This window comes from Zalophus californianus, chromosome 8, assembly GCF_009762305.2.
Source record: "Zalophus californianus isolate mZalCal1 chromosome 8, mZalCal1.pri.v2, whole genome shotgun sequence".
NCBI classification, from domain to species: domain Eukaryota; kingdom Metazoa; phylum Chordata; class Mammalia; order Carnivora; family Otariidae; genus Zalophus; species Zalophus californianus.
Genome location: NC_045602.1, coordinates 125,750,466 through 126,032,380, shown reverse-complemented (window position 1 = coordinate 126,032,380; position 281,915 = coordinate 125,750,466). Strand labels below are relative to the sequence as shown.

The following is a 281,915-nucleotide window of genomic DNA, read 5'->3' as shown; positions in this document are numbered from 1 at the left end:
ATTCCCAAAAGTTTCCCCGTGCACAATCCCATTCCCTCCCTTTATGTCCCGCCAGCCCATCCCCCCCCAACAACCACTGACCTGCTTTGCGTCACTGCAGACACGTTTGCGTTCTTCAGAGCGTTCTATAAATGGAGTCCAATGGTCTGTACTCTTTCTTTTTTACTTGTTTCACGCAGCCTCATTATTTTGAGATGCATCCATGTTGTTGGGTCTGTTAGCGGCCCATTCCTTTTTACTGCTGAGTACTATTCTATTGTACCAAAATTTGTTCATTCATTCACTTGTCCATGGATATTTGGTTTGTGTCCAGTCTGACGTGCCCATGAATAAAGCTGCTATGAGTATTCATGTGCAAGTCTTTGTATGGATATGGGTCTTCATTGCTCTTGAGTAAAATACCTAGGAGATATACTACTGGCTTGACGACTAAGGGGCTGATTAAAATCCCTTTGCCCTTGGCGATGGGGCCCCTTTCCCACTCCTCTGGGAGAAGCCCTCTTGCATAATTCAAAAGGAGTCTTCCCTGGGAAGCGTTCTCCAGTGATGGCAGGTAACCACACACACCCTCTCTTTGGAGCGCGGGGAGTTGACAACAACTTGCACTAAGCCAAGATGATTTTCTGGAACCTCTCTCCAGAGGAGAGAAAACACACCTACACACATGTAATCTCTGGCGTGGCAGTCATCTGCTACAGTATAAAAATGTGGAAAATACAGACAAATACAAAGAAGATTAAAATGGCCCATGCTACCACCACCGAGAGGTAGGAATGGCCACCAGTCCACTGTACCTCCTTCTAGTCTTTTCCTAAATGTCTTGTATAGAAATGTGTGACCCTGTGCCTCTTCTACACGAAGATACATAATTTTTCACAACTTAACTTTCCTGATCAGGTGGTTTATCATCCCTTTCAAAAGTCACAATCCTTCACTCAGCTTCCAGACGTGAGCCAGTGTTAGGGTTCCAAACACGTCGGTTGTAGGAGAAGCTGGAGCCCTAGGAGGACCATGTAAGACCATGACAGATAACAGTATGCTGGGAGAGGGGGAGATGCCAGTATTTTAAAAAACCACCGGCACAGGGTCCGAGTTGGCATTTATACCCGCAGAACCATTTGAGATAGTGTAGAAATGGGTATACTTTATTCCTTTCATTTTAATTAAACCTTACTATTTATTTTACTCTATTCTTTCCTTTTTCTTGTTTTTGCTGGCTTGATTAACATGGCCATTATCTTTTTTCTTTTAGATTTTACTGTTCTTCTATATTTTTCCATTCCAACAGCGGTTACCTTTCCCTTTTTTTTTTTTTTTAAGATTTTATTTATTTATTTGAGAGAGTGAGAGAGAGAGAGAGAGAGCATGAGCCGGGGGGAGCAGCAAAGGCAGAGGGAGGGGTTCAATCCTGGACCCTGGGATCATGACCTGAGCTGAAGGCAGATGCTTAACCACCTGAGCCACCCAGGGGCCCCTACCTTTCCCTTTTAACATTTAGAATAAAATCATCATCGCAATTACGTGACCTATTATATGAATACCATCTCTTTCCCATTTATATTACTTTGAAGATGACCCATTTATAACACTTTTACATCTCCATGCTCCCCAACCCCCAAAGAGATGTAAATGCTTTCATTCTCCTCCATCTGCCCCTTTCCCAAACACCAGGTGGAGGTCCTCCAGTATTATAATTTAAGTCTTCTCCATAGGATTCCTTTTCTCTCTAAACTGTGTAGATTATGCTTAACACTATCCTTTGCTTAGCCTTTTATTTTTTTAAGATTTTATTTATTTATTTGACAGACAGAGCACAAACAGGGGGAGTGGCAGGCAGAGGGAGCGGGCGAAGCAGACGCCCCGCTGAGCAGGGAGCCTGCCGCGGGACTGGATCCCGGGTCCCTGAGATCACCACCCGAGCCAAAGGCAGACGCTTAACCACCTGAGCCACCCAGGCACCCAGCGACGCTTTGTATTTACACTTGGAGCTCACTCAGTTTTTCAGGACATGTCTAAAAGTGAGTATTATTCTAAGTTCGGTCTGGAATTCAGCAAATCCTTCAAATTTTCAGATCAAGTATTTATTGGGAAAATTTCCTGTCTTCCATTTCCTCTGTTCTTTGAGTTTCCAGTATTCCAATAATAATTCCAATATTGAATAATTCCAGTATCCTAGTATTTGGTTGCCTGCATCATGCCCTCAAACCTTTCTTTTTTACCTTATCATTTCCATCCTTTTGAATTTCTGGTGTGTGTTTTGTTCTATGTCTCCCCTGGGTAGCCCACATCAGGTTCCAGCAGCGACCATCCCAACCCCTGCTCCTCGGCTCCTCTCTTGAGATGTTTAGTCTGAACATGAGATTTTCCTACCGCCGAACACACGTGTGTGTCAGTGAGGGGGAGGGGGAGTGTACTGCCCTGTACTTGCAGCTCCTCAGTGGTGCTCTCATCATCGGTTCCTGTTCAGGGCACCCTCTCTCTCCTCTCCAGTAGGTTTGTACCTGCTCTTCTCTACGATGCACCTGTTCTTACTCTTGCTCACTTCTAGCTCCCCGGACGCATGTTGGTATTTTCCCTTGCTGGCTCATCAGGGCCCATGGTCAGCTCCTGGGGGTCTTTGGCAGAGTCAGTCCCTCAAGTAACGGATGGCCAAGTGGGCTTGGCCCTTCTGGGTCAGTGGCGCTTTAGCTGGCAAATCGTGTTTCCCAGAAGGACCCCAGTCTCCTCCTCTGACATTTTCCTGGGGAAGAAAGGAGAGGCACATTGTTAACTCCCCCACAGCATTTTTTGTTTGTTTGTTTCTTTCTTTCTTTCTTTTTTAAGTAGGCTCCATGCCCAACATGGGGCTTGAACTCATGACCCTGAGATCAAGAGTTGCATGCTCTACCCACTGAGCCAGCCAGGTGCCCTCATCCCAAAGCATTTTAAATGCCCCAGAGCAATGAGCCCAAAGCACCCTCAGGTGGGCAAGTGCAGGCTCTCCCTCAGGATGTCCTGGGGTTTCTATAGGTCAGTGTTCCCAGATCTCACCACTTTCCTTCTGACCATGACTCCTGGGCTCTGTGCTTCTGGTCCCCAGGCCCTCACTGGACTCAGAAGTGGAAAGTTTCTCTGCCAACTTCCTTCTTCTGGACTCCAGAGAAACAAGGTCTTGAGGCCACCCTAAACCTCAGAGGCTTCTTGCCTCAAAGAATGTTCTGTAGCTAGTTTTAAACTGAAGGAGGATGGTGGCAAGGATGTATTCCAGAACCATATCCCTGGGACGCCTGGGGGGCTCAGCTGGTTAAGCGACTGCCTTCAGTTCAGGTCATGATCCTGGAGTCCCGGGATCGAGTCCCGCATCGGGCTCCCTGCTCAGCAGGAAGTCTGCTTCTCCCTCTGACCCTCTTCCCTCTCGTGCTCTCTGTCTCTCATTCTCTCTCTCTCAAATAAATAGATAAAATCTTTAAAAAAAAAAAAAAAACATATCCCTGGAATTCCCAGAGGAAAATTCACTATATTCCAAAATACCATAGGCTGTTTTCACAGACCACTGTGCAATAAAACCAGAAATCATCAACTAGGACCCAACTAGACCCAACTCAGAAACCAAAAACTTCACCATCAACAAAACCTTTCCAGACACAAATGTCAGCACTCACTCTTTTAACTATCAGGTGAAAGAGAAAATCAAGACGGAAATTATAAATTATCTTTAATGAATAACAATGAGAACAGAAAATACAAAAATCTATGAGACGTGACCAAAGGAGAATTCGAAGGAAGACATGGAGATTTATATAACTGTTTTAGAAAAACAAACAAAAGATGAAAAGTAATGAAGAGGCCCCAGGTAAAGATAGCGCATTAAATATTCAAGACTAATTTTGCTTCCACTGAGACACCTATTAAAAATAAACAGATTTTATTTTCACCTATATTTTGTAAAACTTCAAATCCCCAGAAAAGGCAAAAGAACATTACAATAAACATGTCTATATGAACCATCTAGATGCACCAACTGTTATGATTCTGCCACATTAGCTTTATCTCTCTGTCTCTCTTTTCGTACATAGATACACATTTTTGTTCCTGAATCATCAACAATAGTTACCGATATTATGACACTTCACTCTTTTAAAAAAAAAAATTTATTTATTTGAGAGAGTTGGAGGGGGAGGGGAGGAGAGGGCAGAGGGACAGAAAGTCTCAGGCAGACTCCATGCCCAGCACGGAGCCTGACGGGGGCTCGATCCCAGAGTCGGACACTTAACCGACTGAGTCACCCAGGCGCCCCTATGACACTTCACTCTTCAGCACACATCCGTTAAGAATAAGGACAATCTCCTATTGCCATAGCCGGCTTTCTCAGAAGAAAGACTCCGAGGCAGAGATTTGCATGTGGAGCGCCCTTGGGATCCACATCTGTGAAAGGGAAGAAAGATCTGGGCTGTTATATAGATTCAGTAAAAGCAGGTGCAAGCCCCTAGAGGAGCTTTGAAGCTAGGCTGGAACTTCAGAGTTGTCCCAAGTTGGTATGAGGGGAGCTGGGCCTTTATACTCCCCTGCCAACCAGTAACCGGACTTGGGCTGCCCGGGGAAAGGGCATGACCTTGGGTGAAGCGGTTTTCTTCGGCCCAGGCACTCCCCGAAGAGTACTAACAATGGAGGATGATTTGCTGGCAGTATTTCCAGCAGCCATGGGAATCAGTCCTTCCCTCCTGAGGGGGTCAGGGCCGTGCATCCAGTGTCCACTGCTGTCCACTCCTGCCACTCAGCGCCACTTCCTCATTTCAGCTCCAGGACTCCCACGGGCATCTTTCCTGGTGGGAAAATTTATGAAAGCAACCTGAAAGGGACAAACCACAACCCCTGCCAAAGCAGCTGGTCTCAGGGCCACACTGATCCTCTTGCTCTGTCAGGGTGTTTGGGATCCAAACATTGGCTTTGATCTGGAAACAGACAAAAAGGCAAGAGTAGCAATATTCACACCAGACAAGCTGGACTTTAAGATTAAAATCCCCACTTGGATAAAGGACACTGTCACTACACAATTTAGGAACAGGGGGTAATGGGCATAAAGCCTTCTGCACCCGACAACATAGCAGGCACATGGAGAAAGCAAAAATGATCGGCAATACAAAGAGAATCTCATGAAAACACAGTTTCAGTAGGAGGCTTCAATCTCTCTCTTTCAAAATCGGTAGCTCTGATAGCGAAAAATAGGTGCCTTGAAGAATTAGTAATATAGACCACAAACTCAAATATTTCTTCATTTACAGAATATATATTTTTGTGTATACATGAGCATTTACCAAAATTTATCATCTACTTGTTCATAGAAGAATCTTGAAAAAGTCAAGAAATTAGATATCTCATAGACTATCTTCTCTGCTCATTATTCAATTATAAAAAAAGAAATAATTTAAAAGGTTACCAGAATATACTAACTACTTGGAAATTAAGTGTAAGAAACACACTGTTTAATAACACTTGGATCAAAGAAAAGCAAAAGTAAAATTACAAATTATCTAGAAAACATAAAGAAGGAGATTTCATTGGAAAACTTATGGGGCCAGAAAAAGCTACACTCAAAGGAAATTTTGTAGCCTTAAGTAACTCCATTAATAAGTGAAGAGAACTCGCCGCTTGTATATAACCCACTTTAAGCATTGCTTCAAATCTGGAGCCACATCCTACACCTCCCTCGTCTTCCCCGCCTCAGTCACCCCTCCCTCCCTTTGTCCTTGGGCGTTGTCTTCCTTCAGTGAACATGATTTGTTTGTCTTACTACATACAGCAATTCTTGAACTTCAATGAGCAAGCACATCCCCTAAGGTTCTGGTTAAATTGCTGATTCTGTTTTAGTAGTTCTGGGGTGGGGCCTGAGATTCCGCATTTCTAACAAGCTCCCAGGTGATGCTGCTAATCCCCTCCCCCCACACATACTTTTTTTAAAAGATTTTATTTATTTATTTGAGAGAGAGAGAGAGAGTGAAAGAGAGCATGAGCTGGGGGAGAGACAGATGGAGACAGAGAGGCAGACTCCCTCCACGGGGCTCCATCCCAGTTACAAAACTCTCAGTAATGCTCCGGCTCACCCTGGCTCTCCTCCCTGACACATTTTTCCCCCTCAGCCTGGTTTCACTAAGGCTGCACTCCTCCGTGAAGTGTTAGCATGTAGACTTTGGCCACAAGCTCTGTTTTCTGGGAAGCCCAGGCTAAGACCATGCTGTCCTTGAGAGATAGAAAAAGAATGAGAAAATAAACTGAAAAAAAAAATTAAGGAGAATTCATTAAGATAGAAGATGATATTTTAGGAATAGTAGGAGGAAATATCCAAAATCTCTTTCTTGGAGGAAAACAATCCCAGGATATCAGTCAGGGTGCTTTGTGGTCAGTGATACAAGCCGATGCTGATGATGAAGCAGCAAGCAAATTTATTAAAGAGATATTGAGTAGCTCACACTATTGCTATGAGGCCTGGTAAGCCAGACTCAAGGTGAAGTTATGCCCCCAACTCTACCTGTGCCATCTACTGATGAACTGCCACCCATGTCACCACCCCTCCCCAATGCCAGGACCTTGACCTTGGAACCATTGCTGGCACTGCCACCTGCAAAGCTCATTGCCTGTCACACCGGGACCCACAGAAAGGGCAACTCCATGCAGAACTTGATTCCCCATGTAGCCAGCCCACTTCCTATTCATCCCACAAAGGTCTGGTGTCCACAACCTAACAATGAAGGAGCCTTGGGAACTTGAGCTCTGATCCAAGCCTGGAGACACAGGACTCACGACTGTGAATTTCTCCAAATCTAAGAGCGCTGTCCCGAAGATGATGGGAAGCGACGACTATAAGACAGATGTCTACTAGAAGCAATAAGACAGCTACACCCCTAGTGAGGCAGATCAAAAATAAGAGAAACAGAACCAACATGTTTAAGAAATAGTCCTGACAAGCTCATTATCCAGATGGAGTACAACTGTCCGATAGAAATATAATGGAAGCTGTGTATGTCATTAAAATTTTTCTAGCAGCCACATTAGAAAGAATAAAAAAGAACTATGTGAAGTTAATTTTAATACTAATCCAACATATCCAAAACAGTATGATTTCAACATATATAAATATAATCAATCAATATAAAACTAACGAGACACTTTACATTTTTTAAATCCTAAATCTTGGAAATTGGTGTATATTTTATTTTTTTTTAATATTGTATTTATTTATCTATTTTAAGAGAAAGACAGAGAACATGAGCAGGGGAGAGGAGCTGAGTGAGAGGGACAAGCTGACTCCACGCTGAGCACAGAGCCTGACGCCGGCCCCATCCGATGACCCTGAGATCATGACCTGAGCTGAAATCAAGAGTCAGATGCTTAACCGACAGAGCCACCCAGGTGCCCCAGAAATTGGTGCATATTTTAAACTTACAGTTCATTTCAGCTGGACCAGTCACATTTCAAGTGCCCAAAAGCCACATGTGGCTCCTGTATTAGATAGTCCACAGATAGAAATAAAATCAGAACCCTATTGCACACATCATTTGAACCAAAACAAATTCCAAGTGAATTAAAGATTTGAATCTAAAATATAAGGTTATTCAAATCTTAGAAGAAAACATGCAACGCTGCACTTGTAAGCTCTTTCTAGCCACCTGCAATGCAGATGGCAGATAAAGGGTTAATATCTATACACACAAAGAGCTTTGGCAAATTAGTATCAGAATAAAAATGGTCAGAAGCTCTCATAGAACGAACCCACATGGTCAATAAACCTAAAAAGGTATCCAGCTTCCCTGGGAGTCAGGAAAATACACATGAAATAACAAGACATCACTTTACTCACATCAGACTAGCAAATCGGAAACTTGCGAACACCTCCAACAGGCTAGGGAGAGACTAAATTCACCACATCACAGATTGCTGGAGAGCCATCCGATGGCACTTATCAAAATAAAAAAACTCCACGTACTCTTTGACCAGCAATCCCACGCCTCAGAATCCACAGCGTAGAAAGAAAAGCACCAGAATGGATGTAGATGTGGGTGTTCACATCTACAGGGATCGTGAGTAGAGGTAGAGGAAGAGCTGAATAAAGTGTGACATGTTTATATTGTGGCACGTCAGGCAGCCACTAAAAAAGTTTCTTGTGTCGAGAGGACTTGGGTCCTCCACCTCAGCAAGATGCGGAGACTGATATAGGAAAGACGTTATTAGGGTTCGAAGCCCACGGCCAAGAAGGAATTCCTGAGATGTCTTTGGTGCAAAAAGGTGATTTTATTAAAGCCCAGGGACAGGACCCGTGGGCAGAAAGAACTGCACGGGGGTCATGAGGAGGGGCCCATTATATACTTTCAAGTCGGGAGTGGGTTAGGGATAGTGTAAGTCCCTAAGGAATTTTGGAAGCCCAGAACCTTGAGGGGGCTAGCTATTGTTGGGAAAAGGTCATTTATTACCGTCTAATAAAACCTTAGTCATGAGACCCTTCAGATGTATATCGGTGGGCCCTATGCTTGGGGGATGATTGCCAACACCTACACCCCTTGGAGGGTTTAGAGATAAAGGAAGTTTCCAAAGGAATTCTTATACGTTAAAGTAGACTTAACAGGGTTGGGGGCGGGGTCAGACTAGAATTGCCTTTTGCCCTTAGCAAAGTATTAACATTGAGGCTGTTGAGTCCTTAGAGGAACGTCACTCTGCCTGTTTCAAGGACTTGTCAGTGGGGTCTAGGTAGGAAGGAAATTTAGTAATTTTTCTTCTGCCTTTGTTTCCCACATCATAAACTATGGTTCCATTTCTGCAAGAGACCGGGAGAGAAATCTACATCTGATTTTATGAGCATGAAGAGAGCTAGATGGAGATAATCACTCTAGTATCAAAGTTATCTGAGAGAAGGGGAATCCCCGGTACAGATAGAAACCCAGGAAGGCAGGAAAGAAAAATATGAGAATAGAGAAAAGAGAGGGAGGGTTGAAAGAAAGAAACTATTATTTCAAAGACGGACAATTTCTGTGAAGTTATCATGTGTGTTTGAAAAGGGCAAACATTTATCTCCACATAAATCTATTCGATAAAGGGCGCCTGGGTGGCTCAGTCGGTTAAGCGACTGCCTTCGGCTCAGGTCATGATCCTGGAGTCCTGGGATTGAGTCCCGCATCGGGCTCCTGGCTCAGCAAGGAGCCTGCTTCTCCCTCTGACCCTCCCCCCTCTCATGTACTCTCTCTCTCTCATTCTCACTCTCTCAAAATAAATAAATCTTAAAAAAAAAAAAATCTACTCGATAAAGCTTGTGAGCCATGGTATTTCAAATCTGGAGACATTCAGGATTTCCTTTTCTTTCTTTCTTTCTTTCTTTCTTTCTTTCTTTCTTTCTTTCTTTCTTTCTTTCTTTTTTTTAAAGATTTTATTTATTTATTTGACAGAGAGATAGAGAGAGAGCACAAGTAGGCAGAGTGGCAGGCAGAGGGAGAGGGAGAAGCAGGCTCCCCGCCGAGCAGGGAGCCAGACGTGGGGCTCGATCCCAGGACCCCAGGATCATGACCTGAGCCGAAGGCAGGCGCCCAACCAACTGAGCCACCCAGGCGCCCCCAGGATTTCCTTTTCATTCTTAGTGTCCTGAGATTTCAGGATGACGTACTTGGACATAAGTCTTTCCACATTCTTCCCATAAATATTCACTAGGTCCTCTCACTAGAAGAGCTCGTATATTTCTTAAGTTCTAAGAAAATGTCTTGAATTATTACCTTGCTTCAGGGACTTTCCTTCTTTTGTTTTCTTCTCTTATGCTGTAACTCACATGAAGCAGACAGTGGAACTTTTGCAACTGCCCTTCACATCTCCATGCTCTGTTCCTACTTTCCATCTGTTTATTCTTTGGCACTGCCTTCTGGGAGAATTCCCTAACTCAATCTTCTGGTTCATTACTTCACTCTTTAATCCATTTTGCTATTCAACCCATCTATTGAGATTTTTATCTTTAAAAGAATTACTACTTTTATTTTAAGAAGAATCAAACTTTTTTGATTTATAAAACTGTTGTATGCTTTTTGAATGCTTTTTTTTTAAGATTTTATTTATTTATTTGACAGAGAGAGACAGTGAGAGAGGGAATACAAGCAGGGGGAGTGGGAGAGGGAGAAGTAGGCTTCCCACCGAGCAGGGAGCCCAGGTGCTCGATTCCAGGATCCTGGGATCATGACCTGAGCCGAAGGCAGACGCTTAACAACTGAGCCACCCAGGCGCCCCTGAATGCTTTTTTTTTTTTTTAAAGTGAACTCAACCCACAATGTGCGGGTTGAACTCACGACCCCACATCAAGAGTCACATGCTCTACCGACTAAGCCAGCCAGGTACCCCTTGTTGCGTGCTTTTTTTTAAAAAAAATGATGCAGGGGCACCTGGCTGTCTCAGTCGATAGAACATGCGATTCCTGATCTTGGGGTTGTAAGTTTGAGCCCCATGTTGGGTGTATCGATTACTTAATAAAATCTTTTAAAAATTATAAAAATAAAAATAAAAAATGGATGCAATAGGCCCTTTCATTTGTCCAAGATATTAATGATACTTATTCTATAGTCTGGTTCTATTCACTCTCTTAACTCAGTTTCATCATCTGTGAAGCAGGAATAATAATTCCTACCACTGAGTTTCATGGTGATTATTAGAATTAACATAAAAGGATGCCTGGCATGTAGTGCATTAAATACCTAGTTGATGAATAGACAAAGCAAATTAATAAATGTAAAATACCTAGCACACACATGGTAGGTACCCATTAAATGGAAGCGTCTTATCATTATCCTCATTGTTAGTATTTGCTGACACAGTGGCGTTCAAGATTTTACACTCCTGGTTTTGACTCTGTCATAATACCACCACCCCTCCCACCCCCAGATCCATGGCATGACTGCTTCATAACTTTGCTGAGGCACGAATTTGAACTCTAAGGTGCAAGGCTGGTGAATGGAGTGGGAATGTGCCCAGCATCTGTCTGCCAAAATGGCTCTCTGTTTTTATTTAATATATCAAGCCAGTTAACCTTCGCCACCACCCTGAAAGGCAGATGTCATTATGCCGCTTTCATAGGATGATAAACCGCGAAGAAAATACAAGCTGTGGTCCACAAGGCAGGGGTTTAGAAATCTGTGGTAGGCAGTCAGAGTTCTTTCTGACTCAAGAAATGAACTCAGTTTATTATTCTGTAAAATGGGCCTTACAGTGCCTTTTTTGTCCACTCTGCTGGAATGCTACTTATCACTTGGCCTTGGATGCCAGTTCCAATGCGGTGTGGTCACTTCCGAGGATTAGAACCATTCAGGCGGAAGTCTACCACATTCTACCACTCCCTCTGCCCCTCCATTCACCTAAGGCATCACCCTTTGCTGGGAGTCAGTTGGCTGCATATGCATCTGCCCCATCACCAGACAGGGAGCAATTTGAAAGAGATACAGAAGGCAACAATGAGGTGATTTCCCCAAATCTTAGAAATAGGGCTGCCCTCTGAGGACTAAATAAGATAAACCAGAGGACAAATTGATGAGATGAGTTGCCATTGACCTAGCAGTCAGGTTGAGCCCAGCTCCCTTGGTGACGTGTTGCTAGGGCCATAGACAATCACTCCTAGGAGTGACATTCCCCCTTTGGTCTTCCTGCTTCCATCTTTGTATTCTAGAAGCCATTCTCAACACAATCTGATCACCGTTGGGGCGCCTGGGTGGCTCAGTTGGTTAAGCGACTGCCTTCGGCTCAGGTCATGATCCTGGAGTCCCGGGATCGAGTCCTGCATCAGACTCCCTGCTCAGCAGGGAGTCTGCTTCTCCCTCTGACCCTCCCCCCTCTCATGCTCTCTCTACCTCATTCTCTCTGTCAAATAAATAAATAAATCTTTAAAAAAAAAAAAATATGATCACCGCAACCCATGGGATCTTTCTTCAAAATTCAGACCAGTTCTCTCCTTTTCTCTGCCATCCCGGGGTGTGTGGTTGACTGTTCCTTGCCATGTTTTCTCACAAGACTTTAGGATTAAGCGATTCCTGGCCAAGAAACAAAAGCAAAAATCATCCCAATCCCCTGGGGATTGGGATGAAAACTGGTAATAAAATTAGGTACAAGTCCAGGAGGAGGCACTGAAGAAGTATCAGGCTGGGTCTGTGAGGGACCCCTATGAGACGGCACACATATCTATGCTACCTGAAGATCACACGCTCCTTTCCTATTACTCTGGAAACTCCACTGCTACCTAAACAATAGATATGTTTTATCAGGGAAATGATTTTTCTCTGTCACTACGCTTCTGCACCAGTTGGTTGAGTAATAAACCAGTAACCAGGTTGGTTGAGTAATAAATATGCAAGACCTCTCTAAAACTTTTTTTTTTGAGATTTTATGTATTTATTTGAGAGGGAGAGAGAGAACACAAGCAGGGAGGAGGGACAGAGGGTGAGGGAGAAGCAGACCCCGCACTGAGCAGGGAGCCTGAAGCGGGGCTCGATCCCAGAACCCTGGGATCATGACCTGAGCCGAAGGCAGACGCTTAACCGACTGAGCCACCCAGGCGCCCCAATATGCACGACCTTTCGTTTGAAAAAACAAATTCAAATCAGACAGTGCTATTCCCCTGCTTACAACCCTCTAGTTCATTCCCATTGCACACAGAAAGAAACCTGGACTCCGCAGCAGGGCTGACAGGGCTGCATTAGCCGGCTTCTCCCTAAGCTCCCCTTCCCTTTGCTTTGATGATCCAACCACCCAGTTCAAGTCAGGATCTTTCCTACTTCCAGGCCTTCCCACATTATACTGTTCCTTCTGGCTGGAACATTCAGCCTTTGACCCTTCACCTTTCACCCTTCACCTGTCAGGGCTCAATGCAATTATCGTTTCATTTGTCAAGCCTCAATGCAATTATCACCTCCTCAGAGAGGACCTCCATAACCGTGTCATCCTCCTGCTTTGGTTGCTGGAATGCAGGGAAGTGAACCTAAGCATTCTCCTATAACGTTTATCTCAGGGTATAATAGCATATTTTATTTATTTCTTTGTTTGCTATCTCCCCTCTGGGGCTGTAACTGCTCTGAGGACAGGGACCATATTTTTGCTCACCACCCTATAACCAGTGGTTGCATGCATTAAGCACTCAACAAATGTCTGTGGAGAGTGCAGATGAATTCTCCAGTAGGGAGGTCTACAGTATATAGGAGCCTCTCCACATGGCTTCCTCCCCAGGCCGGACCCCCAAGACCAGGCCCTCTGGCAAGAGGGGGCCTTCACTTCTTCTGTGATGGCTGCCTGCATTCCAGTAACTTTTCCAGTCCTGGTCGTAGTGATGTGGGAAATGTCCTTACTGCCTACAGCCCATTAGCAAGTCCTTGAAACAGGTAAAGTGACCTTCCTCTGGGAGCTCAGCTGCCTCGATGTTGACCCTTTGCTAAGAGCAAAAGGCAATCTGAGCTTAACATTATCCTGATCCGCCAGGATCCTGCAAGTCTACTTTAACATATAGAAATTCCTTTGGAAACTTCCTTAATCTCTACCTCCCAAGACATATGTTAGTAATCATCCGCCAAGCATACAGCCCACTGATATACATCTGAAGGGTCTCATGACTCAGGTTTTCTTAGACAGTAATAAATGACCTTTTCCTAATGATAGCTAGCCCCCTCAAGGTCCTGGAAACCTTATTTCCAAAATTCCTTAGGGACTTACACTATCTCTAACCCCCTCCCAACTTGAAAGTCTATAATGGGCCCCTCCTCATGACCCCGGTGCAGCTCCTCCTGCCCACAGGTCCGGTCCCCGGGCTTTAATAAAACCAGCTTTTTGCACCAAAGATGTCTCAAGAATTCTTTCTTGGCCATGGGCTCCCAACCCCAACATTTCCTACAACAATAGGAGGTGGGGGGGGGGCAGAGAAATCCCCTAGATCTGTTCTGATCCGTCAGTCCTGCCCTCATTCCTCAATGGTTGCTAAGTATTTTACATTTACTGTTTTGGATTCTCTGTTGTAACCAAGATGCTGGAGAAGCAGATCCGAGTTTATCACTGGCTGGGGGCTTATCTTCCATCCAGACAGATGCAGTGGTGGCAAGAAAGTGGCCCAGAGGAATCTACAACCTCCCCCACTGCCCACGCTTGAGTACAGAAGCAGCGGGCCTCACCACTAAATCCTAGCATGTTTACCATTTTCTCAAAAACGAGGAGCCATTGCTGTGTGTCTGCTCTTAGTGAGGTTCTTTTTTTTTTTTTTTTTTTAAGCAAGAGAAAATTAAATTTAATAGTGTACATATGGGAATCCACACAGATTTGGAAATTCTGATGACAGTCAGGCAACAGAACGTGATGGCTTCGTGAGCTAAGGAGAGGGGTAGGGGTCTGAGGATACAAAAGGGAGAAAGACCATTAGCAGGAAGGTGAGTGGAGATGTTTGGAAAACAAAGGTTGTCCTGTTATGCGGAGAAGCTTCTTAGGCAAAGAGGAATCTCTGTGAAGAGCTCTCTTCCTGGTGAAGCAGGCAGTTGAGGGGGAGGTAAAGAGCTTTTTCTGAATCTGCTCGGTTTGGATTGCTTTTAACTCAAAATAATGTTCCTGCCAAAGTGGCTCATCTTGGGGCACCCTGCCCTCGGGCGCTGTAGTTCCCTCCTCTGAAACTTACCTGAAGTTTCATGCATTAAAAATTGAGCTGGTAAATTGTTCTGTATGATTGAACCAGTCTTAGTCCTGATGATAGGTCAGGTCAGTTATAAACTCATTTCAGGAGGTGGTGACGCAGATGTGTTTTCCCAGTTGGGCTCGTGGTTCAAGAAATCAGGTACCAAGGGCACCTGGGTGGCTCAGTCGGTGAAGCATCCAACTCTTGATTTTGGCTCAGGTCATGATCGCAGGGTCGTGAGATTGAGCCGCATGCTGGGCGTAGAGCCTGTTTAAGATTCTCTCTCTCCCTCTGCCCCTCCCCCCCACTTTCTCTCTCTCCCCCCCAAAAAAGATATAAGATACTAAACAAGAGGTCTTTATTTATTTATTTATTTATTTTAAGATTTTACTTATTTGACAGAGAGAGACAGCGAGAGAGGGAACACAAGCAGGGGGAGTGGGAGAGGGAGAAGCGGGCTTTCCGCCGAGCAGGGAGCCCGATGCGGGGGCTGAGCCACCCAGGCGCCCCCAAGAGGCCCTTCTATGGAAACTACAGAAAAGCAGTGGTTAATGATTAGGTCAAAATATAAATCAGTTTCTGGGTTCTGAGGACAGCCAGTGAAGATTTCTAGGTGTCAGGCTCAAAGCATCTTCAGAGAGCATGAGAGCAGGCAGCGACCTTCTGACAGGTTCTCCCGGCTGTGGTCCAAATGTCTCTGGTGATCTCTGAATGGCCCACCCAGCAACAGGCATGAGGATTGTCTATACATGAGCTGTTGTGGTGATTTCCCTGAAGTTTACACGAGGTCCTTTATATTTAGTTTGCAAGGCGTTAGGACAAAAGGCAGTTTTAGTTTTCAAAGGAACCCACCTCTTCTGCCAGCTGTTTGTCACTTTTCCCAAGGATCTCTCCGCGGCAGTGGTGTCCCCGGGGCAAGTGGTGTCCAGGGAGTTAAAGCCTCCTGCCAACCACACCAACTGTTCTGCCCTTCGAGGTCCTCCTAGCGGTACTTAGAATCCAACTGATGTGAGGCAGATGAACAGGAGAAAACCAAATTTAATAGCTTCAGTACGGGGCGGGGCGGGGGCGGGGGTGGGAGGATCCAGACGTGGAAATTCCTGAGTGAGGCATTTTACAAGAGGACTTGCCAGGGGGCGCTCCAGACATAAAGAATGGCCAGTTAGTGGTTTCCAGAGCACCGGCCGCCGGTTCAAGTCCCAGCTCTGCCACTTAATAGCCGTATTATGAATGATTTAACCTCTCTGTGCTTCGGGTTCCTCTTGTGAAAAATGGGAGGAAAAATAATAATTTCTACTTCAGACGATTGGGGTGATGGTTAAATTAGATGTAATATTTAAAGTCCCAGGAGTCAATAAAATTAATGTAGAATCTATAAAACAGCGCCTGCCCACTACCCTGTTATATTGGTAAATGGTAGCTATTATTTTTATATACTGGATGTGCTAGACATTTCTCAAATCTCATTGAATATACGTCCCAATGCCCTCCTGCCCCAACACACACACACACACACACACACACACACACACACACACACACACACACACACACACACACACACACACACACACACACACACACAGAGCTTTAGATGTTGAAGTTGACTCCCTAGGCCAGCAGGGGGCGCTACTCTCACACAAGAAGCTCCAGCACCCTTGCTGGAGCTGACAGCAGACTGCTCACCACGGCGTCCAAGACACCCTCCCCTCTCTTCACTTCCACTCACAAAAATACCCGATAAGCCCCAGTTCCTGGAAGAATGATCTTTGCAAATTAAATTATGGTGAGCTATGTGAACCCCCAACCTTGAAGAGCCGACGCTAGACTGGCTGTCTGCCTCCTGCCCTTTGCTTCCCACTTAAAAAACCAAGTCACCATGAATTTTCGTAATGATACTTTATTCGGCTGTTTTCGTCGTTTTTCTTCTTCTATCTGAGGCTGAGCGTTGTCGTAAGGGAGATAGCACAATGTTGCAGAAAAAAACTCGGGCCTTGAAATTAGGCAGAGTGGATTTGAATACTGGCTTCACCACTCCACCAAACAACCCTGGGCAAACGCTCACACCTCAGGATCCTCCACTGCAGAATCGAGGTAGTAACAGATGTGCCTCATAGGAACGTGAGGAGCAAATGAGATCATTAACGTGCAGACCTTAGCACAAAGTCTCATATGTATCCGGGCTTAATCATTATTTGAGAAATAGAACAAATTGGAGAATGGAATGCCCAGGTACTGTATTGTTTTCAGGGGGTAGCATAAAGAGAAGGACACGTACTTTGAAGTCAGGCTGACTTGGGTATCATACCAGCTGTTCAGCCTTAGCTAGTTTCCGTGCACCGCTAAACTTCAGTCTTCTTCATCTGTAAAATGGGTGCTCTAATACTCCATAGAAAGTTGATAACTTTGAATGATCATCTATATAAGAGTCCCCAACATAAATCTTGGCATATAGACCCACAATAAACACTGGCTCTATTTCTTTAACCAGATAAAGGTAGGTTTTGATGTGTATGAGCGACCGTATCAGAAATCCTTCCAGTGTGGTTGCAGGGATTGTATTTCAACAATAATTTATGTGAAGGGCTATGCTTAGTATATGAGTGTTTAGGAAGATTCAAATATAACATGAGTCAAATTCGTGGAGCCCCTCCATTTGCCCATGGCTTGTTTTCCTTTGTTTATTCAGAACTGCAAAACATGACATATTGCCCACGTATGCTGTGCTGGATCTGCTCTGGGCGCTGGGGATACAGCCAGCAACAAGACGGTCAACATCCCCGCCATTGTGGAACTTAGGACTCTTGTGGAAGTCAGGCAAGAAAAAGGGAATGATGTTGAGCACAGGGAATGATGTTGAGCACATTGAAGGAAATTAGCGTGTGTTAAGGGACCAGAGTGGGGATGGGGGTGGGGCTAGATTCAAGCCCTTAGGGTGGTCAGGGAAGACTCGCCTGAGTAGGTTTTAGAGCAGACCTGAATAAAGTGAAGTAAGCAGGTGACCATCAGGGGGAAGAGCATTCCGGAAAAGGGACCAGCAAATGCAAAGCCCCAGAGGTGGGGAATCAAGCTGCAAGTCTGCGGCTGAGTGAGTGGGGGGGGACTGGACATAGCTGAAGTCAAAGTAGTCAAGTGCCGGATCATCTGGGGTTCTGTAGACCATGGTGGAGCCCCCACCACTCTAGAGATGGGCCACCTTACAGCTCAGGCAGACGGGGGTGAGCGTGACTGAGCACCAATGGTACAGGGGAGTCAGGATCCCTACAGAAGCAAAAATCTGTGAGTAGGTGAGAAGAGATGCCATCTCGGGAATGCCTGCAGGGTGGCCCTTACAGGGGTCAGAGAAGGCGACTTCCCCTCACAGGAGAAGGTGGAGCTCTCTGGTACTGAGGAAGACAGGCTGGTGGATTTGGCGATGAGATGAGTTTTCTCCTTATTTCCTGATTGTTTCTTTTTCTTTCTTTCCTTTGTTCTTTCTTTTTGTTGTTTCTTGTTTTGTTAGAGAGATAAGAAAGTCGTCCATGACAAGTGAGGTGCTGAAGGCAAAAGAGAGAAGACGCAGGAGAGCCTCTCAGGGAGCAGGACGGGATGCACCAGGGAAATGCAGCGACACAGGGTTGCCCCGCAGTGCGGAGGACCCACTTGGGCCACAAAAGTGTCTGTATTTCCCTCTGAGCCTGTCCATTGCGGGACACAGGTGAGAAACGGGTGGTGAGCTGAGTTTAAGCAGAGTTGGGACTTTCCAGGTGAGTCAATGGAGAGAGGAGGGAGCACAGGAGATGAACGTGAACATAAGGGCAGCCACTGTAGGGGAGACCAGGCTTCTAAGCCGGAGAAGGAGGGAAATGAGGCCACAAAGGGGATGGCAGACCATCCGAATGTGGAAGGTCTGTGGGTTAGAGAACCGGGAGGGGTATTTCGAAACCCTCCAGTTTCAGATGTGGTTTCAGGGGAACTCAAAATATTCTAGATAATTCCCTCACATAATAAATACTTATTGAAGGCCTACTATAGTTTTTAAAACTACCTCCAGTTTATTGAGCACTCGTTATGTCAGACACCGTGCCAAATGTTGTTCATTCACTGCCTCTCATTTAACTCTCAGGACAATCCATTAAGGTCAGTACTGTTATTATCCCCATTGTACAGATGAGGAGACTGAGGCTCACAGAGATCTGGTAAGTTCCACAAGCACACCCAGCTGGGAAGTAACAGAGAGCTCTGTAGGATACGAGGCTCTAGCACGTGCCAGATACTGTGTTGGGTTTATGTAATCATGACATTCAGCGTCAGGTATTTCTCCTACTTGCTCTCATCCTGAAAACAGAGCACCTGGCCTCAACTGCCCAGGGGTAGCAGCTGGGAGTGGGGGTGGAGGAATCTGGAATTCTTCCCTTGTGTACAGTCTGGATGGGGCTGTCAGTGAAGGTGTCCGCCTTCCTCAGCTGAGGGCAGGACATGTTGCCTGAGCTCAGCCAACTGGACTCTTGCTCCAGGGACTTTGGTTCTGATCAAAGAAAGATCTGTTTGAGAAAGGGGAGAAAAGGATGGAGCTAATTCATTCTGACTATCTCAACACCCACAGCATCTCCAGTCTCTGTCCTTCCCTAACCTGGCTCCCCAGCTTCCTGTCACCTCTGTGAGTTAGCCACCAGCCTGCCAACAAACTCCTTTTCTGCTGAAGTTAGCTAGAATTGGTTCCTGAGACTTGCGATGAAAGACCTTGCAGTGGCATATCAGGAAAAAAACAAAAAGAAGACAAAGTGGTACAAAGCTAACGTGAGTGACTCGTTCCTGGGATTAATGTGTACTGAGCAGGGCCAGGACTAGGGCGCAAAATTAAGGAGGTATCCCCCTCAGGCTGTGTAAGTGCAGGGCTCGCTCTAATAGATGCCCTTCTCCTTCTGCCCCCCCCCCAAAAGTGAATGGCCTAAGGAACAAAGATTAATTCTCTTCTACATAAGAGCATGAAGTGACTGGAAAGTATTCCAGGTCAGCAGGTAGCTTTCTGCTCCCCGTGATCATTCGGGGACCCTGGCACCTTCTGTGTGGTGGCGCTGTCATCTCCCTGCAAGGGCAAGGCTGGGTCCAGCCAGAGAGAAGGACAAAGAGCGGGGAGGAGGCAGGCCCACTGACTAAATGCCTTGCCTGAAGTTCCATTTCCACTGGCAAGCACTTAGTTACCTGGCCATTCTTTCGTTTTTTTAAGATTTTATTTGTTCATTTGAGAGAAAGAAGAGCGAGCACAAGCAGGGGGAGAAGCAGGCGGAGAGGCAGAGGGGGAGGGAGAAGCAGACTCCCCGCTGAGCCTCCATCCCAGGACCTGGAGATCATGACCTGAGCCCAAGGCAGATGCTTAACCCTCTGAGCCACCCAGGTGCCCCTCCCTGGCTTTTCTTAACTGCAAGCGGGGCTGGGCAGTGAAGCTTAGCTGGGCAGCCATGTTACGAGGAAAGGCAGGGAGAGGGATTTTGGCAGACAGCTGGTCGGCCCCGACAGTCACTGACCACATGGAGACCACGTCTCAGTAACAATCAAGCTGCTGGGTATAAGCACCATGGGGGCTCAGGGAGGGAGAGCTGTTGATGGGCTGGAATAAATGGGGGAAGGCAGGAAGGAGTAGAATGTTCCTCAGGAGTTCATTATAGGAGTTCTCTTTCCCTGGAGCCCAGGAAAGGTAAGGTGAACATGGCTTGCCACTTCCGATGGGGCAGGAAGGAGTGTGGGATTCAGAGTAAGCAAGAGCTGGATCTGACTTCTAGTTCTTGCGTTGACCTCAGGTACCTCCTTAACCATGCCACACCTTCGACTCCTCCTTTGTAAAAGGATTAAGATGGCAGCATCATCAGCAACAACAATAATAGACAATAACAGTATGGGTACTAACAAAGTGGCCCTGAGGATCCCACAAAGCAATCGTCCACACAAGACTCTGATATCCAGCAAACATGTAGACCAGGGGTGGGCAAACTATGGCCCCGGCCACCCCCTAGGACACGGTCACACTCGTCTGTGTATCTGTTGCCTGTGTTTGCTTTCCCACTCCAACAGCAAAGTGCAGTCGTTGTCAGAAAGACCATATGGCCGAGGATTTACCGCGTGGACTTTTGCGGAAAGTTTGCTGAGGACCTCGGTGGGGGCTGCATTGATGTTAGCTATTACTGACCTTCAACTTCCCTGAGCACCAGTTTCTTCACCGGTAAAATAAGACTAACAAAAGTCATCTTCGATGTTTGGGGGATCCAATGAAACAACACATGCGAGACTGCTCTGTGGACCGCAAAGTGCCCTATAAAGGGTGGTCATTGTTTAATCCTTTCTGGATATTATCAATCTCCTGCAGTCTCTGCCGAGCATCTGTAAAACGGACAACAAAATACACACTTCTCGGGACTGTTGTAAGGATCTGTGAGACAAAATGGTGAAACCATAAACTGTAGAATCAGACCAGCGCAGTGTGGCGTTTTGACCTGCGGGCCACTAGCTGTGTGATCTCTGGCCTGCTCAGAGGCTCAGTTTTCTTATCCAAAACAAGAGGATGGGCATAATACCTACATTAGGGTTGCTGTGAGTCTATAGGGAGATCGCACGGGTGAGGCCTTGGCTCGGTGCCAGGCCTTGCTCTGATCCGCAGGTGCGGTGACAAACGCCACCTCCCACGGGACTTCACTGACCGTACAACTGAGCGGGAGCCCTCTGCCTTCGCTCAGCGCCCACGGTCAGCCCCGGGTGCCGGTGTAAGTAGCTCCATCTCGGTGGTGAGTAGCCACGGCTGCTCACAGCCTCTGACACGACTGTCACCTCCCACTCAGTTATCCCCACTGTTGAGTGTGCATTACATGCCCGCGGAGCATGGGGCTGAGTGCCACCAGAGGGCAGCTCAGCCCTCAAAATCTCCGAGTTGTCACAGGGAACCAAAGCCTTCTCCTTCACTCCCGGGCTGTGCCAAAAGAAAAGTTTGAGGGAGAAAAGCCTCTTGGATCGGCTGCGAAATCCCGCTCCTTCTGACCCCACAGCCCGCCGGGTGGGTGGTGAGGGTGGGAGGGAAGGAAGCCTGTTTCTTTAAGAGGCCTCCGCCAGTGGGGCGGGGACAGCCGGCGCTTCCCCCGGCAGTTGGGCCCGCCCTCTCTTGAGTGACAGGCAAGCAACCCAATTGAAGAAAGAGAGTTCAGCGTGACGGCGAAGCGGAGCAATAGGAGCCCGGGTCGGCCTGCGGGGGCGGGGTCCCGGGCAGGCGGGGCGGGCGGAGGCTGGAGGAGCCGCGGAGGCGAGACCCGGGCGCGGGAGCTGGGCCTAGGTCGGCGTCCTGGTGAGTGAGGGGCGCGCGGGGCGCCGGGGTGTGGTGGGCGGCGGAGAGGGGCCTGGCCCTAGGGATGCGGGGAGGAGAGGCCGGGCCGGGAAGGGGGCCAGAGGCTGCGGCCTGCATCTGCCCCAGGGGGCTGAGGGGCTGGAGGGCGGGCCCCGGCTGCACCGCGCCGGTTCGGCAGGGGGTCGCGGCCCTGCTGGGTCCGCCGGGCCGGAGGGGCGCGGGTTCCCGACCCGGAGAGGCGTCGGGTGGGGAAGAGGGCGGGCCGGGCCTGGAGGAGCAGAGGGAGGAGGAGGGTGAGAGGATGAAGCCTGCGGGCGCGAGGAGCAGATGGGGGAGGGACGGGGTGGGAGAGCGCTCGATGGGAGCCCGGGGTGGCCCTCGGCCGCGGCCGGGGAGTCTCTCTTGACATCGCCGCCGCCGACGCACTCGCTGCCCATCACCCCGCCCCGTCGAGCCGGCCGGCTATGTGGCCCCCAGTCCATCTACTTCTCATCTCCGCCGCTCCCCTTCAGTTCAGGCCGTCTGTCGCCTCCTACCTGGGCGATTGCATTGTCCTACCTGATGTGCCCCCCGCGCTCGGGCCGCGCTGCTGTGGGCCTCGCACCGTGGCCCGTGGGATGTTTCAAAACGCACATCAGATCCGGACACTCCGCTGCTTAAAACTGGCCAGCTGCCCACCTCTTGCAGGGTCAGCCCCAGATCCTCGCCCAAGCCCTGGAGATCTGGAACCTCCAACCTCTCCCTCCCGCTCAGGACTCTTCACACTGTCCTTTTCCTGTTCCTTCTACATACCAAGCCCTGGCCCTCCTCCGGGTCTTCACACTAAACCTTCTCTGCCTGGCTGGCTCTTCCCCCGCCTGTATTAGTTCATCCTTCAAATCTGCACTCAAGTATCACTTCCTTAGGAGGCACACCTGAGCCCTGACTCCTCCAGGTGAATTCCCCACTTTTGTCACCCTGTGTACTTCTTCACCACACTTGAACAACTGCAGTTTTACTTTTATTTGTGAAAGGATTAAAATGTCTGTCCATTCCACCAGATAATAAGGTCCAGAAGATAGTGTCTGGTTTTGCCCCTTGTATCTCCAGCGTCTTGCACGGGACCAGGCACTGTAAATATTTATTAAATAAGGGGATGGAGGACATGGCTTTGACAGGAGGAAGGGGGAGTGAATCATGGTCCCTGATAGCCTGCCAGTGGGGGAAGGAAACCAACATTGGAATACTTTCTGTATGCCAAGCTCTATGCAGAGCAATACTCAGTGTCCAATAGAAATAAAAGGCACTATGTGTAGTTTAAATTTTTTAGTAGCCACATTAAAAAAGTAAAAGGAAACAGGTGAAATTAATTTTTGGAACACATTTTACTTAGCCTATTATATTCCAAAATATTATTTTGACATGTGAGCAATGTAAAAACACCATGAACGAGATAGTTTACATTTTTGTGTGTGCACTAAGTCTTTGAAGTCTGGTGTGTGTTTTCTGCCTATAGCCAGTCCGTTTCAGTTTGTGGTAACCACATGCCCAGTGCTCAGTGGCTCTACAGTACACAGGTTAGGTGCTGCCATATCGGACTGTGCAGTTCTAGAAGCTTTGTATACCCGTGGCATTTAATCCCCTTTAGAGTCTTTTGAGGTAGTTATTGTTACCTGCATTTTACTAATAAAAATAAGGGAGTTCCTAAAAGTTACACTGCCTGCTGGTGATCATCCTAGAGTTTGTGAGTGGAGGAGAGAACGTGAGGACCAGGACCTCATGTGTTCATCTGGAGTCTGGTCTCTCTATACCCTGTGCTGCCTCTAGGAGGTGCCAAGGAAGTTTGGGGGTGCAGGAAGTGGGGACTAAACTTGAGAACAGTGGCACCTGTGGCTATATTGCATATTCTGTCTGGTTTCATGCAGAGTAATGTGTCTGGACGCGTCAATACCACCTGTCTAGGTGGCTCAGGAACAAGCATATTTGATGCATTTGGATGAAAACCCTGCAAGGCAAGTCCGTCTTTGACCCAGTCCCTGTACCTCTCAGCACAGTCTACACCCTGGTCCCAGGATCTGGGGAGAAAAATATACATGCCCTGCAGCATCGCAGCGGTGCTGGGAGCACCACGCTCGAGTTAGCATCCTAGCTGCTGAGTTCCACAATTGCTCACCGAGGGAGCTTCCCCTCAATGCGAGGCCGGCGCGGTTCTAGGCTAGTTAGGGGGACTGGGGAGTGTAAGTCACAGCCTTCATTTTCAGGATGCTTACCGCAGAAAGACAAGACCACATCACAGGGTGATAGAGATGATGCGCAAGACAACCATGTGTTGTGATGGAGAACCAGAATCAGTGGTCTGCAGAGCCTGCAAAGTTGCTGTCGAGGCCAAGCTATGAAATGTGTTTGAAAGTGTTGAATTTGAGTTCCTTTAGGTGGGGTGGGTGCTTTACAGTTTGCCTCCGTGCCTGCATAGACGCTACTTGGCTTATTTACTTATCTGCCCAGCTGCTTACAGCGTTTGAGTTTGTCACCCCACTAGGCATGCTGGTTTAATGTGAGTCACCAGGAAAGATTTGTTGAGCGCCTGTTGTGTGGCAAGCCTTGTATTGGCCATGGCTCTGGCACTGACTAAAAAGTCTCCAAAGTGCTTCTTCTAGAAGAGAGTAATAACAACAACAACAACAACAACAACAGAACACCCTCACCAGCAGTGCTTTGCCTTTGTATTGATTTGCTTCCTCCTTTGCCTTCACGTATGTTCTCGTTTCGTCATCAATATCCTGCAGCCTGGAGGGTAGGGGTTTTTTTTTATGCTGGGACATGTGGTTACAGTGTTTTTGCAACTTCTTCAAGTTCACACAGCTGGAATTCTGCTTACTCTGTCAGAAATTGTGCTTATATGATTAACATAGATTATCTCACTTAATATTCATAACCACTTTAGAGAGTAGGGTTGATTCTAATCCCCATTTTACAGATATGGAAATTGTTAGAGCTGGAATCCAAATCCAGGTCTGGCCCACTCCAGAACAAAAGCTCCTAACCATTAAGTGACACTGGCTCACCAGAAGGTCAAGGTAGGAAGAGACCCCAAAAACATCTAGTCTGCCCCCCTCACGTAGATCAGGACAAGAGGGTTAGAGATTAGAGAGGCTCGTGGTCGTGGTGAATCTGGGCAGTCGGGTCTCCTGTGCTGCAGAGAGGGAACTAACCCAGGCATGGGGGACCAAGACCTTCTTTTGTCCCCAACTGGTGGTGGGGCCTTGCCAGCTTCTCTGGACCTCAGTTCTCTTATTTATAAAATGAGAGGGCTTGGCCTGATTTTACAACGAGAACAATGCTGTTTTGTTATGGTCGGTATTGAAAGAGTTGGGCCCAAAGCCCGGGCCTTCAGCCCTAACCCAGGACTCTTCTCAGCTCACCACGCCCCCTCCCTCCACAAGCCCTGCTACCCTGTTGCAACCACAGTGGTCTGTTGAAGGGGAACAGTTTCTTAAAGTTCATCAGTATTTTCCATCTCAGTGTCTGTTTCACTTCCAAAAACTGAGGCAAGCAGTCTGTAAATCCTGAGCCCTTCTAAATTTGTCGATTATTATAGTTAGGGATTTGTAAAGTTCTAGGCAATGGACAGTCCTCTGCAGTTTGTTTTTTATTCTTGTTGAAAGGCCGTTAGGTCTCAGGACATCCTGGAGGGTATTTTTATTTATTTTATTTATTTATGTATTTATTTTTAGAGAGGGAGTTGGGGGAGGGGCAGAGGGAGAGGGAGAGAGAGAATCTTAGGCAGGCTCCACACCCAGTGCAGAGCCCAACGCGGGGTTCAGTCTCACAACCCTGAGATCATGACTGGAGCTGACATTAAGAGCCACCCAGGTGCCCCATGGAGGGCATTTTTAGTGTGGAATTCTGCAGGCGCTGCAGTGTGCCAGGCATTGTGCTGCAAGCTTTGGGGAAGGGGGAGGGGTAGGAGACCCAGGCTGGATGTGTCCCTGCTCTCAGATGGCTAACAGTCCTGTTACCTGTGGCTCTCAGCCCTGACCACTGTTAGGATCACTTGGGTGGGGAAGGGGTGTGGTGGCGTGGGATGAGCGTTGATGGTGCACAACCAGAGTTGAGAACCACTGGTCTAGAATCTGCTTCTCAGGCTTGACCGTGCATGTGAACCCCCGGGGGTCTTGTTAGAAGGCAGATTCTGATTGAGTGGGTGATCCTTCATGACTGCCGGCTCCCGGGCGCTGCCGATGTGTTCCTGTGCAGCTCACACTTTACTAGCAGGGGAGGAAGCCGCACATAGAGAATTACAAGTCAGTGGGACTGTGAAGCTTTGTATAAAAGACTGGGAGCTGCAGAGGAGGGTGCAGTTGATTCTGCCTGAGGCGAGGAGATGAGGAAAGCCACACCCATGAGTGATTGTGTGAGCTGGGCCTTGAAGGATGGGTAGAAGTTTGCCAGTTGGCTAAGGGGAAGCCATAACGGCTCAAGTGAAAGCGCAGACTCAGAAGAGCATGATGTTTGAGGGAACAAGATGGTCTGGTGCGACGTACTAGCATCTCCACGGGAGAGTGTGGAAGGCAGTTCCACCCTGAGGAGCCACCGAGGGGAACTGGGGTCAGCCTAGTGCTCTGCTAGGGAGTTTAAACCCTGGTCTCTACGTATAGGAAGCCTGTAGAGGGTTTCTGTGCAGGGTCAGAGGAGACCTAGGTGATCCTTAGGGTAGGTGTTCAGGGGAAGAAGCCCGGACAGTTACCCACTTCTCATACCCTTCCTTGCTGTGCTTTGGCTCCAAGTTAGTGGCTTTTGGGTGAGTCCGGTGTTCAGCAAATTTCTACAGAAAGAAACGTTAGCCACTAGGCATGACGGTCCCTCTCAGCGTTTCGAGCAGTGCATGGCGGAAGTTGAATCTCTGTCAGCCCGGTTCCCCTGCTCTGGAGCTGAGAGCTCATCCTCATTCAGTGGTCTGAACTCAGGGAAGTTGAGTCACTTCTCAGATGAGAAGATTTCAGAGGGAGAAGCCTCTAGTGAGATTGCGGTTTCAATTAGAAAGAGGGTGTGACCTCTAGTTCCCTTCCTGGTATAGTGGACTCTGTTGCAGGAAACGTAAACCAGACTCACCCACACCGTCCCTCCACTGAATCAAAAGCAAAAGAAGAGAACAAAAAGCACACATCAATCCTTATCCTTAAAAGAGCGGGGAGGAGAGGGGAGGGAGGATGGGGAGCTGGGAACCGGGCATCTTCATTCTGAATTCCTTACTGGTGGGAAGGGATCCTGGTTCACTTCCTTCCCTCAGATGGGCTGTGTCACCCTGCCATCAGAGTCCAGCTCTTTGGAGCAGTCACTGCATGGGTGGTGATTGATAAAGCTCCACGGGGCCTTTTGTAACGGTGTTGATTTTATAAGCGCACCTTCCAGACGCCACTTAGGGAATGCTCCATTGGAGACACCGATGTTACTATTTCTCTCGTTTCCCCAGCTTTGCCTTTGAAACCGTGCACTTTCATTCTCCTGCCTTACAGAATTACCTTCCTCAGATCAAATGTGTGCCTCTCTCCTGTTTGTGGCATGGTGAGTTTTCCCAGCCTGCTTGATGTCTGCAACACTTGCTTTAAAGGGGGTGAGAGGTGAGGGGTGGCGAGCGGTTTCATCTGGAAGAGGGGTATCACTTCTTTGCCCCCCTGGGCCTGGATGTAAACCACAGCTCCCTCATCCCGGCTGTTTGCTGTTGAACTCAAGAGCACCGCTGAGTGCCGAGCAAGAGGCTATTTATAACCCCGAGAGTTTGGCAATGTTATTGAATTGCTTCGACCTAATTTCCACTTCCTTTCTAAAATGAAGAGTAAGCAAGTAAGTACTGAAGGAGTTCCCCACAAGGAGGCCCTTCAGTCAGGAATGTGCTCGGGAGAACATGACCGATCTTACTCTCCTCTCCCCTGTACGGAGAGAAAACCGGAGGGATCCTCACCCCTTTCTTTTCGGTAGAGTCAAGCAACTAAACCTGGTTTTCCAGTGAGATGCGTTCTTATGTCGGAGATGACAACCAGACTCTCGACGGTGGAAATACTGTGTAGCTGGAAGGTGGTGGGATGTGCAGGGAACACCAAACAACCAGAACAATTCACGCCAGTCCCTTTCCATTCAGAGGCAGCCCCGGCTCGTAGGAGTTGAAGAAGTCAGAGGTGATGGATTTGCGCAGACACTGGTGCTTACTGAGCCATAACTGCGTGCCGGGTGTGGGGCTACGTTAGTGGGTGACAAGGGTACCTTCCTTGGAGGAAGAGCTAGTGAGGAAGAGAGATGCATAAATACTTAACTGTGCTTTGGCTCCAAGTTAGTGGCTTTTGGGTGAGTCTGGTGTTCAGCAAATTTCTACAAAAAGAAACGTTATTATACAGCATCAGCTATATAATAATAATAATAATAATAATAATAATAATACTTGTAGCAGAGTAGGGCCGCAGCCCTCATAGAGGTCTGAGCAGAATGCTGTGAGAACACAGTGGCCCCATCCTCTTTCGTTTCGCTAGAGAAAGGTGGGGACAGCTCAGAGTGGTAGAGAGGAGGTGACATCGGACCTGGGCTTTGATGTTTGAATAGGAGCTCTTGTGACAGTCCAGGGAAGGAAGAGGGCATGCAGGGAGGACAGGAGAAATGAAAGGACATGGCCTGCCTCATAGAAGCAGCAGGAAGTCTGGGCAGATCTGGCCAGATGGAGAGGAACTGAACAGCACGTGAGGGAGTGTGGGCCCCCTCTAGACAGTGGGGGAACCGCTCCCTGTTGGACCAGGGAGCTCTTGTTGGGCAGGTCTCTTTCCTTCAGGGTGCCTTAGCTTCAGGTACAGCAAACCAGAATCCTCCAGGCACCTGCTGCGGGCCACAGACAGATCTACCTGCCGCTCATGTGGCTTTCAAACAACGCCAGCCTACCCGGACTCATTATTCTTAGCTGTGTGATGCTGAGCGTGGTCCTTAATTTCTCTCTGCTTCGCATTGTCTCATCTGTTAAATGGGTGTAAAAATATACCACCCAGGGTTACTGGGGGGATTAAATGAATCAATATATGTAAAGTCCTTAGAAAAGGACCTTAGCACTATATAATAGCTAATGTCATCAGCATCAAAGAAGTATTACATAGAGGGAAAAGAACAAACTTTGAAGTCATACAACTCAGCCTTGAGATCCAGTCTGATCCGATTTCTTTCTTTTTTGGGGGGGGAGGGGAGGTGTGGGAAGGAGCCCTGTGGAAGATAAGCTTCTCAACCCTTCTGAACTTCAGTTGTCTCATCTGTAAAGTGGGGATGATTTTCAGGGTTCCTTGAGCATCAGCTGTAATAATGCTATAGAAGTGAGTGATCAGGGGCGCCTGAGTGGCTCAGTCATTAAGCGTCTGCCTTCGGCTCAGGTCATGATCCCAGGGTCCTGAGATCGGGCCCAGCATCGGGCTCCCTGCTCAGCAGGAAGCCTGCTTCTCCCTCTCATATTCCCTCTGCTTGTGTTCCCTCTCTCGCTGTCTCTCTCTCTCTGTCAAATAAATAAATAAAATCTTTTTAAAAAAAAAAAGAAGTGAGTGATCAGGGGCGCCTGGGTGTCCCATTGGGTTAAGCGACCGACTCTTGATTTCAGCTCAGGTCGTAATCTCAGGGTCATGGAATGAGCCCCCCATCAGGCTCTGCGCTCAGCGGGGAGTCTGCTTGTCCCTCTCCTTCTGCTCCTCCCCCTTGTCCCCCCCCCCGTAAAATAAATGAAAAAATAAGTAAGTAAATAAAATCTCAAAAAAAAAGTGATCAACTGTAAAGAGGCTGTCTACCCATTACTATTATATACAGCATGATTACTAAAAAGTCACTTATATAACTAATCTGTTTTAAACACACCAGACTTATCTAAGTGGGTTTCACTCTTTACTAATTGAGCCCGTGTTAAGTAAGGGCCTACTCACTGTCATTACCCTTGGCCTGTTTCGCTTCTGCCTGTGTGGGCCCCCATATCAGAGTTCCTTCAAAGCTTGGGGTCAAACTTAGTCTTGGGCCTTTTCGTTGCAATGAACAGAAAAGCAGGCTAGTTCCATTTAAAGGAGATTTTTTGGGGCCAGGATCCAGGGGAATTTCAGGCGCCTCAAGTGTAGGAGTTGGAGCCGTGGAATCTGGGAAGGCTTTTCCATCTCTTTTTGGGACTTTGTGGTTTCTGGTTTCTGGCCTCCACTTATCTACACATTTCTGGATTCTTCCTGCAGAACAGCTTCCTCTGGAAGACTCTTGGTTTTTGCTTCTTGGTATCTTTGGCTTGCTGGTGGCTTTGGCTTGCCAAGGTACCTTTCTGCCCCAAGGCCCCTTGCCATCCAACTTCCTTAGCCAGTGTCTTTAAATTTAAGAGAAAGAATTGGATTCGTCCAGCTGAGGTTGAGCGTTCACCTCGGTCCCACCAGCTGGGGCAGGGTTGGGGAGAGTGTCATGCAATACAAACGGACAGCCTGCCCTGTGTGAGAAAGGGCAGAGTTGCTGAGAATGGGGGCTCATAATATCTCTTGAGTAGTCTCGGTGGTTGCAAATCTCCACGCTTTAAAATGACTATGAATTTTTGAAACAGCCAAGAATCACTCAGGGCGAAGTTTAATAAAGAGAAGGTCAACCTAGGAAATGCCAAGTGGGGTCAGAGTAAAGTGGAACGGCCAAATAATGAGCTTTAGCTTCATTGTCTCCAAAGACAGTGTCCAGAAAGTGAGTTCTAACAAATACAATTGTTTCTTAGCAGCACCATCCGAAATAAGGGTGTGGTTTCTTTGGGTGTGGACTTTGAAATGGGCAATCTTCATTTGGATTTGTAAGTTCTACTTTAGAATCATGGACTTTTAGACTTAGGAGGCACTCTACACGTGCTTTAGTTCAACACTCACATCCCACAGTAGAGACTTGGGTGAAAGGGACACGTCCACATTGCCCAGACACCTAGGGATGGGACTGTGACTGGGTCCTGAGTCCATCGGGTCCAAATCCAGTTGCTTCTCCAGCAGGACAGTCATCCCAGCTCCTTCTCTTGCACCTGCACCACCTACTTGTTGCAAAGAGAAGAAATAAATGAGAAATGGTCTAAGAAGCCATCCTGTGCACTTCCGTGTATATAAAGTGCAAAAACAGGCGACACTCATGTATGGCGAGAGAAGTCAGAAAGGAGTTGCCTCTTGGAGGGCTGGAAGCTGGGGGATTGACTAGAAGGAGGTAGGAGGGAATTTTTCAGGGTGATGAAAATGCTCGAAGTCTTGTTTTGGGTGGTAGTTACAGAGAGATGTGTGTATTTCTCTTCTATATATACACACGTACATGAGCTCTGTGCATTTCGTATGTAAATTATGTCTCAGTTTTAAAAAATGATCTCACAACTGTACAGTCATACCTCCTAATTATGGCACATTTACCGGTAAGGATAAGGATGCTGCCCTAGGCATCCAGAGAGTCACGGTCCCACCTCTGCTTTGCCGTGTTACCTTTCAACCAGGAGGTATTCTAATGGGAACAGTTCATTGTGTGTCTAGGCACAGGAACATCACATGTGGGAGATTCTGCTTGGAGCTGCAGACATCGCAGAAGCTTTAGGGACCATCAGCCTAGCCCCCTGCAACCCCTTCAGGCTGGATTTACTTCCAACGAACAGAAATTCAGGCTAGCTCAGGGGGGAGGGGAAGAGCACTGGCCAAAGTCGGCCCCAAGTTCTGTCCCCTTTCCTCCCTATTAGCTGGTTGAACTGGGGCCCTTTAACCCACCTCTGAGCTCCAGCTGTGTCATTGGAGAGGTCATAGTCTGGTTCCATCTACTTCCTGAGGCTGCTGGGAGGGCTCAGCAGAATCAGTGAAAGCCCTCGGAAAACCATCTGTGCATTGTCACGTGCTGGAAATGCTGTTGACACTTGCCTTCTGGGGCAGCCCACCCTGATCGGGAAATGGTCATGGAAGCTTTCCTCTCACTGAGACTCACGGGTGTGTAGGGGAAGGGACTTTTACCCCTTTCACCAGACGGGTCTATGCTCACGGGGCTGTGAGAACTGATATCTGTGTCTGGGCCTAAAAGTTGATAGCACACATGAATAGCAGCTTAGCAGCGGCTCTGCTGCGAGTTCGGGAGAGCCAGGCGGTCTCCATTAGCGAAGCATGAAGTGCGGGGTGAGCGGCTGAGCCTGGCGGATGCCGGAGAAAGGTCTTTTGCATTAAGAGAGAGGCCTCTCCTGAACCTGTAGGCAAGGAATGTAAATATACATGGAAATAATCCATCAGTCGAATGACTTGCCTTCATCAGACCTTGGAGAGAGGATGCTTTAGCTGCTGCTTGGAATACCACTAAGCTAGCGGAGTTGCCTAGGAAACCGGTCACATGGGCCCATCTTCCAGACCTGTTCAAAATGATTTATTTTCCTTTATTTTGGAGACAAATGGGGGAGGGGGGTTAGAGGTACTTCCGAAGCCTCGTCCTCATATAGAGGGGCCTTTGTGTGAGGCAGTCCTCACCTCCCTACACTTGAGCTCCGGCAGCCCTTGCCCTTGGCAGTAGGGACTAAAATAGCATTTCCTGTCCCAGTTCTCTTCCCCATTTTCTGAACTCTGCGTCATCCCACACAGAGGAGGCCCCACACTGTGTCCTTTGAGGGGGAAGAAGTGGAGCAGTAACTAGGGAGGAGGCGAGAGAGCGTGTGGCTGGGCCCTGCTGACACCGGGATCCTCCTCGGATGGCTGCAGAACACAAGTGGGCTGGCTCCGTCAGCCGACCACTCAACCAAGCAAAGGCTCTGCCTGTTCTTATCTGTCTCCGAGCATATGCTTCTCCCTCCCAAGGTCCCCAAACAGGAATTTGCAGTAAATTCATTCTTCTACCACACAGTGCTCCCGACCCTTAGGCCGAAGTGTCACGTTGGCAGATCTTGCTACTGACTGATCTGCAGTTGATGGATAGGTTTGCCCTACTTCCACTTGCTGACTTAATCTAAAAGAGACAAAAAGCCCAAGGAGAGGGTCTGAGTGTGATACAGAAAAATTCCAACCAAGTAGTTCCATATGTTACTTTGGACACTCTCCGTCTTCTGATTCTCAAAAATATCTAATGAGTTAAAAATGAAGCCCGACTCTCTGACTCTTCCCTTCTCTCTGATTCTTTCTCTCCAGGCGGCTGTGTCTGTGTGTGTTTCTTGGGGAAGTAGGGCCCATTGGGAACAATGCCACCGCCATCAGACATTGTCAAAGTAGCCATTGAGTGGCCAGGTGCTAATGCTCAGCTCCTTGAAATCGACCAGGTGAGCTCCTGAAAGGTGAAGCAGAAGCAGCAATGCAGGGCGGGGGAGCTGGGAAGTGCGCGGCAAGGGGTGTCTTCAGGGGTGGGGGCCTTTGGCATCAGGACTAAGAGCCAGCAACAGGAAGGTCGAGGCCTGTCCCACCCCATGGAAGGTCTGTCCCCCCGCTTGGGAGAGCCTCTCGCTCCAACAGAAGCTATCAGGGAGGCAGGCCCTGCTCAGGCCCCGGGTTGATCCTCCTTGGCAGCCCCTCTGGCATGAGTAGCATGTGGTTGCAGGTGAAGGATCTCTCTCTCTCCCTCTCTCTCTCTCCCCACCCCCCCCCCTCGTCTTTCAGAAACGGCCTCTGGCATCCATCATCAAGGAAGTTTGTGATGGGTAAGTAGCAAGTGCCCTCGTTCTGAACAACGGTAGGCTAACAACTACAGGAACACTGCCCCACCTTGAGAGGAATCTCCAGTCAGTTGGGTCCCGGGAATGGAGCTTCTGTGGATCATTGTCTTACAAAGGAAGTAGGCTGAGAAGGATGTCCCTAAGACCTCGTAGAAATCCTTCTTTTTCCTCTAAGCCCAGGAATGCCCTGCCTGAGGCCCTGGTGGGGTGTGAGGCCCACGCTGAATTGTGCGGACCGCCTTTGCTGTGCCAGTCTGTACCCAAGGCCGGGCAAGTTGTCTTGTCAGTATCTCAGCCTGAAGCTTTGGGTCTCCCCCATCCTCCAGATAGGCCACCTAACCCCTGAGGCGACTCTGCTGGAAATGAATACATCTACAGCTTTTTGCCAGGCCCAGCGAGAGGGCCAGATGGCTGTACTATGTTTCTTCCACAGGTGGTCATTGCCGAACCCAGAGTATTACACCCTCCGTTATGCAGATGGCCCCCAGCTCTACATCACCGAGCAGGTGAGTGCGGGAGCGCAGGTCAGCTCGGGAGCGGCAGAGGAGGTGGCCCGAGGAGGTGGCGCTGCCGGCCTTGCTGACGTGCGGGCAGCTTCTGTTTACAGGGGAGGGGCTGCCTCCCAGGCGGGGTGGGGTGCACCAGCCCTGCCTCCTCTAGTGGCTGGAAAACCGTGGCTTCTACCTCCTGAGGGCCAGGGGCATGTGGATGGGGTCTGAGAAGTTCTTGGGCAAGAAGCACGCAGAAGGAGGCCTGACCTAAGAGGCTCAGTTACAACTACTGTAAATGACAGCAAGTTCTTGTCAATTCAGCTGGCTTGCACAATTTTAATATTGTATCTTAGTCTTCTTTCTCTTTGTTACCCAGACGCGCAGTGACATTAAGAATGGGACCATCTTACAGCTGGCTGTCTCTCCGGTAGGTATCCGGCTGTCATCAGGAGTACATTTATTTAGCACATATAGGAGCACCCACCATGGGCCAGACCCTCTTCTAGAAACCAAGACTACAGAGCTTAAAAAGTCAATCTTTGAGGTGCTCCTGGCTGGCTCGGTCAGTGGAGCATCTGACTCTTGGTCTCGGGGTTGTGAGTTTGAGCCCCACGTTGGGTGTAGAGATTACTTAAAAAAAAAAAAAAAGTCAATCTTTGTTCTCACAACCTTGTGAGGAGGAAACAAAGGCCTCTCTCAAGCGTCTTGACAGAAAGTTGCTTAGGGAGCTGTGGGGACTCAGAAAAGGGGCTGCTTAGCTCAGCCTGAGGATTCCCAGAAAACCTTCCCATAGAAGGGAACGCTTAGCACAGATGTTGAGGGATAAGCAAGAGTTAGCTGGAGAGAGAAGAAAATGGAAAGTATCCCAAGCAGAGAGATGTGCTTCGTGTGGCGGAGGTGGGGCCTGTAGCAACCAGTGGGGAGCCAGACCTGAAAGGGTCCCGGATGGCCTGCTCCTGGGTTTGGACTTGATTCAGAAGGGAATGTGGGGACATTGAAAGATTTTAAGCAGGAAGGTACATTATGTTTAGATTTATATTTTAGGAAGATCGCTGTAGTGACAGTGTGGAAGACAGGCTAAAAAAAGAAGGTTGGTGGTAGGAGGAATCTTTAAGAAGCTAATGAGAAATGTTAACAGCCCATGAAGTGAAGGCAAGCGACAGTGGAGACGAGGGGACGGGCATGAGAGATGTTTAGAGGTAAACCTGGGGATGTGGTGATATCCTAGATGTGGAAGGAAAGGGAAGACGCCCTGATTCCTGCCAGTGGTCCTGAAAGGTAACTAAGGAAGCAACCAGAAGGGCAGAGAGAAAACCAGAAGCCTCGAGGGGGGTGGGAGGGGGCAGGGGGTGTGAGGATAGAGGAAGGCGTGGTCTGCAGTGAGCAGAGATCGAGCGGACTGAGAGTAGAAAGGCTCTTCACTGATCTGGGAAGTCCATGGTCCCCGGTGACCTCTGTGAAGACAGTTCCCGTGCTGTGATGAATGACAGCCAGGCTACAGTGATGGCAAAGTGAGGTCCCTGACTTCACCACACTATCAGGAAGCTTGGTTATAAAAGGAAGTAGACAGCAGAAGGCAGGAACTCGGGGATGTGGAGCCAAAAAGATAATGCTTTTTAAAAAGAGCTAAAACATTCCTGGGTTACAAAAATCAAAAAGTTTGACAAAGATACAGCAGAAGGTCTCCCTCGCACTCCCGTCCCTCATCTCCCCAGTTCCCCGCCTCTGACCCTTCCTAGCTGCTAGTTTCCGTTGCAATTTCTTATGTGTCTTTGAAAATAAGTTAAGATGGAAGAGAGGAAGGTTGATGGTGCAGGAAAGGCGCTGATGACTGGAACAGGACCTCACTGGGTCAGGACAGGGGCAACCCAGAGCCCGGGTGGAGGGATTTTTGACCACTCAGTCCCCAAGGAGGATGATCGGTGTGGGGATCACTTAGGTGTAGAAGGGCTGCCAGAAAATTAAGGGCATGATGGCACCAGTTTTCTTGGCGAGGCAAGAGACAGGTCCATCTGAGCAGAAGGGTGGTGTGCAGTAATAACAGGTAACAGTTCCAGAACGAGCGCTTTGCATACAGTGTACATCATCTCATCTTGGCAGACCCCCGAAGAGATGGGTACCCTCTCGATAGCGCCCCGTTTTGCAGATGAGCAAACAGAGACTCAGGTCAAGAGACTTGCCACTTGTCCCACAGATAAAAACGTGGCCGAGCCGCCTCTCAGACCCGGGGCTGTCTGACTCCGGGCCGGTATATTCTCTACTCCCTCACCGTCAGCTCTGCAGCTTGATGTGACCATCTGGGAGCTGCTTTCATAGGCGCGCCACAGCATTTTACGGACCTCCTGTGCAGAGTAGCTGACTTGCCCAGGAGTCCGTCTCTCTGGCATAGGGGACAGTGGCCCGGAAACGCTGTCTCAAGAGGAGCATTAACATTTGGAGTTGGAAGTTTCTAAGTGTGATGCAGACTAGTGCCCTTCAAATCGTTCTATCCCATGACCTTTTCTCGCGGCGTGCCTTTTCTCCGCGGTGGGGAGCCTGGAGGATTTCTGTGTCGTCCCGAGCCCTGTCTCTGATAATAAAAAAGGAGAGGCAGAGCGGGGAGAGGGGCGACCGGGCCTGACTCCTCGGTCAGCGGCAGGAGCCAGGCTGCAGTCACTTGCTGAGCACTGTAAGAAAAAATAAAGACCGCGGCAGCATTTTGCTCTCCAGGCTCTTCCGTTCCAGCTGAGAATATTAATTAACAGACAAAAAATAGAGAATGACGAATTGCGGGTCAGTCACTTGCGAGGGCCCTGACTGCAAAGGCAGGAAGTTCAGCAAGAGGAAGGGCTGGCGGACACTAGGGCAGGGCTTGTGGCTAGGGCTTGCAGAAAGGAAGCAAGGCATTCTGTTGGGAGAAGTTCTTGTGCTAGGAGAAGGCTTGGTCACCAGCCATCACTTTGGGAAAAAGCTCTTTTGAAAGCTCCCGGCTCCTCGGTATTCTTAAAATTTCCCCAGGACTGTCAGTTTGAGGAATAATGATAGAGGCTTTCAGAGAAAGTTACAAAAAAACTTGTCAGGCTTATCCCATTTTGAGATTGAAAGGGACTTTAAAGGTGATCAGCAGATTAAATCCTCCCCAGTGCAAGAATCCCTTGTGTAGCATCTTTGACAGCTGGTTGTCCAGATTCCCCTTGGTTGCTTTTAGTGACTGAGAGCTCATTACGTCAAGAGACAACCTGGTCTACTGTCTGATGGCTTAAATTAATAGAAAGCTTCCCTCTGTTGAGCCAGTATCTGTGTGTCTGTGACTTGCCAGAGGTGGTGGACTGTTGTCTCCCTGGTCTCCTTTGTAGTCCTTCAGTGGGAAGTGTTTGTAATCCATAGAGCAGAGTGCTACGGAAAAGGATATACACAGCTCCAGGCCGGTCTTGGCATAGTGGTAACTCCCTGAGTGATCCAATAAGCATTTATTAAGCCAACTCCTAGACAGTGTGAGCTAGTTCTGCCTCGGGCTCGGATGTCCACAGAAGAGCCTTTATGAGCTACTCACAGAGCAGTCACCTGCCACAAGGAGCAGACAAGCATACATCTTGTCCCTGGTGTCATAGTCCCGGGCCGCACGCCAGCTGATGGAGAGGACCCAGTCGTCCAACATGGAGACCCGGCTGGATGCCATGAAGGAGCTGGCCAAGCTCTCTGCTGATGTGACCTTCGCCACTGAGTTCATCAACATGGATGGCATCATTGTGCTCACACGGCTTGTGGAAAGTGGAACCAAGCTCTTGTCCCAGTGAGTATAACCGAGCTCTTAGTGGGGGGTTTCAGAGACTGACTTCATTCTGCAGGGCATCCTTTTCTCATCTCCACTGAGTCACTTGAATTTACTGAACACCTTCTGCGTACAGAGCGGTGAGCCAGGTATTGGGCTCTGCCCAGAGGGATTCGCTATTGTGGTCCTGAATCTTGCACTCTAGGTGGTCTTCACAGATGCCAAGCAGTAGTAAAATCAGGGGGTACAGAAGTTAGGAGGAGAGAAGGCAGGTCATGAAAGATCTGTTAATTTATGGGAAATGATTGGCCTGGTGGAAGCTAGTGAGCAGACTGTCCAGAATTGACCAGAACAGGCATCTGTCTCTTCTTAATCCCCGCCCCTGCTTCCTCCCTTTCCAGTCACCGCCCCATTCCACACACGCACACGTGCGCGCACGCACACACAGGCTTTCTCTGTGCTCACCATAGGTTCGCCATCTCCCTACCGCCCATTTTCACAGGGAGGACGAGCTCCAGGACTTTGCGTAGGTCACAGACATCTCTGATTCTCCAGTGCTAAGATGAGTGTGGCGGGACACCATGCCCGTGGCCAGCCGTGAATGAACAGCTGTTTAGTTAGCTGTCTAGGCCTGTGGTGGCTTTCTGTCCGTCTCAGGTGGCACAGAGGGAGGCAGAAATCTTCTTTTCAGCTGATGGACCAAGCTATTGAAATTTTCAGCCAAACCAGGCACCTGATCATGAGTGTTTGTTTTAAGTTTCGGATTTTGCAGCAGCACAGACATCGTGAAGCCTTCAGCAGCCCTCAGAGACTTCTGCCATTTCTGGGGGGTATAGCCTTAGACTTAGACTGGCCTTGGTTTCCTCCTCTTTAAAATGGGGATGCTGCTTACACTGCAGTACTGTCACGGGGAGTGTTGTGAATGGGCCCGAACCTGCCTTGCCGACGGGTTTGTTAAATCTAGAGCACCATGCAGCTGCCTAAAGGGTGGTGTGTAGAAAGAGGAGGGACACAGGAGAGAAGGCCTTGGAGTCCCCATTCTCCATCAGCACTGCAGCCAGGCTGTTGCACCCATTGTCATCTTGCCCTCGCCACGACCCTGTGATCTTCACGCTGTGAGACTGACTCAGTTTTACAGAGGAGGAATTTAAAGTTTGAAAAGATAAAGTTTGCAGTTAGTAAATAGGTGAACAGGAATTGAGCCCCCGTCCGAAGTTTGTACTCTTTGTCCTGCACTGCTGCCTCTTGGCCTTGAACATGGGCTGTAAGCTCCCTTGGGTTCCCCTGCCAAGTGTTGGGATTGTAAAGGTCTGATACCTTTCTTGGTTTTGGGAAACGGATGAGTGCGCGTGTTCCTGAGATGAGGTGATGTGGGGAAGGAAAGCCAATCCCCTGGCAGCTCTTTTTTCCCAGAGATGGATGCCTGGACAGAGTCTGCTGCACACCTGGCCAGGTGTGCATGCGGGAGCTTACAGCCGTGCTGACCGTCCCCGACGCTTTTGCTGAAATCGGTCCCCGTTGCGGCTGCCACCACACCTGTGTTCCCTGGCTCTGAATCTTTGTCCAATTTTGTGTGTGTTTTGCCTATGTCTCAGCTACAGTGAGATGCTGGCATTCACCTTGACTGCCTTCTTAGAGCTCATGGACCACGGCATTGTCTCCTGGGACATGGTTTCAATCACCTTCATTAAGCAGGTGAGGCCTCCAGCATTCCGTCATCTTCCTCCTCCCTTTGTGGCTGGTTGTCCTGTTGGTTTATGGAGAAATGCATGCCGTTCTGCTGAGGGTCGGCTTTCTATGCCCAAGGCCCGATTTTTCATCCGCATGCTCGGGTCTTCCTGGGGCTCCTGAAAGAGTTGCTTCCCTGTTCTCACAGCGCCTGCTCTGAGAAGATGGAAACAGGCTCTGGGAACTGGGTGTGTGTGGCCAAAGCGGGATGGGATTGTCAGTGAGACTTGGGATGACACCAGCCAGGCCACCAGTAGCAGCCCTGAGCTTCTGATCTGCTTCCCGAGTGCTCCCTTCTCTTTGGCGATACATGTTCATTTTCTCCGCCTTAGATTTCTAAGTCTGCCTTCTGTTGACAGATCTGCAAAACAGCCTGTTTGGATCGTCAGATCGAACTCGGCGGTTGGGAGGGGATACTTCTACTTTAGCCTTCCTTTCTTCTATAGGAAGGGGCAGTGTCAATTCTCAAAACTGGACTAAAACCAATGAGTCATGTATCCACCGACCTAGAATCACACCCGTCGTTGGCTTGGGACATTGGGAACTTCCTGACGCTGGAGATATTTAAGCAAAAGTGAAATGACCATGTGTCAGGGACATTATAATGGGGGTTGAGAATAATGGGGAGTTACTAGATTACAAGACTTTGAGGCCTTCCTGCCTCCCGAGTCTCTGCTGTCCTGTGTACACGTAGGGGTAGAACATGTGTCGGGAGAAGGGTACATGGAGATAAAAGGAGATCCCAGTTTCAGGAAGATCCTCTGCTTTCTACACTTAGCGTTTTCATGCCTCAACCCTTATTTTGAAAACAAAGGGTTGAGCCCTTAGATTTTGAGGAAACACAGTTGGTGGCTTGGATCATTTGTCATTTGACCAATGGAGGTGCCCGTGCCTAGGGAAATCCTGGCATATTGGCCAGGGTGGCCATAAACCAGATACCACTGTCCACATGTGGACAGCTGCCCCCGTGTGCGCCGCACACCTGGGAGGAGAGCCTTCGTGGGCCAAGGTCAGAAACCCAAACCGTCTAGCACTCTTGGGCCCTGGGCTTCCTGACTAACTGGCCCTCGCTGCTGTAGATTGCAGGGTACGTGAGCCAGCCCATGGTGGACGTGTCCATCCTTCAGAGGTCCCTGGCCATCCTGGAGAGCATGGTCTTGAACAGCCAGAGTCTATACCAGAAGATCGCGGAGGAAATCACCGTGGGACAGCTCATCTCTCACCTCCAGGTGTGAGTAAGAGACCCTGCCCCAGCCTCCCTCTCGCCTCTCATCCTCTGGCCATCTCCCAGGCCTCCTCCTTTGCTTGTGTTCCACGCCGCTGGGCTGCTCGTTCACTCATTCATCAGCACATCCACACTGCTGCTGGGATGCTCCCAGGATTTGGACCCGATCATGTCATGCTCCTGCTAAAATGCTCCGTGGCGCTCCTTGTCCCTCAGGATGAAGCTAAGTGCTCCCAGCCTTCCTGTCCCACCACACGCCAGCAGAATTAGATGCTCTCTCCTCTCTGGGCCAAATAGTCTCTCTTTGTACCTATGACAATGATAGAAATCCTTTATTTTTGTTACCTGTCTCCCATTTTAAATTTTGAACTCCCTGGGAAGAAGGACCAATCCTTTGTGGATCCCCTGCTTTGATTTAAGTAGAAGTCAATTAGTGTTTGTTCAGTGAACATTTAGCCAACGAGAGGTATGCCGTAGGGGGTAGCAAAAAATATCTCATAGGGCATGAGCTCAGGCTACCGTCAGATCCCGGCTCTCCGGCACACTGACCAGGTCTCTGCCTTCAGCAGATTACCTGGTCTCGCCTGATCTTGGTTTCCTCCTCTCTAGACTGGGGTTAGTCCTCCCCACCACTCAGACTTGTGAGGATCAAAGGAGATAAAAGATCTTGCATTGTGGCCAGCACAGGATAGGTAATTCATTTCAGGAGTTGTTTGCTTTTCTTTGTTTTCTAAGAAGCTTAACACAGGGGTGCCTGGGTGGCTCGGTCAGTTAAGCGTCTTACTCTTGATCTCAGCTCAGGTCTAGATCTCATGAGTTCAAGCCCTGCATTGGGCTCTACGCTGGGTGCGGAGCCTACTTAAAAATAAATAAATAAATATAAATGAAAGTAAAAAAAAAAAAAAAAACACCAAAAACCTAAGAAGCTTAACACATCCTAAAACATTTTACCAGACAGTAAAACCAGAAGACCTATGAACCTTTTGGAGCACTGTTCCTCTCCTCTCCATTCTTTTCACTTCACTTTAAGCCCTCTAATACAATTCAAGGGGCCTGGACTCCCCCAAACAACATGGTGATACTGTTGACTCCTTTCTGAGTCTTGCTCCCTTTTAGCATCTCGGATGTGGCCAGATGCCGACAAATGCCCTGTCAGTTCCCAGCTTCACTCAGCTCTGCTCCCAACCTGTACCCCCCTCCCCCAACTAATCCAAGTAAGAAGAAAGCACAATTTGCGGTTCTGATGTCTCCTTGTCATTTCTAAGGAATTCTTCAGTCTCTGTTTTCATACCCCAAAGCCAAAAAGGTTGTTTGAAGTAAAGGGAACTTTATAAACTCCAGATGGAGAGTTCTGATTTTCCTGACATCAAACTTTTCTCTATTCATTTCTGAATCAGGAATGACCCAGCTGTGTCCCCCAAGGATGACAGAGGAGCATGGCATTTCTTAGGGGTCGGTCTGTGACTATTTTTAGCCCGTAGCTGTTACTAGACATTATGTCCTCTGCTGTTTGGGCTGGGACACTGAGTACCTTCCATGAGACCTCCAGGATGCCCCCCACCTGACCAGGAAGTCTGCCGGGCACCGAGTGTACCCCCAGTGTGGCAGGTGGAGACATCTTGCCAAGTGCTAGGATTATAAGATTCCACAGAATAGTTGTAAATTTGTTTTAAAATGAGACAAGGTTGTAGTCGAAGACTTTGAAAATACAGAAAAGCACAAAGAGTAAATCCTTTGCCCATTTCCCCACCTCCAGACAGAACCAGTCACATTAAACTGACTGCCCTGCTAGTCGTTTTTTCCATGCATACTTTTAACAGAACCGAGAGCTCTACATACTCTGTGTACCTTGGCTTTTTTACCAAATAATAGCTCTTAAACATTTCCCCATGTTAAAGATTTTTCTAAAAGGGTAGTTCTACATCTTTTTTGTATCCCATATGCCTTTGAAAATCCAGTAACAGTTATAGACTCTCACTTCCTTGGAGAAAATAACACATAGTCAACCAACTGCGTGGAATAATTTTTGCACTGTTTCTAGGATTTACAGACACTCCAAACCCATCCCCAAATCCAGGGTGAAGAACCTTTACAATGTGGTTTTTAATGACTTAGGACTTTAATGTGTATAAACAGAGTTGTGATTGTGGACATTTGGATTATTTACTGTTCCTCCCTCCCTCCCTCCCCCCCCCCCCCCCTTCCTCCCTTCCTTCCTTTTCTTTTTCTTTCCTTCCTTCCTTCCTTCCTTCCTTTTTTTTTTTTTTTTTTTTGACAGTACTTGAATGAAACGCTTTGCCAATACATCTTGCCCAGCTCCCTGATTACTGTCTTTGGATAAATTGCTATTAGTAGAGTTGCCGGGTCATGGAGTATGCCCACTTTTAAGGCTTTTCAGATGTCACCCTGGATGATTATTTGATTATCATCTGTGAGCGACTGTTGCAGATGCAGCTGAGTGTCCTCTCGCTGGTCAGTGTTCTAATTTCCCTCTGCCTTCTTTCTCCACTGGCACAGCTCCAACCAGGAGATTCAGACCTACGCCATTGCACTGATTAACGCGCTTTTCCTGAAGGCTCCTGAGGACAAGCGACAGGTCTGTGGCTGCCTTTTCAAGCTTTTCATCCGGGCTCTTCCAGGAGAAGAATTGTCTTCCACGCACCCCTTGTTGTGCAGACAGCCATCACATGGCCATTTCCCCAAGCATCCTTCCTCTCGCCCCTCTGTGTCAGGGGCCCTCAGAGCGGCCTTGCTAAGGAAGGCCTGGGAGGCCCAGGTCTCAGGTCAGAGCATGGCCTGCAGACTTTTTCCTCCGAAGGGCCCAAGAGTAAATATCTTTTGCTCTGTGGGCTTATGGCCTGTGTGGCAGCCAGTCAACTTTGTCATTATAGCACGAAGAGCCTCCGACAGTAGGTAAACAAGCGGGGGTGGCTGTCTTCCAAAAAGACCTCGTATACACAGCGAGACGACAAGCCCAGGCTGGTCTTCGTTGCTGACCCAGGCTAGAGGATCGAGAAGGGAGAGGACCCTCTCGGCATCACCGTCCAGTCCAAGGAAAGTGGGACAAATGAGATCCTTACTTAAGGAAGCCAGAGTGGGGGCACTTGGCACGAAGTCTGATGTATAAAGATCCTCAGATTTGAAGCTGCTTTTCTTCCCCGGCCCTTTAGCTGTGCAAAACAATGCACACAGCTCTGTTCTGAGACCCGGTGTCCTCCCCTGTGATACGGGAGCAGCAGCCTATGCCCCGGCTACTGCACAGGGCTGTCATGAGGAAAAGCCCCCTGTTTTACGAGTGAGGAAACCAGGAATAGGCCGGGCCGGGAAACAAGCATGGACCCGAGCCCAGGGCCCGGAGGTTTAAGTGCTTTTCCAGGCTGGGCAGGTTCTTTAACCTCTCGGGTCTCTAACGAAAAAGCCAGATTAGATGATCTCTAAGGGCCCTTCCACCTCTGACACTCTAGATATCTCTGGTTAAAAAGCCCAGGTGGCATACAAAAGAAAGACTATTAGATTCTCTGTCCATACCATGGGCTCTGGAAGTTGAAATTCATGTTGTGGGATCATGAACCAAGCTCTTGGTGGCTTCCCGTGGGAGGACCAGGAGCATCTATGGTTCTGTGTGTCCTTGTCTTTCTTGGATGGCTTTGTTCTGTTAATCTCTCCCTTCCTAGTCCTGTTTTGAATGTAAGCTGACAGCTCATTCTTCCATCTGCTTCTCTCTGTGCTTTTTGCTTTCTGCCGGCAGGACAAGCACCTTAACCCTCTAGACCTGCCTGTCACTGTAAGTAGCACCGCCGTATGGAAAGGGTCCCAGCTCTCTTCCAGGTGGGGAGGTCAGAGCTGGGCGAGAACCTCTTGTTCTGACCGAGGGGTTCACGGAACTCCAAAACCCAGGGAAAGGTTGTGTGCTGTAAATCTCATTCGTCAGAACACTCAGGGAACGTGCTGGAGACTAGTGTTACATCCAGGATTAAGGAGACGCCTGCCCCAGGGACTGCTGCCCAATCTTTCCTTTGTAACCTGTCTTTACATAAGTTTGTGGTTCAGCCAGGGGAGATCAGATTCAGAAACAGCCTGAGACTTTCATGTAGATGATACCACGGATACATCGCCTTCCAGCTTGGTATGGCAAAGAGTAAAGGTAAATCCATGTTGCTTTGGATGCGTACTAGACCATAGGAACTTGAAAAAGTTTAGACAGTTGTCAGGAGGGAATTTGCATGCTCATTTCTTGGTTGGAGCTTTAGAGGTCGGCTTTCCGAGGCTATGAAAGAGGATGAGCACTTTCCCCCAGCACTGCAGAGAAGCTTCTGGTCTAAGGCCATTATATTTTAGCAGTAGGCCAATGTCAATTACCCACTTTGTAAGTTGTCCACAGCAAGATTTAATCTCAAGCCAACCTCCTATAGCTACCAAAGAAGTTTCTGGGCCACCTTCCTCCTCTGCCAGCCCAGTGTGTGCTCAGGGGATGCAAAGTAAAACTTAATGTGCCTGGCAGCGTCAGCCATTTGGAATATGGCTAGAGATGTAGAAGGGAGAGGGAAAGGCCTTTTAGCTCTGAGAAAAATGAGAGTGCTCACAGATACTGCTCCATGGGAGAGGTGTGACAGCTCCCTCAGGCCCATTGATTTAGAATTATCCATAAAATTAAATTAAGGCAGCAGTTTAGAAAGTGAAATCATACTAATTAACATGGTAAGAAGCGATGGCTGAGATTGGCAGTAAGAGACAGAAGAATTATGAAAAGCTGTCAGAAAGATTAAAAGCACAGGAACCTTGGGACCATTTTGTTGAGGGAAAAACAGCCGCACATTTTGGAGGTCCTTGGGGTGGCAAAGTGGCAGAATGCACCGCTCTTCTGGGGAAGCCAAGTCCTCGGCAGTGATGAAGTTGTAATTATTGTCGTCCCTTCAAAAATAAAGAAATGTCTATCATATATTTTTAGAGAATTTGTGTAAGAATGGTCAAAACAAGGCCCTTGAAGCTTCGCTCCCTGGAAGACTCCTTTATGTAGGATCCTTTATTTCCTGAGTGTGCTAAATAAATAGTTACTGTCAGAATCTGAACGAAATACAATAAAAACACTGACCCTATTAGGAATTACCCAAAAGAACCAACATGCTGTTCTCCAAACCAGTCAGAAGTGAATCGCAGCTACTTACTGTGGCAGAGCATCTGTGCCCCGGCTCCACCAGGTGTGGCGCTGGGGGGCCGCGGAGGGGGCGCTGGGGCCAAAGCCCTGTCCTTGGGTTGGAGGAGGCCCTTCCAGCCTTGGGGTGGGTATCTGCCTGGAACGGTGCATGGGAACCATCTCACTGCTCTGTGCTCCGTACGCATTGTCCGTTGCCCAGCATCTTTGTGACTCGAGTGTCTCGTCCTGAAGTGGTCTTTGTTCCCCTTGGAAGATGATGTGGTTGACTGTGCCATTGGGGAGGGACGCCCTATCTGAGTCAATTTGCCCTCCCAGAAAAAAAGCAGGCAGGAATTTTTTAGAGTACAAAATATGTTTGATGGTCCGTGGGGTTTTTTGTTTTTTTTTTTTCCATTTGCCCATTTTTTATCTGAAAGGAGAAAAAATTTCAGAGAAAAAGCCCCAGAGCCACGATATCACTTGATAGTGACTATCAACTTGATAGTTGTCACAGCGGGGTGCCTGCCACCTTGCCTTACATTTGCTTGTTTTTCTCAACAGGATATGGCCAATGCATTTGCACAGAAGCACCTTCGGTCCATAATCCTGAATGTAAGTTCCCAGAAAAAGCTGCATTTTTTTACTGGTGATAGCAATTATTACTGTTACTGTAGTTGTATTATTATTGTTGAAATTACTGTTGCGTGGGGAGGGCGCTCAAAGGGAACCTACCAATAGATAGGTGCTAATAAACCCTTGTTAAGCTAGAACGCTTTTTTCTCGTAATCCTCTGTAAACAGAGCTGTTTCTAGGAGGCCCTCCCACCAGGAATCCCAGAGCCTCTGAGGAGCTAGGAAGGCCAGCCAGCCGTGCTGTTTGTTGCCCTGCAGCTCCAGCAGTTTTTATCCAGAAGAAATGTGTTAAAATAGGCCCCAAAGAGGAAAGTAACTCGTTCAGCTAACACCAATCAGACCTGAGTTGTGTGGGGCACGAGTAGGAAGGAATAAGACAGTGTGTTTGCTCTCAAAGATCTTCCGGTTCCGTGGGACGGCGCCAGAACACCGTGTGCTTGGTGCTTCCATAGAGCTTCACGGTCTGGGGGATGGAGGAGGAGCAGGTGTCTGGAAGCCTCTAGAGGAATGAGGGCAGGTGAGGCTGAGGCTTCCTCAGCAGACCGAGAAGGGGTGTGTGACTGGGTGGAGGGTGGGTCAAGGAGCAGACGTGTGCCGGGGCTGGAGGCTGGAGCGCAGCAAAGACCAGGTCAAGTAGGGCCTTAGTCTCTCTCCCAAGTGCAGCTGAAGGGATTTCATTGGGATGGTGACATAACCAGGCTGGCATTTAGAAACCTCACACTAGCAGGTATGTGTGTTTCCAGGGGGTGTGGTGGGGAGGGAGGCATCTGGGAAGAGGGCTGACTCCCTGTCCCCGCATGGGGATGTGGGTGGGACAGAGCTGGCTGGGGCGGGGTGGGGGGAGGTGAGAGCTGGGGATCTGGGTGAAAGGGAGGCCGTTTTATCAGTTGTCAAAACCAACGGAAAACCAGGAGGCCACAGTGAAAGGAATAAAATGAGAAACGAGAAGTCAGGTGTGAAAGGCTTGGCAGTTCTGAGCATGAACTTTAGAGTCACCAGCCTCCACTCTGCCATTAACCAATCTTTGATCTTGAGCAATTCACTTAACTTGAATTTGCTTTGATTTGTTCATCTGGATGTGAGGCCTGAACGAGCTCTTATATATACAGTGCTTAGCAGGGTGCCTGGTCCTCGGTAAGCACCCCGCTCACATCAGCAGTTCTTTTACTGTGAGCAGGAGACAAAGGTGGTAGAATTCAAGAAGTGAGCTCTGAGCACTTGCAAATTCAAGCAACGGCCTGCTCTGAACACACAAAGCCCACCTCTTCACCTTGCAGAACCAGCTCCTGCCCACTGGCCGTTTCCCTGGTCAGAGCCCCACCGCCAGCCAGGCAGGAGGGACGCGAGCAGACACTTTGGCCCGCCGCCCGTGAGTCATGCAGAGCGCACAGGTCCCACGCGTGCTTGCCCACATTCCTGAGCAGCCCTCTTAGGCGCTATCCTCTGCATGTGTGTGTTTTGGGGGGGACACTTCTAAGGGAAATGTAATGAATTTCGAGGCTTATTATTTACCTCAGTAGGATTAGTTCCGCTCATTTCTGGACAAACCTTGGAACAAGCGAAGATTCTACGATAGAAGACAATGCAGGGTCAGGACTCAGGACTTAAATGGTCTGCTCCGAAAATGCTTAATCCGTGCTCACTGAAGTCCCAGCAGTTCACGGAGTCAAGCCAAAGAGTGCAGGCCTTGAATCCCTCAGCAGTCAAATAGGACTTGAGCTAAAAGCTCTGCAACCGTGACTTCTCAGACAGGCTGAGTGATTACCTCCCCGCTGTGATGTCTCTAAGTTTGAGAAAGGGGGATTCAAGTGAACAAAACCCATATGACATTAACTTTAACCTCTTCTCAAAGTGGTTTGATGAATTATAGAGAGAGGAGAGGAGGAGGGAAGGGTAGGGAGGCATCGGAGCGGCAGAGGGAGGGGGCACGGAGAAAGGAAGAGGCTCAGAGGGAGGCAAAACGAGGTGTGGGGGGGCCGAGGAGACCCCCGCAGTGAGAGGCTGGGGGTGGGTGGCTTGCTAGGGCGGGGGAGGCGGGGAGTGGAGAGCTGCAGACAGCCACCATGTGAAGGAGGTGAGGGCCTTAGCACACACTGGTGAGGGGTTAGGAGCAGCACTGCCCGTGGAACCTTCTGCAGCATGGAGGTGCCGTCCAGATTGGGGGCCACTGACCATGTGTGGCTCCTGAGCACCTGAAATGTGTGTAGTGCGACGGGTGAGCTAAACTTGTAATTTTTAAAAATTTCAGTTAAATAGGGTGCCTGGGTGGCTCAGATGGTTAAGTGTCTGCCTTCGGCTCAGGTCATGATCCTGGAGTCCTGGGATCGAGTCCCACATCGGGCTCCCTGCTCCTTGGGAGCCTGCTTCTCCCTCTGCCTCTCTCTCTCTCCCTCTCTCCGTCTCTCATGAATAAATAAATAAAATCTTTAAAAAAAAAAAATTTCAGTTAAATACCCACATGTGGCTTGTGGCTGCTGTATTAAGCTGTGCAGATCTCGAGAAATGAAGAACACTCTGGAGTCACATGTCGGGGAAAGGAAGTCTAGAGCAGCGCCGTCAAGTGGAAATATAGCACGAGCCACTTACTTCATTTTTTTTTTTAAGGATTTTATTTATTTATTTGACAGAGAGAGAGAGACAGTGAGAGAGGGAGCACAAGCAGGGGGAGAGGAAGAAGCAGGCTTCCCGCTGAGCAGGGAGCCCAATGTAGGGCTCGATCCCAGGATCCCGGGATCATGACCTGAGCCGAAGGCAGATGCTTAATGACTGAGCCACCCAGGCGCCCCCACTTATTTCATTTTAAATGTTATAGTAGTAACAGTAAAAAAGGAATATGGGAAATCAATTTCAATAATATATTTAACTTAACACACTATATCCCAAATACTATGATTTCAGTGCGTAATCAATAGGAAAAAATGGGTAATGACATATTTTACATTTTCTTTTTTTTTACACTAAGGCTCTGAGATCTGGTGTACATTTTACATTTGTGACATATCTCAGTTTGGACTAGCCACCACATTTTAGGTGTTCAGCAGCCCCATGTGGCTGGTGGCTACCAGATTGGACTGCACAGGTCTAAAGACATTGATCTCGAGCCAGAGCAAACTTTAGAGTTACGGAACTTTAGAGCAGTGCTGTCCAGAAGAACTTTCTGTGATAATGGAAATTGATGTAGGAAAGACGTTATTAGGGTTCGAAGCCGACGGCCAAGAAAGAATTCTTGAGACGTCTTTGGTGCAAAAGGGTGATTATATTACAGCACGGGGACCTGTGGGCAGAAGGAGCTGCAGTGGGGTCATGAGGAGGGGCCCATTATATACTTTCAAGTTGGGAGGGGGTTAGGGATGGTGTATGTCTCTGAGGAATTTTGGAAGCAAGGTTTCCAGGGACCTTGAGGGGGCTAGCTGTTGTTGGGAAAAGGTCATTTATTACCGTCTAATAAAACCTGAGTCATGAGACCTTTCAGATGTATATTGGTGGGCCATATGCTTCTGGGATGATTGCCAGCATGTATCTTGGGGGGGGGTTAGAGATAAAGGAAGTTTCCAAAGGAATTCTTATACGTTAAAGTAGACTTACAGGATTGGGGGTCTTGGGGTAGCAGTCAGGCTAGGATTGCCTTTTGCCCTTAGCAAAGTATTAACATTGAGGCAGTTGAGTCCCTAGAGGAATGTCACTCTGCCTGTTTCAAGGACTTGTCAATGGGCTGTAGGTAGTAAGGAAATTGAATAATTTTTCTTCTGCCTTTTTTTCCCACATCAGAAATGTTTTATATCTACTCTATCATTGGGTGGTAGTCACTGGCCACTTACACCTGTTGAGCTTAAAATCTAGCTAGTGTGACCAAAGACCTGAATTTTTAACTTCAGTGAATTCTAACATATACCGAGTGGCTACCATATTGGACAGTACAGCTCCGGAGACACAGAGCTAGACTGAGTGAGAGAACATGAAGGACACGGAGGGAGTGTGTGTGGAAAACTGGGCAAGAGTCTCATTTGGGTGAGAAGAGACCAAGAACGATTCAAGATGGCGGGTAAGACAGAGAAAAAGCAAGAAATACGAGGGAGCAAGCCAGGAAGAGCAGCCATTGTGGGAGTGAGAGCAGGACAATAGGAGGCAAGAACGTTGCCAGGCGTTGATCAACCCAAGGGACACGGGGAGAGGTAGCATGTGAGAAAAAGAGGTGGGGCGTGAGGAAAGGGGGGAGCCTGAAGTGGGCTGGGCATCAGAGGGACGGAGGTGAGAACTGAGAGGGCGTGGTGGGAGTCCTGGAAAGAGAGGGGGCAGGGCAGAATACAGGGGACACAGGGAGGGGAGCAGACACAGAGCGATAGGAGAGAAGGTGGCGGGAGAGCGTTGGGGGCTGGACAAGGAGCATTAGGTGTCCTCCTTCGTGTAGGTGTCTCCATACTATTTCAAGAAAATGGCCTTTCCTAAAGCCTCTATTTGGTGAGGCCATGCACAACATTGTATTTTTCTATGGGAAGACAAAGCGGAGTCCTCCGCACACACTGTCTGTTGTCTTGGATTGAGTGCCCACTTGGAGGAAGGTCCAGCCACTGAGCTCTGCATCAGAATCGTAGCGGGGCGGCCTCCCTTGTCTTTGGCGTGACCGGATACAGCCTCTGCCCTTGGTTCCATTTCCCCTGCCCAGGGGAGTGTGGAAAAAGGGACTGTGCCCTTGGGGCCTGCAGTGAATCATCTCAGCCTGAATCGAGACCTTATGCTCCATCCCTTCTAGAACACGAAGTCTCCAAGTTCCGTGTGTGGGAGGGAAACCCTGTTCCCTGCCCAGCATACTTTCTTTTTCACCAGCATGGATGTGAGTCTTCAGGAGAAGAAAATCAGTTCAGCCCTTGCCCCCTGCCTTTGCTTTTTCCAGCATGTGATCCGAGGGAACCGCCCAATCAAAACTGAGATGGCCCATCAGCTGTATGTCCTGCAAGTCCTGACCTTTAACCTTCTGGAAGAAAGGATGATGACCAAGATGGACCCCAATGACCAGGTAGGTGCTCCGTGGGACCAAGTACTCTTGGCTTAAGTTGTAGGCCGTTTGATACGGTGCATTCCACCGTTAGGCTCCACACTGAGCACCTGATGTGTGCCAGGGACTGTGCTCGATTGTGTCTGCAGAAATGGTTTGCGTTGCCCTGGAAACCTGGCGCTGCCTCCCTGCCATCTCTTCCCGCTGGGTGACTCTCTGGGCCAAGCCCACCTCTGTCCCTTGAAGGTGGAGGTGATGCCTTCTTGGAGACTGAGCAGGGCCAGAGTCCTGCCCAGGAAAGCCCAATCTGCTCTCTCTTTTCCTTGCTTCCCTGGGTTAGCTGATTTACCTGCTGGCTGTCTGTTTCACTTTTCAGGCTCAAAGAGACATCATATTTGAACTGAGAAGGATCGCATTTGATGCAGAGTCTGACCCTGGCAACGTCCCCGGGAGTGGGCCTGAGAAGCGCAAAGCCATGTATACCAAGGACTACAAAATGCTGGGATTCACTGTAAGTTTCCCAGAGTATGGATCTGGGAGGCCTGCTCCCCTGACAGGAGGTCAGAGGGCACACCCACACAGAGCCCCGAGAACCCCCCCTTCATCATGGTGGCCCTGGAATCAATGACACCAAGAAGCTGGAGGGGCCCTGACACTTAGTTGGCCTTGGCGCTGGGGGGTCACACATTTCCGTGCAGCATTTGGCCCCTTGGAACGAATCCATCTGTTGGAGGGTCCAGGAGGTCAGTCACGCGGGCAAAGAGAGGACCTCTCCTGAAAGCAGCGAGGTGCTTTGAAAAGCAGAAGTGGCTATCTTGTGGTAGGACACACTTGAGGATGGAGTTAATTCAATTAAACACTGAGCGTGCACCTACCCCCCACTCAGCACACAGTACGCTGGGCGCTGGGGAGACGGAATGAGTCGGCACAGTCCCAGGGCAGGAGCTCCCCATCTCGCAGAGATGGTGGGCAGGAAGGAGGTAACACGAGAGCTGGTGGCATGGACAGGAGGGCAGTAGGGCGTCCCCTCAGGTGGCGCTGCACACGGGAGGCTACCGAGTCTGAAGTCCGGTTCCTTGATTTCCCCAGAACCATATCAACCCAGCGATGGACTTTACCCAGACTCCTCCTGGAATGCTGGCCTTGGACAACATGCTGTACTTGGCTAAAGTCCATCAGGACACCTACATCCGGGTAACAGCTGGGGGCCAGCTGGCTCAGCCCTGCCGCCACATGTCTCGCCTCCCTAACCCCCCTGCCTTCCTCCCCCCCAGATCGTCCTGGAGAACAGTAGCCGGGAGGACAAACACGAGTGCCCTTTCGGCCGCAGCGCCATCGAGCTCACCAAAATGCTCTGCGAAATCCTGCAGGTTGGGGAGCTGCGTAAGTCCCCGCCACCTCCCTCTTCTTTCAGCGACTCCGTAATCAGGAGACTAAGGGCCCTCGCGGTTACAAAGCTAGGTGTCAGTGGGACGGGACAACTAGTGTGCTTTGGGTGGGCAGTCACCGGGTGAGCCGTGAGCCGTCTGATCCGTGCGTACGGGAATCATGGCTGCTGCTTGGTTTGAGTGGGTCATTGCACGTGTTCAGGAGCTGCGCCTCCATCCGTTTGCCCCCGTGTGTCAGGCTAGCCGAGCCTGAGAGAGGGCAGAGCCAGACCGAGAGAAGAAAGCTGAGGAAGTAGAAAAAGGCCCATCCCACACTTTTCACTCGCCTTGGCCTTGGCTCTGCTTTTGTTCCTTGGGACTCGGGTGCACGCGAGTGCCCAGCCTCACCCTCCCTGCTTCTCTTGCTCCGTAGCCAACGAGGGCCGCAACGACTACCACCCGATGTTCTTTACCCATGACCGCGCGTTTGAGGAGCTCTTCGGGATCTGCATCCAGCTGCTGAACAAGACCTGGAAGGAGATGAGGGCGACAGCCGAGGACTTCAACAAGGTCCGTGTCACACAGCTCTGATGCCCACGGCTGGAAGCCGTCACGTGACAGTCGGTGACCACTCTCCGGAGCCTGGGGAGCCCCTGATCTGGGAAACCAGCGTGTCCGCAGCCCCGGGTCACAAGATGCCACACCGGAGAACCTCGGGCCCCTCTGCTTGTGCTTTCTCTGTAGCCTGGAGCAGGGGTCTGCCCCTCAGTGCCCCGGGCCCCTCATGGCCCCAGTGGAGCCAGTACCTGCCCGCCTGTCTCCCGTAGAGGGCAGGAGGCTAAGCCTAACCGTACTAGCGCTGGTTGACTGGGCGCTTGCTGTGTCAGGCCCTTGTGCGGTTCCGTGGCCAGGAAACGTTAGGGCGAGGCGTGGACTGGCAGGATAGGTCCGTCCTGGCAATCCACTCAGTCGTTCCTGACGCACACCCAAGTCCCCACGCTCCGCGGAGCACTCACTGCTGGGCCCTCCAACGCTGACGGTCCAGAAGCCGCTCAGCTCATTGTAAACAATCTGCGAGGTATGAAGACGAAAGTTCTCTGTAGCTCCACCATCCAGTAATGACCACGTTCACGTCTCCCTCTAGTCTTTTCTCTTGTAGACTTTGCCCTGCGTGGGCTCAGAGCTGCCCAACGGGCCATGGGATGGCCTGTTTTCTCTTTCACTATTGTTTGAGGGGAGGCGTATATCCGAAATCGAGTCTTCTTTTCTCTGGCTTTAGAGATGAGGAGAGGGAGGCCTGCAGACAGCAAGTGGCTTGCTCAGGGCACAGACTAAGAGATGGGGTCAGGATCTGAGCCTCTTTCTCTCCGACTCCCAAACCCGTGCTCGTTCCAGCACACTGTCGACTAGTTGAAATTTGTGGGAAAGAAAGCATTTGTCCCTAGCAGGCATTTGTCCTCGAGAACCACCTAAGAAGGTGTGTGCCTTGGAGAGTCAGTATTCTTGCTCACCCAGCAGGTGTCTGGGGGTGCTTCCAGGGCGGGGGCAGAGCCGGGCTGCTTGCACCTGGCCTGGCCCCTCAGCAGAGGGGCTGAGGCAGCCGGCTTCCTTCCCACTCAGGTCATGCAGGTGGTCCGAGAGCAGATCACTCGAGCTTTGCCCTCCAAACCCAGCTCTTTGGATCAGTTCAAGAGCAAACTGCGTAGCCTGAGCTACTCTGAGATCCTGCGACTGCGCCAGTCTGAGCGGATGAGTCAGGATGACTTCCAGTCCCCGCCAATCGTGTAAGTGCCTCTGGGTGGCGGGGGACGGCGGGGGGTGGGGTGGGAGGCACCCCCAGCCCCGCCGCGTCCTCACCTCCCCTTGCTTCCGTGCGCATCCCCCCAGGGAGCTGAGGGAGAAGATCCAGCCTGAGATCCTGGAGCTGATCAAGCAGCAGCGTCTGAACCGGCTCTGTGAGGGCAGCAGCTTCCGGAAGATTGGGAACCGCCGGAGGCAAGGTGAGGGGGCCTGGGCCACTGGGCTGGTCCTTACCTCTCCGAGTCACCACACGGGAGAGGGAGGCCTGCTGGACAGAGCCTGCAGGGAGGAGGCCGGGAACATGTCATCCTTTTGCCCTTCATGTACCCTGGCCTTTGTCAGAACTGTCGCTGGTCACCTACTTGTCTTGCCTTGTGTTCCAGAACGTTTCTGGTACTGCCGCTTGGCACTGAACCACAAAGTCCTGCACTATGGTGACTTGGATGACAACCCTCAAGGGGAGGTGACGTTTGAATCCCTGCAGGAGAAAAGTAGGTTCATTTCTCCATCGATGTCTCATAGTAGCTGGACTCGATGTCAGGAGAACGGAGTTCTTTTGTTTTTTTTTTTAAAGATTTTATTTATTTATTTGACACAGAGAGAGAGAGGAGAGAGCACAAGCAGGGAGGGCAGCAGGACTAGGGAGAGGGAGAAGCAGACGCCCCGCTGAGCAGAGAGCCTGGCACCGGGCTTGGTCCCAGGACCCTGGAATCATGACCTGAGCCGAAGGCAGACGCTTAACTGACTGAGCCACCCAGGTGCCCCAGGAGACCTGAGTTTTAGTCCTGGCTGTCTCAAGCTGATCATCTGGTCGTGGACCGCTTGTCTCCCTGGACCTGTCTGCTCATCTGTGAGAGGTCCTCTCTACCTGGACCTACCTCACAGGGCTGCTCGGGGAAGTCCGTAGGATCCCCAATGGGAATGGGGCTGGTAGATTGTCAGGGGTGCTACAAGACTGTATTGAAAGGCGGTGGTACAGCTGGGGCTCTAAAGCCAGACTGCCTGGATTCGAATCCAAGCTTTGCCGTTAATTCTAATTAGTGCAGGTTAATTCTCACCTCTGCCTTGGTTTCTCGTGCAAAATGGGAGCAATAGGCACATGTCCCTCATCAGAATTGAATGAGTCATGTACGTCAAGGCCTTAGGACAGGGGCTGGCAGGTAGTGAGCACGGCTGTTTGCGCTGGGGGCATTGCACCTTCCTCACGGTGCCGTGGAAGTGACGTGAGTGTCTAAGGCCCCGGTCCTCGGGGAGACGATCCCAAAGCCCTGAACTGGCCCCCGGTGAGATTGGGCGCAGCCCAGCAGGCCATGCCCCCCGGAAGTAGCACCAGGCCACTCTGTCTGAGCTGACACAGCCCTTTGGTCTGGGGGCTGGGGCTCCCCTTTCAGCCCTGATGCAAAGACCCACTCACGGCGTGACTCTTCCAGAGACTAATTCCCTTCATTTCCCAGTTCCTGTTGCAGACATTAAGGCCATCGTCACTGGGAAGGATTGCCCCCACATGAAAGAGAAGAGCGCTCTGAAACAGAACAAGGTGAGTGGAGCAGCAAGCCTGCCGGAGTCATGGTCACGGTCACTGTCAACGGTGACGCTGGAGGGTTCAGGCGGTGGTCGCGGTTTAAGTACACGCTCTCCCGCCCCCCTTCTCTCCCTCTAAATTATTCCTACGGCTCTTACTAAGAATAGTTTTTTTTGTTTTTTTGTTTTTTTTTGGTGTAGTGTTCCATGATTCATTGTTTGTTCATGGAATAGTTTTGAACATACACAGAAACAGATAGAACCCCCACATACGCATTACCCAGCCTCAACAACCGTGGCAGGTCCTACCCATCCGCTTATTGTTACATCAAAGAAAAAAGTCAAGTACGATGTCATTTCCTCTTAAATACTTAGAATGTATCTGTAAATGATAAGGACTCTTCACATAATCGCAATACCGTTACCATACCTGAAAAGAAATTTTAAAAGTTGTCATTTAATATCAAATATTCCATATATGTTTGCATTCTTATAAATAACATAATTTCTCTGTGTAAAAATTTATAAATGCTTACGTGTGCACACACACGCGTACTCATACCCGTTTTGTTCACTGAAACAGAATCCACATAGGATGTGCACGTTGTGATTAGTCTTTAGTTCCTCTTTCTCTTTTCCACCTTTGTTTTCCTCTTTGCAGTTTATTAGTTGAAGAAACCAGGTTGCTCGTTTGGTAGTTTCTCAGAGTCTGAAATGTGCTGATTGTCTCCCCGTGGTATAGTTTAACTTGCTTCTCTGTCCCAGATCTGTACGTTGGTGGAGAGATTTAGGGGGAGGCTTGATCCAGTTCAGGTTTGACCCCCTTTTTTGGGGGCGTGGACAGGATGACTTCCTAGGTGGCATTTTGTTCTGTCAAGAGACACGTGATGTGATTGTCTCTCTTTTTGTGATGTTAGCAGACTCTTGGTGCTAAGTGCCTCTTCCACGAGTAAATTAAGATTTGCAAACTAGTGGTGTTCTAATGAGGTCATTCTCATTTATGAGCTGAACTACTTCTCTAAACAGAAACTTACCATCATCTACTCTTGGCTTCCCAGTGGTCCAGTTTATATAAGAAAGGAGAGTAAGTGCTTGATTCTTTTCCTTTTATAAAAGTACCTACTTTTAAAACAGTGAGTTGGTTCTCTGGTGTCATCCAACAATGACAAATTTTGTGTACGTGTTTTGTTTTGTTTTGTAGTATTGTGAACTCATGGATTTAAGCAAATTGATTTTTGTCCCAGTCCATTACAGTTATGTTGTTGATGCTTAAATTCTCTCATCTTTGGCCACAATTTGTTCCTGTTCTGGTGGTTTCTAAACTGTTAAGACTTTCAGTCTGATCACCAACATATGTACCTACATATGTAGGTAACCTACAGTCTTGGACTCTGAGATACAGAGGTTTTGAGTGTTGAGAAATGACTTTTCTCCAGTGTTAGGAGCATCCACATGTTAGGTGTGACTCAGGTGGGGAGTGGGTGAGTTAGCGCTCGTACCACGACGCCTCGTCTCCAGCCACACTTGTGCACGTGCTGGGGGCCTGATGATACCACGTCTGAGTCAGCGCCTTCAGTGACGGTGCCAGGTGACAAGGAATTTGGCCAAGATCTTGGCGCGCAGAGCCCAGGCCACCCCACCGCCCCACGGAACTGAAACCCTTTCTCTTTAAGGAGGTGTTGGAGTTGGCGTTCTCCATCCTGTATGACCCTGATGAGACCTTAAACTTCATCGCACCTAACAAGTATGAGGTGAGCAGTGTGATCCCGCTTTGGACAGCCCCGCCCCTTCTGTGACTCTTCAGCTGAGGGCAGGAGTGGGCAGAACAGGGACATCCCCCAGAGGCAGGGGACCACAGCGTGTCATGAAGGCTTTTTGGTGCCGACGATCTGCCAGGCTGGCGTCCATCCCCCTGGGCTGGGCTCCCCAGGTTACTGCTCTTCGGCAGCAGCCGTAAGTTGCCGTTAGAAAATCAGGGTTACAGGGGATAACCGAACTTGTCCGGACTGGGAAGACTCTCCCCCTTTTCAGTCTCCGCATGACCACCTTCTGAGCAAACCCAACAGATCCTCCCTCCTCGGGACTCCTGGGCACAGGTGGTAGAGGGTCTGGCCTTGCGCTTTGAGGCTGATGGGTCTGGCCTGCCTGACACGGGGCCTACAGTTGGACCTGCAGCACTGGAAGATACTCGGTGTTACATGAGTAACTGTGCTTGAGCCCCACATGGCTGCTGAGCTCGGGGAGCGTCAGAGGGGACTAGAGGTGGGGCTTCTGGAAGAGGAGACACTTTGGCAGCCCCGAGCTGCCAGTGGAATTCTGTTGGAAAGAAGTGAAGAACTAGGGGCACCTGGGTGGCTCAGTCGGTTAAGCGGCTGCCTTCGGCTCAGGTCATAATCCCAGGGTCCTGGGATCGAGCCCCGCATCGGGCTCCCTGCTCGGCGGGGAGCCTGCTTCTCCCTCTCCCTCTGCCTGCCTCTCTGCCTACTTGTTCTCTCTCTCTGCCAAATAAATAAATAAAACCTTTAAAAAATAATAATAATAGAAATGAAGAACTAGCAGGTGGGGAGACAGGTGAGCAAAGGCAGGGAGAGAGACTGAGCAGGAGGAGTGAGAGAGGGATAGGTCGACAGTTCTCTGGTATTCCTCCTAATCAGGAGGCCCTCAAGTTCAATTTCTCTAGCACTTACTTTTCACATTTGTTGACTGGGCTTTTTTTTTTTTTTAACTGTTTTTGAAACAAAATTGAGATCCTACAGTGATTCCTTTTGGGTCCTGCTTTTTTCACCTAATATGTGTCTCCCTCCCCCCAGCCGTTGCTCATTTCCTGGGCAGTTTTGGCTAGTTGATGCGCCAGTACTCAGGTCTCGTTTTGCTGTATTCATTAGTTGCATTTTTTTAAAAATCATATTTAAAAAAATAAATAAAAATAAATCATATTTCAGATTATCTTAGGAAGCTTAAATGTAAATCCCTCATAAAAGCCAAAAGGTTTTTTTTTTGTTTTTGGAAAGTGAATGATCACCTCCCCTTTTATCTTTGTCATTATCCCAAATCAGCTCTGCCTATACTAAGTAGTGTCAAAAGAGACCACGGTGAATCCTCTCAGCAAAGGGACCTTCGCAGGCCCTCCGGCTGACCAGGGGCCACCATGTGATGTTTTGCAACTTGCTCCCACAGTACTGCATTTGGATTGACGGCCTCAGTGCCCTTCTGGGGAAGGACATGTCCAGCGAGCTGACCAAGAGTGACCTGGACACCCTGCTGAGCATGGAGATGAAGCTGCGGCTTCTGGATCTGGAGAACATCCAGATTCCTGAAGCCCCACCGCCAGTGCCCAAGGAGCCCAGCAGCTATGACTTTGTCTATCACTACGGCTGAGCCTGGAGCCAGACTCCACGGTACCCAGGAAGGGATTTGGGGCCCAGGAGAAACATCCACAGACTGGTGCCTTGTCTTTTGCTTGTACAGAATCTGTAGTGACCACGGTGGCCAGTGAATGCCAGCCATTCCTCAGACTCCCCTCAGACCACCCAGAGCTGCTTCTTGGTCCCTGCCCACCATAAGGCACGAAGGCAGGGTGCTCGGCCCTCCCTGTCACTGCGGAGCCCGGGATCGGAGCGTGAGGAATGAATAGCAGATGCCAGGGACTGCTTGGGCTGGAGTTAACAAGAGTCACTCACCTTTTCTTCCTGAGCCTGCTCTCGGGTCAGCTGGATCCCCGTGTGGGCAAGAGCTAGCCCAGCAAAGGCTGCCCGCAGAGGACAGACGTCCTGGGTGTGTTGAGAGCCTCACAGAGACTGCCTTTGGGTGACCCGTGCCTGTGTCTCAGATCCAAGCAGAGGCCTTGGCCTTTGCTTGGTAGATGCCTTGCCCTTGCTTTCATCGCCTTCGTGAGGGCTCACTCTGGCCTCATTCAGTGCCAATAAGCTGCTGCTACTGAGGCTCGGCTCTAACATCTCTGGTCTCCGGAGCCACCAGATCTCTCTTGCCCACACAGTTGTCTGGGCAGATGGAAAGTTCTCCCTACCAAGCTCTCAGGCTCTAATCCTGGCAAGTCAAAGATGTGCGAGCTAAGTCCTACCCTCTAGTCTCAAAGAACTCTGCAGGGAGAGCCCAGACGAGGCCTGGGCTGAGACTGGTGAGGCCACTAGAGTCCACTCCCTTCCCCCCCCCCCGCCCCCGCCATTTTTATCTTTTCCTTCCTTAGAAAGAAATCTCCCGCCTAACCTGAATGGCAGCCCCCTCCTCTTTGCTTTCCTTTGGCCTCCCCGACCTCAGGAAGTTTGGCCTTCCCTTCCCCCTGCCATCCCAGTGCTGTGGTTTCTGCCATTGGCCATGATTTCAGGGAGCTAGCTGAGGCCACGGCTGTGCCGACGGGCTTCCCTGGTGCTGCGGCACTTGTAAACCACACACCCAGCCTCTGTCCTTGGACATGTGAACACAGCGGTATTTGGTCTTGGTGGCCCGGCTTGGTAGGTACTGCCCGGTGAAGAGTGTACTATATATTTTCTTTACTAGAGGCCATACTTATACAGACGTGTATATATATTTATATAAGATCTACCTATCCTAGGACGGAATGTTTGAGGGAAAATAAAATTGGAGGCTCTCCCTAAAAAAAGAAAAAGAAAAATACCACTTCCAGTTGTGAGCCAAGAGAGTAACCGAGAGCAGCCAGGAGCTTCCTGTCAGTAACCATGTTTTCAATAAATACTCTTTCATGTACAAACTCTGGTACCTGTTAACAGCTGTTTCTCTGTCCTTGCTCTCCGCCCAAGGGAGCTTTCACCTTCACAAGCTTTCATTTCATTGTGTCTTTTCAACCATTTTGCCCTCCCTGGGCATGCGCGCGCACGCACACACACACACACACACACACACACCTCGACAGTTAAGGATGCTCACAGATTGTTGCACCAGGACAAAGTGTTTTCTGCTGCAGCTTGCCGGGCATGGCCAGGAATGGCATACTGTACACCCCCATGAGCATAGCCTCCCTCTCCTCCTTGCCAGGGATGCAGCCAGGGAACAGCTCACATTCTTGTGACTTACAAAGAAGACACATTCTTCACCCTGTGTGTCGCCTGTGCTTAGTGCCCAGCCTTCCAGTTGGAGTTTTAGACTGTTGCTCCAAAACTCAGCCTTGGTAGCTGGGAGGCTTGAATGAGGGTGGTGATGAAAATAGATATTTTCTTTTCCCTCTGAGGGAGAAGGGGGCGAGGACAAGCTCTTTCGAAAAGCGCAGCAAATGCGTGCAGTATAGGCCTTGAGGACTGAACACAGCCAAGACCTCGGACAGTGATGGGTGCCATTGTGGGTACTTGGTAGGTGCTGAATGAGCAAACTGGGCTGCAGGATGCCAGCTGGCAGGAGCGGGGGGCAGCAGGGGTTTGCAGAATGCACTGCTTACACTCTGGGCTTGAACCTTATGTTCAGAGGGGCCAGGGAAGCCAGCCGAGTCACTCACAAGGATCCACGTTTGCAGCCGGTGTTAGAGGGAGAGCGCAGGAGGCACCGGGAGGAGAGGGCAAAAAACCCCTAACTGGCCCCCATTCTGCAACCCTAGCCTGCTCTGCCCTCCTCGGGGTTCTTGTGCCAGGCTCTGCCTCTTTTAATCCAGCCTGCAACATGAGTGGGATCTGAATCTCCTAGCTGGCATTTTTGAGACCACTGCAACTGACCCACAGCTACTTTGCCAACCACGGCTTTTAACTCTCCTTATAAACAACTGGGCTTTAAGCCAGGCCCCAGCCTTCCCCTCTCATTTCCTCTGCCCTGGCAGCCCCCCACCATTCACCAATCTACTGAAATTAAGATAATTCTTAGTAAGTTTAAGGCACACAAATGTTTCACAAATGTGTATTATTATCTCCCATGGATCTTCTAAGTCCTAAAATTTAATGCCCCTGACTTCTCACACTCCCCAGCTGGCTTAAGCTCGCAGAAGAAAAAGCCCATGAGAGATTTCTTTATCTTTGTGGTTCTATGATTGCCCAGCACTGGGTTGGGTAAATTAATCTGTTCAATAGAAGTAAACAGGTGGGGGCGCCTGGGTGGCTCAGGCGTTTAGCGTCTACCTTCGGCTCAGGTCATGATCCCAGCGTCCTAGGATCGAGTCCCGATGGAGCCCCTATTCGGGCTCCCTGGTCGAGGGAAGCCTGCTTCTCCCTCTCCCACCTCCCCCTGCTTGTGGCCCCTCTCTCGCTGTCTCTGTCAAATAAATAAAATCTTAAAAAAAAAAAAGTAAACAGGTGGCTATTTTCCAGCTGCCCCGGGTGCGCATGCCTCTGCAGCACGCACCGGGGCTCCAGAGCGAGGCCGATGGAGCGCAGGAGACAAGCTAAGACAGCACAGGAGCTGCTCAGCGCTGGGTCTCCGAGGACGGTGCCAGCGGGCCAACCTCCGCAGCCCCGCCCCGTCCCGCCGCCGGCAGGCCCCGCCCCTCGGCGTCTTTTGGCGGAAGTGCCCCCCCCCCGCGGCGGCGCTAGGCCCGGCACTTCCGGCGGGAGGATCCGGCGGGAGGATCCGTCCCGCAGCGCCTGCGGCCGAGGTGAGTGGGCGCGCGGCGAGCCCTGCGCGCGCTCCCGCGGGCGGGGGGAGGGCCGGCCAGGGCCGGGAAGCGGGGTCCCCGCTGGGCTCTGCGCGCCGCAGCCCGCCCGAGCTCCTGTCCCTCCCGGGCCTCCGTGTCCGCGCCGTGGAGGGGCCGGGGCCTCCACTCGCCCTCTCCGGCCGCCTGCCGCGCGCGGCGACGGGCCGGATCCCGACCCGGGCGGAACTGCGCGGACGCGGCCCGGCCCGCCGAGAGCCGCGTCCCGCGGTGGGGTGGGAGTGCGGGGCGCGCAGTAAACACGTGGGGAGTGCGGGGCGCGCAGTAAACACGTGGGCAAACAGGGCAACGTCAGCTGGTGGGAGGTGCCAAGAGGATGAGGAGCGGGCCCTCGAGGAGGGTTCAGCCGAGCAAAGGTCTGCGGAAGAGGGAACGGCCAGTGCAAAGAAGGACGCAGGCTCGACGTGCCTGGCAGGTTGGCCAGGGGCCAGCGTGGCGGACTCCGGGGCAGTGGCGGGAGAACGAGGTTGCAGACACGGGCAGAGGCCAGAGGGTTTAAGGTCCTCCTCGCGGGCCTGCTCGGGGGTTGGGATTCGCCCTATGAGGGCGTGGTCTCCCGTCGGTGCGTAAGCTTTCACTCTCGCTGCTGTGTAGACTCCTGGCTGTGTCGGGGAAGGAGGAAGCAGGGACACCGGTTAGGAGACCGCTGCAGTCCCTAGGTGAGAGATCAGCGTGGCTTAGACTGATGGCCGAGCGCAGGCGAAGACGGGTAGCTGGTCCACAGGGATCTGGGAGGAGGAACTGACAGGATAGAATTGGAGGAAGGAAGGAAAGAGTGGTCAAGGATGAGTTCATTCATTTGGGGACTTAGGCTTAAGTAACCAGGTGTATTGTGCTGGCATTTACTAATGACTTGGGAATAGGTTGGAGGCACCTTCAGTTTGAGGTATCTTAGGTGGAGCTACCAAGGGGACTCTTCGATGTACCAGCCTGGAGCTGGCAGAAAAGGGTAGGGCTAATGAAAAGAATTTAGAAATCACTGGAATGTCCATCAGATGGGATGAGATTACTCCGGGGAGAATGAACTTTTACAGGTTGGTTGACAGGAGGAGGCAGCAAAGAAGTCCAGGAGTCCAGAAAAGCAGCAGAAAAAGCAGGAGAGGGGTGCCGGGGTGGCTCAGATGGTTAAGCGTCTGCCTTCGGCTCGGGTCATGATCCCAGGGTCCTGGGATCGAGCCCCACGTCTGGCTCCTGGCTCAGCGGGGAGCCTGCTTCTCCCTCTGCCTCTCCCCCTGCTCATGCTTACTCTCTCTCTGCATCTCTGTGTCTCGAATGAATAACTAAAATCTTTAAAAAAAGAAAAGAAAAAGCAGGAGAGTGTGGTGGGCATCCAAGAGGCTTTACCAGGAGGAGGAAGTGGTCAGTTTTTAAGGTGCTGATGAAAACACGAGACTTGGTCCTCAGAGGGGCAACAAGGAGGAAGGTGTGGTGACTCAGTGGAGCAGTGGGGACAGGCTGAAGTGAGTTTGGGCTGCAAGAGAGCAAGGATGGTAGTGCCGGGGGCCCTGGGGGAGTTTTGCTGTAAGGCGGCCAGGAGGGATGTAAGCCCCTGCCACAAGCCACCATCAAGCGCTGTACTGGCTGCCATTGACTCCCCTCCCAAGAGGCAGATGATTTTATCCTCCTTTACTGGACACTGAGGTCCAGAGTTCAGGTCATTCGGGGGTCCCAATGTTCATAGAGGAGCCAGGACTGGATCCCAGGTCTTTCTCACCCCAAGCCCACACTTGCACCACTAAACTGCCCTGCCCACATTACAGTCACAGAGATTGAGGGGAGCCAGGTGCTCCAGGGGGCTGGGCACCAACTCTGCCCTGGTGTGGCTGTCACCCCAGCTAAGGCTGCCCCCTGGGGAGTAATGCAGAGTATGGAATTCCTTTCTTGGCAGGTGAGATTTGAAAAAGAGCATTTGCCCCTTTAAGCCTGGTTTCCCTTATCATAAAAGAAGGGTGGGGACCTTATCAGTTACACATCTCTATTTCCAGTGCTAGGTGTACAGTGGTGCTTAATAAATGGCCATTGAGTAAACGGCTAGATGATTTCCAAGAGCCTCTCTAACTGTGGACTGATTTTGTGTTTGGGATTAGGTGACTGAATAACAATAAGAGAATGAGTATTGTTAACTTGGAGGCAGTGCTCCCTGTGGGCTGAGGTAGTCGTAGCGTAGGGACTTTCTGGAGGTGGGGGACCTGGACCGGCTGAAGAAAGGGTGGGATTTGAACAGGAGGTGGGGAGTGGGGGTTGGCACAGATTGCTCTGTTGGAGCAGGAACTGCGCCAAACGCAGAAGATGCGAGAAGTTGACTCACAGGAAGGTCCAGACTGCCCTGCCATGGGTGGGAACCCCGGGGAGCGCGTGCTAGAAGGTAGAATGCACTGTTGGTTGCCTGTGTGGTGTAAGCAGTCATTCTCAGCAGGGAGCACTTTTGCCCCCCATGACATTTGGCTGCGTCTGGAGACATTTTTGGTTGTCACAACTTGGGATGAGGAGGAGGGGCGGCTCTAGGCATCTAGTAGGTAGAGACCAGGATCGCTCCTAGACGTCTCACAATGCACAAAGAATGATCTGGTCCCGAGTATCAATAATGCCAAGACTGAGAAACCCGGGTGTAGGGAAAGAATATGGGCCTTAACGTCTGTTAGGCATAGATTTGGTGCCCATGTACCCTGCTCTCCAGCTGTGCCAACAGGAGCCTGGGGGGTGGGGGGAAGGTGCGGGCAGAAGCAGAGGAGACTAACCTGTCGTGTTGTATTGTGGGGGGAGAGGACGGTGGCCTGGAGGGCAGTGGTGGTCAGGAGACGTGACCATATTGGGGATCTTCTTTTAAGACTGAGATGACAATATTTGCTGATCGAAGGTGGGCTGAGGGAGCAAGGACTCAGGATGGGAACAAGATTTTTGGCCTGAGCATCCAGGTGAATGGAGGTGCCCCTGGCTGAGGTGGGAAGAGGGGCAGGTTTGGACAGCTCCTGGAAAACGGGAGTCCGTGCTGGGCAGGCGGGGGGTGAGTGCCTGGCATTAGACATCCAGGCATGGACAAACGAGTAGGCCACTGGAGATTCTTCTGGAGGTGACAGGGAGATGTCAACGTACTGATAATAAAAGGTCGTTGAGAATAGAATGTGTTTCAGGAAGTCAGTCCTGGGTACAAGGATGCTAGAAGCCACAGTGAAGCAGCTGGTGTTCCCACCACCCGCGGGACCTCGGCGAATGTGCTGGCCACCGTGCACAGCGCCATGGCCATGCTGGGCTGCTGCTGTAGGTGGTGTGGTTTCTCCAAACTCATTATCAAAAACAGTTATATCAAAAACATGTGCATGGCAAACATACTCTTGGAAATTGTAGTGCATAGTAGAACCATGGAAAAACTGCTCTGCATCACAGATAAAACAGTTGGGTTCTTGGGGCGCCTGGCTGTCTCAGTCAGTAGGGCGTGTGACTCTTGATTTCAGGGTTGTGAGTTCGAGCCCCATGCTGGGGATAGAATTTACTTTATTTATTTATTTTTTTAAACAATTTTTTTCTTAAATATTTTATTTATATATTTGACACAGCGCACAAGCAGGGGGAGTGGCAGGCAGAGGGGGGAAGGAGAAGCAGGCTCCCTGCCGAGCAGAGAGCCCAATGCGGGGCTTGATCCCAGGACCCTGGGATCATGACCTGAGCCGAAGGCAGCAGCCTAACCAACTGAGCCACCCAGGTGCCCTAGAATTTACCTAAAAAAAAAAAAAAAGTTGGGTTCGAGGTTCAGGTAATTATAAGTAAGTCTGATACCTACAGGATTGTCAAGGTTACAAAGGATGCAGAGCAATTCTTAGTTAATGTGGACCGTCACTCTCAGGGACCGCCCCCCCACCATATCACTACAAGCTAGGAGAGCTCCCCCAAAACACCCTCACAGGTTTCCACAGTTCCCCTCAGGAGAACCGCAGCCCTACGATATCCTTCCAGCAAAGCCTCAGCGCTAGCTCCCAGTTTGCCTCGGGGGAGAGCGGTGATAACCCAGCTTCCAGCGTACAGGGCTGAGTGAGATGACTCCCTTCAGAAAGGACTGGAGGTGGGGAAAGCAGGGTATGTTGGATCAGCTGGCTCTAGGAAGGCTTCCAGGAGGTGGCATTTCAGCAGGTTGGGAATGTCTCAGAGGAGGAGATGGGAACTGAAGGGACACACACGTGAGGCAGCCGGTGGGATAGCTGTGGACCTGGGTCAGCCCGGTCTCCTCAGACCTCGTGTGCCCTGGGCCCTCATTAGGGTTGCCTAGATTGATAGGCTGGGAGCGGTTTAGTTAGGCAAGACCCTAAAGCAGGCACCGCCTCTATGGGAGTGGCCCTTAGAGGCTAAGGGCAGGGTAGGTATTGGTTTCCTGGTCCATTTTTAATACCTTAAAGATCAGATCAGTGCCCTGAAAACCAAGTGCCCACTCTCTTGCACTGAGTCATCGAACAACTCACAGTGGACAACTCACGGTGTGCCCAGTGGGTGCAAGACTACCATGAGCACAGTGGTTCCCTGTCTTCCTGGAGCGCACAGCCTCCCAGGGGACAGACACCACTCAGATGGGCATGCCCTGCACAAGTGCACCAAAGGGAAAGTGGGGGAGCTGTGGGAGCACCCCATCAAGGAGGGGTCGTCCCTGAGGAAGCAGCGGTTGAGCTGAAGTTGAGTAACATCAGCTGAGAGAGGACTAGAGGGTGGGCAGTGCGTCCGTTCCTTCAGGCAGTAGGAGAGAGCCTGTGTGTTTGGGGAACTGAGGCAGCCGGTGGGATGGGGCCAGAGAGCCTGGAGCTGAGGCTGGAGAGGCCAGCAGGGACAGGTCAGGACGGCTTAGCTGACAGGAAGGCTCTTGGTCTTTATCATAAGAGCGCTGGGAGCCACTGAAGGGCTGACATCTGATCTGACATGATCCAATTTACATTTTTAAAAGGTCACTTTGGCGGCAATTCATAGAGAACGGCTTGAGGCGACAGAGTGGATGTGACTGGAGCTCTGTGAGCCCAGGGCTGGGCCTGTGCCCCTTCCTGCCTCCCCCCTCCCCCAGCTTCCGCTTTGGTTTGCTCCCTGTGGGCAGGGGTGGGGTGGACCAGTCAGGCAGCCCGGGCTCTGCCGGGCCACCCAAGCTTCCTTTCCATTCCTCTAGCCTCCGACCTGGAGACCTGTGAGCCCTGTGTCCACTTAATGATGGAGAGGGTTGGCTTGGGCCACCAGCCCCTAGGGTGAGGCCTCTGCCTGGGGCTCCGTGGATGATTCTGAATCATGGAGGCGAAGAGGACTCCTCCAGCTAGGAGACCTTGTTGAAAGTCGTGGCCCAGCTCTGCCGGCTCTTCCTGTGGTTGTCCTCGGGAGAGGTGCCTGCCCCCACTGACCCAGAGGGAGGGAGTTGCAGCTTCCCCGGATGGGGAGGTGGGCCCTCGACGTGGCGTTTGTGTGGAAGGCCGTGTTGACCCTGGGGCTGGTCCTTCTCTACTACTGCTTCTCCATCGGCATCACCTTCTACAACAAATGGCTGACGAAGGTAATGGGAGGCCTTGCGGTGCTGGGGGGGCTGGGGGAGAGGGGGCTGTGGCCATGGCCCCTGCGTCCCCAAAGATTTAGCAACAGGATGGCACGGGCTTCAACTAATCAGACTGGAAGCCAGTCACACTAGTGATGGGACAGGGCCCTAGAGCCCTGCTGCGCCAGGGGTTCCCCTCAAATGTGTGGATCGAGGGGAAATCGGGAAAGGGGGAGACACCGAGTAGAGAAGGACTTCAGTATTTTCGTGACCGGTTGGGCCACACTGGCCAGTGCTAGCTGTGACCTGGGGGGCGGGGGGCTGGAGCAGGAAGCTGACAGGCCTGTGGAAGCCATGGGGACAGCACCGTGGTCCGACTGAGCCCTGGTCTGCCACCTGCTCTCGGCCTGGTCTCCACAACTGGAACTACGGGGCTCTCATCCCAAGTGGCTGCAGTGTCCGGGGGCGGGGGAAGCCCCCTGGCCACTGTAGAGCCCCGGGGAAGCACCCAGTTAGCGCCACTGCCCGCAGTGGGGGGGAGGGGGCTGCGTTGGGGGGGCGTGGCGGGGGAGGCTGCGAACCCGCCCGGTTGTCTCTGCTTTGGGTCCCGTAGAGCTTCCACTTCCCGCTCTTCATGACGATGCTGCACCTGGCCGTGATCTTCTTGTTCTCTGCCCTGTCCAGGGCCCTGGTTCAGTGCTCCAGCCACAGGGCCCGCGTGGTGCTGAGCTGGACGGACTACCTCAGGAGAGTAGCTCCCACAGGTACGTGGCCGTGGGGCGGCCGTGGGCGGGTGGGGCTGGAGGGGGGTCGCGTGGAAGCCATGGGCTAAGAACAAGGAGCCTTGGTGGCTTGGAGCAGAGGCCCTCTCCACCCCGCCCCCCACTTCATTCCTCTCTGCCTGCCTCCCCCCAGCCCTCCTGCGGCCTCTTGTGTCCTCCCCGCCCCCCCATACACACAACACACATGCTCACACGCACCGGGAAAAGCCTCCCATGCAGCACTGGCCTTGCCTGGGCGCACTGAGGCCATGCCTGCCCTCACCTTGCCGCAGTGGGACAGTGGGGGGCACCTCGGAGCACAGAGCGGGGAGTCAGCCCAGGCCCAGCGGGGAGGGCCTCCCAGAGCGTGGGCTGAAATGGCCGAGCGTTTAGTGCCTGTGCAGGTCTGCAGGGGAACGGAAAGTGTCTCAGGATGCTGGGAACTCTGCGCTGGTGAGGAAACGTGGGCCGAAAGAGAGGGTGGCAGGAACAGATCCTGGAGGACCAGGTCCTCCACGAGGGGTGCGCCTTCCATCCTGAGGGAGGAGAAGCCACTCTGAAGAGTTGCTCACAAGGGATGCTGGGACCAGACGGGATTAATCCTCTTCCTCGGGGGACATTCACAGCACTTACCGATCAGATCAGAATGGCCTGCAGCCCTAATGCTGGAGCAGCACCCCCTCCCTTTTTGGGCCAGGAGTTAACCCTTCAGTTGCTGTGAGTGAAAGGAAGGCCTGAGGGCCCAAGAGAAAGCCAGGTGTTCAGGGCAAAGCAGGGGGCACTCGGGGCCTCATGGAAGTGTTTGAACACCTGGCCCGCCCTGGCTGTGGGCGCCCCTGTCTCCACAGCCCTGGCGACAGCGCTTGATGTGGGCTTGTCCAACTGGAGCTTCCTCTACATCACCGTCTCACTGTGAGTACCAGCCCCCCGCCTCCCGCCAGGCTCAGGCTCAGGCTCTGTCTGACCCTGTCTAGGCGCCCCCCCACCCCCACCCCCCGGGCCTGGGGGCCGGCCACACCACCACTCTCTGGGAGCGGCGCCTGCTCTCGGCTCCGCCCTGACAGCCAGCAGCGCTCTGGGAAGTTGAGGCGCTCCGAGGGGTGCTGTGCCTGCCTGCCCCGGGGGCCTGGGGGAGCCAGGCGCTCGGCAGAACGGCGCCAGTCATGCCGGGGAGGAAGGGCACTGACCTGCACAGAGAGGCAGGTGTAACAGCTGTTTCTCACCTCTGGCCTTGTACTTCAGGGTGCACAATCCCTGCCTTCTCTTTTCCCCCTTCCCTCCTTCCTTCCTGATCCCGGTCTCCATGGAGGAGCAGATAAATAAGAGGGCTCGGTGAGCCCAGGGTTCACCCGCAGCCTCTTCTCCCTGGCGATAGTCAGAGGCCCCTTCGTCAGAAGTTTCTTCCAATTAAAGGTCACATACCAGCCCAGATGACTCAGGCCACCTTCCTTTGGTCTTTTGTACCCACATTGCCCAGCTGCCTTGAGCAGAGCCAGTTGCCCACAGGGAAGTCAGAGGTCCCCACAGCCTCCCACCTTTTCCAGCACAGTCCGTGGGCTCCTCTCCTGGTGGCGGGTCTGAGCCCTGGGCCCCGGTGCTGCATCTGGGCTAATTTGTCCTTGCAGGTACACAATGACCAAGTCTTCCGCTGTCCTCTTCATCTTGATCTTCTCCCTGATCTTCAAGCTGGAGGAGCTGGTGAGGCCCAGCTCCCCTGGTCCCTCCTATACCTGCAGATGCTGAGACTAAAAAGGGTGTCTGAGCGGTGGCTTGTCACTGTGTGTGGCAGAGGAGACGAGCCCAGCCCAGGTGGCAATAACTCCTGTCGCTGAGGAAGGACCTAGGACAGGCCACTGCTGAGAATACTTGGCAACTGGCGTGGCAGGTGTAATGACCAAAAGAATGGCAGAAAGAGAAAGGGTTCAAGGATAGGGGCCAGGTGCAGCCAGGTCCTGGAGGCAGTCGCCCTTTATTTGCGAGGTCCAGGGTACTAGGGGACCTCCCGGGGGCCTAAAACAGCTGTAGGAAAGCACATCAGAAGGTTAGATCAAAGAGGGAAGCTGGGTATATGTCCACTGAATGTCAGCCCTGTCTACGTTGATGGGAAGGAGCTGGCCAGGACCCCCAAGGTCACAGGGGAGAAGGGTTTCTTGCCCCAGAGTCAGCCAACACAGCTCCTGAACCCAAGCTCCAGGGTTGAGCACCTCAGGACCCTGCAGTCAGTGGCCCCTGCTCCCCACCCTGATAGCGTTCGGCACTGGTCCTGGTGGTCCTCCTCATCGCCGGGGGTCTCTTCATGTTCACCTACAAGTCCACGCAATTCAACGTGGAGGGCTTTGCCTTGGTGCTGGGGGCCTCATTCATCGGTGGCATTCGCTGGACCCTCACCCAGATGCTCCTGCAGAAGGCGGAACTTGGTGAGAGAGGGCTCCGGGCACCAGGCAGGGTGGAGGCAGGCTGGGCTTGATGACTCACCCCCCGTCCTCATTCTGCAGGGCTCCAGAACCCCATCGACACCATGTTCCACCTGCAGCCACTCATGTTTCTGGGGCTCTTCCCTCTTTTCGCCATCTTTGAAGGTACGTAGGGGCCGTCCATCTTGGGGGCACCTCAATACAACAGATCCCCCTTCCTTGCTCTGAGCCCAGCTCCGTGGTAGCTGCAGAGGTTATAGAGATCAAAGATGCGCTCTCTCCATTGGCAGGGCCTGGTCTAAGGGCTGGACAGACATTAAACCAGGTGGCTGGAATCCAGCCTGATAAATGCTTACGCAGAAAACGTATGTAAAAGACAACCGACGATCATGACGGTGGATGTGTACAGCCTGACAGCTATGCCAGGGCTGTTCTGACCTTTTTTTTTTTTTTAAGATTTATTTATTTATTAGAGAACATGAGCAGAGGGAAGAGCAGAGGGAGAGGGAGAAGCAGGCTCCCCGCTGAACAGGGAGCCCGACGCGGGGCTCGATCCTGGGTCTCCGAGGTCATGACCTGAACTGAAGGCAGATGCTTAACCGACTGAGCCACCGAGGTGCCCCTGTTCTGATCATTTTAAACATACTAACTCTTATACTCCCAAAAACCCCATGTGGCAGTACCAGCATTATTTCCATTCTGCAGGTCAAAGAAACAGGTGGAGAGAAGTAAAAATAACCTTGCCCAACGAGCCAGAGTTTGGTTCCAGCAGCTGGTTCCTGAGTCCTTCCTCTTCACCATGATGTGTTCTGTCTCTTAGAAGGAGCAGAGGGCCAGGCATTCTTTCAGCATGCTAGGGTGGAAAGCCAAGACAAAAAGACTTCCCAGGCCACATGTTTTGGAGGCTGGGGGAGGCTTTGCTGGGCTGACGGGTGCAGGGCATCGCAGGAGAGCATCAGTAGGTTCCGCGGGTGGAAGTGTGTGGGATCGTGTGTGTGGCCCTGGCCATGGCGCAGGGGCTGGGTAGGGGGACCGCCCCCCCGCCCACCATCACCTCCCAGAGAGGGAGAGGCGGGGAGTACTGTCCAGGCTGCAAGCGCCCGCCTCCTTCCCTCCTTCCTCCCTCCCGGGTTTCGAGATTAGTCTCTGTCCCTGTTTGTCCTTCCCTCAGTCCCTTCATTCTGTCCTCGGGGTCATTACAGAGAATTCTGTCCCACATCCATTTAAGTTTCAAGCCGTGAAGCGTCTCGAACCTCTCTGAGAAAATGATTCTGCAGCCCCCCTTTTTCTTCCAGTTAACATCCCCCCCCACCCGCGCCTTCTGACCCCTCCCCCCCCCCCGTCCTGGCCACGGACACCCTTCCCCATCCCTGCACTCCCTCAGCCGAAAGCCCTGGTCATCATCACTTAGCAAAGCGGCATGGATTTAGCTCCTTTAATCTTTTCTGGTAAATTAATCCCCCAAGCGCCTTCATTACTTCTGTTGCTCTTTCCCGAATTCCCATCAATTCGCTGACGCCTTTGCAGTACTGCTGAGCCCAGCACCAGACAAGATGTCCTACATCGGGAGGCTGTTTGTCTGGGAGGGACTGTCACTCTGCATTCCTCTGGTGCTTCCCTCCAAAAGCCTCAGAGTGCCCGGTCCGCCTCCAGCCCCCACAGGTGTCTCCACTGTGCCTCCCTCAGGGCCTTTCCTGCACAGAGCCACGGGGTCACTCTGAGGGACGGTGTTGGAGGGTCAGGAATCCTCTCGAAGTCATGCCAGACTTGGTGTGTGGGTGCCCGTGGGGGTGTCTCGAGAACAAGGCTTTGTCCTATATTTATGTGTGTGTGTTTACTTTTTGAGAACCATCCCCCACGTTATATTGTCTGAGGAACGCAGGTCTAGTCGAAATGCTCTCATTTTATCACTGGGGGAGCAGGTCCCGAGAGGGGGCACGTCTCAGCCTTGTCCCACAGCTGTGTGATGGCAAGAGCCAGATTAAAGTGGAGAAGGTTTGGGAGGATAAAATGAGGCCCTGTTGATAGGTGGCCCACCTGACATTGAGAGCAAGGGCTCGCCCTGGGGTCCAGGGCGCCGATACTCGTCACTCATCACCCAATGGGCTACCCCGTCTCTCTTTGGCCCACTACTTACCACGGCTGCAGAGGCCACGTGAAGTCACGTTCCTTCCCAAAGATGGACAGGTCAGCACCGTGGGAGGACAGAGGCTTCTGTCCGATTTTCTGTGTGGTGCCAGGCCCTCCACCCTAGCCCGCAGGCTCTCGGGGGGGCCCTCGCTGCTTCCCCAGGTCCCCAGGTGTCAGGCCATCCGCACAGCGTTCTCTTCCACCTGCCATGCCCCTCCTCGGGGCCCCAGCGAGAGCACAGGTGCGCGGGGGGCGTGACTGCCCCATGCTGGGTCTCCCGCTCCCTGGGGACACCAGCACGTGGCCTCCTACTCTCTCCGTCTGCTTTCAGGTCTCCATTTGTCCACGTCTGAGAAGATCTTCCGTTTCCAGGACACCGGGCTACTCCTGCGGGTACTAGGGAGCCTCTTCCTTGGAGGGATCCTCGCCTTCGGTCTGGGGTTCTCTGAGTTCCTCCTGGTCTCCAGAACCTCCAGCCTCACTCTCTCCATTGCTGGCATTTTTAAGGTACAGACTTGGGGGTGGCCCCAGTCCTGTCTTCCAGCACGGCCCCCAAGCTCAGTAGCAGCTTCTGTCCCAGCTCCCACGCCCCAGACCCCAGAGAAGAGACAGAAGTGCCTGGTTAGGCTGTTGTGTGCCGTGCTCTTGTCTGAAACTCCCAGCCCCGGGGGGTGGAGGGGGTCCTCCCTGGTTCACAGATGGGTGGCTCCTCCAGCAGGACACGCCAGCCAGCAGGTGGCCGAACTGGGATTTTGACTCTACTGGGCCTGGGATGCATTCTCTTGTTACCATGAATGCCCACTCTGGTCGTTTGGTAGTGACCTGGAGCCAAGGGTTGGGAAGCCCCATCCAGGGTCATCGGGAAAGAGTTGCATGATTGATTGGCAATGTCTGCCATGGTTACAGCAAGGGACGGTACTAGCACGTGTGTCCTGTGTTTGCCTGGTTTGCCTTTACTGCTGCCTGGCATCACACGTGCCTCTACTCTCAGGCTCCCCCCTCCCTTGCCACCCCTCACCCCACCCTGCTCGGGCCCACGGGGGCGGGGTACGGTCTCTCCTTGACGAGACAGACGCTGATGCTGGCGCAGTGTTGCCTAAACCCAGAATCGTAAGTCTCCCCAAGGTGCTTAGGAAGAGGCGTGAGCTGTGGTTCTCAGAGTGAGTCGTCCCACCGGTCCCACTGGCAGCCACCGTGTGTGCAGCACCCCGTGGCCAGTGTGTGTCCTGCGGAGCCCGGGGTGATACCGCATTCCCCTGTGACAGCGTTGTGCTCTCCATATGTGGGTGCCTTCTGGAAGCGCAACTATCTTTCACTCCCGTGGACATGGCTGTGGGCTGGACACTCTGTGCCCCCAGCCCTGGGTCTGCTTTGCCTCTCTTAACGCTGACGGAACACTGTGCAGAGCACCTCCTCCCTTGCTGTGTCTCGGTAGCACAAAGGGAGGAAAGCATTGCAGGCAGGCCTGGTCCTCCGAGCTCAGGGGAGCCCTGTTTTTGCCCTGCTGGCCAGCCTGCCCCGGCCCCAGGAGCTCCGGCGGGTCAGGCTCTCCCCTGCCGTCCACCCTCCTTGCAAAGGAGCCCCCTCCTCCTGATCGCTTCCCCTTCCTGCCTCTCTGCCCTCAGGAAGTCTGCACTCTGCTGTTGGCAGCTCATCTGCTGGGGGATCAGATCAGCCTCCTGAACTGGCTGGGCTTTGCCCTCTGCCTCTCGGGCATATCCCTGCATGTTGCTCTCAAAGCCCTGCACTCCAGAGGTAACCCGAGCCCCTTTCCAGAAGCCTCTTTTCTGGTGACGCTCCCTGCTCCTCGTGTGACTCGGCCCCTCTGACCTCCCCTTCACCCAGTCCTGGGGCCCCAGCCACCCAGCCACCCAGCCAAGAGGGGCAGGTGGTTCTCAGCTTGCCCAGAGCAGTTGCAGCTTGGTGGCTGTCCATGCAGTTCAGCTGCCTCCGCCTGGGCTGCCCCTCCGCCAGGAAGTCAGCCTCGTGGTTCTGCCACCGCCACACAGAAGATGGTTTTCTCGGGGGAGTGGGGGGGAGGGGGGGACCTGGGTGACTCAACATGCGCATCGGGGGGCACCAAGAAAACCATGATCAGGTCTGCAACCGGTTTCTCTCTCTCCCCAGGTGATGGTGGCGCCAGAGCCTTGAAGGGCCCGGGCTCCCACCCCGACCTGGAGCTGCTGCTTCGGAGCAGCCGGCCAGAGGAAGAGAACAATGAGGAGGAGGAGGGGTACTTTGTGGCCCAGGGGCAGCAGTGACCACGGCCGGGAGACCCGCTGGGAGCCAGGCTGCTCCCAAGCCTCACACCTCACAGCAGCCTGGGGACCCAGGTGGCTCTTCACAACAGCCGGGGAGCAGCGGGCCGGGACTCGCCTGGGCTGGGCCTCGGGGAGCGCGGGACCACATGGTGGGGCTCGGTCAGGGAACTGGTTGAACAGAGGGGTGAGCATCACACCGGAGCAGGGCCTAAGCCGCGCTCGAGTCACAGTGGGACAAAGCGAGCGGGCTGGTCTCAGCTGCTTGCCAGGCTCTGACAGCCCAGGTGGGGATTTCCAGGGGGCAGAGCAGGTTTCTGAGGGGACCGGGTTTAGACTGCGGAGCAGTTGGGAAGGGTTGATGGAGAGCCTGGAGCCTCATCACCTGGAGCGCGTCTTTTCTCAGCACAGGGCTATTTATAGTTTGGAAATAAAGGATTTCCGGTCCACTGGCCACTTCGCGTTGCCTAGAGGGGTGGCGGCGGGAGGGGGCCGTGTGGGCCTTGCTCTCCCTTTTCTTCCCCTGCCTGGGGCCTTCAGATGACTGGCCAGACCCCAGGCTTCCTGCATCTCTTGTACTCCTCTTGGAGCCCCAGTGCCCTCTCTCGGGGCCCCAGCACGCCTACAGGCAGGAAAAAATACGTGCAGAGCACTATTCTGGGGCGGTTAGTGCTTTCACAGCGTGGATTTGAATTCTTGACGGTCCACTTTGAGCTGTGTGACCTTAAGCAAATTACTTAACCTCTCTGTACCAGTGTTTTTTTCTGTGAAATGGGAATAATTATCTCAGTTGTTCAGAAGATTGAGTCAATATTGGTAACAGATTAAATGTTATATATATATATAAGTGTGTATTTTGCAAATTCTTTCGACAACTATGGAATCAAGACCCTAAATGAGTGCTGGAACTACGATTCGCAGCCAGGTCCGTATGCCACGCGTACGCCCATGGAATGTAGATAGAATGGCCTGTGGGCCTCTGGGACCTGAGCTCTCTGCTCACCTACCTTGGACCAGTCATGCCGTCCCTCTGCACTGTAGGCCCTATAAAACGGGAGGGCTGGGCGGAGATCCTGACTCTGATTTGCCGGGGTTTACCAACACCCCACCTCCCCCTCCACCACCCCAGGCCAAGTACTTCCAAGGCCCAAGTGCTTTTAGGCACTCACAGCAGGTGGCGCCATTGCACCACGCAGCGCCGCTGCCCCGACTCCAGGCTGGGGTCCCTGGAAGAGGACTGGGGTGTCTTCGGGTGGGCACCAGGATGGAGCTTGGTATGACTTGCTTTAATCACATCGGAGCCACAAAAGCTCACTCCGTTAAGCCTAGGAAAATAGTTCCACTTTAGAAACTGGTCAGCAAACTTTTTCTGTAAAGGGCCAGATAGTCTGTGAGGCAGCTCCTCGCATCTACTGTCCCCCTTCTGGCAGGAAGGCGGCCAGACACAGACACAAAAGGGTGTGGCTCTGTTCCAGGGACACCTTACTTCCAAAATGAGGATTCTGCTGCCGGCTATAGTTTGCCAACCCCTGCTGGAGGAGAACCCTTAAGGATGATGGAGACCCGCAGTCTTCCAGCGAGGGAAACAGACCCAGGAGAGGGGCAGTGACTAGCCTGAGGACCTCAGAGTCTCTGGGCTCTGGAGGAATTCGGACAGCTCCGCAGTCATAATGCAGACTGGCCTCAGAACGGAGGTACCACTCCAAGAGCTCCCCGGAGGTGGCGCCTCATCTGTGCCCGCACCTCTGCCCCTGCTCCTGGACTCTGCAAGCTCAGAGGCCGGGGTTAGAGGCAGCTCACCCTCCACACCGGATGCCGGATGACGTGGGGAGAGCCAGCCGAGGGGAGGGGCCGGGGGCCTCCCACCTCTGCCGGAGAGGCTGCTCCAGGGCGGGAGAGCCTGCCACAGCCCCGCGCTGGCTCAGGTGGATGAGAGCTTCCTGTCTGCTTCCCCCCACCGTCTCCCCTCCTCCCCCCACCGGGAGTAAGCACTGCTGTCTGGTGCAGTAATTACAGGGTGCGAGCGGGGCCCGCACCGCCCGCATATTGGGTTCAATGACAGCCCCTCACTTAGCAGCAATTACCAGCTGAGCCAGGAGGAGGCCCCCCTCGCCTCCCCCACCCGGCCCACCCAATCGCCTGGCCTCCTGGGCCAGACAGCGTCCACTCGGGCCTGCGAGCCCTAGAAGCACCCATGCTATCTGCAGCCATTGCATCGCAGGGCTGCAGCGTCGCCATGGCAACGCGGTGCTTGCACAGGTTGAGGGAAGCTGAGGATGAGACTTGTCTCTCTAAGGTTGTGGCGTCTGTCCCCACGCAGCCTCCAACTCTGGGGCTTCTGCAGAGGAGGGAGGAAGGAGGGCTGACCTGCGGGTTCAAGTTTTAAGTGCTTACATGCCCACCGTCTCTCCCCTGGGCCTGCGGTGGAGGGAAGGTTAATGCCCCTAATATATGAGGATGTCTGCCGTCGGGGTCGTGGCGCGGGGAGGAGAAGCAGCTGGGTTCGCCTGTGGGGGAGACCCGAGACAGGAGCTGGACCTGAAATGCGTTCATCTTCCTTCTGGCACCCTTCTCTGCCTGGGCTTGGGGGGCCACCCCCGTCTGGTTCTGCTCCTTGCTGCTGAGGAAAACCTGAAAATCCCAGTGGCTGGAGAATGGAGTCCCTTGTCACCAAGAGAATTGTCCCCGTGGTACCTGCCACAGCTTTCTGCATCATGCAGTAACACTGGACTGAGAGGGGTCCCCAATTTGCAATTCGGAGGACAGGGTGGGGACTCCCAGGTGATCCATTTGGGTCGAACACACTCAGTGAGTGTTGGCCACAGGCCGGACGCTGTGCTGGATTTGGGTTAGCACATTCACTGGGCACCCCTAGGCCTCTCACAGAGGGAGGTTATTTGTCCCCAACGACCCGGGGCAGCAGGGGTGGATTGTACCTATTTCAGAGCTGTGGAAACGAAGCTCATGGAGGTCAAGCAGCATCGTGGCGGAGAGCAGCCTGGGACCCCACCAGACTTGGCATTACCTCTCCTCTCAGCCCTGTGATGAGGTTCGTGCCCTGGGCACATTGCGGATCCCTCTGGGTCTGTCTCCTTGTCTGTAAAGAAGGAATAATAATAACCCATATCTCTTAACGAAGCGACTGAGTAGATGAAGTGGACTCATCTGTGTCAAACAGCACAACGCTGGGCACACGCTAGGGGCGGAGTAGCAGATGTCAGTGGCCAGGGTGTCACATCACTTGCCAGTGACAAAGCCAAGGAGAGGCACAAACACAGGGGCCTGGCCCTGCAAAGGCGCCATCCTGCCTACCATGCCTGGCACAGCGGAGACACTTAATAGATATTTGTTCTGTGAAGGAATTCCCAATAGTGGAAACTAAAGGGGATTTTCCAGGTTCCGGGGACCTCGGTCTGACTTCTAAATGAGTCCCCCTGCCCCCACCCGAACCAGCACCACCCATTCCTGCTGTCCTCCAGCCTCCCAGCCATCCCCTTGAGCCTTCACCCCTAACCACACAGCCCTGACATCAGCCAGGCCCCTTTGCCCCTGCTTTGTAGCAGCCAATTAGCTTGACTTCTGTTCCCATGGTTATTTACAGCTTCATTGACAACTAGTGCATTTCCCAGAAACAGGCCCACAGCTCTGGTGCCCCTGGCATCCTGCTGGCAGGACTGTCCCTTTCTCCTGGGTGTCTGATGAGAACTCTCCCGTTGGGACCACAGAGGGACAGAGCAGAGAACTGAGAGAAAATGCCCTAAGATGTATTGAAAAACTGGTTCTGGAGTATCTACCATGTGCCCTGGCCAGTGAGAGCTGCGAGAGATACCGAAGTCATTAAGACACGCTTGCTGTCCTCAATGAACTTCCGCAGGGCTTTTGAATCCCCTCGGTTCCCTGGGAAGTAGACGCAGAGTGGGAGATTGGCGTGGAGGACCTGGCTTAGCAAGTGCTCTCGGGAAAAACACCTGCGGAAGGGAGGGAAAGGATGCAAGTTTGGGCGGGGGAGGAGTCCAGCTTTGAGGCGGTCCTGACAGAGAGCTCTGGAGAAGGGATAGCCCTTTGCACTTCCACGCTGATCTGTCACTCGAAGTGAGCCTACCCTGGATGAAGGCGTGACCTTGGGTCAGGCAGTTGCCCTCTGATGAAGACAATCTCCAAAGAGGGCTGACAGCTGAGGGCCATCTTCCAGCCAAGACCCCAGTGGCCGCGGGAAATCAGTCTTTCAATCCCAGAGGGGTTCTAGGCAGCCCTTCACAGCATCCACCGCTCCTGGGGTGCACAGCCTGACTTCAGGGATGACCAGAAATCTTTGAAGAGGGAAGCAACATGGCCTGTATGTGCATATGTGCATATGTGCATTTTTCTGGGGGAGAGTCCTTGACCCCCAAAAGATTAAGAACCACTAGCTGGGGAAAGCCAAGCTTATCCAAAACTTCAAAACAACATGATCAGAGATGCAAACTATAAGTACTTAATAAATATGAATGAGTGGATGGATGGATGGATGGATGAATGGATGGATGATGGATAGATGGATGGATGATGGATGGGTGGATGGATGAATGGATGGATGGATGGATGATGGATGGATGGATGATGGATGGGTGGATGGGTGGATGGATGGATAGATGGATGGATGGATGGATGGATGGATGATGGATGGATGGATGGATGGGTGGATGATGGATGGATGGATGATGGATGGGTGGATGGATGAATGAATGGATGGATGGATGATGGATGGATGGATGGATGGATAATGGACGGGTGGATGGGTGGATGGATGGATAGATGGATGGATGGATGGATGGATGATGGATGGATGGATGGATGGATGGGTGGGTGGATGGATGCCATAACAGAAGAATGTATGGGAGGGACAGAAAGGGGAGCAACCAATTTTGCCTGGTGCAGGAGAAGAGCAAAAATTCTCAGGAGGAGCTGACCCTTTTGAACAGAGTCTTGAAGACTAGGAGTTGCCAAGCAGACAAAAGGAGAAAGGCATACAAGGCAGGGGGAGGAGCAGATGAAAAGACACAGAGGTATGAGTGATTTCTTTCCCTCTTGCAGTCCACCCCGAGGAGGTCCGTGTTATTAGCCACCCCACTTTCCAGATGAGAAACAGCCTCCGAGAGGCCAGGTGACTTGCCCATGGTCATTCACCTCGCTCCCCATCATAGCAAGAAGCCAACCCCCTGGGACTCACACCTCCCAGGGCCCGCCATCCACTGGGTGGCCCTCTGGTTGGGATGCCAGCAGTCTCACTGCCCTCCTGGGACTAGACCCCTCGGGCTAGTGGCGTCAAGAATGGCCCAGGGCTGGTGGTGGGGCAGCCTCCCACTGGCAATATTTTGCTCCAGGAGGAATCCCCCACTGATCCAAAGCCTCCCGTCCTGTTCCAGGGCTGCCCCATGAATTAAACATGCCCCCGTGGTTAACTCGGTAATGCTTTTATTAATAGTTAATTACTCAACGCGCACTGGGGAAATGAGAGTCGCTCAGGCCTCGTAAATTAAGGCAGTGATCTTGTGAAGGAGGCCAATAGGAGTTCATTACCCGGCCCCTCCCGCCTCCGCCCCTCAGGGCTTGCCACTTAGCGGTGCTAAACGGGCGGGCGGGGCGGGCTGTGGGGGGACAGGCCTTCTGCGGAGGTGGAGGCGCAGGGGGCTCTCCCCCTCCCCTGGGGTGCGAGGAGGGACCGGCCGCGGGCTGAGGTGTCTGCCAGGAGGCAGCACCTTGTCCTGGGCCTGTGCCCCCTGTCACTGGGCAGGGGGAGGCGGGCCCCGCAGGCAGGGCAAGGCCACCTGGGCCAGGTGCAGACTCCCTCACTCAGCCCCGGGGGCGGATGGAGGGCAGCAGAGCCCAGACGCCCCGCCTCACAGCCGCCCTCCCCCACCGCGGCCAGACTGGTAGGTTTTTGTAGTGGCTGAAGCCAATTTCCCCGTCCTGATTTTTGCAGCTGAGCTTGGATAAGGGGCCCGTTTTAACCTGGTTTGGCTCTTCTAAATTTAACTTTGTCCCATGTTTTGTTTCCCAGGAGACCAAGCCCCTCTGTTCCTCTTCCTGGGGGACCGGAGCCAGCTCCTGTTCCAAACCTACTATGTGCCAGGACCTGTCCCTGCGCTTGATCTTCATGAGCGCTCAGGGTTTAGCCCTGACTTCGGGCCAGAGACCCCACCCCCCTAGGTCTCCATTTCTTCTTCTAAAAATGGAACAATAATACCTGTGTCAGGAGTTGCTGGATGATTAAATGCGGGGATCCGAGAGTGCCCAGGACGTGGCCACACGCGGCCACCGTGGGGACGGCTCTAAGTGGCAGCCAGGACGCTCCCCAACCACACTGCCATCTTACAGACAAGCACGGGAGGGTTTAAATATGCTCCTTGGCCTTGCCTGAGGATCCAGAAGGTCATAACCCCGAAGTTCACACTTTCCTTCCCTGGAGGCCACGTGGGGAACCAATCACCCCTCCAGAAGATTGGCCAAGTCCCAGGAGCCAGGAAAGCTCAGCCCTTCTGTCTGCACATTGCAGAACCTCACCAAGGCAGTCCAGGGTCGGACCCAGGAGCATGGCCGGCCCCAGTCCAAATCCTGCCATGCCATCTAGCTGTTCTGTCGACCCCCTCGAGCCTCAGTTTCCACTTCTGGCAAAATGGGTTCATGGTTGCATCTGCCTCCTTGCAGGGTCCTAAGGATTTCTGTTTTAAAGTGCGCAGCACCCAGCAGCCTTCTTCCAGAGCTCCCTGCACCTGGGTTTCTTTATATGTAACCTGGGGATAGCAAAAAACCTCCCTCACTGGGTTGTTGGAGGCCCCACAGAGATAATGGGCATCAGCCTGTCTCAATGGCAGGAAGATGCAAAATAGATGAGCAGATGAGCGGCTGGTGTGAATGGCCACGGTCCCACAAAGGCAGGAGGATTTTCCGGAGAGCGGAGAGCATCCGGCCGGGTAAACACTGCCCTGGGTGGATGCAAGGACCTCTGGCCCGATGAGGACCCTCCTGGGTCAGGTGATGCAGAGGGCTGGGGACACATTGCCTCCCCACGCCCACGTTGACATCAGCTGCTTTGCAGGCGGAGATCAGCCTCTGCAGTGACCCCCAGACTGCCAGTGCCCCATGCAGGCAGAGTCTGGGGCGGGAGACTGAAGCCTCCCCCGGTTAGAGAGCACAAGTCACTGAGGAGTGCGGCTCCAGGTTCATATATAATATGTAGCGTCAGATTTAAATGTCACTGCTGCAGGCGGCTGACCCGGGTTCCCACACAATGGGCCGCCAGGGGCGCCTACACAGCCTCTTCATCTTCCTGGCGGTAGCTGACCAAAGGGAGGGGGATTTGGTTTCTTAAAAAGCTAAACAGTTGTTGAGCACTCTGGCGTTGCCTGGGCAACAGCCGAGGGGGAGAGAGAAGCATCTTATTGTTTAAAGTTATTCTTGCTCGATTTCAAAGGGCTGCTCGGGTAAGACCGCATTCTCCAAGCAGCCCGGCTGGCCCTCTCTTCTCCCTGCCGGGCTCCTGCCTTCCCTCAGCCCTAGCCCCGCTTCCCAGCCTGAGGTCATGGCCGTGCTGGACATCAGGGCCCCAGAGGCAGGTTCCCTCCCGTACTCTGTGCATTCATACCCAGGCCTGGCGGGGCATGTGCAGAATAAACACACCAGCCCCAGGCTGCCCTTTCAGCTCTCCCTGCCCTGGGCAGACAGACAGACGTGTGGCTCCAGAACTTAGGGGTCAGCTCCCCGGAGTGCCTGAACTTGGGGGGAGAGGGTCTTTGCCATGCAGCTAAGTTCCAGAGGTGGGCGTTCAAGCCCACACAGGGGCAAGATAAAGGTGGCTGTGCTAGGTCATTGCTTGGAGGCCATGGCTGAGTGTTGCCGCCAGGACTCTGCAAGACCAGGCCAAGTGGCCTCCCGCGGCCCTCTGCAGCTCATGCGACACTCTATGGGCGTTGTTGACTCTTCTCTCTTCCCCATGAGACTGTCAACTCCCCAACAGCAGGGCAGCCTCTATTCATCTCTGTGGATTCTTGTAAGTGCCTCAAATCCTTTCAGGACCAAAGCAAATTCTGAAAATCCAGATGAGATGTATATGTATTTTTAATTAAAAATGTTTAGAGAGTGAACACGTACACATGAGGCAAAATTCAAAGGGATTGAAAGGAATAAATACCCGTGTTTCTGGCTGCCTAATCTCCCTCTGTGGGGACAAGTCATGGTTTCTAGCTTCTGATGGAGACTTCCAGAGATATTCTGCTCATCTAGAAGCAAATGGGCATCAAATAAAATATATTATTCACATCTCTAGCTCCTGTGTATAGCAGAGGGCCCAGTACACAGAAGATGCCTGATAAACGTCTGTCAGATACATGGATGCACGAATGGATGGATGGATGGATGGATGGATGGACGGACGGACGGATGGACAGGTAGATACACGGGTGGCTGGGCAAATAGAAAGGTGGTAGGTCGGTGAGCAGGTGCAGCTCTTGTACCCTTAGTTCTCTTTCCCCCAGACATCTGGATTCCCCAATAAGAAGTTCCTTGACAGAAAGATGGCAGGCCCAGCAACAGACATGTTGAGCCCGAGGGGCTTGTGTTACTCGGCTGGATACATCCGATAGGCAGTTGTGTTGTGGTTGTATCAGGTGGGAATTTTATTCTACTGCTAATAACAGAGATCCAACTACAGGGGCTTGAATCCACAAAGGTTTTCTTTTTCTTACCATGAGAAGCTCTGATGGAGGTTCAGTCCTCAGGGATATCAGAGTCGAGTTACTGTCATATCCTTGACCTTTCCTTCATGGTCTCTAAAAAGCTGTTGTGGGGAGGGCTCCAGCCATCACGTCCCTGTTCCAGGGAGGAAGAAAGAGGAAGAAAAGAGACCAAAGGATGAGTCCACCGCCCATAAAAGCCTGTTCCTGGAGGCCCCACCCGATGACTTCCTATCATATCTCCGTGGCAAGGCCTAGCTGCAAAGGAGGCTGGGAGATGTGGCTTTTAAGGTGGGCACGTTTCTCGCCTAAATAATACTGGGGATCTATTAGTAAGGAAGAAGGGGGAACTGGATAAAGAGGAGATAACTAGCTGGCTCTGCCACACGGTGGAGAATCCGAGGGTTCTGGACCAAAGGACTGATGCCACAGGAAGGCACAGCCCGGGGGAGCGAGCATAAGCTAAAGCACAGAGCGTGAAAGCTCACGGCTCGCTCCATCTAAGTCCTGTTGGTTCTCGCCTCACAATATCTCCAGGATGGGGCCGCCTTTCCCACTGCCCCCCTGGTCCAAGAGGTCACCATCTTCCCCCTGGAAGACGGCAGGGACCTCGCACCTGGTCTCCTGCTCCGCTCTGAACCCACTGCTCAGCTCAGTGCTCCATTCTCGGCTCATCATCCAAAGTGACCCCCTAATCAATACATTGGAATGCATCGTCCCCGGCAGTAGCTTCCCACACCTGGCTTACTGAGGCCCTCGAGCCCTTGCTTGATGTGGCCCCTTCCCTCCCCACCCCCCACCCTCCCTTAGCTCCGGCCAAGCTGGTCTCCTGGCTCCTTCCCACTCAGAGCCCTTAGACCCGCTGCTCCCTCGGCCCAGAATGAATTTCACTCAGAACCGTTGTGTGGCGGCTCCTCTGCCTCCTTTGGGTCACTGCTCAAGTATCACTTCCCCAGAGAGGCCCTCCTGACCCTTCTGCCCACACTCTGCCCTCTGCATCCTTCTTAACTCCGGGAGATAACCCATTTGGGAACATGAACCCTTTGGCCCCCGGTGAAGCCTACAGACCCCTTCCCAGAATAACGTTTTTAAATGTGTCGTGGAAAATATGTAGAATCACAAAAGAAGCCAATGGTATTGAAATAGAGTTCTCAAAATATTTACCAAACACACGTGTGATCGAGTACTATGTGTGCTTCTCTATGAAAGCATTACGTAACAAGAGCCATGGCAGGTCTATTAACTATCACAATTTTGAAGCAGTGATGAGTATCAATGATATTTTGAAATGCTGACAACCGTAATGTGATAGGAAATATCTGATTTCTGCTGGTGACAAAGTCATAGGCGTTGCTGGTACTCTTGCAGTGTGTTGCCAACATTTATAATTGAAGAGAAATGCTATATTTCAGTTAGAGGTTAGTGAAATAAAAAGTGTAATTCCCCCCCCCCTTTAACTTCACTGACCCCCTGAATTCTGTCTATAGATTCCTTGGAGGAGTCTGGCTTTGTTTTGTTTTGTTTTTCTTAAAAGCCCCTTTCTCTGTCTGACATTACACATTTGTTTGTTAACTTGCTTACTGTCAGTTCCTCCCAGGAAGGCAGAGATTTTATCTGTTGTGTTCTCTGCTGTATCTTCAGTACCTAGAACGCTGCCAGGCGCAGAAGTGATCAAGAAATATTGTTTAAAATAAATGAGCAAGCAACGGATGAGGCTGGAGAGGCAGGCAGGCTGGGGCCAGAGGCAAGGGGTTTTGAATGCCGGAGTCAGAAGCGGGGCTGTGACCGGTGGTGAGGGCAGGGGAGATGGGACAGGGAGAGGAACAGGCTGCCTGAGCCCGCCTTCCTGGAGACAGCCTGCTGAGGTAGGCTCAGGTGTAAACAGCTCTGCATCAATCGTGAATGTCAGCGGTCACTTCACCCTCCGTCTCCTCCTTCCGGCCTCCCTGTCTGTTAAACGGAGACCTTGGAGAAGCTGGGCCAGAGCTCTGCCATCATTCTTCAGTGTTTCCAGCAATGATGATGTGCCAAGTGACAAGGACAGGGCCCACGGGGAGGAGGGCACAGGGGTGGGTGGGGAAGGAGAGGCCCAGAGGCTTGTGACCCGCATGGGGGACGCCTCACCGGTGGCTGCTATAGAGGAACATGGTGTGTCAGACCCTGGAGCCACAGAGGAGACGGGTGTCTCCTCCTAGACCGGGGCTGGCTGTTCGGGGCCATGGATTTTACAGCAGCCCCGGAATAAGGGGGGAATAGCAAAGTTCTGGAATCAGGCCGACTTTGGCCATCTGTTCCTTAATTGCCTGCACTTGAACAGGTCACCTAAGCACTCCATGCCTCCATCTCCACATCCCTAAACGGGGGGTGAGGGAGGCTTCGGTGAGGAGAATAATGGATCTAAAGCAACAGCTCAATGCCAAGTGCATGGGGGACACTCAACCGAGACCCTTGGTACCGTTCGCATCGAGCAAATGATGGCACAATGGGACCAACAGTCCCTTGAGCATTCCTTACTAACCCACTCCATCTCCCTGCCCAAAAAGGGTGGTAACATAGGAGCCAATAAGGTGGGAGTGGAGTGAGCAACCAGGCTTGGAGACAGATGTGGGTTCAAATCCAGCTGTGTGACCTTGGATAAGCTCCACCACCTCTCTGATCCTCGGTTTTCTCGTCCATAAAACAAGGATAAGACAGTCTTCTTGCAGTGCTGTGAGGACTACTGGATGAGAAGGATGTGTGACAGGCTCCAGGGACAGGGCCTGACCCCAGGAGGGCTCTCAGTCCACAGAGCCCTTGAACACCTGTCACAGTCCTAGCCCCGGGGCCTGGGAGACAGACCACAGCAACGGTCCCCGCTTCTGTCATGCAGTTGACACTGTGGAAATCACACCCGAACACCCGGTGTTACCAGCACCTCAGAATACACAAGACTGAGTGTTGGATCCATATTCGACAAACAGGGAGCTCAGGTGGCCGCGGACTCCCAGAAGCAATCTGTTCAAAGGTTGCACAGCCGGTAGCGTTTAGGGATGGCAAGAAGCCAGGTGTCTGGGCGCCCATTGCACAGATCAGCCACTCGGACATTCATTCACTCGACAGACAGCCCCGAGGTAGGCCTGAGATGTGACTTCTACCCTCGAGGACCTTGGAGCTTGGTGGCCTCAGGGCTCAGAGTCAGGACTCAGGCCACGCTGCCTCTGTGGGAAGCAAAACCCACATCTGCTCATGGGGGACAGGTCAGGACATGCCCTGAATGCAGTAAGGGCTCAGAGTGTCCACCCTGGGCAGTGGGACAGAAGAAGGACATTGAAGAGGAGAGTTCTCTGTCCTTGGGGATGAAATCTACTCCTTCATAAGCCCAGAGATAGAAATTAGGATCCCCTCATGAACAAGAGCCCTAAAATAAAGAATCCCATGGCCAAATGCATTTAGGAATCTCCTGCCCTCTCTGAGAGCCACGCTGCTTTGGAACAGACTATAGCCTCTCTGCAAAGTCCTGCAGAAAAGAAACCCTATTTAACCTGATGCTTCCCAAATGTGCTTGACTGTGGGAATCTTTCTTCCAAGCCACCTCTACGACTTCGGAATATGCTAGGATGGTGGAAAGGACAGTGTCTAGAGCCAGTGCCTAGGGCTGGAGGCCCAGCCTTAGATGTGATTAGAGTTTCATAAACTGTCAAAACATTATAACCCAGAGGAGGGAGAGTGACTTGCCCAAGGTCACTTCCCATCCGACCTAGAACCCTGATCTCCACATGACTGATAATCCATGAGGCGCCTTTGAGGCACAGACTGCTTTGCTTCCCCTCTGACAGGGGTAGTCCTGACAACCTGGCCGAATGGGTGTTACCTCAGGTGTACTAGTCCCTACAGTGAGTGCCTTTGTGCAGATCACAAAAAAGTATCTGCTGCTCCTGAGTCAACAAAATTCCACAACAGTGCACATGCACTGGTAAAGCATTGTGTGGGCTACATTTCAGTCCCCACTTGCTCCCTAGGCCAAGTATCCTTGTGCAGGATACAACCTGTACAACTGTACATGGCAACCCTTGTTAGCCCCCTTTTCTTCATTCTTCATCATTCCTTCCACGCTTGTTCCCTTCATGTGAGCGGTGCCCTCTTGCTCAGGGTGCCAGGTGAAGGCTGGCATGGGAACATTGTTGGGCTGCACTTCCCAGGCCCCAAAGTGGCATCGGCCAAAGGTGCTGACTCAGCAAACTTTAATTTATCTCACAGGCCAGGGGTGCGCATGAAGCAATTAGTGAAATAATGGTTATGTCGCACTAAAAATTATTTATAGAGTCACCGTGCACACAGCTGTGATTAAATTAGACAAGCAGGGGGACAGCGTCCAAGGCCCAGGCTCCAGCCGGCTGGGGCTGAGGTGGGGCCATTTCTCCCGTCCACTCACCCCCTGCCGGTCAGGTGAGCCAACCATGCCCCGGGCAGGGATGAGCAGGCTCTGCATGGGCAGGGGCATGGCAAGACGACGCATCCCAGATGGTCCAAGCTGCCGGGATCCTGGAACATAAACAAGTCGGGGGCTATTACACATTTGAGGCTTAGTGGTCGCTAAGCCTCTTGGCCCCCGAGAGTCCAGAGCCAAGCTGGAAACCAGGGATCCATCCAGATGTCTCCTCCTGCAGGTGGCAAAACCAAGGGCCAGAGATTCCGTCTCTCTGTTTCCCCCGTAGGTGTCGGGAGACCCAGCCCTGGATCCTGGGTGAGCCCTTGACCCCAACCTGGACCTCAGTGTATCTCCTGCGAGTTAGTGTTGGACAGGGGGCTCCTACAGGCAGGGACAGATATTTAGTGAGAACCTACTGCATACTGGGCACTGTCTATAAATATATAGACAGATAGATTCTTGTTTATGTGTATATTCTTATTTAGCTCCTTGCAACATTCCTGTAAGGTAAGTATCCTCCTTCCCACTTTACAGATGGAGAATTTGAGGTTCAGAGAGGTGAAGACGTTTGCCCACAGCCACACAGCAAGTGAGGGCAGAGCTGTTCTCTAAAAGCCCATCAGACTCCAGTGATGGAGCATTTGCGGTGCTTTTGGGTGAGTGTGTTGGGGTGTCTTCTGGGCGCCCCGCACTGTGCTGGATGTGATGCTGGAAAAGGATAACAGGGCTTCTTTGACACTGGACACTGTGCCAGACACTGGACATGCATCGTCTCATTTCATCTGCAGGCCGTCGCGCACATGGGGAAACTGAGTCACGGGGGCTCCGTGAGTGCCACCCAGCCCGCAGCCGTCAGGGTTTGTGGTAGTCAGCAGGTCTCCGTCTCTCACCGCGATGCAGGCAGCCCCCCATGTTGGAGGCTGCAGATTTTGCCGAAAGGCCAGAGCTCCCTGTGTGATTCTAGGGTTCTCCCAGGGCGCCGAGGGTGTCAGCCGTCCTGAGGGCCTGAGGGGTGGCAGGCAGGGTAGGGAGTGTGGGTGGCAGTCAGGAGGCCCTCTTATCTCCTGGCCCAGCTCCTCCGCCAACCCCAGACCCGCATCCCTGGCGCTTCCATCCCTCCCCCTCTGAGCTAACGAGGTCTCGGACCATTTCACAAGAGTCCTAGCTAGCCTCAGTCATGCTGTAGTGGCCGGGGCCGTTCTGGGCCTCCCTCCAGGCCAGCTCCTGGAGGCGTGGAGGAGTGGGTGACTGAGCAGCGCCCACAGAGTTCCACGCTCACGGCCTCCCCAGCCTGCCCTCAACTCCTCCTCTGTTCCAGCACCTTCCTTGGGCCGCCCCCCTCGTCTCCTCCCCTCCCTGGGAGCAGGTACCTCTTTGCAATCACAGTTGCCTGGAAGGGGACCAGCTGAGCTCCCGGTGTCCCCTGCCTCGTGGCAGGCACTCCCAGGTCCCCACAAACCTTACCCTGGGATCCCAAAGGAGGAAGGCAGAGAATTGACAGAGGACCTAGGTGACCCTGACGCCCCCATCTCCCCGTAGGTACCCCCCAGAGCACATAGTCCCCCTCGCTGTCCCCTGCCACTGCCCAGTATGGCTCCTCACCCCAGGCAAGGCCTGCCTCTGGGTTCTCCTGGCCACACACAAGTCCGGTCCCCTCTCCTGGGTCTGTCCTGAGTCGTACTGCTGCCTCCGGCCACTTAGCATGCAGCCCTGGTTGTTTGGGCTGCAGCAACCAAATGAGATTAGCTTGCCTGCTAAAGCAAGTCCCCGCTCGCCGCCACCCACGGCCCTGCACACCACCAGCTGCTCTGGGGAGCCTCCCTCGGCCAAGCCGCCCGGCCCGGCCCTGCCACCTCTCCCCGCATCAAACCTGGGGCCAGTGTGGGGCAGCTGGAAAGAGGAGGAAGGATCCTGTCCAGCTTTAGAGACCCTCCAGCCCTCCCCCGACAGACCTTCTGGAGTCAGCGGGGGCGGGGCGGGGGGCAAAGAGAGAGACAGATAGGATTCAAGATGCTTCCTTGCTTTGTATCCCTTGCCAGTTCTCCTGCATCAAATCTGGGAGGAGCTCACCCTGCCTCTTCCCCTCCTGTTAATCCCTGGGGGCCAGTGGCAAGGGGCGCCAGAGGAAGGGTCCAGCCCAGCTGCGATCCCTCCACCCCTACAGCTGGCCCGTGGGCCACTGGGCATCAGGCAGGAAGGTCTGGGCTGGCCATGGGCTTCCCTGCCACTCTCCTGGCCGGGGAAGGGGAGCAGCCTAGCCCCTCCGCCTCAGTCCAGCCCTCGTCCCTGCCCCTTGCCTGTGGGGAGCTCCCAGGGGCAAGTCCAGTTCCCAGTCAGGCCCCCTGAGAGGTGAGGGCAGGACTTGGGCAGGGGCGTCTCGTAAAGGGAGGGGGGTGCCGCAGGGACCCCGCCTGGGCTCCGGGCTCTCGCAGACGGCTGCACGGTTGCAGCTGCTTCCCTGGCCGTGTCCGGGCCAGGGGTCCCCTCGTTGCTTTGCTCCTGTCCCATCTGTCTTGGCTCTTTACCCCACAGGCTACGGGCGCAGCCGGCACGACAGGCTCCCGAGGCCGCTCAGACGGTCCTGAGCCACTCTGGGTCTTCATGCCGGGCCGGGTCCTGCCGGGCCACTCCCTGTGAGGTCTGAGGTTGGCACCTGCTGGCCGAGGACCGACAATGCCCGCCGCCTGCTCCATCCACCTGGCCCGGTGGGTCCAGCTGAGTTGGAAGGTGGCCCAGTGTGAAGGAGGGGCTCTTCCTGTCCTTGCCTGGAGGGGAGGGTCCCCATGCTCACCAAGCCCGCACACCATCTCCTTCCCCAACACCCGCCCCCCACCCCGCACCTCGGGCACCGGCTCGTGCCCTGCCCACCTCAACTCGCTCTTCTCTCACCGCGTGCCAACTGTGTGACCTGAGGCCAACCCCCCTCCCTCTCCGAGCCTCCCTTTCCCCGTCCACGAAATGGGAGTGATCGCTACTTATGCCAAGGGCCGCTGTGTGCCTCAAATTAAATCACGACGGTGCCTGCCTGTGGGCATCCGAGCAACCTGCGGGGTTTTTCCTTCTCGGCGACTGAACATCGCCGTTCCTCCTGGGTTTGCTAGCCTTGGCCCACAGAAGGCTCCACGGGCCTTTGCCCCAGCCGGGCTGCTCAGCACGTTCGTCTGGAGCCCATCCGGTCCCTTCTGGCCTCTGGCCCTGGGCAGAGGGAGGGAGCCTCGCTATGCTGTGCGCAGGCAGCGGGGCGTGGATTAGAAACCCAGGCAGAAATGGCTTTCTTATCACGACACCACCTGAATTGCAGGGACTGACTCTGGAAATTGAATTGCCACCCCCTCCCCTGCCTGCGTCCCCTCCACTACCCCCTTCCCTCTGCTCCTGGTTCCCTCCCCAGCCCCCACCCCTTCTCCGAGAGGCGGGATGGAAGCCCGGGAGAGAGGAAAGTGGTGCGGGCAGGACCCCAAGCTCCTGGGGGACCGGTAGGCAGAGGTGGAAACAAGGCTGGGATGGGAGACATATCGGGCGCCGTGGGGCTTGGGCAGAGAGGATGACCCCGCGTGCTCATTCCCCCACCTGTTCCTGCGCCCAGCTGGGCTGGATGGTGCCCTCTCCTCCCCGCTGGCTCCTCTCCAGCCCCCACCTTGGCGCCTCTGCTGGGCCCAGAGCAGGGCCCTGATGGCCAGAGCAGAAGCCTGGGCTGGAGCCCACGGGTGCTTGGAAGCAGCCCCAGTGAGTTCCTGGCAGAGCCAGGCTGCAGGTGGTGGGGCGCGGGCCTCGGGTGGCCGGGGGCAGCCAGCTGTGTAATCAGGCAGCCTCTCACTGTGTCCAGGTCCAGCCGGAGGCAGGAGGTGGGCAGGGTGGGGGCCGAGGTGAGCAGAGGGAGGCTGCGGCCCCACCTGCCTCCAGCTCCCCAGGCAGGCCAACTGGGAGTATCCCGTGGGGGCTCAGTGTGCCAGGAACCTCAGAGGGGCTGCACAAGTCTCAGCAGGGGGCTGGGACCCAGCCTATGACCCTCCATAGCCCCCGTGGCACAGACCAGACCAGCCCTCAGGACTGATGGAAAATCAGATGCTAAATGCTTCTGCCTCCCCTCCTCAGCTGGTCCTGGCTTCCCCTTCCAAGCCAGCGTCCCCATCTACAGCCTGGGAGCCTTGACCTCCCTCCCTAACTGGCCTCTGGCCTCTAACCAGGCAGTAGCCCCTTCTCTCAGTCTCTGCTCCCCCCCATCTCGCCTCCATGTTGGCACCCATCACTAGGGCAGACCTGGGATGGGCAGTCACAGGAACCAGGGAACCCAGCAGGAGGAGGACCCTGGCCCAGGATCACATGGCCCCAGACCTTTCCCCACTGGGCCCACCCTCCCCAAACACACACACACACACACACACACACACCTCTTCTTTCGGGTCATTCAGAATGTGTTGGTGAATCTCAAGTTCACATATTATTAGCTCCAAAGACATCTGACTCTAACCCCCATTTTACAAGTGGGGAAGCCAAGGCCCAAAGAAGGGAATGGACTTGTCCAAAGTCACATGGCAAGGGGATCCTTCTAGGCCCAAACAGTCCTTCCCTCCCAGGGGGACCTCCCCTGGAAGCCCCCGCTGTTCTGAAGACTCTCTTCCCAGACTTCCCAGGTCCTCCCGGCCTCCTTGTTCACCTGGGCCTCCCAGACCCGGCCAACTGCAGGGCCCCAAAGTTAATAAATCAAGGTGACTTTGGGGAGGAGAATCGGCCTCTCTCTCCCTTGTCCCTCCCATTTGCATAATCCTGGCTGGCAATATGATAATGATGTTTGTTAAAGACAGAGCACAATAAATTAATACCGTTAAGTTGTTGCTGCAAAATGCAAAGCAGGTAATTTACTGCCAGCAAGAAACGGAGCCTTTAAACTGTAATGGATTAACTTTCCCAGCAGCAAATGTGTCCCCCGAGGGAGGGAGTGGGGGAGGCGGGGGCGGGGCTGGGTTGATGGTAGGGGGACCTGCCTGCTTCCCAGGGTGTGGGTCTGAGGTGTCCAGGCCCCAATCATAGGTCTCCATTGGGTGTCAACCCCTTTCCCGTTGTACAGGAGGGGAAACTGAGTCTTGAGTGGGGCAGGGAGCTGCAGAAGAGCACAGCAAGACAGTGGCAGTGACCTGGGACTTCCTGGGACAGCCCATACCCCTCTGGAGGAGGGGGCTGCGGATGCCTCATCTGTGCGCCCACTCTGGGACCTTCAGAAGGAGCTCCTGTGGCAGACCCTTCTTTCTTGATGGTGACTAGAGAGGTCTAGCCAGGCCTTGTCCCAGCCCCACAGGTGACGGAGCCCGCAGACCAGAGGGGGCCTCAGCCCCAGAGTCAGTCCTCACCCAGGCCCCTGCTCCTCCCGGGGTCCACATCACTGCAAGGAGGGAAAGATCCTGTTCAGTTAGGAGCCAGGGTGGCAGGGAAAGGGAGGGGTACACCAGGAACTGAGTGCCAGACCCTAACAGGATGCCCCCCAATCCCAGCTTCCCCAAAACAGGGCCTTCAGGTACAGGGAGGGGAAGCGGCTGAGGAAGGGGTAAGGGAGGAGAGATCAGGAGGAGAGAAGTTAGATCTGTATGGGGAAGCAGTGGGGAGGGTGGGTGGTCCGGGGGAAGGCAGGTAGTGGGAGAGGCTGGCCCGGCACCTTGGCCCTCACCAGCACCTCTCAAGGGCGGCCCCCCCATTACTGCTCAGACAGCTCCGGTCCCCAGGAGAATTGCCACAGCCCCAGCTCAGGGCGGGTGGGCGGGTCTCAGGGACCCCAGCAGAATTCTAATTTCCCATTTATCTCTGCAGCTTCTCCAGCTCTATTAAAGGGACGATGCTCTGCAGTCGGCTCCCAAGCTAATTGGATTTGGGCCTCCACTCACTCCTGGGCAAGGGAGGGGGCAGGGGGGCCGAGGCGGCCCTGACTGGGGGAGGGGGTGCTGGAGACATGGGCAGAGGCTGGGCTCAGTGTAGGGGTGCTGGGGTCCTGGGGTTACAGTCCTGACTGCCATGCGGCCTCGAACAAGCCTCGTCCCTCTCTGGACGCTCCCATGCCCTCTTGATTTCCTAGGTATCAGGCACTGGTCCAAGTGTGCAACATGACGGCACCCCTCTCGGCTCCCTCCACAGCCCAGCGCAGCAAGGACTGTGTTCCACTGTACAGTTAACCGAGGTGTGGGGGCTTTAAGTAAACTCAGGGTCTAAAGAGTAGCCACAGTGAATCTTTCTAAGAGCCTGGAGTCCTATTTTTTAAAAGTCTATTTACACTCAAATAGACTCAAGGTCGGGGGTGGAGCTCCCCAGGCCCATTTTGAAGATGGGGAACCTGAGGTCTGTTCCACAGCTGTGTTTAGCTTTAGGATTTTTTTTTTGGTGGGGAGGAGGAGAGGGAGAGAGAGAATCTTAAGAAGGCAATGTGGGGCTCGATCTCATGACCCTGAGATCATGACCTGAGCCGAAATCAAGAGTTGGACACTCAAGCAACTGAGCCACCCAGGCACCCTCGCTTTAGGAGGATGTTACTTTCAGGAAGGCTCCCTTCCATTCCCTCCCACCCCAGGGTCCACACACAGGCTGAGCTGGAGAGAGGGCCTCACCTCCTGAGTACAAATTCATTCCCAAATGAACCCCAAATGCAAGTCATGCACATCTAAAGGTCCCGAATGAAGGGAGAGATTGGTGAGAGGCCCTAAGTCCACCAGAGCCTATTCCCTAGTGACCCTAGAACCAGGCAGACCCTTTGTACATGTCACCCCTATTTCATTGTCACGACAGCCTCATGAGCCAGTGTGGCTCCCATGACCATTTTATAGACAAAAAAAAACTGGGGCTCCTGTGAAGTGTGCTGGTTTCACGGGGTTTCACAGGGAGGACCTGGTTGAGCCGGGATTCGAACCCAGAGCCCGAGCCCTTCACAGCGCGCCCTCTCATGCAAGAGGAAAGTCGGGACTCAGAAGTTCCAGTGAGCGAGGTCCTGGAACCGGGGCCAGAGACGGTGACAAGCAGTGAAAGGAGCTCTGGGCTGGGAACTGGGGGACCTGGGGGACCTGGGTTTAAATCTCTCCTTGGCCCCAGACTCACTGTGTGAAACTTAATTTCTCTGAATTCAGCGGCAAAATGCAGCCGCGAACAGTGCCAGCCCTGTGGGGCAATCGTATTACAGGAACGATACGTGAAGCATTAGCCCAGTGCCTGACACATAGTAGGTGTTCAAGCAAGGCTAGCTGTCATTTCGAATCCACACCAGCCTCGAGACTGCTGGAGTAGCACAGGGAAGAGCATGCCTGCTCTGCAGTCTTGGAGGTTGTCAGAGCTAGACGCTCTTCCAGATGGGGAAACTGAGGCCCAGGGTTGTGACAGGTCAGTGGCAGAGCCAGGACTCAGCCCCGAGACTGCTGGCAGCCTCCCTGCTCCAGCCAGGGTGATGGTTCTCCTTCCAGTCTCCTTTTGCCCTGTGTGTCTGCATCTGTCCGTCCAGTCGTCCCTCCCTAGGAGGCCAGCTGGATGGCTGACCCCGGCCACCTCCGTAGTCCAGCCGCTGGCAGGAACCAGCCTGAAAAAATGCAAAGAGACCCCCTTCTGGAGACTGCTCTTCCAGTGTCCCCTGGCCAAATGTTAATTTTGTCAGGGCCTTGATAAATCCGCCTGAGACGTAGATTTCATCTTATTGAGAGGTGACACTTCTACCTTTGGTACTGGCTGTCAATTTCAGGTAGCGCCCAGAGTCAAGATCCATGAACAAGCAGGACAGGTTAACCCCCCTTCTGCCACCCAGCCCTTCTCTCAGAACCATGGGGCCAGCCCACTTGAGACATCACCACCTGCCCTTCCAGAAAAGGTGTCGGGACCCCACCCCATCCCCTCACTCTCAGCATTTCAGTGCACACATGCCTGACCCCCCAACTGCCAACACCTGCACCTGCACCCTACCTGAGGCTTGCTCAGGCCTCCAGAGCCACTGAGGAGGAGCTCCTAATTACTGATTCTCTGGAGCTGGGCTGTGAGGACCCCAGCCCCCTCTCTCTTTGGCGGGTAGATACTCTGAGGTGTGAGTTCGCCACTGCCTCCCAGAATTCCCTGGTGGAGTCCAGCTCCAGATGTCCTCGGGGATAATGGATTTGATCATGCACCGCTCACTGGCTGTCTCCCTTTCCCCCTCATGTCCTCGCCCCCCTGCTGCTCCTCTCTAGGACGACATCCCCAGCAAACTACTTGTTTGCCCTAGAATCCTTTTCTTTGGATCTCCTTTTGCAGGAACCCTAAGACACTCGCCAACATTTTTTAGTAGCTCAAGATGTAATGCATTCTAATCAGCAATGGAGATACAACAGAGATCTGACATTTATCAAATGCCTACTACGTGGCAGGCCTGTGTGTTTCTTGTTCCTGGGTCAATCTCTCATTCAAGCTGCAAGACATCTCTGGGAAGTCTTGTCCCGGTTTTACAGATGAGAAACAGACGCTCAGAGAGGTGAAGTGATCTGTCCAAGGTCACACAGCCAGCAACCCGAGTCCATATCCAAACTCAGGCAGCACACTCTCTTAGCCACTTCACTCTACCTCCTCTACGTAGAGGCAGGAAATGGAGCCAGGATTCACCTTCAGGTGTGATCAACAGTGTGGTTGGGAAAATTTCTTCTGAGGGCTTACTCTGGAGCAGCTTTCTACAAGGGGCTGAGGACACTGCAATAAAAAGACGTAGTTCCTGCTCTAAAGGGGGCTGGAGATTTGATGGAGGAGTTAGATGCAGGAAAGACTGTGTAGCTGGGAGCTGGCCCAGAGTGCACTGCAGCATGTTGCCTACAACGTCCTCTTCTCAGACTCTTGGGATATTTGTGCTGGGAGGCAGGCAAGAGGTTGTCTATTTCAACTTCCTTATTTTATGGATAAGGCAACTGAGGCCCAAGAGAGATAGGGACTCACCCAAAGTTGTACTACGGGGCCAGGACTCTTGTCTCTGAATTCTGCTGAGCATCACCCATGCCCCCACCCTGTGCCTTAGTCTTGCCCTGCAATTCCTCAAGAGAGCCAGAGGATCCATCAGGCTTATAAGCAATTCTAAAAACTCAGAAGCCTCAAAGTTAAAAAAATATATATATATTACTACATAAAATGTTTAAATTTCTGTGCAACCTAAGAAAAAAATAAATGTACAGACTTAGGGGGGAAATATTTGCATATAGCAGGTAAAGGGTTAATAGCCTTAATATACAAAGAGCTTTTACCAATCAATAAGGCAAAAATAAACAACCAGGGGGAAAAGTAGACAAAAGATATGAGCAGGAGACGCCAGTCTGAGGAGCTGATGCCAGAGCTTGGGACTTCTGAGGATCCTGAGGGTGGTAAAACTGTTATTACTTGTTAAATAAATGCTTATTCATTATTAAAAGATCCATTTGTAGTGTGGGTCACACATTACTGCTTGTTAAACCGTTAAAATGCTGGGAGTCCTCCCAGATGCCTTATTTACAGTTACAATCGCAGAAGAAGGTGGCCAAATGCCAGAGCCACAGCCCGGGGGTGGGACCCAATCCCTGCCCCCTCCCCCAGCCCTGTGCCTGTGGTTCCTCAGACCCAAGCAAAGTGGCCTTAGAGCCAATTTGCCCCTGCAGCCCGGATCGGGCAGACCAAGGAGAAACATGGCTGGGGAGTCAGGATGCCTAGGCTCAGGTCCTGCCCCACCCCACCCCGCCTGACTGCCTGTGTGCCCTCCACCTCCATCTCTGGACCTCGGTTTTCCTGTCCGTAAAATGGGTGGGTTGGCACCCATGACATCAGAGGCGACTCCAGCACTTTATGAGCTAGCATTCGGGGGAGGGGCTGTGAGGGGCAGGGGGAGATTCGGCACCTACGGTCCTCCCTGCCCCCACCTCTGTGCAGCAGGGCAGCTGCTGACCGTAATCAGTTAGAACTCAATTAAAGAGCCCTTTTCAGTGACTTAGGACAAAGATCCCACTTTACAGATGAGAAGACAGAGGCCCGGAGAAGAGCAGGGACTTGCAGGAAGTCGCCCAGCCCAGTCAGGACAGAAGCGGGGACTCTGCAGGCCTCTTCTCTCTCCCTGAAAGGGAAGCGAAGCCCAGAGGCAGCTGCAGAGCCCGAGTTCTGCTGTCGCCTGCTCTATTGTCCCCATCTCCCAGCCTCCCCCTCCTCCTCCTTGATTCCGATTCCGTGGAGCTCCCTCCCACTCAGGGCCATATGTTGCCTTCAGAGAGTCTTGTCAGGCCAGCGGCATCCTCCCAGCCGGCGGACTCCGGCCCAGAGTGAGTGCCCTGGGACTGTATGCTGCCTGCATGTTGCTATTAGCCACACGGGCCTGCCTATGGAGCACTGAGTCCCCAGGAGCCTACCTCCCCACCCCAGTCCTACAGACCACCTGCTATGTTTCATCCACGCTTGTAAGCTTTATCTCCATGACTCCTCTTCTGTGTGCCCAGCGAGGAGATCAGGGATGGGGGTCAGCTTCTGCCACTTGCTGAGTGACTCCACGCAAGCCGTGTAACCTCTCTGAGTTTTTCAGTAAACAGCACTGTGGTGAGGAAACAATTCGATAATAAAGGAAAGGTATGGTTAGCACATTACCTGGGACAGAGGAGGTCAGTAAAGAGCCACTGCTGTCATTACCCAAACAATGGGATTCGAAAATGTCCCCCTGGGGCTTCTTGGGAAGGGGCCTGACACAACGCTTCTAAAGCATACGCATACGGCAAAAGAGCAGGGGCTCATTTAGGACCGTCCTGGGGTGAGACCAAAAATGGCATTCAGCCCCTTCCTGGGCAAGGGGCCCACCCTCGTGGCTCCAGATGCTCACCAGGGAGATGGCCACCTTGTCAGCTCCCACCTGGGGCGGGCCAGCCTTGGGATCTGATCCAAACTGGGGATGCCAGCATCAAGGGTGGGTGGGAGCCTGGAGCCCGGGAAGATGCACATGATCAATACTAAGCCAATCTCTTACAAGATTACCTTGGCCTCTGGTATCCAGTCGTAAAGAAAATCACTCAGCACGCTAGGGAGATGTGAAAAATGCCACAGATTACAGTTTGGGATGTTCCGAGTGAGAGTAAGTGAGTCCGGGATTGTTTCCTGCAGTAAATAATTCATCCGCTTTAAATTTCGTTTTTTCTTGCCAATGCCTTCCCTCCCTCCCTCTGTCTCACGTCCTCTCTCGCCAGCTCACTCTCAAGCTTGATCTCTCAAAGCCTCCCACCCCTACCTCTGTCCAGGGCACCCCCACAGCCAGCAAGGAGCTTGTAATACAAATGTTTTGAGTCTATTAATGACACTAATCGCCTTTCACTGCTAATTAGTAACGCTGCCAAGAAAAACTTCTTTGTTACCAAGGCTGAGGACCACCCAGGCAGGAAAGCCTACTTGGGGGCGCTGTAGCTATCCTGGGGAGCCGGGCGGAGCTGGGAGTGGGGTATGGCACCAAGAAGGCTCAGTGTGCGGGACTGAGGGTGGTCTGGCCAGGGACAGCTCCTACCATGGAGCACCCTGTCCTCTGCCTCATTTGCTACATCGTTCAGAGGTGACAGCTTGAGAGGGGTGGGGTGGGGGGCTGGGACCAGGCCAGGAGGCAGGGAAAGAGATCTGGCCGGTGATGGCCCCTCGGCCACCAATGTGGTCACTTCAGGGTCCCAAGTCAACAGCATGGATCAACTCCAATCTAAGAATCAATTCTGAGACCCAGGACACCAGAAGTGGCTGATGATGGGCACCTATGTGGAATCCCTTTGCACCCCAGCAGCTGGGTCTGCGCCAGATGGCCACTCAACAAGCAGACCCTGGGGAGGTGCTGGGCACCCAAAGGCACATCAAACTCTGTCCTCATCTCCAGAAACTCACAGCTTGGTGTAAGATGAATGACAGCCCACATTTGTTGAGCATTTATTATGCCAGGCGCTATGGCACGGCGCTAATAACTTATGTACATTCATCGATTCCCCCAACAACCCCGTGAGGTAGGTACTTTCTCAGTGTAAGGTTGGTTTTTTTTTAATTTTTAAAAATTTTTTAAGATTTTATTTATTTATTTGACAGAGAGCACAAGCAGGGGGAGTGGCAGGCAGAGGGAGAGGGAGGAGCAGGCTCCCCGCTGAGCAGAGAGCCTGACATAGGGCTCGATCCCAGGAGCCTGGGATCATGACCCAAGCCGAAGGGAGATGCTTAACCAACTGAGGCACGCAGGTACCCCTAAATTTTTAAACTTTTTGTTAGGGACTCTTCTTATGCCTATTTTACAAATGAGAAATCTGAGGCAGAGAAAGATCAAGTAATATGTCCATAGTCACAATAGGGCAGAACCAGGCTGTAAACTCAGGGAGCCTGGATCCAAAGCCCACCGTTTGAACCACAAAACCTTTAACAGAGAAGTGAAAGGGCAGTTTTAATTCAGTGTGAGCCATGCTAGAATTGGGTACGTTTGTGGGCCATGCGAGCAGAGAGAAAGCATGTCATGCAGTCTTGGGGCATCAGCACAGGCTTCCAGGAGGAGGTGGGGCCTGAGAGAGCCTTGAGGTCTGCATAGGAGTTAGTTTCGGGGGGCAAATAGGAGGTAGAAAGGAATTCCAAAAGGATAGGGCATCGTGAGCGAAGCACAGAGGTAAGAAAGGGCAGGACTCAAGTGGTCTAGTGATGCTGGAGGGTAAGCAGTAGGTGGGGGACTGGGAGAGACCAAGCTGGGGAGACAGGAGGGGCTGGAGGTTATGCTGGGGCCATGGGGAACCACAGAAGCAGAGCAGTACAGAGGACCTGCTCTGGGAAGCTCCCTCCCGTGACCCCTAAGGGTTGAACACAGACTTGGGAGCTTGGTGATAGGTCAGGGAAGCGCTGAGGGAGGAGTCCAAGAGGTGGGCCCCTGGCAGGCTCCCCGGCTGCGGCTTTCTCCCAGGCAGAGGGCTGCTGCCCAGGCCCCTTGAGGTGGAGGCATGGCCTGCTGATTCAACCCCAGCTCAGGCTCAGAACAGGGAGCTGCCATCAGGAGCTGGTCAGGCCAGAAGGGCCCAAGTCCGAAAGGCCCCCTGACCAACTACACCTCAGATCCCCCCAACCCAGCTTCACTTCCTTGGGTTAAGCAGTGCCTACTCCTCTGATGGGGAGATCCTAGGATGCCACGAACCCCTCTAACACAGCATTGAAGATTCAAGCTATGTGTCTTCTATCTCAGGGGCAGCTTTCTGGGGTTCCCGCAGGCAGAATGCATGGTCCCCTCCTCCCGGGTCCCAGAGTACTTTGTATATTCGCACATTTCTGATGACCCTGGAGTGAGGTGTTTTGTTTGTTTGTTCGTTCGTTTTAGGCTTTTGTTTTGTTTTGTCTTTTAGTCAGCCTGCTGCATTAGCCTGGGAGCTCCTGGAGGGCCAAGGTGACAAGAGATCCTTCTGTGTGCATGTGCTTTTGCAAATGAGGACGGTTTTTCGTCAATGCATTTTTTAAAGTGTGTCTCCCATTCTAGACTGTGAGTGGTCTGCAAGAGTCTCTTGTCCTTATTTTATTTTATCTTATTTTATTGATCATATAGTATCATTGACCTTTTTTTTGGTGTTCAGCTCTATAAATTTCAGTACGTATATATAGATTCATGTAATCACCATCTGAATGCACTTTGAGCTCACAGAAATGCTATTACGCTATAGATCCCTATCCGTTTCTTATACCTTTCATTTCGTGTTTTAAAGACCCATCCACGTCTGGTGACGTGTCCATGTCTGTGGGCTAACAACTGTGCAGACCTCACAGTGCGTCCCCACATCTTCCTGCCCACTCTGCCAGGGAGGGTACCAGGGCTCCCCCAACTCCCCCGACCACAGACAACTTTGGGATGAGCATGCCCCAGACTTGACCCCCGTGGACATGCCAAGGATTTCCCTGGGATTTATACTAAATCCCTGGGTCCTAGGGTCAGTGTATAAATAATGATCTCTGAATCCCACATTACTCAGGTCACTCGCAAGGATGTTCCGGCCCATCTTGGGAGATGATAGGCCATAGAGAGCCAGCACTCACCAATAAGGCTGTTCTGGGTGTCAAAATGTTGACACCTTTCCACTCTGGTGGATAAAGAGCTGCTTCCCTGTCTTCTGAGTCTCCCAAAGTCTCAGCCCACCTCCTTAACCCCCAGGTCCTCCTGGGGCTCCTGGCTTACCTAGGATCCAGCAAGTCATGGGTTACACCTGCTCCAGTTCCTGATGTCCACTCTCAGCTGGTACATATTTTGAGTATCATTCTTTTTTTTAAAGATTTTATTCTTAAGTAATCTCTACACCCAAAGCGGGGCTCGAACTTACAACCCTAAGATCAAGAATCATATGCTCTACCTACTGAGCCAGCCAGGTACCCCTGAATATCATTCTTATCCATAACCCTGTGTAGGGAAAGAGCGAGAAACGGGCCCAGAGGTTGAAGTTCAAGTCCTCTCCAGCCAGTCTCGCAAGCCCCCTCCCCTTACCGGATTCCCACAAGTTTAGGGCTCACCATGCTGCCCCGAAAATATGTTTACAGATCCTCACAACCACCCTGAGAGCTAGGAGTGGTTCTGCCCATTTGACAGATGAAAAAGCTGAGGCCCAGAGAGTGGTAGTGACTTGCCCAAAGTCACAGTGAGTGGGGGGCAGAGCTGGGACCCAAGAGCACTTGAAGATGGAGGCAGGATCCAACGCATTCCTGCTCTGAGGGGTCTCCACTCCACGCCACACCAGATGCAGAAGAGGGCACCAAACCGCACCTCACCCATCTTTGATGCCTGAGGATGGGAAACATGAGCTGAACTGGAGCTGACTTGTTGGCACAATGCTAGGTTTTGTAGACATTTAATTAAACACTCATTAATTTCGATTTTGCGGTTTTCTTTTTGTATCTTGGAGCTAATCTTTTTTTTTTTTTTTTTTCCTCATCTCAAACTTGTCTGTAGGCCCTTGACAAGAAGATCAAGGGCCCTTCTGAATGCCTGCACATCACATGTGGGACTGGGGCCTGCAGTGACTGGGCCCAAGTCTGTCCCTCTGGCTCAATGTCAGGCCCTTGGTAGACCCCCTGGCTTCAGTCAATTTGGGGGCGAGGGGGGCACAGAGGTCAGAACACCTGGGATTGTACCCTTAAGGAACCCAGTGCTGCCTCTGAAACTCAACACGCCCGAAAGCAATCCTTCTTCAGTCTCAGGAGGGTCCGTGCTCGGGCCGGCTGCCGCCGCTCCGAGCGCTGTGATTCTCCAAGGTTAGCACTTGGGGCAGGGGTGGGGGGCTCCCGGCGGAGGCTGGAAGTTATCCATAACTTGTTTTTAAAAGGTAGAGAGGAGCAAAGAAGGAAGAGTGGCATTCCAGGCTTAGAGCCCCGGTCCAGATTAATAATAGTGTCAAGCGACATTTATTGGGCACCTACTGCATGCCGGGCACTGTACTGCTATCATCTTATTTCATCTTCATGATGTCTAAGGGATGCAGGCAGGGCAGATATGTGACATATAACAATACCCAGTACAGCACGTGCGGGTCTATCAGAACGTTCACCACTGATACAGAAGTAGGTCCTCAAGGCCGCCAGAAGACTTGACCTTTGGTTTTCGGATCACAGGGTGGGGAGGTGTCCCCAGCTGGGACTGGAGTGGTAGCAGGGAAGAGCACTGCGGTCCATCAGCTCTTTGCTGAGCAGGATGGGAGGATTGCCATATTTGCACCAGGTCAGCTGAATATCGCTTCAGGTTCCAGGCACATTATGATCCCCACTTCACAGTCAAGGAGCCTGAGGCTTGGAGAGGAGCCCTGACTCGCCACCTCTAGTCGGAAGGTGCTTCCTGAATTCAGACCCAGGTCTGGCTCGTGCCACGCTCTTACCTTTAATCATTAGACTCCTGATGTTGAGCTACCCTGTTCCAGGCCAGGGAACTCACATGCTGGTTGTTTTGTCTTCCCCACAAAGGCCTGGACATCGACATCCTGGCCGCAGTCTCCTGCTCAAAGGCAGAGGAAGGGAAGGGTTAATTGGGCCACAGCCCAGGGCAGGCATGGCATGGCTCTCAGGCCTGGAAGCCACTGACACCTGCCCTGGGCTTTCATCTCCACGGGCTCCAGGTGAGAGAAGCTGGAGAGAAGCCGGAGCCGGGCCCACCAGGGACCTAGCCCTGTGGCTTCCCTTTGATTCCTGTTGAGGCTGCGTGCTCTGAGCCCAGGATCAGAAGCAGGCAGCCGGGGGCCAGTGCTCCAGGGTCCCCAGGATGGCAGCCTCAGGCTGCCCCCTTCCACCCGCTGGGCCTGGGCCCCGGCCGGGGCTCCCCTCCAGCCAGATTCTCGGGGACCAGCCAGAGCAGGTGAGGTGCTGCAGGAAGCTCTGAGCCACAGGAGAGGAAGAAGGGATAACAGCGTAGGGGCCAGGGCACTGCAGGCTCAGACCCCGGACAGACCCGGGGGTGCGGAGACAGTGGGTGCCCAAAAAGCACAGAGCTTGAATGCAGCCTTTCCCTGAGGTGGGTACAAGCTCGTGGGGTGCAGGTCTCAAGGTGAAAGCTGCAGGAGGCCGGTGAGAAAAGCAGGGAATTTAAAAAGAATTAGGAGGAGGTGACAGGCCCATTCTGAAGCAAGATGAATGGGTTTCAGTTGGCGAAAATGATTCTAATTTATAATCTGCTTCTTGCTGCCGCTCGCCAATTAATTCTCTATAGATACATAAATAGGCCGCGTGTTTGCTTTGCTTCAAACGTAATAAACATTACACTCTGTCCTCTTCTTTTGTGCCGGTTCCTGTCACGGCATTAGTCCCCACAGCTAATTCCTCACACCTGTCTCTGCCACTCAGGGGAGTGGGCTGATCGGGGAGGAAGTGCCCGGCTCCAGGAGATAAATGATGGATCTACAAGCTGCGGGCGCATGGCTGGGCTCCCCACTTGCTGGGGAGAGGCCCGGGCAGGCAGGCAGGGAGAGGGGTCCCCCATCCCCCTCTTGACACTCCCATGTCACAAACTTCGGGACTGTCTTCCGGGAGGGAGGGAGGGAGGGAGGGAGACAGAGAAGCAGTCATCACTCCCTCTGTCCTCCCTCACTGCCCCCCCAACTGGGCTCCAGACCCCACAGGTTCCCTGGTTCTTCCAGGCCTTGCCCTGCTCCTGGCTCTTGCTCTTCCGTCTGCCCAGTAGGCTCTTTCCCCAAACGACCGCCTCCTTTGTGTCTTTATTTATATTCCTCACCTAGCAGTGAGATCTTTTCCTGAGCCCCCTTCCTAAAAGGGGAGCCCCCTCTTCAACACTCCCTGTGACCCTCTCCTGCTTAAAACTGTCCTTAGCACGATCACCACCAGCTGACATACTATGTATTTTACTATTCTGACTTGTTGCTTGTCTTCCCAACCCGAATGGAAGTCCATGAGAATGAGGATTACCCCCTCCCCCTTTGCTGCTATATCCTCTGTGTGGCACATGGGCTCAGAGTAAGTGCTCAATAAATATTTGTTGAATAAATGAGGTGGGAGTGGGATGGGAGGGGGCAGATGGGGCCCAAAGATGGACATATCTCATGGCAGTGTATCAGCTTGCTATCTCGCTGGACCCCTGAGAGGTAGGCAAAACCAGGTGGGAGGGGGTGGGGGGGGTGACTTGCCCAAGGTGACCCAGTGGGTTAGTGGTGGAGCGGGGACTAGGCTCTTCTCTAAGGCAGCTCAGGCCAGAAATATATGCCTCAAAATAATTCTCCTGGGGGGCAGGGGGTGTTGGAGAAACTCAGGGAAGCATCATGACTTATCCAAGGTCACACAATCATTTATTCAATGGAATGACTGAGTACCTACTGTGTGCCAGGTACTCTAGGAGGTGAGGGTGTCCGGTGACCAGGTCAGATGAGCCCCCTGTCCTCACCAACCTTACAAGCCAGAGGGAAGGGACAAGGGCTAAGACGATAAACCAAGATGAAAAGCTAGAGAGTGATGGGGGGGGTGGCGGGTGCCACTTTACTCGAGTGGTCAGGAAAGTCCTCGACAGGGAGGAGCCCGAGCAGAAACCCCTTTGACGAGAAGACAACCGTGTGTGCACAGGGCAGGGCCCGGGATTTCCACTCACATCCGCCTGCCCCAAAGTGTGTGTTCTTCTTTCCCAAACTGTGTTGCCACTAAAACTGAGCATTCTGAGGGGTGCCTGGCAGGCTCAGTTGGAAGAGCATGCAACTCTTGATCTCGGGGTCGTGAGTTTGAGCCCCACATTGGGTGTAGCGACGACTTAAATAAAAACTTTTTTAAAAAAGGAAAAAAAGAGCATCCAGGGAGGAGGGAGGTGACAGGGAAAAGACGCACTCTGAACACAGGACATGGGCCTTGGAACCTGAGCCCTGCGTGGGAAATAACAAATAGTCAGGGGTGGGGCTGGGGCCTCTCAAACAGGGGAAATCAAAGGGGTCAAAGCCTGGAGGTGGGAGGGCGGCTTTCAGGCAGAAATAAACTGGTTCTGGCAGAAGACCGCAGGGAAGCCCTGATTTGTAGTGTTTGCCAATTTTCGTGGTGTAAATACTCTGGACATGGCCAATTTCAAGGGCTCGCGAAACTGGCTTGCAAAATCCCTGAAAAACCTAACAATTGGCTTTGATGAGCCAGCACAAGCCAGCTCCAGCCTCTCACTGTTTCAGGTATCAATAAGGAAGCTGGTCTGGCAACATCCATACGGGGGAAGAGCAAGAAATGGCTTGAAACAGTATGTGAGCCACAGAGAATTCTGGATTCTAATAACTGGAAGGGCCCTCAGTCATCATGAAATTATCCCCTGCCACTCCTCCTTTATTTTACGGAATAGGAAACCAAGGCCAAGAGAGAGCCGAAGACTTGCCCAAAAACACAGAGAGTTGGGGCCAGAGCCAGGACTGGGAAGAGATCTCAGACTTTGTGGGGTAACCAGCTTCCTCTCTGCCGCTGCTTCTTACGGGGGTCATGATCCATGATGGCCGCATCAAGCCTGATAGCCCAGGACTCCACCATCCACGTAGGGCAGGAAGAGGAAAGCAACTCCAGGTCCAACGGAGTGCAGAGGTGGGAAAGCCTATGCCATCTCGTGGGGTGACACTCAAGCTGGGTTTTGAAGGATAAATAGGAGTTTTCCAGCAAGACGAAGAGAGAACTACCCAAGGGGGCAGGAACGCCATTATAACAGCTCTGAATGTGTTAAGAAAAGTAAAAGCACCCGATCAGGATGTAAGGTGCAAAAAGGAGGGAGCAAGAGATGAAGCTGGAGAGGCAAAGTCCTGCCCCTCATGCCGAAGCAGTCATGGCAGGGGGAGGGTGCCTTCAGGCCACTGCAGAGAAGCTATCTCTAGATGGGTCCCCTTGTCTTATCAGAACCGGGTGAGTGAGATGCTATGCCGAAGTCCGCTTCCTCATGGATGAGGGCCCACAGGTGAGAGAAGGCTCAGGTTCTCCAGCTTCTGGGCCTTTCCCTACTGGTGCTCTGCCAGTCATTCACCCCACAGCCCCCTGCTGATCCCCCTTCCCCTCCTACTGGCTGCTCTTCTCCAGGCCAGGAATAGAACCTCACATCTGAAAATCCTCAGCGGTGTTTAAATTTAATGGGCCTTCCTGCTTTTTTTCCTCCTCAGCACCTGGGCTGGGCGCTCTGCAGCGCCCTGGGGAGAGGCAGGTGAATAATTCAGGGAGAGTCAGTGTTTGAAGTGTTGGGGGGGGACTGGGGGGGCTGTCTCACCTTCCCACTCCAGGGAAGGTGGTTGAGGAGGGATGGTCCAGGTGCTCAGGCCCTGTTCTACCCTCAGTGCATCTTTAGGGCCTTTCAGGAAAGCTCAGGGGAGCCCGATTTCGCTCTCCTCACAGCCACCTGCCTGCACTGCGAGGCCCCAGGGCTGTGGAGGCTTCTTGAGGCTCATGGGAAGGGAGCACAAGGGGAGGCATACCTTTCCCAGTAGGCTGCCCTGGCTTTGGATCTGGGTCCAGATAGAGAGAGAGAGAGAGAGAGAGAGAGAGAGAGAGAGAGAGAAGGGGGACAGTGGTGGGGGAGGCAGAGGGTGGGGGTTTAGCCCCAGGCTGAGGTTCCAGGAGCAGGGTCAGGGCACTGGGGGTGCTGTCTGGGATGGAGGGGCATCGGGATAACTCCTCGTGTGAAACTGGGCTCCAGGGGCCTGGGGCTTGGCTGCAGTCCCTGATGGGCCGCAGCTGGAGTCCTGGGTGCACAGCTCTCCTGGCCCAGAAGTTCCTTAGGTTCTGGGCTCCTTCTTCCACCTCAGCCCACCACCCAGCCCTGCAAACAGAGCAGCCTTTCCATGGTCTGGCTTTGGCACCTTTCCAGTTATTTCCCTCCCTTCCTTCCTCTCTCCCTTTCTTCCTCCCTCCCTCCCTCCCTCCCTCATTCATTCAGCAAGTATTATTGAGCATCTACTCTGCGCGGTACCCATGGGATACAGCAGTGAACAAACCAGACTCAGTCCTTAACTCCTGGAGCTGTCTTCCATCCCGCTGCCCACTCCCTTGGGGAGAAAGGGGAAGAGGGGAGAGGGACCCCAGGCTTTAATCCCTGTTCTGGCCCCCACTGGGTCTGAGTCCTCTGGCTACTCACTTCCCCCTCTAAACCTGGGTTCCCCCAGGTTTAGGGAGCTGGAGCACGGGGCTGATAATCCCACTGTGCCGCCTCACTGTTATTAATTACAGCAAACACTTCTTCGGAGTGTCTGACACGGATGGGCTCCTGCACGCTTCAACCCAGCCCGTTGACGTACGTGGCAGGAGGACCCCGGGACGTGGAGAGGTGAAGTCACTTGCCCAGGACGACACCGCTGGTGAGGGGGTGACGGGATTGGAACCCAGACAACCTGGCTGCGCGGTGAACGCGAGTTAGTGTCTCAGCAGGTGGCGGGTGCTCGGCGGCCCTCGGCTGCCTCACAGGTGTGCGCTCCCCCCACCCGCCTCCCCGCTCCGTGAGTCGGCTCCCCCCCCCACACCCCGCCCCTGAGCCCCGCCGGGGAAGCCGGGCTCCGCAGAGGCGCGGGATTCGGGGAGCTCCTCGAGGGGGGCGGGGAGGCCCGTCCAACCCCGTCCTGGTCCCCGGCCCTTCCCGGGAGGAGCTGAGGTCTTCCCGACTGCCCCCCCACACACACCGCCCCCCCCGCCACACCGCGGGCAGGCGGCCCCAGTCCCCGCGCTGACATTTCTTTGGTTGTTCATGTCACGGCCCTTCAGTCTGCGCAGTTTTACAAATGTGCTGGCGAGATGAAAGACTCCGGGAACGGCCACTGAAGAGCAAGTTCGGAAAAGCTTTTAACTTCCAGCTCCCACAGACAAAGGGGAGGAGGAGGAGGGAGGGAGAGGAGGGGAGAATAGAGGGAACCGAGTAGAAGGCTAGAGCGGGGAAAGGGGAAGGAAAGAGGGTAGGAGGGAAGGAGGGAGGAAGAAAGTCAGAATGGAGGGAGGGCAGGGAGGAAGGAAGGGAAGGAGGCAAGGGAGTGGGAGGGAGGGAGGGAAGGGAGAAGGGGTGAGGCAGGGAGGGAAGGGAGGAGAGAGGGAGGGAGGGTAGGGAGAAGGGGTGAGGGAGGGAAGGAAGGAAGGGTGGGGAGAAGAAGGTAGAAAGGGAGAAGGGAGGGTGGGCGAGAGCAGGAGGGGAAGGAGAGGGAGGGTGGGGACCGAGAGAGCCCCAGGAGGCCAGGCAGAGGGGAGAAAGAGCCTGAGGGCCAGAGGTGACCAGACAAAGGAAAGGGCTAGAGAAAGACACACAGGGAGACTGGGCCAGGGGGGAGAGAGAAGGGAGGGAGAGGGGAGGGAGAGGGGAGGGAGAGGGGAGGGAGAGGGGAGGGAGAGGGGAAAGACAGCCAGAGGGAAGAATAGAGAGACAGGTAGAAAGAGACCAAAAAAAAAAAAAAAAAAAAAAAGGAGACAGAGAGAAGGCGTCAGAAAGACCCAGAAACGAAGGCTGATGGAGAAAAGGAGGCAGAGACACGGGTGGAGGCTGTTGGGAACGGGAGACAGCGGCCAGTGTTAAGAAGACAACAGACAGAGATGAACAAGGAGGCAGACACACGGGCTGAGGTGAGGACAGCGAAGTGAGGCCCCGTGAGCAAGTGTAGCCAAGGAGAGAAGAGGGAGGGAGACAGGCAGAGCCTGGAGCCTACAGCAGCCTGTTCCCCTCCCCCGCTCGTCCCTGCCCCCCACCCCCACCCCCACCTGTTCCTGCTCTCCAGGTGCCCTGGGGCAGGCCCTGCTCTTAAGGCGGTCAGACCTGGGAGTGATTTTGCCCCCAGGGGACATTTGACAATGCCTGGACACATTTTGGGTTGCCACAAGGGGGGACACACTACTGGGGTCTAATGAGTAGGGGCCAGAGATGCCATGAAACTTCCTCCTGCGTGCGGGATTGCCCCCACAACAAAGCACTTTTCGGACCCCCCAATGTTAATAGTGCCAGTTCCTGCAGGCCCCGGCCCCAGCCGGCCTCAGTCTGAACCCCAGCTCGGCCACAAACGACTTGTGCGACCCCGGGCAACTTTTGTAGTTTCCCTGTGCCTTGGTTTCCCCAACTATACATTTGTAAGTTGGTTGCACTGAGAATCAAATGAAGTCATCAGTGTGCAGCTCTTGGCACCAGCCGACACAGGGCATGTGCTCTCTAGATGCTAACTACTGCTATTATTGGCTCATCTGATCTGCGCAGCAACGCTGAGGAGGTGACTTGGCCCGCCTCGCCCGGCCTGCCTGGGCCACAGCTGCTCTCAGCCCAGGACTGCCTCTGTTGCCCTACACGGGCTCCTGCTGCCCCCGTCACAGTGCAGCGGAAGTCGCTGCTCACCTTCTTCCCAGCCCAGAGCGCACCAGCCTGACCTCGTCACTCACCGGCTTGTGGGACCTTAACGTCTCAACACCCTGTGCCTCGGCTTCCTCCTTTGTAAAAGGGGGCTCGTGCCAGAACCTGTTGTGCGAACTTAAAAGCAAAATCATGGCCCACAGCAAGTGCTCAGTCATCGCTGAGGCGGACCTCAGTGTGTGGCCAGAGCCTAGCACAGTGCCTGGCGCAGAGTGGCTGCTCCGAGACTTGTGGAGGAAGAGAGGAGAGAGATCAAAGGAAAGATGTATGAGTAGTTCATCCAACACACATTTATTGAGCACTTAATGTATGTATGCAGATGTGAAAGCAACCGTGTCCCAGGCCAGAACCACCTGTGGACGATTAAGTAGGTCTGAGCTCTGGGCGAACAGTGGCCGCCGGGGCCAGGCAGGGTTGGGGTCGGGAAGGGAGGGCAGGGAGGGGTGGCAGCTGGAGCAAAAGGCCAAAGAATGTGAGTCCGAGGGGAGAGAGAACAGAAAGTGAGGAGAAACCTCTGGCAGGGCTGGCCTCCGGTCGGTCTCAGAAAGGATGAAAGAGTAGAGGCTAAGAATAGAGAGAGGGGAGGAGAGCGTTGGGGGGGGGGGGGGGGGCCAAACAAAGCAGGGCTGGGAGAGATCAGTGAAGGGGAATAAAGCGAGAAAGGGACTTCCGGGAGGGAACAGGCTGGCAGAATGGAGAATAAATCTCAAAATAAATAAAAGTGTGATGGAGTTTAGAGGGAGGGGCAGCCAGGGGGAGAGGAGATTCCAGTCACCAGGGAGGAGGAGAGGAGAGGCACAGGCGAGGGGATGAAGATGAAGATCAGAGAAGGGAGGGTGAGGGCAGGATGGGAGTAAGGTAGAGCCTGCGCCCCGAGGACCCACAGGGGCCCTGCCAGGTCCTGCTCCCTCTTTGCCCTGAACTTCCGCAGCTGATCAGACATCGGTCTGTGTCTGGTTGGTGACAGCAGAACAGGACAGAGGTAGATGGTGGTGGTGTCCCCCATGACCCTGCACCCCCCATCTGGCAGCTCTCAGGTGTCCCCCAGCCCAAGACAAAGGGTGGCTGTCTGGAAGTCGCTGGTCCTAGCCTACCTCATACTGAACAACCTCATGCTGAGAACTGAGGCGTGGGGTCTCCTCAATTAGGCTGCACCCTAGAGAGATGGGAGTGAAGAGGGAGCCACTGTGGCCAGGAGAAAGAAGCTGGGCGGCTCAGGAAAGACCTCTGGCGGGCGGGGGCAGCTGGAGTTTCAGGAGAATGGGAAACCGGGCCTGCTTGGTGTTTCAGAGCAGTGGGGAGGGTGGGGGTGGCTATTGGGAAGCTGGGGGCCAAGGGAAGCTAAACTTAGGATAGGGCTGTCTTGCCGGCTTACTTCGTCGGTTGCAGGGATGTCCAGCATCCCGCCCCCCCCCCCCCCCCGCCCCGAGGAAAAGCCGCAGTTCTCTTCCTGGGACACCTGACCTAGCACCTCCCTGGGCACTGGACCCCGGCCTCGGTCCACCTCAAAGCGCAGTGACTACATCTGAAACTGGCGGCTCGGTGCAGGGGCCTTTCTGGGCGGCCAGCCAGGGCCACTGGAGAAGCCTGCCCTCACCCTCCCCTGCGCCCCCTCTCCTCTGAAGCCCGGCTCCCATAGGAGTGGGAGGGAAATGGGGAACCCTAGACGTAGGAAAGTCAGGCGAGGGGGAAGGGTCGGGTCTCTCAAAGCGCGACCTCGGGGGAACTGCTTAGGCGGGGAGGGAGATTGTCTCCCTCCTGGGGGCGCTCCTTTCGCGCTGATCTGGCGCTGGAGGAAGGAGGGGCGCCGCCCCCCCCCAGGGCTTTCCTGGGTCCGGGCCGCCCAGGCGCTGGAGAGCCTGGCCCCTCCCGGCGGGGGGGGGGGGGCGCGACCCGGGTGGCGGGGCGAAGGGGGGAAGCGGGGGGCCAGGGCTCCCGGGCTGCGGGGTCCGGGCCCGGCGGCCGCCTGCGGCGCGGCGCGACGCTCCTGCCCGGCGGGCGCTGCATTCTCCGAGTCTCCACCAGAGGCTGCGGGAGGAAGGAAGGGATCCGTCCCTTGCACACTTCCCCCCTAGTCAGACACGCACACTCCCTCGCTCCCGCTCGCTCACTCCCTCGCTCTCTCGCTCTCTCGCTCACACACACGCGCGCACACGCCGCCGCGGCTCCCCCTCTCGCGCCCGCTCTCCCTCCGGCTCCTCCGGGCGGCCGCTGGGCTCCGGACTCGCCCGCCCGCCCGCTCCGGCTCGCCCGCCGCACGCAGCGTCCCGAGGCGGCAGGACTGGGGGCAGCCCCCGGCCGCTCCCCGAGGTAAGGGCGCGGGGTGCCGCGGGAGGGGCGGCCGGATCGCCGCCGAGGGGGAGGCTGCCGGGCCGGGAGGGAGCCCCCTGGCCGGCGGGAGCGGCCCGGCAGGCGGCGCGGGGGGCGAGCCTCCCGCCGCAGGGGGAGCCCGGGTGCCCGCGCCCGGCCCCCGCGCGCCCCCTCCTCTCGGCGGGGCGGGCGGGAGGGAGTTTCCCACGTCCAAACTTTCCCTGGCGCGGAGCCGAGCAGCCTCTCCGCCCGGAGCCCGCGGCCCCCAGCCCGCCCCCGCTCCCCCCGCCCCGCCTGCCGCGCGCCGGGAACCGCCGGGACCCCAGCGGGTCGCGGGGTGGCAGCGCCGGGAGCCGAGCCCGCGCGCCGAGAGGGGCTGAGGAGGGGGTGCGCGGTCCCTACCCGGGGGCCGGGACCCGGGTGTTCCCCGCGCCCCCACCCCCTGCTGCCGGGGATCGGCTGCCCGGGCCCCTCCCAGAGGCGGGGTCCGGGGCCGGGAAATACCGCACGGCGCGAGCGTGAGCGCGCGGTGAGTGTGTGTGCTAGGTCGTGCCGCGTCCGGGGGCACCCGGAGGCGGACTCAAGGCGCGGCGACACGCACGGCTGCGGCCACCTCGTGGGGAGGGGGGAAGCTGGCCCACGGGGACCCCCGCCGGCCCCACCAGCGCGACCCCGCCGCCCTCGGGCCGTCGGATCGGCCGGCGGACCCGCGGTGAGCGAGGGGCCGCGCGCTGCCCTCTTCCCTAGGACCGGGCTCCGGGAACACTGCCCACTCCATGGAAGAAGGATAGGGCCCGACGGCTTCACGTCCAAAGGGAGCGCCACTTGGGACTGACCCTCGGGGGCCGGGGCGCTGAGGGGGGAGTTGTGAATTTTGTTGGGCGCTCTCGGTGCCCGACGACCGGGGCCGGGACCCGTCACCCTAGCGCCTCGAGACTTGACCTCCCCGCTTCCTCTTCTCTGGCACTGTCAGGCCCCTGCCCCAGCTGGGGCGCGGCTGGAGACCTCCAGGCCGGGCTGCGGCGAGAGCAGCTCACCGGGAGTCCCCCGAGGTCTCCCCGAGCTGCAGGGGCACCCCCTGGTGGCGGGCAGAGACGCCGCAGTTTGAAGCCGCCCGAAGGCTTCGGACACTCGTGCTTCTGGGAGGGTTCTTCCTTCGCAGGGGGCCCTTGCAGGCCTTCAGGCCTGGCCAGAGGTTGCGCCTGCCGACTCCGGTTTCTTTGGGTCTGATTCCAGCTCCCTCTGGGTCCCTGGGGCTGGCTGGCCAAGGTGTACAGAACAGGCCGAGGCCCATTTGAGGGCCTCGGCCTGTTGCCAGCCCTCGTCCGCCCCTCTAGCGGGGTTCTGGATCTTACCCTCTTCCCCCTCTAGTCAGCCCCCTGCCCATATCAGCATCATCATGGCCTTGGAACCCACAGGCTCCTCCCTAACCACCGTGCCCCTCTGTTCCTCATTGGCACCCCCTATACTTGTCCATCGGTGCCCCCACTCCTGCTTACCCCGATCCTACAGCCCTTTTTGGAATTTGGCCTCTACACCTAAGACATCCTTCTGTCTTTGCTCACCTATGGCCATATCTCTTCCCCTCGTCTTCCATCCTGCCTGCCCGTTTCTCTCTGTGGCGATCACCTGTTCCCTACCACCCCCACCCCACCCCCACCCCCGGCCTGCACCACAGCTACTTCTCCACTCTACCCCTACTCCTCTCCCTTCCCCAGTGTCTGGGATGCTCCTCTTCCATTCCCCCTGGCAGGGAAGGCCATTGTCAACATTTAAATGCTGCTTCCTGAGGGTGTCTACGTGCCCTTCTGGGACCATCCCTGCCAACGTCTCCAGGGAAGGTACTTTGCAAAGCCAGCCAGGTCTCTCTCAGCCAGGGGGCAGCTGCCCTTCCTGAAAGGCCCTCTTAGCCGATTTCTGGAGGAGGAACCCCTTCCCTCCCCTATTCCTTACTGTGACCACCTGGGCTCCCCTCCTTCCCATTTTAAAGTATGGCAAACAGAGGCCTGGGTCACACAGTAAGCTCCATCCAGAGCCAGAATGGGGGCACAGGAGCCCTGACTTTCCAGGCCTCACCAGCTCTCCTTATATGTTGGGCAGATCTGGGGTGCGGGGTCAGGGGAAGTGGAGCAGTTTCTTCCCTTCGAATTGCAAGCAGAACAAGAAGATACCTTGCTTAAACGCAAGAGGTGTTTAAGTTAGACCTGCCGCGCTCCTAGGCCAGTGCCCAGGGAAAGCTGTCCAAGTGTCTTTGGTGAAGAAGCCTAAGGAGCAGACGCTGAGGACATAGCTGGGCCCCTAAAGGTATGGTGCCGCCCCGGGCAAGTCACAGCCCTTCTGTAAAAAGTGTGTGTGATCTCCAGTGTTTCTGGTGGTCTGGAATAATTGTGCCTAGAGGCAGGACTTCCCAATCCCCTGGCCATGGCTCTGCGTTTCCAGAGGCCTTTGCAGACGGGGCTGGGCAGGGACCCCAGGAGGGCCTGTCTCCCCGCAGTTAGCAAAGTTTGGAGCAGCCAGTTTATTTATCACATGGGTGATAGGAGTCAGCCAATTAAATTTCCTGTTCTCTCTCTGTTCTTTCTTTCCCCCGCCCTTTTTCTTCCATCAGGAAGCTCCATTCGGAAATGCAGCCTCAGGTATTCCGAAAGAGAGAATGATTCCTGTTTATGTAACTCAGGCAGCAGCCGGCTCTCAGCTCTGCCTGGGAGGGGATGGGGGCTGAGGATGGAGTCAGGTGCTTCCCAGGAAAGAGGAGACCCTAAGGAGGTGGCTCAGGCAGGGGGCTTCCCCATCCATCCTACCCCGGAGTTGACCCAAAGAGGGCGCTAGGGGTCAGGGACAAAACTGTGAATCTACTCCCATCAGGCTGAGAGAAGACCCAGGCCTCAGGCCAGACCCAGGGAGAGAAGCCTCCTGCTCCCAGTGAGGGTGGGCAAACCCCCCACTTCCCTGGACACCTCAGAGCACCCTTAAGACGGAGCTCTCGAGTAGAGGCTTCTGCTTCCTAGAACCTTGTGTTTTGATACGGGGCCTCTCTGAAGAAGGCCTTTTGTGGTTTGGTTTTGATTTGTTTTGTTTCACCATCAGGACAGTCTCTAACCTCAGCTTTTTCATCAGGGCAGTGGGTATAATCAGACTTTGTCTTTTCTCCCATGGAGGAGGCAAGGACTAACAAGGAACTTGGCTGTAGAATGGTCCAAGCTCTATGTATCTGCCAGAGGGAATGTTTTCTCATCCAGGATGGTGCAGAGTGGCTGCTGGGAAATGGATACAGGACAGAGTGGTTGGAGGCATAGCTGTCATGTACAGTTGGGCAGGTTGTTGACTGTCCGAGGGCACTCAAAGCAGGAGGAGAATAGAGGCTGAAATCCATCATAAGCTCCACTCAACACATCAGGTGCCATAAAGGCAGACCATGTCCTCCTGGAGAAGGGAACATCTTTCCCGCACTTGCAAGAAAGTCTTCATATACCAACCAGCCATGGACCTGTGAGGCCACATGCCCCCAGGGGAAGATGTCTTTCTTTAATTCCCACTAAGATGGCCCTACTGGAGGTTAAGCACTGCTCACTCCTTCTGTCTCTCATACTCACTGCTCACAGTTCTCTCACTGTGGGGACACACCTTTCTGAATATATGAATCTGGGTCTAAACACATGCAGTGTAGGGCGAATTCCTTCTCCCCCTCTGTTCCCTTCATGCCCCATCAGCAGGCCCCTTCCTGCTACCCCACTGGGATGAGGCTGGGAACTTCTTGCTTCCTCATCAGACCCGCGAGCCTTCAGTCATCCATTGGCTACCAGCTCCCTCTATTGTGTATATAAATAACTGAGAACATGGCCATGGGCGTCAGGCCAGCCTGGATTTGTGATTTTCTGGCTGTGTGACTTTGGGCAAATTACTTTGCCTCTCCGAGCCTATTTCTTTCTCTGTGAAATGGAGAAAGAAAAAAAAAAACAAACAAGTCATGCCTGCCTCATTGGGTTGTGTGAAGATTAAGTGTGTGCGAGTATGTCCGGTGCCTCTCGTAGTGCCTGGCAGGCAGGCAGGATCCTCCACAAAAGAAGCAGTATTGTGACCATGATCCCTCCATTTGTGTCCCTTGGTTCCCACGGGGCCGAACGCTTTGTTCCTCTGCTTGGTTTTGTGCGTGACTTTGGCTGCCTGCACCCCTGCAGGAGGGTGGAATTCTGTCAGAATCACCACGATCTGTCTCTGACCTCAGGATCCTTCAAGGGATGGCCCAGTCCCTGCATGCGGCCGGGGGCCTCTGGACGTGGGCTGATTCCCACAGATTCATTGCACCCTGGTCTCTCCCTTCCCCCCCGCTTCCATCCGGCCACAATCCCTGCTCGGACTCAGACCTCGCTGACTTTGCCTAAACTGTCGTGGCAGCCTCCTCCCTGGCCTCCCAGCCTCTGATCCGCAATCCCTACTGCAGCCAGAGCCATCTTTCTGTAACGCAGGTGGGATCGTGTCACTTGTTTGATTAAAACCCTTCCATGGCTCCCCATCGCCTACTGAATTAAGTCCAGACTCTCCACCGCGACATTCAAGGTCCTTGTAATCCGTCTGCATCCTCCTTTATCTCCCACTGTGCCTCCAATCCGACACTCCCGCATTCAGCCACACCTGCCCTTCTACCTGCACACCCTTCCCTTGGAGATCTTTCAAAGCATTAAAAACCCAACTCAAACAGGACCTACTGCTTGCATCTACCTACCCGTCTGTCTGTCTACCATGCATCCATTCATTATCCAGTTAAAAATACGTATTTGCACATACATGCTAGGAGTTTACTGTGTGCTAAGCATTGTCGTAAACGCTAGAGACACAACAGTGAGTAAGTAGACAGGATCCCAGCTAACGGGAGTCCGGTGGTCCCAGAAAGGAAACTGACAAACAATTCTCGTAAGCCATGATAAGAGCCCACTGTGGCCCCGGGGGTGGGAATGGGCCGCTGATGCTTCTGGGAAGAAGTATTTAAGCCGGGACCTACTGGCTGGTTAGCAGCTATCTAGGGGATGAAGGCTGGGAAAGCAGGCTCCGGGCTAAGAGGTGAGGGGTACCAAGGCCCGGAGGGGAGGAGGGATATTAGAGGAATGGCAAGTTCAGTTGCCTAAAGAGGAACATATAGAGTTTGGGGGGCAGGTGTGGGAGTTACAGGAAAGGAGGCCAGCGAGGTGGATGGTAGCCAGGTCCCATGGGTCTTGGAAACCACAGGGGGAGACTGGACTTGGTCTGGGAGCAGTGGGGGCACTGAAGCGTTTTCAGCAGGGGAGTGGCGTGGCGGTGGAGAATGGTTTGCGGGGAAGCCGGGGCGCGGCACTGCTGGTGGTCAGGCCTGGGGAGCAGAGGAAGGCCTGCAAGGGCTGGCAGAGTAGGGTGGACAGGGCCAGGGGACTTCCTGGACATGGGGGAGCAGGGGAGCTCCAGTTTGTGACTTGGGAGGCTGTGTGGGTCATGGGAGGAGGGGCTTTCAAGAAGAGGCAGAGGCCGTGCTGGGGGGACGTTAGGTGGGGCTGCCCAATGGGCAGTTGTGCAGGAAAGACCGGGCCCATCCTGGGAGCTCTGGGCCAGAAGTAGGTCTTCGAGCCCACAGAACGGATGAGATCACGCAGGATAGGTCTGTAGAATGAAAAGAACCTCAAGGGACTCTAGTGTTTCAAGGACAGGTGCCCCCCAGGAAGCCTTCTCTGGCCCATCCAGGCACACGTGACCCCCACCTATACTGAGCCCCGTAGCAATTCATTTAGATTTCCTTTTGCTGCCTCCTTTGTATTATCCACTAGATCCATGGTTCTTGACCAGGGGCAGTTTTGCCTCTTAGGGGACATTTGGTAATATCTAGAGACAGTTCAGCTGGACAGGAGGCTACTACTGGCATCTAGTGGGTGGAAGCCAAGGATGCTGCTAAGCATCCTGCAGGGCACAGGACAGCTCCCCACAACCAAGGGTTGTGCAGCCCAAAATGTTGATAGAGCTGAGGCTGAGAAACCTGGCCATCGATGAAAAGATCCTGAAGGTGGGCACCAGGCCTTTCCACTGTGGTCTACCCAGCGTCTAGTGCGGCATAAGGCACAAGGCAAGCGCTCCCTACCCTGGCTGAATTAAACGTGGGCTTGGGGAGGGGCCCTCCGGCCACATAGCTTTGGCCACATAGCTTTGCCGTCTGTAATCCATAAGTCCTCCCCAGGGCTGCCCGTTCCCTCCCCAGCCGGCTGCACTGGCCCAAGATGCAGACACCTGTGGAGGAGGGAAGGCCAGGCCGGCAGAAAGCCTGCCCAAAAGCTGCGCAGGACCCCAGACGTTGAGGACACGCTGCGGTGTCTCGTTTTTTTCTCCTTATCTTGTTAACTTCTGTCATTTCTTCACCACCCAAGTAAATATATGTAATTTTTTTTAAACAGGCAAGTTAGAGATAAACAAAATGAGAGAACATGACAACCTCCTGATTAAGAGCATGGGCTCTGGAGTCAGAGAAGGTCAAGTTTAAATCCTGACCCTGCCACGTACGAGCTGAGCAAGGCTCTGTTTCTTCATCTGTAAAGTGGCTTTACTAAACCTACCTCCTAGGACTGTAGGGAAGAGTAGAAGAGGTATAGACAAAGACTGACTTAGTGCCATGCTGGGCTGGTGCCTGTCAGTACAAGAGTGACTGCATATGCATGTGTCAACTTTGTGTGTGCGCGTGTGTGTCTTTTTATATCAGAAAGTATTTTTAATTAGCCATAATCCCACCACCACTTGGCTAACATTTCAGTGCATATCCTTCTTGACATATATAGATTTTTAAAAAAATAAAAATGGCATCTTGCTTTATACATATGCCTTTGTAACCTGCTTTTTTCACTCTATAATATATTGTGAATGTCTTGCCATTTCGATAAATATACATCTACATCATTTTTTAAGAGCTGCGTGGTTCTCCATTGTGTGGCTGGCCCATAATTCATTTAACCAGCCCACACCGTTGGACATTTGGGTTGTTTCCAACACTTTGTGATTACAAACAATTCTACAATGAACATCCTTGTACACACATCTTCACGTTCTTGTCCAGTGCTTTCCTTGGGGACCACTTGGACATTTTTGGCAGAAGGCATGTGGCCCTGACCAGATTCCTCAAATAGGAAGCCCTTGGGCCTGGCAAGGAGGGAGATGGGGGTCCCCGGGGAAGGGGGAGAGGGTGCCGGATGGCAGAGAACTGCTTTGGCTCCTGGGAAGTAGGTTCTGATGTTAAGACTGGACTTTTCTGTGAGCAAGAAAGGAGAGGCCCCACCCTCTCTCTGTCATCACTATGGTGCTTGCAGCCATAGGGGCCTGGGGTGGGCAGGTGGATTCGTGTGTGTGTGTGTGTGTGTGTGTGTGTGTGATGGGCAGAGTGACAGACACCAGGCAGGCAGGGAACACAAGGTGGATGGGCCTAGGCAGGCTGATGGATGGGGAGCCGAGGCAGATGGATGCAGGTCAGTGGGCAGACAGGATGATGGGCAGTGATGAGCCGGACAGATTCAGGTGACCACACGTGGGACTGTAGCCTCCCAGTGGGGCCCACAGGAACCCCGGGGCTGCAGTGGCAGGTCCAGGGACAACAGGGAGTTCCTGGGACATGCAGCCAGGCCCAGAGGCCAAGAGGCTCCCAGAGCTTCAATTTTCTGTCAGCCAAGCAGCTGTATGTAGGATGATACATTTTAGAGGTGAAAGGGCCTTTAGGGGCGGATGGGCCCAGGCCCATTATGTAGATGAGGGACTGAGGCCCAGCGCAAGTTTCCTTTTCTTTCATTTTCATTTTTTTCACCCGACCCCTCGCCTGGGCTGGCAAGGCTAGGGATTTAGGGCAGCAGGGGAGGAGGTACCAGTGGGGAGGGGGACTGGGAGGTTAGAGCGCACCCTGTCATGAATGTCTCTCTCCAGCCACCTGCCATGGCGCCCGTTTCTGTCCCTGCTCTGCCACTTACTAGCCAGCTGATCTTAGAAAAATTGCCCAGCCTTGGGCCTCAGTTTCCTCATCTGTACCTACCTCATAGTTTCATTGAGAGGACTGAATGAGTTACTGGAAGTAAAGCCCTTAGAACAGTGCCTAGCCCACAGTGAGTGCTCTATACTCATTAACTCCGAATATTACACTATTTTGCCTTTCGTTTTCCCTTTGACTCCTGTATGTGTTTGTGTGCACCTGCACGCTCAGAAGCAGGCTGTGTCCCTTTGAGGGCAAAGATCATATCTTTCTCATCCTGTATCTGCCCCCCCATCACTAGGGCCCTTAAGCCAATTAAGTACATAGTAGGAGCTCAATAAATGCGTCTTGATGAAGTAGCTTGTTTCATTCTATCCAGCTAAAGGGACTGGGGAAGGTTTCAGTGGGGACGAAGCACTTGAGCTGTGTGTTGAAGTCTAGGATGGCTTTGCCACAGGTGGAGGTGACAGGGCTTTCCAAGTGGTAGGGACAGCATGAGCAAAGGAGGGGAAGTGTGGTGACTGTTTGGGCCACAGCCAGGCTACCTGGTACAGGGCACATAAGGGAGAAGAAGGAGAGCGGCCCCAAAAGGGGAGGTTCTGCTGAATTCAGAAGTATGGATCTCCAGACAGTAGGAGCCACTGAAGGTTGTTGATTGGAGTTGAGCTGTAGGAAGGTCATGCCGATGGCATTGTTTCAGGGTCAGCTTGAAGGAAGGAGGAAGGAAGCACAGAGCATGGGCAGCTGAAGTTGTCCAGGAGACAAGTTGGGGGCTTAAATGAGCTCATGGAGAACTGGGGCCAAAGGCAACAGGTGCCAAGGAAATAAGATCCACAGGTCTCAGAGCTGCTTGGTTGTGGGAGATGAGGGAGAAGTGAAATATGACCAGGTCTCAGGCCTGGGTGTCTGAGAGAACTTGGGTGCCATTAATCAAGTTAGGGAGTCTGTACTTGGGAGATATGGGGAAAAGTTGAGATGCCAGCTGAGATTATTCATCCATCCAACATCCTGTCTAAGCCATCCTTCCTGCCATCCATCCATCCTTCCACCCACCCACCTGTCTGTTCATCCATCCATCTATCCATCCATCCATCCATCCACCCACCCACTCACCTGTCTGTCCATCCATCCATCCATCCATCCATCCATCCATCCATCCATCCACTCACCTGTCCATCCGTCCATCCATCCATCCATCCATCATCCCCCTGCCCACCCACCTCCATTTAAACATCCATCCCACAGGTCACCCACCTCCTCCCTCCATCTCTCTACCTGTCATCTACTGCCACTACTAACACCTGTCTTTTCATCTCTTTGCTATTCATCCATCAGTCCACCAACTCATTCATCCATCCAAGATACACTTCTTGCGAGCCTCTGGTATTCCAGGCTCTGGTAAAACCCTACCATAAGCATTTGGAGATGCCTGATAATAAATACAGTAATCAGAAAAGCCAGCGGAGGGACCTGGATTCACTCACCTAAAGGAGAGAAATTTGAGAAGAGACTTTATATCCCTGAAGCTGTGACAGATGCCCTGATAAAAGGTGGCCTGCAGATCAGCTGTATTTTATTCCTAGGACAGAACAGAGGAAATGGGCTGCACTTGCAGCGCGAGGGACTGAGGTTAGCTTGGAGGGAGAACTACCTTACTAATCATTGCTGGTGTCTGAAGTACCTACTAATAATGCGCTTGTGCTGCAGCAGGATCCGAAATCCACATGGGTGAGGTGGAGGGAACAGGTGCCCATTGGGGCATTTATGGAATAGTGTAGAAGGACTCAGGGCCCACCGTGGCGGGTGTTGAGAAGCAGAGGACCAAGGTGAGGGGTCTCTAGGGGAAGGGGTCTGTGTGGGCCAAGGAGACAAACTGGGGCTAGGATGAGCCAGGACAAAATAGTGCACCTAGCTGATGGGTCGGGAGGCAATAGTTGCACTTAATTCTCAAAACAACCCTTAGAAGGAGGGCTCCTCCTTTCTCTCTCCTCTCCCAGCCCCCAGCCTTTCCTACGCTAACATTTCTCTCGGACCAGATTCTCTTACACAGCCCTGACCCCTCCCGGAGCCTCTGCCCCTTTGATTTAGCCCTTGGTCCCCTCACTGAACCCATCATGTTCTTTCTTCTGAGCGTCTGTTCCCTGAAGACCCCCTCATTCTCCTCACAAATCCCAGGGCCCCCCACCTGAGCCCCTGGCCAGAATCCCCTCCACCCGAGTCTCCACTTTTTCTCTGAGCCGCATCTCCTTGTGCAGACTCTCTCCTCTCAGGGCATGGAGCCCCCCCCGTTCCCCAGAGTCGCCAGCAGAGCTCATACTCCCTTTTATAGGAACCCTAGCCCCTTGTGGAGCCGCCACACCCTCCTGGAGCCCCTCAATCCTCTCCCTGAGCACCATCCCCTCCTGGAGACCCAATCCCCTCTCTGAGCACCTCGCCACTTGACTTAGCTGCCAGCCCCTGTTCCTAACAGAATTCTCTCTCCTTCCTGAACCCTCATCTTCTCCCTGAGCCCCCTTTCCTCAGGGGGCCCTCTTCCCCCTTTGCAGAGCCCTGGTACCCCCCCCCCACCCCGCAAGGAAGCGCAGACCTCCTCTCTTTCAGGCCCTGTCAGCAAGCAGGGAGCGGCTCCCGCTCTGAAGCCACCCCTGGGGCTCCAGTCAACCCAGTCAGCCCATAAGACCCTCTGCACAGCCTGCTCTGTACCCTGGTGGGGCTTTGGGGAGGGAGGGGCTCTTAGGTCCCCAAGTGGGCTGTACTGGGGGACGGAGACCAGCAAGCTTTGGCAGCTCTGCTCAGCTTGTGGGCTGGGAGAATCTGGAGACTCTCGCTGCTTCTGGGTTAGGAAAACAATCACAAATTAGAGAAAATGCTCTGGGAAATTGCTCTGCTGTGCGAGAGGGAGGCCGCCTCGGGAGGGAGCAAAGAGGCTCCTAAGCCAGCAATGGCTCCCCGTGGCCTCACCCATCCGCTCCAAACCATCTGCTTGGCATTTGAGGCCCCCATCCCATCATCTGACATGGTCACCTGCCGAGCCCTGACACACACCTGCTCCAGCTAAGCCATTGCTCCCGGGTCCTATCCCACCTGCAGGCCTTTGTTCACCTGGGCTGGGCTTGGCCTTCCATTCGGCCTGACTGCCCCCTTTCAGCCCTTCGTGAGCGCTTGTCACCTGTCCTGTCTCTCTGAGAGTCCCTCGAGGGCAGGAACCGTGTCTCGTACGAGAGGCAGACAGATCTGGTCCTCATCTGATACATATTAGCTGGGTGGCTTTGAGCAGGTCTCGCTGATGTTCTGAGCCTCAGTTTCCTCATTCGTAAAATGGGGAGAGCGAGCCCTCCCTTGCTGGATTGTGACTGGGAATGAATGAGGTAATGGGTGCACTGCTCACAGTAGGTACCAAATTAATGAAGGTGCCCTTGACCAGCTGACAGCCTGCTCAGATCTTTGGGCTGTGAGCACCAGCATTGAGCTATGAATGTCCACTTACCAACATCCCCCACCACCTGCTCCGTCCTCCACTGTCCTCCACTCCCCTACTGAGAAGATACAAAAAGAGGGGGCATGAGCTTCAGAACAAGCACTTGGCGGGGGGGGGTCCCCGATATAAGACAAAGCAATCAAAGTTGAACATTACGAGTCTTCTGGCCGCCAGACAAGACTCGGGTCAGGCCGTCTTCTGTCAGGAGGAATTAGGATAGTAGCCGAGAGCCTGGATTCTCCAGCCAGACTGTCTGGGTTTGGGTCCCTCCACTGCTCCTCACCAGCTGCCTGCCCCTGCACAGGTGACTTAACCTCCTCCGTTTCCCCATCTGAAAAATGGGAATGATAATCACAGTACCCGCTTCCCAGGGCTATGGTGAAGAGTAAATAAATGAATGTTTGTACAGTGCTTAGAACAGTCCCGGGCACTAGTAAGGCCTGTAAAAGGATTTGTTTAATAAAAATGATGGGGATGCAAGGGCATAGGAGTGGGCAGCAGGGAAGCTCAAGCAAGATAGGAAATGGGCTTGCAAACTTGAATTTTTGCAGAGCTAGAGCCCAGCCAGCTGCCGGTCAAATCGGGCTTTCTGAGTAAGGAGAGCACAGGATGTTCTCGAAGGAACAAGGCTTTTTCTGGAGACCACTTGAGTCCTCATCTACAGAAGGGTGGACCCAGGGATGCCACACACAGAGGCAGGCTCTGCAGAGGGCAGCAGGGACAGGGGACCTGGGCTCTTGGCTGTACCTCTGAGCCTCTGGGACTCCACCTTCCCTTTCTCTGGCCCAGTGGTGGCTCCTCACTGCTCTCCCTGTCAGTGAAAGGTGAAGCCGATTGCCATCTCTCCTTGATGAAGGGGGACAAAGACACTCTGTCAGGGGCTCTCAGAGAAATCCCTCCCACTGTCTGGCTGAGCCAGGAGTGGCGGGGAGTCCTGGAGCCCCGTTCTGTACCTCAGCCCAGTCTGGAGCCAGCGCAGTTACGGAGCGTCTGCTCTGGGCCAGGCCTGTGCTAGGCCCCGGGGAGGGCACTGTGGGCCACACACGGGCCTTGCCCTTGAGGGATTGTGGAAAACAGCCAACTCCTGGTGTTCGTCTTCTCCTTGGCCTCCGTTTCCTCACTGGACCTTTTCCTTTTTGCCAAGTGGTCCTTCCTGCCCCTCTCTTCCCATCCTTCTTCCAAGGCTCCTCCCCAAGCAGAGGAGGGGAGAGGCCCCCATGGAGGAGAAAGAGTTTGTACAAACTGGGGGCACGGCTGGAACTTCTGATTGGCTGGTCAGGGCCATTCTTTTCCCTGGTTGCCATGGCAGCCATTTCCCGGGGTTGTCAGTGATGAAACTCATAATATTGTTTTCAAATAATCCGTGTAATTGAAATAACAATTGAGCTGTTAACTCGTCTCTCACACCGGGGCTAGGACACATCTTCCTCTCCTGCACGCTCCTCCCCACCCGGGGAAGCTCGGGCCCCTTCCTTGGGTAGGAGGAGGAGAGAGGAGGTGGCTTCCTGATAGAATCCTAGAAACCCCCGGCCCCCAGAGCTGAACCGGAACTCAGAAATCGGAAACCCGCTCCTTTTGCGCCCAGAGGCACAGAGGAGGTCGGGACTTTGCCCAGGGTCACACAGGAAGGAAGCAGCTGAATCGGGACACAGAGTTCTGTTTTGCAGTGGAAGTTGGAGTTGATGTGTTGCTTTGAGGGACTGAGAGAAAACCACAGAGCCCTCCCCTTCTAAGGACTTGATCTTGTAGGAGTCCTTACCCTATTTTGCAGGTGAACAAACTGAGTCCCGAGAAGTTAAGCTTGGGACAGGTGTTCTTGTAACTTTCCAGAAAATACCTGTTGAATGGATGGATCTCAAAGAGCACAGGAACTTCTCTCCCTCTGTCGCCCCTGCCCCCTCAACTGGGAGCAGAGACCTGCTTCCTTCAGCAGGAGAACTTCCCTGAAGAGGGGGTTGAGGGCAATTTGGGGATGCGTGGCTTAGAGGAAGAGGAGGAGAGATTGCTGGAGGAGATAAGAGAGGGAGGGAATTCTGAAGTCCTGGCACCCCCCCGCCCCCATCCACCCTGAGCTTGGGTCTGAGGCTGTGTATTCAGAGCATAAATGTAAAGAATGCAGGTCCCTGACTAGTCCTCAGCCTGGGATGGACTGAAAAATGGGAGAAGCCAAGCTTTTTCTACCATCACTTGTCTCTGCGCACGCGGGATGCGGGTCCCCATGTCTGCACAGACAGCTCCCTGTAGTGGCGGTTCCATGAGGATAAAAGCAGTTTTTAAATAGTGCCTGGTCGCTGTCCAAGGCCCTCGCTGGGTCCGCAGACTGTGGGGGTGGTTAGGCCGGCAGGCACTTGCTGGGAGTGGGGGTGGGGGCAGTCTTCTGAACGTGAGACTGGGTGACAGCAAGAGGTTGGCTTCCTTCCCTGGATTCTAGAGTGTTGGAACCGCTCAGGGTCTTGGCAACCATCTACTCCTGCCATTCATTCATTCTTATTTATTCAACATTTATTGAGCAGCTACTCTGTGCCAGGCACTGTGTGGGCCATGAGGATATAAGGATTAGGGACACCCAGTCTCTATTTTCAAGGACTCTTTCATTCTAGAAGGGAAGACACACATACATACACACTCACACACACACCTAACACCCGCCAATGCTCCACAGGGTTAGCAGGTGGTAGGTACTAAGTGAGCAGAGAAGAAAAAGTGATTAACTCTGCCTGCAGGAATAAGAAAGACCTCCTGGAGCAAATGACTTGGGCTCAGTCTTCTTCTTTTTTTTTTTTTAAGATTTTATTTATTTATTTGAGAGAGAGAGCTCACGAGTGGGAAGGAGGGGCAAAGGGAGAAGCAGACTCCCCGCCGACCAGGGAGCCTGACACAGGGCTCCATCCCAGGACCCTGGGGTCATGACCTGAGCTGAAGGCAGATGCTTAACCGGCTGAGCCACCCAGGCGCCCCTCAGTCTTGAAGGATGAATAGGAGTTCTCCAGGTGGCTAGTGGGATGAATAGTATTTCAGCGGGGATAGCATAAGCAAAGGCAGGGAAGTATTCACAGCTGAGAGAAGTTCTGTTGGCTCAAATGTTGGCTGCCTTTGAGGAAACTTTGGGCAAGCAGTGACTTGCCCAAAGTGCCACCTCGAGTTGGGGCACAGCCAGAACTAAAACACAGGATACTTCACTTTGTCCAAAAATCAAAACATCAGGGCTCGCTGAGGCTTCGAAAGACTCTGGTTCAAACTTCCTCTTTTTCAGATGGGGAAACAGAGGGTCAGGGATGTCCCATAGTAAGGATGTGGCAGAGCAGGAATTTGAAAGCTGGTCTCTCTGATATCAGAGGCTGAGCGGTTTTCACAGAACCAAAGCTAGGAGCGGGGTGAGTGCCACAGAGGGCAAGGACAGGCTGCCCCCGTGGGACCCGTGCGGGTGGCCGGAGGGGCAGCTGGAACCGGATCCGGGCCCACTGTTGGCACCAACACTGGCGCAGGAGGAGCATGAGTCCAGCAGGAGAGCTTGGCTACGAGACCTTTCTCTTGGCGGAGGGGCCCTGAGTCCTGCTTGCAGTCCTGCCCCCGATTCTCTGAGCGACCTTGGCTAAGACATCGCCCCTCTCCAGGGTTTCGTTTCTACCCTCCTCTGTGTCATCGGAACAGCCTTCTTGCCTACTCCCTGGGACAGTTGTCCTTAATAGTAGGGGTGGGGGGAGTGGGGGCGGGGGGCCCTGGGGGACACTTGGCAGTGTCTGGAAGTTTTGCTTGTCACAACTGAGGGACAAGGGTGCTACTTGTAGGGTAGAGGCCAGTGATGCTGCTGAACATCCTGCATCGTGCAGGACAGCCCCCACCGCAGAGAAGGATCCAGCCCCGAGGTGGAGAAGCCCTGCGGTCTAGGGCTTGTTTGTGAAGATCAGATGAGGCCACGAGAACGGGCACTGAGGGCTGGGCGGGGGTGCACCGCAAAGCTGTAAGGCAGGGAAGCAGAAGTGGCCTTGAAGTCAGGCAGACCTGGCTGGGTTGAGAGGTACTTAACCTCGCCAGGGCTTCCTCCCCGGAACAGGGGCGGTGGTAATAGTACCTCTCCCAGGAGGCGGTTGAGAGGGTGTGATGAGGTCACAGATACAGATGGCAGAGGAAGACAGCCACACAGCAAGTCGGGGGACCCCCACCCCAAACCCCTCCACTGCAAACACAAGCCCTAAGCCGCTAAGCACCAACTCTGGGGCCAGCCCTGCCACCCAGAGCCATGGGATCCCAGGCAACATAACCTCGCTGTGCCTCAGTTTCTCATCTGTACAACGGGGAGGACAACAGTAGCTGTATCACCCAGGCTTGGTGGGCAGATGAAAAACGAGGGAACAGATGTACAGCACTGGGAATGGCACAGAGTAAGTGCCATGCGGCGTCGGCCTTCCTCCTTCTCCTTCCATTGCTGCTGTTCTGTGGGTTCTGTCTGGAATGAGGCCAGCACTGGCCTCTGTGGGTACCATCTCTCCACAGCCGTCCGCCCGTCCCTCCTCCCAACCCGAGCCTCCCGCAGACCCCGCTGAGGCCGTCGGCCACCCAGCCTGGCTGCCAGCCTCCCTCCCAACGGCTCCCACCCTGCTTGTCGTGACTTCCAGGATGACTTCCCGGCTGCTGTCTCCACCCCCAGAGCCAGGGAGAGCCGAGAGAAGCTGCATCCATGGGGAGGGGCACGTGTGGGCACCTGCACCTCCCTCCATAACTCAGGCCCCATCACACCAGCAGTCAGCCCTGAACACCCATACCCGAGCCCTGGCCCCCCTGGATGGTCACCTGGCCAGCCCTTCAGAGAACGGATGAACTCTCTAAACAGGCTTCCTCAGCTTCAGTACTATTGATATGTGGGGCCAGATCATTTTTTGGGGGGGGGGCGCGTCTCTGAACATCGTAGGGTATTTAACAGCATCCCTGGTCTCCACTCACTGGATACCAATAGCTTCCTTCCTCCTCCAGTTGCAACAACCAAAAATGAGCACGGGCATTGCCAAGTGTCCCCTGGGTGGCCAACTCACCCCCCGTGGAGAACCACTGTTCTAGAACTTTGCTATAAAATGTGAGTTTCTGTCTTACGGCGTCCTGGCAGAGAAACTTCTAAAACCTAACGAATGTCCTCAATTCGGGCCCCTGATGCCACCCTCAGCTTTATCCCATTTTCCGACCCAAGTTCCAATCCTTGACCCAATCCCCAAGCCAGCTGTTCACAAGCATCCAGGCCCAACTCCCAAACTCTCGGCCTTAACCAGAAACCCTGAATCTGAACCTCAAATCCAAAACTTCGACTTGTTCCCAACCTCGAACCTTAGCTCAAATCCTAATCCTCAACCCCTGATGTGTTTCAAAACCTCAGATTCCTTAACCTCAAACAGAATTCCCGATCCAAAATTTAGCCCCAGTAGGAAACCTGCACGTCCAGATCCTTCTAGCATGAGCTCCTAATCTAGTCCCTGTCCCTCTGGCCTCTGGAGAGTCTCTGGCTCAAGCTTCCAGCCTCCTCCCTCCAAAGTAGCCCTAGGTCAGGGGGGAGAGGCAGGAAGGACCGCAGACGTAAAAGGCTCCAGGAGGCAGCTCTGTCCGTCTCATAACGCCTCCCTCAAAGCACCCCAGGAGCCCCTCTGGAAATTCCATTATTTATCCATTTGTTTATTCAGACATTTAATGGGCACCCACTCTGTGTGGGCTCTGCCTTGGACACCAGAAAAGCAGTGGCAAATTGGACCCTACCGCTGCCTTCTGTCCGCTGGGGGAGACAGAGAAATAGACAAGCAAGTAGACAGTTAAAAGCAATGGTTCCAGCATCATTCGAGAACTAGCCACTGAGCACCCATGCCACTGTTCTAAGCGCTGGTGATACAGCACTGAGCACAAAAGGCAAAGCCTCTACACAGACAGTTCTCATGAAAGGGCGAGGAGGCAGATCAGAAATAAGTAGAGTATAAAATACCCAACGGTGTTAAATTCTAGGTGGGGGGGGGGGGCGGCGGAGCTGTTCTGGCTCAAGCTGTCAGGGAAAGTCAAGAAAGCCAACCTTGGAAGGAAGGGAGAGGGGGAGCCAGGCAGATGTCAGGGGCAAGGGTGTTCCAGGCAAGAGGACCAGCAGGCACAAAGGCCTGGAGGTGGGAACATGCCTGTTGTATTCAGAGAAGAGCCAGAAGGCCAGTGGGGCTGGAGCGGAGGGTGGGGATGGTAGGAGGAAGTCAGCGAAGTAACAAGAGGCCAGATCATGTCGTGCCTTATGAGCCATTCTACTCCGAGTAAGACAAGAAGTGGAAGGAATTTAAGAGGAAGAGTGTTACGCTCTGATTTATGTTATGACACCGTGACCGCGAACAGTCTGTAGGGGGCAAAGGCAGAAGCAGGGAGACCAGTGAGGGGGCTGTTGCAGTCACCGGCGTGAGAGATAGATGGTGGGGGCTTGGACCAGGCTCTTAACAGTGAAGGTGGTGAGAATGGCCAGATTCTGGATCTATTTTAAGGTAGAGCAGGAGGGATTTGCTGATGGATTGGATGCTGGGTGTGAGATGGCGTGAAGTCAGAAATGACTCCAAGACTTTTGGCGGAGGCAGCTGGAATGGAGTTGCCGGATACTGAAAAGGGGGAAGCGGGACAAGGAGCAGCGTAGAATTTATTTGATTTTCTTATTATCTGTGTGTGTGTCGGGGGTAGAAGTTGGGAGTTCAGTTTCAGATGTGATGAGTTTGAAGTGCGTTGGAGACATGCAGGCAAGTGGAGGTAGGAGGTAGGGTTGCAGGCAGGGACCGCAGTTGGCCCCACACTCTTGGAAGCCAACAGCACGTTGCTGGCCTTTCAAGCCGTGGGATGGCATGTGGTCACATTGGGAGTGGGTGTTGACAGAGAAGAGGAGTGACCCAAAGGCTCAGCCTGGGACCCTCCAACCTACGGAGGGAGATGAGGTGGAGGCAGCAAAGGGAAAGGAGCCTTGAGGTCACTGAGGCATGGGGAGCTGGAAGGGCCACATGTTGTCCCTTACCTTTGCTGTCTTTGCTGCACTTCTTCATGAAGTTGTGCGTTCATACAGAGAACTTGATCCACAGAAGGGCAAGGCCCGATCTGGGGTAGCCAGGGAAGGCTTCATGTGTTGGAAGTGATGTTAGAACCTGACTGTGATTAATTAAAAATTCCCCATCAGACAAGACTGGGGAAGTGCATTCCAGGGAGAAGGAATAGCACATGCAAAGGCTCAGAGGCCTACAGCCACCAGGACATGCAAACTGAGCTCATGGTCCCCGACCCTCCACTCTCTCCCTCCGTTCCCCATGTCACCAATGGGCCACCTTGGAGGCCTCCCTGACAGGTGCATTCCTACTGTGTCCTGGGGATTCTGCCTCCCGTACATCCCTAGGAGCAGGCTTCTCCTCTCCACCCCCCACTGCCTCCAACTCACCTGGACAGTAGTAGCCTCTTCTCCTGTCTCCCTGTTTCTTTCTCAGCCACCCCAGGAGGGCCCCAGCTGGGCGAGGGGGGCCAGTCTGCTTTGCACACACACAGCATCCTGGGTAAGTTTGAAAACAGAATAAGGTTCCTGCCAATCTTCTGCTTCAGAAGCTTTCAATCACTTACCATCGCTCTCAGGACAAAAATATAAAGTGTGTCCCAGGCCAAGAGGGCCTGTGTGGTGTGGCCCTACTCCCCCTGCTTCTCCTGACCCATCACCTCCTGCCGCCTGTCGACTTTCTCACCTGGGCGGCCAGCCAGCCTCAGGACCTTTTTTTTTTTTTTTTAAAGATTTTATTTATTTATTTGAGAGAGAGAATGAGAGATAGAGAGCACGAGAAGGAAGAGGGTCAGAGGGAGAAGCAGACTCCCCGCTGAGCAGGGAGCCCGATGTGGGACTCGATCCCGGGACTCCAGGACCATGACCTGAGCCGAAGGCAGTCGCTTAACCAACTGAGCCACCCAGGCGCCCCAGCCTCAGGACCTTGACCCATACTGTCCCCTCCACCTGACTGCTCTCCCCTCCCCACGCCCACTCCACCGCCACTTCACTTAGTACACACTCATCCCTCCAGTCCGGGAGAGTTGGACTTCTGCAGGAAACCCTTCCCAGGGCCCCCCTGTTTGATGCCCCCTTTGCTCCCTGTACCTTTCCTTTGTAACCATCACCGTGCGATTTAATGAAGTCGTGAATTAATGATAATAATAACACGGTCATTGAGTACTTCATGCTCAACAATAAGTGAGAGTAAGTATATAACATCTTTTCATATAATTTTAGCTATCTAACTCCTCACACAACCCTCTGAGGTGGCTACTATTATTATTCCCATCCTATAGAGGAGGAAACTGAGGCCCGGAAGAGGTTCTGTGTGCAACGTCACAGATACAAAAGAGCCAAACTGGGATGTGGACCCAGGCAGCCTGGCTCCAGAGCCCACAAATGTCTGTCTTTTCTGCTGGATGTTCAGCCCCACAAGACGAGGAACCATGTCTGTCTCGTTCATAGCTTTGTCCCCTGCATCCTTCAGAGAGCTCAGTAAATGTAGAATGAATGAATGAATGAATGAATGAATGAGTAGGAGTTGGAACAGTACACAAGGTTGGTGGTGTGGGAGTGTGAGCAAGGAGCCTGGAGCAGGAGAGAGGAGACAAGAACAACCCTGAATGGCAGCCAGATGAGTCCAGAGTTGGCTCTGGGCCCCGGACCCGTGTGGCTCTCTGGAACAGAGGAGGGCGGAGCTCAGATAAGTATGTTAGAAAGAGCCCGCTGCTGGCTGGTGTGGAGGAGGGCCAGAGGTGGGGTCCTTCCCTGCCCAGCAGCCAAGCAAGATTGGCACCTGCCCCCTCCCACTTGGCCCTATTAGCATTCCGCGTGTGGCTTGGGCTCCACAATTAACACAAAGGTACAGTCATTCATTCTGACTGGCGGACTCAGGGGATCAGCCGATCGGGGGCTGGCTGCGCGGGGCTTCTGCTGGGAAGGCATGTCACAGCACAGCGGCCACCGAAATGAAAAGCTATTAATAATGATCCTGGAACTTCACTCCCATCAGCTGTTTGTTTAAAGGTGTTCGGTACTCGGAGCCGCCTGATTTATGTGGGCAATAACGCGCCCCGGTCGGTCCGCACTTTTTAAAGCAGCGCTAATGGGGTGAGACCGAGACCCCGGGGGGATGCTGGGGAATAAGCCTTGAAGGCCAGGCCTGGTCAGGCTCAGACCTCGACTCCCTGCCCTGTACCCCCTCAAAAGGCCCTGCAGATGGCAAAAAGGAGAGAACGAAAAGAGCCAGGAGAGCTGGGTTCAGATGCAGCAGCTCCACTTGACCAGCTTGAGCATGCGCTTCCCTTCCCTGAGCCTCAGTTTCCCCATCTGCACTTTGAGTGAAAGAACACCCACCTTACAGGGGTGATAGGAGGATCTGTGAGAAGCATACAGTTTGTGCTCAGGGATACCTTCGGTTTCTCCCCTCTCTCTTCTAATAGAACACTGTCCCTACCACTTGCGAAACCATCTCCACCACCTGCCCAGCCCTCTCCAGAAAGGAGAAGCATTCAGTCCACGGAAATGGTCATTGAGGTTCTATGGTGGTATTTGACATTTAGATTTCAGACAGCCTCACAACAACAGAGGAAGAAACATAGTATTGTGCCCACTTTAGCGACGAGAAAACAGACTCAGAGAGGGAAAGAGACAAATCTAAGGTGACCCAGCTCAGAATCCACTACACTGTGAGTTCCACATAGGCAGAAATTTTCTTTATTTTGTCCACTACTGAATACCCCGCACCTTACAAACGCCTGGCACATACTAGGAGCACAATATACGTCTGCTGATTTGAAAACAAAAAGTGTCAGAACCCTGAATCTTTGACTTGGAGGCTTACTGACCTTTCTACTGTTTAATCCTATGGGAGGCATAGTCAGAAGAGCTGGGTCCTGGGGCGCCTGGGTGGCTCAGTCAATTAAGCATCTGCCTTCAGCTCAGGTCATGATCCCAGGGTCCTGGGATTGAGCCCCGCATCGGGCCCCCTGCTCAGCGGGGATCCTGCTTCTCTCTCTGCTGCTCCCCCTGCTTAAGTTCTCTCTCTCTCTCTCAAATAAATAAAATCTTAAAAAAGAAGAGCTGGATCCTAGCTCTTAGGTAAGCTACTTAATGGGGCCATTGGATCAAATGATTCTGGGGAGGAGTTTCTCAGCTTTGGGACTGATGACATCCTGGGCTGGATGATTTTCTGCTGTGGGGCTGTCCTGTGTACTGTAGGATGGTCAGCAGTTTCCCTGGCCTCCACCCACTAGATGCCAGGAGCATCACCCTAGTTGGACAAGTGAAAATGTCTGCAGACATTGCACATGTCCTGTGGGGACAAAAATCACTGCTTGAGAACCACTGCACTAGGAGCCCTCTCCAAAAGAGGCACCAATTCTGAACAGCAGAGGTTTACTTTATGATTGGAGCTATAGAAGGGAGACAAGACTTGAATGCACAGCCTAGCCCATGACCGGAGGAGAAATGTCATATTGACATTTTCACAAAGTCCTATCTTCCCATTTGGCCTGTGAAAGAGCAGCTCTTCTCCTTGCCAGAGCCAGTCGTCAGGCAGTTTCTGCAGATGGCACTGACCTGGTCCACGCACAGTTCACTGGATATGCAAGGTTAAGCTTCCCAGAATGCACTGCAGCTAGAAGTGGGACCCCTGGGTTCCTTCTAGGTTCAAAGGTGAGGGAGAAAGCTGACACTGTTGGGGATGAAGGCCAGGAGCGATCAGGCTGGAGTCCAGGGAGGCTCTGGAGGATTTGGAGAGACAAGGGGAAGCTAGCGGCAGGTCAGGGGGTGGCCAGAGCCTAACAGAGATGAGGTGGCAGACTGGAGTGGCAAAGGAGAATGAGGGAGAAAATAGCCTGTGCCCATTTGAGAAAGACAGACACCAGTCCAGCCTTCCTTCTCCAGTAGGCCCCCCTCCCACTTTCCTACCTAGGGAAGCCCCCCTTTTCCGCAGGGGACCCCGCTTCTCCTGGCTCCAAGTCATCCCCTCCAAGCCCCCCCTCCAACCCAGGACTCATTACACAGAGGGCCAGAAATGGTGTGTGCCTCGGTGGGGGAAGCCATGGGTTCCAGTTATAGACTGGAACTCACAGCCCTGTGGCCTTGGCCAAGGCACTTGACCAAAGGCGCTATTCAAAGTATTTAACAACAGAACAGAAGAGAACACCTGAAAACCACCAGTAGGACCAGCCGAGCATCCTCAGCTCTGCCTCTGAGCCTCCCGTCTCCACCTGTATACAACGGTGACAGTGGACTCCGGCATCCACCCCCTGGGGCTCTGGGGGGAAATGGAGATAAAGCACCCAGCATTGCAGCTTGCACGCAGTAGGCAATCAATGCATGTTCTTTAGCTTCCCTAGAGGATCTAGAAGGTGCTGAGGTTTGAATTCCCTGCAGGGAGTCCCAGATCCTGGCAAAGACTTCTGTCTTTCCAGATGTTCAGGGAAGTTGTCTGGTGAGTGCCCCACCCTTCCATCCCCCAACCTGGGCCAGGGCCCGGGAGCACAGAGGCTGTTGGAGATGCGCTGGGTCCAAACACAGCAGCTGCAACCAGCGTCACTGAGCACCTACTCTGGAGAGGCCCTGAGCTGAGGCTCCCAGGGGTCTTCGTCCTGCCTGGGGTGGGGTTGGGGGCCTGGGACATCTGGCTGCCACGCATCCCACATCCTGGGCGGACCTGGATCTGTCACTCCAACTCATCCCAGCCAGCCCCCTGTTGGGGCGTTCAGACAGCTTGTCATTACCAGATCCATTTTCTTATCTCCTACCATATCTATTTTTCTAATTCTTACTTAACGAGCTCCCCTGAAAATAAGAAAATCACTGGAACAATTTCCTTAAGTGTGAAAGATTAGTCTGAAATCGGCATTAAGGGGACTAATTACCTTCATTCTCCCACCTTTCCGAGAGCCGTTTGTTAACTGCTTGGATTCATTCATCTGCTGCTCAGGGAAGTCACAACGTTTGCTGCCAAGAGCTTCTCCACTCCCATTCTCACTCACAGGGCGTGTGTGAGTGTGTGTGCACCCGTGTGTGTGCATGTCTGTGAAAGAGAGACAGAGAAATGGGGAGCAGGGACAGACAAGAGCAGAATGTCCTGTGGGCGGGGCTGGGAGGGGAGGGATCCAGTTCAGTGGGGGCGGTGGGGGGGGACGGGGGTGGGGGCAGTGGGTGGTGAACCAGCAGCACATGGTCTGACAAGCTCCCAGAGACCTAGGTTCTCTGTCACTGATTCACAGAATGACTTTGGGGAAGTCACTTTGTTTCTTTGGACCTCAATTTCCTCATCTGTAAAATGAGTGTAATTTCTTGTCGCTCCAGGACCAGCAATGTCTGGCTTTCACTGAGGCCAGGCACTGTGCAGGGGACCCCACCGGCTCTTAATCCTCACTGGCCCCAAGGGTAGCTGTTCTCATCAGTGCGGTGTGCAGGGCAGAAAGCGGAGGACCAGAGAGGTTAGGTAACATGCCCCCATCACACAGGCAGTGAGTTCAGAGCTGGAATTGGAACCTGAGTCTGTCTGATTCTGGGGCTCATGCCCACTCTCCCCTGATTCTTGACCTCCATCTGCTCCCAGAATCACACTCCCAGTAAACGCGGAGTCTGAAGACCTGGGCTCCAGCCGCACCTCAGGCTCATACAGTGGTGAGACCAGAGGCACATCCAGGTGTCTCTCTGAACCTCAGTTTTCTGCTCTGTAAAATGGGCACGGTTATCACGCTCCCTGCCATAGAAGGATGTGGTGAGGCCCACATGTCAGAATGCATTCTGGAAACTGAAATGTGGGGCAGAAAAGTAAAAGATGGCAACGGAGAAGTTCGTGTAAGGGAGAAGGACCCAGAGAGGGGCAAAGACTTGCCCAAGAGCATGCTCAGAGTATGTGGAAGGAGGGGACAAGAACCCAGGTCTCCGGAATCCAGCTCCCCTACCCCTGGTCAGCTGTTCCCATTCCTGTTCCTGGAGTTGAGGGGCCTCCTTCCAAAGCAGCATGAAAGCTTGTGACCAGGGAGCAAGTGGACAAGTGGTGACACCCAGAGAGAGGCAGGGCTCCAGGGCCCGGGATCCCAGGCTGTGCCCGGCGTGGGGGAGGGGCCACCCCCCCCCCATCTCCCGGGGAGCTCATTGGGGGAGGTGGATAAGCTCCGAGAAGACGACGGGAACATCTTCCATTTTCCGTTTAACCACCCGATATTGAATTATAAATAATTCATACACCTGCCAAACATTTGATTAAAAGAACCCAATTCACACTGCATTTGTCAAGGGGTAAGAATTGCATTTGGTGTTTTTATTTTAATCTGTCCTTTAACTCTTTTACGAATATTTATTTATACTTGGCTGTCAGATTTTATTCTATTTGCCCTGATTTTATTCTGGCTGTAGCTGGCTTTTTTTCCTTTCCCTTTTTATTTTGTCACTTTTGCCTGGTAGTCATGCATCTGAGAGCCCAGAGGTAATAAATAAGGAAGCGAGACTCCTTCCCTGCTCCCTCCGTGCTCTCCTGCCCCGCCTCCATCTCCGCCCACTGTTTACAGCCCCTTCTCTCCCCAGGACTGCTCCCTACCCGGCCAAGGTCTAACCTGGCCAGTCCAGGGTGTCTTGGATACGTTGCACACACATCTCTGTCTCCCGACCTCTGCCCGCGCCCTTCCCCTGCCATCCTCCTTCCTCATTGCCAAGCAGAGAGTAGGTACTCAATAATTATTTTTTTAATGAATAAATGAAGCGACATCATTAAAATCATCAGTATCAGAGTCTTCGGGGACAGAAAGGAAAGTGTTGTTATTCATCAAGTCTGGTGATGAGAACAAGCTGTCACAGTGGACCTCCGAGCTCCACAAGCTCTAAACCCCCGCTCTGCCACCTAGCCGCTGCATGAATTTGGGTAAGATACTTAGATCGCCTACGTCTGCATCCACCTCGTCTGTAAAAGGCACGTATAAAATCGGCAGAGATTGAGACAAGACTTGGTGTATGTGTCCGGAACATAGTAAGCATTCGAAAAATGGCAGGCGCTGTTTTTACTAGAAGCTGTAACTTCCCTCCCCCACGCTGTCCATGCTCCCACCTGCCTTTCTGGCTTTTCCCTTGAATCTGAAGTTTTGGGCATGTGTGATATTATCCTGAATGCCGGGTGTAGGTCAACAGATGTGTCTGTGACAAACAAGAAAAAGGAAAACCGGCCATTCCCTTTAGCTGGCTACCCGCTTTTGCAATAATGTGCTGTATTTGTCAGAGGGCTTACATGGGTCGGTTTTGTGAGTTGACATAAAAACTTGTTTCTGCCAAGTGATTCAGGTGAGCTGGGAATTTGCTTGAGAGCTGTGTTGATGTTCCCTGAATACAAAGGGGCAGGGATGTTGTATGTCCAAGAAAGGCTGTGACCATGACAATGAGATCAGGGTGGATGTATGCAATTTTTTTTTTTTTTTTTTTGGTTTACAGAGCACATTCTCATATACATCACGTTTTTGTTTTTTTTTTAATCTCAGCTTCCTATAAAAGCCTAGCGTGTTTCAGAATCTAGTCCAGCCACCCACTCTTTCCTGGCTTTCCCCTGTCCCCCAGGTATCTCACAGGATGAGAAGGGACCTCAGGGCTCTGTTACCTGAACTGTTCACCACAGCCTCGTCACAGGTGGCCCCTGCCTCTTGGCCTGTCCATTCCAAAGCCACGCTCCACACCGTGTGTTCTTTCTGAGATCGACCTCACCATGTCACTGTCTTGATTAAACCTTCAATGGCTCCCCATTGTCCTCAAGGTAGAGTTCAAAATGGCCCTCTAACCCCGGCAATCAGCTAGGGTCGGGGAGGACTCTTGCTTATGAGGACCAGTTAAGATTGTGGTGACTTTCTCTGTCACCAATAATCTAATCCCATGAGACACCAAGCCACAGGCTTCCCTGGGCATCTACTTATATTGAGCACTATGCCTGACAGAGGGTTCCAGAGTGAGTCCGGCCCCTGCTTAGACCTTAGCACCATACTGCCTCCCAGAAACTTGTGGGTGAGGGTCTCAAGAGAGAGGGCAGCCTCCTAACCCTGAGGCTGAGGTCTTCGGGGCCAGCTCAGGTGGGGCTATAGGGCTTCTGCCTGGAGACTACAGGGATTTTGTCCCTGAGAGGGAGCTTAGCAGTAGGATATGCCCCCATCGTCATTATCCTAATGACCATAGTGGCCTGGAGACTATCCAAAACGTATTTTCATCCCAGAGTCTGAAACAGTAGAAAGCAGGGCCAACCTATAGAACCACACAGCCTCAAGTCTGAATCCTACTTCTGGCCCCACCCCACATGTGTGACCTGGGACAAATGCTTCACCTCCCCGCGCCCCTGTTTCCTCCTGGATAGAACAGGCATTATAATCCATCCATCTCAAGTCTTGTTGAGAGGATGCCATAAGGTCACGTGGGTAAAAAATGCTCTAGAAAATGAATTACACATTCTCTGTGCACATATAATTCGATCCTCCAAACAATTTAGTGAAATAGGGAGGCTGGGATTTTTTAAAATTTCTTTTCATAAATTAATTTTAGTTTTATAAGAAATACACGAACCCATTTTCTTAGAAATCAGGACCTGCCGACAAAGCCGAGGACCCTTCTCCCACCACCTCCAATCTGGCCTCCTTCCCACCTTCTCAGGGGTCACTCCTGTCATGAGCTGGGTGGGTAGCTCCGTATTCCTGTTTTGATACTTGAGCGTATGATATGCACCCGCAGAAAGTAAGTAGCATTGTTTTGGATTTTTTAATACAAATGGATCCATACTAGATGCATAATCACTCTGCAACCTCCTTTTTTCTCTCCAACAATGTTTTTGAAAGCTAAATGTTAATATATCTAGCTCTGGCTTATTCCATTTAAGTGGCTATATTCCATTGTATGAATATACTCCATTTTTATTTGTCCACTCCCTTACCAAGAGACATGTAGAATGTTTTCCCTCTTCCCCTTATTATCAGCAGCGCGGTAGTGACTGTGTACATATCTCCTGGAACACAAGCTCGTGTTTGCCTAGTACAGACCTCTGGGTTATGGGTTTCAGACACTTTCAGTTTTCATAGATGGGGGTGCAGCTTATTAATAAGAGTTATCAGATACGGAGCTTTTGCTATATTTTAGGATCGTCACATGCATTGCCTCATTTAACCCTTGAAGTAAAACCACGTGGGAGCAATGATCATGTTCGCTTCTCAGATGAGAAGTCTGAGACCCAGAGAGCCCCCGTGGGATTTACTGACGGCCATGGAGCTGGGTGGGGAGAGAGTATGGACCGGGACCTGACTGTTTGAGGGCAAGAGTACCTAGGAAAAGCAAACGAGGCCGTTCTGGACCCAGAACCCGCGAAATTCCCAGTGGCAGGCATCTTCTGGTGATAGGAAAGGTGTCCAGGTCATCTCTGGGCCAGGAGGCTCATCTTGTTGGCTGGGAGAACCACCTCACCCCTCATGAGGTTTCCTTTAATGCTGATGTCGGGGCTGAGACATCAGGGGCAGAGACTGGCAGGCCCACTGAGCCATGCAATCCTAGGATCCTGGAGCTGGACTGACCTTTGAGGAGAAACTGAGGCCCAGCGGTGGGGGTAGGGAAGACTCGCTGCAGGTCACACTGCAACCCGGAGGATGAGCACCATCAGGAGCCTGCCTTGTCCAGTGGCCCGAGCAGCTAACCAAAAGGGCCTGGAAGCGGGGCTTCTGTGGTCAACACGAGAAGCAAGCCAGGCACTGTCCCCAGAAAGCCACAACCCAATGGGATAGAGCAGGAGGGCTGGCCTTGGGCTGCTGAGGCCTGGCTTCTGCTCCCAGCTTCGCCCTCCCCTCCATGGGCCGCCAGTGATAGCAGAGGCCTGTCCCCCCTCCACCTGGGCTACAGATACCTTGCCTCCTGCGTCTGCCCTCAGCCTTTGGTACCCCGTCTCCAGCCCTCTGGGCCCCTCCCCAGCAGCACCCTCACCACAGAGGCCTCCCCAGCTGCCCCCCAAGCCCTCCCCCTGCAGCGGGTCCCTTTCTCCCACTTCCTCCTCCAGCCACACCAGTCTTACACCTCCCACAGGGTCCCCGCAGGAGGCCGCTACACTGTGCCACAGCCCCCATCCCATCACCGCCCTGGGCCTCTTATGAACTTGGACGTCTCGACTGGCCTCTTCCCAAATCTCCCCCCTCTGATCTCGCCACCCCACTCTGTCAGGGTTTTCTCCCCACACGTCTGGTGGCTCCTTTGGAGTCATCCCCTCCTCCACCTGCCCCTTCATTTGTTAAAAACACCATTACGTTAAAAAAAAAAAATACAAAGAAATACATAAAAATAAAACATGCAAAAATGACTTTAAATCTCACCAACCTCTCATTCCCCCGTTGGTGTTTTTGGAGAAATAGATGCGGCCCAAGTCTCAGATGTCTGGGAACATGTGTAGGATGAGGGCCCCTCCCCAACCCTGCCAGCTACTCTCCAGAGGTAAACCCTGTTCACACTTTCTCCGAATTCCTTCTAGAAGAATGTTTTGTTCATACTCCAGCACCCATGTCTGTATATTATTTTATTTTCTGTGAAGAGATCATGCCAACACGCCGTTTTCTTCTCCTGCCGCCCTGGAAATCTTGGGGCTCACCTGGGCTTTTTCTCTCTTCTCAGTCTGGTCTCCGACTGTCTCAGCTGCCATCGGGTGGTGTCTTTGGGGGCATAACACCCAAATCATTTGCTGCCACCTTTCATTTCTTCGGATTCTGGACCCCCATATTCAACTGTCGGGTTGGCATCTCCACTTGGGTGGTCCCCAGAGCCTCACACTTTTTGTGGGTGCAGCATCTTCCCCTCACAAATTGGCTTCCCTCTTTCTTCCCCCAGCCCCGTCTCCCCAAATGGCTCTACCTCTCACCCAAGCCAACAACCTGGGGACCACCCTGGAAAGCCGAATGTCATCTGTAGAGTGTGTTGGAATCCTGGCTGCAGCATGTAGGTCACAGAGGCTCCCTGTTCCTCAGATCCCTCATGTAATTGTGTGGATTAAGAGATAGTACCGGCCAGGCGCTCGGAGCCTTCCCTGGCACACAGTATCTGCTCAGCAAATGCTGGCTGGGGCACTTATTATCCACGATCCCTCCCTTTCCCGAGCACCTATGTTCAATCCACCCCCCTCAACCAGCCATTCTCTCAGCGGGACTGGCATAAAGCCTCCTGCCCAGCCTCCCCGAATTCAGCACCGGTGCCTCCAATCTGTTCTGCCCCTGGCAGCCAGAGTGATCCTTTCAAAAGTATCACTGTTACTCTCCGGTTAAATCCTCCAGTGATCACTAACACGTCTGAACTCCAGGCTCTCTCTGTGGCGTAAGGCCCAGCAGAGATTCAGCTGGAATGTCCCAGCTGTTTATGGCCAATGTCTTTTCTGATTCTGTTTCGTACTTTGACTCCAGCCCACCTCACCAGCCCCGTGTCTCCCCCTTTACGGATTATGTTTCGACTGGAGCAACCTTCTCCCGTGTCTCCAAACAGGACACACTTTCTCTCTGGCCTCTGGGCACTCATGCATGCTGTTCCCTGGGCCTGAAATCCTCTTCCCTCCTCCCCAGTTGGCCAGTCCCTACTTAATCCATCAGGTCACTTGCCAAGAAGACCCTCCCTCGTCCTGCCCCCCATAACTGCCTTTTGTAAAGTTTGTCGTATTCCTGATTTCTTGGTGATGGGGCTTCCCTCCACTACTGGTTTAAAATATTTTCTTGCCTCCGGTCTCTCTGCCACTAAAATGTAAGCCACCCAGGGCGGAGAGCCCCGTTCACTGCTCTATGTCCAGCTCCTGGCACAGAGAGGGCATTCAGAAATCACGTATTAATTCATCCACTCAACAAATATTTATTGAGCCCCTTTCTGTGCCAGATATTGTTCTATGCCCTAAGGGTACATCAGTGAATCGAACCAACACGAATTCTTATCCCAGGGGAGCATATATGTGGGTGAAGAGAGAGAGGGACAAGCAATAAGCATAATAAATAAGTAAATCATAGGTTAAAATGTGATAAAGCTATGAAAAAATAAGGAAAGGGTGCTTGGCAGAGCCCTATGAAGGGCTACAATTTTAGATGGAGTGCTGGGGTTACTTTCCACTGAAAAGATCATATTTGAGCAAAGATATTAAAATGGTGAGGGAGGGAGCCCTGCAACTGTCTGGGGGGAGAACATCCCAGGCAGAGGGAACAGCCTGTGCAAAGGCTTTGTCAGGTGGGAGCACGTCCCTCCGTCCCCAGGCCAACCCAGAAGGCCCTCGGGGCTGGAGCTGAGGGGGAGGGGAGGGGAGGAGGTGGTAGGTCAGAGAGGCCACGGGCGCACATCATGTAGGGCCTTGGAGCCTTGTAGAAACTCGGGCTTTTATTCCGAGAGAAACGGGAGCTATTTTTCCCGACAGCTTTATTGAGGTATAATTTACATACTATCACATTCACTCATTGTAAGCGTTCAATACGCTGATTTTTAGTAAATTACAGAGTTGCGCAAGACTGCCACTATCCCGTTTTACATTTCTTTTACCCCAGAAAGATCCTTCGTGCCCATCTGCAGTCAATCCCCGTTCCTGCCACCAGCCCTAGGCAACCACTAATCTGTTTTCTATCTCTATAGATTCGCCTCTTCTGGACATTTCATGTAAATGAAGTCACACGATATGTGGGGTTTTTGCATCTGGCTTCTTTCATTGAGCATAATGGTTGTGAGATGTGTCCCTATTATAGCATATATCCACAGTTTGTTCCTTTTTATTGCTTAATAGTATTCCTTTGTGTGGATATACCACACTGTTGTTTATCCGTTCATCCGTTGGTAGATTTTTAATTGTTTCCACTTCTTGGCTACTTTGAATCGGGCTGCTATGGAACATTTGCTTGCAAGGCTTTGCCGCGACATATGTTTTCATTTCTCTTGGGTAGATACCTAGGAGAGAAATTGCTGGACTGTGCGGTAATTCATGTTTAACTTTATAAGAAACTACCAAATTGTTCTCCAAATGGGCTGCTAAGTGTAGAATAGCCTACAGTAAAGCAAGGGTGGAAGCCAAGAGACCGGTTGTTTAATTAACATAATTAATTAAATAAACCCACTGAGTTCGAGGAGAAAAGAGTTAGGACAGTCTTCGGGTTGGCACCAAAAACACGATGGAGGACCCAGGCCAGGACACCCTGGGCTGCAAACCGAGCCTTCCTGGCCACAGAAAGGCACCGGGAGGCCTGTCCCACCCCCACCCCTCCCTCCGCACTGCCCAATCCCCAGACAGCTCCCACGCAGCCAAAGCGTGGAAATCTCCAGTTTGGCGAAAGAATCAGTGTCAGGCATGACTGTTCGAAGCTACAGAGCCCTCTCCCCCCGGGGAGATGACAAATTTTCTTTGCAATTAAAATTCCTTTGAAACTGGGACCAAGGAAAATTCAGAGGAGAGAGCTTTTTTAAACTGGGGGAGATACTCTTCTTAGCAATTACCATGTGTGCATTTTCACAAAAGCTGTTTCTCCCTCCTCCTGCCAGGGCCCTGCTTCTGCTTTCACATCGGACCCAGGGGTCTCCCTTGGCCTTCACGACTTTCCCCTGGCTGCCCGTGCTTCTCTGCCCCCTCTTGGTTGCTGAAACCCTTACGCGTCCCAGCCTTTGCTTTAGGCCTTTACTTACAACACCACCCCCACCCCCACCCCCGTGAGTCCTCTTTTCCTAAACTAATGGCCAGTTTGTCATCCAGTTCCATCTTTGCACTCACACTGGTCCTGTCCTCTACCCCCTGCCATTGTCCTTCCCGATCCCACAGACAACTTTCCCCTCCTCTGAGCTCACAGCCCTGCCTCTTTGCACAGCTCACTGACCACAGCGTTCTGTTGGTATCTTGGCCTGGGAGTGTGATGTCCAGTGCATTAGAAGAGGCAGGGATGTTGGAGACCTGGGTCCACTTCATCCATTCAATCAATACATATTCATTGAGCCATTACAATGTGCCATGCATGGTGCTAAGCCCTAGAGATTAGCGTTTTCTGGGTTTAGAAACAGGAGGCTAGGTTTTTTGGACCAACCCTTCAGCTGAAAAGAGCTAAGAATGCTAGATAAAATAGAAAAGGCATCTTATTAAAGCATCAAAGCGCTGACAAGTAAGCTCTTTGTAAGGAATTACCTGGAATTATTAGGTCAAAACTGAAGGGAAAACAGAAACCCAGAGAAGTTAGAGAGCATAGAATCTGCTTTTGTCCTGAGGGCATTTGCTGATCTCAGAAATTTTGAATTTGTTTTTTGATGATCTCACAGCATAAAGGGAATTTAAATCAAAGTCCATGGCCTGCATAAAGTGGGCAGTCAAGTAGCAGATCCTTGTGGAAATAAGCAGGGACTCCAGAGGGCTTCACCCTTGGGGTAAGGGTGAACCAAAGGTAGGACAGCCTTGAATAATGGATTGGCAGCTTCATCCACACTACTTGGGTGTTCCAGGGAACCTCAAGCCTTGGATTTTTGTTTAAAGCAATCCCAGAATGGTAGCAGCACAGCCAAATGCAAATCCTTTTTAGAAAAAAAAAAATACCTTCATCCTGAATTTGAAATTCTTCCTAAAGAAAAAAAAAATCCAATTACAATGGCCAACACACAGTCAAATATAACCAGACATGCCAGAAAACAATGCTAATGAGCTAAGCACTAGAGGTACAACGTGAGCAAACAAAAAATATTCCCTGCCTCGTGGGGCTTACAGTCCAGCAGAATAGACATCCTCAAGGCCACTAACAACCTCTGCATTGCCTAGGGGAGTCACTTCTCCATCCTCAGTTTACCTTGCCTCTCCACAGCTTTCAACTTGCTGATCTCTAGTTCCACTCTTGGTTTCCATGACACCACGGTCTCTTGGATGGCCCCCAAGCTCACTGGCAAGTTCTTCTCAGGCTTTGTGCCTTCTTTCCCCTCTATCTCATCTCTGATATTGGAGTGCCCCAGGGATCACTTCTGGGCCCACTTTCTGTCTCTCCCCAAGTGATCTCATTCATTTCCTCAGCATTAATATGCTGATGATCTCAGATTTATGTCCCCTCTCCTTGGAGCTCCAGACTGTTACATCCAACTGCCAGCTACACATCTCCACTTGCATGTCTCATGAATGTCTAAAACATACCTAAAAAAGAATTCTTATTTCCTTCCCCAGACTCCCCCCCCCCATTCACTCCATCATGGTCAGTGTCACACTATCCAGTGTCAAGCCAAAAATCTAAGAATCATCCTGAATCCCTGGTTTGAATTAGGGTGGCAATGGAGATGATGCAAAGTGGCCAACTTAAGGAGTTATTTAAGATGTAAAATGAACCTTACTTAATGATAGATTGCCCATTGGGGGTGCAGAGATGACAGTTGTCAAGCTCATGACTTCCAGCCTTCTGGCTTGGACCACTTGACAGAGATGGGTGCCATTAATGCAACAGGGCACCCAGGCAAAGGGCCAGTATTGAAGAAGAACATATGTTTGATATGGCGGGTTTGAGGTTTCACAGAGGCATCTAAGTGGGGATGTCGAGTGGGCAATTGTATTTTTATCCGTAGACTTCAGAAGGGAGGTTGAGCCTAAGTTGGGAGTAACCATGGTATTGATGGTAATTGGAGCCATTGGCACAGCTGAGATTGTGCAGGTAAAGACTAGGGATTCTGAAGGTGGGATGCAGGAATATAAGCCAGGAGATGCAGAGGCATAATTAGAGAGGTAGGAAGAAACCCCATTGTCCAGTTTGATGTCGCAAATACTGCTGACAGGTCCAGTGAAACGAAAGGTGGAGAACATCCATTGGATTCAGTAAGATGGAGGCCATTGGTGACCTCTGTGAGCCATTCTAATGAAGCATTGGGGGATGGGAGCTAGGTGGACAGTGGGTTAGGAAGTGAGTAGGAGGTGAGTAAAGGAGACACTGAGTACAGCCAACTTTCAGAGAAGTTTGATTGGTAAGGGAAGGGGCTGGGAGGTGTCGGGGGGTGTGCATCTTTTTTGTTCCTATTTTTTTAAGATTTTACTTATTTATTTGATAGAGAGAACAAGAGAGCACAAGCAGGGGAACAGTAGAGGGAGAAGGAGAAGCAGGCTCCCCGCTGAGCAGGGAGCCCCATGCGGGACTCGATCCCAGGACCCTGGGATCATGACCTGAGCCAAAGGTAGACATGGAACCATCTGAGCCACCCAGGCACCCCTGTTGCTGTTGCTTTTAAAAGGGAATCTACTTGAGCATGTGTTATGCCAGGAGCCCATCAGAGAGGGGTGAAGATAGGGCAGGAGAAATGAGAATCCATAGCGTAAGTTTTCTCAGATGCCAGGGAGGTGTGAGTGGACTGCAGAACCCAGATCAGGGGACAAGAGAGACATTTCCTCCATAGCAAAGGGCAGTGAAAATAGTGATAGCCAGGCTCCCTCATCTCTAAGACAGGGATATAACAGAGCCTGCCTTGGGGCGGTGGGGGTGGGGGTGGGGTAAGGGTGGGCACTCCGTGAATGGATGTTAGAACAGGCCCAGCCTGGGGAGGTAATGGCAGGTGGTAAAAGCTCTACAAAGAGCCACTATTATTATCTTTCACTCTCACAACTCTTGAGAAATTTATTGTTACTCTCGCAAGTAGATAATAATAATCAAACCTCACCTGCACTCGACTTTTTCCAGAGGATTACTTTTATATTCATCATCTATTGGAGCCTCCCAACAAACCTGGAAAGATTTATTTTCCCCGTTTTACAGAGGAGAACACTGAGGCTCAGAGAGGTGACGTAATTTGCCTGGGGTCACATAGCTGAGAGCATCAGAGTCAGGAGTGCAGTCCAGGTCCAGCTCCTGCATTCTCCGTAAAGATGAGGCCAACTTTGGATCTCCCCACCTCCTCTGTGGCCCCAACGGTACGGCCCTGTGTGTGAGCTCCATTTTCTTCCACACTCGCTCTGTTCCCTGGAGATGGGGAATCCATGACTAGAATCTGTAACTTTAAACTCAGGAAGGAGAAGATTAAGTTCTGAACAAGGTGCCAGGCTCAACTTGCTTCCTCGTTGCAGCCTGAGACGGAAGATTAGGGAAGAAGATGCTCTATCTGCCAGCTCCATCGCTTGTCAGGAGAGAGAATAAAGGAAAATCTCCCTCAGCCCCAGCATCAGCATTGTCTATCTGTCACCCCAGACGGGGCCTGGTGCATAGTTTGGCAGGGGGGTGATTTAGCCAAACTGGTTTGCAGACTGCAGCCCCAGCAGCCCCAACCTGTGAATGTAGAACCTGTGAGAAATATTCTCGCCCCATTCCCTTTCCCCATCTGTCCCAGGCACAAGTCATAAAGAGTGTTCCCACCTCCAAGTGAAGACCCAGCTCTTTGCCAAGGCGCTCAGCCTGGCCGCACCTTACTTTTCTGTCTTCTTTGCCGTCCCTCCCATCCCCTACTCCCGCACTCGGAATATCCCTTCCTACAAGACTTTGCTCCAGCCGGTCCCTCTGCCCGGCATCTGCTTTCCCCTTTGCTCTATATGGCAAAACCCTACTTCTCCTTCCAGGAGCAGTTCAAATGTCCCCTGCTGTGGGAAGCCCTACTTGAGTCCCTTACATAAAAGCAAGTCTTTCCTGAGCACCTACTATGTGCCGGTCCCCAAGTTAGGCTCTGGGATGTAGAGATGCATCAGCTCCTGGTCCTGCCTCCAGGAGGGAGAAGTGACAATGCTGAAGATCCCTGGGACTGTGGATGGGAAGTTGCAGAGGACGTGGGAAGCAACAACCCAAATGAGCAGGCTTGGGGGCAGGGGGAATGTTGACTCTAGGCCCCAGGCTCAAGAACCCAAGTGACAGGCAGTTTCCCTGGCAGATCCACCATCCTTGCTTCTCGCTGGTATGTTGGCTCTTCTGGGCACCTGTGTCTGCTCCACCATTCTCCAACAAGCCGAGTGGAGGGGCGGGTAGGCAGCGTGGAGCAGGGGAAGCACCTGGTTAGGAGCGTAGCTCTGATGTCAGAGTGCTCTGGGGACGTTAGGCAAATCACCTGACTTCTCCATGCCTCATCCCTCCGCAAAATAGCAATAGAATAGTATCTGCCTCATAGCGTCATTCAAGAATTAAGTGGATTACACATGTGAGATGCTTAGAATGGTGGTATCAAGCACTCAGTGCATGTTAGCTATTTTATGACTAGTTGTTATTTTAATTGGCAGAAGATTTGGCCCCATCATCAGCTCCCCCTGTGCACTAGGGAAATTCATCCCCTCTCTGAGCCTGTCTGCAACAGGAAAATGAGGAGGTAGTGCATTTCCAGCTCTGATATTCTGGGGTAGGAATGAAGGGAGGTAGCATTGTAAGGTGGGGGGTGGTATAATAAAAGACCCAAGGGCAAAGCTGAGCACTAAGCAGGCGGGGGTGGGGTGGGGTGCCCAGGCAGCCTACAGTGTTGGTGAGCCACGAAAAATAAGTTAGCAGGAGGGAGTTAGCAGCCGGATTACGGAGGACCTTCAATGCCAAAACAATGCTTCTGAGAGGTGACAGGGCTTGATCAATTATTTGGAGACTGTGTCTAGTCATTAGGGAGATAATGGGCCCTCCAGAGAGACAGTGATCTCCCCATCCCTGGTGGATATGAGAAGGGGCTGGGATCTAAGAGACAACCAGACATCAGATGGGGGAGCCAAGGTCTTGGAGGGCCTGAAACCCCCGGAGAGACTCTACACCCCTCCAAGAGCAGCCATTGGGGGAGGAGGCAGTGCCCCAGCCCTGGACTCAACTGCTTCCTTGGTGTGTGGCCGTGGCAAGTGACTTCACACTCGTTGGCCCCAGTTGGCCCATCTATAAAATGGGGGTGATGACAGTGTCTGCATCAGGGGTAGTGTGAGGGTTTGATGTGACAGCATCCATGCGCCCGTCGTTGACAGGGTTACTGCGACCTCTCTGACTCAGTCTCGGAGGCCCCTTCTGCTGGCTTGGCCTCTCCTCTCTCCTCCATCCTGGGAGGAAGCGACCGCACTGGAGTCTGGGGCTGACGAGGCTCCAGCCTGAAGCCTCCCTAAGGAGCTTGCCATGGTTACCAGCTGCCTGCAAGGAGAGGCCATAAATCCTGCGCCCGGGGTGGTGGGAGGGAGGGACCCACGTGTGGGGCAAGAAGGGGGGCAGCTAAGTGGAATTGAATCTTGTTTAAGGAGGAGGCCCACGCCTCCCCGGGCCTGTAATTTACTGTGAGGTTGACAAGATGAAAGCGGAATTTTCAGTGGCATAATCGCTGGGACCTCGGGGAAGCACGGGAGATGAGCTGCAAGGCCGGTGGTGGCGGCCAGGCGGTAAGCGAGCTCTAGGGCGCTGATCCTGCTGTGAACACAGCAGGCGGTGGACCCAGGGCACTGGGCTCAGAGCCGGCTAAGCCCAGGGCTCAGGCCACGTCGTGTCTGCTGTCATCGCCAGAGCTGAGGCCAGACCCCGGGGTTTTCAGCAGATTTTATGTAGCAGAACGTACTGCCCAAGACAGCTGTGACAGTGGCTACTGACAGCCCTCAGCTCAAGCCCCTTCCTGGGGACTGCCCTCAGGCAAAGGGAGCTGCCTTGCTCAGGGTCACACCCTCTGGAGGGGTGGGCAGCCCACGTCCAGTGTCTGGTAGATGCATGGATTCGAAGGCCGGGCCCCTTCCCTCAACTGGGAGCATCGTTGCTCCGTGTGTTGCTCCATGTGTCCGTGGATTGGCTGAGGCCCCTGCTGGGACAGCATCGCCCCGTTCAACTTCCTCCCCACCCCCTCTGCGCTGTTCCCCACCACTCTCCCCAATAAACCTCCTGCAGGCGAATCTCTATCCCAGAGCCTATTTCCAGGGAGCCAGACCTGAGGCCTTGCATCACGAGGAGGAAGCTTGTTTTATTTTGTTTTTAAGATTTACTTATTTATTTGAGAGAGAGTGTGTGCATGCAAGCAGGGGGGAGGGGCAGAGGGAGAGGGAGAGAGAACCCTCCTGCACACTCCCCTCTGAGCAGGGAGCCAGACGTGGGGCTCAATCCCAGGACCCCGAGATCATGACCTGAGCCGAAACCAAGAGTCGGATGCTTAACCAACTGAACCCCCCAAGAGCTCCCCAGGAGGCTTGTTTTAAAACAGCACATGTGTGTAGTGCTGGGATAAAGTCACAGAGACTTCTTTTCCCGATGGGGAGACTGAGGCCCAGAGAAGGAAGAGACATACCCAAGAACACAGGGTGTTAGGGGCAGAAGCTGGGACACTGGTCCAACCCCTCCATTTCACAGCTGGGAACGCTAAAGCCCAGAGGGTTGGGGGATATGATTCAGCATCTGTTAGCAGGGGCAGGGGAGGGCGGGTAACAGAAGCGGCATGCTAGGGTGAAAGCCCACGGCTTCAGAGTTGGACCCTTAGCCACATGGTCTGGAGCGCCACCTCTTCCCGTGTCTCTGGTTTTCATCAGTAACAGGAGAGGCTAAAGCCCATCTCGGGAGGGTGGTGTGGGGATGGCCTAAAGAATGAACCATAAGAGCTCGCATTGATTGTGTGTGTGTGTGTGGGGGGGGGTGCCTTCACATACATCTTGATGACTCACGAAGATGTGTTGTTCATAGCAGGTGCACGATGCTTAAGCTCCATTACGCCACTTCCTGACCACGTGGCCCGGGGCTCCCAGGTCAGCATCAGAATGTGTTGGGAGCTGTCCCAGACCGAGGACAGGCTCAGACTTTCCTTGTTCAGGGCCCGGCTTCCCCACTTCCTGGCTGTAACCCAGAGTGAGTTCCTTCACCTCTCTGGGCCCCAGCTTCTTCATCTGTAAAATAATGATCAGCCCGTGGCACAGGGTAAACAAGGTAGCTCGTGTAAAGTACTTAGCACGGTGGTCAGTCAGCACAGCCTCTTACTTCCAGCTCCTGGCACACCTGGCGCCCTATAAATGTTGCCTATTAGTATTACTACCATCCTCACTGAGCCAGGTGCTCTGGGGACCCGGGGATATGCATTTTGAACAAGTCCATCTCGTTACATTGCCAGCACAACACTGGTCCTCTAATGACCCCTGGAAATCACAGTTTGACCTTTCCTTGTCAAGAAGCCCAGAGAGGGCGAGGACTTGCCCAAGGTCACCCAGCATGGCAGGATCAAAGCCAAGTTCCAACCTAGTCCACTCGCCTTCCAGTCTAGAGAGCTTTCTCCTGGACTGTAAAGGGACAGATTCCTTAATGTCATCTGCTCGGGTTGCAATAAAAATTAACTACCCTGAATATGTCATCATCTGAGCAGCTCCAAGACAGAGAAGGGACTCAGGGAGACAAACAAAATGTAGCAGATGTGCTCCTAAGACACAGAAGCAGGATCTGTAGGGACTCTTTGGAAGGCCCCCTTCCATATCGGGCCCCCCACCATCTGCTGCTCTCCTCTGCTGTGGGGGGTGAGACTCACCGCTAGGCACAGGATGGGTGCTGCATGAGACACTGAGTGAACAGAGCTGAGGATGGGGCTTGGCCCTTGTCCAGCCCAGGCCCTCTCTCCCCGACCCTCTTTGTGCATCCTACTGACAGCTGCAGGGCCACTTGGGGCCCCCTTGGTTCTCACCCCGGGCCAGTGGGTAGTGTTTGACCATCCGGGTGGGGGCAAGAGGCGAGTCCTCCACTCCCAAGGCTGCTAGCATAGCAGCTGGATGCACCAGGGCAGAGGCTCTGCTGTGGGGCCCGGTCTCTGCCCCAGGGATCCTCTGCAACAAAGAAGCTGTCAGAGGCTCAGGTCTGGGAGACCCTCCCTCTGGCTGGAGCCCATGTTCCAGGAACTGGATGGGGGAGGGAGAGACCCAGAGGGGGCACCAGGCCCCGGCTCAGATGGCAGAGCTGGGATCAGGTGTGGGCACGTGATGTGAGCAGATGCAGCAGACAGACCATCAAGGGGGTGGAACGGGGGAGAAGGAGGTGGAAGGGAAGGGAGTGGCTGACTAGAAGAAGACCGGGAGAGAGATGGAAAGAAGAGGAAGAAGAAGGAACATGAGCTGGAACGGAGGTAGAGATCGTGGTACATCCGTGCCGTGGACTGCTATACAGCAGTGAAAAGGAACATTGGACAGAACAAAGACGAATCTCAAAAACATAATGTGGAGAAAAAGAAGCAAAACGCAAAAATGTAGGATCCCATCTGCATCGAGCTCAAACACAAGGAAAACTAAACTGAGACTTTAGGAGGGCATAACTCGGTGATAAACTATAAAGAAAGGCGAGGCACTGGTTATCCTAAAAGCCAGGATGGAGGGAAGCAGGGGGTTGCGCTCAGGGAGGGACACAGCAGGGGCTCCTACGGGGGGGGGGCTCCTAAAGAGGGGGGCCGTTTTCAGTGTTTTGATGGATGGGTGGATCCACAGGGTTCATTTTCTATTATTGACCACTAAGTGAGCACTGTGCTGAGTACTGTACATGAGTTACTTTGTTTAATTATTTGTTAAACTCCGCATTTATGATTTGTGCACTTTTTGGTAGGAATGTTGAATTTCACAATTTTCACCCATGACCAAAAAGCTGAGGAAGAGGAAGAGGGAGAGGGCAGGAGAGAGAACAGATGAGGCGGCTCCGGCATGAGAGGGAGAAGGGGTTCCTGGGGCCACGCTTGGCTGGCACCACAGCGGGGCCCTGTCCCCCACTGGCCGCATTTGTAAAATGGAATAAATATTGACACGGCTGGGATGGTATTCAATTTGTCCTGATCACTGGGCTGAGGTGAGTTCTGACAGGGTGCCGTGTAAAACAGCAGTTCGGAATGTAATTTCTACTGTCAACATGATGTACAGTAGGCTCTGCCTGCGGCACCGGCGGGGGCAGGGCGGGGGCAGGGCGGGGAGACAGGTGCAGGCGGGGGGCATCTGGGCTGGAAGCTTCTGGGCAGGCCAGCCCTGGGTAGGTGAGCAGTGGCAGCCAAGGGGCGTGTGTTTGTGTGTGTGGGTGTGGGTGTGGGTGTGGGTGTGGGTGTGCATACCCGTGTGTGTTCATCACTTGCATGGGAGGTCAGGCCTTGAGAAGAGACCCGGGCGTAGGGTGAACAGTGTCAAGAGGTGGGGGTTGGGGGATGGGAGGGACATGGTTTCTGCGCAGAGCCAAATGCAAGCCTGTCCTTCCCGGCAGTCACCAAGCACCCCCTCTGCCCATCCTCATTTTCCTCCCCTACCACGGACTGTTTGAATGCCAGATCTGCCACCAACTAGCTGTGTGACCTTGGACAAGTCCCTCAACCTCTCTGAGCCACTGTCCCTTCTGAAATTTTGAAGAGAGCTGTGAGTTGTGAGAATTCAATCAAACCACTGACATAAAGTGCTCCTCATAGAACTAAGTGTTACATCTTATGATTAGCTAATTGGATGGCACCACACCTGGCACACAGTAAAAACTCTATAAATGCTGTCTGTCATTATTCTCACTGACTCAGAATCAGCTCAATATATGCAACCTGCCTTCCTCTCTGCCTTCGATTCCTTATATCCGCCAAGGCTGTCCCCCCAAAGGAGCAAGGCTTGGGACAAACCCCATCCAGTCCCACTGCCCCTGCATCCTTGCCAGAGGGAAGTGAGATTGTGAAGGGATGGAGTTACTGTGAGCAGTAAGGAAGGTGGGGCCCAAAGCCATAGAACAGTGCCCAGCTCTTAACAGGTGATCGATAGACATCAGCTAAACAAAACAAAAGCCAGAAGTCATTCTTGATGTTGCCCGCCCCCCCGCACCACCCCATTCCTTACGTCTGATCCATCACCAGGTCTGGTCCATTTGCTTCCTAAATATTTCATATCTGTCACCTGTTCTCCACCCCATGGTGGCCTCCCTGGTCTGAGCCCCTCCCCCCGCCTCTGGCCACACTGTCACCACCTTGCTCACTGGTCCCCTGCTTCCTGTCCTGCACATCAGCATTGTGGTCTTTAAGTGGCAGACTCAGTGATCTTAAAAAACACAAATTTGATCACGTCTCCTGTGCTTAATGCCTTCCCATTGCTCTTGGGCCAGAATCTAGACTCCTTAAGCTGCTTGTAAGCTGCCTCGCCCCCCAGTGCTGTGCTCTGGCCCCTGAGCTTTCAGGCCCTGGAATGTGGCTTTGCTGGGTCTGTTACCCACAACTTGTTTGTCTTCTCCTCCTTAAGACTCAGCTCAAAACCCCTTTCTCAGGGGACTGTCCCTCACTGGCCCCACGCATCCCTAATGAGATTGTGTGCCCCGCAAAATGCAGGGTCCTTATACTTTGTGGTTCTGGAACATTGTACATTTACCTGTGAGATACAGGATTAATGAACATCTCCCTTACACACACACACACACACACACACACACACACACACACACACACACACACACACACCGGAAGGCCATGGCCCTGGGATTTTGGTTCACCCACTGCCACAACCTTAGCCTCCAGCACAGTGCCCGGCATATAGTCGGTGCTCAATAAATATTTGATGCTCAATAAGCAGACAAAGCAGAAGGAAACAGAGCCATCGAAGGGCATGTGGGGGAAAGTGATGTGGCGGTAACCAGGCCCCCCCATCACCTGTCCTTCTGTTCGTCCATCCATCCGCGCATTCTTTCATCCATGCCCGTACACATTCAGTAGTGCCTACTCTGAGCATGGCACGGAGGTATGAATCGAAGGGCATAGAGCGGTAAAGGAGGCGCCCACAGCCAGGAGGCCGGCTGCTGAGGCCAATCAAGGGAGAATTTGATTCTGAGCTAGGGCTCAGATGAGCGAGCTCACGGGGGTCTGAGGGAGGAGGCAGAGAGACTGCCTGGGGGAGAGGACAACTGGACTGGGCGCGGAGGGGTGGGCCAGGGTTGGTCGTGGAACCACAGGGCAGAAGGCATTCCTGGCAGGAGCGAAGGCCCCGAGGCATGCACGTAGGGAACAGTGGGTGGATCTTCCGCCCAGGAGACGAGCACAGGAAAAGAGGTGGTGGCAGTCACATAGCGTGAGCAGGTCCAGATCTCACGGGGCCTTGAGCAGGCATGGGTGGAGTGGCTGACAGTATGGGCTTTGGAGCTGACAGCCCAGGGCTCAAATCCCAGCTCCACAACATACCACACAACCTCTTTATGCCTCAGTTTGCTCATCTGGCAAACGAGGGCAAATAACAGTAGCCACCTCAAAGGACTGTGTGTGGAGTCATTGAGCATGAAGAATCCTTTGTTACTTTGGTGGGTAACTAATGAATGGTAACTAACTAACTTCATCTTGAAGGTGAAAGGGAGCCAGGTAAGGTTTTGAACTGGAGAACCTTCCAGACCGAGCCGGGCTTCATGAGGGCATATCTGTTCTCAGCAGAGACTGGGGGACAAGACTGGGGGCCCTTGGAGCAGCCTTTGCCGATGGGGTGACCATGTGAATGGGGTGGTGTGTATGGCCTCAGCTCTGCTCATGCCCTCTTCCCTGATCTCCCACCTTTGCCTCCCGAGGTAATGGTCCAGTTACCAAGCCCAGAAGCTTTCGTAGATCCTGACCCCACACACAAACACACTCAGAGATGTAACCGCACCCCAACCCAGCAGTACACTGCCGAGCTTAGAGGACACGGCATCACACCCACAGCCCCAGAAATAGCCCATGGGCTCAGCCCACACAGAGCAGACTCCCCTCCAGTGACTTACCCCACACTTACGGAGCACCTCCAATGTGCGGGGAGGGAGCTGTTCTAGGTGCTGGGCTGCAGAGCATGCATGATTACTGATGCAAAGGCACGCATGTGCTCAGGCACACACGTGCTCATGCCTGCCAAGGCACGCGAGGCAATAACTAGTCTGCTGTCTGGTTTAGGGCTTCACGGTGCCCTCCACCTGGGAGGTGTGGGGGCGGCAAGAGAGGTGAGCAGAGACAAGGTAGACCGTCCATACCTCAACAGCTCCTGCATTACACTAGGATCCCTTCTGGCCTGAAGGGAGAGCACTGAGCTGGTAGAAATAATTTCCCCCCAGGGAGAAGACCGCAGCCAAGCACAGAGAGCTCTGGGCTCAGGATCCAACGGGCACAGTGCCCTGGGGACTCGAAAAGGGCAGACAGGAGCCAGGCTGCCAGGCCGGCTCCCACTGGCTACACTGCCCCACCCTTCTCGCAGGCACCAGCCTCGTGCTGGTGCAGGAGGCACGGCCCTTGCTCCGGATACTTGGTACAAAACAGGGCTCCAGTAAGTAGTTGTCAGGTGACCAGAAAGGAGAACACTAGTCAGTATTCTCACATCAGCTAATATTTATTGCCAAACACCGTAGATCCCACCGTGTGCATCATCCCATTGATTCCTCACATGGACCCTCTACTAGCCCCATTTTTCAGATGAGAAAACCGAGACTCAGAGAAATGGAGCACCTTACCAAGGTCAAACATGCAGTAATGGACCTGGGACTTAAACCCTGGTCTGACTTTGGACCTCATCATCTTAGGTCCCCTGAACATTAAATTCTGCCCCAGAGATAGGGGCTAGGAAGATTACCAGGAACTTTAGGGAGGAGGCAGAGGTGAGGAGCTCCAGGCTGCACCATGAAGTCTCCCCTGCTTTACGTTGCCTGGGAGTCACTGTGCCCAGCCCCTCTTCTTGGTCTTGGCAGAGAGAGGCTAGGAAACAAGTGTGGATGGGTAAGACAAGAAGCCCTTCCTCTGTTCCCAGGAGACAGCCAGATGACAAAGAAGGGCCCAGAGCCTCTGAGCTGGCAGTCAGACAGCCTTGGCAGCAATGATACCAGGGCATTGAGAAATCGAGAAAGGACACGCAGGCCACCCCACCTAGACTCTGGAAGGACACAGTGTGGACAGTGACGGTGATGCCCAGAGCATAGACAAGGGCCACAGCAAATCAGCAAGGCTGGCAGGTCCTCACTGAGAGGGAAAGAATGTTGCCCGAGTAGCTCCCAGTATCTATCTGAGGCAAGACTCCAGAGTCCCTCCCGGGGTCCAGCTCTGGGCTTGGCTCTGCCGGGTGTGTGTGGGAAGGAACAGGGAGGGATGGAAGAAGGAAGAGTCATGGCTTCTCTCCTCTAGAAGCTTGCCATCACAACTGACACCAAGCCCCAGGGATGACTCATCCAGACAGGTCTGAGGGAGTTCAGAGGAGAGAGAATGAGAGTCTGGAGAAAGTGGGAGCTGGAACTGGACCCTCAAGGCCCAAAGTGGGTAAAGTCAGTGGTTCAACAACGTCGTCAAAGCCACAGATCTGTACCATCTTTCTTAGTAAGTCCCTGTAGCCTCTTGGGGGTGGGGGGGGGTTCCCTCATTGTTCCAAAAATGCTGCTGTAGCTGTAGTCATCACCTCCTCAGACACGCAGAAAACGAAAAGCTTTTCCTCAAGTCATCTCTTTTTATGATTTTTTTTAAAAAAAGTATTTATTTGAGAGAGAAAGAGAGCGCACAAGCAGGGGGAGTGGCAGAGGGAGAAGCAGGCTCCCCGCGGAGCAGGGAGCCCGATGCGGGGCTCCATCCCAGGACCCCGGGATCACGACCTGAGTCGAAGGCAGGCGCTTAACCCACTGAGCCACCCAGGTGCCCTAAGGCATCTCTTTTTAAAGAGCAAAAAACAATTCCCAGAAGCTCTCTAGTAGTTATCCCTTTACATCTCACTGGCCAGAATTATGTCACATGACATTTTCTAAAGCAAACACTGGTAGGGAGAGAGGAACTCATTGGTTTAGACTAATCAGTGTTCACGGGGTGGCACTGAGCACATGGCCAAGCTTGGGAGTGAATATTGAAACAGAATTGAAACAAGAAAGGACTAGGAAATGAATTGGCTATTAGCAGCTAACCAATCTATATTTCCCATCCCTCTCTTCTATATACCATAAAACTCAGCAGACTGCTGGGTTAGGGCTGGGGGCTGGGGGAGCAGGCAAAAGGAACCTTCAAATAATCCCCAGAGGGGCTGTCACCCACCCCCACCTACGTCTCTGCCTCCCTGCCTCCCAGTCTCTCTTGAACCCACTCCATTCGTGCCTGCACACCCCCCACACCACCAAATTAGCTTTGATCAAGGCTGCCCATGACCTCCGTGTTGCTGAAACCAATGGTCAATTCGAAGTCCACATCTGACTTGACCTGGCAGTAGGATGACCATATGATTCTTCCTCTAAACTGGGAGAAAAAGGGGCTGGGACAACAGAGGCAAAGCTGGACAGATGGTCACTCAGCCGACAGAGCATTCTGCACAGTTGATGACCCCTCCTCCTTCCAGCACTGTCTTCAGTGGGCTTCCAGGGTAGCTCCTCTCTCCTTGCCTCCCCTCCCCAGTCCTTCCCTTCCCTCCTCCTTAGCCTCCTTCGCTCGGCCCTCTTCATCTCCCTGATCTCTATAGTTAAGGTGCTGGGCCTCTTCCCTACCTGCACTCATGCCTTCGAGGGCTCATCTGGTCTCAGCTCTAAATACTATCCAAGTTCCCAGATGTACCCCTGCAGCCGGGCTCCTGCTCCTGCTCCTGACTCTGGGTGCACCGGCCGGCTGCACATCACTATTGGACGTCTAACAGGCATTTGAATGGAACACATCCAAAATGGAGTTCCTGATCTCCCCATATCTGCGCTGCCCACAGCTGCCTTCAGCTCGGTGAGAGGGAACCACACTATTCCCTTTATTGAGGCAGCCTGATGGTCATGCTTGGTTCCTCTTTCCCATCTCGGACCCACGACGTAGCCCGCTGCACAGCTTCACTTCTCAGCACCTCCACTGCTCTGCCTTGGTCTGAGCCACCTTCACTTCTTGTCTGCATTATTGAAACGCCACCCCCCAGCCCCAGCTTCCCTCTATTTTCAACTCAATAGCTAGCCATGATGATCTTTTAAAATAGAAATTAGATCATGTCATTGTTCTGCTCAAACCCTCCCAGGGTAGGGGCTCCATCTCACGGTAAAAACCCAGAGCTGCGGACTCTGATGCCCACCTCCATATTTTCTCTGACCCCATCTCCTGCTGCTCACGCCCCATCACTCACTTCAGCAACAAGGGGGGCTCCTTGCTGTTCCTCCTGCACACCAAACACGCACTGACCTCAGGACCTTTGCACTTGCTGTTCCCCTCACCTGGAATTTTCTTCTTCTAGCTATGTGCACAGCTCCCTCCTTTCCTCACTTTGGATCTCTGTTCAAATGTCACCTTAGCCGTGAGGCCTTCCCTGACCACCTTGTATAAATTATCATTTATAACAGATGACTGAGAGAGAGAGCAAATCACCCCACTCCAGCACTTCCCGTGCCCCTTACCCTGCTTTGTTTTTCTTCACAGCATTTACCATGAACTGTCACGTTATTTATTTATTTGTTTGTTTTCTGTCCCCCATTAGACTTGCAAGGGCAAGGACTCTCCCCGTTTCTTTTCATTGTGCCTAGAACAGCACAGAGTGAAAATTCACAAGTATCTACGAAATGAATGAACCTGCACCAGATATACACATATATGATGACATCCATGATTGCAGACACAGGCCCACATGCACATAGGAATCACGTTTGAGTACATGGTCGTGAGAGCACACGGATCAGGGGAGCTGAGGCTGAAAAGTAGAGAGGGCAAAGCCAACATTTTTTGAGCCAGGCTGGGGCTTGACATTTAATCCCATGGGATGAAACAGCTGTGCAGTAGGTTGAGACCTGTGGCCCAGAGAAAGCCACCAACATGCTCATGATCTCATGCGAAGGCCTGGCAGATCCGAATGCAGGCCCGAGGCTCCTCAGCATCCTCCCCTGAAGCCTGGACGCCAAGATAGGGTCCTGTGGTTACACCGGGTCAGAAAACGCAGCTGGAGCAGGAAAGGGTGGGGGGAGAGGAGGCCCAAGTGTCTGCAGCAGTCCTGGCAGGGCCAGGCAGAGCAGTGGAGAATTGGCAGGTGGCCAGGAAAGCTGGCCAACACGTCTGGGAGAGGCCTCGTGGTTGGTATGAAGGCCTGGGAGGAGGGAGGGGCGGGGCTACCAAGGCCCCGCCCCTCAAACCATCTAGCGGGAAGAGCCAAGGGGGCAGGCCAGGGAGATGCAGCCAACCTGGTCCTGCCAAGCGCGCCCCCTGGGACTGGGCTGCAGCCGCTGAGAGGGGCCACTTTTGCTGTTCCTTCAAAGGGGCCCCACACCAAGGGGAATCCAAGCGTGGGTTCGAGACCGCACCCAGCCACCAAGTATTCTATGCAACTTTGGACAACACTCTCGATTCTACTTTGCCCTTCTCTAAAGTGGGACTTGATCTCTGGCCTTTGCCCCAGGCAGTCCTTCCACAGAGAGCTCCTTCTCCTCCCCCACACCCCAAATCCCACATGTCCAAATCTTTCTTGCACTTTAACTTCAAGTGCCACCTTTTTACGATGCCGTCCCTCGGCTGCGCCCCACTGCGCTGTGCTTGGCCCTCCTGTGTTGAAGGACTTCTATCATGAAATCCCCTTATGGCCAGAGACCATTTCGGTCTCCTGTGGTTTTTACTGTATTAAATTCCTCCAAGCACTTCTCTGCACACACAGAATACGATGGAAACTGCTTTCCCTCTCCCAGTCCTGCCTGATCTGGCCTGCGTCCCCCAGTCCTGACTCATCTTCAGCCACCTTCTTGCTCTGCACCAGCCACAGTAGCCTTCTTACTCTTCCTCAGCTTATTCCAGCCTCTGGACCTTTGTATGTGCTATTCTCTCTGCGTGGAACCATTTTGTGCCAGGCTCCTTCTCATCTTTCCAGACCAGCCAAATGTCACCTCCTCTGAGAGGCCCTCCCTGATATCACATCTATAATAAGACACCCACTCCAGCCCTTCCATCATTCTCTTCCTCTCCCTTTCCTGATTTATATTCCTTCTTAACACTTATCGCCCCCAGAAATTATATGGTAGATTTCTTTCCTTTATAACTAGAAAGCCAACCCCAAGAGGACCAGGACTATTTTGTTTATTGCTTCGTTCCCAGCGCCCAGCACAGGGGCTGGCATCAGGGAGGTGTGGTAAATATTTGTTGAAAGAGTAAATGAACAACCAGAAGAAATGCATCTCTCTCCTGATATATAGCTGAGTAATTGATTGTATCTTGCTGTCTTGAAAATTTGTTGAATGAATGAATGAATGCATTTCTGTCTCCCCGCTTGTAGTAGATGCTAATGTTTGATGAATGAATGAATGACAGAATCTTTGAAAAGGTGGTGTAGAGAAAGAAAAGGAAGAAGGGAGAGGGAAGGAGAGAGAGCAGCAATGGAGTGCCTGCAAACACTGGGGGATCACCCCTTGTTCCCACCTCCCGCACCCCCACAGCTCTCCCCAGAGGTGGCCCCAGCCTCTCCCCATGCCCACCCTCCCGCCAGCCCCTTCCCTCTGCGTCCCTGCAGGGCTGTGATGGGTCCTGGAACTGCCTGATGGAGTCAGGGGAACAGTTCCTGCCGAGCCCGCAGGGAAGTCATAAGCTCCAGGAAATGAAGGCTGCGGAGCGATGCCTCCCCCTCACCCATAACTCCAGCCTCGTTACGACCAGCCCAGGCTCTAACATGAGGAATCAAAGCCGGATCCCCAGAGGCGGCGGCACAGCTCCGGGATCTCAGAGCAGGGCCACAAGGGGAGGGGTGTGTCCGCATCCCCCCGCGCTGCCTTCATGCCTAGGCCCCACAGAGTGGGCGAGGAAGGGGTGCTGGGGATGCTCACACCAGGGTCACGGGCACTCCTGGCCTCCGTTCGTTCAGGGTGGGGCCTGAAGGGAAAGAGGGAACAGCACGGTCCCATGTTTGGGACTCCTCCCTCCTCTCTTCCCTAGGGACTGTGAGGTTTTCTCCTGTTCACTGCCCAGAAATGCAGCTTTAACCTCCTCACTGTCCCCCCTGCCAACAGATGACTCCCTACCCTGAACCCCTTCTGTAAGGAAGTTCCTTTGCACATGTGGGGAAAGAACACTGGGGAATCAAGCATCTGCAGAATGGGTATAAAACACCAGCCTCCACAGTTGCTATGACTCACACAAGTTAGTTAAAGGCATGAGAGCCACCCGCTGTGGGTGCTGGGTCACAGGAGGTGGTCTACATTTCTTCGGCCCTGAAGATTCCGGCCACCTCCTTGTTCCACAGGAGGACCTGGCCCATCCTCTGCCCAGCCATACACCCCATGCTTCCCACCGAACTTCCCCAACCAGCCAAACGCCCCCTAGGCTCCCTGCACACTCCTCTGCCACAACGCTCATCCCTTTCTTCCCATCCACCCAGAAGCCCCCTCCTCCAAGAAACAGCCAGGATTCCCTCCCACCCACCTTCTCCTTCCAGACACCAGTGCCCACTCCCTTCCCTGAGTCCTTCTTAGAGCCCCGCTCACACGCCACCTGGCATTTATGTTGCTCACCCCACTAAACTGGGAGCTTATTTATCTCTGTCCTAGCATCCAGCCCAAACCTGGCCGAGCTGATGCTCAGTGGAATTGAGTTGTTGAACTGAGCTGAACTGGGCTTGGGGAGAAGAGTGGGGATTGAGCCCCTCACCTCCACTCACTCTTGTCAGTGCCTGAAATTCCTCCATTAAAGCAGCATTGCTGTCCCCTGTAAACACCCACATTAAGCCATTATTCATCATTATGGCTTGAGTAGGAGTTAGTCCCTCAGATCCTTTCTTGCTGAAAGCAGGATTTGATGGAGGTGAGGGAAAGAAAGATGGATTGATCTGGGGATGGCAGTGCTGGTCCAGGAGCAGGGAGGAGTGTCTCTCAGAAGCTGCAAAAGGAAGGTTTTCTGAGGGAATGTGGAGACACCATGGCAAGCTCAGAGGGGTTGTGGCCCTGCCCAAAGTCACTCAGGGCACCTCCAAGCAAGGCCCCCTGGGACTCAGGTGCCCCACTCCTGCAGGGGACTGTGCAGGATCTAGCATGAGATCAGAGGGCCTTCCCTGGGCTCCTGTTTTGGGTGGAATGACCTCTTACCTGCTTTGAGAAGGCGGGAATGTGGGTGGCCGGCTGGGTGCTGGACTCTGTGCACCCAGGAGGCCTGGGTCCTGGGAGCCCTTGAAGACCCCTTTTAGAATGGCCTCCTCCCTCTCTGGGGTGGGGGATTTCCAGGGGGTGGGCTGGGCTGGATAGATTGTCAGCCAGGGTCAGGGAAAGCAGCTGGTAAGGTCCCAGCTCCTGTGGGCATGGGGTCTGGTGAAGAACCATGCAGAAGGAGCTGGGCGAGGGGCTGTGAGAAAGTTGGGGGAGGTTGGGAGAGGACAGGTGTGTGGTGGGAGTTGAAAGAAAGGATCCAGGGGCACCTGGGTTGCTCAGTTGGTTAAGCGACTGCCTTCGGCTCAGGTCATGATCCTGGAGTCCCGGGATCGAGTCCCGCATTGGGCTCCCTGCTCAGCAAGGAGTCTGCTTCTCCCTCTGACCCTCCCCCCACTTGCTCTCTCTCTCTCTATCTCATGCTCGCTCTCAAATAAATAAATTAAATTAAAAAAGAAAAGAAAAGAAAGAAAGGATCCAGGACTGGGGGGATGGGGGTGGGGGAGAGAAGGGGCAGAACTACTAGACGGGGGTGGGGGGTGGGGGGTGGGGGCAGGGGGGGCAAGAAGGCAGGGACCACTAGGGGTCACAGCAGTTGTTTAATTGGTACCTAAAAACTGAGGAGAGGTCGACTCAACCTGCCCTGCCCCCACAAGGCTCCTCCTCTTATGTTCTCTTGTTTCTCCCGCAGGCTCCGGGCCCGGGTCGGGACGGCCCCTGGCCCTCCAGGGATCCGCCGAGCCCCAACCAGCACCCCTCCGCGCGGGGACCATGGCGCACACCGGCCTCGGGAGCCGCGGAGGCGCCGCCTGGTGATCCGGCCGCGGCGGCAGCGAGGGGGGCGCGGGCGGGGACCCCCAGGGGGCCGTCCATGCCCCGGGTGCGGCCGCGCCCCCTCCCCCTGCAGCCGGGCGCCCCCGCCGCTGGGCGGCGCGCAGGGCCGCGGGCCTGTCCGGGTGCCCCGTCGGGGGGGGGGCGGGGGGTGGGGGGCGGCGCCCCGGCGGCCGCGCTGAGGCCAACCATGTGATGCCGCGCCAATCCGTCGTGCCACCGAGCGGCGACGCCCCGGTGCCTCCCGTCCAGGCTCCTGGGCCCCGGCCCGGCGCAGGCCAAGCATGAGGCCGCGGCCCGACGGTCAGGGGCTCCGGGCGGGAGTCGCTCTATCGCCCGCGCTGCTGCTGTTGCTGCTGCTGCTGCCGCCGCCGCCGCCGCTGCCGGGACGTCTGTGGGCGGCGGGCACCCCCGCGCCGGCGGCGCCCGGGGCTCGGCAGGACGGCGCGCCGGGCGCGGGCCGCGTGAAGCGCGGCTGGGTGTGGAACCAGTTCTTCGTGGTGGAGGAGTACACGGGCACCGAGCCCCTGTACGTGGGCAAGGTAAAGTGGGCCCCCGCACCCGCTGCCCCGCGCCCAGGACCCCGGAGACACCCACCTGGAGACGCTAGGGACCCGCCCCCCCCCCACTCCCCAAGTCCCGGTCCCTGGTGCCTCCTCCCCAGCCCGCGCTTGGCCGGGCGCAGACAGCAGGGTGGCGCGCTCCGTGGGCCGCCCCTGCCCCACGGCCTCCTCCAGTCCCCCTCCCCTGTGCATCTCAGAGCAGAGAGAGCTAGTAGGTAAACCCAGGCCATCTTTTAGCTGGATGCATCTAGAATGTAGAAACAAGTTTGCAAATCTGATCGTGTCACACACATACTGTCCCCACTCTGCTTAAAATTCTTCAATAGCTTCCCATGCGCTTGAGGTCAAGTCCAAATTTCACTGGGTTGCCTACAAAGATCTGGCTCCCCTGTAGCCTTACCACCTGCCACATTCCTCTTGAGTTTCAGGCCCAGGGCTCTTCTGATGGTTCTCACAGTGCCCTGCTCCTGCCACCACCCCTTCCCTTAGCCTGGGTTATTTCCTCCCCCTGAACAGGTCAGTCCTGCTCCTTCTGCTGTTTACTTTATACTGACACTCAGGTCTCCACTCAAATGCCACATGTCCTGAGAAGCTGGCCTGACCGCACCAGGCTTAGACAGATCCCCCTGAATATGGCCATTTGTCTCTGTCACGTGCCCTCCAACGTCCCCACAGCTTTCCTTCACAACACTTAATTATGCATGTATTTGTTTGATTATGCAATTAATGTATATATTTCCTATCAGACCATGTTTGTTTTGCTCACTGTTATATCCAGCACCTAGTACACACGTTGTTCATAAACTGTTCATATTGAATGAATGAATGAATGAATGAATGAAAGCTACTTTCTCAAACTGAGTAAATGCTGGTTAATGTGGCTAAGGATCTGTGCCTTAGGGGTATATGAAGCTGGGAAGGACTTTTGTTCAGCCATTCAATTCCTAGCCCCTCATGGGTGTGATGCTGGAGAGGCAGAGGCAAGTAAGATCCAGCCTCTGCCATTTGGGGCCCCCCCCAGAGTATCAGAGATGCTCTGGTACATGAAAAGCTTCACAGGTCAGCACCTAGCAGTGAGTATGCATTCAGTAAATGGTATCTGTTGGCTGGCTTGGGGAGGAGAACACACCTGAGCAGGGTTTTGATGTATGAGTAGGAGTTCATCGGGCTGATGAGAAAGAAGGCATACATAGCCTGTGCAAAGACTTGGAGGTCTGAGGGAGCCTGGCTTAGTCAGAGACTTGTCAGCAGTTGAAGTATTGAGGCAGAGGGTGCTGGTAGGGCACAGTTCTCTGGTTTCTGCCAGTCAGCTTTCTGGGAAGTTTTGGTCAGCAGAGTCGGGGGAGGGGACCAACCCTGGAATTTCCCATGTGCTTAATGGGTCCGAGAATTGGGAGGCTGATCAACCTGCTCAGGTCAGAGGCTCAGGAATCAGGGAGGGGAGGAAGGCCTTGATGTAAATCTCCCCGTTTGTCTTGCAGGAAATCTAGATTTTCTCTGGTCTAGACATAGTAATCCCTGGTCCTTGGCTAATTTCCCCTCTATCCATGTCCTTGCTCAAGGTCACCTGGCAAACTAGTGCTAGAGCCTAGGGCTCCTGACTCCCAGCCAGGGTAGTGAGATGGTGGGGCTGGCAGGATGGGGTGAGGGGTTGGGAAAGGAGGGACCAGTTCCAGCTAGGCTGTAGCTGATGGTGAGGTGACTAAGAATGCAGGCTTGAGGGCCAGAAGCACCTGAACTTCAGTCCTGCCTCTGCTAACCCACAAACCGTATTACCTTGAACAAGTTACATCACCTCCCTGAACTTGTCTCTTCGTCTGTAATAGGGAGGCTAAGAGAGCCCTCTTCTTAGGGTTGCTGAAAGGATTAAGGAGGTAAACAGCAGATACGGTGTTCAGCCTGCAGCCTAGTTGGTTGTTCATCGTTGTTTTCTCATTATTCTCCTATGAAGCACTTAATCCTTAAACGGCAAGGTAGAAATCATCGTTCCCTTTTGTATCGAGGAAACCAGGGACTGAGAGAGGGCAAAGTCCTAGAGGGGGCGAGCGACTTGACCAGGAGTTGAACCTGCGTGTGTCGGAGGCCAGTCCTGGCCTGATTCTCCCATCCTCTCTGAGACATCCGGGCTTGGGAGGTGGACTTGGGTCCAGGAAACCCCCAGAGAGGCAGGGAAGGACTCACACATCTGCCTAAATGTCAGCTTGGTGCTGTCAGTTACCTGAGCTCTGTTGTCTGCCCAGCAGCTGGGGCTCCAAGGCCTCCCCAGCCACCCAAGTCCTGAAACCTTGAGAGAACCCACTGCTGATCCAGCACCTTGTACTGCATCCTGCTAGCCATTAGCATCTCAACAGCATGGGGGAATCCCACCCCTGTCTCCAGGAACCAGAGTCTGTGGCCTTAGAAAATCCCTTCATTATAAGGCCGGGAAACTGAGGCCGGAGGCAGAGAACATCAGACCAAGGTCACTCAGCAACACGGTGACAGAGCCAACCCTAGAGACCAGATTTCTGGACACCAGCTTGGGGCCCAGTGCAGTGTGACTGCCCTTGACCATGAGCCAAGCATTGTACCCGGTATTTCTTCTCCTTGGGGCAACCTCTCCTAACATCCTGACAGCTGACACGACCATGTTATTCCTCCTGCCATCATCTTCACCCAGAACCCCCTCTCTTATTCCCAGAGCCCACCTCTGTGCGGGGAAGAAAGAGAAGTTTCCATCTCTTTGCAAACATTTGCCCAGAGCACACTTCTTGTGTTGTGGTATGTAGTATGTGGTTCAAGGGGACAGCTGGAGCCAGGCTTCCCGGGGCTCAAATCCCAGCTCTGCCCCTTATTATCTCTCTGATCTTGGGCACATTACTTAACCTCTCTGAACCTCAGGTTCCTTATCTGTTGAGTGAGGCCGTTACTACCCCCACCTCCAAGGGTTGCGGTGAGGAATCACTGAGTTAGCATATGTCAAGAGCCTGGAAGAGCAAGCGCCTGGCACCTGGTGTGTGCTGGGTGTTAGCTTTTATCATTATAGGTCTCGTCTGGTATTCCCACCAGCTTGATCATCCCAGCTACACAGACACTCCCAACCCCTGCCCAAACCCTGAAAGCCTTCTCAGGAACCCATGTCCTGGTTTCTCACCCCCAAGTGGTGGGGGGCAGGGGAGAGGGAGGTGGTCACTTAGCCCACACCTCACTCAATATTCAATAGCAATATGAGGAATATGAGCTTGGACTTTTAAAAACCACCCGTCCCCTTGCCAACCGAGCCCCACCTTTGTGCAGGCGATTGTATGTGCACACATGCATGCATGCATACACACTCTCTCTCTCTCTCTCTCTCTCTCTCATACCACGCTCTCTCGCTCTTTGGGGGAGAGAGGACTTCACGGTTTCAGTGAATTCACTGCTTCCCGGTCCCCCGCCCCAGGGAGCCGCTTGGAGCATCCGTCCTTGTTGAATTCCAAAGGTAGCTTAGCAACAGCACCATCCGCCGAGTGAACCCCGGGCGCCCAACGGTAACCTATTTTACAAGCGCCTTCTCCATCACTCACCGCCAGGCTCCTGTCGGCACCCGCAGGAACCGCTGCGGCCCCTGGTTGTCGCCTCAACCTCAGGACCCGAGGCTCCCTCCCTGGTCCTGCTCCCTGGGCAGCCTGGCCCGCCTCTTCCCCTCACCTGCCCCCAACCCCCACCCTCAAAGCAACCTCCCAGATTTCCATACAATCTGGGTACTTTGACTAATCCCTTTTCTGAACTGTAATTTCCCCCAAGGCTTCAGCTGGATGTGGATTTTGTAGGATTTTAAAATTTTTTTAAAAGGATGGAATTATGGGGTCAGCACTTATGACCAACTCCTGTGGGCCGTGAGATCTATTTTAGATATACAGCAGGATTAAAGTGGGGAGGAGAGCAGATTTAATTAAGTTGCTAATATTTAAAGAAAATTGATGAACTCCTGGTTTACAAGAAGCACAGGCGTGAACAGACCCCTCATTCCGGGGGAAGCTTTTTATTTGATTTGCTTTCCGTTTAAATCCTGGACTCGTTTTATTTGCGTAGCTGCGCTGTCCGTTTAATTGTCTTTAATAAGGAAAACGTACCCCTGCTCGCATTTAATTTTGATTTAATTAGGAGGAAGTAATTAATGGCCTCGTAAATCCCATTTTTCAGTTCCCCCCGGGATGAGAAGCCATCACTCTTGTGTTTTTCACGTTGTTTATGATACAGGGCTGGGACCTGAGGAGGGGTAATCTCTTCTGGGGCTGTCCACACTTGATGGCAATGGATAGAACCCAGGATGTGGAATCAGGCTTCAGGATTGTCCCTGGATGGCTGTGTGACTTTAGAGAAGATGTAGGCCCTCTCTGATCCTCAGCTTGCCAACCTGTGCAGCAGGGAGGGAATAACCTCTGATTCGCAAATTCCTAATGGGACATCAATGAGGTTGCAGTAAAGGGTCTAGAAGAGTGTCTAGTGACTCTTCTCTCTAGTCTAGCTCATGTGTACCTGGGATTTAACAGTGACTGGATCCTCCAGAAATCCCAGAAGGCAGGTGGGGAATTTTAATGACTGTTGTATATTTCATTCTTCATTTATTTGATATGTTTGGTGCCATGCCTTGTGCTGGGTGCTGGGTAGAAGGAAACAAACAGCCATATGCTTGGTCCTCAAGGAGCTCACATCTCACACTTGCACATGTATATACTCTCACACACACACACTCTTTCTCACTTCCCCCGTATTTTCTCTGCAGGCCTACTCAGGACACCTATGTGTGCCAGGCATGGGGAGTTCAGACAGGCATGAATCAAAGTTAGTACACCCCCTGAGGCCCAGGACAGCTGGGGAGACAGATGTGCAACACTGAGGTGTTACAGGGGAGTGTGGAGCAGAAGGGAGTGTGCGTGGGGCAGGACGAAGGCTCTTCAACCACAGGACATGGGGGTGGGGGAGTACCTAAGAGGACTGCCTGAAGGAGGAGACAAGCCCAGTTTAAAAGACAAGAAGGTACTAGACAATGCCCTTGTCTCTCCAATGGGTCAGGATTTCAGCCTACGGTCTTGTGTCAGGAGATGGGGGATGAAGTGGGTGGCCTTCAGACCCTCCTGAGCCCAGGGTGGGAAAAGGAGAGGGCAGTGATCTGCACTGAGCACCTACTTCCTGCCAGGAGCTTCCACACTTTATCTTATGAATCGTCAGAAGGCGTGGGAGCCATATTGTATCCTTTACAAATGAGAAGACTGAGGCTCAGAGAAGGGTAGCCTCTGGCTCAGGGCCATGGCACAGGCCAGTGGAAAGCCTAAGCTGGCACCCAGCTGTTCCTGATCCCGAAGCCCATCGTCTCTCCTGATTTGTGATTTGCAGTCCTTTTCCAAATGATGAAGTAGAGGCCCAGGTAGAAGAGGCCGCCTGGGACTGGCCGGCACAAGGCAAAAGGTGTGTCCAAGCCTCTCCCCCAGCCAGACTGACAGACTGCAGAGGCTGCAGAGGGACAAATTGCACTTTGGAGTCAAACAGACGTAGGCCTAGCTCAGTGTCCTCACCTGGAAAAGGGCGATACATCCACGTGTGCTCCGACATTCAATTAGATTTCCGCAGAGGCCCACAACACACCTGGCACGTGGTAGGCGCTCCATAAACAAGAGCGCTGGCCTCCAGCCCCTACTCACTGCTGAGTGTCTTGGGAAATGTCCTTCTAGGGGTAGAAACACAGGCAACCCCTCTTCATTCCAGAGCCAGGACCCACGCGGGCAGGGCAGGCAGCCCCCGCTCCGCCCAGCCCCCCAGCTTGCAGCTCTTAGATCCCGCCCCCACCTCCATCCCCACTCCACCCCCCACACCCCCACCCTGGCGTTCAACTCTGTCTGACTCTGCAGTCCCCAGAGAGTGGCCACTGGGCCACCGCATGAGCACTATGTCATCCTTCACGGAAGAAGAACATTGGTGACATCACCGCTGTCTTCCACTCCCTCCTCCCCGCTCCTCACTCGCGAGTGATCCCAGTCCCGGGTCTGAGTTCACATGTAAGGTCTGCAGGGACGTGATAGAGACCCAGGGGGACAGAAAGGGAAGGCAACAATGGCTTACCGAGTGTTCAGGCCATTACAAACATGCTCTCATTGAATCCTCACCATACCTGTGCCGGGGAGGGCTTGATCTGATTTCTCAGGTGGGAAAACAGAGAGGAAAAATGAACAAGCCCATGATCACAACATTAGTGAGTGATGGGATCAGGAGATTGGCTTCCCGAACTCAGCTGTGTGACGCAGCAGGTGACCTCCCCTCTCTGCATTTCCATTTTCTCATCTGAGAAATGGGAAGAATAATGTTTCATAGGGCAGAGATGAAAACTGATAAGATTATCACTGTTAAGCGTCCCCCCACGTGGTGTCTATCCCACCATGGCTTGGCGGTGTTTGCTGACCGTGTAAGCAGACGCCAGGTCTGATTGGAAAGTGGGTGGAGGCACTGGAAGAGGGAGCAAGTTCACCCTCTCCTCTCCCCACGTCCCCTGGGCCAAGGTGGAGGGAAAGCATAAACAGCAAACAGGAGAGACAGGTCTCCTCATCCGCAGCATTGCCAATGATTCAGGGCTGACGTCCTGAGATAATTTTATTAGGGGCATTAAACTGAGTTATGAGGTTTTTACAATCCAGCCACTTATGAGAAATCTATTAACAGTAACTGGACAGGAAGAAGTCTTCTCAGTGGAGCCCAGAACGGGCATTAATTGGGGCAATCTATAACAGGACGGGGACCCGGGAAGGTTCCACCAGACGCCTCCATTTACTCCCCGCAATTTCTGCTGAGAATCAGCAGACTCGCCAAAAAGAGAGAGATGCCCATTAATCGGCTAATGAAATATGAAAATGTTTATGGGCCATTCAATCTTCCAAATGGCACTTCTATAATCCACCTTTCAGACACAGAGTTCCACCAGCAGAATTTATACCCAGCCTCCTCCTGCGTGGCAAGGGGTGGGTGGGCTTTCATCCCCCTTCGTGACGACTTCATTGGCACCTGTTGTCCTGCTGAGTGGGCTGGGGTATGTGGCATCCTGGCCTAAAGGGGCCTTAGGGATTCTGTCACTCACACTCCATCTCTACGGAAGCTTAGAGCGGAGCAGGGACCCACCCAAGGTCACCAGCTTCATTGGACGCTTTTCCCTCTGCTTAGAGCCGCCTCAGAAATTTGGGCATCAGAGGATCAGGACCTAGATGTTTCTGTTTGGGAGAACAGTCTTGCTACTGCTTTCTCACCTAAGAGATCTCAGTTCAGTGAAAACAGCCGGGGATTTGGAGCCTGTTGGTGGCTGGATAAAATCCCAGTTATATATAGCTAACATTTAGTAAATAACATAATAGTAACAATAGCTACCATTTATTGGACACTTACTATGTCTCAGGCAGGGCTGATTTTCAACTAGTACATACCAGTGTCATTGTGCCAGTTGTTAAGATAGTGAAAAGGCTTCCCCTCCTGCCGTGGTAAATCGTCTTTCTCCTCTCCCTCACCCCAGTTCCCTCAGTTCCTCCGACCTCTCTCCGTGATCCAGCAGCCGGAGGGTCCTGCCTGGCCTGGCCAGGGTCCTGCTGCGGTATGCCTCTGTGGCAATGCCCCTGCTGGGCTGGCTGGTAGATTGCACGTGTCCCGTGTGCCAGGCAGGTGCTAGTGCCCTCTGTAGACTTTCAACTGTAGATAAGTCCGTGAATGGCTTAGCACAGCGCCTGGCATGGAGCGGGTGCTCCTTCAATGTGCCTTTCCTCCCTGCTCCCTTCACTCCCTGTCCCCACCAAGCTCAGAGTCTGGGGGCTGGGGTTGGACCCATAATTCAGAGTAGGGTCAGAGACAGCCATTTGGAAGCTTGATAGAAATGCAAACTCCAAGGCCCTGCCCCGGACCCACTGACTTTCCTCCCTGCCTCCCCAGATCCACTCGGACTCCGACGAGGGTGACGGGGCCATCAAGTACACCATCTCAGGTGAGGGTGCCGGGACCATCTTCCTGATCGATGAGCTGACGGGAGACATCCATGCCATGGAGCGCCTGGACCGGGAGCAGAAAACTTTCTACACACTGCGGGCTCAGGCTCGGGATCGTGCCACCAACCGCCTGCTAGAGCCCGAATCGGAGTTCATCATCAAGGTGCAGGACATCAACGACAGCGAGCCCCGTTTCCTGCATGGCCCCTACATTGGAAGTGTGGCCGAACTCTCACCCACAGGTGGGCGGCGGGCTGGGGTGAGGGGAGCCGCCGGGTCCTGAGTGAGAGCCTGCAGTGGGGACTGGCTGATAATCTGGGGAGAGGCCAGAGAGACAGGAGGGGCTGCCCCAGGCAGGGGGTACAGGCATGAGCCCAGGTGCCCACACGGGCTCAGGCATAGTGATGACACAGTCACGGCTGCACACATGACCTCAGACACATACATGGACACCATCCCCACGTGGACATGGACCTCCGGTGGCCATAGCAACACCCTTGGACATGGTCATCCCCACAGGCCCAGCCCCACACAGGCGCAGGCACAACTGAACACGGGCACGCCTACACCTGGAAAGAACCAGAGTGGATCACAGCTGGAACGAGGCCCAAGCACACAACCAGACATGGCCTCACACCCAACAGAGCCTCATACGACGCCCCTCGGGAAACAGCCCCGCACACAGATGGAGCTTATGGACAGACACGGCCACCTACGTAGCCACAGCCCAAAGCCACCAACAGACGTGACCTGCCCGGGGCCAGGCTTCACCAGAGTGTAGCCACAACAGGGATGAGCAGTCACAGAGGCAACAGCATCCAGGCAGCTTCATTCCCTGCCCCGGGGGGACCCCAGCACCCCAAGGCCCAGCCCCCTGGGAACACAGCTTCACAGAGACAGCTGAGCCCCAGACGCAGGTCAGCTGCATGTAGCTGGGTACGGCCGCTAGTGTGCAGGGGCACTGGGGATGCGCCGTGGTACAGGTAAACCAGGAGCCCACACACCAGAACCCCCACGTGCAAGAAGACCTCAGGCGAGGCCATACTCTGAAGCTCACCGCAACATAGCAGCGGGACACTGAAGCGAAAGGTTGGATGAATATGCCCGCTCCCACGGTGGGGCCCACTTAGCCCGGGGCTCCTGGGAGAAGCCGGAGTCATGGCCAAGGGGCACAGCCATCTTCTTCCACACGGGGTTAGCCCAGGCACCTGGTCAAGGGCTCAGGGCTGCCCCTCTCTGGGCCTTCCAGTCCAACTAGTGCATGTCAGAGACAGGGGGTGTCTGAGCTCGTGGGAGAGGGTACAGTCAGCCCCCGCGTCCCCAGATTGGACTAAATCTGGCATATTGGTGGGTAGAGAGCCGGCAGCCAGCGATGGAGAGGAGGAAGTGGACCAGAGATACGGGTGGGCACAGAAGGACAGTGGGAGGACAGGGAACAGTGAGGGCAGGGATGTGGGTGCAGGCTGGTGCACACACACGCACAGGTGCACACGGCTGCCTGGTGCGCATATGCGTTCACACATGCGTGTGCATGTACACGGCTAGTCAAACGGCACTTTAAGGCCTGTGCATGCATATGACATGCTATGTGTCTATTTGAGTGTATCCGTTTATTCATTTGACAAGTGTGTAGGAAGACCTACTATGTGCTGGGCACTGAGAACGTGGCATTGAAGAGACAGACAAGCCTCCCTCCCCAGAAGGGTACTTTCTGGCTGAGGAAGACAGGCAGTAAGCGAGTAAACAAGCAAATCGTTGGGCTGGGAAGGCTTCTCTGAGGAGGTGACATTGAAGTGGAGACCTGAAGAAAGTGAATGGTGGGCCCTGGGGGAAGAGCATTCCAGGCAGAGGGAACAGTACCTGCAAAGGCTCCAAGGAGAAGTGGAGAGGCGATCAGATTGTGCAGCCCTGGGGAGCATGGTCAGGGCTTTGCTTTTTATGCTGAGCAAGCTGGACAGTCAGCGAAGAGGCTTGTTCAGAAAAGTGACATGGTCCGACTTAGTTTTAACAGGATCCCATGCTGTTCTGTGAAGATCAGATGGTGGTGGGGTTGAGGTATGGGGCAAGGACAGAAGCAGAGGAGTATATTGTAATTACCTAGGTGGGAAATGATGGTGGCTTGGAACAAGGTGGGGCCAGGAAGGGTAGCGAGAAGAGGTCGACTTTGGGATATATTTTAAAAGTAGAGCTGAAAGCATTTGCTAATGGATGGGAATGTGGGGTGTGAGAGAAAGACGATTCAGGGTTGGCTACCGAGGTGTTGACCTGGACAATTAAGTAGATGGGATTTCCATTTGCTGAGATGGGAGGAACAGCAGATCTGGGGATGGAGGGAAATCAGGAGTTTCGTTTCAGTTGTGCTAAGTTGGAAATACTTATTAGACAGCCAAGTGGAGATCTTGCAAAAGGCACTTCAATATACAGGTTCAGTGGAGACATCATTGGAAGTTGTCAGTAGCAAAGACCCACGGACTTTCAGAGCCTAGTGATTACTTAGAAATCAGTTTTGCAAATGGGGGAAACTGAGACTCAGAGAGGCGGTGATGTGTCCAAGGTCACACAGCAAGTCAGGGGCAGCTCAAGCCCCTGACGTCCCCCCGTCCATCAGCCCCTACTCACTGATTCAAACCCTGGCCCTGTGTCTCTTCCTCCCAAATGGACCTTTTCCACATGGAAAAGGCCAGAAAGGTGACACGAGGTGAGGCTGGAGAAGGAAGCAAGAGCCATACCCAAAGGACTTGAGGGAAGCATGGAATCTGGGAAAGGCTTAAGCAAGGGAGCCAACCAAGTGCAAAGGTCCTGAGGTGCATTTTAGAAAGCTCCCTCTACTACAGTTTGGAGAAAAGGTGGGGACAGGGGACTCCAGAGGGAGGTACCCGCCAGGTGTTCGTCCATCACTTCACTCCCACTTCAACTCTGAGAGGTGGTGGGACTGATGGTGGCATCCCCATTGAACAGATGGGAACACTGAGGCTCAGAGGGGAGAAAATGTGCCCACCGTCACATAGCAAGTCAGTGACTGAGCAAGTCAAGGCTTGGCTCCTAGACTGTTGGAGTGGCAAGAGTCCTTGCATCACACTTGGGGGAACTGAGGCCAAGAGAAGGGCAAGGATACATTCAAGGTCACCCAGATTGTAGGAGGCAGAGCCAGCCCCCAGGTTCATGAGTATCAGTCAGCCTGAGGAGCTCCTGCCCTGCCTCACCTCCCTCTCCCAGCCTACTGACTCTGACATTCAGCTCAGGAAAGAGGCATTGGATTCAACTCGGACAAGCCAAGGAACCCAGGAAGGGGGAGGGAGGAAGCAGAAATTAAATTAGTTTATTTCATTTAAGCAACTTTTTGAAGAGGAAGCAAATCTGACACCGGGGTACTTGCAGAGACTCCAGGCAGCTTTGAAAATCAGTCACAATGACTGAGCCTCCTGATCTGGGCTGAGGAGGGTGGGGCCGACAGGCGGCACCAGGGTCTGGGCAGCTTTGGAGATCAGAGGGAGCAGGGACACAGCTTGGGACATGAAAGGCAGCAGTGCTCGCAAATTAAACCACTCACAGCTTAAAAAGGAAGGGAAGTGTGCCGGGGGCCTCCGATGAGCCACGCTTCTGAGGAGGGGCACGCCAACCAAGCTGAGCCTAATGCAGCGAAGCAGGTCCTGCAGCTGATAGTCGGGAGGCCTGGCTCCCTACACAACCTTGGATGAGTCCCTGCCTCTCTCTAGGCACCAAGTTCCCTTTGAAGCATTGAAGGGGTTCATTCATGCAACAGATATTTACTGTCTACTCTGTGTCAGGCACTGTTCCAGGCATTGGGGATTCTTAGGAAGCCTATGTGCAGCGCAGAGAGACAGACAGGAAAGAAATACACAAGCCAATATGTTATAGGCCCTGTGGTGTAAGTGCTGTGAAACCAAGGGAAATTGGCATTATACTGGGGGAGTGCTATTTTAGATAGAGGAGTCAGGGAGGGCCTTTGTTTACAAAAGAGGACATTTGAACAAAGATCTGAAGGAACCAAGGAGCTATGTGAAACAGTGGTTCTCATACTTGATTGTGCATCCACATTACTTGGAGGGCTTGCTAAAATACAGATTGATGCCCTTTCCCCCCAGGGTTTCTGATTCAGCAGGTCTGGCTATTAGAAATGTTTGCATTTTTAATAAATTCCATGGTGATGCTGCTGTTGTTGGCTCAGGGACCACACTTGGAGAATCACTAAGCTGGAGGAAGAATGTACAGGCAGAGGGAACAGCAAGTGCAAAGGTTCTGAGGCATAGTGTGTTTGTCATGTTTGAGGAATAGCAAGGGGTCAGTGTGGGTGAAGAGAGGAGTAAGTGAGGTGGGGAGTGTCCACTGAGATCGAAAGAGATACTGGAAACTGGATCATGTAGGACATGGTAACCATTGAAAGGATTTCTGTTGTACTCTGAGTGAGATACAGAGTCAATGAGTGATGTGATCCAACTTATACTTTTAAAGGCTGACTTGTTGGCCACCGTGTTGAAAATGGACTATAAGTGACAAGGTTGGAAGTAGGGAGATCAGTGAGGAGGCAGCTGCGATCATGCTGGCAAAGGTAATGCTGACGCAGACCAGTGTAGGAGGTGAGAAGGTATGGGATTCTGGATGTATGTTGAAGGTAGAGCCAACTGAACTTGTGAGGGACTGGATATGGGGAGTGAGAGAGAGAAGGCAAGGATGATGTTGACCTGTGTGGCCTGAGCAACTGGATGGATGGAGCTGCCGAGATGGGGAATGCTCCAGGAAGAGCAAGATTACCGTGCAAAATTAAGACTCTTGAGCATGTCAAGATTGAGATGTCTACTAGAAATCCAAGTGGAGTCGTCAAGGGGAGAGTTGGGTCTCTGTCTGGAGGTCAGGAGCACGAACAGTCAGAGACACAATTTTGAAAGTCGTCAGCAGAGAGAAGGAACTTAAAGGTGAAGGCTAGATGAAACCAACAAGAGAGTGAGTTTTGAGACAAAAGAGTTAGACTAGAAAATCTCTTAATGTTGGGGGCAACAGACCCCTTCCCACCAGTATCACAACCTGACCAGCAGACAGCAAGATTTCACAGGGCTTTCATGCCCAGTTCAACTCTACCTACTTATTAATGCCAACTATGTATAAGACGATATGCTTGGCACTGTTGAGGATACAGAAATGAGAAGTTCAGTCCAACACACATCTATTAGCCACTACTTTATTCCGGGCACTGCAGGGGATGTAAAGATAAGTAATTGAATTAAATCCACAAATGTTTATTAGCACCCATTATGTACAAGGCCTCCAGTGTACTTGGCTCTGTAGGGGTTGCAAAGATGAGTCACCTAACTTAGCAAACATTTATTAGCACCTACTTTATATATAGCCCCAAGGGGATAGAAAAATGAGCAGTTGCTTCCAATTCAATAAACATGTATTGGTGCCTACTGTGTACATGGCACTTTGCTAGGTATGTGGGGGTTGCAAAGATGAGCAAGACCCTCCCCTGACCTCAAAATGGTGGCAGATCAGTTTCACCTCTAGGGCCAACTCTGGTCAATTGGTAGTGACCGTAGGGTTGTGTTGAGAAGGAGTCTGAGGATCCCCATTCAAGCTCAGGAGAAAATGATGCAATCGATTAGTGATGTTTGCTGCGAGCAAAGGCAAGAGAATGGGATGGTTTGTTTGGCATAGGATTGGCATTGTTGGACCATGGGATTGGGGCTCAATGGGTTGTGGAAATGGGCAGGGGCTCTGCCAGAGTGGGGCTCCCATGTGTTCCAGTTCTTCTGTGAGCAGCATCTTTAGTAGGCGGAAAAGGGTTGTTTTGTAGTCGAGTCTGCACTTCTTGGGACATTTACTAAATAATAACTGTCAGCCAACACTGCTTTCACAGAGCTATTTCCCTTTATTCTCAACAATCCTGGGGAATAAGCAGGGCAGGTATTACTGTCCTCATTTAACCAACGAGGAAATAAATGTAAAAGAGCTAGAGTAACTTGCCTGAGTTTCCAGAGCTTGACCCAGAACCCGGAAGCAGAACCCAAGCCACTCACCTCAGCTTGTGTGGGCGAGAGCCATGCACAGGGACTTTACAGCTTGCAAAGCACTTTCACATCCCTGATCTTATTTCATCCCCTGGAGCTCTCGGGTCAGGTGTTAACATGCCCATTTCATAGCGGGAGAAACTGAGGCTCATGAACAGAAGGAGGTAAAATTGGAAGAGCACACTATCTGATTGCTGAATCCAGTGCTTGGCGGGGGACAGGGCAGGGAGGAAAGGAGGAAGGCAGGAGGCAGTGTGTTCCCCAAGGGTCTCATTTGGGGAGGGCAGCAACCAGCTGGGAGCCTCTGATTGTCCTGTCTGCAGCCAGAGAGAGTGTGCCTCAGCAGCCCTCAGGCCCAAGCCAGGAATCAATTGCTAGCCTCTGCAGAGACAACTTCTAAAGATGTTTTTAATTAAAGTCCAGGAAGATCTATATGTGCAATATCTCCTTGCTTAGCAACGGCACTGGCTCTCACCACCCAGGATTGGGGGCGGGGGGAACAGGACAAGAGATTTCTGGTGGGGAGAGGTGGCAAGGAAGAGCAGAGACCCTGGCCCTCAGGAATCATCCCCGTGGCCCAGGGAATCTGGACAGCGAAGACTGGATCCATGCCTTTCTTTGTCATCTCCATCAACAAATTATTCAACAAACACAAGCACCTTCTCTAAGCCAGGCCCATAGCAGTGGGTAAAAAGGTGAGAGAGCCACCATCCTTCCCACAAGGGTCTAGCACACAGTGGGTGCTCCATAGATGTAGGGTGACTGAATGGAACCGAATTATAAGCAAAAAATGTTTGCTTTCTGCAACAGGCAGAGGGATGCTATTGCAGATAGTTACAATGTTGCTATCCCAAACAAGGTGACCAGACTACTTACTAGAGGGTCCCATTTAAATGTGGAAAGGACAGAAGAATGTAAGGGTCTCAAATTGGGGTGGTAGGAGAATCCTCTCTCTCAGGGGGACAGATTAGATCCCACACACATTCATGGGTGAGTCCATGATTGGGATCTATGAGGAGAAAGTGAGGGGACAGTGTCCCAGAGGTCACTGGAGACTGGAGAAGCATGTTTGCAGCGTAGGGCACACTTATCCCATTGAGCCAAAATTGCTTCTTCTCTTTGTGCCCCCTCCCACTCTCTCCCACTCTCCTCTTGCTTAATATGTATCTCTGCCTGTCTCTGTTTCTATATAAGTCTACTTTCTGACTTTATCTCTGCATTTCTACCTCTTTCTGTCACATTCTGTGTTCCACTTTCTCCCTGTCTCTATGTATCTCTGCCTCTCTGATGCTCATCTCTCTGTCTCTATCCTAATTTCTTCCCTTGTATCTGGGTATCTGTTTTCCTACTTTCTCCCTGCCCATCTCTCTGAATCTCTGTCCCTCTGTCCCTTGTCTCCCTTTCTCTGACCCACTTTCTAGCCCCATCTCTTAGTGCCACCTTCTCTGTCACTTGTCTCTGGGCCTGCCTCCTACCCCTCCCTTCCCACCTCTCCCCACCCCAGCCATGTTCCTGCATCTCCTGCATATCATTAGGCTGCCCTGGCTGGGCAGCCGGAAGCTGTGGAGGCCAGCCCAGTGAGCCAGCATTATAAGTGATGATCAAAGCGGGAGTTGGGAGGGAGAGGTTTGAGAAGGGGTTTGCTTCCCGTGTAATTTGAATGTTCCCAGGGACTCGACAAGTGGTTTTTAATTTTTAATAGAAAGCATTCCACGCAGTTCTGGCAGCAGCAGGGGGTGGGACTCATTTTTTATAAATGTTTGAGAAGCCAAATGTGAGCTGAGGGTTTCCCCAGGCCCAGCAGGGCAGCAAAGGGAGGTAGGGAAGAGGCACGATGGTAATAATTACAAACATCCTCCTAACAATGACACTTGGTCACCTCGTTTGAAGACTCTGTTCTTTTGCAAAGTGCTTCATCTCTTTCATCTCATTAAAGGGCCTCCCTCCTCCAGGGAGGCCAGGAGGATGAAGTCCTATCTCCATTTTGCAGAAGGGGCACTGAGGCCCGGTCAGGTCAGTTTTCGCACAGCCGCAGAGCCCAGGAGAGGGCTGGGATGACTTCAGTCCTGTCCTGGAACTGCCCTTCCCACAGAACCACCTCCTCCCTGAGCCAACGGGGGCTTCTCCTGGGGGCTCTGGAGCCCAGGTCTGGGCAGCAGTTGGACCTCGCAGATAGCGAAGACAAGAGACAAGAAAGGAAAGAATTCTGGCTTGGGAGCCAGGCCATGGGTTCCAAGTCTGGCCCCATGACAAACCATGTCAGAGCCACCCAGATAAACCAGAGGTGAGGGGTGGGCATAACCCCTCCCTACTGATACTGGTGCCCAGGCATTTCCTACTCCAGGCCAAGGGCACAGCCCCAGAGACCTTCTGACCATGCAGAGAGACAAGAGAGGAATAAACTCCTGAGCACTGCTACATGCCCAGCTTTATCAGCCGTGTAAATCTATCCTTTCTAGTCCTCGGAGCATCCCTGGGAGCCAGAGGGGCCCCCTTTAGACTAAAGGTGAGGAAAGAGGTCAAACAGGGACAAAGACTTGACCAAGGGCACAGAGTGAAGAAGCAGTGGGATCTGAACCCAAGACTTTCTGTTGCCAAAGCCCACCCAGTCTCATCTCCTGGCAGGAGAGTCTGACGTCTTGTACCGATTTTGCCTGGGAAGAGCCCTGCTGACTTGGTGGCACGTGTTGTCCTTGCTTCTTCCTTCCTGGTGTCGGTCTCAGTACCGGCACAGTGAGTCCAGGAGGGTGACATACTGGCTCCACACACCTGGGCTGCAATTTTTCCCTACCACTTACAAATGATAGAACCTGGGGAAAGTCACTGAGCAGAGGCTCAATGACTCAGTTTCCTCATCAGTTCAGTCAGGGGTTTGGTCAGTTCTTAGCCTGCGATGCACTTTAGAATCGCTGTGGGAGCTTTTAAAAATACCCTTGACTGTGCTCCACCCCAGGAGAGTCCTACTGAATTGGTCTGGGGTGGGGCTCAGCATCAGTTTTATTTTAAAGCTCCTAAGAGATTCTAATGTGCAGCCAGGGTAAGAAACACTGGTTTCTGTGCTCCCCGAGGACCAGCTTTTCCACATATAACATTCCACGTGGAACCCTGCTCTGAGATCCTGTTTACCCAAGAATCATTTGGGCAACGCTTCCTATGCCAGCCTGGGTAGAGGCCCTTAACCCCACGTAGCTGAAGAGCTGGCTGGCAGCACCACGGACAGCGACCAGCTCACCCTAGCCAGTCGCAGCCGTGCTTCTGGAAGTCTGAGCTTGAACCAGTTGTGGCGGGGAGAACACTGAATGCAGTTCCTTACCATTCCCCTCCTTTCTCTGACTCTTCCCTCTCTTACTAGCCTGTCTCCTTCTACTCCTATTGACCCCCCTTCTCCTACTTTATAAGCCCAGGCACATGTGGGTTTTGACATCAGATTGGCCTGGGTTTGAATCCTGCCTCTCCTATTTCCTTGCCAGGTCAACTTGGCCAGGCACTGTTCTCGGTTCTGAACTCAAACTATTTGAGTTCTCACAGTGATCCTGAGAGCTTAGCAGTAATATTACCTTCATTTCACAAATGAGGAAACTGAGGCACAACGGGCTTCGTTACTTCACTCAGCCTCCTTTTTTCATCTGTAAAGTGGAAATCTCAATAGAGCTTACTTCAAGCTTATTTTATAAATTCCATAAGATAACATACATAAAGGGCTTCTCGTAGGATCTAGCACAAAGTAGTTATTCAGTAAACATAATCTATCATGATCATCGAATAATGATATGTAATAATGGGTTTCATCATTATTATTAATTCACATTTTCACCCTTCACTGTGCATAGCAGTTTCCTCGTCTGTAAAATGGGAATGATGCAGGATTGTACTGTGTTGGTTCATATCAGCTTGATTTTCTGTTTTGGGAGCCACTTGATATCAATTGGTAGCTTGAAGTGGGCCATGGTGAGAGTCTCTACACCATGGAAATCAACAAACACTACAAGACAGGGCATTTCTCCCCACCCCTCTAGCCCTCAGAGCCGATACCAGCATACCACTGCATCTATATAATAGAATTGGCCTGAGGACTAAAGGAGGGAGTGGATGTGATGGTCATTATAAAAATACAAACTGCTGAATGGAGGGGGGATGACCCTGAGGTCCTGTAGCAGCCACAAGCCCGGCACCCTTTTATCTGCCCATTCTGGGGAGCTGTTGACTTGCGAAGAATGTAGGAGGGGGTCTGGAGTCTGGGGAGCCACTGGTGAATCACTGACCCTTCACCATCCCCACATGTCGGCATTAACTGTAATGGCTGCAATAAAGAATCTGGGATTGGGGAAATGATTCCATCATCCCCGCAGGAGTCCCTGGGATGCAGCCAGGGAGAGAGAGAGAGAGAGAGAGAGAGACAGAGATCAGCCATTACCCTGGGGAGTCACTCAGCCCGATATTGTGCCTTGCCCAAGGGATGGAGGGAACAAGCAGAGGGGAGTGACAGGGAGACCCTCTCTCATAACAGTTACAACAGCCACTATTTATTGAGCACCCACCATGAGCCTGATGCTTTATGTATCTTCCCCCTTTTCAGTATGTCTGTGAGGGAGGCATGATTGTGCTATCGTATACTGGCGTGTCATGCCTCCCGAGACAAAACAACCTGCATTTATTGAGTTCTTAGCATGGGCCAGGCACTGTCCGCGGTGCTGAACATGGAAGTCTATTTGAATTCTCAAAACAATCCCAGGAGTTTGGTAGTACTATCATCTTCATTTCACAAATGAGAAAAATTGAGGCACAAGGGGGTTTGTGACATGTTCAAGGTCAAACTGCTAGTAAGTGGCAGAGTCATCATTGATTGTGATTCAGTACACTGGGCCACCATCCCCAGAGCCGCTCTGCCTGTGCTGATTCTGTCACCCGGGAGGGCTTTGACCTCAGAGAGTCCTGGGTTCAAATTCCACCACTTCCTCTCTCAGTGCTCTTGGTCAAGTCTTTCTACCTGTTTCCTCCCATGTAACTTAGAGGGGCCCACTCTGCCTCTCAGAAACACTATGAGGATTAGAGATGATGAATTTAAGTGGTTGGTGAAGTTGGACATGCAGTGGGTGCCAATAGGCATTTATTCCTTTCTCCTTTATCTGTATAATAGGAGGCACCTGGGGTTATGTCCTTGGCCCTGAGTAGGAGACCCTGGGCACCAAGCATCAAGAGGGAGGGGGCTTGCTCAAATCCCTTCCCTAGCTTCTCTGGGCAACCCCGATATGGTTGACATGGAACAGGAGCTGCCAAAGAGAGGCGCATTGCAGGGCCGGGTTAGGAGGCTCAGGCTGGGAGGGGGGACATGGAGAGGGAAATGAGAAATGCAAAAGAGTGAAAAATAAATACATGTGTCTGTCTGGAATGATCGAGGGCCCCAGGCTGGAGGCGGGAGAGGCAGGCGGCAGGCTGGGCTTAGCAGAATTGCTGCAGTAGCACTTCCAGAGCCTCACTCATTAGCCAAGCCGTGAATGGGCCTTACCCCCCAGCATGCCGCCCTCCTGGCCCAGAGTCCAACCCAGCCCCAGGAGTGCCCCACTCAGAACCTCAGCAGGTCTGGGCCCCTTCCCCTCACCAGCAGGGCACTCAAAAGAAGGCATCACCTTGAAGTGATGTCTGAGTCTCATCCCCTTGGGTCATATCCTGAGCCCCCAAGACTCCCTCTTGGGTCTTCTACCTCACCCCCTCCTTTCTGGAAAGGTTCAGAGGGACCAGAAGGCTTTGCCTGCTTCTCCATCCGACACCTCCCCCACCCTGCCCTCACCCCCATCCTGTCCAGCCTCACGTCCCAAGCCTGATTTCGTCAAATTGAACATGATGTCAAATTAGAGCCATCTCTGGGACAGGCCAAGAGAAGCTCCTAGTTTAATGAGGCAGCGTCAAAAATCAATAACTTAATTGCCGCTGTTTGATGGACTTTTATCCAATTTATACTCTCCCCAGCAGCCTACGTGCAGAGCATGTGGAGAAGTGTGTGTGTGTGTGTGTGTGTGTGTGTGTGTGTGTGTGTGTGTGCGCGCGTGCCTGGGGCGGGGACTGTCTGGGCACCTAGGGGGAGGGGTGAGGAGGGCACCAGGACCCACAGGCAACTATTTCCCAAAGGGAAAGCTGGATCTTGCCATCCTCCTGCCCCAGATCCAAAAGACACTGGCCTCTGAGCCCCAGTGAACTTGGTTATCCTTCTGGGCTGCCCAACTCCCATCCTGTGGAGGGTGCTGAAAGAGGGAGGGAAGAGAGGCAGAATTCCCTTGAGAAATCAGGAGAGGCTGGGGTGGGTAGAAAGACCCCTGCTTTGGGAGTCTGGTGCCTGGTTTCCAGTCCTGGCTCTAACTCTGACCATGATGACTTAACTGGTGAAGATGACCATTGCCACCACCCACTGAGACTGAGCCCCATCTGCACTGAGAATTTAAAGTGCATTCCCTTAACCTCAAGAACCAAGGACTAGGATTATCCCCCATTTGCTGAAGAGGAAACAGATTCAGAGAGGCTGCCTTCCCTTGCCAGAGTCCTACAGCTGGGAGCCACCAAACGGAGATTTGAACTCAGATCTGACTCCATGATCACGCTTGTGCCACGGGAAGGCCCCAGATCAGGAAGCGGGTTGGGAGTCGGTGTGGGGATGGGGACTGTAAGGGGACTAGTTTCCATGATCTTTAGCTTGGATCTCCTCCCCCAGCTTCCCTGGGGTGGGGAGGACAAGCGCAGCGGCCCCAGGTGACCCCTGTCTCGCTTGGTCCCCCGGGCCCAGGCACGTCGGTGATGCAGGTGATGGCCTCGGATGCGGATGACCCCGCGTACGGCAGCAGCGCTCGGCTGGTGTACAGCGTGCTGGATGGCGAGCATCACTTCACGGTGGACCCCAAGACCGGTGAGGGGCGGGGCCAGGCCGGAGGGGGCGGGGCCAGGGCAGGACCGAGGGAGGGGCACGGAGGCGTGGGGCCAGAGGGTCGGGGGAGGTCCGCTAGCAGCCTTCTAACAGGACAGCGCTGAGGGTAGGACCGGACCAGGAGGTGTCTAGCTTGTTCCAGGGTTGCAGAGAGGAAGGGGCGGCCAGGCAGAAAGAAGGAAGGGCTGAGGAACAGAAAAGGATGGGGCAGGGGTGGGGGTCCCTGCAATACTGGCAGAGAAACAAAAAGGCAGGATGCCTCCACCATGGGCGCCCTGAGGGACTTTGGAGGTCCCAACTAAGCAGCCCTCTTGTCTTTGGAGCTTAACTAAAGCAAGCGTGTCTGCAGCCCTTAGGGGTCAGCTGGTGAAGGGCACCTTTGCAGCAGTTGTGAAAGCTCTGTTCAAAGTGCAGTTATTAAGGATCTGATGGAAAGACAGGGATGGAGACCGATAAGGAAGAATGGCTTCTTGACTTCTTTTCCCTCCCCCAACGCCACCAGACACAGTCCCCAATTCACTTTCTCTGAGGTTAGAACCAGATTATGTCTCTGAGGAGCTCGGCCAGAGTGGCAGGGAGGGCAGAGCAGGAGACTGAGGCTCAGAGGAGTGAAGTGCCTCACTGAGGTTGCACAGCTGGGCGTAGCTGCCGCTGCCAAGGGCGGTGTTCTCCCCGTCCCTGCGATGGGTCGGGGCGCCAGGGAGACCTCACACCACAGAATGTTTATCAGATGCCGTCATGGGGCTCACAGCCCGGGTGGGGGCCAGGGCAACAGGCATATGCATGGGCAATCAGTATGCAAGGTTCTGGGAGGTGGAAGAAGCTGATCTCCAAAGGATAAGAAGGTGTTGGCCAGACTGGGATTCAGAGACGGGCATTCCAGGCAGAGGGCATGGTGCAGGCAAAACCAGGAGGGAAAGAACAGCCTGAGGCATGAGGGGAATTGTAAGTAACTCAGGACTGGGGAAGCAGGCAGGCTGGGGATGCGGGCTGGTTGGCAGGGGCCCGACTGGGCACAGTAGAAGCGAGGTTTAAGACCTTGGATTTTATTCTAAGGGTAATGGGGGGGGTAAAGGGTAATTCTAAGGATTATTCTAAGGGTAATGGTGTGTGTGTGTGTGTGTGATGGATCTGGGTTTTGGGGTTTTGTTTTTGTGTTTGATTTTTTGGGGTGGGGGATTGAGGATTCCAGGTTATGAGCTCAGTTGTAATTGTATTATCTTACACATAATATCTTTGTCATTTTTTTCTCCTTGCAAAAGTAATACATTTTAGGAAACATTCAAACATTGAAGAAATGTTGAAAGAAAGAAAGAAAGAAAGAAAGAGAAAGATGCTTCCCACTCTCATCCCCTAATTGCAGCCCCAAAGGTAGCCACTTGGTGTATATCTCCTATGAGATCTTAGACTCATTCACTTGAAAAATATTAAGTTTTTTAAAATAGATAACACATTTCAAGGTTCAAAATTTATCCAAACAGATATTTAGTGGAAATTCTTTACCCCTTCCAGTCCCCCAGCCACCCAGTCTGGGTCCCCAAGGCAACCAATGTAATTTTCTTGGGTATCTTTCCAGAGCTATTCTATGCATGTACAAGAAAATAGGTACATGTATTTGTTTTATTTTTTTACACAAATGGTAGCTATAAACACACACTATGCACACTGCTTGCCTTTTTCACTTAACAATACATCTTGAAGATTATTGTATATCAGTACATAAAGAGCTTCCTCATTCTTTTATTTAACAGCTGTTGTGGATACACTAAAATTTATTTCACCAGTCCCCTATTGATGGACACTTACGCTGTTCCCAATCTTTTGCTACAACGAACAATGCTACAGTGAATAACCTCATACATATATCATTTTGTGCTTGTGTGAGTATATCTGCAGGATAATTTTCGGGAAGCAGAAAAGCTGGGTCAAAGAGCCCATGCATTTGGAATCTGGATAGATAATGCCGAAATGTACCAGATTACACTCCCGAGAGCCACCCAGGAAGGTGCCTGCTTCTCCTCCTCCTCACCAACACTCTGGGTTCATTGATGACTTTTAGGCAGGGAAGTGACATGCTCAGGTTTTCATTTTAACAAGATCTCTCGGGCTGCCCTCTATACCATGGCTCAGAGGCAGGCATTGAATTCAGGGAGACTCGGTAGCCTGGGGTGCCCATCACAGAGCCCCAAAGGACAAACACCAAGGCCTGCGCCTTTCCCCGGCCCCCACCCAGACTCCTGAACCTGTTCCATCTAGCTAGGGAGCCAGAGATGACACAGGATTGGTGGCAAGGGTTAGTTGAGATGCTGAGGAGGGAGAACGGGGGATGACAGTGAGATCCTGTCAAGGGCAAACCTTGGGGACCTGGGTGAATGTAGGGAACTAGATTGAGGGAAGAATCTGGGGGTTCCCAGCTTTGGGCCCTGGGATGGGAAGGGGCACCATCTAGGGAAACAGAAGGAGGAGTGTCAATTAAAAAACTAGGAGCAGAAAAATTAGTGAATGTGCCCTGGAATCAGGCGCAGAGCTAATTCATTCCATTTTAACCACGGCGGGTTTAAGAGGAGAGAGGAGGAGGAAAGAAACATTTGGAACATCTAGCAGGCCGTCTGAAATACGGGCCGGAGCTCTCTGAGTAGCTGGGGCTCTCTAAGCTTTGGTTTCCCATGTGCACAAGAAGGGTAATAATTCCCATCTCACGTGACTCTTGTGACCATCCAATGGGAGAGTTCCTTCCTTCATTCAGCAACTCCTTAGCGAGTGCCTGCTATGTGCCTGGCTCTGTTCTAGGCTCTAAGCACATGGCAGGAGGCAAATCCAAGACCCTACCCTATGGAGCTTTAATTCAAGTAGGGAATACAGAAAATAAGCCTATCCATGCATAGCATAACGTCAAGTAGCAACGAGTGCTAGGAAGACACAGAAAGCAGGGTAAAGGGATAGACTTCGATGAAGAAACCAGGATGGGCCTTTCTGGGGAGGTGACCTTGGGCAGAGACGTGAATGAAGGGAAGGTATGAGCCCCTCGGTATCTAGGAAGGAGTGTGCAGGCCAAGGGAAGAGCGAAGGTATGAAGTGCTCGGCACAATCCCTGGTACCTCCTGGCAAGCCAAGGGGCTGCTATTGCTACTGAAGCCTTCATTCGTTCAGCCGGAGGAGGGGGCCCTTTGAGTTGATCTCCCTCCAGAAAGGGAGGAAGTGACTGAAATAAGGGAGGGGCCAGGACTGAGTCTGGGAGATGGCAGGGGTGAGCCAAATTCCAAGAGAATGAGGAGGACGGCCAGGTTCTCAGAAGGAGCATCCCCCGCTGCAGGGAGTCGGGAAGAGGGTGGCAAGCAAGAGGCCGTGGAGACCCCGGGAGGGCAGGAACGGTTCGCAAGAGGCCAGCGAATGGCACCAGGCAAGGCAGGTGAAGCAGCGCAAATGAGGTTCTTGTTCTAGGGTCCTCCACTTTCTCAGTCTGAGAGGGTCTTTGCTGACATCTCCCAGGAAGAACCAGATTTTTCCTCCCCTTGCCTTCAGCCCCACTGCAGGAGCCACCCTGGTGCCATTCCCAGCCCCAGCTCCATTTCCCCAGCCAGGAATATTCCGCTGATGCGGGTCTATATTTAGCAGCTGCTGTGAGGTACAGTCTGTTCTCGCTGTGCCAATAGCAGGGAGCAGAGCCGGAACGGGCCCTGAGAGGAAGGTGTGAGGGAGAGGAGGGGGCGGGGCTCCATGGGCCCGAGTGCCAGAGGAGGAATTCACTTGTGTGTTTGAAAGGCCAGGCCTGCCAGCAAGCCCCCCCCCCCCCACAGGGGCGACAGGGATGGCATTTGCAGGCTAATGAGGCATCGCTTGGGCTCCAGGGCCCCTTCTGAAGAATTTGGGGGTGGCGAGGACAACAGCTGGAACTGGAGGTGATGAGTGAGGACAAGGCTGCAGGGAGCAGTGGCCAGGTTCTAATTTTCAGCCCCCACCCACCACCACCCCCACAAGACTAGAAAGATGCTCTCAGAGACTCCAAGTTATCTGCTGAAAATTCTCAACTGGGCCAGAGATGTCTGTTTTCCTGGGATGAATGAAACAAACCTTTGCTGAGCACCTTCTAAGTGCCAGATCCTGGGATCAGGATGATAAACTAGATCTGGTTTCTGCCCCCGTGGGGCTTTTGTTCCAACAGAGAAGCCAGAAACAATGACACCCAGCCTGTGAGATGGGGAGACAGAGGGTCTGTGGCAGTAGGTCAGACAGTCCAGGTGTTTATTGAACACCCCCAATGTGCCAGACCCTATAGGTAAAATGATGAACAAGGCCGGTAGGAATCTCTGCCCTCATGGAACATATTGATCGGGTACCCAATCCAGGACTTGGGGAGGGAGGGATCATCATGGCATCCCCAGAATGTGCCAGAGGAGGGGGCCCTTTGAGTTGATCTCCCTCCAGAAAGGGAGGAAGCGATGGAAACTGCTGCTGGAAACTTTGTCTTATTTAGTTCTCTTAAAAGCCTTCCAACTGGGTAGCCCCATTTTATAGAATAAGAAACTCAGGCTCAGAGGCACTCAAAAAACTTGCCCAAGGTCAGATAGCATGTAAATAAATGGTGGAAAGAAGAGTTAAACCAGTCAGTCTGACCCCAAAGTCCCTCCTTTCTGTACGGCCTCATATCTGACTCTGTGACCCCTACACATAGTATGTTCTCAGTAAGCATCTAATAAATGAGTGAATGAAGTGATTTGCAGAGCCAGAAGTTTTCAAGGACAACTGCATGGGCCGATTTGGGGAATTTTACCCCAGAGCCGGGAGAAAGGCACCAGCCCCCAGGGTGCTCGTCCCAGCGTCAGGAGGTGGAGTGGGGAGCAGAACATAGCAGGTAACAGAATATGCCGTCAATTCCTCCCACCCCTCTAGGTAAAGTGACTTTGCCACTGCTCCTATCAAGAGGTGAAGTCTTGAGAGGTGCCTGGCTGGCTGAGATGATAGAGCATGGGACTCTTGCTCTCAAGGTCATGGGTTTGAGCCTAATGTTGGGCATGGAACCTACTTAAAAAGAGAGAGAGAGGTGGAGTCTTGAATCTGGGAGCAGAAATGATGTTCTGCCAAGTCCCAGATTAGGCCTTAAGAGGCCTTGCCACCTTCCCTCTTCTCTCCCAAGACCACCATCTAATGAAATGAGCCCAGCCTGCTGAAGCCCGGAGATGCTCTAGCTGACAGCCAGGAACCCCCCTCCCTGCCCCCCGCCAGACCTATGCCCCAGGCCACGCTGGGCCTTCTGGACAGCTGAGCCTCTAGTGAAATGTGACTGCATGAGTGAGCCCAGGCAGGAGAACATGATCTCTCCATCAGATATCTACTGCTCTGTGACAAACTGCCCCCAAACACGGTGACTTAAAACAGCAACAGTTTTTTATTGACATAATCCTGTGGGCTGGCTGCATAGTTCTTTTCGCCGGGGTCACTCGTGTGGCGACAGTCCACTGGCAGATCGGCTAGGACAGCTGGTGTGCCTGGGCCCCTCCCTCCATGTGGCCTTCCATCTGGGGCTTTTTCTCAGCAAGGTGGTCTCGGGGCTTCTAGAGGACAGGCCCCAGGACACAAGGGCTTATCAAGCCTCTGCTTTTTGTCCTGCTTGCTGATGTCCCATTGGCCAAAGCAAGTTGCGGGGCTAAGGCCAGGGTCGGTGTCCGAGGGGGTGACCCAAGAGTGTGCCTATCAGCAGGTGTGCTTTATTGGGAGCAGGCATCCCAGCCTGTCACTGGGTGTGAGCCCAGGGCCAGGTCCGGAGGCAGCATGGCCTCTGGGTGCCCACCTCCTGGTCTCCCAGAGATGGCACCTGATCGTCTTGAAGGCTTCATGACCAGTTGCCAAGTGAAAAGAGGTTAGTATCCCTACCTCCTCTGGAGCTAGAAGTGGCAAGGACGGCAAGGAGGCAGTCACATGAGCAGGGCTCCTCACCCGCAGGGGTAGACCTCATCCAGAGCCCTGCTCTAAGCCCCACGCAGGAGTTTTTGGTGCACAGGCTCACAGATGCACCGTGGCCGCAAATCCCAGCACCACCTCTGCATTCCGTGAGGTCCTGGGTGCAAAGCGCGTGCGCACGGCTTAACACGCCGTACGGGCTCCACTGGTCGGCTCCCTTCCCTGCCCTTCCGACTGGTTCACTCAGGGAGCCCTTGTCTCTGGCCTGGTTGGCCACTCCACCGTCAGTCTGTCTGTCTGCCCTCTCCTGTCCTCCCTGCACCATCTTTCTTCCCCGCTTCCCGACCCTGGGCCTCCCTGCTGTCTTCGAGAAGGGCAGTTCACTCAGTCTCTATTGTTCTCTGCCTTCCTTTCTCCCCTCTGTTCTTTCCCTGTTCATCTGTCTCCAGGTTTCCAGCGCTCTGTTCCTCTGTCTCACTGTCCCTCCTGAGTGCGCATTTCCCTCTGGCTTGACCACTTACCTCTCTCCTTCTCTCTGTCCCAGCCCTTTAGGTGTCCCTTGCTCTCTGTTCCCTCTCCAGGGCTGCAAAGCCTCAGCTGACAGACCAATGGAGGCCTGGGCCCTAGCCTCATCGCCAGAAGGGCGCCCCGCTCACAGTCCCAGTGTTGAGGCAGGTCAAGGAGGGCCTGTTCTGACCAGAACTGGGGTCGGTGGGGAGCGCACTGCTACTGGCAGCCGGTGGGTAGCGTTATCCCACCCCAAACATCAGTAGTGCCAAGGTTGGTAATTTCTGCTCTGTATGCAGTTGTCCCATTGTCCAGATAAGGAAACAGGTTCAGAGGAAGGGATTTGCTCAAGATCACATGATCAAAAAAATGGCAGATCTGGGATTTATCCCAATTTCATGTGCTTCCAAGACTCCTCCATCCTTGCGAGGACCACTCTCCGTAAAGGAGGGGTCAGCAGGGAGCCCAGGGAGGGGTCTCGGAGGCCACCGATGGAGAGTCTGTACGACTCTTGATTAGATAGACTACACATTTTCCGTATCTCCCTGTGATCCCACAAAAGCAGGGCCACTTCCTAGATGCCCTACCTCCGGCTCCCCCAGCTACACATACAAATACACACATACACGCACACACTGCAGCCTCTCCCCTCGTTCTAGCACCTTTATTGGAGTCTGGGGGCTGTTTGGGGACATCAGGAGTCGGAGATTGGGTTTTATGGGGCGCATCATGGGGCTGCTGGTGCATGACTCCACCTGGCGTGCAGGCCCCGGGCACCACCTGTCACCACCTGGTACTCGGCAGGTTGGAGCGAGTGGCGGGGGAGGCTGTGAACGCCTCATCGACTCTCCCCTCCACCTTGGTCTCCCACTGGCAGGGAGACAAGCTCAGTCTTCTGCTCGGCAGAATTAATTTGTGGTCACCCCCGTTCCTGCGGCCCCTGCCCCTCTTGCATCAACAGCTCGAAGGGCTGTCTGATCAGTGATTAGCTGGTGCCTGGACGGAGAATCTAGGGCTGGGCCAGGGCACAGGGACCTCAGGGGCTGGGGGCCGACTCCCTCATGGAGAGGGGCGTGTGAAAATAAGAGTGTGCGTTCATAGCTGCGAGTGTGCACACGTGTGGGTGTGGGTGTGAGTCCAGTTCACCACATTAGCACTCAGCAAGCTGCTGTTCCATGCCTGACTCTGCTGAGGGCCACTGACAGAGGGATGAAAGAGTGGATCTGAGCAGGTGTGAGTGTGCGTTATCCATGAGCACGTGGGTGAGTGTGCGTGAGCATGCGTGGTGGCCGCTGAGCCTGCACCCGCACTGTCCCCACACCCGTGTCTTCATGTTCCCCTCCTGAACTTGCCTGAGCCCTGCTTCTGCCTGTGGAGGGGTCTCTGTATCAGCTCGCAGCTTCGGCGAGGGCATCCCTGGCCTCACTCTCACTCACCCGCAGGCGTGATCCGGACGGCCGTGCCCGACCTCGACCGCGAGAGCCAGGAGCGTTACGAGGTGGTGATCCAGGCCACAGACATGGCAGGCCAGCTGGGTGGCCTCTCCGGCTCCACCACCGTCACCATCGTGGTCACCGATGTCAATGACAACCCACCCCGTTTCCCGCAGAGTAAGTGAGGCCTTCCTAGAGGGTGATGGCCGCATGCATCTGCATCCACCTGGTAGACCCCCAGCACCCCTCCCATCAGGCTTCCATGGCAGGTACTGTGGGTGTTCGTTCATCCTTCCAGCCACCCACCGAGCTCATGCTTCCCTTTAGGCTTCCACCAAAAGAGGAGCTTGAATCTGTCTGTCTATCCACCCAAGGCACCTATTTCCCCCCAGTGCCCCTCCAATCATGCTTCCTGCTGAGGAAATCCTCAAAGTTGTCTGATTGCCCACAAGCCAAGTAACATGGTTACCTTCCTACCCCTCACCTTGCTTCCTGCCGCGGAGGAGCCCCCATCTGTCCACCTACTCCAGTCCCTCACTGGCCCCCGCACACACCCCACTCTTCCTTATTCCATGTGATCTGCCACTGACCCAAGCTTGCAAAGGGAAGGGCCGGGGAGGGGGGCTGGAGTGACAGGTCTGTCCCCACAATGAGCCTGGAGGGCAGGGTGCCGCGCTTCTGAATTAGGTCTTTCCACTCTCTGCCTCTCCAGGCGCAACAGGGGACAGGGGGTGGGGGTGTTCTCTGGCCAAGTCCCCCACCTCCCCCTCAGCCAGCCCCTCATCCAGCCTTGGGCCCAGAGATGCACTGGGGAAGCCGCCGAAGCTGGCAGAGACTAAATGCTGCAGGGAGCCGGGCTGATCCCTATCGGGGAGTCATTACTTGAGGTCTGCTGCTCTCACATTAGGCCCGCCACAGGGGACTGACCCCCGCGAGATAAGGGAATCCAATCCCTTAGCTGAGAGCGCACCGTCATCGGGGCCTAGTGCCTCAGCCCGGACTCCGAGCGGGGTGGGCAGAGCCGTCAGCTGGCTTCGCGTCGCCAGGAAGCCGGGCGCAGTAGCCAGGGCCCCCCCCGCCCCCCGACATGGATGGGGGAGCTTTGAGGCGCCGTGTGGAGTGATGGGGGCCACCCGGGCTTCTGCCCCGTTGTGCGAGGCTCTGTGCCAGTTCTGAGCAGGGAACAGTGGGGCAGAGCAGAGAAGAGGGACCCCGGGCCCCAGGAAGACTCTTGTTTATTCGTTCATTGATTCATCCCCTCTTTATTTTGAACATTTCTTTATTGTGAAATATGCACACAAACGGAAGGGTTTAAATAGAAATGTCCAGTTTGGCAACTAATTATAAAGCAAACCCTCCTAGAGACCACACTCCTGGACCCCAGAAGCCTCCAGGTGTCTTTCCTGAAGCTAGCTGCCCCCCGCACCCCCACTTCCAGAGATAACCATGATCCGCTATTTTGATGGCTGCCTCCTTGCTTTAGAGTCAGTTTACCTACATATGCATCACCTAACACTATAGTTTAATTTCCCCTGGTTTTTTAACCTTAGATGAGCAGAATCATATCATATAACCTCTTTGTGTCTTGCTTTTTTTTCTCTCTTAAAATTATGTTTATGAAATCACATGTATTCATTTTCATTGCTGCACAGTGTCCCATCATTTATCTCTTCTATGTTGATGGACATTTGGTTTGTTCCCAGTTTGAGGCTATGATGAAGGACACTGCTCTGAACATTGTTGCACCTTGTGGAACATCTCCAAGTACTGGTTTGCACGCATTTCTCTGGTGTATCTACACACTGGAACAGAATAGCTGGCTCATGGGATATACTTATCTTCAGCTTTACTAAACAAAGCCAAACTGTTCCCCCCATGAAAAAAATGCACGTGTCCATTGTAGCTCCGCCTCCCCAACACTTGCTATTGTCAGACTCTTTAATTTGTGTTAACCCAGTGAGTGTAGACCCATGCTCCTTTTCATTCATTCACTCCCTAGTCACTCACACATTTCATTTATGCGACAGTCTGGTGTTCTGCCAGGCTCGGAGAATGCCTGATGAATAAGAGATGTGGTTCCTGCCTTCCAGGAGCTCACACTCTGGACAGAGGAGAGAGGAGAGAGCAGGGAGAGAAGAAGCAGAAACTGATAGGGAAAGGCAGGAAACCTTACAATGGGATAAGCTTGGTGGCCCTGGGGCACAAGACCAGAGCCTGGAGGTCAGTCTGAAGAGGCTCCCTGGAGGAGGGAACATTCTGTGAGACTGTAGGAATTGGGGAGGGCACAGCAGAAAGGAGAATAAAGAGAGGGGATGCCTAGAGATGAGGAATTATAAGAACCTCAGGCAGGCTGAAGCCGGGGTCAGGGAGAGGGAGGCTGAGGCTGCAGAAGTCGGCAGTGGCCAGGCAATGACCATCCTGTAGGGCAAGCCAAAGGGCTGTAGGGCTCCATCACAGGGCAGCCGGGAGCTACAGAAGGGATTCCAGCGGGAGAGTGGCACAGCCAGCGTGTTTTAGAAACAGCCCCTCTGGCTGCCATGTGAGAATGATTCAGACGCCACCGCTCCACACAAGGGGTATCCAGACCTTGGGGACTCCAAGAGGCACATCCTCAGCTCCACAGGCCCTGCTTCACCTGCACTGGCCCCTCATTTAGCAAATCACCCTCATCTTGACCTCAACTCTGGGAGGAGAGCAGGGTACCGTTTGTGTCCCATCTGACCTCATTCCCTCACGTTTCTGCTCTGCTTCTCCCCTCTAGCCACAAAGGCCATCTTGCCATTCTTCAAACATACTGGGCATTGCACCCGCGTCAGGGCCTTTGCACCTGCTGTTCCCTCTGTCTGGAATGCTCTTTCCCCCAAATCTGCTTGGCTTACTCCCTCACCTCCCTCAGACTTGTGCAGAAATGTCATCTTCCTAGTGAGGCCTTTCTTGATTACCCTATTTAAAACTCCACACACACCCTCACTGGCATTCCCCGTGCCCCTTTCCTTACTTTATTTTTCTCCAAAGCACCTATCACCATTTGATATACCACATGTTTTCCTGATGTGATTGTGTCTTTCTCTGCCTGTTGAGAGGAAAGCACTGTGAGAACTGGGATTTGGGTCTGCTCTGCTTGTTGCTATAACCCCAGTCCCCAAACTGCATCTGGGACATCATAGGTGCTTAATAAATACATGGGAATGAAGGAATCCATGTCATTAACATCAACAGCAACAGGAAATGGGCATGAAGCCCCCCTCTTTTACCATAATTTGTTCCATTTATTGAAGAGCTACCATAAGCTAGGCACTGTACTAAGCGCTTTCCGTGCCTCCTCGTCTAAGTTAACAGGGATTGTGACAGTGCCATTAGGAAGGCAGGCACTACTTCCATTCTACAGATGAGGAAACCCAGAATCAGAATTACACAGCCAGGACTGACTCCAGAGCCTGAGCCTTGATCAGTGGGATCCTCTGCTCCCCTCATGGGCAGAAGGAGAAACTGAAGCCCCAGACACTGCAGGCACTTTTCCTATCAGTCAGCAAATCAACCCAGGGTCAGAATTAGGACCCTCCTCTTTGCACTGCCCGCTCGGGAGACCCTTGCAAACACTGCCCTCCCGGGAGCCCATCTGGGCCCCCTTCTTCTCTCCCCTGAAGCTGGTGGGAGTTGGGGTAGGGGCTGCCCCCCATCTCTGTTCACAGCCGTCTCCCCTACAGAAATGTACCAGTTCAGCATTCAGGAGTCGGCCCCCATCGGCACGGCTGTGGGACGAGTGAAGGCTGAGGACTCAGACGTGGGCGAGAACACAGATATGACTTACCACCTCAAGGAGGAGAGTGGCAGCGGCGGCCATGTGTTCAAGGTCACCACGGACAGCGACACTCAGGAGGCCATCATTGTAGTGCAGAAGGTGCTGCTTGGGGGGGGGCAGACCCAGGGTGGCGGGATGGGGGGCGGTGGCCTCAGAGCAGCCATGTGCCCCCCCCCCACTCCACTCCAGGGATTGGGTCTCTCTGGGGACCCAGGACCCACCTGGGGGAAACAGCGATGGTATCAGTCCCATTTTACAAATGAGAAAATGAGGCACAAAGAAGATAAGCCGCACAGCTGGTTGTGAAAGCCCAGATTCAAACCAGATTTGGATCCATGCTCAGAATCACTGTGCTGTGCTCCTTTGAGTCCATGCCCTTCACGCTCATCGTTTCTTTTAGTCCTCATGCTTCCCTCTGAAGAGACATCCATTGTTAAGCCCATTTTTACAAGTGAGAAAACAGCGGCACAGAAAAAGAAAAGGGCTCGCCCGAGATCACACCTGTAAGGGGCAGAGTCAGGATTTGAACCCAGGTCTGGTGACTCCAAGCTCTTTCCTTCCTGAGTCTAACAGCCCTCCTCCCCTACTGACTAGCCCAGGAACCAGAAGCTAAAAGAACAAATTCAGGGGTCCCTAGGAAGGGGATGGAGGTCAAATGAAAAGCACAAATCCATCTTCTAGAACTTGGTTGTGGGCTTGGCAACTCAGGGCTACTCAGGCCTTTGAGACCATCGCCCCAGCCCTGCTCTCCCACAAGAGGTTAATCCTCTGTGCTGGCCTGAGAATGATGGTAGGCCTTTGTACACCTCCAGGTTGGGAAGCTCACTCCCTGCCATTGTCCAGCTATTTCTCCTCCCATTCAGCCAGAATCTGTCTCCTAAATCTGCTCCCATCAGCCTGGGCCTTGCCTTCTGCCACCCACAGAAACATTTGCACTCTACAGCCCTTCATTCACTCAATAAGCACATAATGACTGGTCTCTACCTGGCCGGGAGGGTTTGAAAAGAGAGAAGACTCCCAGTTTTTTCAGCTACTCCCCAGAAGATTAAAATATAGTAGCTATTACTTATAATAAATGTATACTATGTGCCAGGCACCCTTCAACTGCTTTTCATGTATTAATCAATCCCTACGACAACCCTCTGAGGTACTATTATGGCCCATTTTATGGAAGAGAAACTGAGGCTGTGGCAATGCAACAATTCACATCCAAGATCATGCATCTTGCAGAGCAGACTAGGGCTATGAGCCCAGGCAGTCTGGCTCCAGAATCCACCCTTTTAAGCATTATATGGCTTTCAGTCTTCAGAGTTCCATTTATCCTCTGGAAGATGAGCCCATTTCACAGATGGGGTCCAGCATCACAGAGCAGCAGAGTGGCCCTAAGTGGCCCTAAGCCCAGCCTCTGCATTTGCTCTTACCCGCAGGCTGCCCCTAACCCCCTCCTCCGTCTCAGCGCCCCCCCCCACCTGCTCCAGCAGTGGCGCCTGAGGTGTCTCGGGGCACAGAGCCCACGCCTGATTGATGACCTGGCTCCAGAGCCCATCGCTCACTCATAGGCCCGGCTCCGGCCTGCCTCCCTGCATCCTGATTTCCCAGGCAACAGGACAGAGGAAGGAGGTGGCCGTGTTTACTGCTGGAGAAGGTGGGGGCAGGAGATTCTGAAAGAAAAGAGGGGGTCTCTACGCACAGGGCAGGTCTCTAGGAAGGTCCCTTGCCACCCAAATAGCTCCCCTGACACGTCGGAGGCGCCCAAACCCCACCACTATTTCCCTTTGCTATAAGGCGTTGTCTTCAGAAGGCCAGAGCCAACACATGGCCATGGAGCTCATTCATCAGAAGGTCACCCATTAGCACTCCCTGATGAGAAGCAAGGCTCAGCACGGGTTTAGCCAGATTTCCAAGGAAAGCTGTGAGGCAGCCTGGCTTATAAGGCTCAACTCACATTAGTTGCTGCCGCCTAGGGACCTGGGAAATGTCTTAAGGAGACCCTCACAACTGAGGCTCAGAGAGGCTCAGAGAGGTTAAATAGATTGCCCACAGACACACAGCGAGTCAGCAGCAAATCCAGTGTGCTCTCCTGTCCTGGGGTTAAGGACCAGGACTTGGGAGCAGCACTGCCTGGGTCTGAATCCTGCCTCTGCCAGTGCCTAACTGCTAAGTGACTTTGGGCCTCGATTTCCTCTTGTGTAAAAGGAGATAATCACAATACAGGCCTCTTAAGGATGTCGTAAAATTAGATGGGTAATGCACTGGTACACAGTAAGTGCTCCGTGAATTAATAAATGAATGAAATCGGGTGCCTGGGTGGCTCAGCTGGTTAAGCTACTCCCTTGGGCTCAGGTCATGATCTGGAGTCCCGGGATCGAGTCCGGCTCCCTGCTCAGCAGGGAGTCTGCTTCTCCCTCTGACCCTCCCCCCTCACTCTTTTTCTCTTTTACTCATTCTCTCTCTCAAATAAATAAAATCTTTTTTAAATAAATAAATAAATAAATGCATGAAATGACCCAACCTACTGTGCTGGGGGTGGGTGCGGGAAGTCAGATGTCAGCAGCCTTTAGCCCTGATGGGCTGTGTCCCTTGGCAAGACTGTCCCCCGCAGTCTCGCTTCGTCCACCTGCAACCAGGGAGGGATGATCGGGGGTCTCCCAACAGCCTGTTCCCTGGTGCAGCCCACAACTCCCCGCGCCCCTGCAGAATCATCGCGACCCTGGGACCGCCCTGCCCTCTCTGGGTCCTCCTCCCCGATGTCCTCTTTCCCTGCGGAGCCCACCCGGCCCACTCACCTGCCCTCTGCTCCCTCCCCGCAGCGCCTGGACTTCGAGTCCCAGCCCGTGCACACCGTGGTCCTGGAGGCCCTCAACAAGTTCGTGGACCCCCGCTTCGCTGACCTGGGCACGTTCCGCGACCAGGCGATCGTGCGCGTGGCCGTGACCGACGTGGACGAGCCCCCAGAGTTCCGGCCGCCCTCCGGCCTCCTGGAGGTGCAGGAGGACGCGCAGGTGGGCTCCCTGGTCGGCGTGGTGACGGCGCGGGACCCCGACGCCGCCAACCGGCCCGTCCGGTGAGACCCCCGCCCGGGGCCACGCCTGCTGCCTGCTCTCCCGCCACCGCCCCGCGGACAGACCTCGGGCAGAGGGGGAGGGGCGGGGGGCGGAGAAGGGGGGTATGGACACAGAGATGCAGCTCAGAGACAAGGGAGACAGATGTGAGAGTGGTCACAGGGAGTCAGGGGACTCAGGACAAGGAGGGAGACCCAGGTTTGACAGACACGGCAGAATGAACAGGGCTCGGCCCCGGTCCTCTCTGTCCGCGGTGGCTCTCTCGGTGTCCTCGGTCTGTCCATCCACATGCCTATGACCCCCGAGTCCACTCTCTTGCCTACCCTGCCGTCTCAGCAGCTCCCCTTGGCTCCCCTAGGCACCCAGAACTCACCACGTTCGGAACTGAGCTCCAGGTCCCTCCACCAAAAACAAGGACCCCAACCTTCCAGTTGTTGAGATCAAAAATGTTGGAGACACCCTGCCTCCTGTCTCTGTCTCGTACCTCCCTCCAGTCAGTCAGCAAATCCGGAATCCCACCACCTTCTCCACCTGCGCTGCTACCCACCTGCTACCCCCTGGTCCGGGCCACCATTTTCTCTTATCCGGACCTGGATCCGGATTCCGGCACTCCCCCCTCCCCCCAACTGGTCTCCCTGCTTCTGCCCTGCCCCTCTTTAATCTAGAACTGGCCTGGGGCCAGACTGATCCTGTCCAAAGGGAAATCAGAACTTGGCCCTCCTCTGCTCAGAGCCCCCGAAAGGCACCCATCTGGCTCAGAACAAAAGACCAAGCTCTCACAATGCCCCCCAGACCCATGAGATCTGGCCTCACTGTAGCCTCTCAGACCGTTCCTCCCGAGGTCCTCCTTCCTAGTTCAGGGGGCTCAGCCACACTGGCCTCCTCACTGCTCCACGGATACACCAAGCTCACTCCACCCCAGGGCCTTTGCAACTGCTGATCCCTCTGCCTAGAATGTTACCCGCTTAATATCCCCACGATTGGTCCGCTGGCTTCCTCCAGGTCTTTGCTCAAGAGTCACCTTCTCAGTGAGGCCTTCCCTGACCACTCTTTCTAAAATTTCATCCCCACCCCAACCCCCAGCCCCAACACTTCACATCCCCTTTCCTCATGTTACTCTGTCCTCAGTAGCCTTCACCATCTAACATGTCACCTAGTTTTCTGACTCCATCGTGTGTCTCTCCCGCTACCAGATAAGCCCCGTGAGAGCAGGGAGTTCTGTGTGTTCACCACTTTACCTGATGCCCTGCACTCGGTGGACACTCGCTGACTGCCCTGATGAGTGAATGAAACATAAAAGAGAAAAACTGAGAAAAGAGAGAGAGGCTCAGGGGCCTGGGGAGAGCCTCACAGTGAGAGGAGGAGGTCGGAGAGAGGGGGAGCCAGTGGGAGGACCACGAGAGGAACTAAAAGAGGCAGAGGACCTGCCTGACCATGTAGAAAGCGAGGAGATCTGCTGAGAAAGCCAGAAAGGGAAAGAAAGAGAAATAGACACAGGGAGAGAGAGGGGTGAGTGGGGGCGGGGGGAGGCAGGTGGGTGGAGGGGAGGGGATGCTGCAGCTCTGTTGATGTTTCTGGAAGGGTTTGCGAAGTCCCTGACTGTGGCCCAAATTGGAAGAAGGTCAGGTAGAAGAGACGGGAAGAAAGGTTGTAGCAGAAATGATCCAGAGGAGGTCAGGGATGGGGCGAAGGGCCATTGTTGGGACAGACGGGAAGGAGATTCCTGAGCTCCCTGCTTCCTCCCTGAAACCCCTGGACATAATCAGTAAGTAATCCCAGAACCAACTATGTGCCAGGATCTGTGCTGAGCATTGAAGAGAGGGAGAAGAGAAGTTAATTTGAGGATCTATGCATTACATTGTTCCAGATGGGTAACGTTTCCCTCATCATCTATGTGAATGGTTCTCTGAGTTGTACAGTGCACAGCATGTGCAATCTTACATGGCAGCCCTGGGTGACGACAGAGAGATGCCTCCCTGCCTAACTGCCTAAAGGCTCTCAGACTGGGAAATACGCTCAGGGGTCTTAAAAGACTTCCTGGAGGAGGCAGGAAATGAGCTGAGCTGGTACTTGGGTATGGTCAGGTGTACATACGAGGTGAAGGGCATTCCAGGCAGAGGAACAGCCTGTGCAGGCATATGGAGGCCGAGGTAGCTGTGCCTGGAGAAGAACAGACCATGATGGCTACAGTGGACTGAGGGAGATGAGGCAGCAAAAGTGAAGTCTGGCAGGCCTCAGGGCAAGCTGAGGAGCTCAGACTCAGGCCAGAGGGCCAGAGGGCCCGGGGTTGCCTCTGCCCTCCTCACTGCCCAAAGCATCCTGCTGCCTCTGAGCTCCTCTGCCGCCCTTCCACTCAGGCTGTCGGGACAGTCTGTCAGCAGCCCCCTAGCCTCTGGCTGGGCCACAGAGCTCTCTCTCTCCAGGAAGGGATTATCACCCATGTGTGTGAGGAAACCAAGGCCCAGGGAGGGAAGGAGGCGTTCCCGGGCTCCCCCGGGTAGTTGAGAGCCAAGAGTAGGAGCTGAGTCCTCACCTCCCAGGTTAGTGCTCCTGCCTGCCTGCTCCCCTCCCCTGCACTGTCACGCTCACACCCGTTCTCAGTCTTCTCCCTGCTCCCCCTGTTGGCTTCCCTTCCCTCCAGCTTTTATCTGCACTGAAAGGGCCAACTTTGAAACCAGCTTCTCACCTTCTTTCATCTCTCTTTGCTGGCCCCTTCCCTGGGGCTCCTCAGATGTGGAGGCAGTGAGGAGCTTGCGACAGGTCCAATTTAACACCACAAACATTTACCCAACTCCTCCTCCTCGTCGTCCTCTGGGAGCCAGGCCCGGGGACAGGCAGATGACTCAGCCAAGGGCAGAGCTGGGGATGAGCACCCTCTCTGCAGGGGACAGATGCGGACATAGGAGGCCAGTGAGGGGCCACTGAGAGACAGAAGGGCTCCTCATGGGGCACATGTGCTGCCCAGAGCCCAGCTTGCATCCTCAGCTCCTGGGTTTGCAGGGTCATGGACTCAGTCAGCGCCTACACATTGAGTCAAGGGGGAAACAGTGGTAATAAGACCTCATCCCTGCCCACAGAGAGTTTGCCTTCTCCTGGGGAGAGACAGTCATCGAGTCGTGAAACATTTGTTGACACAAGTTGTGAAATAATTGCTGATAAGAGCTATGAAGGAGTTAAACAGGGTAATAAGATAGGGCAACAGGGGCTACTATGGATTGAGTAGTCCAGGAGTTGACAGATGAGCTGAGATCAGAATGATAAAGTGAGAGCCAACGTGCAAAGATGTGAGGAAGAGCATTCCAGGTAGTGGGAACAGCAACTGCAAAGGTCCTGGGGCAGAGGAGCTTGGTGTGTTCCTGGAGATGAAGATATTAAGTGGTATCCTGGGAGATTTTATAGGTAAAATCTAGGCACACTAGGCACCTGGGAAATACAGAGATGCAGATATGCAGAGTGGTTTTCTGAGTTCCTACACTGGGGAGTTGTTGCATTGTCCCCTCAGGAGGCATCATACGCAGTTTACAGATGAAGAAACTGAAGGTCAGAAAGGAGAAGTGACTCTCCCAGTGTCATTCAGCTTGAAGGGGAGAGGAATGATTTAACCCATGATTGTCTGCTTCCTGAATTCAGCCTCCTGTTATTTTACCCCAGCTTCTTACTTTCTCTGTGGTTAGGTGTCCTCCCCTGTGCATAAGGCACAGAGATGAATCAGACATAGGCTGACAGGAAGGCTAGGCCCCCATGTGAAGGCATCTAGTGACAGATCTAAGTCGAGTGGTCTTGGGCTGAGACCGGGGCTTGAGGACTACAGAACTCCATGGAGGGGCGAGTACTCGATGCACCACCAAGGGGAATGAGCACAGGCTTCCGCATATGGCCCCCAAGCGAGGCTGAAGAGGTGAGGTTGGAACAGGGAGAGGATGCTCCAGGTTGGAGTGATGGTAAGGGCCGGGAAGCAGGAACATAGTCGTGGATTCAGCAGGTTAAGTTCAACAGCAGGGTGATCAGCTGGATGAGCTCATGTCAAGGTGGGCAGAGAGGAGTACAGAGGGGCACTTGGGCCAGGCTGGGAAGGACCTTGAATGTCAGGTGGAGAAGCAGGACTCCATGCTTAGGCGATGGGGAGCCTTGGAAGCTTTGGAGGGAGAGAAGAGAGAGCTCAGAGGGGCCCATCTCTGGGTTAGGCAGCCTTGCAGATAGTCAGGCCCTTGATCAGCCCAGCATAGCCCTACACCCTGGTGAGTCTTCTTCGAACATCAAAACCAGCAAAGCCCACACTGGACCAGTGGGAGCAAACACCTCATTTCCTCCCAGCACTCCACAGTGGGGTGCAGCAGAAAGTACATGGGCTCTGGAATCAAAGAAGACTTGGGTCGGAATCTCAGCTCAGTTGTAGAACCATGGGACGATCACTGGACCTACTGCAAGCCTCAGTTTTCCCATCTCTATAATCGGCATCATGATAGTACCTGCCTCATTCATTTATTCAAAAATTAGGTATTAAATGTCTACTGTGTTCACTAGGTTCTGTGCTCGGTGCTCCCAGGGTTGGAGGGAGGCTTGTTTGGCACCTAGTAGGCCCTCAGGAAATGAACATTAAACATTTTCCTTTGTGGCCTGGACACCCATTTCTACCCTTCAATCTGCAACCTGTATTAATCACATACAAATTCCCAGGCATCATGTTTGGGCTTTGAGTGTGTGTCTTAAGCTGGGGTGGGGGGCAGGTGTGTAGAAAGAATCGGAGATGGGGTGGAGTGAGCAGAGAGGAATCCCTGGTGGGGGGAAGGGGAGCCCCTTCTGCATCTGAAGAGACTCTACCTCTAGTCGCTCGGGTGGGGGCTGCCTCATTCAGCCTGCTGCGCACATGTGTACATGAGCCCCCACAAGGGAGCCCTGGGAAGGCTGCACACACAGGAGCCTGTTGCCTTCCGTATCTCTCATGCCTGTGCGTGCACTGTATGCACATATTTATGCGGACAAAACCCACATAGTGCACGCCCAGGCCAAGAAGCAGGACCCTCCCCACATCCCCCATCCTAACCTTGACAACGGCAGCCCTTTGTGCCATTGGAGTGTGTGCGAGTGTCTGCAGGTGTGCCTGGCCGGCCCTCAGGAGAGTGCCCTATGGATTGAGACAAGGCCTTAGACAAGGCCCTGCACAGACCTGGGTGTCCACTAACCAGCCCTTTTGACCCAGGGCAAGGCACTTGGCTTCTCTTAGCCCAGTCTCCTCATCTGTGAAATGGGGGTGATAACAGTGCCTGGGAAGCTGGGAGGAGCTCATGCACGTAAAGGCCTTCTGCAGGCCTGGCATGAAGTCTTGCTGGCAAAAAAACGTGAGAGCAAATCCACAGGTCATGTGGCAGGCGCCCAGCACTGCTAGAAGTGTTCCATGGGTAGCTACTTGTCCAACCCTCGGAGCTGCTCAGTAAGGTAGGCATTGTTATTATCTCCATTTTCAAGAGGAGGAAGCTGAAGAACAGAGAGATCAAGTGATTTACCCAAGGCCACACAGCTAGGTTTCAAACAGGCAGATGGGCACCAGATCCGCACTCCTGACCATCATTCTGGGTCCTCCCTTGCACGCATGCACAGTCATGCACACACAAGCACCACACACTACCCGACACCTACCCACACCCTCTGTCTGCACTCCTCCACCCGCACATGCTCCCGTTCCCCTCCCTGCCGTCCAGGTCCTGGCTGACTGAATGAGGAGCCGGACCTTCTAGATCCACGGCTGCCTCCCACCCTTCTCAGCCTGCTGGAGATACTCCAATGGTCCGCTGTCAGCACATGGGGCCTCCCACCCCCGGGGCACACAGGCCACACACTGGTTGGAGGGGACTCGCCTGTCCCCCTTACTAGATGTTTCTGAATAATAATTAGAATAACAATCATCCTCTCTCACGGAGTAATTTTCCTGGAGCTCAGCTAGGCACCTTATCCCCCCAGCTAGGCATTTAATCCTCCCAGCAACTTGCAAGGTAGGATTATCATCTCCATTTTGCTCAAAATTAAAGTTCAAAGATTGAAGTGACTCATCAGGGGCATCGCGGACTTGGATCCACACCCAGGGCTAAGCAGCTGCCTCTTGAGCCTTAGGTTTTCCAACAGCAAAGCAGTATCACACACACACAGACACACATGCACACCACTCACATATTCAGGTCACACACACACACACACACACTTTCTGCCCACAACACCGACCAGACGCACAACTCATGCACCTCACCTACACGCGAGGTCCATAAGCTTCCCCTCTCCCGCCCCCCATGTTTGCCAGGCCACGCTCCTTGCTTCATGCCGCGCCCCTCCACCCCTCCCTCCCACTCACTGGCTGGCTTCCTGAGCTGGAACAAAACCACCTGGGCTCAGCCAGCCACACTGACCTGCAGCCCCAAGTCTTTTGCTGGTTAATGGCAGGTCCCTGCGGCCCACCCCACAGCCTTGGGAACGGCTGCCTCCACTTAGATTCAGCACCCCCCTTCCCCTCCAGGAGGGAACAGAAGAGAAAAACCGGGAGAAAAGACGAGGGAGTTCTAAGTAGGAACGGGAGAAGCAAGAAGATGGCAGGCATCCTCCCACAAGCCCTGCCTCATGCCCAGGCCCGACCCAGTGATCAGGAGACCCAGGCTGTATCAGGCCCTGGCCCTCTCCTGGACTCTGTTCTCCCAGGAGAATCGGGGAGGTTCCTTCCAGCCGAGCTGACACTCGGAGCCTGGTTCTACCTCCTTTGGACCCAAACATCTGACAGGCCCAGGCTGGGGACGCAGAGGATCTGAGGCTCCATGCTTTGCAGCTTTGGGTGGTTCAATGAGCTATAAAAGAACTCTGGGTAGAGAGTCCCAAATTTGGGTACAAATACCAATTCTGCGACAGCTCCTGTGCAGTTTTGAGCAGGGTCATCACTAGCCCACAGGGCATCTTTGGATAAATAAGAAAAGATCCCTTTTGAGAAGATCCTCCCTCAGCTAGGATGGCAAGCTGAACACTGGTTAGACTTTAACCCCATTTCACCCCTTCAGCCTGGTTGGTACCTTTGTGCAGGATACAACCTGCTCAACCATATTTGGCAGTCCTAAGCTTGGCAGGTTTCCTTTCTGAGCCTCAGTGTCTTCATCTGCAAAATAGGGAAGATCCCATCAGCTTCCCAGGGTGCCAGGCAGGGACTTCATCTGTCTCATTTGCTCTTTTATCCCGGGACCTAGCACAGAGCAGAACAGAGAAGGCACTCAGTTAATGTCTAAGCATAAAGAAATGCAGGGAGGGATGGCTAAAGGAAAAGCAGGCTACAAATTATTAAGTGCTGTGCTAGTGGAAGGAAGTATCATCTTGGGTCTGAAGTCCCCCATACACTTTTGCCCAGGTCAGGAGGCCCCAGGTTGGTCAGGGGCAAGGGGGATGTGGGCTTAGCAGCTTAGGGACAGGGAGGAGAGTTGATGGGAGCTCAGGAAACTGGCGGTAATGCCCACCATACCCATACACACAGCCTTTTACAAGTTGGCCGTAGCTTTCACCATCTTTGCCTCCACCCCAGTAACTATGAAAAGAATAAGGGATGTCACCTATGCATATGCCCAGACTCATGAATTAGCCCCTCTAACTCACACCAGTGTGAGGGAGTACAGGGGAGTACACCCCCTTTTCCAGATAAGCAAACGGAGGCCAGGGAGGTCCAGTGACTTGTCCAAGGTCACACAGGTGAAGTAAGTAGCCTAGGATTCAAACGCAGCTCTGATTACTCTCAGATGCGGGCAGTCCCACTGGGTGTCATTATTCCCATTCAACAGATGAGGAAACTGAGGCCCCAGGGACGTTGTAATGCAGCTAAGCCCCACTATAGGGTCGCTTCAGGGCTTTGCGCCTCCAGCAGCGGGCGTTTCTGGCGCCCTCGCCTCCCTGGGCCTCAGTTTCCTCCTCTAGGAGATGGGGAAAGGGTCCCTTTCCTCCCTGTGGGAGGGGCCGGGTGGCTCAGGCTGAGCTCCGCCCCGCCAAGCTTCTTTGTCCTCGCCGCACAATGCATGCGCCCTTGCTTGGCGTTCGAGGCCTTTGTGGGCCGCGCAGCCTGGCGGCGCCCCCGCCCGCGTTATCAGCGCTGGGAAGCGGCGGCCGGAGCTGGCTGGGCCTCTCTGGGCCGCCGCCCGAGACATATGTTGGACACGGGCCTTTCAGGCCTGGAGTCGCCGCACAAAGGCCCGGGAAGAAGGCGGAACAAAGGGCTTTTTCACGCGGCAACTGAAAAGCCGCAGATTAGCTCGCGCGTGCTGCGCCGGCCGGGAAGGGCCGCCGGCCGTCTCCCCCGGACCTCTCGCCACCGCTTTCGCTCAGCCGTGTGGCCGGGCTGGGGCCTCCACGCCGACCCCCTTTCTCCTGCTCAGAATTCCCCTCGCGCCTCCCCGCCCAGGACATGTCCAAGCCCTGGATCCCGCGCCCCGCGGGTGCCCGTGCCACACTCTGCCTGCTCCTCCGTTCGACGCGTTGGGCGCCGTTAGCCGTTCTCTGAATTATTCCTGCCCGCCATTCTCTGAATGATTCATTGCACCTCTGTTCCCCCCATCCGCCCCCCAACCCATGCCAGCCCCGCCCCCTCCCCAAGCCCAATTCGAGGGTCAGCTCTTAGGGAAAGATAATCGAATATGCAGTGAGTGCCAGGGACTTTGCCCACTTCCAGCCTCACAACTGTGGGGTGCAAATTATTAGCCCCATTACCCAGCAGAGGAAACCGAGGCTTAGAAAGGTTGAGCGTGGCCCGTGGTCACACAGCCGGTACTGGTGCCGCAGAGAGGCAAACCCACATCCCTTTCCACCCCTCCTCTCTTGGAAAGGGTTTCTCTGCTCCTGATGTCTCCCAGGCAGATGATGCCTCTTTTGGGCGGCGGGGAGGCTGGTGGACTTGGGCACGGGCTCCACCTGGCGCCAGGGCACCTTCAATCAGCCCCACCCTGCCTCCCTCAGGTACGCCATTGACCGCGACTCGGATTTAGACCAGATCTTTGATATCGATGCAGACACTGGCGCCATTGTGACGGGCAAGGGGCTGGACCGCGAGACGGCCGGCTGGCACAATATCACGGTGCTGGCCATGGAGGCGGGTGAGCCGGGGGGCGGGGCGAATATCGGGGCGGGGCGAAGGCCGTGTGAGGGGCGGGGCTGAGGCGGGGCAAAGAGGAAGAAACCGGGCACAGATGGCCGGGTTGCGGGAGGCAAAAACTGATGCGGAGGAACAAAGACCTGGGAAGGATCCCAAGCCAAAAGGCGAGAGCTGGTCTGGAAGCTGACTTCCTTCCTCAGCATTTATTGAGCACCCACTACATACGAAGCCCTGTTTTAGAGACTGAGGATACAGCCTTGAACAAGACAGAAAAGCTCCTGTCTTTGTGGAGGAGCGCTAGACTGTCAACAAACAGGTGTACATATGCCGGATGATGTGAAGGGCTAGTGAGAAACCGGGAAGGAAGAGAGCCGGGGAAGGGGACTGGGAAGAAGAGGGTGTTGTTCCTCTTAGAAGAAGGCCTCTCTCAGAAGGAGCCATTTCAACAGAGACCTTAGGAAAGTGAGGAAGTCATGCCCATGTCCGAGGGAAGAGTGTTCGAAGCAGAGAGAACAGCCAGTGCAAAGGCCCTGAGGTGTTAGTTTGCCCAGCATGTTGGAGGAATAGCGAGGAAACCAGTGTGGTTGGCGAGGGGCAGAGTGATCGGCCCTTGTAAGTTCTTTGGACTTTGCTCTGAATAAGGCGGGAATCACAGGACAGGGGCGCCATTTGGGCTGAGGAGGGACATTACCGGACTGGATACCTCTGGCTGCTGCATGAGAATGGATCCTTTGGGGGGTGAGGGGGAACTTAAATGTGACAGTGGCAGGAAGACAAGACCGTGGCCTGGCCCAGGGCGACAGCCATGGAGGAGGTGAGATGTGGTCAGCTTTGGGGGACAGGCTGAAAATGGCACCCTGGGATTTTCTGATGGAATGACTGGCGTGGAGATAAGAGATAGAGAGGGGGTCCGGGACTACTTCAAGGTGCTTGGCCCGGCTTCCCGGAAGAGCGTGCGTGTGTGTGCGCGCGCGCGCTTGTGTGCGCGCGTGCACCGCGGGCAGCTTGGTGCAGCTGGCACGGGTGAGCGGCAAGAGGAAGAGGGGAGGCTCTATGCATGGGGTCCAGATAAGTAAGCCGTAGAGGTGAGGAGCTAAGACCGCAGGGTTCACAGAGGCCCAGGAGAGGGGAGGGGGCAGCTCCAGGCCTCCTCCAAAACCAGAGCAATGCTGCCTGGACCTGGTCTCCAAGCACCCCCCACCCCAACCCCCATCGGCTCTCAAGGTCCAGGAGCTTGCAGAGCTGCCAATAAGCAGTCATGACAACAGAGAGACTCAGAGCCTCTGAGCCTGCGGTGCGTGGGCGGGCGACATTCCAACTTGCCCCTGCGCGCACTTGGTGGGGGGGGGCCCCAAGTCCCTCCTGGCCCCGCGAGCCCCCTGCCAGCCTTCCTCCTTCTCCCCGTGCTGGCGCCCTCCCCCTTTGCAGGCCGGTGGGCCAAGGAAGTCCCTAGGCTGAAGTTCCCTCCGTCTCTTTCAACTTCAGTTTAAAAGAAAATACAAAGCTGGCTCAAACCTCAGTGCCTGCTACTCGGGAGCCTTTGAATCCACTCCTCCACCTCATGAAAGGAAAGTAACAAAGGTGGCTGGAGAGGAAGTGGCGGCTGGACTGGGGGGGAGGAGAGCTCCCCCTCCTTCCCTCCCTGAGCCTGCTCCCTGGGCGGCCAGGGGAGACTGGCCTGGCTGCTGGGCAGAGAGCCCCCTCTCCCTGCCTGCAGATACATCTCCCCCCACGCGTCCGGCTGCGCCACCCTGCCTGACGTCCCACTCGGGTTAAGCATTGTGCTTCTGCCCAGTGGGTCTCTTTGCAGAGAGCAGCTAGAGTGGTATACAAAGTCTATAATGCTGCCATTTCACAGAAGAAAGAATGTGGAGGGGACTCTCCCACAAACATTTTACAGTGTTTACCTCATCCATATTCTGGGCTAGAGGCTTTCTAGTGTGGACTTCTATTGAATCATGATCAGTAACCGATCAGCACCACTTTACTGATGAGAAGATCGAGGCTGGGAGAGGAAACTTGCCCAAGGATGTGCGGTGGCAGAGCTGGGATTTGGAGCAAGTCTGCCTAGTTCCCTCCGCAGCAAGGCCACGTGAGCTCCTTTTCCTGGGTACTCTCTGCAATCTGAGCCCCACCTCTCTCCCACCCACCAATGCCTAGCAACCGACCATGGGGAAGATGAGGCTCTGGAAGGAGACTGATCACTGGGCTAGAGACCCTCCCCCCTAAGCTGCAATCAACAACCCCTGCCCAACCCTGACCAGGTATTAATCAATGAGAAAACGAATGGCTCCCGCTTCACAGAGCTAATGGGAGGATTCAATAGGATCATGCATGGAAAGAACTTGCCTAGTACTTAATAAGTGCTCAATTAGAGGTATCTATCGATCTTGACTCTGGGCACTTGACTTCGAGCACTGACTCTGCACAAGGCATTTTACAGTAGTGCGCTCGCTCGTTGAATCTTCCCACCTAAGAGGTGTCGGTTCTGCCCTTATCCCCAACCTATGGATGAGAAGTGAAGTCATCTGTCTAAATTTCCAGCCCCAGCCTGTCTGACTCCAAAGCCCTGCTCTCACCCAGATGCCCCTCAAGTCATGTTTTTTTGGTGCCAGGCACGAATCCAGGAGTGTCACAAATAATCCACCACTCCAGCTTCTTGCCATCTCTGCAAGACAAGGGCAAAATTATTATCCCCACTTTACAGAAGAGGAAATAAAGGCTCAGGGTGGAACAGCGATGGTTCCAAGGTCATGGAGCAAATCCACGCAGGGTCAGGGCTCCACCCCCAGACCTCCTGCTTCCCAGCAGCCAGCCCAAGCCCCCAAGTTCAATGCCAGGAGGTCTGCCTGTCCATGGCCTCCTGCTAAGCATCCATTTGGCTTCCTCAGAAACAGAGGATGCTGGTGGAGTCACAGTGGCCCTGCTTGCTCCGGGCATAACAAACCCGAGGTGACAAGAATCAGAGGGGAAATATTTATACACAGTGGCGGAGCTTGGCGAGCACCTTGGAGAAGGCTGAGCTGGGTCGGGAGCCGCCGCCTGCTGTCATACTGGATTACCTCAAAGACTCCCCAGCCACTTAGTATGCCGGCTCCTTCTCCCCGAACTTCTGAGTCATCCATTCTGCCCATGCAAACGCTCCTTCCACTGACATTATCTTTAACGTTTTGTAATCATGAAATATTAATGACCGATATTGAATTTAAAGTACAATTTGTGTCTGAATCCTTCGGTGGAAAGGGCAGTTGTAAAGGGACAGTCTTCAAAGAGATGGCGGTGCAGACTTGGAAGGCCAGTGCTGGGGTGAGGGTTCCAGGGGCCGCATCCGGCCCCCCTCCTCCAGGGTCGGCTGGCCCTAAGCTGGTCTGTAGTGGGGGAGGGGCAGGTCTCTAGCCACCAGGAACAGCAAAGAGTTAACCAGATTAGCGAGACGCTTCCCCATCTGGGTCACCCCAGGCCAAGTACGTCTTACAGCACCCCGGTTTTTCTTACAAACTACGGAGCGCTCGTCATGATTTATGTATGTATTTGTGTATTTAGTTAATCTCTTCTCCCCGGGAAGCTGTACCTTCTACGAGGGCAGGGTCTTGTCTGCATCTGCGCTATTTATACCAGGCCTGGCACTTAGTGGGCATGTGTAAATATTTACTGAATGAACCGATAAAGGCGCTGGCCCACCCAGTGAGGAAAGTAGGGTGGCATGACGCACGAAAACGGGTCAGTTGCACCGTTCCCAGCTCTCTGCATTTGGACGGGTCACTCTCCCTTTCATTGCCTTACTTTTCTCATCTGTAAAATGGCACTGTGTTAGATGGCTGTAGATAATAATTTTTTTTAAGATTTTTATTTATTTATTTATTTATTTGAGAAACAGAGAGCGAGCAAGAGAGAGCAAGCACGAGCAGAGGGAGAGGGAGAAGCAGACTCTCCACTGAGCAGGGAGCCCGACATGGGGCCTGATCCCAGGGCCCTGGGATCATGACCTGAGCTGAAAGCAGACGCTTTACCGACTGAGCTACCCAGATGCCCCAAAGATTATAATTTACGATATCTTTACAATAATAGCAGCTTCTGTTTGTTTGAAGCTTACGATGTGCCAGACATCATACTGAATGTTGTACATAAAGCATCTCATGTCATGTACGTTAGAATCTGTGTATGTAAAATGACTAGCATGGTTCCTGACACACGGTACTTGTGATTCATAGCCAGAGAAAAGAATCTGAGGGAAGAAGGAATGTCAGAGATGATGGACTCCAGCCCCCACCCCCACCCTCACTTCACAGCTGGGGAGACTAAGCCCAAGGAAGGGAAGCAACTGGCCCAAGTCCAGCAGTGAGGCCTTATGACTCCCAGTCCAATGCTCCTTAGGAGGACAATAGGGATGGGGGTGAGAGCTTGCAGTGGGATGAGATGCAGAGTGCTCAGTTGCCACAAGGACACCCTCCGCTCCCCACATGTCTACCCCCAGCTAGTGTTTTCAGAGGGCCTCTCCTCACTGCCCATCCCGGTCTGGGTGCTGCGATCTGGTGGTAAGCAAGGCTCGGCCGCTGACCTCGGAGCTCACAGGTAGGCGGGGGAGAGACACATCAACAGCCAGTGACAACACGGAGCGGAAGGGGGCAGTGGGCACTCAGGAGGAGCAGGGAGGGACTTGCCTACCCAGAGGGGAAGGAGGCAAAAATCTTTCCCAAAGGAGGGGACATCTGAATTGGGTCTCAAAGGCTGAGGAAAGGGAGTTTGGGTGCTCGAGGCAGAAAGACTCAGAAGCTCAGCCGTGCGCTGGCCATTCTGAGAAACAGGGAGACTGGGGCGGGGGCAGAGGCTGGGGTGGGGGATGGCTGGAGCAGGCGAGGTGAGGTGAGCATGCAGACCCTCACTGGTTCTCTGCAGGAAGGGCCTTCAATGTCCTCTGAGGAGCCAGACATCTCCTGGAGACAACAGGGAACCAAGGCAGGTCTTGGAGCAGCAGAGTGACATGGTCAGACGTGCGGGCCCAGTGTTCACTCGTGAACAGGACGGGGCTGGCCTGGAGCAGGAGGGCACATGGGAGGCTGTGGTGAAGCCTCAGGCTTAGACAGGAGCTGGGGGTGTCAGGGCAGGGCTAGGGCGGGCAGGGAAGCTGAGTGTGGTGCCATCTGGGGAAGAGGCTTGGCACGGTCCTACACGGAAGGGGCTGCTTCAGGAGGCACTGAGCTCCCCATCACCAGAGGTGTAAATCAGGCCTGGGCTCCTCTTGGACTGGGTAACTCCCGGAATCCTGTGGTCCCTGAGTACCCAACAGAGGCAGCCCGGAATAAAGATTCTGTCGTGTCCATGGGGTCTCCAGAGGACAGCCCAGAACATCAGGACCAGCTCAGCCCTAGGAAGGAAAGCTTTCTCCCACCCCACCCCCATTCCAGAGTCCCTGATTCACCCCGAAGTCCTCCTTTACCCTTTGGAGGACTACACAACGCCCCCCCCCCCACAACGAAGCCTCCGGTCTCCCCTGGGAAGCCAAAGGGATCATCAAAGCCCTGAGAGAGACAGAGAAGGGTGCCCAAACCTCCTGCTCCCACTAAAGGTGAGTGAGGACAGGGCAGGGGTCTGCAAGGAGTCCACTTTTGGCAGCCCTGACACCCCTCCCCTGGAGCGCCCCCACTTCTTCAGCCAGCTTGTCTTGGCCAGCGGGTAATTGGGATGATAAATCTTCCTGCCCAGCTGGCCAGCTCTAATCAGAGCCTGGTGTCTGGATGCAATTTAATTCTCTCGGGAAGGGGAGGAGCTGGGGGGGACTGAAAAAGAGGGTCCGCTCTGCTGCCCACCCTCCACTGCAAGTGAGTGAGAAGGAGGTGCCTCTGAGCTGCCCCCCAAGCTCTCTCCCTCCCCCGCCCCTGTCCCCTCCCCCTCTCCTTTCCCCACCAGTCCCTCCTTCCTCCCCCCACTTCTCACTCTTACTCTTGCAACCTCCCTTGCCTCCTTCTCTCTGGGCTTCTCCTTCTCTCTCTCCATTTGTTTTACTGATGAGAAAACCTTAGTCCAAAGAGAGAGGCAGGAACAGCAGCACATAGCTTGACTCTTGCCCAGATGGAGGGGCCCTGGAGGGGGTGCACCCCCTACAGAATTAGTCCACCCGAGGAGGTATTGGTCTCTCCCTGTGGCCTCCCCGGTACCCCAGCATAGTCAGGGGTGCCACAGGCAATGAAACCCATTCATTCAACAATCTTTATTAAGCACCTACTATGTGCCACGCACATAGCAGTAAACAAAATAGAAATTCTGCTTACTTTCTAGGGGGGAGACAAGTGATGAGCAAGTTAAGAGTTAAGTAAGTAAAGACATAGGGGGTGTTGGGTAAGTGCTATGGAGAGAAAGCAGGGAAGGGGGTGTCTGGTGGGATGGCAAGGGACACATTTAAAGAAGGTCATCAGGGGAGGCTCTCTGAGAAGGCATCTGGGGAAAGATCTGAAGGTGAGAATGGAGCAAACTTGGAGCAGAGCTCAAGAGAGGGGTGAGCAGGGCGCCTGGGTGGCTCAGTTGGTTAAGCAATTGCCTTCGGCTGAGGTCATGATCCCAGGGTCCTGGGATCGAGCCCCACATCGGGCTCCCTGCTCTGCGGGAAGCCTGCTTCTCCCTTTCCCACTCCCCCTGCTTGTGTTCCCTCTCTCACTGTCTCTCTCTCTGTCAAATAAATAAATAAAATCTTAAAAAAAAAAAAAAGAGAGAGGGGCTGAGGGACAAGGCCAGGGAGCTAGCTGGAAGAGCTGCATGTGGGCATGCAGGACTTGGGCTAATATTCTGGTGGCCGGGGACTGAGGCAGTCAGGGAGACCTTCCAGGAGGAGGCAGAGACATTTGTTAGGACGTTTAGGACGCTGAGGCAAGTGGGACTCTGACAGCTAAAGATGGCAAGAAAGGCAGTACCATCTGATGATTAGAAACTCCCCCTCTGGAACCAGACCCGGGTTCGAGTCCCAGATTGATCAGTTGTTCCCTACGAGACCTTGGGCAAGTTCCTTACCTCTCTGAATGGGTTTCCTCCTCAGTAAAATGTCAATAATACTAGTCTCCACCTCCCACAAAGGTTGACAGGAGGAAACGGGGCAGCACAGAGCCTGGCCCACAGCACATGCCTCGCATGTGTTTGCTGATGTCTTTCTGGGAAGGAGCACGTTCCTAGCAGTGCCCTTAACAGAGTCACCAGGCCAGCTCCCATTTCCTCTTCCCTTCCCAGTGGCCCCCCCAGCCCTCCAAGCCTAGTTTGGTTGAGATACCAGGTGAGTACCTGCCAGGGGCTGGGGTCTTCCTTGGAAGGGATCCAGAGTCTCATTATCTACAGCCTCTTCCTCTTCTCCCGGGTGTTTGCATATGCTGTCCCCATTCCCTGGGGCACTCTTTCCCTCGCATGCCGGTCACCTGATTCCTTCCTAGTTGGATCTCAGCCTAAAGGTCACTTACCCCAGGGAAAACATCCCTGCACCCACCCTGCTCTTGAACCTTTATCTCTTAGCTCTTGTCAGAGTCTGGAGTACTGTCTGTCCCTGCCTCAAGACCGAGAGACCGTATAGGTCTTGCTCACTGTTATGTCCTTGGCACAAAGGAGGCGCTCAATTCCTAATCATCAGCAAAATCCAGCAGCCTCAGCTCCAAATGGCCCAGTCCGATCCCCTGGCCGTTATACGTCAGGGTCTCCAAGGCCCAGAGAAGGTAGGAGACCTGCCCACGGTGCACAGCAGTGCTCCCGCCCCTGGTCCAGGGGCCCACTGAACAGCCCACCTCCTCGGGCCCCAGGCCCCCAGGGTTTCACCTGCCACCTTCCTGGATTCCTAGCGAGGTAGCTCAGAGAGGGAGCCCCAGGCCGAAGCACGTTTAATTTTCATCTAGGAACTGGTTAAGGCTGCAGGCCTGCTCAGCTCTGGGCTGTCAATCAGCCTTCCTCAAGGCTGCATCAATTAGTTTAAAAATATTGAATGCAATTTTGCCTGACACAACATATTGCAGCTACTGCAAAATATAATTTATTTTAGAAGAAGAAATAATTAAACTAATTTGCATGTCAGTCAGCTGAACTGAGATGCCAAGAGGGGGGTTGGGACCCATGAGGAACCCAGCCCTGGGAGAGGGCACCTGCTGCTGGGCTTTGGGGAAGGGCCACTTGGACCTGGGTCCGAGCAGTAGCTGGTGCTAGATGGACAGATACCCAGGCAGCAGGAGGGCCTACTGGCCTTGGATCTAGACCAAGCATTGGCCGTAGAGGCAGGAGACCCAGGACCCAACCCAGCTCTGTGCTGACTCCCTTATGGCTCTGGGCGAGGTCCTGGCCCTCTCTGGGCCTCAGTTTTCTCATCTACAAAATGGGTTTAACAAGACCTCCTTTACAGGTTGTTTTGAGAATCAAATGAGGTCATAGATAAGAAAGTTTGTTATTGATTGGAAAGTCCTGCGCAGGGTGAAGATTAATTAATTGATGGAGTCTTTGTTTTATCCCAGAAACATTTAAGACGGTAAACTTATGAATTAATTATTAACAGTGATCACAAATGTGGCTAACTGTGATCAGGAGGGGTTTAAAGGAAGTCCACCAGAAGTAAGATAACAGGTTGGACTCCCCCACCTGCCAGTGGTTGGCAATCCCCCGCCACATATTAGATTCCTACAGCCATTAAAAAACCTCAGTGACCACGCCTTGGGCATCACTGTGTTTCAAAGCCTTCCCAGGTGATTCTTTTTTTTTTTTTTTAAAGATTTTATTTATTTATTTGACAGAGAGAGAGAGAGACAGCGAGAGCAGGAACACAAGCAGGGGGAGTGGGAGAGGGAGAAGCAGGCGTCCCGCAGAGCAGGGAGCCCGATGTGGGACTCGATCCCAGGACCCTGGGATCATGACCTGAGCCGAAGGCAGACGCTTAACGACTGAGCCACCCAGGCGCCCATTCCCAGGTGATTCTAACGTGCAGCCAGGCTGGACGCCACTGCGATGTCATGGGCACACAGGCTCTGGGGGTTCCAGGCCAGCCCCAAATCCAGGGGTCCCTGGGATCAGTTCTGCCGGTGGTAACTTGGCAACATAGAGGCACACCCCTTCCCTGCTCACTCAGCTGCCCCACCTCTGAGACCTGGGATCCACAGCCATGCCAAAGGGTTCAGGGCTTTCCCAGGAGGTGACCTGTAGCATTTTTAAAAAGGAGGTAAGAGGGGTGCCTGGGTGGCTCAGTCGGTGAAGCGTCTGACTCTTGGTTTCAGCTCAGGTCATGATCTCAGGGTCATGAGATCGAGCCCCACGTCGGACTCTGCACTGGGCGAGGAGCCTGCTTCAGTCTCTCTCTCCCTCTCCCTCGGCCCCACCCCTCCTCGAAAAAAAAAATAAAATAATAAAAGAGGAGGCAGGACAATAACGAAAAGGTAATTATGTGAGGTGAAGGATGTGTTAGCTAACCTGATTGTGGGAAACATCCCACAATATATATGTGTATAAAATCATTACATTGCACACCTTATATCACGTTGTCAATCCTATCTCAATAAAGCTAGAAATTAAAAAAAAAAAAAAAGAGCAGCTAGAAGAGGCCCAGCAGATTGTAAAGGAATGGCTCAATAGTGGGGGTCTCGCCAGTAGTGGACCCGGCCCCCCTGCAGCATGTCCCCCTCAGAGGAGCTGGCCCTGCTCTGGGGTCGCCCTTTTGCATGGCACATAGGCCCCTGCGCCCCCTCCCTCTGCCTCAGCGGGGAGAGAGGTGCCTGGTCCTGGCAGCGGGCCTCACCCTCCCCACCTCCCCTCCTCCCAAACACACCCACCTTCTGTCTGTTTAAGTTCTTCAGCAACACACTTTTAAAAATAACGGCTTGCCCGGCATTCCCAGTCACGACTCCGATCTCCCGCCCCCAGAAAAGCCCCCTCTAATCACTGAAGCGGCAGATCTGGGTGAGCTGAGAAGATAAGGTGCCCCTGGCTAAGGGGAGCTCCAGAGAGGGGTTGGGGGTCTGCGTTAATTAAGGACTCGCCCCCCTCCCATCCCTGACCCCAGGAGGTGGCTCCACCTGCCCCCGGATCCCATTTCTCCTTATCAACACACACGCAGCTGCAGGCCACGGCGGCCCTGATCAGAGAAAGAGGCAGCCCACCAGCCCCATTCCCCCCAGAACTCATGGGGTTCCTGGCTGCTGGGAAGCTTCCAGGCTGCCCCCAAAAGAGCTCCCTGCCCGCCAGGTTAGATGCCTAGCCACCCTGCTTGGAAGGGGGTGGCTTCCTCTCCCGGTCCTTGAGGTTGCTGGTGGATAGAACTTGTCGGTAACGAACTCATGACTAAGATAGCTGAGAGCAGGGCACCAATGAGCACCCAAGAGGTCCAGGGGACAAGGGACAGAAAAGGCCAACATTCCAGGTACTGCTCAGAGAGGGCAGGCTGGGACAAGCTATCCTTCAATCACTTGATGTCATTGCTGAAAGGACACTTCAAGGATGTCTGTTTATTTAACAAATCCTTATATAGCACTTGTTATGTGTTATATACACAGTTTAAAAAAATGCTTCCCAGATAGGAACTCAATCTTTCCTCTTAACCAACCCATTACTAGTAGCTCCATGTTGCCGGTGAGAAAACAGAGGCACCGAGAGGCCAAGTAACCTGGCATAGACCACACAGCTACTAAGTGGCAGAGTTGAGATCAGAACAACTTGCCTCGGAGACTTTACTCTTAATCACTGTGCTCCGTTCATTTTCCAAATGTGGAAAGGGATATCAGGGAGGGAGGACCAAACACTGGGTCAAGGACAGAGCCATGCCTGGAACTCAAGCCTCTTTCCGTCCATGTTCTTCCAGGCTTCATTCATTCGTTCAACAGATGTATTAGAACTTACTCTGTGCCGTATCCCACAATGCTGGAACCTGGGGGTCAATACATCAGGGACCTTGACCTCAAAGACATCACAGGTGGGGGTGTCATGGTTTTGCTGAAGACCCTGGCCAAGACCCACATCCAGTGGACTTGTCTTGCCCTCTCAGAATCAGGTCTTAAAAGAGCAGAGGTTTGAGAGCCTAGTTGCCAACTGACCAGTTCTTTAAAGTTTCTCACGCTTTGTTTCTCTTCTGCAATGTGGAGATAGAAATTGACCCAAGCACAAATTGACCCAAGCACAGGATTTCCACATGGATACCTGAAATGATGGATGTGGATGCTCCGGGTGCGTTCTGCGCCCTTGATGGTGATGGGATGTCGAGAATAGGATGTTGGTTGACGGCAGTGGTGATGATCGTGTTGCCGGAGGTGGGAGCGGGGGTAGCTATGTGATGGTGACGTGGGTGTTTATGGGGGTGGGTAACGGTAGTAAGGGCGGGGCTGGTAATGGTGTTTGTGGTAGAGAGAGTGACCGCATGGGTGGTGATGATGGTGGTGGTAAGGGCGCTGATTAGGGATGGCCTTGGTGTTCGTGATAATAGAGTTGAGGACGGTGGTGCCTTAGGTAGGGCAGTGGGGACACCATCATTCCGATGGCAATGGTCTAATGGCGAAGCCAGCAGGCTGGTGACTGCGAGAGTGGTGGGATTGGAGATGGTGGTACTGGTGGTCATGTTGGTACAAGGACAATGCTAATGAGGGCAGTGGAAACAGGACTGGTGATGGTGATGGCGAAAGTAGTGGTGGGGATGGTGTTGACGACAGTGCCAGGTGGCACTGGGGGTGATGGTGGTGGAGGCAGTGGTGGTCATGCAGGGACGGTGGTGGTGACGGTGACAGCAGTGATGGTGGTGACCCCGTCATGCCCGCTGTCCTCAGTGCTAATCCTGTTCCCTGCCGGGTCAACCCACAGATCTCTCAGTGTGACCCTGCTGCCTCTCCTTGTCCTCATGGCAGATGGGGGGTTGTCTAGGTCTCACACTTGATGCTGCTCACCCCGCTCCTGTGCTCTCACTGCAGACAATCATGCCCAGCTCTCCCGGGCATCCCTAAGGATCCGAATCCTGGATGTGAACGACAATCCCCCAGAGCTGGCCACTCCCTACGAGGCAGCCGTGTGTGAGGACGCGAAGCCAGGACAGGTACGTGGAGGGGCTGGGGCCTGGGGGTTCTTGGGACTGGCTGGGACACCCTCTACCCAGGTCCAGTGTGGACTAGGCCTCACATCATCTCCCTGCCCCATCCTCCCCCTTCAGCTGATCCAGACCATCAGCGTGGTGGACAGAGATGAGCCTCAGGGTGGGCACCGCTTTTATTTCCGCCTGGTGCCCGAAGCTCCCAGCAACCCTCACTTCTCCTTGCTTGATATCCAAGGTGAGTTACCTTGGTGAGTTACCACCAAATCCTAGGATGCACGAGGGAGGGGCCTAGCCTCCTCCCCTCCCCTTCCCGTATTACCAGTGGAGAGACTGAGGCACCCAGAGAGCCAGTGTTGGGTCCAAGATCACACAGAAAATCTGGGTCAAGCTAGAGCTGTTCCCCAGCCCACTGGCCAAACCCTGAAGAACAAGCCGGGGGCGGGTGGGCGGAGTGGAGAGGGGGCACCCCAAGAGAAGAGAATGGAAAGATACAGGGAGGGAACAGATGAGGAGTAGGTGGGCCAGAGTCCTGGATGGAAAGAGCCCCCTGGTCTAACTGAAGATTGAAATAAGTCACGTGCGCACACTCCCACCCTTCAGTTTAAAAAGCGCTGTATTCCACTCATGTTTCCCTTTGCATCCTCACGGCCACCCTAGGGGGTGGCTTCCTTACCCCTCCCCCTATTTTACGCGTGATAAAACGGAGACTCTAGGAGGAAAGGGACCCACCCAGGGCCGTATGGGGAGTCAGCGGCAGGCTGGGAATCCAACCCACCCCTGTCTCAGATCCAGAGTGCTTCCTGCTTTCGCTCTCTTGCCACCTTGAAAGGGACTGCCCTGCCCAGCCTGAGCTGATCCCACTGTGAGATGTGCCCCAGCAAGTTCCTCAAGAGGCCGAAGTCTGAGCCTTCGAGCACTGAACTGGGGGTGGGGGGGCGTCAGTGGATTGGGAGTGAGGGCCCTGGGTCCCAGGCCAGGCTCAGCTGGGGGCTTTCTGTGCAGCCCCAGCAAGGTCTGCACTTCCTAAGCCTCCATTTTGTCATCTGTAAAATGGGGCTAAAAGGGCCTGCCCCTGAGATGGCTAGGTGGCCCCAGCAAGATGAGGGTATATTGTTAGTACCTGGAACACGTCATCTCCTGCATTCAGCAATTATTTACTGAAACACGGTGCCTCTATATCAGGCACTGTTCTGGGCCCTGAAATACAGTGGCAAACAAGACAAAATCCCTGCCCTCATGGAGGTGACATTCTGGTGAGGGGAGGTAGAAATCAGACAAGTGAATAGTATGTTGGGGCTGCTAAGTGGCTGGAGGGTAGATAATGCAATCGCAACAAGAGTCTAGACTTGATTTTGTTCAGTGCTGGGCCCCGAGTGCCTAGAGCAGTGCCTGGCACATAGTGGGTGTTCCATAAAATGTGTTAAACAAAACAGGGGAAAATAAAGCAGAGTGACAATAGGAGCTATTTTAAATAAAGGGGCCTGGGAAACCATCTCTGAAGGAATCAATAGTGAGTATAACTCTAAAGGAAATTAGGGAGTGAGCCATGCTGATAACTGGATCAAGAATGATCCAGGTGGAGGGAACAGCAAGTGCAAAGCCCTGAGGTGCGAGCAGGCCCAGGATGTCCAAGGAACGGGGGGCCTGCGTGGTTGGAATGAGTGGATACCAGGACTATGAGATCAGGTCATGGTGGTTCTTTCTGACCCTGGAACAGGTCTGGGATCACCCCCAAGATCCTTACAACCCTTCCCTCCAAAAGGAGGGACCTCAGTGGCCTCCGAAGCCAGGCCCTCTGTATTTCCGAGAGTAATATTAAAAATATTTCACAACCAGTGCAGTTCAGATGACCAACCGAAAGGGACACTGACCATAAATAACCTGGAGCAGGCCCCTGGAGCCCCCACTGTGCCAGGCTTTACCCCCTTAGTGGCTTGATTGTGTCAAAGTTGGGGGTGGGCACGGGGGGAAGGCTGAGGCAGCAGGAAGGACTTGGGCCTCATAGCGTCAGAGCTATTTAGACCTTTTTGGAAGCATTTCAACGCTTTAACAACCGGTAGTACCTTGCCCACGCATTATTCCAGTGGTATCCTGAGTTGGCCCCAGGAGATACAAACAGCCCCGCCTTGACCTCGCCAAGTTCACAAGTCTTTCCAACCCGAGGGCCTGAAGTTCTGTCCCAACTGCCTCTCTTTGATGGGGAGCCGCCAGGTGCTCCCATCCTGCGTGACCCCCCTGGAAGGAGCTCCAGGAGCGAGGGTGGCAGCCGTGTGCTAAGCTCAGCACAGCCGTGGAAGGGCTCCTCTGCCAGGCCCCTAGCCCCTTCCCACGGCCTGCCAAGCCCCCTCCTCCTCACCATATAAATATCCTGGGTGACAAACAGCTACCCCAACCCATCTGTTTCTCTGTACACATTTGTAGCCAGTTTGGAAACGTGATTTATAAATATTGCTTTTGCAGCCAGGGATTGACACTGATGTATGTCAGGCCAGATGGATGGATACAATGCTGGGTGCAGTTCCTGCCTGGAAGGGTGGGGAAAGGGGCTGGGGTGACCAGCAGCTTCCCCAGGTGAAGCCAGCCGCTGCCCCGGAGGGCTGCTCGGGAGGTTCAGGGATGGTGCCCAGGGATCCCCTTTGGTCAGGTGGAGGAGTGGCACGGACCAGAGCTCTGAGAACATATGCCTCCGTGGCCAAAGGCGGCAACCCTGAGAAACAAACATCGCCTCTCCACTCCTCTGTTCTTGCTTGGGAATTTGAGGCTGAGCCAGAGCCAGCCACTCATTTTTCAAATCTGTCTACTTCTCTGTGCTTCTACTACTACTGTCCTCTCACACCTCAGACACACATCTTCCTAACTCATCTTCCACATCCACTCTCGTGTTTTAGATTAGAAACGCCCTTGCCTAGAATGGAGGCTCAGCAAGGGCAGGGACTATGTCTGTCTTATTCATGCTCTAGCTTCAGGGGCTAGGATAATCCTCACATCCAGAGGGTGTGAATGGATGATTTGTCGCCCGGTCTCTTCTTGGCTTAAAACCCACCAATCGATGGCCTCCCGTTGCTTTTAAGAAAATAACCCCAATTCCTTACTATGGCCTCTAAGACTTTCCATGATGAGCCCCTGCCGCACCCTGCCCCCGGTTTGACCTTGACTCACTCTAGCCATCACCTTCATCCCTCCAGTCACAAAGGACTGCTTTAGTTCCTTGAGCATAATGATGCTTCTTCCAACCTCTAGGCCTTTGCATCGGCTGTCCCCTCTCCTTGAACTCATCATTCAGGACTAGGCAATAATATCACTTCTTCCGAGAAGATCTCCCTGACCTCTCTCAGACTAAGTCAGGTCCTCTGTTAGGTGCTCTTCCTGTACTTTTCCTTCTTAGCACTCACCATGGTTTGCAATTGTAGACTAAATTGTGGGTTTATTCAATTAACATTTGTCTCTCACATTAGAATATAAGCTCACATCCAGGAGTATGGTTGGTTTAGCTCCCCACTGTTTTCTCCCTGCGACTAGAATGGTGCCTAGGACATAGTAGTTACTCAATAAAGATTTATTGGATGGCTGGATGGATGGAGGATGGATGGATGGATGGAGGATGGATGAGGGATGGATAGATGGATGGTTTGATGGGTGAATGGGAAAAAGAGCTACGTCACCAATTCACTGGATAAATTCAGACAAGCCACTTCTCTCTGAACCTCAATTTCCACATGTATAAAATGGAAATAATGTCACAACTCTTGGTGGTTGGGACAATTAAATATCACTATCTATTTAAAGCATCCACACAGTCCTTGATGCATAGAAAGCCTGTAGTCAGAGCAGAAGAGTCCCACATCATTCCCTTTCCCTCATCTTGCTCTTGAGTCTCCTTTCCTCCCCTTGGGAAGGCAGATATTTTCACAGCCGGCATTGATTTACCCTTTGACAGGCAGCTGAAGTCAGAGATTGAGGAGCTGACCCGGGACAACAGTTACCCCAAAAGTTGCAGTTCATTCAAGTGTCATTCTTCAGGTCTGGCTTGGTGCCAGGGCAGAGACAGGCACACGCTAACCTAACGCAATGTGACAAGCACTATAGCAGAAATGTGCGTGGCACCTGCATAGTCAGAGCAGGGTGGGGGAAGCCATAAATCCTTCCTTCCCAGGGAAGCGGAGAAAGGAGGCCACAGAAAGGAGGTGACATTTAGCTGGAGCGTGACAGATGAGGAATTTGCCCAGCAGGAAGGTGGGGAGGGTGTTCCCACTAGCGGGAACGAGGTGAGGAGAGGCAGGGCAGCCTACACGGAGAGCAGGCCCATGGTGCAGCGCAGGGAACGTGGGGGTGGGGCACGACCGAAAGAACAGCCAGCATTTATGGGGAATTTCCAGGGGCTGGGACCCATTCTGAGGGTTAGGCATGAATTTCACCATAATCCTCACACCGATGTGCTACTGTTTTCCTCAGTTACAGGTGAGAAAACTGAGGTCCAGGGAAACTAAGTGAGCTCCCAAGCGAGTAAATGATCGACTAGGCATGATTTTTTTTTAACATTTTAATGGAGATTTTCAAATGCGTGTAAAAGTAGATAGAATAATATCACAAAACGTCATGATACCATCACATGAGCTTCAACCCATGACCAATCTTGTTTGAGCTGGACCTCAAGTTCGCGTCACAGATGTGTTCAAGGTCACAAGTCAGCTCTTTTCTCCTGCACTGTGTCCACGACTGGGGGAGGCCCGGAACTGATTTGGGTTGACGGGCCACAGAGCTGGGGAAGGGACCCAGCCTACTGAAGTCTGAGGGCAGAGAGACTAGCCGGAAGGCCGTGAGGGCAGGAGGAGGACTCAGGAGGGAAGCCTGGACCCCCCCACAGGACGGCCGGGCACCCTGGTGTGGAGCTGGCTGTGAAGGGTGGGGGTAGCAGCCAGCCTGGCTCAGAGTAGGAGCCTCCACACTGGCATCAAAATGATGGAGGCTCAGGGATGGCCTGACCCATACAGGAGAGGGTGGGAGAGGCAGGAAGGGCAGGGGAAAGTGGGCACCACCTGTCGCCAAAGCCCATGCTCCGAGACCAGAGAGCCACCTGAGTCCTACCTGGCATTCCCAGCAGCTGACTGAAGTGGTGTCATGAGTATGACTTGTGTTAGTTCACTGTCCTCTCTGGTCGCACATGTAGGAAGGAGACCCTGGTGCACGCGAATCCCTCATCAGGCCCCAGGGGCCGTGCCCCAAGCCCTCCAGGCTCAGCCTCTTAGACTCCCGACAGAAAGCTCCCTCAGCCAAACCCAGGTGCCAGAGAAGACTTTCCCAGTCTTCTCTGTGACCCAGGACTTGTCAGGGGCCCAGTAAGCCATAACCCAAGGACCCCAGGACCCCAGAGTCAGGGTGCATTGGGTAGCTGGGGTAGAACAAAAGAAGGCCACTGAGATGAACGAGGGAAAAAATTAACATAGCCGGGGACAGGACCTTGGCCCAGCTGGGGACAAAACCTTGGAATAGCTGAAAACAGAATCTTGAGACAGCTGGGAATAGCATCTTGTGACAGCTAAGGACAGAACTGTGGGCTACACGGCTGGGAGCAGGTTTGTCAGGCAGCTGGGGGCAGAAGCTGCGGAGATTGGGGAGCAGATCCATGGGTCACCCGGGAGGCAGGAGCTCGGGGTGAAGGGCGGCAAATCCCGAGGGGGCATCAGGAGGTGGCTGGGACAGGGGAGGCCGACCCGCCTCACCTGCCACTCCCTCTTTCCGGAGCAGACAATACGGCGGCGGTGCACACGCAGCACCTGGGCTTCAACCGGCAGGAGCAAGACGTGTTCTTCCTGCCCATCCTGGTGGTGGACAGCGGGCCGCCCACGCTGAGCAGCACGGGCACGCTCACCATCCGCATTTGCGGCTGTGACAGCTCGGGGACCATCCAGTCCTGCAACACCACAGCCTTCGTCATGGCCACTTCCCTGAGCCCCGGCGCCCTCATCGCGCTCCTGGTCTGCGTCCTCATCCTGGTCGGTGAGTCCGGCCAGAGCCACACCCCCGCCCCGCTGGCCTTCACCTTGGGGCCCTGGATGTCCTTCCTGGGAACCCCCGCGGGGGCCTCAGCTTCCCTCTCCCACCAGGAAGGGCGGCCCAAATGATGTCCGAGCTCTACCGTGTGGGTCCCGTGACAAGTCTTCTAAGAACCGAGCAGCTCCACCACCAGTTCCAGAAAATGTCAGCCCCACCTGAGACTCCTTGCATGCTGGCCACACTCTACATTTTTAAAAACAAGCATATTATTTTAAAAATCTCTCATGTCCACCGTCCTTTTTTATTCTCCATGTAGGACTTTTAGTAAAGTCCTTCTAGTGAAAAAAGGCTCTTGTGTTCCTCACAACCATGAAGCCAGGTGTATCATCCCCATTTTTCCGAGGAGGAAAGTGAGGCTCGCAGGGGTTAAGTGGCTTGCATAAGGGTACATAGTCTTCCAACTTGACATCAGGCCTCCTCACCCTGTGTTCCCTTTTACTACGCCACCTGCTATGAATCTCAGCTGGGGCAAAACCCCGGTGGCAGCTGGGGCAAAATCTTAAGACATTTGGGGAGGCAAAATCTACTCCGGCAGCAACCCCATCAGCAGCCAGTGGAACCCACAAAGTGTCGCCAGTGAAGAGGTCAAGTTCTAGGAGCTAAGCTGGATTCCAGTGGCCATAAATCCACCTCCCCCTGTTGCAGCAGAAAGGCCTCACCTCTGCTCTGGCTGCTGGACTTCAGCGACCAGCCAGAGCGCGGGGAACCCAAGAGTGGTCCAAATTGCAGATACCAGCTCTGCTCAGTTCCCTGGGAGATGTCAGCCGCCTGACCCCTGCCACTGGCGTGGTGGCCACTGTCCACCCCACCGAGAACCTGCCAGTTGCCAAGCCGCAACTCCTCGGGTCCCTGCAGAGGCCCTGGGCAGACTCCTCCTAGCTGCGAGGCCCGGGCCCCCCTTCTCTCCCCTCCCCAGCCCATGGCTCAGAAGCCCTTTTTCCAGAGGGTGCACTTTACAGCGGTTTCATTTTCCGAGGCAGTGCAAACAAATTTCTGCCTAATTGCCCACAAACGAAGAAAGTGCACATCAGTGCTCTAAAGGTGACGGGCGGAATCGCTGATCAGGCCTGGCACATCTGTTGCCTGCCGCCCGCACTCCCCACCATCTGCTCTCTCGGGCATCCCCCTCTGCAGCTCCCAGCCTCCGCTCCGAAAGCTGTCCATCCATCTTTCCCACTTCTCTCCTGACACCTTCCCTCCCTCCGGACCTGTTCCCGGGCCCCACCCCCTTCCCTGTCATGTGCCACCTTGTTAGGTCATGGGCTGGAACCCGGCCCCATGGCCCTAGCAGCTGGCTCTGGCCACTGGCCTGGCTGGAGATGTCAGGAGCAACAAGAAGAATCCAGTGCCTGGCATGGTACCCAGCGTGCGTCTCTCCATCCACCCACTCACCTACCCATTTAATCCTCTCAGTGGTTCATCAGCTCCTTATTTATCCATCCAGCGAGTCCCCCCGCCCCAACCCCATGTGCTAAACTATTGCAGGCGCTGGGATCCATCCACGAACAAAAAAACCCCACAAAGCCCTGAGTAACAGGAAAGTTAGGGTTGCCATCACAGAGATGGGGGAGACGGAGGGCAGGGAAGGGGGAAGATTATTTCAAGGTTAGACGTGTTCAGTGTGAGATTCTCTTGGTCAGCCCAGAGGACTTGTTGAGGAAACTGGACGGATGATCTAGGTTTCAGGGGAGAAGTAAGTCCAAGCTGAAGGCTGAGATGTGGGCGCGGTCAGCCTCGAAATGGACTGCAGGATAGCCCCCACAGAGGGGTGTGGATAAGGCCCAAGGACCAAATCCAGGGACGGCTGATGTTAAGGGGTCAGACAGGCGAGGAGAAGCCTGTTTAGAAGGCGGAGAATGAGTGATCAGCGAGGCGGGAGGAGGAGAGAATGTGGAGTCCTGGAAGTCAAGTGCAGAAAGCAAAGAAGGAGCAGTGCTCTCATTCTTCATCCTGACACTCACCACATCTCCATCCACCTCTACAGTCAGTCATTCACTCAACAAGCACCCTTCAAGGGCTTACTGCCTGCCAGGCACCGAGCTAGGGGAACACTTCCTGGGGTCCCAAGGGGGAGTTTAGAGTGTGTGTTTGGGGTGGGGGAAGCTGTGGTTCACAAACCTGAGCTGCCTGGGCATCACCTGGAGGCTTCATCAAGACAGACTGCCAGTAGGTCTAGCACAGGATCTGAGATGTCACATTTCTAGCAAGTTCCCAGGAGATGCTGCTGCTGGTGGTCCAGCAGCTGCGCTCTGAGAACCCATGTGACAGAGGGAGAAACTCCTCACCAGGGGAGTTTGGAGGTGAAGGCACTGAACCTGACCTGGAGCTCGTCGGCGGGGGGGGGGTCCCTCCTGCAGAGGTCATCTTGACCTGAGACCCAAAGGGCTAAGAAGGTGCTCAGGACTTCTGGAATAGATAGAGGAGAGCGAGGGTAAAAAAGAAGTCAGGTTCAAGACATCTTTCATTCCCCTAGCCCCATCTGCCCCTCAACTGCCCCTTTTGTACCCCCCAGAGCCTAGAGACCTCTCAAGTTGTCTCTCTTCATAGAGTTGAGGATGGAGACATCAGAGGTTGGGTCCAGCCCCAAACACCCAGGAAATCTCTTAACACTGCCGTCAGTACTGCCACCGCAGCCTGGTGGTCTAGCCTCGATTTGCACACCTCCCAAGATGGGTGACTCACTACCTATCCATATAGCCAGTGCAGTTCTGACTGTAGGAAACGTCTTTTTGCACAGAAATCTAGGAAATTTGCATCAGCGGTTAGGCTGGGCCAGCACTGCTGTGTGTGAGGGGTGAGGGGTAGGGGTCCCCGGAATGTCCTAGGCAGGCCTCGGCCCTCACTTGCCCCTTCTGTCCCCCCCGCAGTGCTGGTGCTGCTGATCCTCACCCTCAGGCGCCACCACAAGAGCCACCTGAGCTCCGACGAGGACGAGGACATGCGGGACAACGTCATCAAATACAACGACGAGGGCGGCGGCGAGCAGGACACCGAGGCCTATGACATGTCGGCGCTGCGGAGCCTCTACGACTTCGGCGGCGAACTCAAGGGCGGCGACGGGGGCGGAGGCGGCGGGGGCCCGGGAGGGAGCGGGGCCGCGGGCAGCCCCCCGCAGGCCCGCCTGCCCTCAGAGCGCCACTCCCTCCCGCAGGGGCCACCGAGCCCCGAGCAGGACTTCTCGGTGTTCAGGGACTTCATCAGCCGCAAGGTGGCGCTGGCGGACGGGGACCTGTCGGTGCCGCCCTACGACGCCTTCCAGACCTACGCCTTCGAGGGCGCGGACTCGCCGGCCGCCTCGCTCAGCTCGCTGCACAGCGGCTCTTCGGGCTCCGAGCAGGACTTCGCCTATCTCAGCGGCTGGGGCCCGCGCTTTCGGCCCCTGGCCACGCTCTACGCGGGCCACCGCGCGGACGACGAGGCCCAGGCCTCCTAGCCTACCACCCACCACCCCCCTCCCCCCGGCCCTGCCGTCGGGCGCGCCTCCCGGCCGACTCAGGGCCCCATGGGGCCCCAGGACGAAGCACTTCCCGGGCTCACCCCCTTCCCCAGCCCTCCCACCCTCCGAGGGCGGGCGGACAGGAGGCGGACTTGTAGGGGGATGGACTCCCCGACGCACCCCCCCACGCCCCGCCCCGGGGTGGGGTGGTGCGTGGTGCAGCTTTCGCCCAGACGTGCCGGAATTACCAGCCACGTCATTAAAACTGCAATGGGACTGGGCACTGCGTGGCTCTCGGGATAGAGGGGAGATGGCGCGGCGTGGCTGTGTGAAGGGGCGGGTTACCCACTCCCGGCTGGGGGAAGAACTCTGGAGGGAGGGTGCTGCTGAAGTGTCCCCCCCTCCCAGGTCTCCCCCATCGGAGTTAAGAGAGAAGGAAGGCTGTTCATTTACTAAGCGCCTACTGTGTGCTGGGACACTGTACAGAGACCATCTTAGTCGTCATGGAAACCATGAGGTGGGGCCCTGCAGGCAACAGATGGAGAAGGCCACCCAGAGAAGTGGCTGTGGCCCGTCCAAGGACACCTAGCCAGAACGGTGGAGCCTCTGGTACTGACTTCCCAGCTGCCTGGCCTTGGGCAAGTTACCTCACTTCTCTGGGCCTCACTTCCCTCGTGTGTCACATGAGGCTCATAACAGAACCTACCTCGAAGAGTTGTGAGGATAAAAAGCAGTCATGTGTCATGTGGTTAGGACAGAGCCTGGCACATAGTAGGTGTTCAATAAATGCTAGCCTTTGATACTATTGTTATTTTTGTCATTATCAGAAGCCCGCCGGCCGGGCTCTCTCCCTCACCCAGTCGCTCTCCCCTTCTCCCAACATCTCCAGCGGAGAAGGAAATGGCCCCAATTGTCAGCTCTGTTCCTGCCCAGAGTAGGGGATAACGACATTCCCAGTGACTGTGGAGCCTTCTCGAGTCTCAGGGGGGACTGGGAGAGGACCCCTGGCAGGGGTGCCAAGAGAGGACAAGCTGGGCCGCTCTGGGACTGGGGTGACGTGGGAGGGTTGGCAGGAGATGAGGGGCCGGAAGCCACTGGGCATGATGGGGACCTTATCTGTTTGGTCCGGGAGCCCATCAGTCTCCCCATCCATGGACCCTCCCCAAGTTAAGAACTTCAGGGTTGTCTTCAAGAGCCTCCAGCTCTAAATCCCTTTGATGACAAGATGTAAGTCAATTGTCCTCCCAGCCCACCCCCAAGTGAGTCATTCATTCTGCATTGATCGGCTATGAATACCCGCTCCTGCTAGCTGGGCAGCCTTCATCAAGGTCCTCAACTGCTGAAGCCTCAGTTTACTCATCTGTAAAATGGGGCTAATGATAGTCCCTCCCTTAAAGGGTTGTTAAGAGGCTTAAAGGAGATAATGCATGTTAAGCTCTGATCCCAGTGCCTTCCTGACGCATTGAAAATGCTTAATGGATGCTCATTAGCTTTATTTTTATTTATTCACTTATTTATTTTTACTCTCCCAGGGATCGTTCATTGATTCCCTCCACATTTGCCAAGGTCCACTGTGACAGATCCAGAGATGGTCATCATGCCCGAGTGCCTTACCTGTATTATTTCATCGAAATTAGATACTGTCAGCCCCACTTCACAGGTGAGGAAACTGAGGCCCAGAAGGTAGTAACACACCCAGGGTTACACAGGTCGGAAGTACTTCCTGCCTTCCAGCAACTCAAGGCCCCAGAGGGCTGGGCGTGATGAGCAGAAGCAGCCAATAATAATGCACTTGATAAGAGTTATAGCAGAACTAACAGAACAACGTCCTGAAAACACTGAAGAAAGATTGAATAATTTATGGAGGGCTTCCCAGAGGAGGTGACTCCAGCTGCCTCTTGAAGAATGACATGTATGAGATGACCAAGCAAACAAGAGCATTCCATGCAGAGAGAAAAGCATCTGCAAAGGCAGGGGGAGGGGAGAGGCCAGAAGCCTGTGGTGGTTTCAGGGACCATGTGTGGTCCCAGGGGCTGGATCACTGGGTGGAGCAACGGTGAGATGTGAGGCAGGGAAGGCTGGTTGGAGGCAGGTGGAGAAAGAACTCGAAGGCCAAGCCAAGGAACTGGATGCTTTGCTGCATTTGAGCATGTGTCCTGATGGCAGGTATGTGGGCCGAGCGAAGTAGTCCCAAATTGGGTGATATTAGGACCCTCATCCCGTGTAGGACGCTTTGTCCATGTTCCTGTATCTATCGCTTCTACAAATGGGCATGGTAACTCGGGGACCCTTGGGGAGACAGGTGGTCCCCTCTCTCATTGCATGTGCTCAGCTGTCACATACAGAATCCCAGTGACATTTCTCAGATTGGTTTTTGCTCTCTCCGTTGTAGAGGGGAAACTGAGATCCAGAGGAGTAAAGTGACTGGCTCAAGGTCACCCAGCTGGTCTAGGACAGAGCTGGGACAACACAGGACCCCTAATTCCAAGTCTCTGTTCTTTCCACGTAAGCCGGTTGCCTTGACAGATTCTGCCCCTGCCGAGAAGGAGGATACAGTCAGTTTACCTGTCCAGAGGGACGTACAAACGTGGAGTCACAAGCATCCTTGAACATCTTCCAAATCGCTCACATGGGGAGTGACCTTCCCAGGGTCACACAGAGTTAAAATCCTGCCAGAAATAAAGAATATTATTCATCTAGATTCACCTTCTGAGCCTCTGGCTCTATACCATTTACCAGCGGTGTGACTTTGGACGTGTTATTTACCTTCTCTGTGCTTCTGTTTTCTTATCCATAAAGTGCACATACTCAGAACACCTTCTCCATAGGGTGCTAGTGAGGATAAAATGCAGTAATGACCGCTGATACCTGATACTTACGGAGCATCTCCCATGTGCCAGGCACTGCTGCAAGCATATCACATGAACTAACTCATCTAATCCCACAACCACCCAATAAGTACCCTCATTTTATGGGTGAGGAACTGAGGCACAAAAAGTTTGAGTCCCTTGCCCGAGATCAAATAACTGATAAAGAGAGACGCCAGGATTTCACGGAGGTGCTCTGGCGCTCGGCACCTCCCACATCAGCAGCACACACAGTGGGGAGCACACAGGAAGCACCGGACACGTGGCCTGGGTGCATCTGATGTTGCCATCTGTGCCCCGGAGAGCTTGTTCTCTGCTCACTGCTGCGTAGTCCGGCCTGTGCGAGTCCTCAGCCTCCTCATGATTTCTTCTCGTTCTGGAGTGGGGCTTGGAGGGAAAGGCCATGCTCCCTCAGTCCCCTCTGCTTCCAACTCCTGTGTCCCCACAGGGCCCTGAGCCAGCCCACGAGTGAAATCCAGTGAGTCCAGCCTCCGTCCTGGGCTCCACCAGGTGTCCACGAACGCCAAGGATGGCAAGCATTTTGTGAGCAACTGTTCTGAGGGTCTGGGGTCACAGAGAAGGGTCTTGTAGTAGAGTACACAGCCTTTGGCCATCTGTCTCTTTCGTTCCCACCAAATTCCCCCAGAAGCTCCAAATCCTCTCCCTGTGCTGAGCAGAGAGCACGGCTGCCCCAGACTCTCCCAGCTCCGTGCTCTAATTGGCCACACCCAACTCTATCAAGGCGCTCAGAAAGCAATGAGCCTTCCATTTACCATGGCTGCCCTCTTTTCAAAGCCTCAGGGAAAATGAAAAGAATTCCCCTTTACTGTCATTGTCTCTGTCACCGTCATCATCACAGGATAAAGGAGGATTCAGGGTCATGAGCAAGAATTGGCCTATAATTGGCCAGGAATTTGAGAGCCGAGGATATTAATGACAGCGACAACAGCAACAGTTAACAGGGACCACATACTTCCCTAGCCCCTGCTGCATGCCGGGCGCTGTTCTAAGCCCTGCATGTAATCGTCACCAGCACAGGTAAAACCCATGGAGGGTGGACTCTATGTTTACTGTGTTTAGCTCTTTACATAAGTTGCATTGTTTAATTTTAAGCAGGTACATGATTCTCCCTATTTTACAGATGAGGGATCCAGGGCTCACAGATGAGGAGAGGCTTGCTCGAGGGCACGGAGCTTGTAAGGGCGGGCCATTGCACACACACGCCCCACGAGTCCGCACAGGACCAGGACAACTCAGATTCTGAGCAGAGTTTGGGGCGGAGGGGGTGTGGGGAGAAGAGCGGCTGGGGAGAGGGGAGGCACGGCAGACAGATGGCTGAGCCGGGGAGCAAGGTGGAGGTGGGGCTGCCGTGCACGCCCAGGTCCGCGTCTCCGGTGTGTACCAACGTGCGTGTGTCAGCATGTGGCTGTGGGCATGCGCCGGGGAAGGGGCAGGCCGGCGCCGAGCACCCAGGTCAAGAACTAACCTCCCACCTCCTGATTCAGGCAGCCGAGAGAGCCAGCTGCTGTCATAAGGGGCGGCTAAGCGCCCGCATCCATCAGCCAGCCGTCATCACGGCCCACCCCCGGGGTCACGAATCAGCGGCTCCACTTACCTCCTGCCAGCAAGCGCTCTCGGGCCAGCTTGTCCCCGGCCGCTGAGCCTCTGGGAAATGTAACCCTGTCAAGCCCTCACTCTGAGGGCAGAGGGTTTACGCTTCAGTGTGTGCACATGGGTGCACGCGCGCAGCCACGTGCTCTTGCCAGCACAGGATGCCTGCACGTGTGGACCCTCAGACATGCTCCCACCTGGGTGCACAGTGCAAACCCATGCCTGCTCACAGCCATGCACACAAAACACATCTGCAGCTCTGCATATGTGCTCACGTGCCCACGCTCTCCATGGGGGCTGCAGGCCAGCTCTCACGGGTGCACTCGCATTTGTACACAAAGCATACACGTACCTTTCATGGGTGTGTTCTCTTACATATGTGTGCGTGTGTGTCCGCTGATACGCTTCCAATGTCCCATGCAAGCATGCACTCACACACATTCATGACGCTCCCATGCGGTTACCCAGTACGTATATGTGTCTCCCCTCAGATGTGCTTGTGTGCACGAACTCCTAGCTCCAGGCACACATTCATACTGCTATTTGCACATTTGCATGCTTGCATGGGAAAGCATGTGTAGCCTCAGGAGCAGTCAGTTACAAACTCTAAATTCCAGGGCATAATGCCTATAGACCTGTTTGAACACGTGAGCACTTGAGTCTGGGAGTACAAAATAAACATGATCACTCACAAACATCTAAACAACAAGGCATCCTCCAACAAGCGTTCAGAACTTCACCAAGCAGGGGCGCCTGGGTGATTCAGTCAGTTAAGCATCCAACTCTTGGTATCAGCTCAGGTCATGATCTCAGGGTCATGGGATCGAGCCCCACATCGGGCTCTGCGTGGAGCATGGGACTTTCTTGGGATTCTCTCTCTCTCTCTCTCTCTCCCCCTCTGCCCCTTCCCGCTCTCTTTCTCTCTCTCTCTCAAAAAAAAAAAAAAAGAAAAGAAAAGAAAAACAACGATATATACCCCCCCACGTCTGCCTGCCTGCATGTGTGTACCTCCACTTCCAGACTGCAGTCCTCAGGCATCTAAGCACCTCTAGCCACGTGTACCTTCAGGCAGGCCCAGCATGGTTCGCACACAGCCACGCCACATGAGCCTTGCTCCACACACATGCATGCACACACACAGACATGTGCCTCTGAAGCCCATCTCCCACGCGTGCATGGGGTCAGAGCCCTGGCACGCGGGTGCACACAGCCCCCGCTAGGGTGCAGCCTGCCCTGGTCCCAGATTGTCAGGTGTGCTGGGGACAGCAGGAATAGTGCCCACACACAGAAATCGCCACTCATGCAGAATTGCATCTGCCGCAAACTTCTCATTTGCTGTGCAAATGATGATTAAATGTTATTGTGCAAGAGAAACCGGCAAGGAGGGATTCATTAGCTTTATTGTCAGGAAGGACTCCATGGGCTCCAGCGTCCAACTCCAAGGCTGGCTTAACCCCCTGTGTGCCAGGGGGCGCCATGCTCACAGAGCATGAAAGCCCAGGAGATGAATCCCAGCACTGGGCCCACGTGAGCCAGCCAGGGTGCAGAGAGCACTGGGGAGAGAGTCGTGAGTCCAGGTGGCCACTCCAACCTCGTTGCTTGGACTTACTTCATTCATCAAATAATCTCTCACCCCATGTCACAGGAACACGGAAACACAGGTGCCATGGTCCCTCCTGAATGCACAGGGCTTCTTGGATGGAGAATTGCTTCCAGGCCAATGGAACAACTTAAGCAAGGACTGGAAGGCTTGGAAACACAGTAGCTGGCAGGACTTGTCCAGGAAACACTGGGCTGGGCTGGGCAGGGCAGGTGGAGGGCAGATTGTAAGGGGCCCAGAAAAACCCTTCCCAAGAGCTTAGGCCTTTTCCGGAGAACAGTGGAGAACCACGAAAGGTACTTAGGGCTGACAGATAAAATAAAAGGATCCCAGTTCAATTTGAATTTCAGATAAATACCAAATAATTATTTTAGCATTAGTATGTTCTAATTATTGCACAGGACATACTTAAACTAAAACACTTAGTCATTGTTTATCTGAAATTCACATTGAACTGGGAATCTTGTATTTTTATTTGCCATATCTGGCAAATCTATATATGGATTAGCATCTTAGACAGATCCCCCTGGCTGCTGTGTCCAAGGTAGATTAGAGGGTGAGAGAAGAGAGAGGAAGACCTGTGAAGAGGTGAGGAGGTCACAGTCTCACTTTCCTCTTTAATCAAAGAACCCCCCATTTTCAGCTGGGCACATGGCCACTATCACAAGGACCACATTTCCTGGCCTCCATCACAATTGTGTATTGTGTGGACTGACTTGCAGCCAATACAATCCAAGCAGAATTGTCACATGGCACTTCTGGGACACCTCCTCCAAAGACTGCTGACCAATGCTTTTTGCCTTTTTTCCCTGCTTATCCTCCTTTCTGCTGGGTGAATACAGCTGAGATGGCTGGAGCTCAAGCAGCTACCTTGGGCCATGAGGACAACGGCTGTACCCCATGGAGGGCCAAATAATGAACTAGAAGGAGACTTAGTTCCTTTCAACTTCATGGGGCCACCATACCAGCCCCAAACTGCCCCCATCCAAACCTGGATTCCATGAGAGAGAAATAAATTTCCAATTGTTGGAGTCACTGTTATTTTGTTTTTCTGTCCCGAGCAGCCAAGTGTAATTCTAGCAGGTACAAGTAACTGACACAGGAACCTCAGTGAGAGATATTGAGGCCTAATCTGGGCCAGCAACAGTGGATTCAAGAAATACTTAAGAGGAAGACCCAGCAGGAGTAGGGTGGGTATATAGGGATGGGGGTAGAGAAGGTCCAAGGTTAAAGGATATAGAAGGTATCCAGGCTTGAGGGATAAGGACAGTGGAGCTCGTAATGGGCCAGGGAACTCAGGAGAAGCCTATGATCCGGGATCATGGGAAGTCAGTGTGGTTTGGGTATGTTGAGTTTGAGGGGCCTACAGGCCATGTGCACTAGATGTGGAAATACAGGGCTGGAGCTCAGGAAAGAGGAGGGGCTCACGAGCTTTGCTGGTCACCCTCATCTACAGGATAGCTAGAGTCCTAAGAACAAGGGAGGCCTGAGCAGAATGCAGAGTCATGGGATCAGAGGGTCCAGGTGAACTCTGAGAAAGCATCAGGTGTGGGTGGAAGGAGAAGAGCCATTGTGACCTCAGTTTCCCCAACTGTAAAATGGGGGCAGGGGAGAAGGGTAACCTAACTGACCCCTAAAGTTCCTTCCCAATCTAACATTCGAGAATTCTAAGGTGTGATCTTAGACCATTTATTTCCCCTCCCTGTGATCAGGTTCTCCTTTGGAAAATGGGGCTAAAAATAGTACCTACCTCACAGGGTTGTTTGGAGGACAAAGTGACCCACACTCGTGCCCAGCTCCGCCCCAGGATAGCGTAAGAGCAAAACGAACGACAGCTGCCAGGACATGGACGAGAGGCTTCATGTGGGTGAGTGAGCAGTGGGATTGAGTCCCCTTCCCACTCCAAGCACAGAAAGAGGCCGCAAGCCTGGGGCCCTTCACTGAGACCTCTAGTGGGCACCTGCTATATGCAGAACACAGAACCAGGTGGGGGAGAGGGGAAAAAATGGGGAGAAGGCGTGCTCACCCCTGGAAAGGTGAAAAAGCCCAAACTTGCCGGGAGAGGTTGGAGGAAGCTAAGACCCCGGGAGAGGAGAGGGCTTGGGAGAGGGGCAGAGGTAGGGTTATCTAACCCAGAAGAAGGGCCGATAAACTGAGGCTTTGGGGCTGAGGGCTCCGAGCTGGATCCCGCTGGGCAGAATGAAGATGTGCCGGCCAGCTGAGGACCATGGAGAAACCTGTGAAATGGGTCTTCTGGGAGCAGAAGAGGCCGGAAGGAGAAGCACTTTTGACCTCACACGTCCCCCACCGCCGCTTGGTAGGGCAGCTGCAAAAAAGCACCAGAAGCCGAGTAGTCTAAACAGGCGGGCTTTACTATTCCACGGTCCTGGAGGCAGGATGGCTGAAATGCAGGTGTTAGCAGAGTTGGTTCCTTTGGAAGGCTGAGAGGGAAGGTCTGTGAGGGTCAGGCCTCTCTCCCCCCTTCCCTCTGCGTGCTGCCTTCTCCCGTGTCTCTTCATACTGTCTTCCCCCTCTGTTTCTGTCTCTCGTCCAGATTTCCCCTTCTGAGGACACCAGTCACATCCGATGAGGGCACCACCCAACCCCAGTGTGACCTCATCTTGACCAATCACATCTGCAATGACCCTATTTCCATCTAAGGTCACATTCTAAAGTACGGCCGGTTAGGACAGCAACACGTGAATTTTAGGGGGACATCCCCCATCCCAGGCTCAGCAGCAGCCGTCACCACAGACCCCTCGCTGGGCTCCCTTACCGGGGCTGTGTGTGTCCTCCGCCCTCTGGTGCAGGCTTGTGCAATCTGAGGGAGGAGGCCTTGGGAGTCTGATGCCAGCTGGGATGGGGTAGGGATGGGGTAGAATTTCCTCTCGTGTTCTTCCTTCATACGCATCGATTCCCTCAGAACCTCACATTTAACCGCAGACACACACTCACACACACACACACACACACACACACACACACACACACACAGACTCTCCATTCAGAGAAAACCTCAGAGCCCCACTCATACACAAAGGCACACAAAGACACTCACATGGAACCCGCACACACAAAGACACACGTAGACTCTTACGCATCTTAATCTCATGCACCTGCTCAGAGCCATGGAGACATGCACACCCCCCAGACACACAGCTGCATGCTGACACACCCACACAGGCACAGTGACAGTTGTGTTGAGATGGATGCGCAGAGACACATCTCTGACCTCACGATCACACATGACACAGCTCTGCTCCTGTGCGTTCTCATTAGCCTATACACCCACACACAAAGACACAAAACACAAGGACACAGGCATTCACGTGCACACACACACACAGAGGCTGTCTGCATACACAGGACTTTTTAATCCCGTTGTGGTTGGCAGATCCTGGCATGCACACAGCATCCCTGTGGCCTCACCACTCACCACTCTCTCCCTAGTAATTGGAGGCAATTTAATCCCCATCCCGCCCCACCAATCACAGGCTCCACAGGGCAGACAGCCATCAGAATGCCCCACCATGAGGGCAGCAAAGCAGCGAGCCCCCGCCTCATTCCGGTTTCCCCATCTACCTCTGTAGTCGAAAAGGGATTTGCAAACCTAGACACACACACACACACACACACACACACACACACACACACACACACACAGAACTCCTGAGACTATATACACACATACACATAATCACATATACACAGAAACACACACAATTGCACGCGCACACACAACCACGCGTGGAGGCATAGGAAGAGAGTGTACACGACACAGAAAAGGCCCCCTGAGATAGATGATGTCTGTATCCACCCGGATACACACAGTTTCGTGTTTAGTTAGGGAGACGATGTGTACATCTTTCCAGGAGTTCTACTTATGTGTTTCAACACGCAGGCAGACGGACAGTGACACCTCAAGATGGAGGACACCCAAACACAGCCACACACAGATCTCAGCCCGTCCTCAGGGAACATCCACCCAGGGTGGCTGAGGTGTGACACCGACACGCGATGACAATGAGGCGGTGTTCGGGCAGAGAGACACGGGAGCAGGGGTACACACACATGCGCACAAAACACACAGGACCTCTCGCCGGCCCTCTGCATGTCCCCATGGAGACCCACGGTCCCTGCCAGTGGAGCCCAGATATGGCGCCATTCCCTCACCCTCCAGGGCGATTTCCCAGGAGAGGGGGGGCCGACCCCCCCACCCCCAGCCATCAACCTGCTGTTTGTCACTCCATCCCGGCCGGTGCGCTGACATTCATAGCCCAGCACTGAGATGATCACATTTAGCTGTAATGTACCACAGATTGCACTGACATTTGGAAAATATCCCACCTCGGGACCCATTCGACTTCAAACTTTTTTCCTGGAAAAGGAGAGAAATGGCAGAGAGGGGCCAGCGAGGGCCTGCAATGTTCTGAAAAGGAGCTGCTTCCCAGCCCAGACCCCAGAAGCTGAGCCTCTCAGCCTCTCCTCCCACAGACCCAGGGGCACTGGCTGCCCCATCGGCATCTACCTGGGGACAGAGGGATAGAGAGGAGGAATGGGGGTTCCCAAGACAGAGACACAGTTCCAGACCACACAGCAGGTCTTCACGGATGATCCACTGGGAGTCTGTCCATCAGGTCTGAGGCCTGGGGCCTGCTATCAGTCGAGCACCTACTAAGTGCCGGGCTTTGTTCTAAACATGTTACATACATGACCTCATTGGGGATCGGAAAACCTCACGAGGTAGGAACTGCTATCGGTTCCTTTAAATGAAGAGGGACCTAAAACTCAGAGAGCTGAAGTAACTTGCTCAAGGTCACACAGCCAGGAAAAGCTGGAGCTGATATCTGAACTCCATACCTGCCCTTTTTCTGCCCGCACAGAGTGAAGACATCAGGCGCACAGCAGAGTCGGGCAGATGTTGAATCCTACCCTGGAGCCTTTCCCCTTTTCCTCCTTCCAGTCTTCTCCGCTGCCTCTCTCTGGCTCCCTTACTCTCCTCTCATCTCCACCCCCCCCCCACCTCTCTGAGCAAAACCAGTGTCACCAGCATGACGGCACCGTCTGGAAAGGCCTCCTGGAAGGGAGGGGGAGGACGAGGGCCTGAGCTGCGCCTGGAAACTCGGGTGTGCATGGGTAGGACTGATGTCTGCAGAACTGATGTGCTAGCCTCACAGAAAAGCCGCTGGAAACAGAATGTTTGGACCCTCCTTATGTGACAGCAGCAGAGCAGGGCTTGAATGACGGAGACTTGCCTGGGGTGGCCCGGGCCTCTCTGAGGTTATGCCCAGATGGGGGGTCTGGGCAATGGGGCTGTCCGGGTAAACGAATGGCAGCCAGATATGTGCCTACCTTTTCCCCAAACAGGAGCCCACAGAGGACCCCGCTTAACTGAACTGGGTAGTAATGGTGGAAATGCACACAGCGTGGTGGAAAAAAGACATTTCAAAGGCAGAGTGAAAATGACATAGTCCCAGGTAGCCCAAAAAGAATAGAAGAGGCGGGAAGATTGTCTGGTTCTCTGATGAGCTGATTAATCTCCTTAAATAACTTACAGTCCAACTTCCCAAAAGGCAAAAGAAAGTTAGGTTAATCTACTCTAAATGATTCCTGAGCTTTCTCAGGGGTGGTAATCAATACACACACACTCTCTCTCTTTATAAGTAATTCTCAGTAATTGCAAGAAAGAGGGTTTTTCTGTGGAAAATGACATTCTAGCCACAGAGAGAATCCCAGGCAAGGGGATCAATTGGCTTCCAGCTGGGGAGCTAGCCCTGCCAGTGGGGGGACGCAGTGGGATGACCACCATCACATCACATGGTGGACCACAGGGTCATCCCAAGGTCTGTCTTCCTGCAGAAGCTGTCATTGACTGGGGAAAGGGAGACCAGATGGGGAAGGTGAACTGAGATCTGCAGCAGAAGCAAAGACTGATCCCTCGCAGTGCCCATCGCTAATGTCATCAAGAGCACCACTAGTGCTCAGCACCAGTGCCCATCCCTTGTACGATAAGAGCACCATCAATGGCCATTACCAATGTCCTTGGGAGCACAACAATGCCTAGCACCAATCCCCTGAGGACACTGTCAGTGACTTTGGGACACCACCAAGGTTCACCAGTGCCCTGCAAACCCATCATCTATATTTTCAGGAGTATCCATCAGTGTCCATCTCCGAAGCCCCGGGCAGGCAACCTCACTGATACCCCCAAGCATGGGGACTGTGTCCTTGGTAGTCATCTCTGTATCTCCATTAGCCACAGTGCCTGGCACATAATAGGAACTCAATAAATATCCTTTGAATAGATGAATAAGTGAGTGAATGGGAAGGACAGGAACTTCTTCTTTGCCCTGTTGGCCACCCTACTACATTATCCTCAGAAACTTACTCAGTGCCTAGCCAAGGAGAATGCTCCATAACTGCTCGCTGGATGGACAAGCTGGTGGATGGATGGATGGTGGATGAATGGTGAATGGATGGTGGGTGGATGGGTGGACAGAGGATGGAATGTGGATGGATGGATGGATGGATGGATGGATGGATGGATGGATGGTGGATGGTAAACGGATGCTGAGTGGGTGGATGGTAGTGGGTAGATGACTGGATGGGTGGATAGTGGGTGGATGGTGAATGGGTGGATGGATGGATGGGTGGATGGATGGAAGGCAGGAAAGATTGGATGGACAGATGGATGGACAGACGGATGGATGGATGGATGGATGGATGGATGGATGGATGGGAGAAAGGATGACCTTTGGAGCAAAGTCAGTGCCATCTGTAATTCCAGGCAATCAGCCCCCAAGACCAGAGTTCAATATGAAGTAATCCTGAAACAGAAGACAAGCCCGCCTACTGCCCCACCCCTAGTGGTTCTGGGACCCCATGTGAGTCTGATGGCTTCACCTGATTCTCTCCTTTGCAGTGGGGATGGGAGTGGGGATGGAGATGGGGAGAGGCAGGGAGGGCCTCTCACCTCCCCACCCTACTCTCCCTGCTCCCACTCTCCAATTTTGAATACCATTTTCTAGAATGTCCCCAGGTACTGGAAGGAAAGCTCATTACCTGTGATCTGCCCACAATAACGTCAGTAGCTTCCTGCAGGCTGGGGAGCCAGTTGCCATCAACTCTGGCTGGCAGCAGGGTGGGCAGGTAGGCTGAGGTGGGGGTACACAAGCTCTCATCATCAGCACAGCCTCTCTGCAGATGCCAGCGTTGCGCAGATCCAGCCATGACCCCTAGCAGAGCTGACAGCCCAGTACCTCCCAGAGGGCCACCCCGGGATGGGGAAGACTCAGTCCACCTACCACGTATTCCACACCCACTGCATGCCACCCACTGCCCGGCACCACCTAATCCAGACCCTCAGGGCAACCCTAGGAGTCAGGCCCCATCACTAAGGAGCCCCACTTCACAGTTGAGGAAATGAGCTCAGAGAGGTGAAGGAAGTTGCTTAAGGTCACACAGCAAGGATGTGGCAGAGTCAGCACGTGAACCCAAACTGATCTGACTTCAGAGCCTGGCTCCTGTGGATGGCGGTTGGCAGCCCCTGAAGCCATGTCACCCAATGCCACCAAGGTCATTGCCACACAGCAGCTTGGGATGAGAGCACTCTCATTGCAGATGGGGTTGACCACATGGCAACAGAGAACAACCTCTCTCTCTCTCTCTCTCTCTCTCTCTCTCTCTCTCTCTCTCTCTCGGCAACATCTAACCTCTGATCTCTGTCAGTCACCTGGCTGTCTCCAAGATCCGAGCCCCATGGGATCTGTATCTCAGGTCAGAAGGCAGGGCTGATGGAACCTGGCAGGGGAGTCTGCTAGCCCATAGCACACCTTCCCATGAATTAGAAAAAGTGGCCCCCCTTCGTCCAGGGGGAATGCCTGGCAACCTTGTGCAGTGGCCAGGCTGCACCTCCATGCACAGCAGCCCTACCTTTGCTTTGAAATGAGATCTGCTGTTAAATCACAGAACCTTGGAACTCCGACTCTAGAAATATTATTGAATCGATCCAGGTTTTCCCCATTTCAGCCATTCAAATACCATATTCATGATTTCTGCCATATCCAAGTAGCACCTGGATTACTATTTACTGAATCTTATTCTTCCAACGACCCCCTTTTTATACTTAATTTTATTTGGGAAGCAAAACATTCATCAATACATTAAATGGAAAAACAGTAACAGAGGACATAGACGGAGACATAAAAACAAATACACCCAGATAAAACGCTGTTATCACTACCTGTTCTGATAATGCTGTCAGCAGAAGTCTTCAGTCTGCCTCACGCCCTCTTTATAACAAAGGAAGGTTACCGAGAATTAGCGAGGTGTGCAGACACGTCAGCACCGGGCCCATCCTTTCTCTGACCCAGTCGGAGAAGAAGGAACGAGAGCTGAGAAGGAGCCCCCCCGTCTCCCGCCAGGTGGTAGTTCAGTGTTATTTAATGCTGTTGTGGGTCTTGGGGCCACGCAAGTCACACTTGTGGAAGCACTAGGCTTGATGCTGTCAGGGTTCCCCAAGGCTGACCTGCCTGGCCACCGCCATGGCCCAACGCAAGAGCTGAGGAGGGTTCTCGCTCACCTTGATTCTTTCACTATTGGCTGTGTGTCTTTGGGTGAATCTCTGCCCCACTCTGTGCCTCAGTTGGACCAAATATCCTTTACAGATGCTTTCAGCTCTGATAGTCTAAAATTCTGAGACCTAAAAGGGGATGATTGTATTGTCTAGGATGAGGGTTGGCAAACTTTTCTTGTAAAGGGCCAGATCAGATAGTAAACATTTTCCACTTTAGGAGCCAGGCCGTATCTGACAACCACTCATCTGTGCCGCTGTAGTGTGAACGCAGCCACAGACGATGCGGGTGGGCATGGCTGTGTTCCAGTAGACCTTGCTTGACAAGGACAGACAGGGACCAGCCACAGGTGGTAGTTTGCGAAACCCTAGTATAGATCTGGAAGGACAGAGGAGGCCCCAGGATCAGGGGCAATCGGTCAGGGTCAAGGTCTGCGGTGGGTCGGGTATAAGCCCCCTGTGAGGCCCCAGCCTCCCCTCCAGGAAGGCCCACCACGTGCGTCCCAGGCAGCCATGACCCCGCTCCTTCTCTTCCCTTCCAAAACCCTACTATTCATAGGAAAAGTTCGAAGTCATTCTTCGAGGTGAAATCGTGGACCCCCTCAGAGCTGACAGGGAGTAGCCAAGACACACACAAATTTCTGGACACTGCCCAGTTTGGACCTGAAATCTCACTCCCCTTCCTCACTTGTCATGAAGACAAGTGTCTTTACCCTCTGGACCTGGTTTTTTCCAACTACAAAAAAGAAGAGGACTGATACATACCCATCCTCATAAAGTTAATTGCAACGGGGGAAAAATTAATCTTTACAAAGCGCTCAGCCCACGCTAAGCCCTCCACACCTTACCTGTTATTATTATGAATAACAATACCGAAAACCCAGGGTGGCCCAGCTCCCACCATACAGCCCCGCCCTCGGTCCAGCAGGGCTTGCCCGCCGCACGTCTGCTGCACAAATCACGGCCATCGATTTCTTGGAAGGCAGCTTTAGGGGTTTTGTGATTTTTTTTTTTTTTTTTTTAGTTTGATTTTAAATCCTGGTTTATTCTTAGTGCCTTAAAAGAGGAAGTGGAGATTTGGAGGCAGGCTGGATCTTTCTTGAAGCTTGATTTTCCTGCTCTTCCACCCCTTCATCCCCACCCTCCCAAGCCCTAAACCCAGCCCACCTCTGCTACTCCCTTTACTTGTCTCTTCCCCCAAAGGGGGAGGCATGAGGACCTCTGCCCTGCCCTGGCATGGGAGGAAGGGATGGGGTCAAAGATAGTGACTTGGAGCCCAGGCACTGTCCCCTGTCCTCCTGGTGACTACCCCCACCCAAGCCCCAGTCAGCATCTTTCTGGGCCTCCCCTTGCCATCCACTCCCAGCCTTGGGCCGGCACAGGCTCAAGAGCCCCCTAACACTCTGCCGCTTCCTAGTTGTGTGGCCTTGGACATATCATTAAAACTCTCAGGGCCTCTGTTTCTTCTTCTGCAAAATGGGTACAAAGGTGGCACCTCCCAGCACTATGGGAGGAGGTCATCGGGTGGTGGGGCCTTCGCGAGTCCTCCGGGGTATGCAGGGGGGTGGTCTCAGTGATCATTGCCGGACCAGGAACAGGGTCTGGCTGCCTCCCGGGGGCCGCTGGGTTCAGGTGGAATCAGGCAGAGAGGTCTCCCCAGCTGAGTGTTTCAAGCTCAGGCTCTGGAAATGTTTCAGCGGCTGCTCTGCTACGACCCAGCTGGGGCCCACTGACAGCATCTTAATTTCAGCCCCAGCTCTTTTCCAGATGGGCTGCAATTAGGACTAATGGGCAGCTCTCCCCTCTGGCTGCAGGTGCCTCCTCCTCTAGAAAGCGGGCCACTGAGCAGGGTCATTGGGCTGATGCCCCAGGCCCCTTGGCCAGTCAGTCCCCTGGGGTAGACATTGCTCTCCACATCACTTGGCAAGGGTGAGCCTGACAAATAGGAGGCAGGGGAAGGGGCGATGTTCATCCAGGCGGGCAGGCACCCCTTCAGTGACCAGGTACCCACTGCCTCCTTTATGCCGGGCCTGTGTGAGGCACTGAGGACATGCAGATAGGCTGAACCAGAAGCCAGATATTCCTGGACTCGAAGCTTAATTTAATCTCATTTTGGCTGTGTGACCTTGGGCACAGTTACCTAACCTCTCCGTACCCAGGTCTCCACGTGTATTATAAAATAGTCCCTACCTCCCAGGGACGCCGTAAAGGATGAGATGAGATGGGACGGGCTGAGCACAGAGGCCAGCACCACAGCCTCGAGGCTGGCCGATGTCAGAGGAAGCATAAAGGGCCTTGAGTGCCATCTTGAGAAGCCAGAACTTCAGGCCAGAGAGCAATAAACAGTGACTATTATTCTTACCATGTTTACTTCTGTTCAATGTTTACTAAGCATCTCCAGAGTGCTGAGACTATGATAATAGCTACACTTACGTAGCATTTACTGTACACCAGGCCCTGTCCTAAGTTCTAACTCATTTAACCTGTACAACAACCCGACAAGATAGCTGTGATTATTAGCCCCATTTTACAGATATAGAAACTGAGACACAGGTCACGTAACTTGCCCCTGATCACCCAGTCAGTATGGAGTCACCTACTGCTATATGACAAATTAGATCAAAACACAGCAGCTTAGCACAATCAACATTTATTATCTCAGTTTCTGTAGGTCAGGAATCCAGACACCATTTAGCTGGATGCCTCAGGCCTCCTGGCTCTTGGCCAGAGACGTCAGCTCCTTGGCGTGTGGGCCTCCCCATAGCGCAGTTCACAACATGGCAGCCGGCTTCCCTCAAGCAGGAGAGAGTGTCCAAGATGGAAGCCTCCAGCTGTTTATAACCCACTCTCAGAAGTGATATCCCATCATTCTTGCTGTATTGATTTATTCAAAGCAAGTCAACTAGGTCCAACCCTCACTCAACAAAAAGGTACCACACAAAGGCAGGGATACCAGATGCCGCCACCCCATTGGGGGCCATCTTAGTGGGTATCCAGCACAACCAGTAAATAGGGGAGCTGGGGTATGAATCCAGGGAGGCTGGCTCCAGAATCCATGTTCTTAATCCAGAATCTGATGGATATCCCAGCTCCACGATTGTTAGATGATTGAATGATGAGAAATTAGACACGATCCCCACCCTCCTGAAGCTCTCCATCTAGAGAAAAGCAGAAAAGTAAGAGAGTGAGATGCAAGTGCATTCATGGAGGAAGGCAAAGCAGATTAAGCAGGAAGCCTGCCTGGAGGATGTGATGCCCAATCTGAGAAACAAAAGACAAGGTGGAGTTGGCCAAGCAAAGAGAAATATGGGAGAGAATTCGGCAGCTAGAACAATCTGTGCCAAGGCTCCTGGGGAAGACTGGTGCTTTGTGTGAAGGCCAACGTGTGTGTGTGGGAGGAAGAGAGCCAGGGTGGACAGAGAAGGAGCAGGAGAGGTAAACAGGCCAGGTTGCAAAGGGGCAGGTAAAGGAAAGTGGATATTATTCCAAATAACTAGGGAGCCATGGAAGCTTGTCCACAGTAAGATGTGTGTTTTTAAAAGATTATCCTAAATGGTGTGGACAATGGGAGAGGGTGGCTGGGGACAGAGAGGGGGAGTGAGGAGGCTCTTCCTTCCTTTATTCCTTCATTCAGGCAATGTATATTTAGCAAGGCCAGCTATGTACTGTTCTAGGCTCCGGAGATACAGCAATAAGTAACACAAGGCTATTCTGTCTTGGAAGTCACATTCTGGCGGGAGGAAAAAAATTAAACTTACAAAACTAATGAATAAAAAGGGAAATTACCGAAGTGATAGATGCCATGAAAGAAAGAAGTGAGTAGCATTAGCCACATTGACTTCAAACCTGAATGACAAGAAAGAGCTGGCTGTAGGAACACAGCATTCCAGGCAGAGAAACAGCTAGTGCAAAGGTCCTGGGGTGGAGCGGGTTTGGTTGGAGGCCAGTACAGCTGAGGCCTAGCAGCCAAGAGGGAGAAGAAGTAGATGGAAGCCAGAACAAGAAAGGATGGTGCCAGAGGCCGAGCCCTGGCGGCAGGGATGAGCGATGGGAACGCTGAGGATCAGTATAAAGAAGGCAAAATCCACCGGCCATGGGTAAGCAAATCGGAGTAACAATGCTGGGCAGGCCCCATGGAGCAGGGGAGCCCTAGCAAGCGAGGGAGAGGCTGGCCCAGCCCTGATCCACTTTGCGAACAGGCTTCCTCCGGATGGCCCCGACCACAGATGAACTGTCATCCCCATGGCAGACCCAGGCGAAGGCAGCCGGTTAGGCAGCATTTGCATATTTGTTTAATAAAAAGTTATGGATGTACAAAGACAGATAATTAATTACCCAGCATATTTTCCCTCCGCTCCCTCCCCTCCTTCCCACATTGCCACCATGGCCCCAATTGCCTTCCTCTCCTTCTGGCTGAGTCAGCAGAATCCTTGCCTCTTCTATGGGGGGGGGTGGTTTACAGACCCAATAAATATGTACTTATTAAGTGTGCATTGCAGCCAGTCAGGCCCTGCACAAGCAGCAGTCCCAGACCGTTCTGCCTGAAGTATTTATGCCGGTACCTAGGGCCACTTTAGCTATTTATTTTCACAAAGAAATTAAATTAGATAGTTTGATAGCTTTCAGTGTAATTATGAAAGAAATTTACATGAGATGTTTATGAGGAGGGGATCATTAGGCATGCGAACCCCGACGATATCCATTTGTTGGGACCCTCCCCCACTATTTCCTCCCCAGCCAAGGGGGTGGGGAAGTGTCCCTCCCTGGGAGGGCTGTGACTTGGGGTGGTGGCTCAAATTGCTGGAACCTGAGCCCCAAGAGGGTGGGAGCTGTCTGTTTCAGCAGTGGGCTTGGAGCTCCGAGGGAATGGATGCCAGTTCCGCAAAGCCAGGGGGCTCCTCCTCTTGAAGACTCAGTTTCCTCATCTGTAACAATGCCTCACTGTTCTGGGAATTAAATGAGATAATGCAAGCAAAATGCTCCCTAGCCAGAGCTGCTCTTTATTGGGTTCTTGCGTGTCAGGAACAACTCCAAGGACTGTCATTCATCCTCGTAACAATCATTTTTTTTTTTTTTTTTTTTTTTTTTTTTTTTTTTTTTTTCAAGTTTTAGTTCACTTTATTTTTCTTGTATAAAACTAGGTGGTGGCCACAGCTGGAGCCTGGGTCCTCTGCACAGAGACTCTGGTGTGGGTCTTCACAAGATGATCAGTGAATTCCTGATATGGAGACTTGGTGAACACTGTCTCCTTCCAGAGGTCAGGGGTGAGATAGCTGTAAGTCTTGGAGATGGCATCAAAAGTAGCCTTAGCGAAGTTCCCCAGAGTGGCAGTGCAGCCTCTGGCTGAAGTGTAGCAGTCATCAATACCGGCCATCATCAGTAGCTTCTTGGGCACAGGGGCTGAAACAATGCCAGTGCCTCTGGGGGCGGGGATGAGACGCACCAGCACAGAGCCACAGCGGCCAGTCACCTTGCATGGGACAGTGTGAGGCTTGCCGATCTTGTTCCCCCAGTAGCCTCGCCTCACGGGGACGATGGAAAGCTTGGCTAGGATGATGGCCCCACGGATGGCAGTGGCGACCTCCTTGGAGCACTTAACACCCAGGCCGACATGTCCGTTGTAATCCCCGATGGCAACAAACGCCTTGAACCTGGTCCGCTGGCCAGCACGGGTCTGCTTTTGCACAGGCATGATTTTCAGAACCTCATCCTTGAGGGATGCTCCCAGAAAGAAATCAATGATCTCAGATTCCTTGATAGGCAGAGAGAAAAGATAGATCTCCTCTAAAGACTTGATCTTCATGTCCTTGACCAGGCGGCCCAGCTTGGTGACGGGGATCCACTCCTTGTCCTCGGCCTTGCCTCCACGAGCTCCGCGGCCTCGACCCCTGCCCCGACCACGGCCGCGACCGCGGCCCCGGATGCCGCTGCCGAAGCCTCCGCGGAAGCCGCCGCGGCCTCCCATTCCGGGGCCCCCGGGCCCTCCGGGCCCTCCCGCAGCACCGGCGTCATCCGCCATTTGGTGTTCTCTCGGAAAAGAAGCCGTAACAATCATTTTAAGCAGATGTCAGCAGCACCTGGGTGGCTCAGTCAGCTGAGCGTCTGACTCTTAGTTTCGGCTGGGGTCATGATCTCGGGGTTGTGGGATCGAGCCCTGTGTGGGGCTCTGGGCTCAGCACGGAGTCTGCTTGTCCCTCTCCCTCTGCTCCTCTCCCCCACTCACTCTCTCTCTCAAATAAATAAATAAAATTTGTAAGCAGATGTCAGTACTTTAAGCTTATCCCCATCTGATGGATGGGAAAAGTGAGACCAGGCTAAATTAGTCACCCCAGCAGTTCAGGGCAGGGCCAGGTTTCAAACCGGGCAGCTGGACTGAGCCCACCCCTCGGGTCAGGAGCTATGCAGCCACGCTGGCTTTCTGTGAGGTAGGGGGCTAGGCTCTTCCCCTTGCATTTCAGAGTTAAAGACCTCCTGCCTTCACCCACGCCGGTGTGTAGCCAGGGAAACCCAGACCCAGAAAGGAAAAGAGTTGTGCCAGCGTCCCACTGAGCGAGCCGCTGGGCTGGAACCCTCCTAGCGTCTCCGCTTGCTCACCTCCCCATGGGCTAAGTAATTAGCCAGGCTGATTAGCACTGATTGCAGCCCCTGCTCGGCAGGGCAGAGAGGGAGCCCTGCCTGGGGCCTGGGCCTGCAGGGTGGGGGAGTGCAGGGCACTAGGGGTCCCTCTCATCCACCTGGTCCTTCTCTCATCAGCCCTGAAGGCAGCTGGCTCCTGGGGGCTACCATCTGAGCTGCAGAGGGATGGGCCAGAAACCCTGGGCCGGGAGACACACTCTTATGTCCAAAACTGGGAAACTGAGGCTGGTTTGAGGGGGCTCCATGGGCCAAAGCACCTGAATTCTAATTCTGGCCCTGCCACTTAAACGAGCCATGAGGCAATTACTTGACCTTCCTGAGCCCCAGTTTCTTCATCCATAAAATGGGAAGATGATAATAATCCCTTCCTCTCTGGGCTGTCATGAGGACAAAATAAGCTTCTGCAGGTGACACGCCTGATAGGACATGAGCACTCAAGAAACATCATTTTCATTATATATATTTCTTGTTTGTTTGTTTTTTAAGATTTTATTTATTTGAGAGAGAGAGAGCATGAGAGGGTTGAGGAGCCAAGGGAGAGAGAGACAAGCAGACTCCATGCTGAGCGTGGAGCCCACCTCAGGGCTAGATCCCACGACCCTGAGATCATGACCTGAGCTGAAATCAAGGACTCAGATGCTTAACCGACTGAGTCACCCAGGCGCCCTCAACATCATTTTCATTATTAATTACCCAAATCCCTGGAAGTGGGAAAAACAGCGAATTATCTTCCTAACAGAGGCTAGATGGCTGATGGGTACAGGAGAAAGCTCTGCCCACAGGGCATAAAGGCAGGGCTTATAAAAACCATATGAAGGTCCCCCCAGATCCTGGAGGTGGGCTGAAGAAGGAAACACCAGGTATTGACTGTATGTACCAGGTAAAATCATTCAGGTGAATCCCAGATGAGGACGTGGGCCTAGCCAGCAGGGTGGCTTGCACAGAGCACCAGGCAGAAATCAAAATTCTGAAGTGGACCACTCTGACCCCAGAGCCTCTAGGGCAGCTGGGGCACCAGCCTAAAGCCCCCTTCTCTATGTCCAGAGTCACCTCGGGGCCTGCGGAGGGCAGGAAACTGGCTAAACAGAGCACAGAGGAATTAATGGAGGAAGCGAATCAGGGAATCCTAGAGAGGACGCCAGACAAGATCCAATTAAAATGCCAGGCTGTGTGAGTTCCCCATTTTAATTTTCCACAAATTAGCTTAAAAGGGGGGGGGTGGAAATGAAGATATTAGTTTTTCTTTTTTTTTCTTTCTTTTCTTTTCTCTTTCTCTCTTTTTTTTTTTCTTTAGAGCCAAGAGGGAAAAATCCTTGGAGGATTGTATTACTTGTTTCTCTTTTAAAAAAAATAAAATCACTCTCAGCTGAGGGATTTGGGTTCTGACTCTACCCTGGTTGGAGGCAATTTCCAGGGTCTGCTTATTAAAGTGTAGACATGGTAAGCCCTTTATAATATAAAGCATCATTTTCTGAATGAGCACTTACTGTATACCTTCCAACCCTCACAACCCCCAAGGTCGGCAGCATTGCACCTGTTTACACGTAACTGAGGCTCAGAGAGGTGAAATGATTGCCCGAAGTCACACAGTGGGGAGTCGGTAGAGCCTTATCACGTCCTCCCCACTGCAGCCAGGCTCCTGTTCCCACTCCCACTCCCCGTCCCACAGGAACCTGCCCAGTGGAGGATGGGGACACATGCGGGCTTCAGGCCGCCTGCTGCATCCTACAGGGCCGGCCAGAAGTCATCAGCAGTCCGGGGGCCTCACGGACTCCCGGTCTTAGCTCCAGGTGGCGTAGTCCCCGCTCCTGGCTTCTCCAGGATGGCGGTGATTTCTGACACCCCTCCACACACACCTAGGAACCAAGTCTCCATTTGCCCTTCTGCAGCACCCCACAGCTGGCTGCGACCCAGCCTATTCATCACTGTCTCCTGGCAAAGGCCACCCCCCACCACAGTGACTGGCCAGGGCAACCGGTGCGCTTGACCTCACTGCAGTTTTCTCTGCTCCCACGCCTCCCTCTCCCCCATCCTCTGGTCTCCTGGAAAGAATTCATTTAGCTAGTGGAAATAATACAAACTTGGGCTCAATGACAATAGCCCCCCCACCCCAGTCTCCTACCCAAAGCCTGAGGGCTCTCCAGAGCTTTGCTCCAAATCTTGGGGCAGGATCCTAGCAGAGACAAAGCTCTCACCCTTCTGAGCTGTGTGCCTTTGGACAAGTGACTTAACCTCTCTGTGCCTCCGTTTCCTCATCTGCAGAAGGGGATAATAAAAATCTAGCTGGAAATGTTTCGGTGAAGGTTCCATGAGACCACAGACAGGCAAGGCCCTAGCACATCAGATGCTTAGTAAATGTGACCTTCCTCCTTCCGAAAACTGGGAGGTGAAGGGCCCCCTGGGATGAGGATCCCAGACGGAAGAAGATGCAGGAAAAGGCTAAAGGGTGAAACAAGACTTCCCTTCATGGAGTTCTGAGACACTGAAAGGGGGAAAAGATGAAGCATCAGGGGCTGGGTGACAAGTGCTGCCTCCCTGGCCTGCCAGGAAGGGCCAGGACAGACCTGAAACATCCCAGGCCATCTCCAGTGAAGCAGCTTCCCTGCACCCGGGAGGCATCGGGAGAGCCAGGGCCAGCAGGGAGGCTGCCCAAGGCTCGGTACAAGCTTTATCTGGGGGGATCCGGGGTGACCCCTCAGAGTCTGGTGGTAGCCCAAGGCTAGGGGGAGCCCAAGCCAGGGTTTGGAGTCTAGTTTAGGGAGATGTCTAAATCTGTAGTTGTGTCAAATCTGTGTGTAAGCCCGGGTTTGGGGGATGTCAGTATTGGACGGTAAGCTCTGAACTTGGGGCTGACTCTGGTGTGATGCTCCAGGTTTAGGGGTCTGCACATCCACATTTGGTATTATCGGGATGACGCTTAGCCCCAAGTCTGCCTGACAGCCCAAGCCTGGGACATATCAGAATTTGAAGGGAGCTCTGAATTGGGGTACACTGATAGTGAACCTCAAAAGCTTGGAGTATCTGCAAGCCCAAGTATGTGAGCCCCACATCTGAGGGATGGAGTCTTTGGGTGCCCTGCTGTGAGGGTCCGCGCCAGCCCTGGAGGTGTGTTCAGGAAGGAGCCGGGCAGCTCAGGGCAGTAAAGGTGTGAGTCTTTGGTGGATCCCTGGGCAGCAGGTGAAGACCCGCCAGGTTCCCCATCTTTTGTTTCTTCCTTCCTCCTCTACCAGTACACACAATCTCCTATTTTTGGTCTCGCCCTCCACCACCCATTTGGCCCCCCTCCTTCACCCCCACCTCTGCCCAGAACTGCTGACTCTCTAGGAGCTACTGTTCTGAACCCCAAGGCTCGGGAGCCTCCACATTGCTTCCCTGGGGTGAGGAGGATCAAGGGATGAGGCGGGGAGAGAACCCACCATCCCTTCCTCCTCCCATAGGGCAAATCCTCCCCAAAGCCCCCTTTGGGGCCCAGGGAAGATAGATCCTATTCTTGGGGAGCTCAGAGGACTGCTGCCTTATCTAAGTCTCTGGAACAAGCATTTTGCATTTATTCCCCCAAATGTGTTGCCGAATTGCGTTCCAGCCCATGGCTCCCAGCCATCTGCAGAGAGAAATCCAGTTAGACCTTGTATAATAAGTTCCTGACAATCTTGCCGAGGACGCTGGGTCATAAAAGTCTCCTGGTTTTATCACCGGTAACAGACACGGAGTGAAATTAAGTTGTCTTATCAAATTTAGATAATATATATCCCTCTAGTGTAGAAGGCTCTGCATGGGGCTTTCATGGTATGAGCCCAGGAGGGGACCGGGGAGTGGGGGAATGTTCCTAGGGATGTGGCACGGGGTGGGGGCTGTCCTGGAGAGCCTGGCAGGACTGAGCGGCAGTCGGAAAGAGTTACTGGCATTCCAGGTTGCAGTGTCAGCCCGGCCTGGATTTGAGACCTGCCTCTGTCATTTCCATGCTGGATAAACTTGAACAACTTAACTTCACTTCTGAGGGCCTCAGCTTCTTCATCTGTACAGTGGGTGGGACAAGAGCAATGCCTGCCTCCTGGGCTGTGGTGATGTTTAAATGAGATGCTACAGGCAACAGGCTTAGCTCTGTGTGTGGCATGTCCTGAGCGCCCAATGCGTGTTTTTGGTAATTTGGGAGTGGGAGAAGGGAGACAAGGCCGGACGCTGATAGTATCTGGCCCATTCTCTTCCCATTTTAACGAGGGATTAAAAGTCACCCCTCCAAGTCACCCCTTCAAGACCGAGCCATCCCAACTGTCTCCTACCCCAACATGGACCCCCACAGAGGGGCTGGAGGCTGCCGCATTCCTGCCTCTGCCTGCAGTCCTACCGTCCAGTGCCTTGCCCCAGGGAATGGGCATGCACGGTAGGAAGCTTGGCTGTCCCTTTGCTAGTGGAATGGACTTCCAGGACATTACCCAGTGCTGCAGCTGGCTCTGGGAAACTTGTCCCACTGTCCCAGGAGGGGGCTGTCACACCCCCCAAGTAGTATCTGCCTGATGGAATTGACCCGCCTTTCTCTCACACCTGGGATCCTCTCTGTGACAACCTCACACTTTGGCATACCTCCAGTGATGAAGAGCTCACTACCTGACCAGGCAATCATTCCATTTCCCCAGCCTGGGCTTAAAACAACCTCACCTCCTCTGACTCCTAAGCTAAGACTCATTCATTCACCATGGCTTTCTTCCAGCACAGCCTGAGTGTATTTGAGCTTGTATATGTTAATGGATTTCTCTGTTCCACACCCTGAGTTCCAAAGGGAGGGAAAACTGGACAGGTACAGCTGCGTTCCCAAGGAACACACAATAAGACTCAAAAAAAAAAAATAGCTAAACTCTATTGAGCACCTACTATGTGTCAGGCATGAGTTACATGCATTAACTCATTTAATCACTATATTAACCCTGAGATGCTGTTGCCATTATTATCACCAATTTAGAGAGAGGAAACAGAGAGGCTAAGTGACTTGCCCAAGGTCACGCAGCCAGTACATGGTAGAACAGTGTGAGTCCAGAGCTATTATTCTCATTTCCCGGGTACTCCTAAAGACTATTTGGAATGAAGGAAGGAAAAGTAAAAAGGAAGGGCAGACTGAACTGTGTATATCCATCTCTTTCAAGTAATCTGGGCTCCTGGAGTGCAGGAAATGTATATTATTCATATCTCTCTTCCCCAGCTCCTAACACAGTGCTCGGCAAACATTAGGTGCTCAATAAATATTTGCGAAATGACTATTTACTCATCATCAGCATATTTTTCTCCCCCATTATCCCAGGAGCCCTTGGATCAGGAACTGAATCCTATTCATCTCTCCAGTGCCATCACTAGCCCACTCTGTGTGGATTAGAAAAAGCAGCCACAATCCTGTGAGTGAGTATGGCTTGCCAAGTTAATGGCCCATTGTGGGAAGAGGAAGAAAAATTCCTTTCCTCTGGCCTCAGGAGTTCCAGGTTGACAAATGGAGTCCCGCTCTCCCGGGGATGAGGCTTTGTGCAGTACACAACCTGAATGACCGTCCATGGAAATCCCGCCCTGGCTCCCTGGGGCCCCACACCGGGCCTGAGCATGCAGTAGGCACGGTGTTTGTTGAACAACTATTTGCCAGGATTTGCCGCTCTTCCGCCCTGTTTTGCCCATAGCCCGTCTAAGCCCCAGGAGAACAATTGGTGGAAGAGCCCCCAGCTGGGTGTCATACGCCATGGTGCTGATCGGGGCCGGGGGGGGGGGGGGGGCGGTCTGCAGACATAAGGGGGACAGACAGGGTCAAACATAATTGGTAAATATTTGTCTATCTAATCAGAGGGCCTTTTAATTAGCAATTTCATCCTTGCAACTGTTTTTTTTTTCTTTCTGCGGGAAGTCAATTAAATGTAACAGATGGAGGAGAACATGGGAGTTTCCTTGTCTCCTACCATCTGTCCCATCCCAGCACCAGCACCACCAGCCCCCAAGCAGCACCCACACCTCATTGGTGGAGCTGCCTGCCAGTTTCCAGAGGAGGGTGGGGCTAGGGCACTGAAGAGGGGAGGGGGGCAGGGTCTCTGAACCTGCCCAGCCTTCCCCTTCCCAGGAAGCCCTCCCTGGGGCTCCTGGTCTCCCTGGCTACCCCACACATCTAGGCTGATCCTGTGGGCTCACCTATGACCCTCAGGTCCTGAGACCCTTTGCCAGCTGGGCATCTCCCCATCCTGCCTGGGAGCCAATATCATGGTCTGCTTGTCTCAGCCCTCACTGCAGGCCTGCCTGGGGCCCCCATCCAGAGGAGCCTCTTGTTTAGTTCAACAAACCTTTCCTGAGGGTCTGCTCTCTGCCAGGCAATGTATCAGGCACTGGGGATATAAATCGGGCAGTCCCTGCCCTTCAGGAATTTGTGGCTCATTGGGGAGGAGGGCACATTCATTCATTCACTTATTCTTTAAATATTTATTAAGCAGCATGTATATGCCAAGCTCTGTGTAGACCCCAAGAACACAGGGATGAATCCATCTCTCCCCTTACTTTAAATAAGTCAGTCAAGCAGAGGAGACGGCACGTAAATGCATGCAGTCAGTAAGTATTTGTTGAGTGACTACATGAGCCAGGCACTGTTCTGGCTGTGGGGGACACAGCAGTGAACAGCGCCGAGTCCACGTCCTTTCTAGCAGAAGGAGAGACAATAAGCAGATGGACGTGTAATGGCAGGGGTGATCAGTGATTTGGAAAAATTGCCCATCATATTGTGTAGTGTGGAATCTGAGCTCCAAAATGAGAAGTCCGGAGTCTCCAGCACGGCCTGCCAAGGCTCTGATCATGGCCCAACTTTCTCTGTAGGATCATTTCTTGCCGCTACCCACTTCCCAGGCTACATTGCAGCCACATCTGCCTTCTGATGATTCCTCCAACCTGCCATGCTCTGTCCTCAGACCTGCCCCAGATTGTTCCCTCGGCCTGCCATGCTCTTTCCCTTATTGTTTGCCCGGCTAATTCCTTGGCTGAAATGTCCCTCTCTGTCCCCTCTGGGTCCCTCAGGCCATGTTCAGTTTCTTCCACTGCATTCCTGCAGCCCAGGTCCTCCTTCTAGGTTGGCTGTTCCCAGAGACTCCTCTGTCTCCCTCGTCCTGTGTGGGAGCCAGCCCAGGGGCCGGACCGTGTCTGTCCTCCTGGGCAATGTATCTGTCCCCAGCCCCAGGCCCGGTGCCTGGCACATGCCTGATCACCTAGCCCACCAGTATTGACGGGACTGAATTCAACCAAGTAGAGAAGAGGAGAGAGGACATCCCAGCTAGGGGCCAAGATTTGCAAAGACAAGGCAGCTTGAAAGATTCTTAAGTGTTTCAGAAATAGGCAGCACCCCGATGTGGCCAGATTAAGGAGAAGAGCAGCATCCGAAGCTGGAGTTAAGCCTTGACTGTTAAACTGAAATGTCTAGACTTTATCCTTATTAAGCCTATAAGCCAACTTCAATCACTCACATTCCTCTTCCATGATTTTGCCCAAGAGCCATGTGTTTCTGTACTATTTTGGGCTTTTTTCTTCAAATGGTCACTTTTTTTTGCTTTATTTTTTAAAGAATAGCTTTATTGAGATATAATCCACGTGACATAAAATCCACCCCTTTTTTTAAAGAGTTTATTTATTTATTTAGAAAGAGAGTGTGAGCAGGGAGAGGGTTAGAAGGAGAGGGAGAGAGAATCTCCAGCAGACTCCCCGCTGAGCACAGAGCCCAACGTGGGGCTCGATCCCAGGACCCTGAGATCATGACCTGTGCTGAAATCAAGAATCGGACGCTTAACCCTACTGAGCCACCCAGGAGCCCCTAAGATCTACCCTTTGAAAGTGTACAATTCAGTGGGTTCTCAGCATATGTAGAGTCATACATCCCTCGCATCTAATCCCAGAACATTTTCAACACCCCCAAAAGAAATCCTGTACCCATTTATCAGTTACTCCCTGTTCCACTCCCCGTTCCACACCTCCACAGCCCCTGGCAACCTCTAATCTATTTTCTGTTTCTATGGATTTGCCTATTCTGGATATTTCATATGCACAGAGTCATACAATGTGTGGGTTTTAATGACTGGCTTTTTTCAATTAGCAAACTGGTTTCCAGATTCATCCATGTTGTAGCACGCATCAGGTCTTGATGTCTACTCCCTTTCTACTGCTCCCTCCCTTTCTACTGCTGACGACTATTCCAGTGTTTGGATCTACCACACTTCGTTCATCCAGTCATCACCTGATGGAGTTGAGTTGTTTCCACTTCTTGGCTATTTCGATTAGCGCCGCTATCAACATTCCTATGCAAGTTTGTGTGCAGTTGTGTGTGTACCCAGTTCTCTTGGGTATACACCTCCTAGGAGTGGAATTGCTGGGTCATGCCCTAACCCCATGTTTAACCTTTTGAGGAAGAGAAACTACCTGACTCCTTCCCAAGGGACTGGGCCATTTTACAATTTCACTGGCAACGGCTGAGCACTCCGATGTTTCTCCAGCCTCGCTTACACGTGTCTTTTTCATTTTAGCCATCCTGTAGCTAAATTCTAGTGGATGTGAAGTGGTAGCTCATTGTGGTTTGATTTGCATCTCCCTAATGATTAACGATGTTGAGCATCTTTTCATGTGTTTATTGGCCATTGGTATGTCATCTTTGGAGAAATGTCTATTTAAATCCTTTGCCCAATTTTCAGTTGTGTTATTTGTCCCTTATGGTTGAGTTGTAAGAGTTCTTCATATGTTTTGCATACAAGTCTTTTATCAGATCTTTTTTGTTTTACCTTAAAGTTTGTCACTACCTAAAATGGGGGAAAAAACAGTAACAGATGTCATAAATCAAAGGCGATTCTAAAAATAAATACAATTCATTAATTCAATCAACAAACATTAATCATCTCTGATGACCTAGGCACCATTCATGACACTGGGGAATACAGCAATGAACCAGACAGGTAGAGATCCTACTTAAACTTCCTGGTTTATAATGATATGGGGAAAAGCCAAAACCAAACAAAGGAAATAAATAAAAATGTCCTGCTCTGCAGAGAAGAGGCATCTATGGTTGCGTCTAGGGGCAATTTTGCCGTTGGATGATCAGGAAAGGCCTCTCTGAGGAAGTGGCCCTCAAGCAGACAGCTAAAGGACAGAGAAAATAAGGCAGAACTGAGCTTCGTGTGAGTGGAACAGAGCAGACAAGGGGATGAAGAGGGAGAAACAGACAAAAGGGCCCCCATCACACAGGGCCTTGTAAACCACAGGGAAGAGCTTGGAATCGTTGTAAGCACAGAAAATGCCCTTTGAGACATTTAAGCAGTGGAGCAACATAGTCTGATTGATGATTTTAAAAGCTGGTCCAGCTACTGCGTGGTGGATTGTTGGGGTGCAAGGGAGAAGTAGCAAGACCGGTGCTGAGGCTACGCCGATGTGCAGGTGAGGCATGATGACCGCTTGGGCCAGGGCCAGAAGCAATAAAGAGAAGTGGCTATTTCAGGATAGGTTTCACAGGTGAAGTTGACAGGCATGGCTGATGGATTGGATGGGGCAGGCAAGCAAGAGAGAGCCCTCAAGGATAACTCTTGGATGTTCAGCCATCTACTGCAACGGCCCACAGGAGGGGAGGCAGAGCTGTGGGGTGACTCCAGGCTCTGTTTTGGACTTCCAGGTAGAGATACCTGTTGACTTCCAAGGGGAGACGTCAAGAAGGCAGCTGGCAATTTCTGGGTCTGGAGAGTTGCATCTGGGAATCACGGGTGGTGTTCAAGGCCATAGGACTTCCCAGCTCTAGAGGGCCAGCTGCAGAGGGAAAACCAAAACAGGACACCGGGAAGGAGCAGCCAGTGAGTGAAGAGGAGGCAAACAAGAAACGATGGAGTAAAGGAGCCCCAAGGAGAAGATATTTTGAGGAGAAGGAAATGATTGGAAAAATCTAGTTTTGAAACACATTGTGTTATTGAGTCCTAACTGGATATACTGGTTTGCTCAAGGCTCTGGGTCTGAGTCTGATCTCTCTGTGGCAAGAAGTGTGAAAGACAAACCACCCCCAACCCGAGATGTCCTCTCTAGCATTGAAAGAGAACTGGGAAGTTCCCAAGGGACCCAGATCACGTACCACCTAATGTTATCCCGTAACTTCCCGGGTTCTCCTGGCGCACTTGGAGAACCACTTCTGTGGGCAAAGGGGAGTCCTGGGAGGCTGTGGGTGAGGGCAGTGATGGGGTCAGATTAATAAGGGTGGAGAATGGACTGGAGGAGGGGAGAAAAGGCAGGAGGAGAAGAGAGGAAGGAGGAACACTGGCCCCAGTGGGAGATGTGAGGTCTGGACTAAAGCAGAGGGGACTAGAGATCTTCAAGGGGTCACCTGCACCCCCACTCAGAGCCGAAACTTGCATTTCTACTTTGTTTTCTGCTCACCTCAAGTCCCATCATCCCTCCAGCTCTCCCTGGCCCTCCACACCTACCCATCCATTCTCACTCTGCCCCAAACTCTACCATGCTAGAGTTTATTGGGTGCTTACTATATGCCAGGTACTGTTCTAAGCACTTTACATGCATTATCCATTCAATCCTCACACCCTTCCATTTTACACTGGAGAAAACAGAAGCACAGAGAGGACTAGCAAGCTGCCCAAGTTCACACAGTAAGTGAACAGTGGAGGTGGGATTCAAACCCAGGAGCTCTGACTCAAGTGCACATTACAGTGACAGAGAAAATGGAACCCAGTGTCCTCTCCTGCCAGAAGCCCTTTGTCAGTGAGTCAGTCACTCCTGGCCTACCTCCGGTGATGGGCATTTCACCACCTCCCAGGCAGTCTGCTTTGCTGATGAAGTTGATTCCTAAATCTCTCTTTTTCTGTCCTTGCAATCTGTCCCCTGTAACTTCTCCCTACAGATGATACAGCAAAAGGCAAGGGGGTGGCACGGTGACATAAAGGTTAATAGGAGGGCCCTAAAATCAAGTTGACCTGGACTAGTAGCTGTCCCCTCACCTCTCTGGGCATCCGTTTCCTCATTTGGGAACCTGGCTAATGACAGAGCCCACCTCCCTGTTGTGAGGATTAGGGGACAGATGCTTAGTCTGTGGTCTGGCGCACTGTGAGCTCTAGGGAGGACAGAGCTGCCGGGGTGATGGTGGTATCTGTTCTGTACAGACTGACCCTTCCTCCCTGGGACCCCTAGCTCCTCCCCTCAAGGTCACCAGTCCAGGTCCTCAGCCTCAGGCCCTGCTGCAGTCTGTCCCCTGGCCGGCTGTCCCTGGACGTCCCCCCTCGGCCCCCAGGCTGCCTGCCCTCCTGTGGCTCAGGTGAGCCCAGCTGCACCTGCTCTCTAATCAAGATGCCAGGGCCCCCCACCCCCTGCAGGGCCCCGCAAGGCTCCTCACTAATTCCCCTTCCTCAATCAGTCGGCACTCTCCACTCTCCACTGATTGCCCCTTTGTTCCCTGCCAGGCACCGCCTCCAGGGCCCAGCTCACCCCAGACCGCCCTCTGGGTGCCCAGCCCACCAGGCTCGTCCCTTAGGCTATGTCGGGGCCTGTAGGCTTCTGAGGGGGCTGGAGTGTGACTGGTGTGTGGACAAAACCACCAGGAGTGTGTGGTTGTGCGCACACACGCACGCACACATACACACACTAAAGAGAAATATCAACACACATGGGCAGGAAGCAAAGCACTTATACACGTTCTCTTAAAGGACATCCCCACAAACCAGGAAAATACATACTTTTGGAGACAAAAACACACAAATACATACCACGCAGGTGCACGCGAGTGCACGCGTGCGCGCGCACACACACACATACACATACACACACACACACACACTCTGCGGCAGGTTCTCTATCCATTCCAGCCTATTTCAGCTCCCCCCACCCTTCTGCTTCTAGCTTCTCCCCACTTCTTAACTCTGTGGATGGGTTGGTTAATGCCCAAGGCCCTCGGCCTGAGCGAGCACAGATAACAAGGCAAATCTCATTTTCAGAGCGCGTGTGAATCCGGCTGCCACCCCCCCCCACTACTGTGTCCCTCAGGGCGGCACTCACCACCAGCCCCCCACCAAGCCCGCGACATCAGCAGTGCTGGCTCTTCATCTCCCAAAGTCTTCCTGGGAAGAGGAGGCGAAGGGAGTCCCAGGGCAAGACCAGGGCAAGCTGGGGACAGCCTGTCCTGTCCAGTGACCCCAACAGGGCCTCAGCCCTCATTGTTTCCCCCTGGTTGGGGCTGGCCTTGCTCAGGAGGCAAATGATCACATCCCAGCCGGCTGACTGCATCCACTTCCAGCTCAGTGCTCAGGGTGGACGGGGGTCCCCTGAGAGCTGGGAGAGGGAGGCAGGAAGGCTCTGGCACTCTGGGCTTGGCGAGTCCCCATGTGCCCTTCGGCCCATCCCCCTGATGCACCTGGCCTAAAGCCCAGCGGTCTTGTAGGGTCTTTGGGGAGGGGCCCCAGACACTGCTGGCCAAAAGGGAGGGATAGGGGGCACCAGGGCTTTTGGGACCTGCCGCCCCAACCCTTGACCTGTTCCAAGCCTGACTTTCAACTGTAACACACCAGTCCTGACGTAGAGGATGTTAAAATAACTGAACCACTTCCACCATGTTGTCAAATGGGTGCTGCCCCGAGCTCTCCAAGTAGCCCCAAAACACGCATCCCTTCCCTGGCTCTCCCCTCCTTCCCGGAAATTAAGGAGTTAACACCTTCATGCAGGTGGGTAACCAAAGATGTGGAGTGTTACCCAGGACCAGGGGCCTGCCCCTGACTCTGACTCCCACCCCCTCACCCTGGACCCCATCCCTCTCCCCCACCCCTCACACCTCACACCTCCCCCACTCCAGCCCAGCTGCCCGGTTTGGTTTGCCCTGCCCCTTCTCCCTGACTCTGGGAGTCTGGAGGAGTGGCTGATTCAGATCCAATCACAAGCCCCAGGGTCCTGCATCCAGCCCCGTAGATAAGAGTCTTATCAGGCAGGGGGCTTCAAGGAAGAGTTGGGGGCATAAATGGAACACAGCCCCCCCCAGCCAAAGCTCTGAAAGGGAGGAAAGCCAGCAGTCTTCTCTCTGGGTCTCAGGCAAGGAGGAGGGCAGTGGCCCCCCCACCTGAGCCCCAACTTCTTCTGCCACTCACACTTGTGGCCGTCCCCGCCCCCACCAGTACCTCCATCATCTATACAGATTTATTTCACGATAATTTCATTTCGTCCCTGGCTCCGGAAAGATGGATTGCCCGGCGAGGTGATTGGGGAATCTGTGTCGGGCTCATAAATCCGCTGCCCCTCTATGAAGCTCCTGTGAAGTGTCCCGCACTTGGTGGGGGTTGGATGGAGTGGGGTGAATGTGACTGCCTTCCATCTCTCCCTGCCACCTGGGGGAGCAGGGTATGGCAGGAAAGCATAGGAAAGGGGGAATTTCCGTGCCCTAGAACCAGTGGGGTTCTCTTTCTCCACCTTTGTTACAAACAAGGCTATTTGTCACTTGGCTGGCAGGATGACCGGCCTTCCTCCACCCCTCACCAGCCCCCCACACACAAGGGGAGGCCTTCTCCTGCTGAGCGGGGGGCCGAGGAAAGGGGGCAAGAAGCAGCAGGGGTGACTGCCCCCTCCTTCCTGCTCTCACTGGTCAGCAGGAGGCACTGTGCTGGGAGGGAGTGGGAGGCTTGTGGAAAGCTGGCCCCTTTCAGGAGGGAGACCACATGCACACACACACACACACACACACACACACAGAATAGTAGCACGCCCACACCAACACCTGCTAGAAAGAGATTACAAACGCAATAGAAAAATCAAAGCAGCGTAGGAGAAATGAGTATGGGACTAAGAATCTAGGAGAGCCAGAAATTGGATACTGGCTATCCTGTGTTCCCTTGGACCACTAACTCAACCTCTCTGAGCTTCACCTTGTTCAGCTGTAAGGATAACCCATATTCCCACCAAGGGTTGTTGTCAGGATCAAATGAGATGCTATGTGAGAAGTGCCTGGCACATAAACACATGAATGGGAGGCGGAATCATGATTACCGTGCCCCCCACACGCAGGCACGCATGCACATGTATGCACCTGCGTACACTTGCCTCTACCTAACTGACCTTTCGCCTCTGACCTCCAGGCAAGGCCCAGAATGGTGCAGCTGAGAGCCCCCTGGGACCACATTCAGGCCCTGTTCCCTCTCCTCCCTCCCCCACCCAAGTCCCCTTTATCAGCCCAAGCCACACAGACCCTCCTGCCCCCATCCTTCACGCTCCTGGGTGACAGGGAAGGCTGTGGGATGTGCAGGATGAGAACACAGAAGTGAGTGGAGGAAGGGAAGCCACGAAGGGCAAAAATTCAAAAATCTGGAGCAGAGACTCCAATAGGGGACTTAGGCCAAAGCCGGCAGTTTTCAGTCCCCAGGGGCTGGACGGGGAGCGGGGGCGGGGGGGGGGGGGGAATGTTAGCATCACCAGGAAGCTCTTAAAAATTACAGATGCCTGAACGAACAGCATCACTATGCCCCCAGCCCAAGGACATTTTCTGTAGTTGGTCCAGGATGAGGCCTGAGTCACTCTAGGGGTTAGGAACTGGGAGCCAGCGGGTCCCCGCAGCTCTGGGTGGGATGGAGCTCCCCCCACCAACTCCATCCCAGCATATCCCCTGCAGGCCCCACCTGCTGTGCTCTCCTGCCTCTCTCCACATTACACATTAGCCCCCTGCCTGCCTCCAGCCCCAGCATTTCATTTCTCCAGCCCTCCTCCCCACCTTAACCCTTCCTTGGGGTCCAGGGTGGGCCCAGGCCTGCTGTTGGATTCCCCCAAGGATCTTCTTCCAACCCCAGCTTCCCAGGTGGGAGGGGGACAGGAGAGGCACTCAGTTCCCAGTTGGATCCCGTGGCTCCTGCCTAATTAGTATTCCACGGAGAACTGGCTCCACAGGCCCCCGGATTTGCCAGCCGGCCAGTTCCCTGTCTCCCCAGTTCAGAGTGAGTAATTCTGTCCCTCCCAGGCCCATTTAAGGGAGTGAATAATTAGTTACATTCAATTAGGCCTCTCGCTGCCACTGTGGCTCCTGCCTGCCTCACTTGGGGGGATAGACACACTAATGAGCCGGCGCCTGTCTGACACGGGGGAGCGGGTGTTAAATACTGGCGACCACTCCACCCCTCCACTGGGTGAGGGCTTGGAGGTGAGAAAGGAGGCTGGAACCCTGGGGGTGAAGGCAGGAGAGGAGGGGTGGAGAGGAAGAGGGGAAGCAGGAAGGGACTCAGGAGGAAAAGGAAAGAGAGAAACCACGCAGATGTCCATCAGTATAGAGTCCTTACATGAAGCAGCCTCAGCCCTACATGGAATCCTATGCAGCACTTAAAAAGTATACATTTAAAAAAATGTACGGGCACGGAGAGACGCCTGCCGTATACTGCTAGGCAAATAAGCCTGCTTACAACACAGCGTATGTAATAATAGCCCAAGTTAAAAAAAAGTATTTTTGGCACAAAAAACAAGTCTGGAAGGACCTGTAACTTGTGGTTTGACAGGGTTGGTGCGGAGGCTTACAGGTGGTCTTATTTTCCTGTTTATTGCTTAGATGGGGGCGGTGCAATGCACAGGTACGATTTTCATAATTAACCAAAATAACACTTGTTCGAACGAGAACAAGGGGAGATGGAATTGCCTGGAGAAGGAAGGAGGTGGGTGGGCAGGGAGCAGGCAGACCGCAGGGAGGGGGGTGGAGGGATGGGCAGAGACTGCGGGTGGGGTGGGCCGAGTCCTGGAGGGAGGCAGCCGCAGGGAAGTCTCTGGGCACCGAGGCCCAGCGGGTCGCGCCTGTCTGCAGGGAGAGAGGCAGAGAGCCCAAGGGATAGGAAGGGGGACAGGAATGAAGAAGCGTTCCCGGCCCATTGGCCCCATCTGTCTGGGCAGAAGCTGCTCACTGACCTTGCTGAGCCCCTCCCATAACCCCCTTCCCTTAACAGCGCTGCAGTGTCCCAGAGGAGCCTTCCCCTCAGCTTCCCCCAGCCCCCAGACCCCAGGACCACAGCATAGGTTTTTTTTTTTTTTTTTTTTTAACGAATTAAAACTGTATCTCCCCACCCCTGCTGGTGGGTTTTTAATTTTCTGTTCCAGAATCACTCTGGGGGAGAGAAATCCTTCGGGGCAGAGTCTTTAATAACTTCTGCTGCCCAAGGAATCTGCCACAGGCCCTGCAGGCTGCAGGGGAGGGTTTGTGCGTGCCTGCCTGCCTGGGGGGAAGGTGAGCTGGCAGTGGGGGGCAGGAAGGGGGGCAGCGCAGAATGGAAAGGACACAGACACCCAGCTCCTCACCGCAGTCCCAAGGCAATTCCCTGAGTCCTAGAGCTTTTCAATACCTTAGATGTGGGTGGAACCTAGGCCCCCAGGAGCTCCCTCCAGCCTCCCAGCTGAGATGTGGAGGCAGGAGACAGCCTGCCTCTGACCCTCAGCCTCACTTGGTTCTGGACCTTCCCAGGGCCTCAGTTTCCATACATATAAAACAAACGGATCAGACACAATGACGTTCCCAGTCTCTTAATTCCAACCCTCTATGACATGCTTTCTTGGGTTCTCACCGACTTTTTAAATTCTTAGAACTGGTAGCCGTTCAACATTGAGAGATTTCACATGGAAATCTGGATTTGAAGCAATATCCAACTCCCATTCCTGCAGGGCAACATGGAAAGGGACTGATGGACACTGCCCCCCCCCCCCCCAGAGATAGGCAGAGCCTCCCCACTCTGTCATAGTCTCTGCCTTCCTGACTTCCTGCCCAGGGCCCCGCTTCACTCTGAGCTCCTGTGCAAGTGACTTTGCTACCCCTGTCCTGGAGGTTAGCTGCTCCGGGCTTTTGCTCTGCTGTGGACAGTCACACTCCCTCTTAATGGCCCTGCGTGACATGCACCTGTTCCCCTGCTCCATGAACCGGCAAAAGCCGCAGGCTGTGGGTCAGCCCAAATCCTGGCTCTAACTTTCGGACCTTAGCAAGTCATTCAGCCTCTGAGCCTCACCCGTAAAATGGGTGTTATGAGACTGTGCATTATGGACGGTCGTCCTCTGGACTAAGACGATGTGTATGAAGTTCTTAGCACGGTGCCTAGTGCATAGCGAGCACTCGATCCATGCGCACTCTCAGCGACTCCGTGCACAGCCCTAGCTCGGCATGAGGCCTCAGTAGGAATGTAGTTGATGCCTGTCCAAGGAAGGAGGCAGTGGAGAAGGTGGCCTCCAAACCGCCAGCAACGGAGGAAGATGCAGGATACAGGTAGCAGGAGGCTCAGACCTAGGGGGCCCGAGAGAGGAAAGGCCTCTTCTCCAGAGTGAGCGGGGGACGTAGCTTCAAAGTCCGCAAAAAAACCAGCCGCCAGGGTCTTCGCATGTTACGTTGGCGCCACCTTCTGGCTGATACAGGCCTCACACCCACCCCACCCCACTCTACCTCAACCACAAGCCAGAGCGGCTCCTGCAGCGGGTTGACTTTCTTCACTTACTTTTAGAATTGGCGGGACCCTTAGAATTCCTAGGGCACCAGCCCTTCATCACACATCGGGAGGGAAAATTTCCAGAACCAGAGAGTGACTTTCCCAAGGCCACAAAGAAAGTTTCTGGCTGAGCTCCGTTTAGAACCCAGAGCTTGCTACAGATGTCAAGAACTCCTTCCCTTTGTCAGGGACGCTGAGATATATAAAATTGTAGCTTCTCATGCATGAGCTCTACTGACTCTTAGGAGGAGCCCCTCCCAGAAACAGACTTTGTGATAAGGAAAGAACGCAGATAGTTTATTGGAGGGGGTGAAGTCAAGAAGCATCAGTGCGGGAATGCGGGGTGGGGAAGATGGGGAGGGAAGGAAGCCAGGAGGGGCACCCAGGGCTCGATCCTGCTAAGAAACCTAGGAAAATCTGCACCACCCTTCAGATTTGTCCCTCCCAAGGGTAAGGAGGCTGGAGCATCTATCCTCCACCTCTCATTCCTATTTGGTTGAGTATTCTGGGGCCTTAACTCTCCCAGGTACAGCTGACCCTCGGCACACCTGCACCAAGCATGCTTTCGAGACCAGGGAAAGCCCCAAGGCAATTGATCCCAAGTGCTTGTAATAGGAAACCAACTGCTTATCTGGAAATATGAATGCCGAGGGAAGGCGGTAGTTCTCAAAGTGAGGTCCCTGGACCAGCAGCATCAGCATCACCTAGGGAACTTGTTTAAAATGCAAATGGCTGAGCTCTGTCCCAGACCTACTCAATCAAACACTAGCTGTGGGGCCCAGCAATCTTTTAATAAGTCTGATAAGTGGTTCTGACCCATGTTCAAGATTGAGAACCTCTGACCCAGAAGAACACAAAGAGGACTCAATACTACCTACTACAGGTATCAGGTATGGTCTCCATTTGCCGGATGAGGAAACTGAGCTGCTCGGAGATGAAAATGACACACCCAAGGTCACACAGACAATAGGGGACAGAGGAGGGTCTTTTGCCTCTTTCCACCATACCACCCTGCACAGAAGTGAGTGACACTAGGATTTGAACACTAGGTAGAGGATAAGGGTGCGGTCCCAAAGCTCCCCTCCCCCCACTCCACAACCACCACTTTGTTCTGCTTTCTAAACCAAACGTCTCCACCTGGTGCATCCAAATGGTTCTTAAAGCTCTTCTGGGAAGCCTGCCAAGCCAGGTGCCCTTCTCTTGGCTCGCAGCTGCCCTCAGTCTCCATCCAGGACAAGCCCTCTCCACCCCCACCCTCCAGCCAGCAGGACACACCGAGGAAATCCAAAGCTGCTTCTTGCTGGGGGAAAGGTTGAGATCCCTGGGTTGAGCCAGCATGGTCTCATCCTCACCATGAATCTTTGTGCAGGGCCTATGTGTGACTCTTCCCTCTCCTTGTCCTACAACCTTCCTCCCCTCCCCTCCACTCCCCTCCCCTCCCTTCCCCTCTGCTCCCACTCCATCTGCTACTCCTCCTGGCTAGGCTCCCCCTCAGTTGGCACAGCAGGAAAAGAGAACAGGATGGTTTATTTTTATCCTAAGATACTGCGGGGGGGGGGGGGAGGGAGGGGGCACCATCTGACCAAGAAGCAGCAGCTCCTGTAGCAGTTGGGAGGTCAGAAGGAAGTGGGAGGCCCAGGATCTCCCCGGGAAGGAGCTACAGATGTAGGCTCCAGGGAGCAGGAAGATCTGGAAGGAGGAGCATAGGACCAAGAGTGGCGAGCTCTGAGCGGCGCCACTAAGAATTGCTGTGTGACCACAGGCAAGTCCCTTCACCTCCCTGGGCTCCCATTTTCACCTCTGTTAAAGAGGAAGGGATCTGGACCCTGAATGCCCTCAAGGCTGTTTTTTATGAACATGAATACAATGGGGAGATTGCTTTGCAAACACAATGCCAAATGTGAGCACACATGGAAACCGCCCAGGGAAGGGCAGCAGCCTGGGGATGTTCTTCTTATCCTCAGAAAGTGCCCCAATTCTGTGAGCCTGGCAGCAAGTTAAACAGCTCATGTCACCCAGCATTTCCACCCCCGTTTTCCTTTATACATGTTTGATGACTTTTTTAATTTTTTTTTTTTTATTTATTTGACAGAGAGAGACACAGCGAGAGAGGGAACACAAGCAGGGGGAGTGGGAGAGGGAGAAGCAGGCTTCCCCCCAGCAGGGAACCCAACGCCGGGCTGGATCCCAGGACCCCGGGATCATAACCTGAGCCGAAGGCAGACGCTTAACGACTGAGCCACCCAGGCGCCCCTGATGACTTTAATTACATAAGGATTATATGAACTCACTCTCTTTTTGGGGGAAAAAAGTCAAATCTTCGTTTAACCCTTCCCCAACCCTTCTTCCCCAACCCAGACATCACAACTCTTGAAGCTGTGCGTTTTCTGTGTATCCTTCCAGAACACTTGTCATACCTACATATACATTGGTATGTTATGTTTACACACGTATCCTTGGATGATATATCCTATTGTTTGGGGGTATGCGCTTTAAAAAAAAAAAAGTTTCCAGACCCATCATTCTGCAACCTGCTTTTTTTTTTTTCCACGACAGTTTTTGAGATCCTGTTGTATAAATATATTACAATTTTATTTAGCCAGTCCCCTGCTGATGGACAGTTAAGTGGCTTCTAGTCGTCCACTATCACAAACAACGCCGCAACGGATATTCGCGTATATGTCTTCCTGGGCTCCTAGAAACCACCACGATCATCTCTCCGGGCACTGAACTGCTGAGTTGGAGGGTTTGGTGGGTATTACTACATGGCCGCCAAAAAGTTTCGCCTTCATCTTTAAAAGCAACTTGGGAGATGGCCTGGGCTCCGGGGCGGGGGTGGAAGGTTCTCGGTCTCTGCACCACAGGGGTGCGCGGGGGAGGGGGGGTGCCCCGCCCCCTGACGCCCAGCGCAGCAGCCCCAGCGGCAGCTCCAGGCTCCCCAGGCTCTGCGGCCGCGCGCCCGTCTTCTCCTGCTGCCACACTCCTGGGCACGCGCTGCCTCATACTCTCTCCTGCACCGAGATGCGGCTCTCTTTGCCGTCCTCCTGGGTCACCGGCTGGCAGCCGTGTAAGGTCTCCTGTACCGGAGCAATGGACTGGGCGGGCCCAGGAAGATCCTCCAGGTCCTCCACGGGGTCCTGCCACATAAACTTAGGGGAGCCGAGGCATGAGGTTACACCCCCCCCAACCCGCAACACCTCCAGTAGCCCTTCCCTCAGAAGGAGACCCCTCCCGCAAACACAAGCCCCTTCCCCTTTCCCAAAGGGAGGGTCAGTGCTGATTCAATGGGTGCCTCCTGCCCCCTGCAGGCCACACAGAGAGTGTCAAGAAGCTTCCAGAGTGGGAGCCTGCGGATCCAAGGAGCTGCCCCTCCAGCCCCCACCCAATGACCTGGCACCAAGGCCCCAGAGACATGGTTCCCCACGTATTAAAATGCCAGGAAACATCAGATCTTGCCAATGGTGCCGGGGCTGTTCTGGGGCGGGGGGTGAGCTCTGGAGATGATAGAGGTTGGTGGTAGCAGGGAGGGAATGGGAAGAACCCTCCCTGCAGCCCAGCACTGGCGGTGAGAGTAGCTCCTGCTGCCTTCCCCGGGGACCACAGGGGCAGACCCTGAATCAGTTTTCCTGCCACAGAGGCAACAATGAGTCAGGCTTTCTTTCCAGTTTGCCAAAACCCTGAGCTGGTGCTCAGGGCTGACCTACCTTATTCTCTGGCTCCTTGGCCACTTTTCCTAGACAGAGAGAGAGGGAGAGAGAGAGAGAGAGATGGGATGGGGAGTTGCTGAAGCCAGATCAGGAACAGGTGGCCACTTCTGTACCTTCTCCTCCCTCCCTCCTTCCCTCATCACCTCCCCACCTGGGGACTCACTGACACAGGCAGACACCAACAGGACAGCAAGCAGGATCCCCATCGTGATGGGGATCACCACCAAGGCTCTTATCCGAGGTGGGGGACCTAGAGAAATCAAGACTTCAATGATGGCTCCCCACCAGCGGCAACCCCCTACCCCCATGCCTAAGGCTGCCACACTTTTGCTGGACTCTAAAATCTTTCAGTGGCTGAGCTCATCTAAAATCCGACGGTTCAAACAGATGGCCCTGGGAGAATGTGGCCGGATGTGTTTAGTGTGACCAGCACATTAAAAAAGAATTCTTGAAATATTTGCCAACTTTTTAAAATTGGGAGATGACATATTTAGAGTCAGGATATCTGGCTTCTCTTAGAAGTTTGGAAGATCCAGCCCCACCTGCCACCCCTTACTAGAACTGAGGAGTGGTAGCAGTCTCCACCAGCTGCCCACATGCCCCATCCCTCCCCACTCTCTGCCCAGTGCTGAGGTCCATCAGCATTTATGTCTGCACTGTGGCCTTTGTTAAAGAAGCATGGAGGGAAAAGTAAAGTAATTCTTGGACCTAAGTCTCTATCCTAAATGGGAAAATGAAAGATGCATGGCAGGGACTAGGGGAAGGCAAATGAAGCATTCACCTTGGGACAAAATCTAAGGGGACACCAAAAAAACTCAGTAATCAAGAAAAGTAATATTTTCATGTCATGTTTTGAAAAATCATATTAATAAACTATAGCTTACAGGCTGGCTGCCTTTTCTTTTTTCTTTCTTTTTTTTTTGAGATTTATTTATTTATTTGAGAGAGAGAGAGAGCACACGAGTGGGGGAAGGGGCATAGGGAAATGAAGAGAATCTCAAGCAGACTCCCCACTGAATGGGGAGCCTGACACAGGACTTGATCTCACGACCCTGAGATTATGACCTGAGCCGAAACTGAGATCATGACTTTGAGCCAAAATCAGGAGTCAGACGCTTAACCGCCTGAGCCACCCAGGTACCCCTGGCTGTCTGTTTTTTTAAAGTTTTATTGGAACCAGGGTTGGGATTAGACTGAGGCAAGTGAGGCGGGGCTGGATCACGTTTTTATGTCAATTTTGATATTTTGTTCATTATGGGCTTTTTTATACATTAGCTTTGATTTTTTTTAAATGTATCCAATGTTATTTATCTTGATGACTGCGTTTTTCTCTCACCCCCTTTAATACTGCATCCAAGGCAAGTGTCTCACTCTCCTCACTCCAGTCCCAGCCCTGCCAAGAGGAAAGTGGGTCTTAAAAAACAGAGAGAGGGGCGCCTGAGTGGCTCAGTCGTTAGGTGTCTGCCTTCGGCTCAGGTCATGATCCCAGGGTCCTGGGATCGAGCCCTGCATTGGGATCCCTGCTCAGCAGGAAGCCTGCTTCTCCCTCTCCCACTTCCCCTGCTTGTGTTCCCTCTACACTGTCTCTCTCTGTCAAAAAATAAGTAAAATCTTAAAAAAAAAAAAAAAAGAAAGAAAAAACAGAGAGAGTGTCTTTGTCTTAACCGTTAACTTTTCAACTCCTCAACATGACCTGCATGGTCCCTGCAGTTATTTGAGTCTGTGATCTGTGCTGTAGGCCAACCCCTCATTCCAAAATCAAAACCGAGGCCCTGAGAGGAACAGTGTCCCACCATGCTGGTGCTTCAAAGGCAGGGTGGCAGAACAGCATTGCTGGAACACCTCGAAAGTGCAAGAAACTGTGCAAGAACCCGTGCAAGGCACTTCCCTCAAGCTGCTAAGGGAGCTGCTGTCATCATCCCATTTCACAGATGAAGAAACTGAGGCTCAGAGTAGGGAAGTGACTTGCTCAGGCTCCGCAGGTAAGTGGCAAAGCTGGAATGCCTCAGCCCCCAAAACTGCCCTCTCCTCTCACTTCACCCGCTCTCCCTCTTCCCCCCTGCCCCCAGCCCAGTTGTCTCTGTGTGCCCCTGTGTTCCCTTTGAGCTCCCTGCCTCCTGAGCCTGCTGCCAGGGCCCATTCTCCAAGACTCACCACAGACAGCATCCGTCTTGTTAGTCCCCGCCTGAATCTCCATCAGGCCTTTGGTCTCGCAGCTGTGCACAGACAGATGTGCATGTGCGCACGCACGCACACACACACACACACGACACAGAGACAGAAAAAAGACATGAAATTTCCCCAACCATAAGATTTCCAACCCCAGAGGGAGACCATCAAAACGAAGAAGTTCAGGTTCACCGAGCACGTATTGTGGGCAACATCCTATGCCGGTTATTATGGGAATGACACAGACTCTGTTCTTACGGAACTCATGAGTTCAGAGAAAAAATCGTTGCATGTCTTGAAGGAGGAATAATCAGAGAGTCTCTACAGAGCGCCATGCTTTGTCACATAGGCTGAAGTGAACTGGGAATCATTCAGAGAAGGGGAGACAAAGCCTACAATGGCTGGAAGAGACGGGTGATGAGTCAGTCTAAGGTAGGGCTTCTCAGCCTCAGCACTACTGACATTTGGGACCACATAACTCTGTTGCAGGGCTGTTCTGTGCACCGTCGGATGCTAAGCATCACCCCTGGCTTCCACCCACTAGATCCCAGTAGCAGCCCCTCCCCAGTTGTGACAACCAAAATGTCTCCAAACATTGCCAGATGTCCCCTGGGGAGAAAAATTGCTCAAGTTGAGAACCTCTGGTTAAGGGTCGTCCAGAAAGACTGTCGTAGGGAAGGGAGATCTGAGTGGCCTTGAAGGATGTAAATTTCGAGCAGCAATACATTCTAGCTGAAGCAGGACAACATGATTTGAGGGATTCAGTGGGGGGCATGCCAGATGGTGTGAGGGAACTAAGGAAAATTGGGCTTTAGGACCAGATCGCTGGTAATCAGCCATGAAGGTTTCCACCGGATGCAGATGGTAAGTTGCATCAGCATCCAACCAGATGACCACACAGTGACAGGACTCAGGGGGCCAGAGAGCTCACAGGAGGAGAAATTACGGACAAGTGGACAGCCAGGAGGCCCGTGCATCCTCAATATGGGATGATGAAGACGTGGTTCCAGGAGGAGGGGGGAGGAGTGGACAGAAGAGAACATCGCCAGGAAAAATACATCTAAAGTGGGGGAAAAAGGTGAGAAGCTACAAGGAAAGCACATATATGAGTGCTTAAGCATCTATAAGTCACTCCTACGTTTCTTTTCCTCATGCCTTGTGAGATGAAGGGCATTCCCATTTTCCCAATGAGGGCACTGGGGCTCAGAGGAGGGTCACACACTTAGGTGGGATCATATCTTTTCTAAGCTGCACTGAGGCCAGAACCCAGTGGTCTGATTCTACTAACCCAGCTCCCCTGGGTATCATTCAACATTTATCAGTAAAGATTTATTGAGCACCTACTGTGCACCGGGCATTGTTCTAGGCATAAGGAATGCATCGTTGGAAGAAAAAAAAACAAAAGCCAAGTCTCTACACTAAAGGAATTTGCAGTCTACTGGAGCAAGGCAGATAGGAACCAAATAACAAAGTATTGTGGGGATTGCTAGTATCTGTGTGGAAAATACGTGTGTTTGCATGTGCGTGCTTTTATTTGTTTGTACGAAGAATCTCTGGGAGGACACACAAGGAACAGGAGCTACATCCAGGGAGTGGGTAAAAGGAAACTTATCACCATAGGCCTCATTGTGCCTTGTGTCCCACGAGCCTGTCTCATCCATTTTTTAAAATTAAATGTAGAAAGTTAATCGGGCACATGTTGAAGGGTATTCCAAGCAGGAGGGTTGGATACAAGAGAACGAACAGTGTGTTGAGGGGATTGCAAGTAGCATGGGGAAGAAATGGAGCTGGAAGGTTGGGGGCCCATGTGAAGGAGTCTGGGTTTCGTCCTAAAGGCACAGAGAGCCATGAAACATTTTAAATAGGGAGCATCATGATCCGAAATACACTGTAGAAAGCTCACTGTGGCAAGAGGGTGGGGGGAGAGAGCAGAGGCAGGGAGTCCGGTAAGGAGGTGAAGGCACCATCCAGACCACAGTGATGACTGTGAAGATACTGAGAAGGAATCCCGAAACATCTGGAAGGCCAGATGGACAGGACCTGGTGACTGATTTGGGAGCGACCATGGGACAAGTGCCCAGACCCATGGGAGTGGTCTTCCCAGAGGGTGAGGGGGGCAGGCAAGTGAGCCCATTTGTCGCCTGTGGGTCACCTGCATGGAGGTGGACCCCCAGTGGTGGTATATGACTGTCTGGGACCCAGGAGACAGATCTAGACAGGAGATGTTGTTTGGGAACCATGGATACAGATGAGATGCTCAGGGGAGGTGGGCAAAGTGATTGGGGAGTAGAGCCTAGAACTAAGGCCAAGGAAACCTGGTAGGAGGAGCAGAGGCGGGGTAGAAGGAAAGCAAGAGAGGTGTCACAGTGCCCCCAAGAGGGGAGTTTGGTGAAGACTGAGAGATTAGCAGCGTCTTTTACCACTGAGACAGAGCAGGCAAAAAAATGCTGAGAAGTGGCCTTTTTGGTCAGCCACGAGGACACTCTAGAAGTTCTCTAAGTGCACAAGTGCGTGGACATGGGGAGCAGGGGCTGAGGGACAGGGGGCCGGATAGAATGAAGTAGCCCCATGCCCCTCTTAGGGCAGGAAACACAGAGATGGATCCTTGTACCTTGTCCAAGGGTGACACTTTTCCAAAGCAGATGACACATTGGAGAAGAAGCCGACAGGGCAGGGATCGCAAATGGTATCAGAAACCCCTGTAGCTGGAAGGGAGGAGACGGCATTCATCATCACAGTGGACCACCTGTCCGGCTCCCAAGGGAACTGGCGGACAGGCAGGGCGGGAAGAACTGCCTGTTTCAAGGGTTGTCCCTCAGCACAGAGCTTCCCCGGTGGAAGCCTCCTCCCCCATTGCCCTCCCAAGGCAGATACCCAGGGCTGGAGGCCAGATGAGAAAGGTTCCGTTTCCTCCTCACCAAGCAGAGATCCCAATGCAGGCGGGTCAAGGCTGAGTGCCCACTGCCCAGCCCCTCACCCGGAGCCTCAGCTCCTCCCTCCTGCCTGCAGAGCTGACTCCCAGACAGGCCACGTACCAATCCACTTGACTCCCAGTCCAGGGGGGCACAAGGTGTGTAGGGTGCAGCTCTCACAGGCATTGCTGGTACAGTGGAGACCTTCATGGCAGGTGCAAGTGGTGTCTGTTTCTGAGGTGCCCTGCCTCTGGACCCGGAGCCCTAGGTCTGAACAGAGATGGCAGGAAGGATGGGGATGGGGACCCCTTAGCAGCCATGCTCGGGGGATCTGCTTCTCACATGTCCTGCTTTTATTTTCTGAGACCCTCTTCCAAGGAGGGATGGGGATCAAATTATTTAACAACCCATACAACCCAGACTGCAACCAATCAGAACAGACCCGGGCTATACCAAAAAACAAAACAAAACAAAAAAAAACCCAATGGCTGCATTGTCAGGAATGAGCTAGACTATCAGCCTAGCTCCCGCGCACCCCTTCCCCAGGAGCCCACGCACTGGGATCGCAGTATTTGTGCTGGTGACAGTGTCTCTCTGAGTTCCAAGTGCCTAGGAATTCGCCTGTTTTGCAGCGAGTGCATTCTGTGTTGATGGTCTCTGTGCAGTCATTCACCAGTTTCTCTCCTGGAAAACATCGGGAAATGAGATGGCTCCAGCCAGCTCAATGAGTCAGACGCTTATCAAAAACTGAGCAGGTTGGGGTTTAGGGCGGGGGGGTTCAAAGATGACTGTCTCGGAGCCTTCCAGACTTCATAATCTGGTGGGGGCCTTGGGAGAGACCGGAACCCTAGTGCTGGGTAGTGCAGAGAGGGAGCCCAGAACATTCTGAGAGCAGGGCAGGGATGGGAAGAATCCCAGGGGTCATTTAAGACTCAAGTTGACAGCTGACACATAGGGTCTGCATCTGCCAGCAAACCAAGAAGAGTCCCACTATGGGGCCAGGGGGTTGGCGGCTCACCTGGCGGACACAAATTACAGCACTGACTGTTTATTAGGTATTGCTTTTCTCTGCATGCAGTGTGTTCTGGGTGGACCTAAAAACAGAATGGGATGATTTGAGGGTATCTTGAAATCTCTGCTGCAGCCTCTACGGCAGGGAGGTGGAAATCAGCCAGGACAGAGGTTAGTACTGAAGTGAAGTCCAGAGCAGAAAAATGGAGCCTGCATATTATTTGGTGTGTTTGTTTTTAACTAAACTGCCAACTGATGTGATTATAAAAGGACCCAGAGGATCGGCCTGGCATTTCACAAAGTGATTGCGCTGGAACATCACAATATTCTCTGAACTAAACAGATCTGCTTTTGGCTTGACTCTTGAGTTCTTCCTCTT

The 281,915-nt window shown here is 53.1% G+C and overlaps 5 protein-coding genes and 1 long non-coding RNA gene across 19 annotated transcripts in view; 3 read left to right on the top strand and 3 right to left on the bottom strand.

Moving 5' to 3' along the window:
- Positions 1-20,313: 20,313 nt before the first annotated feature.
- LOC113938551 lies at positions 20,314-21,635 on the bottom strand. Its single transcript, XR_003524892.2, has 3 exons — positions 21,188-21,635; positions 20,799-21,038; positions 20,314-20,447 (listed from the first exon to the last, which is right to left on the bottom strand). It is a non-coding gene; the product is annotated as an uncharacterized LOC113938551 (long non-coding RNA).
- A 225-nt stretch (positions 21,636-21,860) lies between these two features.
- On the top strand, positions 21,861-60,953 carry ELMO2 (engulfment and cell motility 2). Of its 6 annotated transcripts, none has more exons than XM_027622527.2 (22): positions 21,861-21,941; positions 33,065-33,192; positions 33,527-33,567; positions 34,016-34,088; positions 34,450-34,500; positions 37,664-37,845; positions 39,420-39,519; positions 40,632-40,783; positions 43,295-43,373; positions 44,526-44,561; positions 46,473-46,523; positions 51,435-51,557; positions 51,913-52,047; positions 52,626-52,730; positions 52,811-52,919; positions 53,337-53,473; positions 54,524-54,687; positions 54,791-54,903; positions 55,087-55,194; positions 56,158-56,240; positions 57,898-57,975; positions 59,402-60,953. In XM_027622527.2, the coding sequence occupies exons 2-22, from the start codon at positions 33,115-33,117 to the stop codon at positions 59,600-59,602; spliced, it is 2,199 nt and encodes a 732-aa protein (XP_027478328.1). In that variant the 5' UTR covers positions 21,861-21,941; positions 33,065-33,114; the 3' UTR covers positions 59,603-60,953. The 6 variants fall into 6 exon arrangements, with proteins under 6 accessions (XP_027478328.1, XP_027478325.1, XP_027478324.1 ...); XM_027622522.2 differs by lacking the exon at positions 44,526-44,561 and adding an exon at positions 23,846-23,932 and having other exon boundaries at positions 21,871-21,941; XM_027622524.2 differs by lacking the exon at positions 44,526-44,561 and having other exon boundaries at positions 39,426-39,519.
- A 1,753-nt stretch (positions 60,954-62,706) lies between these two features.
- On the top strand, positions 62,707-76,727 carry SLC35C2 (solute carrier family 35 member C2). 6 transcript variants are annotated; one of them, XM_027622951.2, is made up of 12 exons: positions 63,088-63,246; positions 63,426-63,490; positions 67,756-67,819; positions 67,969-68,343; positions 68,936-69,086; positions 69,932-69,995; positions 70,709-70,781; positions 71,332-71,500; positions 71,579-71,662; positions 73,959-74,134; positions 75,253-75,382; positions 75,755-76,727. In XM_027622951.2, the coding sequence occupies exons 4-12, from the start codon at positions 68,224-68,226 to the stop codon at positions 75,886-75,888; spliced, it is 1,101 nt and encodes a 366-aa protein (XP_027478752.1). In that variant the 5' UTR covers positions 63,088-63,246; positions 63,426-63,490; positions 67,756-67,819; positions 67,969-68,223; the 3' UTR covers positions 75,889-76,727. The 6 variants fall into 6 exon arrangements, with proteins under 6 accessions (XP_027478755.1, XP_027478750.1, XP_027478751.1 ...); XM_027622950.2 differs by lacking the exons at positions 63,088-63,246; positions 63,426-63,490 and adding an exon at positions 62,711-62,774; XM_027622953.2 differs by lacking the exons at positions 63,088-63,246; positions 67,756-67,819 and adding an exon at positions 62,759-62,774.
- Positions 76,728-166,442: 89,715 nt separating this feature from the next.
- CDH22 (cadherin 22) lies at positions 166,443-233,913 on the top strand. The gene is made up of 11 exons (XM_027623933.2): positions 166,443-166,763; positions 174,708-175,002; positions 187,562-187,681; positions 195,547-195,714; positions 199,245-199,438; positions 202,150-202,403; positions 211,366-211,502; positions 223,399-223,520; positions 223,635-223,752; positions 229,263-229,514; positions 232,439-233,913. The coding sequence occupies exons 1-11, from the start codon at positions 166,506-166,508 to the stop codon at positions 233,002-233,004; spliced, it is 2,484 nt and encodes an 827-aa protein (XP_027479734.2). The 5' UTR covers positions 166,443-166,505; the 3' UTR covers positions 233,005-233,913.
- An 18,806-nt stretch (positions 233,914-252,719) lies between these two features.
- On the bottom strand, positions 252,720-253,695 carry LOC118357277 (40S ribosomal protein S2). The gene has a single exon (XM_035728977.1). The coding sequence runs from the start codon at positions 253,674-253,676 to the stop codon at positions 252,795-252,797; it is 882 nt and encodes a 293-aa protein (XP_035584870.1). The 5' UTR covers positions 253,677-253,695; the 3' UTR covers positions 252,720-252,794.
- A 20,175-nt stretch (positions 253,696-273,870) lies between these two features.
- CD40 (CD40 molecule) overlaps positions 273,871-281,915 on the bottom strand; it is a 10,984-nt gene continuing 2,939 nt past the window's right edge. Inside the window, exons 2-9 of one of the 4 annotated variants that reach the window (XM_027623211.2) lie at positions 281,544-281,619; positions 281,084-281,209; positions 280,649-280,795; positions 280,225-280,318; positions 277,599-277,660; positions 275,596-275,694; positions 275,442-275,470; positions 273,871-274,874 (exon numbers count right to left, since the gene is read on the bottom strand). In XM_027623211.2, the coding sequence (XP_027479012.1) occupies positions 274,737-274,874; positions 275,442-275,470; positions 275,596-275,694; positions 277,599-277,660; positions 280,225-280,318; positions 280,649-280,795; positions 281,084-281,209; positions 281,544-281,619 (771 nt within the window). In that variant the 3' untranslated portion in view covers positions 273,871-274,736. Of the gene's footprint in view, positions 274,887-275,441; positions 275,471-275,595; positions 275,695-277,598; positions 277,661-280,224; positions 280,319-280,648; positions 280,796-281,083; positions 281,210-281,543; positions 281,620-281,915 lie in introns of all 4 variants that reach the window. The other 3 variants (XM_027623209.2, XM_027623212.2, XM_027623210.2) reach the window with 3 other exon arrangements.

Excerpts from the sequence above, each read along its gene's own strand:
- ELMO2 (XM_027622527.2), top strand. The coding sequence starts at position 33,115 with ATGCCACCGCCATCAGACATTGTCAAAGTAGCCATTGAGTGGCCAGGT. Across the intron at positions 33,568-34,015 it reads ATCAAGGAAGTTTGTGATGG|GTGGTCATTGCCGAACCCAG; the intron begins GTAAGTAGCAAG and ends TTTCTTCCACAG. Across the intron at positions 56,241-57,897 it reads GCGCTCTGAAACAGAACAAG|GAGGTGTTGGAGTTGGCGTT; the intron begins GTGAGTGGAGCA and ends TTTCTCTTTAAG.
- SLC35C2 (XM_027622949.2), top strand. The coding sequence starts at position 68,224 with ATGGGGAGGTGGGCCCTCGACGTGGCGTTTGTGTGGAAGGCCGTGTTG. Across the intron at positions 68,344-68,935 it reads ACAACAAATGGCTGACGAAG|AGCTTCCACTTCCCGCTCTT; the intron begins GTAATGGGAGGC and ends TGGGTCCCGTAG. Across the intron at positions 71,663-73,958 it reads TCTTTTCGCCATCTTTGAAG|GTCTCCATTTGTCCACGTCT; the intron begins GTACGTAGGGGC and ends GTCTGCTTTCAG.
- CDH22 (XM_027623933.2), top strand. The coding sequence starts at position 166,506 with ATGAGGCCGCGGCCCGACGGTCAGGGGCTCCGGGCGGGAGTCGCTCTA. Across the intron at positions 195,715-199,244 it reads CCCACCCCGTTTCCCGCAGA|AAATGTACCAGTTCAGCATT; the intron begins GTAAGTGAGGCC and ends TCTCCCCTACAG. Across the intron at positions 223,753-229,262 it reads CTCCTTGCTTGATATCCAAG|ACAATACGGCGGCGGTGCAC; the intron begins GTGAGTTACCTT and ends TTTCCGGAGCAG.
- LOC118357277 (XM_035728977.1), bottom strand. The coding sequence starts at position 253,676 with ATGGCGGATGACGCCGGTGCTGCGGGAGGGCCCGGAGGGCCCGGGGGC.